The sequence below is a fragment of the Homo sapiens genome, chromosome 2 (assembly GCF_000001405.40).
Source record: "Homo sapiens chromosome 2, GRCh38.p14 Primary Assembly".
NCBI lineage: Eukaryota > Metazoa > Chordata > Mammalia > Primates > Hominidae > Homo > Homo sapiens.
The window spans coordinates 28,708,728-28,955,133 of record NC_000002.12 but is presented as its reverse complement, the minus strand read 5'-3'; the positions used below and the strand labels follow the sequence as shown (position 1 = coordinate 28,955,133).

The 246,406-nt window shown below is 40.8% G+C and overlaps 4 protein-coding genes, 2 long non-coding RNA genes and 3 other non-coding genes across 37 annotated transcripts, besides 24 other annotated features; 3 read left to right on the top strand and 6 right to left on the bottom strand.

The window, feature by feature from the left end:
• Positions 1 to 6,914: 6,914 nt before the first annotated feature.
• WDR43 (WD repeat domain 43) lies at positions 6,915 to 60,467 on the bottom strand. The gene is made up of 18 exons (NM_015131.3): positions 60,211 to 60,467; positions 53,010 to 53,147; positions 48,553 to 48,674; positions 42,424 to 42,544; positions 40,926 to 41,065; positions 37,139 to 37,241; positions 32,151 to 32,215; positions 29,981 to 30,152; positions 28,580 to 28,666; positions 27,434 to 27,565; positions 25,424 to 25,555; positions 19,527 to 19,613; positions 18,181 to 18,212; positions 17,140 to 17,203; positions 13,560 to 13,673; positions 12,753 to 12,822; positions 8,635 to 8,684; positions 6,915 to 8,534 (listed from the first exon to the last, which is right to left on the bottom strand). The coding sequence occupies exons 1-18, from the start codon at positions 60,433 to 60,435 to the stop codon at positions 8,355 to 8,357; spliced, it is 2,034 nt and encodes a 677-aa protein (NP_055946.1). The 5' UTR covers positions 60,436 to 60,467; the 3' UTR covers positions 6,915 to 8,354.
• On the bottom strand, positions 27,074 to 27,151 carry SNORD53B (small nucleolar RNA, C/D box 53B). The gene has a single exon (NR_145755.1). It is a non-coding gene; the product is annotated as a small nucleolar RNA, C/D box 53B (small nucleolar RNA).
• SNORD53 (small nucleolar RNA, C/D box 53) lies at positions 27,990 to 28,067 on the bottom strand. Its single transcript, NR_002741.3, has one exon. It is a non-coding gene; the product is annotated as a small nucleolar RNA, C/D box 53 (small nucleolar RNA).
• Positions 41,384 to 41,472, bottom strand: SNORD92 (small nucleolar RNA, C/D box 92). The gene has a single exon (NR_003074.1). It is a non-coding gene; the product is annotated as a small nucleolar RNA, C/D box 92 (small nucleolar RNA).
• Positions 59,078 to 59,699: an enhancer, noted in NCBI's record as "H3K27ac hESC enhancer chr2:29118301-29118922 (GRCh37/hg19 assembly coordinates)". NCBI's record gives its function as "activates a minimal SCP1, AML or CMV promoter by ChIP-STARR-seq in primed H9 embryonic stem cells {active_cell/tissue: H9 hESC(primed)}" and the evidence as "EXISTENCE:reporter gene assay evidence [ECO:0000049][PMID:30033119]".
• Positions 59,700 to 60,323: an enhancer, noted in NCBI's record as "H3K27ac hESC enhancer chr2:29117677-29118300 (GRCh37/hg19 assembly coordinates)". NCBI's record gives its function as "activates a minimal SCP1, AML or CMV promoter by ChIP-STARR-seq in primed H9 embryonic stem cells {active_cell/tissue: H9 hESC(primed)}" and the evidence as "EXISTENCE:reporter gene assay evidence [ECO:0000049][PMID:30033119]".
• Positions 59,774 to 59,873: an enhancer, noted in NCBI's record as "active region_15528". NCBI's record gives its function as "activates an Ori minimal core promoter by ATAC-STARR-seq in GM12878 lymphoblastoid cells {active_cell/tissue: GM12878}" and the evidence as "EXISTENCE:reporter gene assay evidence [ECO:0000049][PMID:35858748]".
• Positions 59,974 to 60,093: a silencer, noted in NCBI's record as "silent region_11318". NCBI's record gives its function as "represses an Ori minimal core promoter by ATAC-STARR-seq in GM12878 lymphoblastoid cells {active_cell/tissue: GM12878}" and the evidence as "EXISTENCE:reporter gene assay evidence [ECO:0000049][PMID:35858748]".
• Positions 60,114 to 60,163: a silencer, noted in NCBI's record as "silent region_11317". NCBI's record gives its function as "represses an Ori minimal core promoter by ATAC-STARR-seq in GM12878 lymphoblastoid cells {active_cell/tissue: GM12878}" and the evidence as "EXISTENCE:reporter gene assay evidence [ECO:0000049][PMID:35858748]".
• Positions 60,204 to 60,263: a silencer, noted in NCBI's record as "silent region_11316". NCBI's record gives its function as "represses an Ori minimal core promoter by ATAC-STARR-seq in GM12878 lymphoblastoid cells {active_cell/tissue: GM12878}" and the evidence as "EXISTENCE:reporter gene assay evidence [ECO:0000049][PMID:35858748]".
• Positions 60,404 to 60,483: a silencer, noted in NCBI's record as "silent region_11315". NCBI's record gives its function as "represses an Ori minimal core promoter by ATAC-STARR-seq in GM12878 lymphoblastoid cells {active_cell/tissue: GM12878}" and the evidence as "EXISTENCE:reporter gene assay evidence [ECO:0000049][PMID:35858748]".
• Positions 72,577 to 72,740: a silencer, noted in NCBI's record as "fragment chr2:29105260-29105423 (GRCh37/hg19 assembly coordinates)". NCBI's record gives its function as "represses an EF-1alpha promoter that drives an FKBP-Casp9 reporter gene in an ReSE screen in K562 erythroleukemia cells {active_cell/tissue: K562}" and the evidence as "EXISTENCE:reporter gene assay evidence [ECO:0000049][PMID:32094911]".
• Positions 84,483 to 84,632: an enhancer, noted in NCBI's record as "active region_15527". NCBI's record gives its function as "activates an Ori minimal core promoter by ATAC-STARR-seq in GM12878 lymphoblastoid cells {active_cell/tissue: GM12878}" and the evidence as "EXISTENCE:reporter gene assay evidence [ECO:0000049][PMID:35858748]".
• Positions 84,647 to 85,171: an enhancer, noted in NCBI's record as "H3K27ac hESC enhancer chr2:29092829-29093353 (GRCh37/hg19 assembly coordinates)". NCBI's record gives its function as "activates a minimal SCP1, AML or CMV promoter by ChIP-STARR-seq in primed H9 embryonic stem cells {active_cell/tissue: H9 hESC(primed)}" and the evidence as "EXISTENCE:reporter gene assay evidence [ECO:0000049][PMID:30033119]".
• Positions 84,825 to 105,313, top strand: TRMT61B (tRNA methyltransferase 61B). 11 transcript variants are annotated; one of them, XM_005264393.4, is made up of 7 exons: positions 84,825 to 85,555; positions 90,015 to 90,117; positions 93,826 to 94,016; positions 102,635 to 102,726; positions 103,836 to 104,035; positions 104,729 to 104,806; positions 104,892 to 105,313. In XM_005264393.4, the coding sequence occupies exons 1-7, from the start codon at positions 84,857 to 84,859 to the stop codon at positions 104,933 to 104,935; spliced, it is 1,407 nt and encodes a 468-aa protein (XP_005264450.1). In that variant the 5' UTR covers positions 84,825 to 84,856; the 3' UTR covers positions 104,936 to 105,313. The 11 variants fall into 11 exon arrangements, 10 of the variants coding, with proteins under 10 accessions (XP_005264450.1, NP_060380.3, XP_016859890.1 ...); NM_017910.4 differs by having other exon boundaries at positions 103,836 to 104,062; XM_017004403.2 differs by having other exon boundaries at positions 85,450 to 85,574; positions 103,836 to 104,062.
• Positions 84,863 to 85,032: an enhancer, noted in NCBI's record as "active region_15526". NCBI's record gives its function as "activates an Ori minimal core promoter by ATAC-STARR-seq in GM12878 lymphoblastoid cells {active_cell/tissue: GM12878}" and the evidence as "EXISTENCE:reporter gene assay evidence [ECO:0000049][PMID:35858748]".
• Positions 85,801 to 86,315: an enhancer, noted in NCBI's record as "H3K4me1 hESC enhancer chr2:29091685-29092199 (GRCh37/hg19 assembly coordinates)". NCBI's record gives its function as "activates a minimal SCP1, AML or CMV promoter by ChIP-STARR-seq in primed H9 embryonic stem cells {active_cell/tissue: H9 hESC(primed)}" and the evidence as "EXISTENCE:reporter gene assay evidence [ECO:0000049][PMID:30033119]".
• Positions 86,316 to 86,831: an enhancer, noted in NCBI's record as "H3K4me1 hESC enhancer chr2:29091169-29091684 (GRCh37/hg19 assembly coordinates)". NCBI's record gives its function as "activates a minimal SCP1, AML or CMV promoter by ChIP-STARR-seq in primed H9 embryonic stem cells {active_cell/tissue: H9 hESC(primed)}" and the evidence as "EXISTENCE:reporter gene assay evidence [ECO:0000049][PMID:30033119]".
• Positions 104,524 to 144,300, bottom strand: SPDYA (speedy/RINGO cell cycle regulator family member A). 3 transcript variants are annotated; one of them, NM_182756.4, is made up of 8 exons: positions 144,187 to 144,300; positions 140,448 to 140,521; positions 138,885 to 139,137; positions 136,028 to 136,086; positions 132,724 to 132,809; positions 125,815 to 125,986; positions 114,665 to 114,962; positions 104,524 to 105,284 (listed from the first exon to the last, which is right to left on the bottom strand). In NM_182756.4, exons 3-8 carry the CDS (start codon positions 139,117 to 139,119, stop codon positions 105,193 to 105,195), a joined length of 942 nt encoding a protein of 313 aa, NP_877433.2. In that variant the 5' UTR covers positions 139,120 to 139,137; positions 140,448 to 140,521; positions 144,187 to 144,300; the 3' UTR covers positions 104,524 to 105,192. The 3 variants fall into 3 exon arrangements, with proteins under 3 accessions (NP_877433.2, NP_001136106.1, NP_001008779.1); NM_001142634.2 differs by lacking the exon at positions 140,448 to 140,521; NM_001008779.1 differs by lacking the exons at positions 104,524 to 105,284; positions 140,448 to 140,521; positions 144,187 to 144,300 and having other exon boundaries at positions 114,325 to 114,962.
• Positions 144,270 to 144,519: a silencer, noted in NCBI's record as "silent region_11314". NCBI's record gives its function as "represses an Ori minimal core promoter by ATAC-STARR-seq in GM12878 lymphoblastoid cells {active_cell/tissue: GM12878}" and the evidence as "EXISTENCE:reporter gene assay evidence [ECO:0000049][PMID:35858748]".
• Positions 144,550 to 144,699: a silencer, noted in NCBI's record as "silent region_11313". NCBI's record gives its function as "represses an Ori minimal core promoter by ATAC-STARR-seq in GM12878 lymphoblastoid cells {active_cell/tissue: GM12878}" and the evidence as "EXISTENCE:reporter gene assay evidence [ECO:0000049][PMID:35858748]".
• Positions 152,194 to 203,530, bottom strand: PPP1CB (protein phosphatase 1 catalytic subunit beta). 2 transcript variants are annotated; one of them, NM_206876.2, is made up of 9 exons: positions 203,314 to 203,530; positions 202,958 to 203,096; positions 178,152 to 178,283; positions 176,095 to 176,325; positions 173,292 to 173,396; positions 171,156 to 171,227; positions 166,325 to 166,476; positions 161,137 to 161,271; positions 152,194 to 155,935 (listed from the first exon to the last, which is right to left on the bottom strand). In NM_206876.2, the coding sequence occupies exons 2-9, from the start codon at positions 203,007 to 203,009 to the stop codon at positions 155,831 to 155,833; spliced, it is 984 nt and encodes a 327-aa protein (NP_996759.1). In that variant the 5' UTR covers positions 203,010 to 203,096; positions 203,314 to 203,530; the 3' UTR covers positions 152,194 to 155,830. The 2 variants fall into 2 exon arrangements, with proteins under 2 accessions (NP_996759.1, NP_002700.1); NM_002709.3 differs by lacking the exon at positions 203,314 to 203,530 and having other exon boundaries at positions 202,958 to 203,304.
• Positions 199,747 to 199,960: a silencer, noted in NCBI's record as "fragment chr2:28978040-28978253 (GRCh37/hg19 assembly coordinates)". NCBI's record gives its function as "represses an EF-1alpha promoter that drives an FKBP-Casp9 reporter gene in an ReSE screen in K562 erythroleukemia cells {active_cell/tissue: K562}" and the evidence as "EXISTENCE:reporter gene assay evidence [ECO:0000049][PMID:32094911]".
• Positions 202,652 to 202,871: a silencer, noted in NCBI's record as "silent region_11312". NCBI's record gives its function as "represses an Ori minimal core promoter by ATAC-STARR-seq in GM12878 lymphoblastoid cells {active_cell/tissue: GM12878}" and the evidence as "EXISTENCE:reporter gene assay evidence [ECO:0000049][PMID:35858748]".
• Positions 202,652 to 203,378: a biological region, named in NCBI's record as "NANOG-H3K27ac-H3K4me1 hESC enhancer GRCh37_chr2:28974622-28975266".
• Positions 202,734 to 203,378: an enhancer, noted in NCBI's record as "NANOG-H3K27ac-H3K4me1 hESC enhancer chr2:28974622-28975266 (GRCh37/hg19 assembly coordinates)". NCBI's record gives its function as "activates a minimal SCP1, AML or CMV promoter by ChIP-STARR-seq in primed H9 embryonic stem cells {active_cell/tissue: H9 hESC(primed)}" and the evidence as "EXISTENCE:reporter gene assay evidence [ECO:0000049][PMID:30033119]".
• Positions 203,362 to 203,551: a silencer, noted in NCBI's record as "silent region_11311". NCBI's record gives its function as "represses an Ori minimal core promoter by ATAC-STARR-seq in GM12878 lymphoblastoid cells {active_cell/tissue: GM12878}" and the evidence as "EXISTENCE:reporter gene assay evidence [ECO:0000049][PMID:35858748]".
• Positions 203,378 to 232,866, top strand: PPP1CB-DT (PPP1CB divergent transcript). Of its 16 annotated transcripts, none has more exons than XR_002959377.1 (7): positions 203,405 to 203,491; positions 204,749 to 205,564; positions 206,171 to 206,314; positions 207,152 to 207,201; positions 223,151 to 223,223; positions 223,397 to 223,468; positions 224,380 to 226,460. It is a non-coding gene; the product is annotated as a PPP1CB divergent transcript (long non-coding RNA). The 16 variants fall into 16 exon arrangements; XR_007086262.1 differs by having other exon boundaries at positions 204,749 to 205,771; XR_007086261.1 differs by lacking the exons at positions 203,405 to 203,491; positions 224,380 to 226,460 and adding exons at positions 228,004 to 228,097; positions 232,128 to 232,866 and having other exon boundaries at positions 203,635 to 205,771; positions 206,191 to 206,314.
• Positions 203,682 to 203,891: an enhancer, noted in NCBI's record as "active region_15525". NCBI's record gives its function as "activates an Ori minimal core promoter by ATAC-STARR-seq in GM12878 lymphoblastoid cells {active_cell/tissue: GM12878}" and the evidence as "EXISTENCE:reporter gene assay evidence [ECO:0000049][PMID:35858748]".
• Positions 206,803 to 206,882: an enhancer, noted in NCBI's record as "active region_15524". NCBI's record gives its function as "activates an Ori minimal core promoter by ATAC-STARR-seq in GM12878 lymphoblastoid cells {active_cell/tissue: GM12878}" and the evidence as "EXISTENCE:reporter gene assay evidence [ECO:0000049][PMID:35858748]".
• On the top strand, positions 218,929 to 246,084 carry LOC100505774 (uncharacterized). Its single transcript, NR_145832.1, has 2 exons — positions 218,929 to 219,107; positions 245,635 to 246,084. It is a non-coding gene; the product is annotated as an uncharacterized LOC100505774 (long non-coding RNA).
• Positions 226,365 to 226,565: a silencer, noted in NCBI's record as "peak3641 fragment used in MPRA reporter construct". NCBI's record gives its function as "represses an SCP1 promoter by STARR-seq MPRAs in K562 erythroleukemia cells {active_cell/tissue: K562}" and the evidence as "EXISTENCE:reporter gene assay evidence [ECO:0000049][PMID:32103011]".
• Positions 231,652 to 232,152: an enhancer, noted in NCBI's record as "H3K4me1 hESC enhancer chr2:28945848-28946348 (GRCh37/hg19 assembly coordinates)". NCBI's record gives its function as "activates a minimal SCP1, AML or CMV promoter by ChIP-STARR-seq in primed H9 embryonic stem cells {active_cell/tissue: H9 hESC(primed)}" and the evidence as "EXISTENCE:reporter gene assay evidence [ECO:0000049][PMID:30033119]".
• Positions 246,085 to 246,406: the final 322 nt, after the last annotated feature.

Here is a 246,406-nt window from a genome sequence, read left to right as displayed (position 1 = left end):
GAGGCAGAGGCGGGTGGATCACAAGGTCAAGAGTTCGAGACCAGCCTAGCCAACATAGTGAAACCCCGTCTCTACTAAAAATACAAAAAATTAGCCCGGTGTGGTAGCGGGCGCCTGTAATCCCAGCTACTCGGGAGGCTGAGGCAGGAGAATCGCTTGAACCTGGGAGGTGGAGGTTGCAGTGAGCCGAGATCGTGCCATTGCACTCCAGCCTGGGCAACAGTGCAAGACTCAAAAAAAAAGGGACTACACAAAAGCCCTAATGATTCTGTCTCCTGTAATCCCTCCCTGCAGACAAGCTGTCTCTGTGTACCCTGACAATTCTTTGAAATTGTAATTACACTTGTTTTGCTTCAACTGCCCCAATTTTTGTTTCTTACAACCAAATAATCTTTACTTAGCAAAGTGGGAGAATGAAAAGGCAAAAGATATTTAGGAAAATATTTCAAAGAGGTATAAAGACAACAACAATAAAAATGAATTCTAAAAGCCCCCGAAGTTAAAAATAATGTACTGTCGAGAGACAGCAATGGCATAGAATGGATAGTGCTGAAAGACTAGGATCCTACCGTAATAAAGCAAGCACGAGTGTATAGGATGGAAAGAATAATCCACAGTGTGCAGAAAACGGGCTGTGTGTGTGGGAATCCCAAGTGAGAGCCTCATCTCACAAGACACACCACAAAGAACTCCGTATAGATCAGAGAGGCAGCCTTCAACTGCTTCAGCACAACAACACATTTTAGTTGCGTACCCCCTAAAACAAATTACTTTAAGTATGTGCAATGCACTGGTATGTTCTACTTTAATTACATTTTCTTCTTTAAAAAGTGGTGGCTGCAACCCACTTTAATTATTTCATAATGCACTGAAAAGTCACAATTTACTAAAGTGTAAAAAATATAAACACACACACACAGAGACAACGAGAGAGACGAGAACAAAATGCAAGAAATACCTGCCTAGTTTCAGAAAAGGAACTTTTTTTAAGCTTAAAAATACAGTTTAAAGAAAAATAGTATTGGCCAGTGCAGTGGCTCACACATGTAATCCCAGCACTTTGGGAGGCTGAGGCAGGCAGATCACTTGAGGTCAGGAGTTCGAGACCAGCCTGACCAATATGGTGAAAACCCATCTCTACTAAAAATACAAAAATTAGCCAGGCATGGTGGCACACAACTATAATCCCAGCTACTCGGGAAACTGAGGCAGGAGAATTGCTTGCAATTCGGGAGGCGGAGGCTGCAGTGAGCCGAGATCACGCCACTACACTCCAGCCTGGGTGACAGAGTGAGACTCTGTGTCAAAAAATGAAAAGGCAAACTGTGGAAAATATTTGCGGCACATGTTTGGAAAGGAATGATTCTCTTTTATAAAAAGACTTTTTTTAAGCATGGACAAGGATCTAAACCCACAATAAAGAAATACAAATGGCAATGAGCATTACAAAAGTAGTTAAACTGAGTCATGATGAAATGGAAATAAAAACACTGCTTATGGAGCATAAAATTGATGGAACCTTTCTGGAAATTTTGGTATATTTCTTAAGTCTTAAGGGAGTATGTATGTCATTTTTCTCAGTAAGTAGAAATATCTCATAAGGATACATTTTAAGAAAAATACAAAATGTGTCTGAGAATGTTCCCTCTAGCATTACCTACAACAAATTAAAACATGAGAACAGTGAAAGTACAACATGGGTGGAATAGTGAGAACCACAAACATGATTTCAAAGGATAATTGACAATGATATTGTGTGAAAGATGATAAAATGAATATGTAGATGCCAGTTTCCTAAGAAAAGCATGTGTATTCATGCAGAGAGAAAAATTAAAAGGAGACACACCAAAACACTATAGTTATCTCTGTTATATGATTTTATTTTCCTTCTTTGCCAAATTTCCTCAATGAACATGTCACTGGCTTTCAAAACAATAGATTGTTACAATCTTATTTTAAAAAAACATTGTATTAAGTTCCCTTTTTCACCTTTGGAAAGGGGAACTGTGTCCACCCATAAGGCTGTGTCTGGATTTCTTGATAACGCCAAAGACAAAAAAGAATTTCCGTTAGAACTTATTCCCCCATCATGTAACAATTAACTGTTCTGAAAATAATCCCTTAGCCAGACGCTGCACTCTGATGTTCAACGTGTACCCACAGATGCTGCTCCGTGAGGTTCTTACAGCATCCATGAGACAGGTGGCACTGCTGTTACTCTCCTGTCACACTCCAGAAAAAAGAAGTCGAGTTATAACTGCCACACTGTAGGGTGGACCCAGAACTAGCACTCAGCTTCTGGACCCCAATGCAGTCTCTTCTCACAACAGACTGACTTGCATTCCTGTCTGCCCTCCTTTTATTTCTTGTACCTCATCAAACCACAAAAGTCCCCAAATGAAAGACTGCCAGTTGCACAACAATGTGACTATACTTCATGACAGAACTGTATACTTAAAAATGATTAACATGGTAAATGTTATGTATATTTTGCCACAAAAAAAAAGGGAGAGGCCTTTGTCGAGGTTGAGTCATGAATTAACAAGGTCAAAGTCTGGCTGAATCTATCCAGTTTGTTTTTTAGGTATAACCGTATTCCTAGGGAACCCAGGCTCACCAGCAAGCTATCCCTAAACTATGAGAAAGCACCCTGACCAGCAACCCTAAGTGGGTGCCTGAGGAGACTCAAAACATCCAAATTCCAGCCAGTCAACTGTTTGTTTACAATTCCTGTTGACAAAAGGAGAGTGGTCAGCAGGCAGTAAGACGACCTAGCACAACACACAACAGAGTCAAGAACTCCAACCCCATCAGTACAGACAGGCCAGGCTTCGTCCACACCACCAGCTACGAAGGCCACCCAGTTCATTTCTCTTACCCCAGTTCCACACTCTGGTCCAAACGCAATCTTCCAGTTATGAAACTGGTTTATTATGCAACTCTCCTGAGTACAAAGAAGGGTCACCACCCAACGAGAACATCCTGCTCCACTGAGAGGAATGTTACTTGTCGCAAATAAATACAACATGCAAACACAATTTCTCTTGGAAGGCTGGTTAGCAATTCGACTCTGTGAAATTGCATCAAATCTAGAGACAAGAACAAAGCTTTGGCCCAGCTTTGGAACATCATGACCACACACGACCAACTAAGGGAGCTGCCGAGTCCTCGCTCGACTTCAGTGCTGCTTCTGGTCTCTCTGTTGAACTTTCTGGACAGCTCTAGGTCGGGCAGGAATCTCTAACAAATTAAACTACAACAGGGCCATGGGCAAGCCTGGGGGAAAATGTCTTCATTACCTCGTTTTTATTTCCCTTTAAAGGCCCTAATTTTAGCACCCGAAAGATGTATCTCCTCTCTCTCTGAGCCATTATTACCTAGGATATGCCAGGCCATTTTAAAGTGGTAATTTTCAACCTTTGGATTTTTCATATGACATCCAAGCAAACTTCATTTTGCACTGCTTTCTACACAATGACTTGTAATTGTTCTGGGACAACAGGCGTGTGCCACCATGCCCAGCTATTTATTTTTCTCAGAAATATTTTCATATTAAAAATTACCCACATATATATGAACACAAGTTATACTATGGATGGGTACAGACAACCCAGTGTCCTCACACAGAGTCAGCCAGCACCATGCGAAGACGAAGCACTACCCACCCCATGCTTTGTCCACACCGGGCGTCCTCAGTCTGAATGACGCCTGCTAATCCTGTTACACTGCTACGGCTTCTCATTCTGCCACTGCTTTGTGATCCACCGCACAATTCTGTCAGCATAAGGACAGTGCTGAGGTGCCACAAAAGTCAAAAGCTAACTACATTTGATTAAAAGAAAATCTAATTTTATGCCTGAGTTGTCTTCAAAGACATGATCACAAATGGTCACAGGAGGAGCACTGGAAAAGCCACTGCTGCCTGGATGGGTTCACCAGTTATCTTACCAATTACAACTGAAAGAAACTACAGCTAAAGAATGGCAAGAATTCAAATCTGGCCGGGCGTGGTGGCTTGCGCCTAAGCACCACGCCCAGCCAGCACTTTGGGAGGCCAAGGCAGGAGGATCACTTGAGCCTAGGAGTTTAGGACCAGCAACATGGCAAAACCCAATCTCTATAAAATAAATATCAAAATTATCCAGGCCTGCTGGTGTGCACCTCTAGTTCCAGCTACTCAAGAGGATGAGAGGCAGAAGGATCACTTGAGCCTAGGAAGCATGATCATGCCACTGCACTCCAGTCTGGGTGAGAACAAGACCCTGTCTCCACAAAAAAAAAAAAAAAAAAAGATAATTCAAATTTGAAGAGAATAGAACAAATATCAGTTCCTCCTACCTCATTGTCACTCTTTCTTGGGATCCCTGGGGTCCCCGCTCCTGCCCAGGACCAGGCCTGGGGGCTCTTTCTCTATTCAGACCATGCCCTTGGGAAGCTCACCCAGTCTTAGACAGCTTTAATGTCACAACCATGCCAACACCAAATTACCACCTCCATCCCAACCTCTCCCCAAGTTACGTGGGTATGTACCTGCATGCCTAATAGGTATCTATAACACACCATGTCCAGAACTCAGTTCCTGATCTCTCCTCACAAACCCACTCCACCCACAGCAGCATCCAGGTGCTAGCAAAAAGCACCTGTGAATCATATCTGCTTTCTGGCTTCCTTGCACATCTCATAAGAAATCCCATCAGCTCTATCCCAAATATCAGAAGCCAACCAATTCTTTCCAACTCCAATAATACCACCCTGACCCAAGTTACCATCACCTCTTCCCTAGATTGCTCTAAAAGCACCCTACTGGTTTCTGCCTTACAAGAAACTGTCCTTCAGTGCTTTCTCAACCCAACAGCCAAGGTGATACTGAATTCTTAACACAGAAGGCAGACCATGTCACTCTTCCGCTCAAACTCTCGTCAGTCAGCATGTCCTTACAATGGCCTCAAGGCCCTACGCAACCTGACTGCTCGCTACCTTCTGCTTTAATCTCCTTTTCTCACTATGCACCACATGGACCGCCTCTCAGTCTTTCATAAACCAGGCTCATGCGGACCTTAGACTCAAGCTCTTGTCTCTTCCCCAGATACCCACTTCGCTGACTCTCTCACCTCTTCCCAGTCTATATTCAAATCTCTCCCTCTCAATAAGCCCTATCCTGATCACATATTTAATTCTGCAACAGCACTCCCCCACCCTAACTCCCAGCCTCCTTAATCTGCTATTCCACCTGTAGGTTGCCATCTTCTAACATAGGTCCGTGGTCTGTTAGGAGCTGGGTTGCACAACAGGTGAGTGGAGCGTCAGCCAGCAAATCTTCATCTGTATTTACAGCCACTCCCCATTACTCACATCACTGCCAGAGCTCCACCTCCTGTCAGATCAGCGGCGGCATTTGATTCTCATAGGAGGGCCCTACTGTGAGGGATCTAGGTTGCATGCTCCTTTTGAAAATCTAATGCCTGATGATCTGTCACTGTCTCCTATCACCCCCAGATGGAAGTGCAGTTGCAGGAAAACAAGCTCAGGGCTCCCACTGATTCCACATTATGGTGAGTTGTATAATTACTTCATTATATATTATAATATAATAATAATAGAAATAAAGTACACAATACATGTAATGTGCTTGAATCATCCTGAAGCCATCCCCTCCCCTATCCAGTCCGTGGAAAAACTGTCTTCCACCAAACCAGTCCCTGATGCCAAAAAGGTTGGCATTTACTCACTCATACATTGTTTATGGCCATCATCTCCCTAGTAGAATGTCAGCTTCTCAAAGGCAGATATCCTCCATTGCTGCTGTTCAATGGTTATGTATCAAGCTACTAAATAATCCCTGACACAGAGTAGGCAATCAAGTAGCACTTGCTGAGTCAATGAATGTAGCATGTTGGGCATTAACCTCCAATGGAATTATAACAACCCCAGATATATCAATGCACCTGATGTGTCCATTATGAAGTTCCAATTTCTGAGCCTCACTTGAAGCATTAACCATTGCACTACAGCTTCAAAAGCCCCAAACCTGAGGCTCTGACATCTACTCACACTAAAACATACTCATATTCATTTATACCTAAGTAATTCACTTTTAAAAATTCATCTTAAATACCACCACCTTTTTAGGATTGCTGCCATAAAGTATTTAAACCAGAATCTAATCATAAGGAAACAACTGGACAAATCCACAATATAGGACATTCTACAACATGACTTAATTTATGTGAACTCATTTAAATATTAAAATCCACACACACACAGCATGAGGGTGACTATTCTGAATTATTAGAGCAATATGACAAGTAATTACAATATATGATTACTGACTTGACAGTGATTGGAGGGCTGAAATTTTTCAAAAAAAAGTTTGGGAGGAAAAATTAATCTCAAAAAAGAAAACACACACACAAACTTTGTTGCCTGGTTTAGGAGTGGAAAAAGACAATGAAATATTCTAAAAATAGAAGATTCTTTTTGTAACAACACTAATTTAACTCCAGATTTTTCTAAACCAAAAAAATAATTAGAAATTACCATATGGTTGTCATCATTTACTTCTTTAGGCAGAGTCAGGTATAAGGGAAACCGGACTCATAAGCCAAGTGTTGGTTACCAGTAAAGGACTGAAATTATCAGCACAGGCCTCTTTCTTTACTGTCACTACAGCCCTGGGTTGTGAAGTCACAACCCAGCCAAGTGGGAATGCATGAAGAATCAACTGGCTATAGCTGACACTAGACTAACACAAATGTCTTGGTTCTTTCACTTCGTTGCAAATTCTAGGTTATCCACAAGCTTTGAAAGCATTTACCTATTTAATGCCAGGGGAGCAAAACTGCTTTTTAAAAACCTTCACACCACAAGCCCAAACATGTGGCTGTATTCCTCTACATATACCACAAGACAAGCACTGGGTAAAGATGAATATTTATTCACTTTACAAAGAGAATGGTATTAAATTGCCATAAACAGCTCCATTTATAGACAAATATAACTGTACATTACACCAGCAGCTGGTTCAAACTTGCTTTCCCAAGATGCTTATATGGCTCTGGCTCTTAAGATGAGCACACAAATCTCTGTTCTGTCATTGGTATTAAAAACTCCCTCAAAGATAATGGTTTTGTTTTACATATTCACAGGTGGGAAAAAATAAATCCATCTGCCCAGCCCTTTCTTAGAGGTGAGCTTCCATGTGCATGTCCCCTAGTGAGCACTAAGCCAATATCGGCTCATTCTTTAAAAAAAAAAAAAAAAAAAAAAAAACTACTACTGATAATTTGCAAAGGCTTTTGTAGCACACCAAAATATTTATACATACATAAAAAATCTTGAGTGAGACTTATCATTTTAAAGGTAAACAGATACCCTAACACTGCCAAGAGTAGGTAATGAAAAGGAAGAAAAACATTAAATTATTTAATTATAAAAATATTTTCTTTGGAAAAAAAATTCCAACAAGGTTATCATTAATATCTAAAACCAAAGAGAAAAAATAAACAATTGTTCTTTGATCCATTAGTAATTTAAATAAAAATGGAAACCTCTTCAAAAGCAGCTATAACTGAATTTTTTTTAAAAGTTGCAGGTAATGAGCACTTCTAATCTATACACTGATGATTCTTTAGAAGTAATTTGCAGTCAAGAAAAATCCTTAATATGGCTAATTCTCTAGTTTTTTAATGACCATAATTTTTGTTTTGTTTTAAAAAAATACTTCACATGATAGCTTCAAAAATAAGTGGTTATTCTGGGGAAGCACTCCAAATATTCAATCTGACTCAAGTCAGATTATCACAGTTAATAGACAAGCTAGGGATACTGAGGATTTTTTTTAATTACCATCATTTTTACTCCAGTTTGTAGTTATCCCTTCATATTTTATGAAAATGTACCAAATTAAATGTACTAAATTAAAAAAATTTTCACTAGTGCTGCTTTGCATCTGGATTTGATGAAAGATACCAACCTGAGATAAGAGCTGACTTCTTCACAACAGTCCAGTTCTTGAACTCCTATGGGAAAGGTCTTTATCTGCACTTGTCAATTCTTGATATAACCAATCATACTAGGATATTATATTATAAAAATATACCATATATTGGACACTGATGTCAGTACATTGCAGAAAATGTGTCTATATACTGTGTAAAGTTTATTAACATTTGAATGAAACACTCTTATTTACACAGTCAAGTCTGGGGTGCTCAGGACAGCAAAGTGGCATGGGATCCACTGCTGTGAATTTGGAAATGTGCAGCGGTCCTTGGCATCCTGGCACAGAGGCAGCCCTCACCACTGGGCAAGGTGAGCCAGAGTTTATATAGTTTGACCGGCTTGCTTTGCTGTCTTCATTCTTCTTCACTTTCATTTTCAGGATCTAAATCAGAATCTCCATTTAATTCTTTTTCACTTGCTGTATCTCTGTCCTCGCCATTTTCTTCATCTTTTCCTTCGGCATCCTCATCTTCCTCTTCAACGTCCTCATCTTTTTCACTTTCACTCTCCTCCTCATCTTCATCCCAATTATCCTAGTCGAAATACCAACAAGGAAAGCATTCATGAAGGTCTCATTCTTACAGAGTATGAGGATATAAAGGCCGATGTATATACAGGGAACAAATCACTCACTTCAGAATCCTTATCTGCTATTTCATCATCAGACTCCTCTTCAGAAGACTCTGTAAGGGGAGAAAGAACCCAGCCTTAATTTTAGAACAAAACAGAGGGTACAGCCTGGAAATTAAGCAGAACCAGATTCCTGAATTTACTTTTAGAAATATTATTTATATTTAGCAATCATCCAACTAAGAAATAACATTATTTTATTATTTTTTTTTTTTGCAGGCTGGAGTGCAGTGGAGCAATCTTGGCTCACTGCAACCTCTGCCTCCCAGGTTCAAGCCTCAGGCTCCTGCCTCAGCCTCCTGAGTAGCCGCCACACCCAGCTAATTTTTGGTATAGACAGGGTTTCACCATGTTGCCCAGGCCGATCTCAAACTCCTGGACTCAAAGGATCCGCTCACGTCTGCCTCCCAAAGTGCTGGGATTATAGGCATGAGCCACCACACCTGGCTAATTTATTCTTACATGTATAAAAGTATATTCATTATATTATTCCTTCAAGATCTCACCGGTCCAAACCAACTAGCCAAACCCTTACAAAAATCTCATCTTTAAATACTAAGCCCTATCAGGGCCACCAAATAGCCCCAGTGGATGAGGAAAAATTCAACACAGAAAAGCTGGCTTATAAACGAAATGGAAGAATTAGCATTATTTAACCCATAAAGTACTAATAATGAAATATTAGCAACTGATATATTAGATGTATGATTGTTGGGGGAAAACATGCAAACGTTAAAACAAAAATTAACACAGCTAGATTATTTTCTAAGCACTAAGGAAGATATATCTCACAATGGAGAGGAAAAAACTGATAACAGGCACAATGTGGTTCTTAGTGTGCTGCAATATGAACGATCAGCATTGATGCAACCCTCCAAAAATAAAATCCAATCAAACCTTTAGGCCTCACATCCAGTTTAAAGGAACTGTAGCTTAGAGGAGCAAATTAAAAGAAACCAAAAGGAAGCAAATCCACAAACATAAGGTGGGGCATTCTGTGAAATACACTTCCCAGTCTCTTCACCAAGTCCATGTCATGAAAAAGGGAGTTCTTAAAGACTAAAAAGAGTCTTCAGAAACACAGTAGCCAGATTCAACCCCATGATGCAAAACTCGAGTCTAGTTTGGGAAAAACAGCTTTAAAGGATATTTTACGGATAACTGGAGAAAGATGAAGATAAACTGGGCATTGGATAAAACTAAGGAATTGATTTCATTAGGTGTGCTAATGTTATCCAATAATACAGAATGGGATTCCTATTTTTTTAAGATATTCTAACATTCTTCTTCTATCTACTTTTTCTTAAGAAAATAAATCATTATCTCCAGATGAAGTTCCCTTACATGCCCATCTCCCTAAGCCCATTCCCCAAAAGAAACCACTATTGTGAGCTTCTCATTCTCCAGTATGCTGTTATAACACATACATCATACTACCCATGAATTACACATGTACATATTCATGAAAGACATATGCAGCAGTTCCCCCAATATGTGTTCCTTTTCCCCAGTTTCAGTTTCCCCTGGCAACTGCAATCCAAAAATATTAAATGGAAAATGTACCAAATCCAGGATCCCTAAGTTTTAAATTGCGCCCTGTTATGTGCAGCGTGATGAAGTGCCGTGCTATCTGGCTCCGCCTGGCCGGAGAGGTAAATCATCCCTTTGTCCAGCTTCGCTGTCTACACTAGCCACCCGTTAGTCGTTTAGTAGCCACCTCAGTTATCAAATCGAATGTTGCAGTATCGCGGAGCTTATGTTCAAGCCACCCTTATTTTGCTTACTAATACAATTACACGATGCTACACAGAAGGTATCATTTTTTGACTTGGTTTTGTAATCAAACTTATGCGTGTTAACTCGATCTCAACTCCAGGCACTCTCACCAATGTAGTGTTATGCTAAAGGAATAAACCATTTTAAACATGCTCCCACTAATGAAGAATTATGTTGTTCACAAGTCTTTTTCTTAATTATAAAGGCTGCAATGAACATACTTATATAATCTCTACATATATGTTTTAAAGCTATGTTGTCAAGCCTTTTAGCCTTAAAATGCTTTCACATTCTTAAAAAACTGAGGTCTCCAAAAAGTTTTTGTTTATGTGGGAAAAGTCTATCTATATTTATCACATTCAAATTCAATTTTTAAATTTAAGAATATTTAATCTGTTTACAAATGCCCATCCATTACATGTTAACACAAATCAATTTAATGAAAAACAGTATTTCTGTGCTCTCTTCGGCAGCACATACACTAAAATTGAAAAATGGAATTTCCAAAACAACAACAAATTCTACTAAGTAGAATGGCACTATTAAAAACTTCTCATATCTGCTTCTCCACTCTATTTTTTGGATATGTTGTTTTATTTGAACTATATGAAGAAAATCTAGCCTCCCACAGATGACCGATTGAAAAGCGGAGGACATCATGAGCCGCTCAAAGAGTTCTGGGCATCCCCACAGGTCCTCTGTTCATACTTGGAGAAGTATTGGTCACTGGGATACACACAAGCACTTTGGGATCACTTTGGGACTGCACTTGATGAATGGAAGGATATGCAAATTGTCAACTTTGAGATTACAAAGTTGCTCTCTAAAAAGAATGCACATGTACTCCCACCACAGCATGAGCTCCCATTTCCCAAATCATGGCCAACACCTGACCATTTTCACTCTTTCAAATTTATCCATTTCTCACAATATGGAATGTGATGTGTGATGTGATAATGGTAAAATTTTTTGTTCCATATAAATTATCAGTGTTTCTAACAACTTACTGAGCAGGCTATCTTCTCCACAATGATACAATACACACCATCAATAAACACACCAAGAGTCCACAGAACTACGGGTTTTTCAGGGGTAGCTATTGCCAATCTATTGGTCTAGCTGTCTATTATTGCACATTAACTCTGTAACCCTACACTTCTATAATCAATTTGCTACTCAGGGTATTTGAGGATGATCTAAAATGTTCCCTTTTTGACATTTCCAGGTTTTGTTATCAAGATTATACTTGGCTCATAAAATGACTAAATTGCCAGTACATGACAAAAAGGACAGCCCAGTGTTGTGGGTCATGCTTCTATTCCCAGCACTTTGGGAAGCTGACGCGAGAAGACCGTTTTTGAGGCCACGGTGTACAAGATCAGCTTGGGCAACAAAGAGACCTCATCTCTACCTTTAAAAAAAGAAAATTGGCCAGGCATGGTGGCTCAACAGTCCCAGCTACTCTAGAGGCTGAAGCAGGATGATCGCTTGAGTGTAAGAGTTTGAGGCTGCAGTGAGCTATGATTGACCTCGAGCCACTGCACTCCAGCCTGAGCAACAGAGAGAGTCTGTGCAAAAAAGAAAAGAAAAGATTTGTTCTTTGAAGGCCTGATCAAATAACCTTCAAAATATCTGGGCATATCTTGTGAGAAGTTTTATAAAGTCAATTTTAGAGCTACTGGCTTTTTCAAACTTTTTATTTCTTTTAAAGTCAATTTTGGTCATTAATGTTTCCTTAAAAATTAACTATACCACCTAGACTTTTAAATGTATTTACACTAAGTTTGTTCATATAATGTTCTTCTATTTAAATATTTTCCATACCTGGCCAGGCATGGTGGCTCACACCTGTAATCCAAGCACATTGGGATCACTTGAGCCCAGGAGTTTGAGACCATCCTGGGCAACATAGTGAAACTCTGTCTTTACAAAAAAATACCAAAGTTGGCCGGGCATGGTGGTGCACGCCTGTAGTCCCAGCTACTCAGGAGGCTGAGACAGGAAGATTGCATTGAGCCCAGGAGGTTGAGGCTGCAGCAAGCTGTGATCACAGCACTGCACTACAACCTAGGCAACAGACTGAGACTGTCTTAAAAAAAAAAAAAAAGAAAAGAAAAAAAAAATCTTCCATAACTAATGCCCTTTTTTGTCACTGTATTATACTTGTGCCTTTTCTTTTCTTATCTGATGAATTACAGATTTTTGCCACGGACTTGCCTATTTTAATTAGAGAAGGCTTGCCAAAGGAAGATCTTATGTTGACGTTTTCAAAAAGATAACAGAACTCAGTCACTGAAAACTGAATGTTATAATTCTAGACTCCATCCCATTCCCCCAGTCTTTACCTTCTTCATACACCAACTTTGCCTTCTGTCCAGGGGAAGTTGCTCCCTTTGTCTTCTCTGATGCTGTTACCTGGAAGAAGATAAAGTACTGTTCTGAAGTAGAGTGTAAACATATCCCAAGTATCACGACCACCAGCATACCCAACCTTCCCCACTGCTTGCTGCTAACTCACCCTCCACCACCATAATGGAGGACCTTCATACAATACAGAGCAAAAAAGTCCTTCAAATACAAGAGGGAAAGAATTACTCTGTAAAGCTGAAAAACTCTGAGGTGATTAGAATATCTTTCTGTGCCAAAATTTTAACTGTATAAATATCCTATAACTTACTAACTGTATAACAACTGAAACACAATGGTGAGAAAAAGATTTGAGTAAAAGTTGAAACAGACACAACTAAACTTTCTTACTGTCAAACTGATAAGCTTTCCAAGTTAAAGACTAGATCCTGATTTACCAATTTCTTACTGAAACAGGGAGCTCTCAGCCAGGCGTGGTGGGTCACGCCTGTAATTCCAGCACTTTGGGAGGTCAAGGTGGTAGGATCCCTTGAGCCTAGGAGTTCAAAACCAGCCTAGGCAATGCCATCTCTACGAAAATTTAAAAATTAGCCAGGCATGGTGGTGCATCCGTGTAGTCCCAGCTACTTGGGAGGCACTTGAGCGAGGCTGCAGTGAGCTATGATCATGCTACCGCAGTGCAGCCTGAGCGACAGAGCAAGACCCTGTCTCAAAATGATCCTTATTCCTCTCTCCATTCCTACCATGTCCAAAAGTTTTAGCCCAGAACAATATGATTTACTCACTTGTGTAATTAGAAGAATAAGCTTTCCATGAAGGTGTGAAAGTTTCTGAAAAGTTTTGACTCTGCTTTCCATTAACTGGTAGAGTGTCCCCAGCTGGGGTACCAGGTCAGGCAACTAGAGAAAAAAATGATCATTTGGCACTATTAACGTATTAGAGATGACGAACACGCAAATCATGCTCAGCTATGCCTCAGTATTTAGCCACTGCACCACACACATCTGCTTACAAGTACTCCCAGTGGCAGTGGCTACCTGCAACATAGCCTAACAACATCACGAATTTTCACAGAAGACCCTCAATGTCCTAGGAGGAAAAAATAATAGGCTTATAAAAAAAATGATATAAGGGCAAGAGAGTGAAACTGCAAGGTGGCACTTTTCTGTATTGATCAAACTATTTCAGATAAGGCCAATATCCCATATAAAGTAGACAGGAAATTAAAAATGCCTCTACCACGTATCTCCAGGCTAAAGAGGCTTTCCTCTGAATCTTATCCTCTGATGCTAGCATATTATCTACCCTTACTGTAAGGCCCCAAAGAGGCAGAGAAGCCTTTTCCCAGCTCCCAGAGACCAGTAGAACAAAGTACAAAGTTGACCTTTTGCATTTTAAATATACTTCCTGTTAATGAGTCCTCTGAAACATATTTAAAAAATGAAAGTAGGACATTCTCTTTTTTGCTCCCATGTTGCTCTCATCAGAGTCTTTTGTATTGAGAATATAGCTGTTATATTTGGAACACAACACGACTGATAAAGGTCTGGCTCCTCCAGGTTCACTGAGGAATAAAACAATGGTAATTTGCCTTTCTCATAAAATCTTAAAGTCCCCTTGATCATTTTTAACAATATGAAAGGAAACCATGATGGCCATAATTTTTCTATCCTAGATCAACTATAAAAAGCAACTGGAAAAATTTAAATGCCTCTTTTTAAAGGAAGCCATTTGGAAGTCCAGAACAAGCCTCTTCCTGTCCCACTGCCTTCAAATACCTGCCTCTGGTTAATTTTCCTCCCATCTCTGGGCTCTAAGAACAACGCTGGCAGCTGGGCGCGGTGGCTCATGCCTGTAATCCCAGCACTTTGGGAGGCTGAGGCGGGCAGATCACCTGAGGTCAGGGGTTCAAGACCAGCCTGACCAACATGGAGAAACCCCATCTCTACTAAAAACACAAAAATTAGCCAGGCATGGTGGCATGTGCCTGTAATCCCAGCTACTCGGGAGGCTGAGGAAGGAGAATCATTTGAACTCATAAGGCGGAGGTTGCGGTGAGCCAAGATCGTGCCATTGCACTCCAGCCTAGGCAACAAGAGCAAAACTCCGTCTCAAGAAAAAAAAAAAGAAAAAGAACAACGCTGGCTTCCCCACCTCACCCCCTACCCCCGTGATATTCTGATATTCTTTTATCTGTCCCTGTAGCACTACAGAAAAACGGACTCCATTCTTTTTTTTTTTTTTTTTTGAGACGGAGTCTCGCTCTGTCGCCCAGGCTGGAGTGCAGTGCCATGAACTATGCTCACTGCAACCTCTGCCCCCCCGGGTTCACGCCATTCTCCTGCCTCCCTCAGCCTCCCGAGTAGCTGGGACTACAGGCACCTGCCATCACGCTCGGCTAATTTTTTGTATTTTTAGTAGAGACGGGGTTTCACCGTGTTAGAAAGGATGGTCTTGATCTCCTGAACTCATGATCCACCCGCCTCAGCCTCCCAAAGTGCAGGGATTACAGGTGTGAGCCACCGTGCCCAGACTCCACTCCTTACCTCTGATTAGCCTTTACCTGCACTCCTATTTCTAATACTTTAGTAAAAAAGTGTTTCATTCAAATGTTAACTTTAAACAGCAGACAGACACAAAAATTAGTAAAGCAAGGTTTAAGGTCATTGCATTCCAATTTATCACCTCCCTTTTGTGTCCCTGTTCAGACTATGAGCTCCAAGAAGATGGGGACCAGAGTGTTTGGTACATTGCTGAATCCCCATGCCTGGCATAGCCCTTGGCTTACAGAAGGCACTTAAAAATATCAGCAAAGGAAGGAAGAAATGAAGGAAAAGAGCGAGGAAAACCATGGTTTCCTTGATAACTGCTACGGGCTGAGGGGCCCTCCCTATACCATTCTTTCGTCTGTTCTGCCACGACCTTGAATGTTACACCACAACTACTCTGGTTATACCTCAGGAGTTGATTCCAGAAAAGATTTCACTACAAGATCTCCCGGGTCTCTCCTCACTTCTAAGCAAGTAACTGAGGCCACATTAGTGTTGCCCCATTTGCCATCCAGATTCCTAAGATCCGATGTCTGCTGGGATCGTTCATGCAATTGCAATGCCCCTCGGCCACCCTCTCACCAGTGCTCCCAAGTCACCTCCCAAAACCCCTCTCACCAGTGCTCCCAAGTCACCTCCCAAAACTCCTCTCACCAGTGCTCCCAAGTCACCTCCCAAAACCCCTCTCACCAGTGCTCCCAGGTCACCTCCCAAAAACCCCTCTCACCAGTGCTCCCAGGTCACCTCCCAAAAACCCCTCTCACCAGTGCTCCCAGGTCACCTCCCAAAACCCCCCTCACCAGTGTTCCCAGGCCACCTCCCAAAACCCCCCTCACCAGTGCTGCCAGGCCACCTCCCAAAACCCCTCTCACCAGTGCTCCCAGGCCACCTCCCAAAACGCCTCTCATCAGTGTTCCCAGGTCACCTCCCAAGCCTCCTACAGGCTGGGACACCCAAGATCTGTTGTTTCTCTCAACCCCATTCCAGCATCTTAGCGAGTTCTCCCCAAACACACAAAGAACAAACTGCTGACCTCAAAGCAGATTAACCAAGTTTTCCCTAATTCAAGCCACTGAAGGCAAAGGAGTCAGTGACAGAGAACAAGGGACTGTGACAAGGCAGGAGTTGGGTGAGACTGTGTTAAGAAGAGCTACATTTTAAAGAACAATTCAGGATTTTTTTCAACTGTCCACTAAAAACTTAAAGCTTAAAGTAAAGCACTAGATAAAGAAAAAAAATTGAATACTTTTATTTCCAGCTTAAAATATAATGGATGTAATGATGTGGCAAAGAACCCAACTCATATTATGAATACAATTTTTTTTTTCTGGTGTTGCTTTCCCTCTTCTATTTCCATAGGTAATCAAGAGCTGACAGCAGCACCAGCAAATTGTCAGGTAGCAAATATTTATGTTACTGTTACCATTAACTACATTTTATCCTCCTGGGACAAGGCAGGACAGACACATTAGCATGTATAAAAACATTTAAAACCTGCCGTGCCTGTGTGTGTGTCACATCTAAATCTTAGTATGTCATTATATAACTTTTCTCCTTTCTGTATTTGTAAAGATCTCTATATTTTTACATCCGGGGGGCAGAGGGGAAGACCAATTTATAAAAAGCCACAGCAGTGACATCATGAAAGGGCTCATGTCATTGCACCCGGGGTAAAACAAAATCTCTAAAGGAAGCATCTAACGGCTGAAGGATAGATGGGGAAAGGATGGTTTTGTTCAGCCATACTTGTCAAAGTTTACAATCCTTATCAAAGCCAAACTATTCATACTCGGCAACAGAAGCTGAAAAGACTCACCGTGGACAGGTATGATGCATGAACTGTTAACACACATTTTAGCCACTGAACCATTAGCACAGCACTGGAAAAAAAAATCCAAGTAAACTAATGTTCACAAATTCAAAAGTAAATTCAACTGAGCTGTTAGAAAACCCAGACAGACAAGTGAAGGTCTATAAATGTTGCTCTGTGAAAATGACTGTAATAAATATATCACTGTGTATATATCACTTTCCGTTTTTTCTTTCAGATTATCTGAGCTCTGTGTCATAGACCTTGGGCAGGGATTGGGGGCCACATCAGAAAACAGGACAAAACCCCTTCCTCTAAAACAGTTCAAGAGCAAAACCCGTGCTTTACTTCATAATTAACTGATATGAGGGCAGTAATCTTCGTCCAAATTGAGTTCGACTGGTTTTGCATTTTATGTTAACAATAAACATAAAAATCTGTCAAGAATAGCAAAGTCCTCCATTAACATTAAAAGGCAAATATAGACCAAAAATGTGCAAAAAAGTCATAATTAATGAATTATTTAGCTTTCCTCTTTTGTGAGCTCAGAAGGCTAATGCACCCCACGAGAAAAAAAATTTTTAAAGAAAAACTACATATTTTACTATCTAGATACTGATGATAATATACTATAAGCTTAGGATCTTTAAGATGTCATGTTATTTAAATGTTTGATCAGATTATCAAGAAAAAAGACACAAAATTTAGTCTTTTAGCTAAAACATATTTTTACAGAGTCTTAAGCAGCTATCAGAGGTTCGGCAGGTACTATAAGCAGCAGTTTTACGATATCAACACTAAGTTATTAAATAAGACTAATCATTTAAATGACCTGCTAATAAAGCTAAAGTATCAATTTAGGAGTTTTGCAAAAGAAAACTATAATAAAACGCTAAGAATAAGAATCATTCAACTTAAAATAAGGGAGGTGGCGAGGGGTTAATATTTGACACTGAAAGAGTTTTATTAGTTAGAAATCAGAACCACCTAATATTTAATTTCATGCTGTCAGACAACACTGTTTTTAAGTCACCTGTTTAATCTTACCTATTAGGATGTCCTTGTAACCTCTTTGTAAGCTAAGGGAGAGAAAAACACTATTAACAACAGCACTTCAGAGGCAACCAATGCTGTCAATTCCTATGATACAATGACAATATTGAGAAATTATTATTCTAATAAGTAGTCTATTTTAAACCGCATAATACAGTCTATGAATACATTCCCATAATCAGAGTAATTAGCTGATAAAAGTCTAGGATAGGACTTATATGAAGGAATGTCCAGAACCGGCAAAATCCACAGACAGAAAATAGCTTAGTGATTGCCAGCCAACTGGGGAGAAGGAAGAATGGAGAGTGACTGCTAATAGATAAAGGATTTCTTTTTGGGGTGACAACTGCACAACTTGCAAACATACTGAAAAACACTAAAATGTATACTTTAAAAGAGTTAAATTTTATGCTACGTGAATTGTATCTCGATTTTTAAAATACAAAGAAAAAAATCAAGGTTAGGCAAATTTTTATAGTAGGCAGTATTACAAAAACACATGACCACCCTTTTCTATACAAGACACTGCTTTTTTAAGTACAGAGTTTTCCCTTACCAATAATGGTACACCAGCCCACACTGTTAATACCGTAACTATACTTGCAAAATACTTCAGCAGCATGTTAGATAAATGGAATCCAGGTATAATTTCTAATTACAAAGAATACACTCTATTTTTAGGCCTAATTTTTAAAAATTTATACCCACTCTTGTAGGGCAAGTTTCAGTGAAATTATATATACTTTTTTTTTTTAAGATGGGGTCTTGCTATGTTGCCTAGGCTAGAGTATAGTGGCTATTTAAATGTGCAATCATAGCGCATTACAGTCTTAAACTCCTGGGCTCAAGCAGTCCTCCCACCTCCAATTCCATACTGCCAGTCACAGAGATTAACAACCAAACTGTGATTAAGAAAATCAATACATATAAAAATGGTTTCGGTGTTAGGTTAAGGTACCTCACAGGACATACTGGGAAAAACCAAAATGAGAATTTGGGAGCTTTATGTTTGGGGTGTTTACAACAATTATTCCCATGTAGATGATATCCTGTACATACAGCATTCTGTGCCACAAGTTCCAAGTGCCTCCAGGTAAACAGACACACAATAGCCATTAGCAGAATAAAGGTAAAACTGCCAATGACATTTCCTTTCATTGCCCCAGGAATTAATTTCACTTTTTTTTTTTTTTTTTTTTTGTCTAAAGTACTTTCCTCCATCCATTACTCACTCTAAATGCCATGTGTCCTTACGTATTACAAATCCATTTCTCTAACTACTGAATTTTCCATTTAACTCATGGCATTAGGATGCTGAAATGAAAAAAGCAGTCAGTTACCTCTTGTAACAACGGAATAATAGTATGCAGGGGCATCCTTAATACAGTCTTCTTTATAAGGTTTACATTCCTAGTTTGAAGTACTTTCTGTGAGAAAATAAAAGGATTATTAAGATGAGCATACTGACAAACCAAGGACATCACAGAAAAAAAAAAGTCTGTAAAAATGAATCCTTTAAATCATTTAAGACCAAGGCAATAAACTACAAACTGAATTTAGCAAAAATAAAGGTTGGAGGGACTGAATGGAGTATGTTATATTACGTCTTGTGCTTAACAGACAAGCACAGTCTTTGGGTATCAGTAAATTTACTTCATTACTGAAGTAATTTTACTTCTTTGTGTTTTATTAAAACATCTCTAGACGTTTGAATACAGACATATGCCACTTTAAAGATGTTCCCAAACCTCCATTTTATGAAATTTGGGCTGTATCCACCCTAGAGTGAGCAAAACAGTAAAATTACTTAGAAAGCAAGAAATCCTTTTAAAGTAGGTGTCAAAATTTTGGTAAAATTTTATGCCAATCAAAAGATGACATAATGAGAGCTTGAATCAAAACCCTTTAAGCGTACATCTATGGTGGAGACCCAGTCTCCACACTGGGTTACAGCAAAGGACACAGAGCAGATCAGTTCCGGTCCTGCCCCTTAGAAGCACACCTTCTGGCACAGGTTGTTCAACTTCTTCAAGCCCCACATGCTTTACAGAAGTAGAAGGTGAAAATTAGGGTCCTTTTGAAAGGGTTTAGTTCCAGAGAGTCTTTCTAATGGTGTATGTATTTGTTGGTGATGGTTGTTGCTATAAATATGCTCAGAATAGAAACAGCAGTGGCACCAAAAGGCAAAAATAGAGGAAGTTAGTTTCCAACCTATTAATGTATTTATTTGAAACAGGGGCCTCATTCTGCTGTCTGGGCTGGAGTGCACTGACATGATCACAGCTCACTGCAGCTTTGACCTCCTGGTCTCAGTAATTAGTAATGATTTTCTAATTTAAAATCAGCAAATAAAAATACGTTATCCCAAACTAAGTGAAATGATAATAAACAGAGGAGTCAGCCTCATTAATTTCCATCAAGGATGTATGTAAAGAAACAAACCTATAAGCCATAGTTATAACTACTAAGAAGGTGGTGTTGAAGACAAGATTTTTCTTTTACAACTTTACTGCAGTACAAATGAAGCGTAATAAACACCATATATTTAAAGTGTACTGCTTGATCAGTTTGACATACTCTTTACCCATGAAACAAATACTATGATATGATAAAAATAAACACTGTATCACCCTCGGGTCTCCTTGGGTCCCTTTAAATGTATCCCTCCTTCCACCCCGATTCCCAGGCAGCTACTGAACTATGTATTGGTCTGCTTTTCCAGAATTTTTATATAAATAGGAATTTATATTACTTTTTGCTTGGCTTCTTTCTCACAGCCTTAGTTTGAGATTCATGAATACTACTGGTCTATTAATAACACATTACTTATATTGCTAGATGAACAATTTGTTTCTCCATTCACCTGTTAAAGGACATATGTGTTCTTTCCAGTTTAGGGCCATTACAAAGAACATTCATGAGGAAGTCTTTGTATGAACGTATGTGTGTTATTCTCCTGGTAAATATCTAGCAGCAGAATGGCTCCATCATATGTGGATACATCCTCAATTTTTAATAAACTAATTGTTTTCCAAAGTAGTTATACCATTTACATTCCCACCAGTAACATACTTGAATTTCAGCTGCTCTACATCCTCACCAACAGATGGTATTATTGTCTGTCTTTCGCATTTTTATCAACCTATAAGGGGTGTGTGCAAGCTTTATTTCACTGTGGTTTTAATTTGCCTTTCTGTGATAATTAATAATGCATAATACCTTTACATGTGCTTACTGGCCATTTGAATTCTATTGTGAAGTGTCTATTCAAACCTTTACCAACTGCTTTAAAGTCCAGATACAAATCCTTTGTCTAACATGAGTTGCTAATATTTTGTTCCCAGCCCTCAGCTTGTTTTGTTATACTCCTAACACTGTTTTTCCAAGAACAGAAGTTTCTAATTTTGATAAGGTTCAAATGACCAATTTTTTCTTTAACATTTCATGCATTGTATGCTATATCTAAGAAATCTTTCCCCACTCTTGTTCACAAAGATGTTCTCCTGTTTTTTCCCAGAAGTTTTGTAGTTTTAGGTTTTACAGTCAAGTCTATGGTCTATTTTGCATTGATTTTTGTGTAAGGTGAGATAAAACTGAGATCCATTTTTTTCCAATTGCATGTGGTTTATTTCTGGACTCTGTTTTGGCCCCTTAATCTATATTTATTTTTTCACCAATATCAAACTATCTTGACTACTATAGCTTTATTTTGAAATCAACTGGGTGATTCCTCCAACTTGCTCTTTATTTTACCATTTCTTTGGTTATTCCATGTCCTTTGCATTTCCACATAAATTTTAGGATAGGTTTGTCAATTTCTACGAAGGTGGCTGACAAGGACTGCTGGAATTTTAATTGAGAATGGATTAAATATATAGATTATTTGGGGAGAATTCTTGACCCCAAAATACAGAATATTCTAACCCATGAACAGGGCTTAGATCTCTATTTACTTAGGTCTTCATTAACTTCTCTCAACTGTTATAATTTTCAGTGTAGAGACAGTTACCTGTTTTAGATATACCCTAGGTATTTTTTGGTACTACTATAAATGGAACTGTTAAAAAATATTTAACTTAAATGCTTTTTAAAATATTTAAAAATATCCCCTATGGATGCCATGAATTACATAAATACGCTTCTCTTTTTGCATAAGCTACACACTAATTCATTGAGTTACATTTCCACCTTCCAAATGCCATTAATGTTAATGTCAGGTTTTCTATGACAGACAGTATTAACCTCTTGGAAGGTGCCATGTTGTATCCCTGTCACTGCTCACATTCTTCTTTTGTTCCTATTTTTAATATCCTCATAACTATGTATCCTCATAAGGCAGCTTTTGGGAAGGGGGAAAACGTTTTTAGAAAGAAAAATGTTACTAACCTCTTTCTTTTTAGAGTACAGAATATATAAATGCATAATCTCCTAGGTAATACATTATAAGAACATCCATTCTTTTCTTTTTTAAAAAAGGGTTTACTTGGCTGGGAACGGTGGCTCACGCCTGTAATCCCAGCATTCTGGGAGGCCAAGAGGGGCAGGTGACCGGAGATCAGGAGTCTGAGACCATCCTGGCAAACGCAGTGAAGTCCTGTCTCTACTAAAAATACAAAATTAGCTGGGTGTGGTGGCACATAACCATAATCTCAGCTACTTAGGAGGCTGAGGCAGGAGAATCGCTTGAACCTGGGAGGCAGAGGTTGCAGTGAGCTGAGACCGCACCACTGCACACCAGCCTGGGCGACAATCGATCAATCAATCAATAGAATAAAAATTTTCTGAAAGGGCTATTCTATGCCAGCACTTTGTGAGGCTGAGGCAGGAGGATTACTTGAGAACAAGACTTTGAAACCAATGTGAGCAACACAGCAGACCCTGTCTCTACCAAAAAAATTTTAAAAATTAGCTGGCTATGGTGATGCGTGCCTGCAGTCCCAGATACTCAGGAGGCTGAGGTGGCAGGATCACTTGAGCCCAGGAGTTCATGCAGTGAGCTACAATTGCAACACTGCTCTTCCAGCCTGGGTGACAGAGTGAGACCCTGTCTCATTTAAAAAAAAAAAAAAAAAAGGGCGGGGGGAAGGGCATGTGTATTTTATGCTCTTTACTAACTTTTCAAGCACACAATTTTTCATCATTCAACCACTTCTCTATTATTTCTACCTAAGTAACCTATACAATTTAAGAAGTGTTTTCATAAACAGCATTTTATTTTCCCTTTCAACACCTATGACACTTAATGAAAGTTACATATTAACATCTTTGAAACGTTCTTGCAAAAAAAAAAAAGATTTTAAACCGAATCTCTTCTAGCTTATAGATCTAACCAGAACTAGATCTAGATCTTCAAGCTTCTAGATCTAACCTATATAAAGAACAAGATAAACAGAGCAATGTGTTAAATGATACCACAGTGATGCAGTATGCAAAATCTTGAACATGGAATGCTCTACTAGGCAAATAACCTAACTTTTCCAAAAAACTAAATTGCAAGAGACAGAAGGGGCATACCAACTAAATACAGTGTAGACTCTGTTGGAATCTTGTTTTAAAGAAAGCAAAAATAGGCCGGCACAGTGGCTCACGCCTGTAATCCCAGGACTTTGGGAGGCCAAGGCGGGTGGATCACGAGCTCAGGAGTTCAAGACCAGCCTGGCCAACATGGTGAAACCCCATCTCTACTAAAAATACAAAAATTAGCTGGGCATGGTGGCATGCGCCTGTAACCCCAGCAATTCGGGAGGCTGAGGCAGGAGAATTGCTTGAACCAGGACCTGGGAGGCAGAGATAGCAGTGAGCCGAGATTGCGCCACTGCACTCCAGCCTGGGCTACAAAGCAAGACTCTATCTCCAAAAAAAAAAAAAAAGCAGAAATAAAAAAAAAGTTTGAGACAATCAGGGAAATACAAACACTAATGATATTTGATAATTTTTAAAGAATTACTTTTTTGAGGTGCAACAATGGATTATGGTTATTTTTTTAAAGGATGTTTTAAGTTGAATGGGGCATATTTATGGATAAAATGATATGTGATCATCTGAGATTTGCTTCACCATAACTTGGGGAGACAAGTGAGACTATCAACAAATCAACAGTTGATTGGCTAGTACTGATAATTTTTGAAACTAGGTAATGAGTTCGTGATGGTCCACTGTACTATTCTAAATGTTTTGAACTGTTTCTTAATAAGAAAAAGAAAAAATTTGTACTTGATTCATTTGTACCTACTGAGGAAGGTTTCAAAGCATAATTAGAACGCAATGAGGGCAGTTAAGTTATATTCCATTTCAAAAACACTGTCAATTGTTTTCTACAGATTTTTCACCAAATCTTCACCCAGGTTTCTATGCCATGGTAAACTAAAATCTACCTCCACAATACACACATTCACAAACTATTTTAAAAGTAATTTTAGGATCAATGTACCCTAAAAAAATGGATCAAATAAAATGAGACACACTATTCATAGGTTATGGATTAAAGTCACATTGACACTCACTGAAATCACAACACTGCTATGAGTCATTAAGAATAAATGCATTAGCAAATGTAAACTGCTTTAATCTGATCAGGCAGTACTTGAATCGAACTGTTTTTCACTTAAATATTCTAGATAGAATGCTGTCAAACTGTAGAATTTAAGAGAATCAAACTGAGTAACTTCATACAAGCAGTCACCAACTTACACAGAAATCATAAATGCCTCCCTTTATACAAAGTTTCTAGTACTTTTACCTCTACATATTTTACAACATAACCCCCAACCCTCTTGAATTTTCCCCCAAACCTCCTACCCATTGCCAAGGTTCCACCTCACTGCCCCCTCTCACGGCCAGGGGGAAATAAGTTTCTGGAATCCAGAGTAAAAACTCAGGAACGCATTTTCCTACAGAAAAAAATATAAATTGTGATCTAGAATGCTGAGTATTATCATTCAGCTACACTATGTTTATAAAGGCTTTTATGAACTAAAGCCTAATAACCTAATAATTCAGAACAGTATTTCTATGAGAAAATGCATTCCAGGTTCAAAATAACTCAATGCAATCCCGTTGTAGGTTGGTGACTGTCTGTATAATGCCACCAAGTGATACATGTTTGACTAAACTCATAAAACATTACATTCCAAATGGCTCTGTAACATGATGGCTCACAGCTGTGAATGTGCTATGTCAATCATTTTCTAAGAAATATTAACCATGTTAATTTAGTTAAAAATTGCTATATACTTACATTTAGCATTTCAAAATCGTTACTTTCTAAGCCCTGGGTAAGAAGAACTGGAAAGCTATTCGTCTGGAGGTCTTCCTTTCCTTTTTTGTGTGTGTCTATATCCATTGCTCCCAGACGTTCTTCAATGCTAACCTACAGAACAGAAAGGATTGTTAATGTGTTACCAGACAAGACTTAAAGTAGTTTGGAGACAAAAAAAATAAAATAAAATAAAATAAAATAGATTTACACCTCAACCCTAGAAAACACTAATATGCTCATTCTTATTCCAAGAGAACCTCATTACCATAATGCCAATGTTGGAGACAAACATCTGCAATCCAAGCTTCCAGATTCTAGTGAAAAAAACAACGGCCCAAGAAGCACATAGTTTGAAAATGTTCATTCATAAAAATCCTTCTAAATGAAGATTCAGAAAAGGCAAGGACCTGGCATCTGATTCTAGAACACAAGACTTAAGACCTATTCTCACAGAAGCTTGCCCCACTATAACTATCCCTTGGTGTCACTCTCAGATCTGCAGGAGGAAACAAAATATTATTAAAAGGGCATAAAGAAATGTTATGTTCCCAAAACAATTTTTTAAAATGTCTTCCTATTTTTAACAGTGAGCTCCAAATGATGATTTATTAGCTAGAATATGCTATACTACAACTAAGTGTCCTTCCTTGATAAATACTTAACATTTATGTGTAAATAAACATGATGCAATTTGCTATACAAAAACTCAACTGTGGTCTGGGTGTGGTGGCTCTCACCTGTAATCCCAGCACTCTGGGAGGCTGAGGCAGGCGGATCACTTGAGCCCAGGTGTTCGAGACCAGCCTGGGCAACATGGCAAAACTCTGTCTCTATAAAAAAATTAGCCAGGCATAGTGGCATCCATCTATGGTCCCAGCTACTCAAGAGGCTGAGGTGGGAGGATCACTTGAGCCCAGGAGGTGGAGGTTGCAGTGAGCCAAGATCAAACCATTGCACCCCAGTCTGGGTGACAGAATGAGACCCTATCTCCAAAAAACAAACAAACAAACAAAAACAACAACAAACACCCTCAATTGTATAGAACTGATTCCTGATTAAATCAAGTCTAACATGTTCTGTCAGCCTCTTGGTTATCAAAAAGAAATTTGTTTTATGACTAACATAGCAAACAGATGTGCTTGGTTTATCCTAACACAAAAAAGATTAAAAAGGACATGGGGAAATTAAAAAGTTGAAACTAGGCCAAGCCAAAGAAAGTTGGCGCTTTATTTTTAAAGTCAGCTATCATGTAACTGAGGAATAACTTTTATGAACATGTTATGAACATGTTTTATGAAGCTATGTTATCCCCACCCCACCACCCAATAAACGCATTTAAAATCAGCTAAATTATCCTTCAAAAATTGGACAAAGAAAAAAAAAGAATACAAATTAAAGTAAAATCAGCTAAAGAAACCTAGTATTTCTGTAAGAATGAAACAGTTAAAATTCCAGATTCCTTATGTAAGAGGGAAGAATGTGAATGGAAGATAAAAAACAACTCTGCACAGACATGTACAGTAACCACAAAGGATTTTGGGAACTGAGGAAAAAATGAAGATCATAAACACTTAGGCAGTTATAATGACTATCACTTTTAGAGACCAACTGGCACTAGGTTAGCCAGGATTGCTCAGACAGCCAAGAGAAAAGAGGCATCACTGGAACTCAGCAACATGCGAAACCCAATGATAGTCATCACAGCAAGTCCTGGCTTGACTTATTCCATTTTATGTTACCCAGCTAACTACTAACTAATGGCCAAAACAGCACCCTCTTTAGTTACTGAAGGTTCCATCTTCTCTGTTAAACAAAGATGACAATCTAGAATTATGAAATCTATGATGGTGAAGATAAAAGAGAGCATAACAGGAGAAATCTCAGTAAATTTCTAAAGATTTAACTTTGGCTCTATCCAACACACTTGTTAGAATTTCCCAGTAATTTTAAATCACAAACTCAAATATATGGTCAAAGCAGTTGCATTACCTCATTTCCCCCTGACTTCCTCTTGCTCTCTACTTGCTCGGTTTGTGGAGGAGCGGGCTTGATAGCTGCATGATGACCAGGAATCCCAGGCACCAGAACTTTTGCTTCAGAATTCATCACTGGTGTCCTCACCTGTTCAACAGGAATAGCCAAAGTGTGAAAAAGGAAATCATACCTTAGTCCTTAAGTATCCTCAATGAGAAAACAGCTTTTAAAGGGCTCCTCTATTGGAAAAATGCAATATAATTAACTTGATATCAATTTAAGATATATTTTAAATTGAATGTTGACAAACTTTTTAAGTGACAATCTGAAAGACTGTGAATTTAAAGCTTACAATACCACATAAGAGTAAAATCCGACTGGCCTGACAGTAGTTGGTTATCAGAACTTATTAAATATTTAGTGTCACTAACGTTGGTATACAAGCCCCCACTACTAAATTCAACTGGCTTTAAAAAACTACAGATTACATAAAGACACAATGATTTTTAAAAATTTAAAAAGTGAAGTTACACATTTTACAACTACCTCCAGAATTCAATCTCTGCCAGAAATGCTCAGACAGCCAAGAGAAAGGTGTCATCTCTGAAACTCAGCCAGCAGCGAAACCATATGGATGTCATCATAGCATGTCTTGGCTTTCCCTTTCTCACTAAACCACGAAACACGTCCCCTACATGTAGACACCAAGTTATATGCAAAATGGAGCACCATGATGATGCTCCTATGCTTTTGTGGTATTATATTCTAGCCCCATGACGGTTTTATTACACCCTGAAATACAGCATTCCTCTCAGCAAAGTAATGCTCTTTTAAGTACTGAGATTGATAAAAACTATCTACTGATAAATCTGATATTGATATTTATCCCTACATTCTTCCTGGCCCAGATGATCATGCATGGTGGGCAGGGAAGAACCACATCCAAGGTCTTCAACTGCTAGTCTTCTATTCATTCATTCACTCAACAAATCAGGAGTACAATCTTGACATCTAAAACCATAATCCCACAAAATTTATAAGACAAGAGAATAAAGATATTAAAGAATAAAAAACTCAGTTTAATCATAATACTAAGTAACAGTTCCATTCACCCAAAGAAATATTCTTTTTCTTAAAACTTCAAATTTGTAATGTGCTCACCTTTGTTATAGCTGTTTCTACTTTGGGGGCCCAGCAGTTTGAAATATCTCTTACTAAACACATATGAGGTTCTCTGGAGTTTAAAGCCTGAAAATATATTTTTTTTAAAGGGGAAGATGAGAGGAAAGAAAAAAAAAAGAGTGTCAAACAAAGCAACTGGGAATAAGAACAAAATGAAAAATAAATGACTACTTGTGCATTTTTATAAAATATTAAAAAGTATGGAAGACTTCCACACTCAATTGTTAACCACGATCACCACTCAGACTGACGGCAGTTAAGAAAAATGGTAATTCTGAAGACATTGGGTACCAAGGTTTACTTTCCTCAGCTATGAACTGCTTGAATTTTTCACATTTATTTTTTAAAGTTCAACAGAATTTTTAAACGTAACAGGTTTTAAAGAAAACGTATCAGTTCATCATCCTTTTAAGAAACAGTCTGCTCAAAATAGTAAATGGTTCTACTCTTAACTCTCCTATTGTCCTTTCCATAAGCAAGTCAAAGGTAGCACTGTTGATTAACAAAATGCATCTGTATGTCCTGACACGATATTAAATAGGATCGGGGGAGTCAGATGCAGCAAACCAATAAAGATTTAAAGTGATACATAATTCTATATGCCCATGTAATTAATCAATATCGGGAAAGATGCAAAAAAATAGTCAACAATGGCTGCAAACAGAGAGGGATGGAATTCACATATGGCAAGGAGCCATGTTTACAGCTTAACACTTTTCTCCTTTTTTTATTTTTTTAATTAAACCATATGCACGTATGCTTGTGTGAGCATGTAATATTCCACTCATAGTCTTGCTGAGGATCATACGAAGTAAACGCATTTTAAATGCAAGCTTAAGAAATAACCTTTTGTACATGCTTACGATAACTCAGAAGTCTTCAAGAAACGTCTCTAGTAAACAATGTTAAATCATTGCACTGCCCATTACATTTCCACTTAGAAAATCCAATGAGTGCTAATACTAAGAGATCCTATTATTAAGATTCATATCTTCGTAACTAGGCAAAATTCAACATAAGTCATACCTGTACTGACCAACTAGTAAGACACTAGGAACATGTGGCACTGAGCACTTGAAATGTGGCTAGTCCAAACTGAGATGTGCTAGAAGTGCAAAATACACACCAGATTTTTAAAACATAGTACCAAGGGAGAGGGCTGATATAAATAACTCAAACAATGCTTTAAACTGACCAGGTGTTAAATTATGTTGGATATAGAGCTCTCAAAATTAAAATAAACCACTCCATGAAGAAATCCTTTAATTAAAAAAGAATATATTATTTATCTTAAAGACCAATGTTGTTATTTTTAAAATCACTCTCTTCCATGGACACAGGGATGCTATATTGCTTTACTCCAGAGTAGCAGCTACGTACCACTCGCTCAATAGTAGGCTGAAACCAACTGCCATATACAAGCAACAATGACATTTTGTCTGAGCAAAAACCAGCAGCTAGAATAGGGATGGGTTTTGGTGTTGACTTCTTGCCTTTCCCAGGTGTTGCTATCTGAATTGTGCAGTTTGAAGTCAAAGGCTTTTTGCAGTACCTGGAAATGGAGGGGGAAATGAGATTAAAGAATTTGAAAAAACGTCTCATACTAACTCTCTGGAACTGACATCAAGTCACGAAATGTGACCCCCCTCTAGCCTCTATACTGCCATCAGGAGTCACCTGGGTCTCCGGAGCATGAGTACTCCTTTCAAGACCTCACCTACCTCTACCTATACTCAAAACCTCACCACCAAAATCAGACTGGAGACCTACTTCCCCCTCTGTCCCATTTTTTCAGGCCCCGCCAAGAAGCCCCAAGCTGCCAAACGTTCTCTTGCCACCCTGTACTTCAGGTCCTGTATGGTTCTGTCCAAGCCCTGTTCCAGTCAGTCCCGTCTCCAGTTTCTCCCAACCCCCAAAAGCCTCAGCAAGCCTCTGGAGTGTAGTTCCAGCAGCAAAATTGTGTCCTCAATGGCTTCTCTAGGGGCTCTCTTCACATTCTTCCTCTACCCTGGCTTGTCCCTGCAGCACTCCCAACTTGTACCTGTTTTCTCTCCCATACCATTTGTGTCAGGGGCCTTGGACATGATATAAATAAGTTCCCTGCTCTTCACTGACACTTCAAGACAATAGTCTATCCCTTTTTCGTCCCTAAAATCTTTTCAATTGTTGTCACCAGATACCAGCTACCACTCCCTCCTGCCGTCATCCAATGATCTCTGCCACCATCCACATTTCGTAAAGATTTCAGTGGCTTGAGGTCATTACTTCTAACATTACTCTAAATGAATTCCTTTCTTAGTGGTTTCCACACCCAGTGTCCAGGTTGATGGACACTCCTGACACTCTGATCTGTCAACTCCTTTCTCAAATGAACATGCCCCTCACTGTATTTCAGCCACAAACTCCTCACACCCTACGCATCTTATTACCACTTATTCTCCACAAGTGTACATCCTGCATAATATCCCAGGTGTAAGCATCTCATGATCCCTATCTTTCCAACTTACTCCTCCTATCATCCTGACTCCACAACTATCTCTAAACCCAGGATTTGGGGTCTCTACTTTAGCCTTTCACCCTCTATAGTCTATTCTCAATGAACGACTGTCTTAAAACTCAGGCCAAAGCTCATCGAATCCTCTGCTTGAAATCCTTCAATGGTTTGCCACTGCCCAGGTAGTCCTCACTGTGGCCAGCTACCTTTGGGTCCCACTTCTTCTGAGTCTCAATTATACATTCCAGGTACACACATCCTTCTATAAATAAAAGCTTCAAGAGTTACACACTAAAATGTTAACAGTTACCTATAGGAGCAGAACTCAATGGAGGGAGACTCAGGTTTTAAAATCAAGTGTTTGGGCATCCTGGGTGTTTTGAAATGAGTATACACTTTTTTCATAATCTGTTTATATTTAAATAAATTCCTATACTGGTATCTTAAAAGAAGGGTGCCAACTGACAACAAGAGGTTAAAACCATTTTAAAGCTTAACAAAATTTGTGCGCAAAACTGAGTCTCAGACCATGTTTACAGTATAATGACAAGGTTTGGCAAGTTTTCTGAAAAGGGCAAAATAATAAAAATTTCAGGTTCTCCAGACCACAAATGGTCTCCACTGAATGTGGCCTGCAAGCCGGTTTGCTGACTCCTGGTCTATGACTGCTACACAACCTGACAACAATACTCCCCTGTCTATCAAAACAACAGCACTGGCAAGGGGAAGTAAAGCACGCTCAAAGATAAATAAAACATCATCAAGGTTCACAAGTGAATCTCTCCAGCTTAGCCACTTTCTTCTGAAATGTATCATTAGAATTATCCAACATGTACTAAGGATACATCATAAAAAGCCAATCTCCTAATCACAAATATATAAATTTGACACCCAGTTTTAACTGGCAATGTATATAGTCATGTGGATAAAGAAAAATGCTTTCAAAATAATCTGGCTGAATAGTAATATGATGCAAAGAATAACCAGGTGGGAGTATGACCAAGTAACAAGTCAGGGAAAGAAACAAATTTCTTACTTGGAAAATTTCTTACTTACCCATTTAATATGTGTTCAAAAAGATGGACTTGACCATCTCTGCAAACAACAGCCAACTTGACAGGCTAAAAGAAAAATGTAACCAACGTATTATAATGGATAACATACTCCAGTCCCCAATCTACCTTATGAAAACTCAGCTGTCCTTCCCACCCCATTACACAACCAGAAAAAAAAAAAAAAAAACACAGCAAGAATCCATTTAAAAATAATTACCTCTGTCAAAATAACCATTAGTGGTGGTGTTGTCAAGATTCTAGATAAATGTTTAAGCCAAGAAGAGAACAGTCAAGGAGAATGAGCCCTCCAAGTTAGATGAACAAAGTTACTACCAAGTGCAAAGGCTGGCAACATGGAGCTGACATGCCCCTCTTGCCGGGAATACAGAAAAAGCCATTTTGCCTGTATGGCTAGGAAGGGGTGTTGTAAGACCTCATCGCCTCTCTTCCTCCATCCCCGGTCAATGTAAGTGGCCTAAGCTGTCTGGAGATGCCCCTACCACCTAGAAAGGGTTGTTGTAAGCCCTCGCTGCCTCTCTCCCTCCATTCACTATCAATGTGAGTGGCCTAGGCTCTCTGCATGCTCCTACCTACCAGACTCTTGCTGTCAGCCTCTCTAAAGCTCATTTTTTAAAGTTCTGGAACTTTCTTAAGGAAAGCTTAAATGAAAGCACTTCCAAAACACTGCTATTCCTACTCTAATTATAAAGGTAATGAGAGAATTCAGGGAGGAGCCAATACATTGAGAGAAAATGAAATATATAAAGTGTTTTAAGACTAACTTTGCACAACTGTAATATATCAATTAAAAACTAGAAAAAAGAGACTAACTTTTGTTGTGAAAAACAACTTTGAAAATGTTTAAAATTCTTTACTGGTGTATTTAAAAATAAGAAATCTCAGAAAGGAGAGATTTTATTAAAGAAAATTTCATTCTTTCTGACGTTTAGTGCTACATGACAGTTGTCAGGGGAGGGCCAGACACAGTGGCTCAGGCCTGTAATCCCAGCACTTTGGCCGAGGCGGGAAGATAGCTAGAGCCTGGAAGTTCGAGACCAGACTAGGAAATATAGTGAAACTCTATTTGCACAAAAAATACAATAAAAATTAGCAGAGTATGGTGGGCACATGCCTGTAGTCCCAGCTACTCACAAGACTGGGGTGGGATCACTTGAGCCCAGGGAGGTCAAGGCAACAGTGAGCTTTGATGGCACCACTGCACTCCAGCCTGGACAACAGGGTGAAACCCCATCTCAAAAAAGAAAAAGAAAAAGTTTAGGGGAAGAGATCATTTCTCCGCCATCAAATTTTCTAGTTCCCCGTTCTGCAACTCCAACTGACAGGCATCCAAATCTAATCTCTAACTGTCTATAGAAAGGTTGGTAACTTTTGAGAATAAAATAAGCAGATTATTCTGCAATATCATAATCAAAGTTTTGTTTTGGAATTTTAATTCTAACTTACTGCTGTTAACTACAATCTTACATGAAGTGCCAGAATTAGAACTTGGCTTCCTGATCCATCATTCCTAGTTTAATATCTTAAAAAATCATTTAAAAGGCTGGGCACAGTGGCTCACACCTGTAAACCCAGCACTTTGGGAGGCCGAGGCAGGCCGATCACAAGGTCAAGAGATCAAGACCATCCTGGCCAACATGGTGAAACCCTGTCTCTACTAAAAATACAAAAATTAGCTGGGCATGGTGGCATGCACCTGTAGTCCCAGCTACTCAGGAGGCTGAGGCAGGAGAATCGCTTGAACCCGGGAGGCAGAGGTTGCAGTGAGCTGAGATTGTGCCACTGCACTCCAGCCTGGCGACAAAGCAAGACTCCGTCTCAAAAAAAAAAAAAAATTTTTTTTAAAAAGTTCTGCTCCCTTCTTTATTATCAATAATTTTAAATATAATGCCAATAGTATTCCAAGATAAACTCTGAATCAAACCTAAAGTTAAATCTAAAAGTAGCAACAGAATTCAGTCAGAAAAAGAGAAAGTAAAAATTCAGTCTTGCCCAGGCACAATGGCTCACACCTGTAATCCCAGCACTTTGTGAGGCCAAGGTGGGCAGAACACCTGAGGTCAGGAGTTCAAGACCAGCCTGGCCAACATGGTGAAACCCCATCTCTGCTAAAAATACAAAAATTAGCCGGGCGTGATGGTGCGTGCCTGTAGTACCAGCTACCCAGGAGGCTGAGACAGAAGAAATGCTCGAACCTGGGAGGCAGAGTTTGCAGTGAGCTGAGATCACACCACTGCACTCCAGCCTGGCTGACAGAGGGAGACTGTCTCAAAAACAAAAACAAACAAAAAAAATCCCTCAGTCTATTCTCTACATAGACTAGTGGCAAGTTTTGCTACTCCAAGGAAAGTGATTTTTCTTCCATAAATTACTTGTATTTAGACTTAAAGAACCTACCTCTAAAAATCGCACACACACAAATAAAGGTTTAAAACTTTTGGTTGAGTGGGGTGGCTTATGCCTGTAATCCTAGCACTTTGGGAGGCCAAGGTGGGCAGATCACTTGAGGTCAGGAGTTCAAGACCAGCCTTCCCAACATGGCAAAACCCCATCTCTACTAGAAAAACACAAAAATTAGCCAGGCGTGGTGATATGCACCTGTAATCCCAGCTACTTGGGATATTGAGGCAGAAGGATCATTTGAACCTGGGAAGCAGAGATTGCAGTGAGCTGAGATCGCACCACTACACTCCAGCCTGGGTGACAGAGCAAGACTCTGTCTCAAAAAAAAAAAAAAAAAAAGAAAGAAAAAAAATTTATTTTTATTTTTTCAGAAAGTCACTTCAAGTTAAATCAATCTCTTTATTTTACAGTCACAGGGGGCCAGGCACGGTGGCTCACACCTGTAATTACAGCACTTTGGGAGGCCGAGACAGGCGGATCACTCAAGACTCAAGGCCAGGAGTTTGAAACCAGGCTGGCCAACATGGCAAAACCCTGTCTCTACTAAAGTACAAAAATTCGCCAGGCATGGTAGCGCAGTCTATAATTCCAGCTACCAGGGAGGCTGAGGCAAGAGAACTGCTTGAACCCAGGGGACAGAAGTTGCAGTGAGCCAAGACTGCACCACTGCACTCCAGCCTGGGCGACAGAGACTCTGTCTCCAAAAAAAATAAAATAAAATAAAAATAAAGTTATAGGGGAAAATACCAAAATGTTTCTCATCAGTTCCCTACGATCAGAATATCCAATTATCAGAATAGTGAGGGCACTGATCACACTGAATGTACACAAGCATGTCCAACTTTATAATAACATTAAATCATTATTGTAATTAAGTGTAGGATTCCTACTAGTTTGTTTTTTTTTTTGAGACGGAGTCTCGCTCTGTCACCCAGGCTGGAGTGCAGTGGCACTATCTCGGCTCACTGCAAGCTCCACCTCCCAGGTTCACGGCATTCTCCTGCCTCAGCCTCCCGAGTAGCTGGGACTACAGGCGCCCGCCACCAGCCCCGGCTAATTTTTTGTATTTTTAGTAGAGACAGGGTTTCACCGTGGTCTCGATCTCCTGACCTCATGATCCACCTGCCTCGGCCTCCCAAAGTGCTGGGATTACAGGTGTGAGCCACAGCGCCCAGCCCCTACTACTTTTCTTAAAGACAAAAATCTTTATAGGGAATCACTGATCTGATCATCAATGGCCCCCATTTCATATTAGAAAGCCAAGTTTATTAGCAACAGAAGCTATATGTATTTATTTACTTATTTACTGAGACGGGGTCTCACTGTCACCCAGGCTGGAATGCAGTGGCAGGATCATAGCTCACTACAGCTTCGACCTCCCAGGCTCAGGCAATCTTCCCACCACAGCCTCCCAAGTATGTGGGACCACCAGTGCATGCCACCATGCACAGCTAACTTTTTTATTTTTTGTAGAGACAGGGTCTCACTATGTTGTCCAGGCAGGTCCTGAACTCCTGGGCTCAAGTTATCCACCACACCCAGCCAGAAACATTAAACCAAAATTTTTTTTGTTTTAAACCAATGCTTTTTCCCCTGAAACACTTTTTTAAAGTATTAAAACATGATGATCATCTCTAAATCCTAGAGGTTAATGCAAAATATGCATTTCAAAACTAAATTGAGTTAAAAGTGAATATCCTTAACTTGCATTAGAAACGTGGGATTCTGTGCAAATCAAAATCCTGCAAAGCTTCAGTTAAACAGAAACAGCAAGCACTTCAATGACAACAGGTTTAATCCTTTAATCATCGAATCCCTAATTTTTACATGAAAAATTCTTTTTTTATAGGCAGCAAACAAGAGGACATCACTCTTATAAAATACATACATATATAGGCTGGGCATGGTGGCTCACACCTGTAATCCCAGCACTTTGGGAGGCTGAGGTGGGCGGATCACCTGAGGTGGGGAGTTCGAGACCAGCCTGACCAAAATGGAGAAACCCCATCTCTACTAAAAAATACAAAATTAGCCAGGCATGGTGGCACATGCCTGTAATCCCAGCTACTCGGGAGGCTGAGGCAGGAGAGTTGCTTGAACCCGGGAGGCAGAGGTCGTGGTTAGTCGCGACCGTGCCATTGCACTCCAGCCTGGGCAACAAGAGCGAAACTCCGTCTCAAAAAAATGAAAAAAGAAAAAAAGAGATAAAAAAAGAAATACACACACACACACACACACACACCTTAGTTAGGAGCTATCACCAACAATTTCATCTGATTAAAGAATCATATATACATACTCCTAGTAACAAAATCCACCTGAACAACTTTTCTTAATTCACATAATGAATTCCTGAATTTACTACCGTCCTGTACAAACTTTTCCCTTCCCCCATAAGAGATTATTACAGTGATTTAAGTTCCTTTGAACAGTCTAAAATTTGTTACAGTTTGTTGTTACTCCCTCAGGTCCTCTCTATTTCTCAAGTCATTAAATCATCAAAACCTTGACTGTAAAAATAACATCTGTGAAACCCAAAAACAAATTCTCAAAAATCGAGCCATTTACCTCTTCTTTGTTTTCTGACAAAGTTAAGTCAATATAGACAGGTTCATCGGTAACTGTAAATGACATCACTGCACTCTTTTCTTTGTTTTCTGATCGGACCTGCCTAGATAACAAAACCAGCAAGTTAGATAGCAAGACAGATTTAATTTTCTTCCTAAAAAGGCAAACACCTAAGGAGGCATGGAGATCAGCACATGAGATTCCCAATAGCTTTGTCATCTTTTGAAAACTAGTAAAGTGACTAAAGATCAAAACAACGGAAGCATCCATGTCACTACCATATAACATGGTTGCTTGAGAAAAGAGAAAGCAATAATGCATTTGTGGCAGATTTAAACAATGAGTAACATTCTGTTTTTTTCTATTGATCTGTCTGTCTATCCTGACACTAATACCACACTGTCATGATTAGTGCCGCTTGATAATAGGTCTTGAAATCAATCTTAGTCTTCCAATGATTTTCTTCTTTTTCAAAATGATTTTGCCTATTGTCATTTGTTATTTCCATTTGAATTTTAGAATCAGTCTGTCAATTTCTCAAAAAAAGCCTAAGATTTTGAATGCGTCTGCGTTGAATCTGTAGGTCAATTTGGGGAGAATTAACATTATAACGGTATTGAGTAAAGAGCACAGAAACAGACCTATATATACACACATATGCAGTTGATTGTCATTATTCATGGATTCCTTATTTGCAAAGTCATCTTTTGCAAAATTTTATTTGTAACCTCAAAATCACTGTAACAATTTTATGCTCCTTCAGGGGTGTAGACTAGCGAAAAATCTGAGTTGCCTAACACATTCAATGTCTTCAGCTAAGGTAGCTACATTCTGCCTTCCCGTTGCCGTTCTCATACTATCAACAAGTAGTTCACCTAGCACCATGTTTTTTGCATTTTTGTGCTTTCTTGGAGATTTCACTAATTACAACGGCCCCCAAGCATAATTCTGAAGTGCTCTATGGTGTTCCTAAGCACAAGAAGACTGGGATGTGCCTTACAGTGAAAATATGTGTTAAATAAGCTTCACTCAGACATGAGTTGTAGTGCTCTGAATTCAAAGTTAATCAATCAAAAACATATGCATTAAATAAGATATCTTTAAATAGAAACAAACATAAAACAAGGTTTTATATATTAATGACAAAAATGTTACAAGCTGGCTACCTTTACAATATAAATAATATAAACAAAAAAATAAATAGATGAAAAAAATGTTACAACTGGAGGCTCATGGGAACCTAAGCTATTTCCCCAAGGAGTAATGTTATTGACTAAATCAGTGTTCATGGGGACTTTATAGGACTTAACAATTATAAATAACGAGAACCGATATAGGGATAAGCGTGTGGGTGCAGGGATGTGTGGGTGTGTGTAGGTGTTCGGGGTTATAGGGGGAGAGGTATATGCAAAACCAAGTCAGCAGAGATAATCTTTTCAACAAATGATACTGGGATCCCTGGATATCCATAATGCAAAAACATGAATCTTAACATCCCAGCCATTAGAGAAAGCCAATTTAACAACACAAAATACCACTACCCACCTATTAGAATGGCTAAAATTAAATGCTATACCAAGTGTTGATGAGGATGTGAAGGAATTTTCATTTTTATACACTGCTGGTAAAAATGCAAAATGCTACAACCATCTTGAAAAAAAAATCTGGCAATGTCTTGAAAAGCTAAACGTACACCTATCATGATCCAGCCATTACACTCCTAGGTATTTACCCAAAAGAAATGAAATCACATGTCCATATAAAGACTTGTACACAAAAAATGTCCATAGCAATTGTATTTGTAATGGCCCAAAACCTGTCAACAAGTCTCTGAGAGATTACAAGAAGACATGAGGAAACACATTCATTATCTTGTTTGTGGTGAGGGTTTCACAATGTATATGTATGTTACAACTCATCAGTTTGTACACTCTGGTATGTGCAGTTCATTACATGTCAACTATACTTCAATATAGCTGTTTTTAAAATTTAGGTACAAATTTTAAAAAATAATACTTAACAAACATGATTTACAAACATGATTCAAATCAGCTTCTTTGGAGTTCAGAAGAAAATTAAGAGTTGATCTGATAAATTATAAATGTTTTCATGCAAAAATTCTTAGTAACATTCATTCTAACATGAAGTCATTCATGTATGCTCAAAATCTCTGCCATCAGACCACTGCACAGTATCTTAACCAATCAATAGAAGATAGTACTGGGGTTTGATTTATCTTTTAATCTTCATTCAGCAAGAAGCCTTCGAATGTTATATCCACAGAAATGTGTCTTTCAAAGGAAATTATCAGGGAACTTTAGGCCCGCTCTACCTATCCCCATGCAAATTTACACAGCTCATTGGGCAGCTTTTCAATATGGGTTTTAACATTTTCCTTTTGTGTGTGTGGTTAATTTTAAGTTTACTTCCTTTATTCCAGGAAGCACCCACATATAATAGACACTATTCAGGTTCTTAAGATTAACATAAAGCAACTTTTATTTTATTTAATGAAATTTTGTAGCTGGAGACTCCTAGGTATGAGGAAGCCTAAGCGGTAAAACATTTGAGATTGAAGCAACTCAATAATGCCAGGGGACCCTGGTAGTAGATTTTAATTTTTTAGCACTACTGATTTCTTATGTAATTGTTAGACCCTCTAAAACTAAAAGAATTTATCTCCATTGGCTCTTCTCAAAAATCAAACACGAAACAAAACCAAATCCGTTTAATTACAAGAGACATAATTAGGAATTATGGTTTTGCTGGTGGTTTTGAAGGTAAACAGAGGCCCACATTTTGACTTCTGACCCCCACACAACTACCTTTTTAAGGAATACATATTGGATGAGTCCCACTTCTAAATGAGTATTATCTTGTATAAATTCATAGTAACTTTATATGGTGAAGAGCATGCTCAACTAATTATTACTAAGATGAGAACTGTCCATAAACAGCAAGGTGGTTTTTTTTTCAAGCCAACTTCACCATCAGATGCTGCAATAAAATCCAGGAAATTTCTTTAAAAACTTTTTGATGACTTTGTATCACCAAATTTTTTATTTTTTGAGATGGAGTTTCGCTCTGTCGCCAGGCTAGAGTGCAGTGGCGGGATCTCGGCTCACTGCAACCTCCGCCTCCTGAGTCCAAGCAATTCTCCTGCCTCAGCCTCCCGAGTAGCTGGGACTACAGGCGTGCGCCACCATGCCCGGCTAATTTTTGTATTTTTAGTAGAGACAGGGTTTCACCATGTTGGCCAGGATGATCTCGATCTCTTCACCTCGTGATCCGCCCGCCTCGGCCTCCCAAAGTGCTGGGATGACAGGCATGAGCCACGGCACCCGGCCTGATTTTTACTTTTAAAAGAGGTTTCAAAGGGAACTAGTTAATAGCAGCTACTGCAAAAAGGAGTTACTGGAAATTCTGAGACAGCCAAGCAATTTTATGCCCTCCATAAACAGACACTACTGCATTAACCCAGTGGTGCCATATATTTCAAAATCAAAGGTCTTTCTAAATTTTTTAAAAGATATTCTAAATTGCCCAACCACAGAAATGTTCAGTCCACTGTATCACTAAACAACCACAGGAGGCTTTAATACATAATGCACTTAATTTTTTCTCAGAAAGATCTGTTTTGTAGGCAGGCTCAATTTTTTATTATGACTCAATGTAAATCCAACATTAGATACAACAAATAAAGTCCCATATTCATAATTTACATTAACTACATAAGCTCTGACAGATTCTTTCAATGCTACCTCCCAAATCCAAAAGAACTACATACCAGACATTAAGTAACCGGTCATGTACTGCTCCAGATAAGAAATAAAGACCTGTAATTCCATCAAAGGGCTGGCTCTCATTAGGAGGTCTGATGGTAGTGAACATCAGTGACGAAACTGGCGTTGCATGTCCTGTGAAATGCTAGAGAAAGTTAAATCTCAGTTAGGAGAGCAGATTCAAAGCAGGGACAAAAATTAATAGTATATATTATCAAAACAAGCCATATGTGATACATATCGGAAAGGAGAGCTCCACGATGAAGTAACTGTTCAATTCAATTCTAAGCAAATAAGGTTATTTGTGCTATAATTCTCCCACTTTTTAAAAAAATCCATCTGAAAATACTGAAAATTTAGATGTTCCTTCTAACTCCCATGACCCTACCACTCCGCACCTTTGTTTCTTACATTCTTGAATTAAAGATTCACTTAATTCTATCCATTTTAAAAGGCATACTTTGGGTGCTCAGACACAGCCAAGGAATTGTAGGTCCTCATTTTACTCTCAGTGAGTCGAAACCACAATATTAAGGCATCATCACAGCACCAAATATTCCGTAAGCCCTGAGTGAAAGCTTTTTCCTCCTCCAAAAATATAATACTAAATCTCCACAGTCAAATACAGTAAGTGGACTAAATGCTGGATGTAGGCTAGAAATCAAAATTACCATAATCATCACATAGTAAAAACTTTTTTATTAAGAAAATCTTTTTTGAGCTAGGCCTGGTGGCAAGCGCCTATACTCCCAGCTACTCAGGAGGCTGAGGTGAGACATCGCTTGAGCCTGGGAGGTCAAGGCTGCAATGAGCTATGATGGCGTCACTGCAGTCCAGCCTGGGCGACAGAGAGAGACCCTGTGTCAAAATCTGTTTTGTTTTTTAAAAGGTAACTTTCTTTTTTGTGGATACATAGTTGGTGTATATAATAAAATTTAAATTTTAAAAAAACCTTGTTTCGGCTGGGCGCGGTGGCTCACGCCTGTAATCCCAACACTTTGGGAGGCCGAGGCAGGCAGATCACGAGGCCAGGAGATCGAGACCATCATAGCTAACACGGTGAAACCCTGTCTCTACTAAAAAATACAAAAAATTAGCCACGCGTGGTGGCGGGCGCCTGTAGTCCCAGCTACTCGGGAGGCTGAGGCAGGAGAATGGCGGTGAACCTGGGAGGCGGAGCTTGCAGTGAGCCGAGATCACGCCACTGCACTCCAGCCTGGGTGACAGAGTGAGACTCCATCTCAAAAAAAAAAAAAAAAAAAAAAATCTTGTTTCTTGAATATTGGTTCTGTTCATTTTTCCAATACGTTTGAAGTAGACATGTCTAGTCTCTTTAACATCAACAAATCAGATTAGGAGGCTAACTTTTATCCACTAAACTATTTGATGTACCTGACAATGAAGAATTTGTATTCTTAAAATAATATCTTATGGTTCAAACTTCTGCCTTTCTCTGTGTTTACTCTATAATTTTTATGCTTACAAATAATTTGATTCGCTCACCCTGTAGACTTCTTTGGTCTCCAAAACCCATAGTTTGATTGTTCGACCAGCTGAAAGCAACATCTTTCCATCTGGGCTGATACATAGGGAACTGACACTGCTATTGTCGCCTTTCCATTTGCTATATTGTGAAGAGAAAAAAAAGCATCTCAATACATGAGAGAAAACTTTACTCAGAGCAGAAAATAACAAAAAAACAAACTGAACAATCATTAAAAATATCGCCTCAGGTCCTGTGACAATTACATTCCCTAAAAGCTTGTGTCAGGTAACTAACCCTGGACATACTACTGTGATAAAAGCTTCATTGATTGCATTCCTTAACACAGCACAATCTCCCTTTGGCAGGCATGGGATAAAGATTCTCAACAAGTATCAGAAAATGAGTGAGTGAGAGTGATAAGAATGTAAAATGGGTAGTTGTACATCCTGTGACCCAGGAGATGAACTTTGCGAATGTCCAGGAAAGTTCCATACTGGCTAGACCTCCCCAAGCCCATCCTAACCCTACCTCAATTCTCGCTTTCTCTGGAAGGCTGGCCTTTAATTAATTCCCTTAATAACACAAACGATTTCTCTAAAGTTGCAACCCAAAAAGGTTATTTCTACCCTAAATCCACATGAATGTACCCCAATCTGACAGGTAAAAATTAATTAGGTACAAATGACTCCTTTTCACTACCTCAAATATGATTAGAAGCTGGAGTCTTTGCTGTTTGTTACTCATATTAATGCTGTCATAGGCAATAGGGAACTTGGCTATTCACTTATAAGAAGTAACAGCAGGGGCAGGGCATGGTGGCTCATGCCTCTAATCCCAGCACTTTGGGAGATTGAGGTGGGCAGATCGCCTGAGTCCAGGAGTTCGAGACCAGTCTGGGCAATACAGCGAGACCCTGACTCTACAAAAACTACAAAAATTAGCCAGGCATGGTGTAGTAGTCCCAGCTACTCTGGAGGCTGAGATGGTAGGATCGCTTGAGCCCAGGAGGCAGAGACTGCAATGAGCCAAGATCGCACCACTGCACTCCAGCCTGGGTGACAGAGCAAGACTCTGTCTCCAAAAAAAAAAGGCAAGTAACAGTAGGAACCTGAATAACAAAAGAGGTTATTAAGAGGCTGGGCGCGGTGGCTCATGCCTGTAATCCCAGCACTTTGGGAAGCCGAGGTGGGCGGATCACAAGGTCAGGAGATCGAGACCATCCTGGCTAACATGGTGAAACCCTGTCTCTACTAAAAATTCAAAAAAATTAGCCAGGCATGATGGAGGACGCCTATAGTCCCAGCTACTCAGGAGGCTGAGGCAGGAGAATGGCGTGAACCTGGGAGGCGGAGCTTGCAGTGAGCTGAGATTGCACCACTGTACTCCAGCCTGGGCAACAGAGCAAGACTCCGTCTCAAAAAAAAAAAAAGAGGTTATTAAGTGGAAGAAAACGTATGGTTCTGCCAGTCAACAATGGAGTAAGTCAAATCAGTCATTAGAAAAACAAAATTAGATTCCTACATTATGCCACACATGCAAAAAAATTAACTGATTAAATTTAAAAGTATTTAAACAGGGTATGAGAATGTTTTTATAATCCTGGGGTTAAGAAAGGTCTTCCACAGCAATTACAAACCAGAAATTATAAAGAAAAAAAAAAAGACCTGATTTAATTACATAAAACTTCTGCTCCACAAATAAGTCATAAAATTAAAATATAAGTAAAAAGTGGCCAGGCGCAGTGGCTCACATCTGTAATCCCAGCACTTTGGGAGGCCAAGGCAGGTGCATCACTTGAGGCCAGGAGTTCAAGACCAGCCTGAACAACATGGTGAAACCTTGTCTCTACTAAAAATACAAAAATTAGCCAGGGCTGGTGGCAAACACTTGCAATCCCAGGTACTCGGGAGGCTGAGACAGGAGGATTGCTTGAACCCCGGAGGCAGAGTTTACAGTGAGCTGAGACACCACTGCTGCACTCCACCTGGGTGACGGAGTGAGACCCTATCTCAAAAAAAATAAAAATAATAATTATATATATATATATATTTACACACACACACGCACGTTATCTGTATATATATGTAAAAAGCTAGAAAAAAGTATCAAAAATATATATTACAAAGGATTAATACTCACAATACACAAATAGCTCCTTCATATCAATAAGAAAAAGAGCTCAAAATAAAAACAGACAAAGGATATAAACAACTAAACAGGCAATTCATAGGAAAAATACAAATTGTTGATAAACACGAAATTCAACCTCACTGATAATCAAAGAAATGCAGCTATAATGTACGAGAGAACTTTTCCTTTACCCTTACCAGCTTCTGAAATTTTTGCCAATTTATCGATTCCCACAGCTTCAATTCTCATTTACATTCAATATTCAACATATACTTACTACGTTGATACATATATAAAAGACACAATCGCCATCCTGCCTAGACGAGGCTGATAAGCTTCCTTCATCTACTTCCCCACTCAGTATTGAAAATGCTAGTTAGGCTAATAATACCTTCTATCCTCCCCACACCCTAATCCCTCAGGAGCTTTGTAACTCAAAGCATAAATCAGCATGATCTGGGAACTTGTGAGAATTATGCACTCTCAAGCTCTAACCTAGTTACACCTACTAAATCAGATCTGTATGCACAAGTTAAGATGTATGTACATTTAAGCCTTAAGAAGCACTAGATGAAAAAATTCCTCTCTGGGAAATGTAACTGGTTCCAGTGGAATGATATACACATATTGGCATTTGACGGCTTCCCAATCACTCTATAAATGAAGCACAACAATTGAAAAGTCACACACTCACAACCAAGCCTTCCAATCAATACTTTTTCCCCCAAACAGGGTCTCACTGTGTTGCCCAGGCAGAGTGCAGTGGCAAGGTAACAGCTTGCTGCAGCCTCGATCTCCTGAGCTCAAGTGACCCTCCTGCCCCAGCCTCTCAGGTGGCTGGGACTACAGGTACACACCACCACATCTGGCTAATTTTTTTCATTTTTGTAGAGAGGGGGTTCTCACTATGTTTCCCAGGACAGTCTCGAACTCCTAAGCTCAAGCAATCCTTCCACCTCAGCCTTCCAAAGTGCTGAGATTTTAGGCATAAGCCACCACGCCCAGCCACCAATCAGCTTTTTAATGCTTTGTTTCCAAATAGCAACAGGCAGCTCAGGATCTCCAGTGATTTGAAGGATGCCTTAAACATAAAAGAGGCCAAATCAAACAAATCAAAACACACTCACAATAGACAGGATGTAAGGAACAAAAGAAGATAATTCATGGCTAGGCATGGTAGCTCACACCTGTAATCCCAGCACTTTGGGAGGCCGAGGCGGGTGGATCACCTGAGGTCAGGAGTTCGAGACCAGCCTGACCAACATGCTGAAACCTCTACTAAAAATAAAAAATTAGCCAGGCATGGTGGCAGGTGCCCATAATCCCAGCTACTCGGGAAGCTGAGGCAGAAGAATCGCTTGATTCCGGGAGGCAGAGGTTGCAGTGAGCTGAGATCGCGCCATTGCAATCCAGGCTGGGCAACAAGAGCGAAACTCCATCTCAAGAAAAAGAAAGAAAAGAAAAAAAATCTCGGGATAATCATCATTCAGCAGAACTTACAAGACAGAGAAGTTTTCCAAGAAATGAATAAAATTGACTGACTGATGTGTCCAGAAACAACTGAGAAGATTTATACCACTAATAGAGAATGACCTAGTAACTAATGAAATGAAAACCAAGCAATTATAAACCCCAAGAAAAGCAAAATTTTGTACAAAAAAAAATATTAAACATAGGAAAGTCTAAGGCTCAGCTGTAACAATAATTAACTAGTCATAATGTAAACAAATTCTGCTTATCAAACACTGTGATACAACAATATTGAGAGAACTGGAAGGGGGAAAAGAAGGTAAGAGCTAAATCCTCATCTTCCACAACAGAAAATCAATACATAGCGTCTGGAACAGAAAACAAAATCCAAGTAACGGCAGCGTAAGAATGCTAACGATGAAGCTGGAAACATAATGAAATTATGAGACAACACAGTTTAGTGTATGAGAGGTCAGGCTCTTGTTTAATCTACTTCAAAACAGCAAAGTGGGGCTAAAGTTCACCTCACAGGCTTATGATTACATACAATAAAACGCACACGTGTTGAATGGCTCTTTGAACATTACTAGTCCCTATGTGAAGGACCTATCTTTGTGACCTCTCATCCAGAATACAGTAACACAGGCCCTACCCCAGACCTACTGGATCAGAACCTCTGCAGGCATTTCTAACAGGTTACTAACATAGAAACTACTGTGTCTGCTACAAGTAAATGGAGCACAAATACTCACTGAGCCATCAGGGAGATGGTTTACTTACCTGCATCTCCAACCCCAAACCCCTACTTAAATCTAAGCCTCTAGCACCACCCTGTCTGCTGGGTCTTATCTTTCACATAATGTTATTTCAAAGCCAACTTGTCTAAAAACCCCAAAACCATGTATCTCTTCTGACCATAATTTCTATCCTCTACCATGCATTATCCCCCTAGTACCTCCTCCCTCTAAATTGGTTTACTTGCCTAGTTAGCAAAGCTGAAAACTAAACTCAATATCCCAACTCAATGATTGCGATCATTCCCATTTTAACTTCCCACACTTACCATCCTACAACCAGATTACAGTAACAATCTATCTGCCTTCTCTGCCTTTAACTAGCTCCTTCCCCTAAACTCTACACATTGCTGACAGATTACTTTTTCCTAAAGCATTACTCTGAATACTCTATCCCAGAGACACTGACCTGCAGTGGCTTTTTTTTTTTGAGACGGAGTCTCGCTCTGTCGCCCAGGCTGGAGTGCAGTGGCGTGATCTTGGCTCACTACAAGCTCCGCCTCCCGGGTTCACGCCATTCTCCTGCCTCAGCCTCCCGAGTAGCTGGGACTACAGAGGCCCGCCACCACGCCCAGCTAATTTTTTTTGTCTTTGTAGTAGAGATGGTACCCCATGTTAGCCAGGATGGTCTCAGTCTCCTGACCTCATGATCCTCCCGCCTTGGCCTCCCAAAGTGCTGGGATTACAGGCGTGAGCCACCAAGCCCAGCCTTTTTTTTTTTGAGACAGCGTCTTGCTCCATCACCCAGGCTGAAGTGCAGTGGCACAATCATGGCTCACTACAGCCTCAACCTCCCAGGCTCAAGCAATCCTCCCACTTCAGACTCGTATCTGGGGCCACAGGCCATGCATGCCACCACACCCAATTTTTTTTTTTTTTTTTTTTTTGTAAAGAGGTGGTTCTCACTATGTTGTTCAGTCTGGTCTCAAGCAATCCTCCCACCTTGGCCTCCCAAAGTGCTGGGATTACAGGCATGAGCCACTGCACTTGGCCAATGGCTCTCTCTTGCATACCAGACAGAATCTAAAATCCCAACTGTACCAGAACTAAAAAGAGCAGCATTAGAATCCCTTCTCTGGCAGCTGCAGGACCATGGGCATCATTTTCCTCATGAGGGTCCTCAACTACACAGTAGGTGGAACTATATTCAACAGCCCACATTTACTAAGCATCTCCTATACGGCCAACCTCAGGATCAGGTGGTTGAACTATAATCAATGGTCTATAATCTTTATCTATGACACAAGGCCAGGCTCTTAGGATCCTTTGACCCATATCATCTGCCATCCATTATCCCCTAGTATGTCCCTCCTCTGAATTAGTTTGCTCTGTGCCAAGTCAATCTTTTACATTCCTGTCTCCCTCCATTTGTTCTTGCCATCTCCCCAACTTCTTTTCTCCACCCTTGAAAGCATTCTCCCACCCTCCTCTATCCAAATCTTACCTGTCCTAGAAGGTCCAACTGAAATCCCTTCTCCTCCTCCAGGCCTTCCCAACACTACTGTACTCGGCTGACAAATAGTCACATGCTACCTTGTGACATCTCTCATACAGTTGCTTTATTTTTGTACCATTTTTAGCTTTTATGTATTTTATGTGTTTTAGTATTTTATGTATTAAAATCTTGCATGCTCGATTTGATTAAAAGTTCTTTGTAAATGGAACCTATAACCTTATTAATGTCTGCATTCCCCACAAGTCCAGCATTTATCCACGTCTATTGCATTTCCTGATACCATGAATGTTACTCACCACTTTACTTTGCATGTCTGTACGTTCCATTCCACAATATGTTTATCATCTGAACAACTATATAAACAGCCACTGTCTTGATGCCACTGTATGCAGTTGACTCTGTTGTCATGTCCACCACTCTGTAGATTAAAAAAAAAAAAAAAATTTAAGGCTGGTCTCAAACTCCTGGGCTCAAATGATCCTCCTTCCTCGCTCTCCCAAGATGCTGGGATTACAGGCATGAGCCAGTGCTCCTGGCCCACACGTGGATATTTCAGATCAGTAGAACTACATAGAGCCAATGGTGTATTTTTTGAAAAGGTTCCACTGGTGATCTGAGGCCAGTCATTGGCAGAGGATGTGAAAGGCAAATAGAGGCGACCATGTTAGAGATGTAGTTAATAATATGTAGAGGTAGGAGTCAACTCTTCTTTTTTTTAACTGACAAATGAAAATGAATATATTTATGGTGTATAAAAAAAAATTTAAGAAGAAAATAAAACTTGTCTTACATATTATGATAATATGAACCCTAGAGTCATTACCAAATAATTAACTAAAATGTTAGGCCTTAACCTAACTAAAAGCTTTAACCTTTATCTATCCATTTGAGTTTTCCAACATCATAAATGAGATAAACAGGGCAGGCGTGGTGGCTCACGCCTGTAATCCCAGCACTTTGGGAGGCTGAGGCAGGCGGATCACCTGAGGTCAGGACCAGCCTGACCAACATGGCAAAACTCCCATCTTTACTAAAAAAATACAAAATTAGCCGGGTGTGGTAGCACATGCCTGTAATCCCAGCTACCTGAGAGGCTGAGGCAGGAGAATCATGTGAACCTGAGAGGCAGAGGTTGCAGTGAGCCAAGATTGCGCCATTGCCTCCAGCCTGGGCAACAACAGTGAAACTCCATATCAAAAAAAAAAAAAAAAAGAGAAGAAGAGAGAGATAAACAGCTAGAATTTCAAAATGTTAACTTTCCTTCTCCTGTTTAAAAATAAATAAATAAACTACTTCCACACCCCAAGTCAGCATTTAAGGTAAAAATCAAGTATAGTCAAAAATATCCTCGAAAAATCTCTTGTAAAAAAATGTACCAAAGCTATGTCTCAAAACAAAAATCACTGTTACTTCAGGTAAACACTAAATGCTTCCTTGTACTATGGGGCCATAGCATATAAACAATACTTATACATTTACAGCATAGCAAGATGCCCACTCACTAAGAGGCACGTAGGAATAGAAACTGAGAAGAGCTCATTCATGTTTCCCATCTCACAAACATTCCAGGACTAACTCACTTAGCAGAATGAGGTGCTAAATCACCCACACTGCAAGCATTTCATTCTTTCTACCTGAAGTCACATTTATCCATTATCCATTATCCCCTAGTATGCCCCTCCTCTGAATTAGTTTGCTCAGTGCCAAGTCAATCTTTTACATTACTGTCTCCCATTCCTGTCTCCCCTCATTTGCTCTTGCCATCTCCCCAACTTCCTCTCCCCACCCTTGAAAGGATTCTCCACCCTCCTCTATCCAAATCTTACCTATCCCAGAAGGTCCAAATGAAATCACTTCTCCTCCAGGCCTTCCCAACACTGCTGGAACTCATCTGACAAATAGTCACATGCTATCTTGTGACATCTCTCCTACAGTTACTTTACTTTTGTACCATTTTTAGCTTTATGTATTAAAATCTTGCAGGAATAAAGTAAATACGTATACAATGAAACACCACTATGTACATATCTAAGCTAAGAATAAAAGTGATTACTCAAAATTACTAAAGCTACTTGGAAATAACATTGTTACCACTTCAAAAGAAAAATATTTTAAAATGTTACATTCAGTTACTTTCCTTCCTTCCTATCAGCTGTGTACTCCAAGAACTAAGTCTTATATACACGCAAGTAACTAAAGGATATGAACAGATACATTCCACAGAAAGAATTCAGTTAGAAAATATACCAAAATATTCAACCTTGTTAGTAATCAAAGAAATACAAACCAAAACAAAGTGGCATTTTTAGTCTGTTCCTGTAGCAATGTGTTTAGCCTTATGATGCCCATGCTGGTGAGGTTACATAATACTATTGCCAGCAGCAGTGTAAACTAGCATACCCTTTTGGAAAGCAATTTAGCGATGTGTTCACTCACTTGTTCACTTACTCATTCAACAAATATTTACTAAATACCACTTACAAGCCAGGCACTTTCAATACATTATTACATTTAAGTCTTAATAAAATCATGCAAGGTAGGCTGTTAATACCCATTTAAGGGATGAGAAGTTAAATTATTCACACATGATCATACAACTAGTAGGATTCAACCTCAGGACAGACTAGCTCCAAAGCCTGGTCCTTTTCCACCTTACCATACCATCCCAGTACCCCTCACCCTGACCCTCTTGACTCCTTTTTGATAAATTCATCCCTGTCGAAGATGTATTTACAATCTTGTAAGGTTGTGAAATGATATAAAAAGGAGTTCTAGGCTGGGTATGGTGGCTCATGCCTGTAACCCCAGCACTTTAGGAGGCCAAGCAGGCAGATCACACGAGGCCAGGAGTTCGACACCAGCATGGCCAACATGACAAAACCCCATCTCTACTAAAAATACAAAAATGAGCCAGCTATGGTGGTGCACGTCTGTAATCCCAGCTACTCAGGAGGCTGAGGCACGAAAATCACTTGAACCCAGGAGGCAGAGGTTGCAGTGAGCTGAGACCGCACTACTGCACTCTAGCCTGGGCGACAGAGTGAGACTCTGTCTTTAAAAAAAAATAAGTCTTCTAGGCTCCAGCAGCCACAGCAGCTGAGCAGCTATCACACTGCACAAGATGCTAGGTACCTGCTGAACACAAAAAACCTATCCAATTAAAGGATAGGCTCCTACCTATAGTAGGTGTAAGAGCTCACCTGAGGACCACACTCGACTTGGAGGAGGGGGGAAGAATATAGGGAAGAATGCTTTCTTGAGATGGATCTCTGAATGCTTTAAAATTCATTTATAGTTGAGTATTATTTTTGTAATCTTAATATAAAAACAAGTAATACATTCCTAAATGCAAACTTAAAATCAGATTAAAATATTCCTCTACCAAATTAGCTGTTTCTTTGTTGTCGTTGTTGCTGTTTTGTTGGGCTATTCAGTAGTGGTAATGATACTGCTGAGATAAAGTACTTATCTCCTATCACTGATATTAAGCATAAATTAGTAAAAATTATTCCAGAAAGTATTTTTATACTACATATATAGCAACCCTTTGGCTCACTAATTTTAGGTTAGTAATTCTGTGAATCCATGTAAGAAAAAGAAATTGTTTTACAACAATTTAAAAATCTGGAAACCCCTAAATGGTCAACAAGTTAAGTAACATAATGGACTATCCCACTTGTTGGGATTTTAAGCAGTCACTAAAAATCTCTATAACCAGTTATTGACAAATATAAGATAGTTATGTTGTAATCTAATGAAAAAAATCAGGATACAAACTAGATGAACAGAAAGCCAACTATATTTTTTTAATGTATGTATAAAGCAAAGAAATATACAAATTATTAAGAGGACCTCTCGGCGACAGACTTAGGTATAAATTTTTTTCCTTTTCAACTTTATGTAGTTACAAATTTCCTATAGACAAATGTTATTTAAAACAAAAAACTTAAAACACTCCTATATACAGAAGTCCAGCGAACAAAAACACACTGCAATAGATATTGTCTGAACCTACTAGACCAGTTCGGTTACTGTCTTCCAATGCCAAACCATCCTTTATATTCTGCTGTGATGCTGGGACTCAGCAACCTGATTTCTGATTTCCCAGCTCGATCCATAGGTTCTACCAATAGCAACTGCTAGAGGGAGACAAGGATGGAGAGAGAAGGGACTTGTTCCTTCCTGTCTCTTTATTTGCATCACCCCAACAGTGGTAATGCCCAACAGCAGCAGCTGAACCCAATATCCAATTTATCCAACCCTAGGAGAACCAATCTCATCATCTCCATCAGAGACACTAGCACCAGGCAGCTGGAGCCTCCTTCTCAGTTTGAAGTCTCGATCCCATGCCCATGGGGCCACTCTTCAAGAGACAGCAACAGCAGCACAACACTTGCCCCTAAAAGATCTCAGTGTTAGCAGTAATTTCAACTGCCTCCTTTATTCCCCTAGGTCAAGAGGTGGGGAGCTGCTTTCCACAGCTGCTATCTATGATTCCTTAGAGTTCCTGTAACCCTTCCTTATTTTAAACCTAGTCAATAAGTCTTCATACTCTGACCCATAATAAGGACTGCTGTTAACTATTATAGCTTTTATCAAATATTACTATTCAGTTATTTAAACGTAGATGAGACTGAAAACTGTCCCTACTGCACAGATCCCATCACATACCTTGAAGTGTTTTTTTTTTAATAATCTCTAATAATCAGCTTCCCTGTCACATCACTTTTAAATAAAATATACACACACTTACTATTAATTTACTGTGTAACTCTCCTTTTACTGTGCTGTATAATAAAATGCTACCAACTGCTGTGCCAAGAGCCAATAAGTCAGTCTGGTTACTCATTCCTACAGCTTCTGATTTCCTTTTTTTCCTCTGGGGACTTTCCTGGAAAAAAAGAAAAACAATGTTTTTATTTAGTATTGCAAATACTAAAACATCGTTAATGAACAAATACAAATGCCCACCAGCCCACAAAAGACATTTTAAAAGGGGGGAAGAGAGAAGCTATTGGGTGATTTACTTCTCACTACTTCAAAAAGAAATCCCTCCAATGGGAAGAGAAACTCGTAATTCTATGTCCCCCGTCTCCCACCCCTATGGAAAAAAGGCAGCAAATAGGAAAACCTAGTATGTTCTTGGTACTCTCCTAACAGGTCCAAGAAGCCTCAATGCTGTTTCCACTTCTCAGAAACAGGCCGCCCCTCCTGACAGGTCCAACCTAAGCGAAGCCTTCACTCCCCAACCAAAGAGATTCATACCCAAAAATCTATGAATCCGTAAGTCCATATCTAAGCAGCCAACTCTCCTTTATCTCTCCTAATTTTTCCACAAATTCTAGCTTAGTTGTCAAGAAAAGAGCCTCAAAAGTTTTTACCTTTATAAACGTGCATTAACTTCAATTTGAGTCAACAAATAGCTTTAACTAGTAGAGCAGCTCAGAGCACACAAGAGAGAAGTTGCCCCACTGACTGGTCAAGGGCTGGCTCAGTGATTCAGTGACTTCAGAGACAAAAGTCTCACTCAAGTGGCAAATGCCACAAGACTTCTTTCATTTCAAAAGTGATGTTAACAGCTCATGTCTTCCCAACAAAAAGACAATGACCCTAACTTAAAAGCACTACATCAGTTTATAATGCTGAGTATTTATTATGATTTCAGAACTTCTCTTCCGTGTTTTTTTAAATTACGGCTCACCAGCCTATATGTTTTTAGCATAAAGTTCTGAGAAATCCATTCTTTCACTGTAAAACAAGCCAATACCATAGAAAAGAGAATATCTTCTTAATAGTGCAGGATCTTAGCTCTACAGCACGCATGGGCATGCACACAGCCCAAGACACCTAAAAATCTGTCTTAATTCAAGAAAAACCAATGACAACCACAACGTTACCAGTGCATAAAGAGTGTCAGGGAGTAGACTTAAAAAGCACTTTCCATTTTTTTCTTTTAGTTATCCTAGGGGGATTTTACATTTAAAGAATTTGATTCATTGGACACAGATGAAATGCAGTCTAACAAAAAAAGGTAACCTACTTACAGAAAAAAATAATACACATCTTGCAAGTCCTTAGAAATATATCTTGCAAGTCCTTAGAAATGTACTAATAAACACAAAAGAGAAGTTACAATTAAAAGCCAAAGTACAAAGTCTGATGGTCTCATTTAACTTGTTGAAACATTGAAACCTCAATTTTAGGAGTGTTCTAGGTCCCCGTTTCAGTTACATGAATTTCTAAAGCTACCTTTGAATGATTCCAGGGGCAAAAATAATTTCTGTATAAGGTTATAAATACAAACACCTATTTCAGGCAAGGAGAGTTGGGGGAAGTACATTAACCTAGTACCATCTCAGCAGGAAAAGATTCATCTTTTTAAAAAGATTCCAAGAAGGCTGAGTGTGGTGGCTCACGCCTGTAATCCCAGCACTTTGGGAGGCTGAGGCAGGTGGATCACGAGGTCAGGAGTTCAAGACCAGCCTGGCCAACATGGTGAAACCCCGTCTCTACTAAAAATACAAAAAAAATTAGCCGGGCGTGGTGGTGGGCGCTAGTAATCCCAACTACTCAGGTGGCAGAGAATTGCTTGAACCCGGGAGGCAGAGGTTGCAGTGAGCCGAGATCCTGCCACTACACTCCAGCCTGGGCGACAGAGACTCATCTCAAACAAAACAAAACGAAAAAAAGATTCCATGAAATCTTTCTTCTACTCTTGGTTTTCCCAAATAAAAACTATCTAAATGGAAGTTTCTCGATGTGTGAAACAAAGACAGGTCCAAATATGCGTATGCTTTATTGCCAATTTGAATTTCCATTAAAAAGCACAAAGAAATTTTAGAAATTTACATAGCCTATGTCAAGCATAACATAGTCAAAGCCTTAATTTCTGCATCTGCAAATCTCTGTATTTTTTGGTAGAAGCAAGCAGGGGCAGGCGGAAGGAATATCTACAGCATTTATGACCAACTTTAAGGATAACTGGTCTAAACCTAAATATTACTCCAATTTATTGAACTTAAAGAACTCAGGACTCATTTATTTTTCAGGTTGGATGGTCTTTATTCAGCAGGATAAGCATATTTAAAAAGGTAACACATCAGACCAGAAGTGTATATAACCAATGTACATTTTAATGAAAACTGATACTCCAAGTATTACCCATACTAAATATTTTTCAAACCAAGAGTTTAGTGCTACTGATTATAGATGAGAAACTTCTGTTGGCATTTACTATCTAAACATGTTATTCCTGTGATCAAAAAAACTTCAATGACTCTCCAGAGAATAAATCAATATAAACAGTTCTATGGCATTTAAAAGCATCCACAATTTGCCTTCAACCCACCTTCTCTAGTCTTATCTCCAATTCCATCCTTAGGTTAACACTCCCTATACACCCATTTTCCTATTTTGCTTTTGCTTTTCCTTCACTTGGAAGGGGACCTTTCCTACTCACCTCAATTTTCATTGGTTAAAAATCCTATCCATGCTTTAAGGCCCACCTCAAATACCACCTCCTCCACGGAAACTTCTTTCCCTTAAGACACATGTCATACCCTGCATTAGACACGGCAAATATGAAATGTATTTCTTCTTTTACACTTTAGTCACAGTCAGTTGTGTTTCCTCTTAAGTGCCCAGCACAGATTATACAGATAAATATATTAAGTAATAAAAAGGTAGGCTAAAAAATTTAGTTTATATATTTGTAACTGGAAAATCTCAATTCCTGAAGGCATCAGAAGTGAATACCCCAAGGAGGTGATTTCTCGGACTAAGGAGTCTTTTCCACCATGAAGGGCAAACTGAGTTAAGCAACGAATACTGAAACCTGTCTTATGAGAAAAGCTTATCAGCATTTGATCCATCATCAGCATTTGATCCAGAAACAATCAGAAGGCTGAGGGAGAATCTGAATGGCACATGTGCATAATTTATAAAAGCAAGGAGTTGTACAGATGGGATGAAGACAGAAAAAAGCACATTCAGGTGATGAGAAGTCTGAATTTGTACAGCAATTAAAGTAATGACTTTTTAGACTAAAATCCCAGAAAAAGAGGAGTTTTACATGCAGTCACTACACTCTCATAAAAATACACATATAGAAACAAGCTTCACAGAGAAACTTCCCACGGCTAGTAGTACTCTGATACTTTCCATTCTATTTTGTTTTTTTTTTAATGTTACAATCCACTAAGTTTATTACATAATCCACTAATGGATCAAAATCTGCTCTGAGAAATACTGAACTCTAGACACCAAAAAGTATGCCAAGTTTCAAGTTTCATTCTGCAATTAGTCTCCTAATCCATTTCTTCATCTATCTCACTGCCACTGCATGTGTGTTTCACAGATAACAGTGAACAAAATGTATTCATTTTACAAAAAATCACATACAGTATTTATAACAAATCAATTAAGTCCTAATACACAGAAACTTCTATTTCTGCCAATCAGATCTATCTGCAACCTTTACTTCTTAGGAAGTTTAACTGTTAGCAAGACCTCAAGACAGACCACTGCACAGCACATGTGAACTGCCCTACATCTCTAAGGGATGGTAATGCAGATACCCAACTCAGACACCCTGTCCAATGTCTGAAATGCCATGTGCTTCATTCAACAAGTACTAAGCTGTATAGGGTCATCTTAATTGCAGTGACAGCAAAGCAGTATAAACACATTTACTGTGATAGCCAATAGCAGACAAGGTCTGTTAGAGAAGGAAAAGCAGAAAAGTCGGAAGACTTTCAAAAGTTTGAAGACAATCAAATAGCAGCATCAGTTCCTAGGTGGCTCAGTCACTTTACTATGTGGCTTTGGTAGAGAATATAATTAACATTTCTGCCTCAGTTTACACACATAAACTTGAGGAACTCTTAAAAACAGCATCCATCTAGATAGAGTCCCTCCATTTGTATTTTTGCACTTTCCTATCTTCTTGTCCTCATTAAAGGTCCTCTTCCCCCAGGCTCCAAAGACCAAATGGAATGCTCAGCTACATAACGTACAAAAACCCTCTAAAAACTATTGTGGCACGAATGCAAAGTATTGTAATCATTCTGTGACCAACAAGAGGTGACAATCTAATTTTTCTAAACACCTGTGAACCACAAACTTAACCCGTTACCCAAGAAACCCAGCACTAACTAATCTTTCTCCATTGATGAGTTATCATCACCACACTTTGTCCTTGCGTAGCAAACTGCCAATTACTAAACCAAACATAGAATACTTTTCTTACAAATTGATTTACCATATTAAATGCCAAATTAAATGGTAAAACGAGTCCAGATTCACTCAATAATAACATTTATTAAGCCACTTATTACATACTAGGCCATACTACACCAGTCACATACATTGCCTAATTTGATCCTGAGGATCCTAAAAGGTGGGTGATGATACCTCTATTTCAAATTTGAGAGTACTATATGTCATCATATAGCAGGACCTTAACAAAATGCTGGAAAGTGGGTTCAGAGCAACATCCTTTTCATGCCTCATACACTAAGCCTCAAAGATGTAAAATAAAAGGAAGGGTTTAATAAGATGAGAGCACCTTAACATGTGCCTTTTTTTTCTAAGATATCTTGTTACAGTACATATGACTTTTTAATTTTATACCATAATATATGTGCAAGTTTGTTTTAATACAAGAAAACTGTCTCTCCTTAGTTTATAAGTCAAACTGATGCTCCAAGAGGACACACCCTCAAAGTAGGGAATGTCTCTACATTCCTTCCAGCTCTCTCAGTTCTGTGACTCAAGATTGAGAGTAACAAAATCGGGGCACTTGACCAGGAGTTCGGGGCACCATGACTCTAGAGGCCACACTCCTTTATTGGTTATTAAGGCTTGAGTCAAGTCATTTACCTTTCTTAGCTCTGATTTTCAATCAGTTTTTTTAAAATGCAATTAATTTCAGGGGATTCCATAGTCATGTGGTTAAAAGGAGACAGTGCAGATAAAACGATGCTGAAACCTAGAAAAAAATTTTGTTTAATGTAGCTCAACTCTCGTTTGTCAATGAGGTCCTCAAAATTAAAACAACTTGCTCAATATGACAAAGTAAGTTTTGAGTCTGGGCTATGAAACCAAATCCAGTTATTTTTCTAGTTTACCATAGTGTTGCACATAATCCAAAACTATGACTTTTAATATGAGATTAGGAAATTTCTCTTGGGCATACAATGCAACTGAAACTCAACAGAAAAGCAAAGTGGGTGACATTTTTTCCAACCTAATATTAACTATCTGTTGCAGATAACCAAGAACCGAGCTCTTAAGGACCTGAGTTCTAATCCTGGTTCCATTTTTTACTTTATTCAAGTTGCTTAGTTTCCCAGAGTTTCTGTTTCTTTCCCCGAAACAAGGCAGAAAGTTCCTTATCAACACTTCAGGACTAACCACACAAATATCAGATATTAATAATACTTAACACTTAAAGCACTTACCTGTCAAGAACTATTCTAAGTGTTCTCTGCATTATTAAATATATTAACCTTCACAACCACTCTATGAAGAAGATATTATTATCCTCATTTCATAAATGAGGAACCAGAGGGGCAATTACCACTATGAAGCAGAGGCTAGAATCAAATATAGACAATATAGCCAGCTTGGGTCCACGCACCTACCTAACCACTGCTCCGTATTTCTCTCAGCATTAGTATTACTATCACTTTACAGGACTGTTAAAATACAACCACAGAAAACTTTGAAAATAAAAGATAAGCAGAGCGCTGTAATTTTAACAATAAAAACTGATTTTTTTTTTAGTTTTATGTTTGACTTATAAGCCCTGATAGGTTTATTTTATGAATCAACAGGATAAACTATGAAAATGTAGCTTAAAATTTGAAAAATATCTAAACATGCCCAAAGTATAGCAACTTATATGTATCCCTTTTCCCAACCCAAAAATTTAGCAGGCTTCCCAGGTCGTCAGAGAGAGTAAGATCCTAAATAGCTTTTACAGTTCTCCACATTGAAACAGCTCACATCACACACCTCAGGATACCTGATGTTTCCAAATCACTTTGCAGTGATTCGGTTTGGCTACTCTGTAAACGCAATAACCACGTGCATGCTGAGTTAGAGAGATGTAGCTGAGTGACTCAACAGTGAAAGGCATTTACCTGACACGGGTCCCTAACAATGAAAAGCTCTGCCTAACTCGGCAGTTTTCCATCTAAGGGTAATTTCATCTGCACTCATAAAACATTCACTAAATCAAGCTACTACTTCACTTAACCTCCACATCCTAATACAGACTTCAGATTGGGGTGGGTGGGGAGCAGTGTGATCGGCTTGAAAGCGGGGCGGGAGGGGCGAGCAGATGTTAAAATCAAAAAGCAGTGAGTTCAAAAAGCTGAGAATGTAGAGGTGCCTGGGAAAGGCAAAAGTTAAGAGTTGAGAGTCCCACAACCTGGACGGGGACGAGAACACGTGGTGAGCCGGCACCCAAAGGGGGGGCAGGAGGGGGAAGGTCCGGAAGCAAGTACAGACTAGTCCATACCAACTGCCCAGTGCAAAACTGATGAGCCGGATCACAGACAGAGGAAAGTTAGATAGTCCCAAGATGGGGCTCTGTCAAAAACCAGAACTCTGATGAGCCAAGGCCCGGCAGAAGGAAGCCGCCCCAGGGGGACCAGGGGACTTGGCGAACATGGCTGCCCGTCAACAGTGGGGCCCAGGCCTCATTGGGCCAGCCGGCAGGGCTCGGATACGAGGCCGGCCGGGTCGAGCTGCGCCCTCCCTCACTGCCCTCGCGGCAGGCCGCACGCGGGGCTGGCGGCTTGGGCCCTGAACGCGCCGACGCCGCCTCCAAGCCTTCTGGCCCGGGCCGCTGAGAGCCACGCGCGATGCCGGACCACGCGCCACCCGGCCCGGAGGCCCGAAGCCGAGCCCGGGAAGGCGCCCGCCCCGCGCAGTCCCGCTCGCTTTACCTTGGCCTGCAGCCGCGCTGGCGCCCAGGCCAGACAGGTGCAGGTACCACTGAGGTGCGCGGAAGGCACGTACTCCTGGTGCAGCCGGTTGTTGGCCGTCTCCCATACTCGTAAGTGACCGTCGGTAGAGGCCAAAGCGAAGTAGGCCTGGCTGTGCGGGGAGAAGGCGCAAGGGACCCCAGCAGGGGCCAGGGGGTCGCAGCTACCGCCGCCGCCCGCCGCCATTGCTGCTCTGGCCCCGCTGCAGCCACGTGTTCGTCCGTGCGCAGGCGCACCGGCGCGGGGCGGAGCCTGGAGGAGGAAGTGAGGCGGAGGGAGCGCCGGGGGCTCAGGGAGTGGATCTTCGCGTCGCAGGAGAGCTTCTGGCGGATCCGCCCTGTGGACGGTGGCCCGCTAGGGCCTGTCGCTATCTTGTTCTGGGCGGGAGTGGGAGTATGGGAGAAAGTAATTGTAGAATTAAGATCAAGTCCTGTTCCTTTAAAAAAAAAAAAAAAGGGGGGGGGCCGGGCGCGGTGGCTCACGCCTGTAATCACAGCACTTTGGGAGGCCGAAGTGGGCGGATCCCCTGAGGTCGGAGTTCGAGACCAGCCTGACCAACATGTAGAAACCCCCGTCTCTACTAAAAATAAAAAAATTAGCCGTGGGCTGGGCGCGGTGGCTCACGCCTGTAATCCTAGCACTTTGGGAGGCCGAGGCGGGTGGATCATAAGGTCAGGAGTTCAAGACCAGCCTGGCCAAGATGATGAAACCTCGTCTCTACTAAAAATACAAAAAAATTAGCCGGGCTTGGTGGTTGGCACCTGTATGTAATCCCAGCCACTCGGGAGGCTGAGGCAGAGAATTGGTTGAACCCGGGAGGCGGAGATTGCAGTGAGCCGAGATCGCGCCCCTGCACTCCAGCCTGGGCGACAGAGCGAGACTCGTCTCAAAAAAAAAAAAAAAAAAAAAAAAAAAAAAAAAATAGCCAGGCGTGTGGCGCACGCCTGTAATCCCAGCTACTCGAGAGGCTGAGGCAGGAGAATCGCTTGAACTCGGGAGATGGAGGTTGCTGTGAGCCGAGATCGCGCCATTATACTCCGGGCAACAAGAGTGAAACTCCGTCTTAAAAAAATAAATAATAAATAAATAACAATTTTTTAAAACTTTAAAGAAAATGATAAGGTAGAACGAAAGGTTTGAAGGAAATCTTCAGCCGAGCGCGGTGGCTTACACCTATAATCCCACTTTGGGAGGCCGAGGCGGGCAGATCGCCCGAGGTCAGAGTTCGAGACCAAGCTAGGCAAAATGGCGAAACCTTGTCTCTACTAAAAATACTAAAATTAGCCGGGTGTGGTGGTGTGTGCCTGTAGTCCCAGCTACTCGGGAGACTGAGGCAGGAGACTCCTTGAACCCGGGAGGTGGAGGTTGCAGTGAGCCGAAATCGCCACGCCACTGCACTCCAGTCTAGGTGACAGAGCGAGACTGTCTCAAAAAAAAAGAGAGAGAAAAGAAGTCTTCACTTTCAAATTGATAATGATTGTAACAACTGCTTCCGTTTCCCCCTATTCAATTCCAGGCTGTAATCATTTACAAAATAACAATGTATTCAGTTATAATAATGTAAAAGTAATGATCGGAACAACTATTCCCTCCTGTTTCTCCAGATTTATCTCATGTTGCTACATCAAATAGACATTTTTAGGCACACGCCCATAGTCTGGAGGCTGAGGGAGGAGGATGGCTTGAGCCCACGAGGTCGAGGCTACAGTGAGCTATGACTGCTCCACTGCACTCTACCCTGGGTGACATAGTGAGATCCTGTATCCAAAAAATAAAGGGTAGATTTTTATATTTCTCCTAAATATTCACCAAATCAATGCATTCTAATTCAAGGAATGCTAGGTACTGTTCAGCCCACACAGAGCCTATTGCCTGCCAGGAAAGATAAAAACCACTCTCATGGCCATGGGAAGGCTCAAGCTTTTACAGCTACGGAGCAGCATGGTAAGATTTGCATTTTATTGTTTTCTTGTTTGTTTTTGTGTTTTGAGACAGAGTCTCACTCTGCCCAGACTGGAGTGCAGTGGCACAATCTCAGCTCACTGCAACCTCCACCTTCCGGTTCAAGTGATTCTCCTGCCTCAGCCTCCCAAGTAGCTGGGATTACAGGCGTGTGCCACCACGCCTGGCTAGTTTTTGTATTTTTATTAGAGATGGGGTTTCACCATGTTGGCCAGGCTTGTCTGGAACTCCTGACCTTAAGTAATCTGCCCGCCTCAGCTTCCCAAAGTTCTGGGATTATAGGCGTGAACCACTGTGCCTGACCAATATTTGCATTTTAGAAAGATTACATGGAGACAGTGTAATGAATGTATTAGAAGGAAGCTAGGTTGGAGGCTCGAAACCCCAGGTGGAGATGATGGTGAGTGGCTTGGAGAAATAGCGATGCAAGGAAGTTTCAAGAGTGTTTATTATGTACAATGAGCCGGATTTCAAGTGGCCAAGGGAGAGATAGAGAAACGGCCAAGGATTACTCATTGAGCTTTTACAGGGAGAGACTGGTTGGTGACCCAATTCACTTAGGATAGTGAATCCTGGAAGATTTTTGTGCAAGAAGATGATAGTGTCTTTAGTCTGGGAATGCTAAATTTGAGACATCTAATTTGGCACTTGGATTCATTCAGTTACTCAAACAAACTGAATGCCTGCTATGTGCCAGGCACTGTTTTAGGGTACCAGGAATCTACCAGTGATCATGAGAGACAAGATTCCTGCTTTCATGAAGCTGACATTCTAATCAGGGAAGCACATAATAAACAAACAAAGAAAACTCTATTTCAGCTAGTGCAAGCTGCTATAAAGAGAAATAAAGCCGGAGGAGGGAAAAGAGTTTAAGTATTGAAAGGAATTAGGGACAGCCTCACTCAGACCATGCAATATCAGAAGGAAGAGCAGTCAACCTGGGGAGAATAGCAAGTGCAAAGACTGAGGCAACAAAGACCTTGACTAGTGGAAAGAAAAAGCTTTGGAGAAACTTAGGGTAGATAGTGACAACTAGAAAAATCAAAGGTAGCAGCTGAGTTCAGAGGGAGCCAGACTATTTAGTACCTTGTAAATCAGAGTGAAGTATTTGGATTTTATTATAAGTATGATAGAAATAAGCCACTGGAGAATTTTAATGTTTTTTTTTAAGAGGTGGGGTCTTTCTGTGTTGCCCAGGCTGATCTTGAACTCCTGCACTCAAGGAATCCTCCTGCCTTGGCCTCCCAAAGTGCTGGGATTACAGGTGTGAGCCACCACATCCGGCCCCCTGCAGTTTTGAGCAATGAAATAACATGATCTGATTTATATTATTGAAAGACATCCTGGCTGCTAGATGAAGTCTGTAGGCAAGAATAAAAGCAGAAAGACAAGGTAGAAGGCTGTGGAGTAGTAGTCGGGACAAGGACAATGATTGGTAGGACTCTGATGAAAGCAATGAAGGTAGCGAAAAATGATCAGATTCCAGATATAATCTGAAGTTAGAGCCAACAGGAATTGCTAAATGAATTGACTGTGAAGGGTGAGGAAAACAGATGAATGAAGAGTGACTCTGATGCCTGGGCAAATAAGTGAATAGTGATACCATTAGCTAAATTGGGGAAAGAGTTTTGGGTGGAATGGAGATCAATCTTTGCACTTGCTGTTCTCTGCACACTGACTGCCCTTCCTTCTGACCTTGCAGAGCCAGAGTGAGGCTTTGCCTAATTCCTTCGAATACTTAAGCTCTCATTTCCCTTCTCTGGCTTTGTTTCTCCTTGTAGCAGTTTGCACTAGCTGAAATAAAGATTTTTTTTTTTCTTTTTCTTAGATGGAGTCTCACTCAGCAACCCAGGCTGGAGTGCAGTGGCACGATCTCTGCTCACTGCAACCGCCGTCTCCTGGGTTCAAGTGATTCTACCGTCTCACTCTCCCGAGTAGCTGGGATTACAGGCACCCGCCATCATGCCCAGCTAATTTTTGCATTTTAGTAGAGACGGGGTTTCACCGTGTTGGCCAGGCTGGTCTTGAACTCCTGACCTCCGGTGATCCGCCTGCCTCAGCCTCCCAAAGTGCTAGGATTACAGGCGTGAGCCACTGCACCCAGCCTAGAGATTCATTTTTAAATGTGTTTATTATCTACTTCCCTGACTAGAATGTAATCAGTTTTGGACAGTTAAGTTTGAGATACCTACTATACATTCAAGTAGGGTTGTTCAATAAGCAGTTAGATATATGAGTTGGGATTTGGAGAAAACATCACAGTTAGAGATATGAATTTGGGATGCATTAGCATACAGCTGCTATATGAAACCACGGGACTGGAAAGATCATGTTGCGTGTTAGTATAGGTAGAAAAGAATTTAGTCCCAAGCTGTGCCAATCTTTAGAAGTCAGGGAGAGGAAGAGGATTTTGCAGAAGAGATTGAGAAGAGATAACAGCAAGGCACAATGAAAACCCAGGAGAAGGAGGTGACCCAGAAACCAAATTTTTATAATTTCAGAAGCAAGACATGATAAAGCCACGTCAAATGCAGCAAAGATGAAAACTAAGAATTAACTAGTAGACTGGGAAGATCAGGGTCATTGGTGCCTTCAAAAGCGTTTTTAGGCCAGGCACAGCAGCTCACTCCTGTAATCCTAGAACTCTGGGAGGCCAAGGCAAGAGGATCACTTAAGTCCAGGAGTTCGAGACCAGCCCAAGCAACATGGAGAAACCCCATCTCTACAGAAAAATTAAAAATTAGCCAGGTGTGATGGAGTGTGCCTGTGGTCCCAGCGACTTGGGAGGCTGAGGTGGGAGGATCGCCTGAGCCAGAGAGGTAACGGCTACAGTGAGCAGTGATCTTGCTACTCCACTCCAGCCTGAGCAACCAAGCAAGGTCTTGTCTCAAAACAACAACAGCAACAAAACATTCTTAGTAGAGATGTAGGGGGAAATTTTTATTGTGAAGGGTAGAGGAGAAAAAGGGAGGTGAAAAAGTGAAGACAAGTATAGACAACTATTTCAAGGATTTTTGTTATAAAAGAGCAGATATGAGTTTGCATGAAGAAAGTTCTGAGCTAAAATTATCAGATTTGTTAAGGCATAAATATGCAAATAAAAATAAAAGCTTATTGTGCACTTACTATATGTCACTCTCTATTCTAAGTGTTTTATGTGTATTAATTCATTTAGTCCTCACAATAGCCCTGCAATGTAGAAACTATTAATATCTTCATTTTTCACATAAGAAAACTAAGGTATAGAGCTAGGAAGTAGAAGAGGAGCTAGATTTCTAACCCAAATTATCTTTGGGTTCTGACAACCTTACCCAGTGAGTACATGTAGGGTTCACATATATGACCCTCCCATACCCAAGCATATAAATTCCTTGACTTTCTCCTCTTCAATAATCTTGGCCTCTATCCTACATCAGCCACTCCCTCCCACGGTCATGTCCTGTACCTTGTCATTATAATAATGGCACCAACTCCATAATCTCAATTTCCACACCCTCTCTCTTACCACCAACTCCTATCTTTCCAGCTTGCTCCCTCTAGTTCTCAGTCTCCAGCCCATCTTTCTACCATTGAGTCCACATTCTTTTCACCATCTTTCATTTCTTCTCTCTCATGGCTGCACTTCCCTCTCCATGTAACTTAAACTATATAATTATAACCCTCAATTCCCCTGCCTCTTTCTCATACCATGTTCCTGCCTTGGTAAAACCACAAGCCTGGGAAAGTCTAACTCTCCAACTGCAGACACCTGAAGGCCACTGAAGAGAAGCCATAGCCACTCTATAATGACTTGTTTTGTTTTATTTTGTTTCTTTCTTTTTTTTTTTTTTTTTTTTTTTTCTGAGACAGAGTCTCTCTCTGTCACCCAGGCTGGAGTTCAGTGGGGCACAATCTCGGCTCACTGGACCTCCGCCTCCCAGGTTCAAGCGATTCTGCCTCAGCCTCCTGAGTAGCTGGGACTACAGGCGCGTGCCACCACACCTGGCTAAGTTTTTTGTTGTTGTTGTTGTTGTTTTGTATTTTTAGTAGAGATGGGGTTTCACCGTGTTAGCCAGGGTGGTCTCGATCTCCTGACCTCAGATGATCCGCGCCCACCTTGGCCTCCCACAGTGCTGGGATTACAGGCGTGAGCCACCTCACCCGGCTTATTTCTGTTTTGATACAGGGTCTCGCTCTGTCACCCATGCTGGAGTGCAAATGGTGTGACCTTGGCTCACTGCAACCTCTGCCTCCCAGGCTCAAGCTATTCTTCTGCCTTGGCCTCCCAAGTAGCTGGGACTACAGGCACACACCACCACACCCGGCTACATTTTTTGTTTTTGTTTTTTTTTTAGAGACAGGGTTTTGCCATGTTGCCTGAGCTGGTTTCAAGCTCCTGAGCTCCCATCTCAGCCTCCCAAAGTGCTGGGATTCTGACTCTTATCCACTTGAAATTCACATGGGAAGTCAATGCTGCCAAGGTATCAAACAGCTGTTACTCTAGTCCATTCATTTCCACTAGTTCATATCATCTATCACTCAAACCTACTCCTCTATCCTCACTCCCAGCAAATGACTTTGCTTCTTATTTCCTGAGAAAATAGAGGCAATAACAAGAGAACTTCATAAGCTCCCAGTCCTTCAGACTCCACCCACCTGTGCCCCATCTCTCCTGCTACTCTGGGTGAACAGCCTATTCTCCTGGCAAAGACTGTCCCCCACTTCAGTTCTAGGTTCCATTCCCCTCTTGCCTAGTCAAGAATGTGACTCTAAAAAGCCTTCCCTCTCTGCCAGCATCCATTTTTACCTCTCAACTTCATCTTTCTCATCAAGATATCAACATGTTATTATTTATCCTTTCTAAAAAAAAAAAAAGCCTTTTGACTCCACTTCCCCCTCCAGTTACTGTCCCAATCTTTCCGTTAACATGAAACCCAGGCCAGGCATGGTGGCTTATGCCTGTAATCCCAGCACTTTGGGACGCCAAGGTGGGAATATCACCTGAGATCAAGAGTTCAAGACTAGCCTGACCAACATGGTGAAACCCCCATCTCTACTAAAAATACAAACATTAGCTGGGCGTGGTGGTAGGCATCTACAATCCCAGCTATTTGGGAGGCTGGGGCAGGAGAATTGCTTGAACCCAGGAGGCGGAGGTTGCGGTGAGCCAAGATGGTGCCACTGCACTCCAGCCTGGGCAACAGAGCGAGACTCCGTCTCAGAAAAAAGAGTAGTTGTGGTAAGTGCTAACAAAGGAAAGTACAGGGTATAAGAGAAAGTAGCCTGGCATGGAGGGACAGGGTCAGGGAGGAGCTCTTTAAGGAAACACATCGAAGACATTTAGAAAGGCGGTATTTCACCCTTGTCCAAAGCACATTGTTTCCTCACATAGAAAATCTCGTATAGATCTTTCATCTACTTTGAAAGACAAATAACAAAGCCAAAGGCAATGCAGTTCACCAATGTTTGTTGAGTGCTTTTTTTTTTTTTTTTTTTGAGACAGAGTCTCACTCTATCACCCAGACTGGGTATAGTGGTGCAATCTTGGCTCACTGCAACCTCTGCCTCCTGGGTTCAAGCAATTCTTCTGCCTCAGCCTCCTGAGTAACTAGGACTACAAGACATGCACCACCACTCCCGGTTAATTTTTGTATTTTTAGGATACACAGGGTTTTTCACCATGTTGGCCAGGCTGGTCTTGAATTCCTGACCTCAGGTGATCCACCTGCCTCAGCCTCCCAAAGCACTAGGATTACAGGTGTGAGCCACTGCACCAGGCCCTGTTGAGTGCTTTTTAGGTACAAAGCAGAAGATGATAAGCACAGAAGTGTATGCAAATTTTTAGAGGAATTTAGAAGATGGTAACAACTGATTCAGTTTTTGAGGATCCAGTGAGATAGACTTATAAGGTATGAACAAGAGTTCTCGAAAGGGCATTCCAGGCAGAAGGTACTAGAAGAGCAAAGGCACGCAAACAGAAAAGTATGGGGCACATTCAAAGAATAGGGGGTGATTTTGTCAGCTAGTACCTTGAAAGGAAGTGTAGCCTGGTGCTCAATGCCAGTGTAAGGAGTAAAAAGTCATTGAAAGTTTGGGGCAGACAAGTCAATTTATGAGAATTGCACTTTAGGAAAAGGAGTCACATATCCAACTACCTGCAAGGCATTTGCACATGGACAATTCACCATGAGCAGCTTAAGCACAAGTCCCAGTGGAAGTCCCCATAATTCCCTCTAAAATATCTTGTTGCAGAGGCTACTAATTGTACCCTAAATTCCATTTATCCCTAAATTTCTCTACTACATTAAGGAACCTTCCATTTTTACCTGGGCATAAACCTTTCCATAACAAAGACTACATTGTCCAGCATTCTTTTTTCTTTCTTTTTTTTGAGACAGAGTTTTGCTCTTGTCGCCCAGGCTGGAGTGCAAGGGTGCAATCTCGGCTCACTGCAACCTCCTCCTCCCAGGTTCAAGCAATTCTCCTGCCTCAGCCTCCTGAGTAGCTGGAATTACAGGTGCGTGCCACCATGCCCAGCTAATGTTTGTATTTTTTGTATAGATGGGGTTTCACCATGTTGGCCAGGCTGGTCTTGAACTCCTGACCTCAAGTCATCGACCCTCCTCAGCCTCCCAATGTGCTGGGATTGCAGGTGTGAGCTACCACACCCAGCCTGTCCAGCCTTCTTTGAAATAAGGTGAGCCCATGTGAGATGGGCCTGTAGAACAATATTCTTAAAATGAGACCATATGCTATTCTTCACTACTTTTTCATTATTAATCCCTGGAACTCAAATGTGATAGCCAGGACTGGAACATCCATATTGGGCTTTGAGGAGAAAATAACACGCTGAGAATGGCAGAGCCACAAGACTGAAGGACCTAGAAACCCAGAAGCATTACATGTGCCGTGGACCAAGTCCTTTGGACTTTTTTGTTTTTGTTTTTTGTTTTTTGAGATAGGGTCTCACTCTGTTGCCCAGGTTGTAGTGTACTGGCGTGATCATGGCTCACTGCAGTCTCAATCTCCTTGACTCAAGCAATCCACCCACCTCAACCTCCTGAGTAGCTGAAACTACAGATGTTACCACCACACCTGGCTAATTTTTTATTTTTTGTAGGGATATTGTGTGTGTGTGTGTGTTGGCGAGGGGTTCTCACTATTATGCCCAGGCTGGTCTGGAAATCCTGGGCTCAAGCAATCCTCTGCTTCGGCCTCCCAACATGCTGGAATTACAGGTGTGAGCCACCGTGCCTGCACTTCTTTTAGATGAGAGAAAATGGACTTTCTTCTCCAAGTACTATAGATTAGGTTGTACAGCTGAACTTAATTCTGCTCATTCTTTTGTATTCTTTGAGTCAGTTGATGCTACCACCATCTGTCCAGTTAGCACTGTAGAAAGCCAGGAGTCCGTCCTGTTTATTCCCCAGCCCCACATCTCACTTCTACCCAAACACATACACACATTGGATAAATCATCAGATTCTATTTTATCTTTTAAATAATTCCTCATTCAATCTCCTTACCTCCATCCAATTCTATCACCTCTGTTCTTATTTGAGCCTTTACATCTCAAACCTAAGCTGCCACTACTGCTTTTAATTGGACTCTCTTCCTCCAGGCTGGTACCTAGGTATGATCTTTGAAAACCATAAATGTAACCATGCCATCTCTCTCTACTTTAAGCCCTTTCTTCCCAACCTTGCTGGCATGTACAGGAAAAAATCTATACCGCTTAATACATACGGATTACAAAACTATCTATAATCTGGTCCCTGCCAACCTCCCCAGCATCGCTCACTATGGATTGCCTCAAACATCATATTCCAGATCCTGACCTGCTTTTTTTTTTTTTTTTTAACAGAGTCTTACTCTGTCACCCAGGCTGGGGTGCAATCTCAGCTCACTGCAACCTCTACCTCCTGGGTTCAAGCGATTCTCCTGCCTCAGCCTCCAGAGCAGCTGGGATTACAGGCATGCCCCACCACACCCAGCTAAATTTTTGTATTTTTAGTAGAGATGGGGTTTCACCATGTTGGCCAGGCTGATCTCGAACTCCTGACTTCAGGTGATTCACCCGCCTCGGCCTCCCAAAGTGCTGGGATTACAGGTGTGAGCCACCACGCCCAGCCAAGAATAGTCTTTTTAATAAATGGTAGTGGGCTAATTGATATCCACATGCAAAGAATATATAAACAAGAAAGTAAACAACCAGTTTAAAAATCAGCAAAAGACTCGAATAGACATATCACCAAAGATATATGAATAGTTAATAAGCACATGAAAACATGCTCAACATAATTAGCCATTGAGGAAATGCAAGTGAAAACATTAATGAGATACAATTTCATGCCCACTACTAATATGGCTATAATTAAAAAGACAGATGACAACAATAAGTGTTGGTGAGGATGTAAAGAAACTGGAACCATTGTCTATTGCTTGGGGAAATATGAAAAGGTACAGCCTCTTGGAGAATACTTTGGTAGTTTCTTTTTAAAAATGTAACATGAATTTCCCATACAACCCAGCAATTCTGCTTCTAAGTATCTACCCGAGAGAAATGAAAACATATGTCCATACAAAAACTTGTACATAAATGTTCACAGGAGGATTATTTGTGTAGTAAAAAACCATCAGCGGCCGGGCACGGTGGCTCATGCCTGTAATCCCAGCACTTTGGGAGGCCGAGGCGGGCGGATCACAAGGTCAGGAGATCAAGACCATCCTGGCTAACAAGGTGAAACCCCATCTCTACTAAAAATACAACAAATTAGCTGGGCGCGGTGGCAGGTGCCTGTAGTCCCAGCTACTCGGGAGGCTGAGGCAGGAGAATGGCATGAACCCAGGAGACAGAGCTTGCAGTGAGCCGAGATCGCACCACTGCACTCCAGCCTGGGCAACAGAGCAAGACTCCGTCTCAAAAAAAAAAAAAAAACCGTCAACAACCCAAATGTCTATCAACTAGTGAATGGATAAACAAAATATGATATATCCAAACAATAAAATATTATTCAGCAATAGGCTGGGCGCGGTGGCTCAAGCCTGTAATCCCAGCACTTTGGGAGGCCAAGGCGCACAGATCACCTGAGGTCAGGGGTTCGAGACCAGCCTGGCCAACATCGTGAAAACCCATTTCTACTAAAAATACAAAAATTAGCTGGGTGTGGTGGTGCACGCCTGTAATCCCAGCTGCTAGGGAGACTGAGGCATGAGAAAAGCTTGAACCCAAGAGGCGGAGGCTACACTGAGCCGAGATGGTGCCACTGCACTCCAGCCTAGGCAACACAGCAAGACTCTGTCTCAAAAAAAAAATTATTCAGCAATAAAAATGAAGTATTGATATATGCTACAACATGGATATAGCTCAAGAATCTTATGCTAAGTAAAAGAAGTTAGATACAAAACAACTACATATTGTACAATGCTATTTATATGAAATGTTCAGAAAAGGCATATTTCTAGAGGTAGAAAACAGGTGAGTAATTGCCTGGGGCTGGATGGGAATGGAGATGAAGTGTAAACAGGCATGAGGGCGCTTTTTAGGATGACAGAAATGTGTTTTGTTTTTTTTTGAGACGGACTCTTGCTCTGTTGCCCAGGCTGGAGTGCAATGCGGCAATCTTGGCTCACTGCAACCTCCGCCTCCCAGGTTCAAGCGATTCGCCTGCCTCAGCCTCCTGAGTAGCTGGGATTACAGGCGCCCACCACCACACCTGGCTAATTTTTGTGTTTTTAGTAGAGACAGGGTTTCACTGTGTTGGCCAAGCTGGTCTTGAACTCCTGACCTCAGGTGATCCACCTGCCTCGGCCTCCCAAAGTGCTGGGATTACACTTGTGAGCCACCGCACACAGCCGATAGAATGTTCTAAAGCTGGACTGTGGCCAGCTGGGGTGGCTCAAGCCTGTAAGCCCAATACTTTAAGAGGCCAAGGCAGGAGGATCACTTGAGGCCAGGAATTTGAGACCAGCCTGGGTAATGTAGTGAGACCCTATCTCTACAAAAAATAAAAAATTAGCCATGTGTGGTGGCACACTCCTGTAGTCCGAGCTGCTCAAGAGGCTGAGGCAGAAGGATCCCTTAAGCCCAGGGGCTCAAGGCTGCAGTGAGTTATGATCATGCCATGCCCTGCAGCCTGGAGGACAGAGGGAGACTCTGTCTCAAAAAAATTAAAAATAGGCCGGGTGCGGTGGCTCACGCCTGTAATCCCAGCACTTTGGGAGGCCGAGGCCAGTGGATCACGAGGTCAGGAGATCAAGGCCATCCTGGCTAACACAGTGAAACCCCGTCTCTACTAAAAATACAAAAAAATTAGCTGGGTGTGGTGGCGGGTGCCTGTAGTCCCAGCTACTCAGGAAGCTGAGGCAGGAGAATGGCGTGAACCCAGGAGGCGGAGCTTGCAGTGAGCCGAGATGGCGCCACTGCACTCCAGCCTGGGCGACAGAGCGAGACTCCGTCTCAAAAATAAAAATAAAAATAAAAATAATAACATAAAGTTGGTTTATGGTAATGATTGCACAATTTTATTAAATTACTAAAAATCACTGGATTGTTTGCTTACTAAATATTTCCAAATTTTATTAAAATTTAGCTTACAATTGTTAAATTTTATTGTATGTAAATTAACCTCAATGAAGTTTAACAAAAACAGGAAAACCTTTCCTAAGATAGTTTTTTTAATAGTAGAGTGCTAATAATAAATACAGAAAAAGTCATCAGTGACTGTAAAACTAGTCTCAATGTAGCTTCCCATAAATTATTTATTAATTTACAAAGTTAAAATAGTAACTTTACGGTGGCGATATTATAATTAATCTGACTTAACTAAGCAATCAAAGTTAACATCACCAATATAGGTACAAACCGGCAACATATGACTCCTGATACGATGTCTTATGAAGGAAAACTTCAATTCACTAGTAATTTTATGTTTGTTTGTTTGTTTATTTATTTACTTACTAAGACAGAGTCTCACTCTGTCACCCAGGCTGGAGCATAGCCTCAAACTCCCGGGCTCAATGGTCCTCCCACCTCAGCTCCCCAGGTAGCTGGAACTACAGGCACGCACCACTAAACCTGGCTAAGTTTTGTATTTCTAGTAGACACAGGGTTTCACCATGTTGCTCAGGCTGGTCTCAAACTCCTGAGCTCAAGTGATCCACCCACCTTAGCCTCCCGAAGTCCTGGGATTACAGGCGTGAGCCACCACACCGAGGCTTCAGTGATATTTCTACTAAAAATGTGTAATCCACATCTAATCAGGAAGAAACATCAGTCAACCCAAAGCAAGGAGAATTCTATGGAACAACTGACGTGTACTCTTCAAAACTATCAAAGTCAGAAAAATAAAGCAAGGCTGAGGAGCTGTTTTTTTCCAGATAAAAGAAGACTAAAGAGACATGACAACTAAATGAAATATGTGAATCTGGATTGGATTCTGGGCTGGAAAAAACTGTGGAAGATATTATTGGGCAAAATGACAAAATTTGAATGTGTTCTGTATTAGACAATAGTATGATAACAATGTTAAATGTCCTTAATGTGATAATCTGTACTGTGGTTAGGTGGGAACATGTTCTTGTTCTTTTTTTTTTTTTTTTTTTTGGGACAGTCTCACTGTCGCCCAGGCTGGAGTGCAGTGGCGCGATCTCGGCTCACTGCAGGCTCCGCCCCCCGGGGTTCACGCCATTTTCCTGTCTCAGCCTCCAGAGTAGCTGGGACTACAGGCGCCCGCCACCTCGCCTGGCTAATTTTTTGTATTTTTAGTAAAGACGGGGTTTCACTGTGTTAGCCAGGATGGTCTCGATCTCCTGACCTCGTGATCCGCCTGCCTCGGCCTCCCAAAGTGCTGGGATTACAGGCGTGAGCCACCGCGCCCGGCCCATGTTCTTGTTCTTCGGATATACCCACTGAAGTATTTAGGGATAAAGGGATGCCATATCTCTAATCTACTTTCAAATGGTTCAGGAAAAAAAAATGTTCATGTGTGTGTTATGTGCACAGAGAAAGATGGGGAGGAAAGGAAGACAGAGTGGGAGAGGGAGAGGGAGAAAGAAAGCGAGAGAGAAAGAATTAAAAAGCACACGGGGTCAGGCGCGGTGGCTCACGCCTGTAATCCCAGCACTTTGGGAGGCCGAGGCGGGTGGGTCACCTGAGGTTGAGAGTTCAAGATCAGCCTGATCAACATAGAGAAACCCCGTCTCTACTAAAAATACAAAAAATTAGCCGGGCGTGGTGCTGCATGCCTGTAATCCCAGCTACTCGGGAGGCTGAGGCAGGAGAATCTCTTGAACCCGGGAGACGGAGGTTGCGGTGAGCCGAGATTGCGCCATTGCACTCCAGTCTGGGCAACAAGAGCAAAACTCTGTCAAAAAAAAAAAAAGAAAAAGAAAGGAAGGAAGGAAGGAAGGAAGTGAGGGAGGGAGGGAGGGAGGGAGGGAGGGAGGAAGGAAGGAAGGAAGGGAGGGAGGAAGAAAGGGAAAGAAAGAAAGGAAGGAAGGAAAGAAAAGAAAAGGAAAGGAAAGAAAAAAGAAAAGAAAAAGGAAAAGGAAAGAAAGAGCAAAGGGATGAAAATGTAAAAAGTTGGTGAAGGTGGAAAACAGGTATGGGAGACCTTTGTGCACCTTTAGAAATTATATCAACATAAAAATTACAAGAAAGTCTTTCTTGATCCCCCACTCAAGCCCCACCTGCTTAGGGAATCCTTGTCTGAGTCCGCACTATGTAGACTGCTATCATTTCATTCCCCACACTGCATTAAAAGAGCCTGTTCCAGAGCCAATCATTCCAGTGGTAGCTAGCACACCCAACACCTGAGTGGGTCAGCTTTTTAAAATCATCCTCCTTCTCTATAAAATAAAAATATTTTTAGTAATAATCATAACATGAAACAAATAACAATAAACATCATGAAAAAAATACGCTGGTAATTCTCTGTTGTTGAATTTCACATATGAAGCCCTGCCAGTTAAAATAGATAAATTAATAATAGATACCATAGCGCAAAAAAAAGGAAAAAAAAAGTGGGTTAATATTGTTAATTACATTAAAACATTTTTACAACATAGTGAGACCTTGTCTCTACAAGAAAAATAAATAAAAGTTAGCCAGGGCTAGGTGTGGTGGCTTATGGAAGTAATCCCAGCACTTTGGGAGACTGAGGAAAGAGAATCACTTGATCCCAGGAGCTCAGGACCAGTCTGAGTGACATAGTGAGGCCCCATCTCTAAAAAAAAATTTTTTTTAGGCCAGGCTTGGTGGCTCACACCTGTAATCCCAGCACTTTGGGAGGCGGAGGCGGGTGGATCACTTGAGGTCAGGAGTTTGAGACTAGCCTGGCGAACATAGTGAAATCCCGTCTCCACTGAAAATACAAAAATTAACTGGGCGTGATGGTGGGTGCCTGTAATCCCAGCTACTCAGGTGGCCAAGGCTGGAGAATCACTTGAACCTGAGAGGCAGAGGTTGCAGTGAGCCGAGATCATGCCATTGCACTCCAGCCTGGGTGATGCAGTGAGACTGTCTCAGGAAAAATAAAAAATAATAATAATACTTTTTTTTTAATTTGCTGGGCATAGTGGTGTGTACCTGTAGTCCCAGCTACTGGTGAGGCTGAGGTGAGAGAATTTAGGCCAGGCTTGGTGGCTCACACCTGTAATCCCAGCACTTTGGGAGGCGGAGGCGGGTGGATCACTTGAGCTCAGGAGTTCGAGACTAGTCTGGCCAACATAGTGAAATCCTGTCTCCACTGAAAATACAAAAATTAACTGGGCGTGATGGTGCATGCCTGTAATCCCAGCTACTCGGGTGGCCAAGGCTGGAGAATCACTTGAACCTGATTCTCCCTGAACCCAGCCTCCCAAAGTGCTGGGATTACAGGCATGAGCTACTGTGCCCGGCCAACAATTTCTTTTACATTAAACAACATATATACAAATAGTTAAGAAAAGTTTTAAAGATAAATTTGTCAGATTCATACAAATCCCGTTTCTCAATAAATTTTAGTAATTGTAATACTGTCCATGCGTTTGTTTCTTTGAGTAACTTTCAGATGTCTAGGTAACTTTCAGATGTCTCTATGGTTAAAATATTTTAAACACAAATAAAAACATCAAACTGTCACAGTATGACAGGATGAAAGTACTTCAAATTCTGCTGCTGCTTCTTTATAATTGATGTGTTATTATTGCTTATTTGAAATCTCCTGTTGTAACACAGGCATATATAGTACCACGGGGGTACTATGAAGTGTGCCCATAGCAAGCTCAAATGATTCTGAAACTTTAAGAACTTAAAAAGAACTCTTGGAACTGCATCCACAGTGTCAGGGCCAGTTATATAATTAAAAATTCTTGGAATTAACTTTCTTATCTTTTCTTTTTCTTTTTTCTTTTTTCTTTTCTTTTCTTTTTTTTTTTTTACAGAGTCTTGCCCTGTCACCGGGCTGGAGTGCAGTGGTGCGATCTTGGCTCACTGCAACCTCCACCTCTTGTGTTCAAGTGATTCCTCCGCCTCAGCCTACTGAGTAGCTGGGACTACAGGTGCATGCCACCACGCCAGGCTAATTTTTTGTGTTTTAGTTTGACTCTATTGGCCTGGATGGTCTCAATCTCCTGACCTCGTGATCCACCTGCCTTGGCCTCCCAAAGTGCTGGGATTACAGGTGTGAGCCACCGCGTCCAGCCAGAATTAACTTTCATATAGAATACAAAATTTACCAAAGGATAAGTAATTAGGATGTGCTCATTTGAAGCATAGGTTACAAATGCACATACATACATACGTACTTCAAACTCTATAATATTAAGCAAAGTGCAGTGTTTAGAACTTAAGCCAATACTAAAAGTTTTAGAGGAGAGTATTTTATCACTGACATTGTTTACAATTGGTGGCACACAGTGATTGTAAGAAGCAGACTGACTTGTAGTTGGCTATATTGTTGTTTTTGAATTCTTCACAGACAGCGCACCTCTTTATGGCCTGAATGGTGGGCAGGCAGCTCCCACCACTCTGACCTTGGTATACCATTGTATCTTCCCTAACGGATTGTGAGTTCTTTGAGGGAAAGACCTAATCCCTGCCCCTCTCTCCAATCTCTGTATCCCCAGCCTAGCACAATGCATAGTACACAGGAGATTCTCAGCACATGTTCCAAGGTAGTCAGACTTTGTAGTCTATGAGGAAGATGATTGTGCCTACAGAGGACCTGAGAAGGAAATCCACAGGAGCTGGCCACTGATCAGAGGGTATGAGTATATGTCCATCTGTCTGGGTTGGAAGAGAGGTGGAAAGAAAAGAATCACAGGTGATTTGAAACTTTGTAGCCTGGAAATGATAGAAAATCATATGATTTTTACTGATATAGGGGCTATCCAGGGACAAGGGTTCCAGAGAACTGGAAGAAGGAAAAAACAAAGGAGAGGTAAAAATGATGAGTTAGTCCAGTCTGATCCATTCTGAATGATGGTGGTGGTGTCTAGCAGAGAGTCGAAAAAATGGAATTTTTGTATTTCTTATAGAGATGAAGTCTTGCTATGTTGCCTAGGCTGATCTTGGATTCTGGCCTCAAGTAATCCTCCCACCTCAGCCTCCCAAAGTGCTGGAATTATGGCTCAAAGTGCTGAGCCATTGTGCCCAGACTCGAAAATATGGATTTTATATTTTATTTTTGCTTAAAAGATTCAAGTGTCTTTTTAATAATTTTCTATTGGCTTTTTCAAAAATGAACACTGTTTCAGCTACTTTATCCCTAAATAGGTTTTTGAACAGACCTGGGAATGTAACCACTATTTACACCAGATTGCAAAGATCCTATTTATAACTAAGTTTTTGGAATACAACATATTTGTTCAATGGGGGATTACCTAAACTAGCTAGCATGCACCCATAAGATAAAATGCTAATTGCCCCAAATCCATTCCCCCCTTCTTCAATAATAATAGAATTTCAGTTTTGGCTGGCTTATGTCCAGCTGTAACAAAATTTCTCAGCTTCCCTTGCAGCTGGATGTGGCCATGTGATTAAGTTCTGGTCAGTGAAATGTAAGCAGAAGTAATACGAGCATTTTTAGAGACACTTTTAAAGGCGGTATGACTTTATTCTTTTTCCCCTTCTTACTGACTGGGATGTAGTATAGCATGAGTATAAGATCACTACAGAATGACCATAGCATAGGATGAAGTGTAGAATGATACTTCAGAGTGTCGCTTTAGCCCAGAATTTCCTACTTCACTTACAGCTAAACTGTATCTTAACTAATACACAATCTTACCAAACTGCTTGACTTTACAGAGCACAAACAAGAGCCACTTAATTAGGCAAGACTTCTTGTAGTAGGAGAGCTCACCATGGTGACACTTGTACATGGTCTTGCTAAGGTGTGAGCCAAAGCATTTACTGTTGTTTATGCTCATTCATAATCTATAATACAAAGAATGGGAACAAGAAAAGAGTAAAGAATGAGAAGAACAGAAAAAGGGCATGACTACAATTTTGCAAAACTAAACAAAACAAAAAACAGCAATACACAGAAGAAGGATTAGAACAGAATTTTCCTGGGTGTCCAGATAAGTCCTCTGGTTGTAAGATATGCATGATTAGGAGTCAATTATGCAAAGTGAGTGAATGAATGAAGAATGAATCTGCCAAGGTTTTAAGACTTAAAGTTTAGATGAGTTGATTTTTTTTTTTTTTTTTTTTTTTTTTGATGGAGTCTCGCTCTGTCACCAGGCTGGAGCGCAGTGGTGCAATCTCGGCTCACTGCAACCTGTGCCTCCCAGGTTCAAGCAATTCTCCTGCCTCAGCCTCCCGAGTAGCTGGGACTACAGGTGCACGCCACCACGCCCAGCTAATTTTTGTATTTTCAGTAGAGATAGGGTTTCATCATGTTGGCCAGGATGGTCTCGATCTCTTGACCTCGTGATTCGCCCACCTTGGCCTCCCAAAGTGCTGGGATTACAGGCGTGAGCCACCGTGACTGGCAGTGGAGTTGATTATTTTACGTGCATTCATTATAAGCTTGGTGAACAAAGACAGCGAACATAAACACAAAGCTTAAACGTCTCACAGCTAACTTTAAAATCCAGCGGACTTATTGAGGGTGAGTTGGTGCACCTGAGAAAGAGATGGAGGGTGGAAAGGAGAAACTCAGTGTGGAGGTTCTCTGAAGCCCAGACAGGAGCAGGACGCTGACTAGGTAGGGCTGGGGCCGATGGAGGTGAGGAGTCAGTCCATTCTCCAAAAGAAGGACCCTGATGAGAAGGAAAGAGGATCTAAGATCTTCTCCAGGAGGAGGAAGGACTGATCAATTCTTGAAACTCTAAAATGATGGCTTACAATGTGCTAACAAACTGGCTTGGGTTCATCCTGTATAATATCCTCTAATTTAGAAACAGAAAAGGGGTTTAGTGAGTGGTGGTGGTGGGTGGTGATAAGTGAGAAGACCCTCCAATTCTCAATATCATCAATTTTTCTTTGATGCCTGTACACATGTTTGAGAAGGTTTTAAACTTCTCTGAATTTGGATTTGCAGTTTCTAGTAACACAGCAGTAAATCCTAGAGGAGAAGTTCTACAGAATCCAGATTCAAGTTTAGCAGCAACTGGGGATAAAGTGAAAAAGCAGGAGAAAAGCAGGTATAGTCTTAGACATAGATATTTTCTATTTTGCTAAAATACAGTAAGAAAAAAATCTGTGAACTTCAACAGTTCTAATAAAAACTAAATGAATGTACAGACACAGAACAAAATACATGATAACTATTAAATATAATTGCACCATGTTTATACATTGAGTTATTTAGTATAGTAGTCTAGGTATCAGTGCTGTTAATTTTCTCATTTTCTACTTTCTTCATTCATTTATTCAACAAATGTTTATTGAGAGATGTTTTGTGCCAGGCACTGGAATTATAATGATGAACAAGACATAGTCTTCTCCCCAACAATTATATCCTCTATCCTGGGAAATGATAAATAGCAATTTCCATATAGTATGACATGTGCCATGATAGATCTAAAGACAGGACTCTGGCTGGATGTGGTGACTCTTGCCTATAATTCCAGCATTTTGGGAGGCTGAGGAGGGAGGATTGCTTGAGGCTAGGAATTGAGACTGCCCTGGTCAACATAGTAAGACCCTGCATCTACAAAAAATTTTTTTTAAATTATGGCCAACCGCGTGGCTCACACCTGTAATCCCAGCACTTTGGAAGGCCAAGGCAGGTGGATCACTTGAGGTCAGGAGTTTAAGACCAGCCTGCCAACATGGTGAAACCCCGTCTCTACTAAAAATAGAAAAATTAGCCAGGGGTGGTGGCATGAGCTTGTAATCCCAGTTACTCGGGAGGCTGAGGCAGGAGGATCACTTGAACCCGGGAGGCAGACCTTGTAGTGAGTCAAGAGAATGCTACTGCAGTCCAGCCTGGGTGATGGGAGTGAAACCCTGTAAAACAAAACAAAACAAAACAAAACAAAACAAAACAAACAAACAAACAAAACAAAAAAACAAAAAAAAACAAAAAACATTGGCTCACGCATGTATTCCTAGCACTTTGGGAGGCTGAGGCAGGTGGATCACCTGAAGTCAGGAGTTCGAGACCAGCCTGGCCAACATGGTAAAACCCCATCTCTACTAAAAATACAAAAATTTGCTGGGCATGGTGGTGGGTGCCTGTAATCCCAGCTACTTGGGAGGCTGAGGCAGGAGAATCGCTTGAACCCAGAATGGGGAGGTTGCAGTGAGCTGAGATTGCGCCATTGCACTCCAGCCTGGGCGACAAGAGCAAGACTCTGTCTTTAAAAAAAAAAAAAAAATTGCCATGCATTGGTGGCACATGCCTGTAGTCCCAGCTACGCTGGAAGCTGAATCAGGGCAATTGCTTGAGCCCAGGAGTTCGATGCTGCAGTAGGCTATGATGGCACCACTGCACTCCACCCTGGGTGACAGAGCAAGACCCTATTTCTAAAATAAAAACAAAAACAGGCAGGACCCACTGGGAGCAGAAGTGAAAGGCACTACTCTAGGTCTTTTGGGATTGGTACAAAGCCACCATTCCAGTGGTACTGTGAGGTTGATAGCTGGAGGACAAGGGAAAACTACACAAAATAGAGTGAAGAAGCATGTGCAAAGAGCTGGAGGAGATCACCTGTGGAACTAGAACTGGTTGCCTGTTTGGAGATTTTAAAATGCCAGCCATCAGCCATGGTATTTATTGAGAACTATTCAGATTTTAAAGTAAATGCTTAACTAAATGTCACTAGAAAACAGTATTTTTCTTAGCCTTATAATGTAAACATGGGCTGGGCGCGGTAGCTTACGCCTGTAATCCCAGCATTTTGGGAGGCCGAGGTGGGTGGATCACCTGAGGTCAAGAGTTCAAGACCAGCCTGGCCAACATGGTGAAACACAGTCTCTACTAAAAATACAAAAAATTAGCCAGGCGTGGTGGCACAGGCCTGTAATCCTAGCTACTCAGGAGGCTGAGGCAGGAGAATCACCTGAACCCAGGAGGCAGAGGTTGCAGTGAGCTGAGATCGTGCTATTGTACTCCAGACTGGGTGACAAGAGCAAAGTTCCGTCTCAGTAAATAAATTAAGTAAGTAAACATGATAAGTTGACGATGTATCACAAATTCATCATCAAGATAATAGTTTCAGAGTGCAGGCTGACAATTTCATAGGGAAAGCAGAAGTAAAGGATAGCCAGAAATAGAAAGGCCCACATAGTGACTTCTTTTTTAAGAATTTCAATGCTCTGAAAGATCATGAATAAATAATATTATTTTCCAAAATGTACTAATGTATTTCATTAGATGTGTATAAAACAAAATACGTATAACATTGTGGCTGTTATTTAAACAATGGAAAGAAAGTGATGCCATTTTCCATTTACAATTTGTTTTAAAAATCAAAGATATGTAAATTTACTTCCCATATTTTGTTAGTGTATTTTCTTTTTTTCCAATTCCTGCTTATTCTGAAATAACAGCCAAGTATCATTTGATAATACTCAAGAAATAATAAAGTAGGTATGATAACTTTTAAAACCACCATAGGGCTTAGAGTTCAGGAGGTTCCGGCTCAGACCCATGTTTGGCAATGATAATCTCCTTAATTTCAAGAATTTTATAACCAAAAATGAGTTTTTGTCTTAGAAAGCCTATCACAAGAAAAAGTAGTGAGAAAAGCCTACGACTCCAGAAACTATTGGTCATAACTTTTCCTAAAAAGCAAACTACACAAAGTGAGACACGCAGTTGGGGTGTGGAGAGAGCAGTTTCTTTATTCATTTTTAGAATTAGAAGGGAGAAATTTGGCTGGGTGCAGTGGCTCATGGCTGTAATTCCAGCTCTTTGGGAGACTGAGGTGGGTGGATCACCTGAGGTCAAGAGTTCAAACCAGCGTGGCCAACATGGCGAAACCCCGTCTCTACTAAAAATACAAAAATTAGCTGGGTATGGTGGTGCACACCTGTAATCCCAGCTATCTGGGAGGCTGAGGCAGGAGAATTGCTTGAACCTGGGAGGCAGACATTGCAGTGAGCCGAGATCATACAACTGCACTCCAGCCTGGGCGAGAGTGAGACTCTGTCTCACAAAGAAAAAAAAAGGAAAAAAAGAAGGGAGAAATCCTGTTGATGGAGTTTATGGTGGCTGATGTCCTAGAAAGTACTGATTAGAAAGTATTAATTTATGTCTTAGAAAGTAATAACGGCCAGGCGCGGTGGCTCATGCCTGTAATCCCAGCACTTTGGGAGGCCGAGGCGGGTGGATCATGAGGTCAGGAGTTCGAGACCAGCCTGGCCAACATGGTGAAACCGAGTCTCTACTAAAAATACAAAAATTAGCCTGGCATGGTGGCAGGTGCCTGTAACCCCAGCTACTCGGGAGGCTGAGGCAGGAGAATCGCTTGAACCCAGGAGGCAGAGGTTGCAGTGAGCCAAGATCGTGTCATTGCACTCCAGCCTGGGCAACAAGAGCAAGACTCTGTCTCAAATAAAAAAAAAAAAAAAGAATAACAAGATTTATTTCATCAAATTTAAACAGAATTCACATTGACTTCACAGCCCTTTGAATATACTTGGACTTTAAGTTCAACTGTGCTGTTGACCAGTCTTTCCAAACGGTGTTACAGTACAAAGAGCATGGGCTGCTGAACCAGACTGACTAAATAGGAAACTCTGCAATGCCACTTGTCAGCTATGCATCTTGACCAACTTATTATTATTATGTTGCACGTGGGTCTTGAAATCCTGGGCTCAAGCAATCCTCTGGCCTGGGTCTCCCAAAGTGTTGGGGTTACAGGTGTGAGCCACCACTCCTGGTTTCCCCAAATTATTTAATCTCCCTGGGCCAGTTCTTTTACTCATAAAATGGATTTGTTTCTAACACAGAATTGTTGGAAACTTAAATGAGTGTCTAACGTGCCTCGTATTGCCAGACTCTCAATAAACTTTTGCCCAGTCAACTAATATCCAGCAAAGAGGCTAGCGATTTTTCTTTTTTTTTTGAGACAGAGTTTTGCTGTGTCGCGCAGGCTGGAGTGCAGTGGTAGCTCGATCTTGGCCCGCTGCAACCTCCGCCTCCTGGGTTCAAGCTATTCTCATGCCTCAGCCTCCCTTGTAGCTGGTATTACAGGCGTGCACCATCGCGCCCGACTAATTTTTTTCCCCCGAGAGGAGTTTTGCTCAGTCGCCCAGGCTGGAGTGCAGTGCCGAGATCTCAGCTCACTGCAACGTCTGCCTCCCGGGTTCAAGCGCTTCTCCTGCCTCAGCCTCCCGAGTAGCTGGGATTACAGGTGCGTGCCTCCACGCCCAGCTAATTTTTGTATTTTTAGTAGAGACGGGGTTTCACCACATTTGCCAGGCTGGTCCCGAACTCCTGACCTCAAATGAGCCGCTTGCCTCGGTCGGCTTCCCAAAATGCTGGGAGGCTAGTGATATTTAACGCTAAATAACTCTGGCCTCCAAAGATACCTGTTTCCATTTTAAGACACTTCTATTTCGTTTTGGGAGGGTAAACTAGTTATATTTTAATAATGAAAACATGTGTTACATAAGCACATAGTGAGTACTCGAATCAACCTCGGACTCTCCGGGCGTGAGGGGTGGGTGAGGGGACCGGCAGGTGGTCACAGCCCCATCAAAAGGGAGTTGGGGCTGGGGGATGTCGCGGTCAACTGGGAAAGGAGAGCCAATCAGCAAGTGGCGCGTCCCACGCCGTCTGTCAAATGCATCTGGGGGTTAGCTGTACTCATACATCTTGTGGGTGACTAGGTGACTTCCGTGTTCAAGACACAAGCGAGCTAAGCCTGGGATTTCAGTTTGCACAGCGCTTTGTTAAGTTTTGTCTCTCAATCTTGCTGTCCAAGAGCGAACCTGGAGGTCGTCTGTTAGCGGTAAATTCTTTACCCACATTCCGAAAAGGAAAACGGCGGCCGCGCGCGAGGACATATTCCTTGGATGGTCACTCAACCAGGACTCCGCTGCTCCCGCGCCCTAGCTTGACCTAGCGCACCGCCCCCTCCCCGACGCAGGCGCAGTCGCGGAGCTGTAGAGCCCCACGCAGCTGCAGAGCCATCGGGCTGCTGCGCCATGCGCGCGACTGGGAAAGAAGGGGTCGCGCTAGGCTTGCGTCACTCGTCTGCGACGGCGCCTTCGCGAAACACTATGCTAATGGCATGGTGCCGCGGTCCTGTCTTGCTGTGCCTGCGGCAGGGGCTCGGAACCAATTCATTCCTGCACGGCCTGGGGCAGGAGCCCTTCGAGGGAGCTCGGTCACTGTGTTGCAGGTCCTCGCCTAGAGACCTGCGAGATGGAGAAAGAGAGCACGAGGCGGCACAAAGGAAAGCCCCAGGAGCAGAGTCTTGCCCATCTCTCCCTCTGAGCATCTCGGACATTGGGACTGGATGTCTTTCGTCACTGGAAAACCTCAGACTGCCGACGCTGCGGGAAGAGTCATCCCCTCGAGAGCTCGAGGACTCGAGCGGAGACCAGGGCCGGTGCGGTCCCACACACCAGGGATCCGAGGATCCTTCGATGCTCTCGCAGGCCCAGTCCGCTACCGAGGTCGAAGAGCGTCACGTCTCCCCTTCTTGTTCAACTTCCAGAGAGAGACCCTTTCAGGCTGGGGAACTGATTTTAGCTGAGACTGGGGAGGGAGAAACAAAATTTAAGAAATTATTTAGGTTGAACAACTTCGGACTCTTAAATAGTAACTGGGGGGCAGTCCCGTTCGGCAAGATCGTGGGGAAGTTCCCCGGCCAGATACTGAGGAGTTCCTTCGGTAAGCAGTACATGCTGAGGAGGCCAGCCTTGGAAGACTATGTAGTATTGATGAAAAGAGGGACTGCCATAACATTCCCAAAGGTAATGCGATGGAGATAAGGTGTGTATTGGTTTCAGGAGGGGCAAAGACAGATGCAGTACTCAGTCCTGATTAATGTATTCAAAGACATCTCAGAACGTTTGGATTTTTTATTGTACTCAGGCTTTTAAAATAAACCAATGGTTATAACTTTTACATATCATGATGAAAATTAGCATTAGGGAACGGCTAGATTTTAATTTTAACTTAGGAGTCTCGAGTCCCTTATTTGTAAAATGTGGATAATAGCTCAACTTTCTGTTAGGGTGATGTGAACTCACTACGTACATAATAAGTACTAATTTTGTTCCCCATTACTCTTAAGTTTATAACTTCAGGACTCAAGAGAATGTTGAACTCTTAGGGAACAATTTTTTAGTACTACTATGATGATATTTTAATATTCAATAATCATGTTACAAGAGTATATTAACAATAGGTACATTACGGTGCTTTTCCCCTTTTAGGGAAGAAATAGAGTTTTATATTACAATAGCTAACATTCAACACCAAACATAAAATGACTATTCTTTATTAAAAAGTTAACTGCCTAAAGCCTAGTTTCAGTCTTTTTTTTAAGACAAGTTCTCACTCTGTCATCCAGGCTGGAGTGCAGTGTTGCGATCTTGGCTCCCTGCAACCTCTGCCTCCCGGGTTCAAGCGATTCTCCCACCACAGCCTCCTGAGTACCTGGGACTACAGGCATGCACCACCACCCCGGGCTAATTTTTGTAGAGACGGGGTTTCGCCTTATTGCCCAGGCTGGTCTTCAACTCGTGGCCTCAAGTGATCCGCCCACCTCGGCCTCCCAGTGCTGGGATTACAGGCGGGAGCCACCGCGCCCAGCCCTAGTTTGAAGCTTATGCTAATCATCTATTGCTAGCAGATTATTTCAATCCTTAGTCACAGTCCTTGAGTAGAATGTTCCTGTGTAACACAACTCCTCCTCCTTTCTCCAGATCAGGATTCATTCGTTATTTATTCAGCAAATTGACTGCCTTCCATACTCAAGGCACTGTTTAGGGAAGTATAGTGTTGAACTGCAGTCCTCACCCTCAACATAGACCTTACATTCTAGAAGGGGTGACAAAGAACAAACAAGTAAATGAAAGAATAAGGTCATTTCCAGTAGTGTTAAGTGTCATGAAGACAAATATATTAACAATGACATTGTTTTGGGTGACCTGGGGTATGAGCATACTTTATGTCAGGTGAGGAGAGATGGTCTCCAAGGAGGTACACTTGATAGGAAACCTAAATAAGGAAGAGCTTGCCTTGTAAACAGATCTAGGAAGAGAATTGTTCTTGCAAAGGGAGGAATGCTGCAGAGTTTCTGTTGTGGCCTCAATGGGTCAGATGAGGGACCCCGTATGAGGTGTGGTTTGAGTATTTTATTCCATTTGTAGTGAAGGACCATTAGAAGGTTCTTAGTAGGAATCCAGTCTGTATTTTAAACGGTCTACCCAGGGACTAAAAAAACTTTCCTCAGAAACTTAGGCTACTGAGGTATAATAAGCTTTTTTTGTTTAAAGACAAGGTCTTGCTATGTCACCCAGGCTAGAGTGCAGTGGCTCAATCACCTCTTACTGTAGCCTGAACCTCCCAGGCTCCAACAATCCTCGCACCTCAACCTCCTGAGTAGCTGGGACCACAGGTGCATGCCACTATGCCTAGCTAATCAAAAATTTTTTTTGTAGAGTTGGGGTCGCCCTAACTTGCCCAGACTGGTCTCAAACTTCTCTAGGCTCAAGGGATCCTCCCTTGAGGGTGCTGGGATTACAGGTGAGAACGACCGCTCCTGGCCATGGTATCATAAGCTCTTGAAGAAAACTAAAAGACTTTCGTAATTTTATCTTGCTTCCCCGTGTCTCCTTTCTCCCCATTAGACAAAATCAGGAGAGATTAGTTACATTTCATGAAGTTATAAATATGCATATTTAGTATACTTTCTGCCTTTCCATTTGTTACAGATAAAAGTCACATTGTTCCACTCTAAGGAGGAATTTAAGTACTAAATTTGTTAGGTGTTGACTTCTCTTTATAGCTTCCAAGTAATGGCTGGAGATAGTTTTACTTCAACTTCTACAACTTTGAAATGCTTGAGGGAATACCTTCACTGATGTTTAAAAACTGATCTCCCTGTTAGAATTACATAATTCCATCTTAGTATTAAAAATATGACCAGAGGCAGAGTGCAGTGGCTCACACTTGTAATCTCAATATTTTGGGAGGCTGAGGCAGGAGGATCATTTGAGCCCAGAAGTTTGAGACCAGCCGGGGCAACATAGGGAGACCTTGTCTCTACAAAAAATAAAAAATTAGCCAGGTATGCTGGCACACACTTGTGGTCCCAGCTACGCAGGAGGCTGAGATGGGAGGATTGTTTGAGCCCAGGAGTTTGAGGCTGCAGCGAGCCATGATCTTGCCACTGCACTCCAGCCTGGGCAACAGTGTAAGATCCTATCTCAAAAAAAAAGTGAGGGGGCAGGTGCCGTCACTCACACCTGTAATCTCAGTGCTTTGTGAGGCCAAGGCAGGAGGATTGCTGGAGGCTAGGAGTTCAAGACTAACCTGGCCAACATAGCAGGACCCCATCTTTATAAAAAATAAAAAAAAAATTAGTTGGGCATGGTGGTACATGCCTGTGGTCCCAGCTACTTTGGAGGCTGAGGTAGGAGGATTGCTTGAGCCCAGAAGTTCGAGGCTGCCGTGAGCTACTATTGCACTACTACACTCCAGTCTGAGTGACAGAGACCCTGTCACCAAGAAAATTTGTTTACTAAATTTAAAAAAACAGTTTTTATTAATATCATCCGTAATATTTGTGTTAACAAAAACAATTCCAATTATATGTTTGGCAAGTGGGTCCTCCAATCTAGTAATAGCATAGTCTCTTTTTTTTCTTATATAGCAGGGCTCCCCTACCCCCAGGCTGAGGACTGGTACCAGTGTGTGGCCTGTAACAGGGAACCGGGCCACACAGCAGGTTAGCGGTGGGTAGTGAGCATTACTGCCTGAGCTCCATCTCTTGTCAGATCAGCCATGGCATTAGATTCTCATAGGAGTGCAAACTCTTGTGAACTGTGCATGCACCAGATCTAGGTTGCATGCTCCTTATAAGAAACTAACTAATGCCTGATGATCTGAGGTGGAACAATTTCATCCCAAAACCATCCCCCTCTCCCCAGTCTGTGGAAAAACTGTCTTCCACGAAACGGGTCCCTAGTGCCCAAAAGGTTGGGGACCGCTGTTATATAGTATCTTAATTCTAAATTAGAAGTTCATCATTTGGCCAGGCACGTTGGCTCACACCTGTAATCCCAGCACTTTAGGAGGCCGAGGCGGGCAGATCACCTGAAATCAGGAGTTTGAGACCAGCCTGGCCAACATGGTGAAACCCCATCTCTACTAAAAATACAAAAAATTAGCTGGGTGTGGTGGTGGGTGCCTGTAATCCCAGCTACTTGGGAGGCTGAAGCAGGAGAATCGCTTGAACCCAGGAGGCGGAGCTTGCAGTGAGCCAAGATTGTACCACTGCACTCCAGCCTGGGTGACAGAGCGAGACTCTGTCCCCCCAAAAATAAGAAGTTCATCATTTTGAGCTGGGCACACTGGCTCACACCTGTAATCCCAGCACTGTGGGAGGCTGAGGCGAGCGGATCACCTGAGGTCAGGAGTTCAAGACCAGCCTGGCCAACGTGGTGAAACCCCATCTCCACTAAAAATACAAAAATTAGCCGGGCATGGTGGCAGGCACCTGTAATCCCAGCTATTCGGGAGGCTGAGGCAGGAGAATCGCTTGAACCCGGGAGGCGGAGGTTGCAGTGAGCCAAGATCGTGCCATCACACTCCAGCCTGGGGGACAAGAGTGAGACTTCGTCTCCCAAAAAAAAAAAAAAAAAAAAAAAGGAAATTCATCATTTTATGCAGAGATTATATAGTAAATTCCTAACTGGTCTTCCTGCCTCTTGATTTTTCTCCAGTAGATCCTGTATTCTTCTGCCAGATTAATCCTCATAAAATGCCATTTATATCACCTCAGTGACACACCCTAGTTGCTTATCAGGCTGAGTTCTAATGCCTCATACTGGCATTTAATTCTCTGCCTATCTCTCCTGAGATAACAAACTGGATTTATTCTACCTCTGCTTTGTTTAAAGCTGTTTTTACCTTGTGATTGTTCCCATAAATTGTCTACTCTTTGTCTTTAAACTAGGCCATCCTGCTACTCTATGAACTTATTGTCTGTAATTTTGGTATTATTCTGAAGTGTTGCCTTATTTGTTAATTGATTCTTGGATCTCTTTTATTTCATCAAGTGAAATATAAACTGAAGGCAGGTCCAGAGTCTGATTCGTTTTTTCACTCCCTTCTTCTGCACACCCAACAATGTAAGATAAGACTAGGTGCTTAGTACATATTTATTGGTCGCTGAGTCACCCATACTGTTTTCAATCATAGGATATTAATATGATTCTCTCAATGATGGATATCAACCCAGGTGATACTGTTTTGGAAGCTGGCTCAGGCTCTGGTGGAATGAGCTTATTTTTATCCAAAGCAGGTAAGAGATTGGACTGAGCTGGATCTCAGTAACAAAGAAAACATTCAATTTGTTCATAATAACAGAAAGGTATAAAGATATTTGGGAAAATACCTAACATTGAGGTAGCATTCTCCTAGAATCTGAAAGTAAGCAACTATTTTTCTTTCCATTCTGTACATTTATTCCAGTCAGTCTCTTTCTAATCCTCCCTCAATTTTCTTTGCTTTGTTTTACTTTCTCCATGCTCTCTAATGCTGCTTCTTTTTTCTTAAGTATACTTTTTATTGGAATATAATATGGCTACAGAAAAGTGTGCAGATCATAAGTGTATATCTCAATGAATCTTTGTATAGTGACCACTCATGTACTTATTACCGAGATCAAGGTAGGGAGTGTCCCTGCCCCACAGATGCCTCCTCATGTCCCCTCCCAGTCCTTATCATCACCAAAGGAAACCACTATTGTGACTTTTATCATCACTGATTAGTTTTGCCTCCTTCGAACTTATATAAAATGGAATCATACAGTATGTGCTCCTTTGTATCTGGCTACTCTCATTCATTATTATGTTTGTGAGATTCACTCATTGCATGCAGCAGTAGTTCTTTCATTTTAGTTGCTGTATAATACTCTCTATTTAAATCACAATTTACCTATTTTACTGTTGATAGACATTTGAGTTGGATATTACAAATAGTGCTGCTTGGAACCTCCTTGTGTACTTGTCATGTTATTGTTGAATACTAGTGCCAGGTGAATACTTAGCCTGAGGGAATATGGAAGGACGTTGTCAGCTGTTGGGGGGAGAGTTATATATCGTTAGGGCCAAAGAATTATAGTAGGTGTTCATAAAGAAATTAATCATAGTACAGAGCTATTAAGTAAAAAGCTAGATCATGAAGAATTATCTTTTTTTTTTCCAGAAAGTCTCTAAAAATTGTCAGTTGGTAAAAGTACTGCTTGAAGGTGGGTGTCTGATCAAAAATCAAGAGGTGTATATTAAACATATATATTTTTTCATGTTCCTACCACTTAATTTCTAGTTACTTTTATGCTAGTTGATTAGTACCTCTTTGCCTACCTAATTTCTCTGAGTGTCAGGGTTGCTTTGGGTGGTCTGTCTGTGCAGTGTTCTCTTCCCTACATAATACTAGACTGCTGAATAGTCACAGTACTTTCTTTGAGTAGATTTTATAAAGATTACAGATAGAAATATGCTGAAATTAAACTCACACCTTTTGTTCTTTGACCTAATGTCTTCACATATGAATATTATCTAGATTATACTAAGCCGGTAAATTCATTCTGGGCTCCTCAATCAATCTTTTGTTTGACTTTTCTGTACATAGTTAAAGGCAGTCATTTTCTCATCATCTATGACAAATTCCTAACTGCACGGTTTCATTTGACAAAGTGGATTTATAAAAATTGGTGAGAACAGATAAGTGCCTATATTTCTAAAATATATAGTATCAGAAGAGTGTCATGGCTTGAATAATCCTAAACTATAAATGTGCAAGAACTTATTGCTATTTACCTATGTGATGGATATTTTTCTCCATATTTTCTTTTCCAGTTGTTTATGTTACTTTTTTTTTTTTTTTGAGGCGGGTTCTCACTCTGTTCCCCAGTTTGGAATGCAGTGGTATGATCGTGGCTCACTACAGCCTTGACCCTCGGAACTCAAGTGATCCTGTCGTCCCAGCCTCCCAAGTAGGTGGGACAATAGGCACATACCACCAAAGCTGGCTAATTTTTAAAGTTTTTGTAGAGACTGGGTCTCACTGTTGCCCAGGCTGGTCTTGAACTCCTGGCCTCAAGCAATCTTGCCTAAGCCTCCCAAAGTGCTGGGATTACAGGCATGGGGCACCACGCCCAGCTTATGTTACTATTAAAATTAATTTTTATCTCCTGAGAACCTGATAACTTGCAGTTGGAGTTACATTTCAAAAGATACCTTGGAATTTAAACTTCATTAGTAAACTGTAAACTGATTGATCTGGGATAATCTCCAAATGGTATCAAATCACTTCAGATAGAGGTGGGTGGAAAGTTAATTGCCTTAAGTTAAAATGTAGTACTCCTCTCTGGAATTGCAGTATTACTGTGCTAATTAGTTTAAAAGTTCTTCACATACACACACACACACACACACACACACACACACACAAATACAAATACCTTTAATTTTTTTTTTTTATTTTTTGGTAGAGACAGGGTTTCACCATGTTGGCCAGGCTGGTCTCGAACTCCTGACCTCAAGTGATCTGCCTGCCTTGCCCTCCCAAAGTGCTGGGATTACTGTGGCGAGCCACTGTATCCGGCCACAAATACCTTTTAAATATATGAAAGACTCAACCTCATCCATAATAAAAGAAATGCAAGTTAAAATTACATTAAAAGGCTGAGCATGGTGGCTCACGTCTGTAATCCCAGCACTTTGGGAGGCCGAGGCAGGCAGATTGCTTGAGCTCACGAGTTTGAGACCAGTCTGGCAACATGGCGAAACCCTGTCTCTACCAAAAATACAAAAAGTTAGCTGGGTGTGGTGGCACACACCTGTCGTCCCAGCTGTTCAGGAGGCTGAGGTGGGAAGATCGCTTGAGCCTGGGAGGTGGGGGTTGCCGTGAGCTGTGATTGCACCACCGCACTCCAACCTGCGTGACAGAGTGAGATCTTGTCTCAAAAAAAAAAAAAAAAACCAAACTCAAAAATCTACATTAAAAATGATAAACTTTATTCACTTTTTAGATTGATACAGATAAAAAGTTCAATAACTTAGGGAGAGTATGGAGATACAGGTATTCTTTTTTTTTTTTTTTTTTTTTTTGAGACGGAGTCTTGCACTGTCACCCAGGCTGGAGTGCAGTGGCGCATCTTGGCTCACTGCAATCTCTGCCTCCCAGGTTCACGCCTTTCTCCTGCCTCAGTCTCCCGAGTAGCTGGGACTACAGGCATGTGCCACAACACCTGGCTAATTTTTTGTATTTTTTTTAGTAGAGACAGGGTTTCACCGTGTTAGCCAGGATGGTCTCAATCACCTGACCTCATGATCTGCCCGCCTCGGCCTCCCAAAGTGCTGGGATTACAGGCGGGAGCCACTGCGACCGGCCTGAGATACAGGTATTCTAATACATTGCTGGTTGGCATATAAGTTGACACCACTTACGTGGAGGACAATGTAATATTATGTGAATAAATTCACATACCCCTTGAGCCAGCAATTCCATTTTTAGGACTTTATCCTGTAGAGATATACTGGCTTGATACAAAGACTTAGGTATAAGAATTTTCATTGCAGTATTGTTTATATTAGCATATGACTAGAAACAAGCTAAATGTTCATCGTAGCCATACAGTGAATATAATGCCTGTTAAAAAAGAATGCAGTACATCTAGAAGCACTGAAATGACATTGGTAAGTAAGAAGGAAGGTACAGGACAGTGTGTATAATACACCACAGTGTGTATTAAAAACACAGAGAGATACTTGGCATGCTTGTATAGGCAGTGACTATCATGGGAAAGGTAAATAGCTGGTAATGTGGTTGCCTCTGAAGAGGGAGGGAGATTAATTGGAGATCAGGGATAGGAGATCAGACTTGTAACATTGAACTATTTGAATTATTTTTTTCACATACATGTAGTACCTTTGCAAAATACATTTTTGACACTTTTTAATAAACTGATTAATATTATGAAATATCAAATTATTTTTTACTTAAGTTGGATCACAAGGACGAGTCATAAGTTTTGAGGTACGAAAAGACCACCATGATCTGGCTAAGAAGAATTACAAACACTGGCGTGATTCATGGAAATTAAGTCATGTAGAAGAGTGGCCAGACAATGTGGATTTTATTCATAAGGACATTTCAGGAGCAACCGAAGACATAAAATCTTTAACATTTGACGCAGTAAGTTTTCTAACGTGGGTCCTGTGTTATTACTTTGACTATAAAGAAGATAGGGGTCAGGCTTCTTTTGTATGGGCAAAGGTCTTCCTTCGTTTGCTTCATGTCTATCTCTAGGGATTGAAAGAATATTTTCGTTTCATGCCTTTTAATCTCATGGTGGGATTTGGGACAGAGAGACATACTGAGTTACCGAGTTGGGTGCTGAAGTTGTCATTGAATGTGGGGTAATGACTGAAAGCTAGGACCAAAGACTAGTTGAGCATCATGAACCTCAGCATTTCTAGGATGAATCATACTTTGGAAGCAGCATTGGAAGCATATTGAACCCGGCACCTAACCTGAACTGTGAGATTTGGGGGAATAAGTAGCTTCCATTTGACAGGGAATAGGCAGAAGGCATCTTTAGTTAGTTGAAGTCAGGATATCAAGGGGAGTGTGTTCATTGAAGATGTCGAGGACAGAGGTGTTTATCATGAACAAAGCTCCAGAAAGTGGAGCAGAGACATTGTGAGGAAGAGAAACACTGGGAAGTTGACTTAGGGAAAAGAAGCAGAGAAGATGAAAGTAAAAAGATAGATGACAAGAGAGGATACATTAAGCTGCGATCAAACATGGTGGAGATCTGGGACATGGAAGTATTTGCTGGCTGAAGAGTTTCAGAATTCCTTGGTGATGCCACTTCACAGTTCATAGCTTCACACTATGGACTGAGGCCTTGGTTAGGAGTCTTTCTTCCTTTCCTTAATTGGCTGCTGGAAGGATGGACTGTTTTGGTGAGAAATGAAGCAAAGTTCAAAGAGGAGAGAAAATCTTTTTTTTTTTTTTTTTTTTTTTTTTTTTTTTTTGGCAACAGAGTCTCATTCTGTTGCTTAGGGTGGAGTGCAGTGGTACAGTCTCAGCTCACTGCAACCTCCGCCTGCCGGGTTCAAGCGATTCTCCTGCCTCAGCCTCCCAAGTACCTGGGATTACAGGTGCACGCCACCATGGCCAGCTAATTTTTGTATTTTTAGTAGAGATGGGGTTTCACCATGTTGGCCAGGCTGGTCTCGAACTCCTAACCTTAGGTGATCTGCCCATCTCAGTCTCCCAAAGTGCTGGGATTACAGGCATGAGCCACTGTGCCTGGCCATGAAAATGATTTTTATCAGCACTGGCTTCCAGCTCTGATATAACTAAAACCTATAGTTTTAGTGGCACAGCTTCCTGTACAGAAAGACCTCAGTTCTTTTTTCTCATTTATGGCTTGCATGTTACAGCTCAATAAGGGGGAAAGAGCTCTGTTTAGGTCATCCATAGGAATGTCAAAAATACCTGCGAGATTAAATTGGTCATCAGAATTTTGCTTGATGAGCATGAAACACAACAAAGGATTTTAATGATATCATTGAAGCTTTGTAGAAACCTGCTGAACCATTCCTGATCTAAAAAGAACACTCTTTTTTAGATTTATTCAGCTGAATCTCTCTTGAATAATAGTGCCAGATGATTACTCAATATGAGGGAATAGAGAAGGAGAGGGGGTGTCAGCTGCTGGGGGAGAGTTATATACCGTTAGGACCAAAGAATTATAGTTGGTGTTCATAAATAATTATAATACAGAACTGTTAAGTAGAAGCTAGATCATGAATAATTTCCTTTTCTTAAGAACGTTTCTAAAAATTGTACATTGGTAAGAGTACTGCTTGAGGGTTGGTGTTTGATCAAAGATCAAAAGGCATATGTTAAACATAAATCTCTGGCAGGGCACAGTGGCTCACGCCTGTAATCCCAGCACTTTGGGAGGCCGAGGCAGGCGGATCTCCTGAGGTCAGGAGATGGAGACCATCCTGGCTAACACGGTGAAACCCCGTCTCTACTAAAAATATAAAAAATTAGCCGGGCGTGGTGGCGGGTGCCTGTGGTCCCACCTACTCGGGAGGCTGAGGCAGGAGAATGGCGTGAACCCGGGAGGCGGAGCTTGCAGTGAGCCGAGATCGCGCCACTGCACTCCAGCCTGGGTGACAGAGCGAGACTGCATCTCAAAAAAGAAAGAAAGAAAGAAAGAAAAATACAAGAATTAGCCAGGCATGGCGGTGGGCGCCTACAATCCCAGCTACTTGGGAGGCCGAGTCAGGAGAATCGCTTGAACCTGGGAGGCGGAGGTTCCAGTGAGCCAAGATTTGCGCCACTGCACTCCAGCCTGGGAGACAGAGCAAGACTCTATCTCAAAAAAAACAGAAAAGAAATAAACAAATATGTATGTATAGATGTGTATTTCTGATACTGTCATTCTCCTGCTGAAAAAATCCGGAGCTTTTCTTTTTTTTTTTTTTTTTTTTTTTTTGAGACGGAGTCCTGCTCTTTCGCCCAGGCTGGAGTACAGTGGTATGATCTTGGCTCACTGCAACCTCCGCCTCCCGGGTTCAAGCGATTCTCGTGCCTCAGCCTCCTGAGTAGCTGGGATTACGGGCGCCCGCCACCATGGCTGGCTAGTTTTTGTGTTTTTAGTAGAGATGGGGTTTCACCATGTTGCCTAGGCTGGTCTCGAACTCCAGGGCTCAAGCGATCCACCCGCTTCAGCTTCCCAAAGTGCTGGGATTACAGGCGTGAGCCACGGCACCTGACCCGGAGCTTTTCATTCAAAGACTTCTGGTGGCCAGATCTGATCTGAACCTTCCTTTCTCTAGTCCTTTATGTAACCTGACTCCATACATGCCAACCAAAATGATGCTAAATGAATAAAAAAGGTGTTAAACCATTAAAAAAAATAGAAAAAAGAGCATGACTAATAAAAGAATTAGCCGGGCGCAATGGCTCACACCTGTAATCCCAGCACTTTGGGAGGCCGAGGCGGGCAGATCACAAGGCCAGGAGATCAAGACCATCCTGGCTAACATGGTGAAACCCCATCTCTACTAAAAATACAAAAAATTAGCCGGGCCTGGTGGCGGGTGCCTGTAGTCCCAGCTACTGGGGAGGCTGAGGCAGGAGAATGGCCTGAACCCGGGAGGCGGAGCTTGCAGTGAGCCGAGATGGCGCCACTGCACTCCAGCCTGGGCGAGAGTGCGAGACTCCGTCTCAAAAAAAAAAAAAAAAAGAATTAAACAAATTTTGGAAACAGCTTAACCATCAAAAGAGAATAGACACAATGGAATACTAACAATAAATGTACTCTAGCTACATCAATAAATCTGAAAGACTTGGTGTTTGGTGGAAAAAGCATTATAAGAGAATATGTGAAATGACCGCCTACATGTAAAATTTAAAACTACACAACATGTATTGTTTGTAGCTATATACATATGTTGTAGAAGTATAAAATTTGGGAATGTTACCAACTTCAGGACAATGACTCTTTCTGAGGAGAGAAAAGGAAGGGAAAGGAATAGAGGGAAATAAGTTTGGGGTCCATTCAGATTGGTCCACTGCCGGGCTCCATAATCGCCAGTGTAACCTTGGGTAAGTCACTTAATCTTTCCATGCCTCGGTTACCTCATGTATTAAACAGGAATGATAATAGTACCTATTTCATAGAGTTGTTGAGGATTAAATAAGAGAATTCATGTAAAGTACCTGGTACATAGTAAGCACTGAATAAATGTTAGTTATGTTTTTCATCATTTTGATTTTCTTCCTTTCCTCTTTTCTCTGCCTGTTTAAACTCTATTCTCCCTTTAAAGCTTAAAGGTCATCTCCTGTGTGAAATATCCTTTCATCATCTAGCCAGAGGATTATTACCTTCCTCTGAATTTCTGAACCACTTTGTTTCTGGAGTCAACAGGCATTTATTAAGAACCTGCCATGTGTCGTGTGCTGTGCTAAGACAAAAATTATACATTCAAAAGAGCTTTTGAAAACAAAAAATGAATAAGAAATATTAAAAAATTAAAAAAAAAATAGCTGTGGGCCAGGCATGATGGTTCATGGCCGTAATCCCAGCACTTTGGGAGGCTGAGATGGGTGGATCACTTGAGGTCAGGAGTTTGAGACCAACCTGGCTAACATGGTGAAACTCTGTCTCTACTAAAGGTATAAAAATTAGCTGGGTGTGATGGTGCAAGCCAGTAATCCCAGCTACTTGGGAGGCTGAGGTAGGAGGATCGCTGGAACCCAGGAGGCAGAGGGTGCAGTGAGCTGAGATTGTGCCACTGCACTTTAGCCTAGGTGACAGAGCAAGACTCTGTCTCAAAAATTAAATTAAATTGGCCAGGCGCAGTGGTTCATGCCTGTAATCCCAGTACTTTGGGAGGCCAAGGCGGGCGGATCATGAGGTCAGGAGTTCGAGACCAGCCTGGCCAACATGGTGAAACCCTGTCTCTGCTAAAGATAAAAAAAAATTAGTTGGGTGTGGTGGCGCATGCCTGTAATCCCAGCTACTCGGGAGGCTGAGGCAAGAGAATCTCTGGAAACCGGGAGGCGGAGGTTGCAGTGAGCTACGATCGCACCATTGTACTCCAACCTGGGCGACAGGATGAGACTCCATCTCAAAAAAAAAAAATTTAATTAAATAAGATAAAATGAAATAGACATATGAGCAATTACTAAAAAGACTCAGAAGTATAAAACACCATGGCTGTAGAACTTGGTATGAGGAGATGAGTCTGTAAATGCAGTCATGAGGGGCTAGATAATAAAGAAAGTTGTGTATATATCAAGCTGGATAGTATGGACATTATCTTGTAAGTAGGAGAGTAGACTGTCTAGATTTCTGTTTTAGAATAGTTCTGGAGAAAGAATGGAGGCTGGGAGTCTATGCAGAAAGGTATTATAATATTTCAACAAGATATGGTGAGGTGTTGACCTAAGTCAATGTCTGTGGGATTAATTTCAGAAACACTGGAGGTAGATTTGTGAGACTTTAATTCAAACAGAAGCACCAAAACCCCAGAGTCTCAAAAGAGAATTCAAGGTAAAGAAAATGATGGCTTCTTGATTAGGCTTTGAAAAAAGAAAATGATGACTCTTAAGTTTCTGGTTTGAGTAACTGGATAAATGCTGTTAACTGAGAATTGAGCATTCAAGATTTGCAGTTTTCTGGGTTATCTGACTTTGGTCCTTGTCAATAATATAGTAAAACTACAGTCTGAGAACCCATTTATGTCATCATGTTGACCCTTGATTGTCATTGAAATCTTGACTTGGATATTTATTTATTTATTTATTTATTTGAGATGGAGTCTCACTCTGTTGCCCAGGCTGGAGTGCAATGGCGTGATCTCGGCTCACTGCAATCTCTGCGTCCCTGGTTCAAGCATTTCTCCTGTCTCAGCCTCCTTTGTAGCTGGGACTACAGGCACCCGCCACCATGCCCAGCTAATTTTTTTGTATCTTTAGTAGAGACAGGGTTTCACCATGTTGGCCAGGTTGGCCTCGAACTCCTCACCTAAGGTGATCCACCCGCCTCGGCCTCCCAAACTGCTTGGATTACAGGTGTGAGCCACCATGCCTGGCCTTGACTTGGATGTTTAATAGGCATCTTAAATACATGTCCAAACCTGAATTCTTATTTCCCCCAAGCTTGCTCCTCCCATAATCTTCATCATTTTCCTCATTAGTAAATGACACCTCCATTCTTTCGGTGGCTTAGGCTAAAAACTTTGGATTCAGTTTTCTTTTTCTCACATCCTACAGCCAATTCTAATTCTAATTGGCTCTGTCTTCAAAATATATACCACTTCTTACCACACCCACTGCTCTTTGCTATTACAAGCCACTGTCATCCTTCCTTGCATTCTCAGTGTTTTCTGCATGTAGATTTTAAAGTGAGTCAGAGTATACTTAATGACAGTGAATTGTATACTTAAAATGGCAATGTTTATTTTACCACACACAAAAATAGTTTTTTAAAAAAGTTCAAATCATGTCAATCTTTAAAATTCTTCAGTGGCTTCTCAATTGAGTAAAGCTAAAGCCTGCATGATTCTATGTAATCTGTGTCCACCACCTTCGATGTCATCTCTTACCACTTGCCCCCTTTTATCTCCACTGCAGTGACAGTGGCCTCAACAGACTCCCCAAGTAGCCTACTACCTGAGTGTTTGTATTAAATATTTGCTGTTCCCTCCACCAGGAGCTCACTTCTCCCCTACATTTTCATGGGTTAAACTTAATTTTATTTTCTTCAGGTCTCTTCACTGACCAGTCTATGTATAAAATGACACCTCCTTTCCCTGACCTGTCCCTTTCTTTCCCTCTTTCTCTGCTTATTTTGTTTGTTTTGAGATAGGGTCTTATCCTGTCACCCAGGCTGGAGTGCAGTGACACAATCACAGCTCACTGCAGCCTTGATTTCTCAAGCCCAGGTGATCCTCCCTCCTCAGCCTCCCAAGTGGCTGGAACCACAGGAGCATGCCACCACGCCTGGCAGTTTTTTTTTTTTTTTTTTTTTTTTTTTTTTTTTGAGACGGAGTCTCGCTCTGTCGCCCAGGCTGGAATGCAGTGGCCTGATCTCTGCTCACTGCAACTCCGCCTCCTGGGTTCAAGCTATTCTCCTGCCTCAGCCTCCTAAGTAGCTGGGATTACAGGTGTGCACCACTGTACCTGGCTAATTTTTGTATTTTTAGTAGAAACGGGGTTTCGCCGTGTTGGCCAGGCTGGTCTTGAACTCGTGACCTCAGGTGATCCGCTCACCTCGGCCTCGCAAAGTGCTGGGATTACAGGCATGAGCCACTGCACCCTGCCATTTTTTTTATTTTTATAAATGCGGGGTCTCACTGTGTTGCCCATGCTGGTCTGGAACTCCTGGCTCAAGCAATCCTCCTCCCTTGGCTTCCCAAAGTGCTGGCATTACAGGCATGAGTTACCACGCCTATTCTGCTTTATAACTGTTTTTCTTCATGTCACTCACCACCCTCTGTCCTATTTATTTATATGTTTTCTTATTTTTGTTTAATGTCTACCCCTTCATTAGATCCCGTGAAACAGACTATAAGCTCCAACTATATCCTTACCACTTAGAAAAATGTTTGCCATGTAGACAGTGCTTAATAAATATTTGGTGAATAAATTAATAAGATGTCCCTTGACTGATTAGTACTGTTTTTAAAAGACACAAACAATCTAATATTTTATCATTTAGTAAATAGATATGCCAGCATATCTCTAAGCTTTCTGGAGTTAATACAACAGTAAATGTTACTTTATTTTCTATTTTGACCAGATTTATTTTTTGTTTTTAATTAATTTTTTATTTGAAAAATTTTCACTTATCTTTGTACTTACTGGCATCTTCTGTGACTATAGCCATGTATACTGCAATTGAAACAAGAATAAAGAGGAAATAAGGGATATGATTTTTTTTTTTGAGACAGAATCTCACTCTGTCACCCAGGCTTGAGTGCAGTGGTTTAATCTTGGCTTACTGCAACCTCTGCCTCCCGGGTTCAAGTAATTGTCCTGCCTCAGCCTTCCCAGTAGCTGGGACTATAGGTGTGCACCACCACACCTGGCTAATTTTTGTATTTTCAGTAGAGACAGGGTTTTGCCATGTTGGCCAGGCTACTCTCAAACTCCTGACCTCAGGTGATCCACCCGCCTGGGCTCCCAAAGTGCTGGGATTATAGGCGTGAGCCACTGCCTCTGGCCAACAATGTGAATTTCTGTTGCCAAAGCTGAAATAAAGCATTTAAATTTATAAGTTTTGGCAATAGAAATTCACATTGTCAGCCAGGTGCAGCGGTTCACATCTGTAATCCCAGCATTTTGGGAGGCCGAGGCGGGCAGATCGCTTGAATCCAGGAGTTCAAGACCAGCCTGGGCAACATGGCAAAACCTGTATCTACATAATATACAAAAAGTTAGCTGAGAATGGTGGCGCCTGCCTGTAGTCTCAGCTACTCGAGAGGCTGAGGTGGGAGGGTTGCTTGAGTTCAGGAGGTGGAAGTTGCAGCGAGGTGACATTGTGCCACTGTACTCCAGCCTGGTCAACAGAGCGAGACCCTGTCTCAAAAAAAAAAAAAGGAAATTCACATTGTCTCAAATGTTTAAATTTTTCATGTTGTAATGGCGTGTTTTACACTTGGCAATATTGATAATACAGGCATACAGGAATCTTTCTTTGGTTATATTCATATATACATACATAGCCAAATCAATATTTCCATATTAATATGCAAAGTACAAGACATATCATTATGATTTTTCAGTATCATCAAGTACTATGACAAATTGTTTTTTCTTCCCTGAGACAGGATCTCACTCTTGCCCAGGGTGGAGTATGATGGCACAGTCATAGGTCACTACAGCCTCGAACTCCTAGGCTCCAGTGACCCTCCCACCTCAGCTTCCTGAATAGCTGGTACTACGGGCTTGTGCCACTGCATCCAGCTACTTTTTTTTTTTTTCAATAGAGTCAGAGTCTCGCTATGTTGCCTGGGCTGTTCTCAAACTCGGCCTCAAATGGATCCTCTTGCCTCAGCCTCCCAAAGTGTTGGGATTACAGGCAGAAGCCACATTGCCCAACTGTATAATAATTAACATACCCTTTTGGGAGTGGTAAAATGATAGTTAATAATACTACCTTCTAAAAAATGAAATACTTTGATTGCTGTCCAAAAGTGTGTCATTTCACCACAATAAGAAAACTTATGCTTTATTTAAACGGAATCAGACTGATCCAGTTCTCTTTTTCCCCCACACAGGTAGCTTTGGATATGTTAAATCCTCATGTTACTTTGCCTGTTTTTTACCCACATCTTAAGCATGGTGGTGTATGTGCTGTATATGTAGTAAAGTGAGTAATATAACTGTTTTTCTTTGTAATGTAACTTTTAAGTGCACTTTTGCTTAAGTATCAAACTAAATTTTTTTTTTTTTTTTTTTTTTTTTGAGACAGAAAAAAACTCTGTCACCCAGGTTGGAGTGTAGTGGTATGATCTCAGCTCACTGCAACCTCCACCTCCCCTGTTCAAGCAATTATCCTGCCTCAGCCTCCCAAGTAGCTGGGGTTACAGGCGCCCGCCACCACGCCCGGCTGATTTTTTCTATTTTTGGTAGAGAAGGGGTTTCACCATGTTGGCCAGGCTGGTCTTGAACTCCTGACTTCAGGTGATCTGCTCACCTGGTCTCCCAAGGTGCTGGGCTTACAGGCTTGAGCCACCACGCCCAGCCAAAATATTCATTTTGTAACTGAATAAAGTGTATATGGCATCTTATACAACTGTTTTAAAATGACAAGTCCCAAGTTCATTTATATTACTGTATATTTATTTAGTGTTTTTTTTTTTTAAACTTTTTTCGTTTTTTTTTTTTTTTTTTTTTTTGAGACAGAGTCTCGCTTTGTCACCCAGGCTGGGGTGCAGTGTCATGATCTCAGCTCGCTGCAACCTCCGCCTCCTGGGTTCAAGTGATTCTCCTGCCTCAGCCTCCTGAGTAGCTGGGATTACAGGTATGCGCCACCACACCCGGCTAATTTTTGTATTTTAGTGGAGACAGGGTTTCACCATGTTGGCCAGGCTGGTCTGGAACTCCTGACCTCAAGTGATCTGCCCCCCTCAGCCTCCCAAAGTGCTGGGATTACAGGCGTGACCCACGCCCAACCCTATATTACTGTTTAAATCATTTTTTACATAAATAGTAATATAAGATGCATATTTTCTTCTGACAATCTGGAAGAAATGTTTTAAAAGTATAATGTGAACAGTAATGTTAAATTATGGTCTCTGTGTTTGTTTACTTAGAATTTTGTGAAGGTACTTTTTATGCCTCCTAACTTGCATATTTAAACCCTCTCCTGCCTTAATTTAACTATGGTATTTAAATGTGGGCAAGAGGTATAGGGAACTTAAATAAATATAATGTTATTATTTTAGTAGAAATGTAAATTTTTCACTTTTCTGAAAGCATCACACAGGTTATTGAACTTTTAGATGGAATTCGCACCTGTGAACTTGCTCTTTCATGTGAAAAGATAAGCGAGGTCATTGTCAGAGATTGGTTGGTTTGCCTTGCAAAACAGAAAAATGGAATTTTAGCTCAAAAAGTAGAATCTAAAATCAACACAGATGTACAACTAGATTCTCAAGAGAAAATTGGAGTTAAAGGTGAGCTGTTTCAAGAGGATGACCATGGTGAGCTTCAGTTTTACTTTATGCATGCAGTAATGAATGGAGAATGAGTTCCTGAGTATACTGACCAATAGATTATAAAAATATTCCTCAGCAATTTTCTATAGAAAAGTGTGATATTTATTCTGTTAAGATGTATAAGGCACAGAATAATGACTTTTCCTGCCTTTTACTTAAAACTCTGATACCTTTGAAGAATTGAGCTTTTTATAATATTCATATTTTACTTGTCACAAGGAGCTTGGTTTGTGAAATAATTTAAATGTATTAAGGATGTTTTATATTTAGATCACTGATTATTAATGGGACCTGATAGGCAAATAGCTAATATTCCAAAAAGCAACTTCTAAGATGCTGCTGGAATTCTTGAAAGAACTGAGTTTAGGTCTTTGTCATATATACACATTATTTAGGCCATGAACAAGTTTTCAAGTATCAGTTGATTTATGATATAGGCTTATCCATTTGGTTATAAAATCATATGTTTATTACATAATCATTGACAAATAGTTTCTGTATAATAACTGGCAGAGTAGCTCTAAAACATATGCAAGGAAATAAATAAAGAAAAAACTTACAATAAAGAGAGTAACTCATATTTTAACAGTTTTGTGAAAAAAATAGAAAATATTTTATGTAGCTTATAGTACATATATTTTTTTACAACAGAAGAATCGCATTCTGATTTTCCATATGGATCATTTCCCTATGTTGCTAGACCAGTACACTGGCAACCTGGTCATACAGGTGAGTAATGTTTTCAGAACATATTAAATGGTGTTTTTTCTTTTAATTAATATAATGACTTTATGTTTTTCTTCTCTTAAATTAGCTTTTCTTGTCAAGTTGAGGAAGGTCAAACCACAACTTAACTGAGTACTCCAGATGACAGTAACTGACTTGAAGATGGAAAAATATCAAAATAGAACTTTATATTGAAAATCACTGCTTCCATAGATTGGCATTTTTAGCTATTACTATGACTTATATAACTTATACATATAATTTTGAAAATAACAACTAAAAGATGTATAACATAGCAAAACTGCTTAAACATCCCATTTTGACACTTGTCTTGCAGTTAGTTTGACATTTTGTAGTTAATGATTCCAAATTGGTTTAGTTGGGCCATCTCATTCTTCACTTCCTGTAAACCACTCCATAGATTTGTCTTTCTTCAAGAAATTAGTTTTCTTTCCTTTATTTGATTGATGGTCATTGACTACTGAAATAAAATATGCATTTTAAGATAAATTTTATGTATCTGTCCATTTTAAATACATCTTATAATGGCTTGTATATGTCTTAAAAAATAATAAGGAAATCTGGGCTACAGTAAATAATGGGGGGAAACTTAAGAATGATATAATCACCTTAAAAATTGTAACAAAAGATGTAACAGGCTCTTGAATCTCTTTTATCCCCTCAGAATCTTTTTAACCAGCTTGAAAGAACATTAGAATTATTCAGTGTTACTACACAAATTAAATGTTTGGGGGCTGGGCACAGTGGCTCACGCCTTTGGGAGGCCAAGGCAGGCAGATCACCTGAGGTCAGGAGTTCGAGACTAGTCTGGCCAACATGGCAAAACCTTGTCTCTACTAAAAATACAAAAATTAGCTGGTTGTGGTGGCGGGCACCTGTAATCCCAGCTACTTGGGAAGCTGAGGCAGGAGAATCGCTTAAACCTGGAAGGCGAAGGTTGCAGTGAGCTGCGACTGTGCCACTGCACTCCAGCCTGGGTGACAGGGCGAGACTCCATCTTAAAAAAAAAATGTTTGGGGAATACATTTTGGAAACATGAATTAATTACAAATGGGACTTATTATTCATAGGCACCAGTTATTTAGCACTTACCACATACCATACATTGTTTTGAAAACTTTATATATGTTTTTCACTTACTATGGACAACTTATCTTTCAGGTTATCCATATTTTACAGATAAACAGTGACTTAGAATGATTAGGTCTCTGTTTAAATATAGATGTTTTATAGGTTTTTAGTTGTGTGTGTGTGTTTTTTTTTTTGAGACAGATTCTCATTCTGTCACATAGGCTGGAGTGCAGTGGCGTGATCATGGCTCATTGCAGCCTCAATCTCCCAGGATCAAGCAAGCCTCCCACCTCAGCTTCCCATGTAGTTGGACTACAGGCACATGCCACCACGCCCAGCCAATTTTTGTGGATTTTTTGGTAGAGACGGGGTTTGTCATGTTGCCCAGGCTGGTCTCAAACTCCGAAGCTCAAGCAGTCCTTCTGCCTTGACCTCCCAAAGTGCTGGGATTATAGGTGTGGAGCCACCATGCCCGGCCTGTTTTATGGGCTGTAAAATAGTAATGCCTTGGAGGGTAAATGCTACCATTCCTAGATTTATCTCTTAGGCTAGAAGTATTTAAAATTATACATGTGTGTAAATTTTTTATTAAATAACATATTATAGAACGTAGGACATTTTAAAGTAAAATCTCTGCCTTTTTAGAGTTTATAGTCTATGATAGAGCTTGACATTAATCACACAGATGTAAAACTAAAACTGTTATAAATTCCCCCCAAAGAAGTACAAGGTACTATGAGTAACCATAATGGGGGACTTTGCCCTAGCAAGTGACAATTGAGCTGAGAACTGAATGCTAAGTAGGAATTAACTACAGCAGGGAAAATGGGAATAAAAAGTGATGCTGGGGTAGAGTGGAAAAGACTGGATAGATAGATGGGGATGAGGCCATGCAAGTTCTCATATGCCCGTGAAGGAATTGGTGTATCCTAAGAAAAATGGGATTCCATTGAAGAATTTAAGTAAGGGGTGACATGTTTAGATCTGTGTTTTGAAAATCACTCTGGCTGCATTTAGACAAGTGATTGAATCAGGAGCAGAGTATTCTGGTGGTATATTTCTGTATGTAACTAGCTGAACATTTATATAATAATGATGCCTTTATAGCTTTTATAACATTTCCAGATACAGTTATACATTGCTTAACAGTGGCAGTACATTCTGTTAAATGCATAGTTGGGCAGTTTCATCATTGTGTGAACATTACATAGTGTACTTACACAAACCTAGGTGGTATAGCCTACTACACACCTAGGTTATATGGTATAGCCTACTACTTCTAGACTGCAAACCTGGATAGCATGTTACTGTACTAACTACCATTCGCATTTATAAGACAATGGTAAGTATGTGTGTATCTAAACATAGAAAAGGTACTGTGTTGCAGTACAGGTCTATGATGTCAGTAGGTGATAGGAATTTTTCAGCTCCATTATAATCTTTCCTTCCATCCTTCTTCTTTTCTTTTCTTTTTCTTTTTCTTTTTTTTTTTTGAGACAGAGTCTTGCTCTGTTGCCCAGGCTGGAGTGCAGTGACACGATCTTGGCTCACTGCAACCTCCAACTCCCAGGTTCAAGCAATTCCCCGGTCTCAGCCTCCCGAGTACCTGTGATTACAGGTATGTGCCATCACGCCCGGCTAATTTTTGTATTTTTTTAAGAGACAGGGTTTCACCATGTTAGCCAGGCTGGTCACAAACTCCTGACCTTAAGTGATCCATCCACCTGCCTCGGCCTCCCACAGTTCTAGGATTACAGGTGTGAGCCACCATGCCCAGCCATTATAATCTTAGGGGAACACCATCCTGTATGCAGTCCCACCTTGAGTGAAATGTCATTATGTGGCGCATGACTATATAGAAGCTCTGAAGTGTTTGTTTGTTTGTTTGTTTGTTTTGAGACAGAGTCTCGCTCTGTTGCCCAGACTGGAGTGCAATGGCATGGTCTTGGCTCACTGCAACCTCCACCTCCTAGGTTCAAGCAATTCTCCTGTCTTAGCCTCCCAAGTAGCTGGGATTACAGACACACGCTCCCACGCCTGGCTAATTTTTGTATTTTTAGTAGAGATAGGGTTTCACCATGTTGGCCAGGCTGATCTCAAACTCCTGACCTCAGGTGATCCACCCGACTCAGCCACCCAAACTGCTGGGATTACAGGAATGAGCCACTGCACGTGGCCTGAAGTCCATTTTTTAATTCCATCATGGAATACTCCCTTTTCTTCTACCCTTCTATTTAGCTAGTAATGAAATTATGTTATTCATTTAATGCTTTGAATGCCTATTTTGTGTCAATCCCCAATTGTCTACTTTGAGAAGGGGCTGGCTTAAGAGCCAAGAAAAGTTCTGCCCTTGGCTCCTGTTTCATGGAGAATACATTGTTTCTGTTTGGCACATGGTGCTCAGTAGATGTTGAATTGAACAAGACCTTTTTAACAGTATCCATTCATTTCCCCTCACTTCCCTTTGTGTGTGTGTGTGTGTGTGTGTGTGTGTGTGTGTGTGTGTGTGTGTGTGTAGTTTTCTTCTATTTCTCTTCTTTTTCTTTGGTAGTTGTCCATTCTAGTCAATCAAGGCCCAGCTTAAGCTCTTTCTTCAGCCTTCCTCCAAACAATAAGTATGTTTACAGTCTGGTTTATGGGACAGATACCTTCTAATGTTAGCCTTCTATGTCTATGTCTGGCTGTCCTGTAAACTAAAGATTTGAGACTGACCGAAAACTGTCATCCCAATGCCTTCCAGAGGCCCTACCTTTTATACCCAGTAAATAGTCACTAAAACTTTCCTGATGTCTTTAAACCTACACTGGATCATGTTTTTGTTTTTGTTTTTTGAGATGGCATCTAGCTCTGTCACCCAGGCTGGAGTGCAGTGGTGCAGTCTCAGCTCACTGCAACCTCCACCTCCCAGGTTCAAGCAATTCTCCTGCCTCAGTCTCTGGAGTAGCTGGAATTACAGGCATGCACCACCACCACGCCTGGCTAATTTTTCTATTTTTAGTAGAGATGGGGTTTCACCATGTTGGCCAGGCTGGTCTCGAGCTCCTGACCTCAAGTGATCTGCCCGCTTCAGCCTCCCAAAGTGCTGGGATTACAGGCGTGAGCCACCATGCCCAGCCAAGGGTCATGTATTGTTTTATCTGTTGACTTGGTTGTTCTAGAGGGAAATTTAGGTATACATAGTATATAGTTCTGCGATTGTGGGAGGCTTTCATTTTGAACTTCATATTTTCAGAGGCAGTGGGAACTTCTGAAGTTTCTATGGTCATGTAAAAGGTATTTTAAGTTAATCTGTTAGTGGTGTCTATGAGAATTTAACTGGAGGAAAAAACTGTTAAATCAGAGCTTTCATAGTAATACATATATAAGGTGATTAATCGTAGAAAATGAGCAGACAGGTCGGGCGCGGTGGCTCACGCCTGTAATCCCAGCACTTTGGGAGGCTGAGACAGGTGGATCACCTGAGGTCAGGAGTTCGAGACCAGCCTGACCAACATGGTGAAACCCTGTCTCTACTAAAAATACAAAAACTAGCTGGGCATGGTGGAGCATGCCTGTAATCCCAGCTACTGGGAAGGCTGAGGCACAAGAATTGCCTGAACCCAGGAGATGGAGGTTGCAGTGAGCTGAGATCGCACCATTGCACTCCAGCCTGGGCAACAAGCAAAACTCCATCTCAAACAAACAAAGAAAGAAACAAAATATTATGAAAGAACAACCAGATAAGCTGGTAATTCATTGGATGCAGAGAGAAAATTTATATATCGAGACTTTTTGACTTACAATGGAGTTATGTCCCAATAAACTCTTGTAACTTGAAGATATCATTAAGTCAAAATGCATTTGGGCCAGGTGCAGTGATTTACATCTGTAACCCCACCACTTTGGGAGGCCAAGGTGGGAGGATTGCTTGAGGTCAGGAGTCCGAGACCAGCACCAGTCTGGGCAACATAGGAAGTCTCTACAAAAAAAAAAAGAAAAAAAAAAAAAAAGCTGGGCATGGTGGCACGTGCCTGTAGTGCCAGCTACTCAGGAGGCTGAGGTGGGAGGATCACTTGAACAGAGGAGGTTGAGGCTACAGTGAGCTGTGATCACATCACTACACTCCAGCCCAGGTGACAGAGCAAGATCCTGGCTGGTGGGGGAAAAAAGCATTTGGCTGGGCACAGTAGCTCACTCTTGTAATCCCAGCACTTTGGCAGACAGAGGTGGAGGATTGCTTAAGGCCAGGAGTTCATGACCAGCCTGGGCAATGTGAGACCCCATCTCTATTTTTAAAAAATGTTTTTATTTTATTTTTTTCTTTTTTGAGATGGAGTCTCACTCTGTTGCCCAGGCTGGAGTACAGGGGCATGATTTTGGCTCACTGCAACCTCCGCCTCCCGGGTTCAAGCAATTCTCCTGTCTCAGCCTCCCGAGTAGCTGGGACTACAGGCACCCGCACCATGCCCAGCTAAATTTTGTATTTTCAGTAGAGATGGGGTTTCACCATATTGGTCAGGCTGATCTCGAACTCCTGACCTCAGGTGATCCACCCGCCTCGGCCTCCCAAAGTGTTGGGATTACAGATGTGAGCCACCGCGCCCAGCAAAAAATATTTTTAAAAAGATGCGTTTAATACAGCTAACCACCGAACATCACAGCTTAGCCTAGCCTACCTTAGTGTGCTCAGAACGCTTACATTAGGCTACAGGTGGGCAACATCATCTGGCAATGCGGTACACTGTCGAAAATCAGTTGTTTACTCTCATGATTTCATGGCTGCCTGGAAGCTGCAGCTCACTGCCTCTGCCCAGCATCAAGAGAGACCATGATACAGCTTTCCACTGAATGTGTATAGCAACCATAGGTAAGTCAAGGACCAGCTGTATTTTCAAACTTCTGTCTGCTATTCAGAAGGCCCTTCCCTTAATTCTCTGGGCAAAACAGGACTCAGTCAATGCCCAGCTAATATCTTACTTTGAAAAACCTTCACCAAACCTCTCACCCCACAGAATTAATTCTGAAATCTTTTGTGCTCCTCAATGTTGATCATATACTTAGCACAGCCCTTATCACATTATTAACTTATATGCCCTAATTATACCTTCATTAAGTGTAAGAATTTTAAACCTGGGTGACTAGAACAGTGGTAATGACAAAAATAAGTAAGAAAATTCAAAGAAGGATTTATTTCTGAGGAAAAATTACTTGGTTTTAGATTATTTAACAGTTGTAATGTTACATGCCTCCCTATATGATCCAGGGCTAAAGCTTGGCATATTTTTTTTTCCCTTGGCTTCACTCTAAAATCTCATGGGTCCTCAGATAATACATAATATATATCTATGTTTCACATGGACCAGCCCAGGCGTCATAAAGCTTACAACAGCATACAGTAAGGAGAAACAATAGTAGTTTAGTTATTATAAAAATATGTTATATATTCAGATAGAACTGGGTTCCCATCTTGTTTCTGTTATTGTTTTACCTGGTAATGGTGTGACTTTTCTGAGTTTGTTTTTTCATCAGTAAAATGAATATAATAATGCCACTTCAAGATTTCTTAGGGGGTTGGATGTTAAATGAGATTAAGTATCTAGCGTGTGATTGGTGATTGTGATGTATATAAATATGTAAAGAATGCTTCATCTAAAAAAAAAAGAATGCTTCATCTATCTTTCCCAAAAGTCAATTTTTTTTTTTTTTTTTGAGACGAAGTTTTGCTCTTTTTGCACAGGCTGGAGTGCAGTGGCACCATCTCAGCTCACTGCAACCTCCACCTCCCAGGTTCAAGCGATTCTCCTGCCTCAGCCTCCTGAGTAGCTGGGATTACAGGCATGTACCACCACACCCAGCTAATTTTTGTATTTTTAATAGAGACAGGGTTTTACCATGTTGGCCAGGCTGGTCTGGAACTCCTGACCTCAGGTGATCCGCCCCCTCTTGGCCTCCCAAAGTGCTGGGATTACAGGCACAAGCCACCGTGCCCGGCCCCAAAAGTCAAATTTTTGACAGTATTTTTACCCCACCTTGTCAAATTGAAAAATATTTTGTTCTTAATAAATGTCATAAACATGTTTATCTAAAACTTTTATTTGAATGTGTTGTTTTTAACAAAAAAAATTTTAAGGTAGGAAAACATGTCTTTACCTGCAAATTGAGGAGTTGTTTGCTTGTGTTTGAAAGAAAGGTGGAAGCACTGATCACCATCTATGCTAAGTTTCGCATAGAAGTCTAAAGCAGAGCATAAACTTTTGTGTCTTTCTTGGAGAATGCTGAATTCAGTTTTTGCAACCACATACTATCAGATGATTCCAATCTTAGGTGGAATGGAGGAAGAAAATTTTGCTAGTAGAGGTCACTAAATCAGCAGCTGTTTAGGCAGTGAGAGACTTATCCCACTCCTGTAGCATCATGTGTTCCTATTATCCTGCACTCTCCCCTCTACTCCCAGTGAGCTCACTCTCCATTAAAACTATTGGAGGAAAATGAATGTATATTTTTACTGGTAAAATATGTGTACAATCAATACTTTTCCTTTATATTGCTTACACTCTGACATCCTGAAACAAAGAGTTTTACAGTTAACCATGGGTTAATACTCAGAATAAAATGGCTATGGGTAAATACTTGTTCCTTCCTGTATAGGACCTATAAATCCTAAATCATGGCTTTCACCCAGTGAAAGGATGAAAGCACACAGTTCCTTCTACAACTCCCCTAAGTTAATACCCCACTTTTCATCCACAATCCCTCAAAGACCTTTATTTTTTCTCCAAAGTATACTGACTGGCACAGCCCCTTCTTCCCCAGGTGCACTCAAATTTCCTGTTGAGATGTCAAGGCCTATACTGTGGAGTGTTATTACTGTTGATACCTACAGTGGTTGGTCTGAATAAAATATGTATAACTGCTTCTGTTTTGCTTTCTGTAAATATCTGTTCAAATTCTTGGAATTCTCTCCCAGCTCACTTCATGTAGCCTTTCATCAGGGACTTAGATCTTAATGCTTTCGCCACCTCCTTAGTAGTCTGCTAGAAGGCTTCCGTGGCAGCTTATTTTCACTGCCAACAGCAGGATTGCATCAAAAGGGCAGTAGACCATAATATTTAGGAATTCAGGCTCTAGTTTGGAGTCAGAGACCGGGGTTCACATGTCACTCCAGCTCCTTGGGCAAATTATTTAACTTCTCTAAGCTTCAGTTTCCTTATCTGCTGAGTGGAGGTATAGTATTCACCCTAAAGTTGGCTGTGAATATTAAATGATATTATGAATATAAAATGCATTATATATTGCCTTGGACATTGTAAACATTCAGTAAAGCTTACCTATTATAAGGATCAAAGAGTAAAGGAAGCTGGGAAAGGAGGGATGCTAAAAGACAATTTTTTAAATAGATGGGGTCTTGCTATGTTGCCCAGGATGGTCTCAAACTCCTGGCCTCAAGTGATCCTCTTGCCTCAGCATAATAAAAAATATGCCTGAAGGTGTTGAAAAGGAAGAGACTATACTGTCGTGCAAATTTGTTGAGTGATTACTATGGCCAAGAAATGGAACAATGACTGAGGCATAACCCCTACCTTCAAGAATCTTAGAGTCTAGTTTCTCCTTTAGTAAAGCTTCAGTAGCCACTATTAATATCTTTGTGGTAAAAACAAATAGGTAAAATTTTGAAATAATGCAGGTGTGTTAATTTCTCATGATAGAATTAGAAAGGACCATGAAAAATCTGTCCACCCTGTCTTGAGATGGGTGAAAATCTGGAAGGCTTTGTAAGTAAAAAGGATCACTGATAGTAGAATATTATTCTAGTACTATTTCTAGACATTTCTAGAAAAGAAATGTCAGATAATACTATATATAAAAATAATTTGAGTGAAATTATGGTGCAGTTGTATTTTTTCAGCTAATAAGGTTCTTTTCTAATTAATACTCTATTGCTGAAAGCCACTTAAATCCCAACAAAATGAAATATATAAAGAAATTATGGTACTTATACCATGTCAGAATTAAAAATCAGGTTTTGGCCTGGGTGCGGTAGCTCGTGTCCGTAATCCCAGCATTTTAGGAGGCCGAGGAAGGCAGATCACTTGAGGCCAGGAGTTCGAGACCGGCCTGGCCAACATGGTGAAATCCCTCACTACTAAAAACACAAAAACTATCTGGGCATGGTGGCACATGTCTGTAATCCCAGATACTTAGGAGGCTGAGGCATGAGAATCACCCGAACCTGGGAGGCGGAGGCTGCAGTAAGCCAAGATTGTCCCACTGCACTCCAGCCTGGGCGACAAAGTGAGACTCTGTTTCAAAAAAAAAAAAAAAAAAAAAACTGGTTTTGGAGGACTCAATAATGACATGGGAAAATACTTCGTGATAAATGAAAAAAGCAGGCCTAGATATATAGTATGGTTCTAATTTTGTTAGAAAAGTATACAGAAGGAAACCAATAGTTGGAAGGTGAGATTACAAGTAAATTTATTTTCTTCTTGAAACCCTTTTGAATAAAATAAACATTTCAAAAAAATGATTCAGGCTCTTAAAATACTGAGGCTTATGGTGCATTAGTTTTCAACTTAACATAGGTCACATTAAAAATCTGTTTAGGTGGGTCACCACAAAACAAATATGGACACAAGACAAAAAGTAACTGAAAGGGGAGAAAGTTTCAAGATTAATTTAACTCATATTGTTGGAGTATATAAATTATTATGTATCCCCGCCAGAAAGGACTGACTAGAGCTCAGTAAACAACATGCATAAATCTAATTCTGGCATATTACTAAATCATACCTTCAGAACCAGTATAAGCTTGAGAAGGATCACCTATTATGTCCATTGACAGTGAGTTGTATGAGTCCTGAGAATGTTTTTCTGTCACCCCTGCTGTATGACTGGATAAAGATGATGATGAAGACAATCCCAGTCTAACATATCTTCTTTTTTTACCACAGAGTGAACAATCTACTGGTGTGGCACTAGGTCCCCGGGGCAGCTGAACTTCATCTCTGTTGTAGTTTCTGACAGCTCCACTGTGATGAACAGAACGTTCTCTTTGCCAGATATAATGGGTTGGTGCAATGGCCATAACCTATAATAGAAAGCTAACTTTTAGAATTTTAGTAATATTTCAAAATTTACTAAAATTGAGTTCAAAACTTATAACTCAAGAACAACTGTCTCTAAAGTGAAGATAAAAATCCAAATTGCTGATTTAAAAAACAAAGCACTTCCAGATAAGGCAATATTACTAAAAAGTGACTCATTGCTTGGATCTTTAAGACAATAATTGACAAAGTAAATTATTTTAAACAGGAAATAGGACTGAAGCAATCTTCCAGGTTGTCAGGGTATTTATTTTTTAATTCTGAATATTCTAAGTTTGGGAAAGATAATACAGTTACTCCAAAACAATATGTGATTCTTAACTTTGGAATGTATTGGGTTAAAAAAAGTTAATTGGCCGGGCGCGGTGGCTCACGCCTGTAATCCCAGCATTTTGGGAGGCCGATGCGGGTGGATCACAAAGTCAGGAGATCAAGACCATCCTGTCTAACACGGTGAAACTCCGTCTCTACTAAAAATACAAAAAAATTAGCCGGGCGTGGTTGTGGGCGCCTGTAGTCCCAGCTACTCAGGAGGCTGAGGCAGGAGAATGGCGTGAACCCGGGAGGCGGAGCTTGCAGTGAGCCGAGATCGCGTCACTGCACTCCAGCCTGGGCCACAGAGAGAGACTCCGTCTCAAAAAATAAAAGTAAAAATAAAAATAATTAAGGTTCCCAGCTATGTGTGTTATGGTAATCTTAAAATGTCTGCAATTATGACAAGAGATATGGTGAATAAGAACATAGGTAAGTTATTTAACCTCGCTGTTCCTCAGTTTTGTCAGCATGGAGATAATAAATGTCTATTTTAGAGGGTTGCTGCGAGGATCAGATGAGGCATTATTTATAAAGCCTCACTATCTTCCAGGCATTGTTCTATAAGGTTTGTTAAATAAAACATGGGCTTTAGAGTCCGGGTACACTTGGTTTCTTACCCTGGCACTGCCACTTGCTAGCTGTATAATACTGGGCAAGTTATTTAACTTTTCTGGGACTCAATTTCTTCATCTCTAAAATGGGCATATCATCTACTTCACAGGATTATTCTGAGGACTAGATGAGTAAAATCATCACATAGTGAGGATCTGGCAAATGACAATTATTTAAGTCAAGCTGGGGAACTGTACATATGTGCTAACCTCATGAAATCTAAAACTTCTAAGCATTCTAAGCAAAAGTCTTTAGTTACAGTCATCAATGACCCAAAGTAAATGAGAACTGTAACATTCGAGAGCTGGACAGAGCCTTATTAATTGCCTAGAGCAGTGATTTTCAAAACATTTAGAAAGTCCAGGTGCAATGGCCCACTCCTGTAATTGCCACCATGCCCAGCTAATTTTTGTATTTTTAGTAGAGACAGGGTTTCACCATGTTGGCCGGGCTGGTCTTGAATGCCTGACCTCAAGTGATCCACCCTCCTCGCCCTCCCAAAGTTCTGGGATTACAGGCGTGAGCCACCTCGCTCAGCCAAAAACTGTTATTTTTGCAATAAGTTCATCATAGTCTCTCCACATACTAACCCACCTAGGAAAATACACAATCATGGTTATTTTTAAATATGTCTACATATATTTTATACACATATAATCATATAATTAGAATTTTACTGTGATAAGTGAATTAAAAATAAAACTACCAGGGTCAAGAGAGCTAGATTTTCATCTTAATTCTGTTACTCTGGCAGGTGCAGTGGCTCACACTTGTAATCCCAGCACTTTGGGAGGCTGAGGTGTGCGGATCACTTGAGGCCAGGAGCTCGAGACCAGCCTGGCCAACATGGTGAAACCCCATCTCTACTAAAAATACAAAATTAGTTGGGCATGGTGGCGCATGTCTATAATCCCAGCTACTTGGGAGGCTAAGGCAGGAGAATCGTTTGAACCTGGGAGGTGGAGGTTGCAGTGAGCTTACACCTTGCCATTACACTCCAGCCTGGGTGACAACAGTGAAACTATCTCAAAAAAAAAAAAAAAAAAAAAATCCGTTACTTCTATGACCTTGGGCAAATTACACAACTTTCTGGGCCATAGGGTGTCTTTTATATGAGAAAATAGGTCACTTTCAGTCCCCCAATGCTGTGATTCTATGAAACGGACTTCTCTGAAACACTAGTAGCAGTTGATGTACTAGAAACATCCCCCTTTTTTACTTTATCTTATTCTTTTGTCATTTTTAGTGATTGGGGGGTGCCTTGGGTCAGTGTTCCTAAAATTTGATACTTGGCCCTCTGTTTTTCTGTGTATATACTCTACCTGTCTGTGATCTCAAGAGGTAGTATAATATAGGTGTTAAAAGCACTGACTGTCAAAACCAACCCAGTCAGCTTCTCCTCTCCCTGGCAGGGAGGAGAATGGGGAGGAATGGGGAGCAGACAGGGATAGGCATGAAAAAATTAAAAAAAAAAAAAAAAAAAAAAGCACTGACTCTGGAGTCAGACTGCCTAGGCCTGAATACTGGAGTGCTGCTTTACTTATTGTGTGTCTTTGAAGAAGTCACTTAACCTCTCTGTTCCTTAGTTTCTTATCTGGGATTACCTAGCTAGATCTAAGAATTGTGAGAGTTAATAATACATGGGCAATACTTAGAACAGTGCCTGGAAAGTTCTTAAAAAGTATTAATATTACTTTGACCTTGAATCTCTTAAATACTCGAAGCATCATTTATACGTAATGACTTTTACCATACCTGTTGACCATTCATTTAATTATATCCAGTTACTGCCTTACATTCATGTCTATATACCAAATTCCTTATCTTCCCAAAGAATCCAGTTTGCTTCTGTAGGCTTCCCTATTTCCATTATGGAACCCATTACTCTTCCTGTTATATATATTTGAAACTTACAGTTCCCTCTCCCATGTACCCTATATCCAACTGGTTACCAGGTAATGATAATTATAATTTTTTAACATTTCTAACATCTGTTTCATTTTCTTCAGCACTGCTATCAATTTTCTTCACAACCTTGTTTCCAGCTATAGCAAGTTTAGCAGTTTCCAATACATTCCCTATATTGGATCTCTTTTGCATACTGTCATTGGATTATTCTGTCAAAACACACTACTTATCTCATTGCTTTCTAAATTCCTAATCTGGAATCAAGTAATAGATAGTGAAGAACTCAGCTATGATGATATTGTGGCATCTTGGCCAGAGTATTAACGGGAATAGAGAAAAACTTCTTGATTAAATTGCTACCCTCCATGATGCATGAAAGGGGCTGGAAGTGTAGTCTAACTCTCTCATTAGATAGGCATCCTCCCTAATGTGTGAACCAGTTTAGAAATTAAGCCATCACCAATGTAAATAAATCCCACCTTAAAGGAGTTGTTGATAAGATCATCAGGTAAGAAGATAAAATCAGAATAAACAAAGAAATAGTCCACTCTTTTCTGGAGAAGCCCTATATATATTTTCCAATTTAATCACAACCCATCTCTTTCCAAAAAGGAATGAGGCAGCTGAGAAAAAAGGGGAAAAAATTTCATTGAGCTTAGACCCAAAAGGGAAATTTCGACTAAAAGGGGAAAGCAGACATGCCAGTAATAAAATGTAATAGAGTTGATGTGGTCAAGGATAATACCTGGCTTTTAGCTTCTTTGCAGCCAAGATTAAAAAAAGAAAAGAGACAATTACAAAACTCACTATTTGAAAAGACAGCACATGTTCTTTCTTATGTCAGTGGTGTATAATTCAAAGAGCACTAAGTTATTAGTATCTGCTACTTATTAACTTCATGGCCATGGACAAATCACAATCTTACTAAGCCACAGTTTTTGCATCTGTGAAATGGAGGGAATACTGCGGCTATTTAATTCCCAAGACAAGAAATAAATGCATTTTCTAAACTAACCAATATGAGAGGTTTATATGGAGGCTAGATGTCACAGAAAAAAGAGAACACTAGGAAGTCATTAGATGTTCTGGCTCTGCAACTTCTATGATTTTGAGTAAATCCCAGCCTCCTCGGTCCTCAGTTTCATTAGCTGTGAAATGAGGATGCCACCACCCCCACAGCTATTTGTGTGATAATTTCTGTAAAAGTCATAATTTGTAAAGCACTGTGCAAATGTAAAGTATTATTATTATAAGCTAGTTTGTAGCTACTATCTTAACTTGAGGTTATTTTAGGATATGGGACTAAAGAAATGTTTCGTTTGGCAGTATGCCAGGCTTTCAGTAACAAATGTATAGAACAGTTACATTTTCAACAGTATGTCTTGCTATTTCAGGAATGGGAATGGGGTGATATAATACTTCTTTACAATAAACTCCCAGGGCACTGAACTTGGTGTGTTATTCATAAAGTAGTTGTCCAGTGAACACTTAACAGAACAGGATAAAATCTACTAGGCAGTTACCTTTTCTATACGCCTACAGGATTCAAATGTACCTTGTTGGAACAGCCAAAAAACAGCTTCTCTATCTGCCACTGGAGTAAGCGGCAGTGCAAAGTGAGCTCAGTGAATAATTATTTTATAGTTTATTGTTTCCCTATTTAATGGATAAGAAGGTATGAAAAAGAATTGGAAGTTCCATTCATTTGATCAGTCAACAAATATTTATTGACTACCCACTATGTGCCAGGCACTGTTCTAGGCTCTGGAGATAGAATAAGAACAAAATAAGGCTGGGCGCTCATGCCTGTAATCCCAGCACTCTGGGAGGCTGAGGCAGGTGGATCACTTGAGATCAGGAGTTTGAGACCAGCCTGGCCACCATGGTGAAAACCCTGTCTCTACTAAAAATACAAAATAGCCGGGCGTGGTGGCGCATGCCTGTAATCCCAGCTGTAATCCTAGCTACTTGGGAAGCCGAGGCAGGAGAATCGCTTGAACCCAGGAGGTGGAGGTTGCAGTGAGCCAAGATCACGCCATTGCACTCCAGCCTGGGTGACAGAATGAAACTCTGTCTTAAAAAAAAAAAAAAAAAGGTCAGGCACTATGGCTCACATCTGTAATCCCAGAACTTTGGGAGGCCAAGGTGGGAGGATTGCTTGAGCCCAGGAGTTCAAGGTTGCAGTGAGCTACGATTGCACACTGCAGCTGGCAGCCTGGGTAACAGAATGAGACCCTGTCTCAAAAACAAAAACAAAACAAAACAAACAAATGCAAAATAAAGACCCTGCTCTCTTGGAATCTGTATTTTAGTGGGAGGAAATTTATTAACAAGATAAATAAGTAAAAAGCAGTCTGTTACATGATGGTTGAGTGCTATGAGGAAAATTGGAACTGAGAAAGGGAATACAGAGTAATAGTGGGAGGAACTACTTTTAATTTTAACAGCTTTGAAATGTAATTAAAATACCTTAGAATCACCCAATTGAAATGTACAATTCAATGATATTCAATATATTCAGAGTTAAGCAACCATAACCACGGTCAATTTTGAAGCATTTTCATCACTCTATATATAAAGCAATCACACTCCATTTTCTCCCTTCTCTCAGCCCATAACAACTACTAATCTACTTTCTGTCTTTGAATTTGTCCATTCTGGACCTTTCATATAAATGGAATCATACAATATGTCGTCCTTTGTGACAGGCTTCTTTTATGTAGCATAATCTTTTCAAGGTTATCTGCGTTGTAGCTTGAACCAGGTACTTCATTCCTTTTAATTGCCAAGTAATATTTTATTGTAGGGATATACCTTATTTTGTTTATCCATTCTATCAGCTGATGGACATTCAGGTTGTTTGTACTTTGGCTATTATGAATACTGCTATGAACATTCATGTTAAAGTTTTTTGTGTGGACATAGTTTTGTTTTTACCCTTTGGCATATATAGCCAGGACTAGACTTGCTGGATCATATGGTAACTCTATGTTAACCTTGTGAGGAATTGCCAGACTGTTATGCAAAGCAACTTCCCCATTTTACATTTCCATAAGAAGTGTATGAGGGTTCCAGTATCTCCACATCCTCTTCAATACTTTTATTTTTGTTTTGTTTATAGCCATCATAGTGGGTGTGAAGTAATATCTCATCGTGCTTTTGATTTGCAATCCCTGACAGCTAATGATGTTGAACATCTTTTCAAGTGTGTGTGTGTGTGTGTGTGTGTGTGTGTGTGTTTTAGCAATTTGCATACCTTCTTTGGAGAAATGTCTATTTGGATTATTTGCCCATTTTTTAAATTGATTGTCTTTTTATTATTAAGTTGTAAAGCTCTTTATATTTCTAGATACAAGACCCTTATCAAATAGATGACTTGCAAAAAATTTTTTTCATTTTATAGGTCATCTCTTCACTTGGTATCCTTTGAAGGACAAAAGGTTTTAATTTTGATGATGTCTATTTTATATTTTCTTTTGTTACATGTTACTTTTGGTATCATGTCTAAGAAACCTAATTCAAGGTCACGAAGACTTACCCCTATGTTTTCTTCTAAGAGTTTTATGGTTTTAGGTTTTACATTTAGGTCTTTGATCCATTTTGAGTTAATTTTTATATATGGTATAAACCAGAGGTTCGGCTTCATTCTTTTGCTTGTAGATATCCAGTTGTCATAGCACCATTTGTTGAAAAGACTACATTTTCCCCATTGAATTTTCTTGGCACCCTTGTCAAAATTCAATTGAACATAATTGTGACGGTATATTTCTGGACACTTCTATTCCATGGAGGGAGATACTACTCTATATAAGGTGATAAGGAAAGGTCTCTCTGAGGTGACATTTAAGCAGAATCCTGAACGTAGTTAGGAAGTGAAGCATACTGATATTTGGGGAACAACATTCCAGGTTATGGGAATAGTAAGTGCAAAGACCATGAGATGGGAGTGTAACTGGTATCTTTGAGGTAAGGAGGCCGGTGTAGCTTGAGTGGAAGAGCAAAGATATGAGATGAAATCAAAGAGATAAGGGAGGAGGGCTGATAGACCATGTAGGACCATGACAGGGACTTTCTCTTTTACCCTATGTAAGGCTGGAAGACACTGGAGGCTTTTGAGTAGAGAAGTCATGATTTGACTTACCTAAAAAAAAAATTACTCTGGCAGCTGTATGAAGAATAGATTATAGCTGCATATGGTGGCTCACACCTGCAATCCCAGCACTTTGGGAGGCCAAGGTGGGAGGATTGCTTAGGCACAGGATTTTGAGACCGGCCTGGGCAACATAGCGAGACCCCATCTCTACAAAAAATAAATTAGCTGGGCATGGTGGCACATGCCTGTAGTCCCAGCTACTTGGGAGGCTAAGGCAGGAGATCGCTTGAGTCTAGGAGGTTAAGGCTGCAATGAGCCATGATCTCACCACTGCACTACTGCCTGGGTAACAGAGTAAGACCCTGTCTTTAAAAAAAAAAAAAAGGTGGGGGTGGGAGAGACTATTTGGAAACTTATGCCAGTAATCAAGGCAAGAGGTGACAATAAAAGTATAGTATTAGTGGTGGAGGTGGTGAGAAATGGTAGGATGCTGGATATTTTTTCAAGGTACAAATATAAGAAAAAGAAGGGTAAATGGAAATAATTTTTTGGCCTGAGCAACTAAAACAATAGAGTTGCTACTTATGAATATGTGGAAGACTGCAGGAGGAGCAAATCTGGAGGTCTGTGTCAAGGAGTCAGGAGTTCAATTTTAGGCACGTTAAGTTTGAGGTATCAATTAGACAAAAAATACCAACAGGCGATTTCGTATGCAGATCTGGAATTGGAAGAAATTATTAGTTGTTAGTGTTAAAGCCTTGAGAGTGAATGGGGTCACCTAATAAGTTAATACCAATAGAAAGGAGAAGAGATCCTAAGTCTGAGCCCTGGGGCACTCTAATGAAGTTGGTGAGGTGAAAAGGAACTGGCAAAAATGACTGAAAAAAACCTGGTATCCTCAAAACCAAGTGAAGACAGTGTTTCAGGAAGAAATGAGGGATAGTGTCAAATGCTGCTAAATTGAGTAGATTGAGGAATACAAATTAACCTTGGGATTTGGCCATATAGAGATATTTGGTGGCCTGACAAGTTTCTACAGAATGATAGGAAAAATACTTTATATAACAGGTTCAAACAGAATGGAAAGAACAGAAGTAGAGATAGAATACAAGCAATTCTTCAAGGAGTTTGGTTATAAGGGAGGCAAAGCAGAGAAATGTAGTGGTAGCTGGGGGATAAAGTTTTTGTTTTTGTTTTTATTGATGGATATCTTAGAGCAATTCTACATTCTGATGGCAGTGATCCAATAAAATAAAAAATGTGAAATGCTGGAAAGGGGACAATTACTGGAATGTGATGTCCTTGAGAAAGCAAGAAAAGATGAGATCTAGTGCACAAGTAGAGGGAATGGATTTGGATAGGAGCAAAGATCGTTCTTTCACAGTAACAAAGGGAAGGCAGAATATAGGGGTACGCATGTAGGTAGGATAGACGATAAGATGTGAGCACGTGGACAGTCTGTTCTACTGCTTCTCTTTTCTCAGTAAAAGAGAGTAATGCATGATTGTTGTAATTGAAGTGTGAGGACAGAGATGGGAGATATTAGAAGTGTACTAGATTTTTTACTTCATTACATTTACAGTTTATTGTTTAGACAATAGATAAGCAAATAAATAATTACAAATTTTATTCAGTGCTACAGAAGGAAACAAAGTATTGTGATAAGGATAATGGAATTAAATTCATTTAAATAAGGTGACCTTTTTGAAGAGGAAAAACAAGTTCCATTAATTTTTTTAAATGTTGCTAAATTTTAAAATTATGAAAAAGCATTAGGAATAATATAACAAACATCCATATCCCTACTGCCTAGAATTAATAGATGTAATACTGCTATTTTTGCTTCAAGCCTTTTTTATTTTTATTTTTTGGGACAGGGTCTTGCTCTGTTGCTGAGGCTGGAGGGCAGTGGCATAATCATGGCTCACTGCAGCCTGAATCTTCTGGGCTCAGGTGATTCTCACACCACAGCCTCTCAAGTAGCTGGGACTACAGGTGTGCACCACCACGCCTACCTAATTTTTTGTATTTTTTGTGGAGACAGTGTTTTGCCATGTTACCCAGGATGGTCTTGAACTCTTGGACTCAAGTGATCCAGGCCACCTTAGCCTCCAAAAGTGCTGGGATTACAGGTGTGAGCTACCATGCCTGCCTGCCCTTTTTAAATTAAAAGAAATAATATAGTTTCTGGTATGTATTTACTAAGTGCTCACTAAATCAATGTATATTAATGAATAAGTTAATTCTATCAAATCTTAAGATTTGCAAGTATATCAACATTTATCAAATTTTTCTTAACTAATACTAGAGCTTACAGTGACCACTGCTTTCCATTTAATTTTCTACTCTAGAATTTTTCTGTGGTTTGAAATAGTGACTTTATTAAAAACCAGAACATTTGGTAAAATAACTGATTATTAAATTTTTAGTGTCTTGCTGATTTATCCTAAAAGATTTGGCATTAAGGAAACAATATATTCTTTGTGAAAAGAGTTATGATTTTAAAGAATATTTAAATTGTATACCATTTAATATATGTGTTAAATAGTGTTTCAATTTTGGGAACCTGAAATTTCACATACTTTATTGAGCAGAAATTATTATTCAACTCCAGTGTTATTGTAATCCTAAATAAGATATTTTGGTTTGTTCATATCACCCTTTTTCAATATATTGATGATCCTTTAGACAGAAGAAATACACTAAAATAAAAGTACTTACTATAAGCCGGGCACGGTGGCTCACGCCTGTACTCCCAGCACTTTGGGAGGCCGAGGCGGGCGGATCACAAGGTCAGGAGATTGACACTATCCTGGCTAACACGGCGAAACCCCGTCTCTACTAAAAATACAAAACATTAGCCAGGCATGGTGGCGGGCGCCTGTAGTCCCAGCTAATTGGGAGGCTGAGGCAAGAGAATGGCGTGGACCCGGGAGGCGGAGCTTGTAGTGAGCAGAGATCGCACCACTGCACTCCAGCCTGGGTGACAGAGCAAGACTCTGTCTCAAAAAAAAAAAAAAAAAAAAAGTACTTACTATAGAAGTAGGCTGCTCTGAAAAATAGAAATGACAATTTGTTTGTTTGTTTTTGAGATGGAGTTTCGCTCTGTTGCCCAGGCTGGAGTACAGTGGCACCATCTCAGCTCACCGCAACCTCTGCCTCCTGGGTTTAAGTGATTCTCCTGCCTCAGCCTCCCAAGTAGCTGGGATTACAGGCACCAGCCACCACATTTGGTTAATTTTTGTATTTTTCTTTTTCTTTTCTTTTCTTTTTTTTTTTTTTTTGAGATGGAGTCTCGCTCTGTCGCCCAGGCTGGAGTGCAGTGGCGCGATCTCTGCTCACTGCAAGCTCCGCCTCCTGGGTTCACACCATTCTCCTGCCTCAGCCTCCCAAGTAGCTGGGACTACAGGCGCCTGCCACCACGCCCGGCTAATTTTTTTTGTATTTTTAGTAGAGACGGGTTTCACCATGTTGGCCAGGATGGTCTTGATCTCCTGACCTCGTGATCTGCCCGCCTCGGCCTCCCAAAGTGCTGGCATTACAGGCGTGAGCCACCGCACCCAGCCTAATTTTTGTATTTTCAGTAGAAATGGGGTTTCACCATGTTGGCCAGGCTGGTCTCAAACTCCTGACCTCAGGAGATCCACCCGCCTCAGCCTCTCAAAGTGCTGGGATTACAGGCGTGAGCAGGGCTTGCCCGGTTGACAGTTTTTAGTTATGGTGATAATAAGACAGCAACATTGTAATACACAAGTTGTATTCATGGTAATGATCAATGGTCTACTCCACATATTAGAAAAAAAAAAAAAACCCAGAATACCAAAACATTAGAAGCACATTAAAAAACAAGGATAATAAGATAAACAGAAAACAAAGATTACATATATAAAGCATTTTAAAATTCTTACCTCCTCACAACATCGCCTGCTTACAATAGCCCTATAGTCAATTCTATCCCAGAGCTGGTCCCTTAACTTTAAGAAATTAGGGAACAATTTTCTCCAGTTTTTCCCTAAAGCCCATGGAAAAATTTCGTACTTGGTTTCTTCTTCATCTTCTTCAACTGTATTAGCCAGATACCTAACAAAGAAGATCACAACCCAAAAAAGAAATGGGTAAAGGACAGAAACAGGTAGTTCACATACACCAAGACATAAAAGTGGTTTATAAACACATGAAAGGTGTTCAACGTTAATTAAAGAAATGCAGTTCAAAAATAGAGATACATGTAGTTAATTTTACCTTGTTGGGTTCTAGGTATTTCTTATTCCTACAAATCTTGAGCTTTGTTCTGGGATGCAGTTAGTTACTTTGAAATAGTCTGATTCTTTCAGATGTTGCTTTTATGATTTTTTTAGGTGGATCTGGAACAATGTTCAGTCTGGGGCTAGTTATTCCTCACTACTGAGGCAAGACCTTCCTGAGTACTCTTCTCAATGCTCCATGAATTATGAATCTTTTCAGCCTGGCTGGTGGGAACAGCCACTATTTGCAGCCGTATGTGAATGTTAGGCAGTATTCCTCCTAATCTTTTCTTAACATCTTTCCTCAGATTCAGGTAATTTTCTTATACACATATGAAACTCAGCATTCTGCTGAATGCTTGATGGGGACCAGGCATGCACAGAAGCAGGAAAACATGACTCATCATAAGGCGACTAATCAAAATCAACCCCAAACTGATACCCATGGTTGACATAAAAGATAAGGACACTGGAACAGTTATAACTATTCTGTATGTTCAAAAAGTTAAGTAGACATATTGAAAATGTACTTTTAGAGATGAAAACTACAATGTGTACAATGAAAAATACACTGATTGGGATTAATGGCAGATTAAATATTACAGAGAAAACATCTGTGAATTGAAGACACAATAGAAAGTATTCAAGATGAAATACACAGAGAAAAAAGAAACAAAAATCATAAACACAAGATGAGGGCCGGGCGTGGTGGCTCACTCCTGTAATCTCAGAACTTTGGGAGGCCAAGGTGGGCGGATTGCTTGAGGCCAGGAGTTCAAGATCTGCCTGGCCAACACAGTGAAACCCCATCTCTCCTAAAAATACAAACATTAGCTGGGCGTGGTGGCCTGCGCCTGTAATCCCAGCTACTTGGGAGGCTGAGGCAGGAGAATCGCTTGAACCCGGAAGGCAGAGGTTACAGTGAGCCACCGAGATTGCAACACTGCACTCCAGCCTGGGTGACGGGGAGACTCTGTCTCAAAAAGAAAAAAGAAAAAAGAAAAAAATAAGAAAAAATAAACACAGCATCAGTTTGATGTGGGACTTCAAGAAACAGGCGGAATTGGAGACTCTGAAGGCCAGTATCAATAACAATGAAGGATTCTTTCAATGCACTGTAATCTGAATAGGGCAGACAGAAAATGAGGTGGACAGAAGACATTTGAAGGAGTAACAGCTGAAAGTTTTTGAAATTTAATAAAAACTATAAACCTACAAAGAAGTTCAATGAACCTCAAAGCACATGAAACATGAAGAAAATTAAACCAGTGAACACCACAATCAAATTGCTCAAAACCAGTGATAAAGAGTAAATCTTAAAAGTACTCAGAGAAAAAAAAACCATTAGATAACACAGGCACCATGATTAGGATGGGGTAGATTTCTCATTGGAAATAGTACAAGTCTCACAGATGACTTTCCAAGAAAAACAGGCAACTTACAATAAAAATATTACAAAACACATAAGGGAACAAGGTACCAAGAACAGTAACAGACCCTGAAATCTGAAAGTAATGGAACAGACACAGAAAGTAAGAATAACTATTTCCAGTAAAGATAATACGATACATGGAAAAGTATATTTGAAAAAGAAGAAAATAGAACTTTTATAAATGGAAAATTTTATAATGAAATTAGCATATTAGACATAAGCTGAAGATAAAATTAGTGAACTGAGAGATAAGTCTAAATAAATGATCTAAAATGCAGCCCAAAGAAACACAGATAGAAAATAGCAAAGATTGGCCCGGCTCGGTGGCTCACGCCTGTAATCCCAGCACTTTGGGAGGCTGAGGCGGGTGGATCACGAAGTCAGGAGATTGAGACCATCCTGGCTAACACGGTGAAACCCCGTCTCTACTAAAAAATACAAACAAATTAGCCAGGCGTGGTGGCGGGCGCCAGTAGTCCCAGCTACTCGGGAGGCTGAGGCAGGAGAATGGCGTGAACCCGGAGGCGGAGCTTGCAGTGAGCCGAGCACTCCAGCTTGGGCGACAGAGCGAGACTCCTTCTTAAAAAAAAAAAAAAAAAAAAGAAAGAAAAGAAAAAAGAAAATAGCAAAGATGGGGATGGGTCCAGTGGCTCACACCTGTAATCCCAACACTTTAGAAGGCTGAGGCAGGTGGAGTGCTTGAGCTGAGGAGTTCGAAACCCAGCCTGGGCAACATGGAGAAACCCCATCTCTACAAAAAAATACAAAAATTAGCTGGGTGTTGTGGTGAATGCCTGTGGTCCCAGCTATTCGGGAGATTGAGGTGGGAGGATCCCTTGATCCAGGGAGGTGGAGATCGCAGTGAGCTGAGATCACACCACTGCACTCCAGCCTGGGCAACAGTTAGACTGTCTCAAAAAAAAAAAAAAAAAAAAAAAAAGAGAGAAAGAAAGAAAAAGAAAATTTCAAAGATAAGTGATGGGGAAGACCGAGCGAGGCATAACAAGTTTAATTGGTTTCAAAAGGAGAAAAAGGAGATAGCAGAGGAAGAGAAATATTTGAAGAGACAGTGGATAGAATTTTCTGAGTTGTCTGTTGAAAGGCATCAATCTTCAGGCCAGGCTCAGTGGCTCACGTCTGTAATCCCAGTACTTTGGGAGGCTTAGGCGGGTGGATTACCTGAGGTCAGGAGTTTGAGGCCAGCTTGGCCAATATGGTGAAACCCTGTCTCTACTAAAAATACAAAAGTTAACCAGGCATGGTGGTCTGTGCCTGTAGTCCCAGCTACTTGGGAGATTGAGGTGGAAGGATTGCTTAAACCTGGGTGGCAGAGGTTGCAGTGAGCCAAGATGGTGCCAATGCACTCCAGCCTGGGTGACAGAGCAAGACTCCATCTCAAAAAACAAAAACGAAAAACATCAATCCTTAATCTTCAGAAAGGTTACCAAATCCCAAGTAAGTTATTAAAAAGAAACCAGTGCCAAACACCAAAGAAAAAGAGGTCTTAAAAGCAGCCAGAAGGCCAGGTGTGCAGCTCATGCCTGTAATTCCAGCACTTTGGGAAGGATGGCTTGAAGTCAGGAGTTTGAGACCAGTCTGGGCAACATGGCAAAACTCCATCTTTAAAAAAAAATAAAAAATAAAAAATTAGCCGGGTGTCGTGCTATGTGCCTGTGGTCCCAGCTACTCAGGAGGCTGAGGCAAGAAGATCACTTTAACCCTAGAGGTAGAGGTTGCAGTGAGCCAAGATCATGCTGCTGCACTCCAGCCTGGGTGACAGAGTGAGACCCTGTCTCAAAAAAAAAATTAAGAACCTCCTATATGTTAGTAATTGAAAGATGAAATAAAATGTTATATGTTCCTTGCCCATAAGGAGCCTACAATTAAGTAAAGAAGGCAAGTAAGCATGAAACAAATAATTGTGAAAGGTAATGTGGAAGAATGATAATAGAAGTTCAGAGTCTTATAAGAATACATAGAAAGGAAACATTATAAGACTGTATAGAAAGGAAAAGAACTTGAGCTTTAGAACTATGGCTGAGAAAATATTTAACGAGGAGAACTATTGAGGCCATACAAAAAGTATGATTAGTCTTAAAATGGAAATTATAATTCATGTTATTTTTAATATGGAGCTTACATAATACAACATGCAGTACAACCTTACAGATAATTGTATTGCATAAACTCAATAGTGCTCTACTGGTAATAACTTTATAAAACAAGTTAAACGAATTCAATTTCAGGCATCTAGTAAGATTTAAACTAAAGCTTCTTTTGGTTTGTTTTTAATTCTCAGGTAAAAAAAAAACACAAAATAAATATTGCATCAACATAGATACAATACAATACTGAGATATATAAACAGCAATTTAACTTAGTGGTTGATGGCTGAATTTGGTCATTGATAACCACTCCTGAGTTTGTGCCCCTGCTTTGCTGCTTACTAACTTGTTTGTTCTTAGAAAGTACTTAATCTTCCTCTCAGTTTCCTCATCTGTAAAATGGGGATAATAAAAAATTTATTTCATAGGGAAAATTAAATGAGTTAATACTACATTAAAATTTTTTGTGGTGCCTTGCACATAGTACTCAGTATTACCTAATACTATTATATTTAGCAATCATCCTAAATTTTGAGTTCATTTTTCCCTGTGCACTGGAAAATATATCTCCTGAATACAAGTAGAAATCAGTTTCTTTGGCTGGGCGCGGTGGCTCACGCCTGTAATCCTAGCACTTTGGGAGGCCGAAGCAGGTGTATCATGAGGTCAGGAGATCAAGACCATCCTGGCTAACACAGTGAAACCCCATCTCTACTAAAAATACAAAAAAAAATTAGCCGGGCGTGGTGGCATGCGCCTGTAGTTCCAGCTATTCAGGAGGCTGAGGCAGGAGAATTGCTTGAACCTGGGAGGTGGAGGTTGCAGCAAGCTGAGATAATGCCACTGCACTCCAGCCTGGGCAACAGAGAGAGACTCTGTCACAAAAAAAAAAAGAAAGAAAGAAAAGAAAAAGAAAAAAGAAATCAGTTTCTTCTAGTCCTGTTTTTTTTTTTTGTTTTTTTTTTTTTCTCCTGACAGCATCTTGCTCTGTTGCCCAGGCTGGAGTATAGTGGTGATCATAGCTCACTGCAGCCTTGAACTCCTGGGCTCAAGTGATCCTCTTCATCTCAGCCTCCCAAGTAGCTGGCACTACAGGCACATGCCACCATGCCTGGCTAATTTTTTTATTTTTATTTGTGTAGAGACTTACTATGTTGTCCAGGCTGGTCTTGGACTTCCAGCCTGAAGCAATCCTTCCGCCCCAGCCTCCCAAAGTGCTGGGATTACAGGCGTAAGCCACTGTACCCAGCCTAGTCCTATTTCTTTAATAACTCTTTGATTCTGAATTAAATACACTTTGAGTAAAAACTTTACCTTCAGTGCTGACAGCTATTGTGGTATTCAACTTAAATATTTTTTATATGTGTTCTCTAGGTAAACACTTAAAATTATATTCATATGGCTGGGCGCGGTGGCTCACGCCTGTAATCCTAGCACTTTGGGAGGCTGAGGCAGGCGGATCACTTGAGGTCAGGAGTTCGAGACCAGCCTGGCCAACGTGGTAAAACCTCATCTCTACTAAAAACACAAAAAATTAGTTGGGCGTGGTGGTGGGAGCCTGTAATCCCAGCTACTTGGGAAGCTGAGGCAGGAGAATTGCTTGAACCCGGGAGGCAGAGGTTGCAGTGAGCCAAGATCACGCCACTGCACTCCAGCCTGGGTGACAGAGTGAGACTCCATCTCAAAAAAAAAAAAAAATTTTATATATATATATATATATATATATATATATATATATATATATTCATGCATTCCCAACTACAGCATTATATCCAGCTATAGGGTAGAAAAGGAAATATACTCTTTTTTTTTTTTTCTTTCCTGAGACGGAGTCTTGCTCTGTCTCCCAGGCTGGAGTGCAGTGGTGTGATTTCGGCTCACTGCAACCTCCACCTCCCGGGTTCAAGCGATTCTCCTGCCTCAGCCTACCGAGTAGCTGGGATTATAGGTGCCCACCACCACGCCCAGCTAACTTGTGTATTTTTAGTAGAGACAGGCTTTCAACCATGTTGGCCAGGCTGGTATCGAACTCCTGACCTCAGATGATCCACCCGCCTCGGCCTCCCAAAGTGTTGGGATTACAGGCGTGAGCCACCGTGCCTGGCCAGAAACATATTCTTAAATAATGCAAATTCCAAATGTATTCTGACCTATAGATTGGAAAACCATTTCACAGATCACAATGAATATAAACTAAAGTCAGTGGAAGAACTGGAAAACAACTGTATTCCTTTGTCACAGCTCAGTGTGTTTAGTAAAAGAGCCAGTGAATACCAATGGTATCAAATACGAATAATGACTATGTTATAGATATAGGTCCACAAAGACTATGTTTAGAGCATTTTCCACAAGTTGTTCAATGTAAAAGGGCAATGATGATGGTGATTTTTACTATATATTAATTGAAAATTTCAGAGAATATTCTGGTTTTAAAAAATATCTAAGTCACAAAGAGGAGAATTTGGGATAATTTATATGGAAGCATTCTGAAAAATGTAAAACATGCAATACAAATTGAAGAGGAATACTCCAAGAAATCTTGGCCAGGCGCAGTGGCTCACACCTGTAATCCCAGCACCTTGGAAGGCCGAGGCGGGCAGATCACGAGGTCAGGAGATCAAGACCATCCTGGCCAACATGGTGAAACCCCGTCTCTACTAAAAATACAAAAATTAGCTGAGCGTGGTGGCACGTGGCTGTAATCTCAGCTACTTGGGAGGCTGAGGCAGGATAATCACTTGAACCAGGGAGTCAGAGGTTGCAGTGAGTCAGGATTGTGCCACTGCACTCCAGCCTGGCAACACAGCGAGATTCCTTCTCAAAAATAAATAAATAAATAAAAAAGGAAATCTTAGGCATATAGCATGATAAGTGAAAAAAACATAAAAATATCCTATTAAAGTAAAAAACATACAGCATTTATACAGGAAGGCCTATTCAAAGATATACATAAGGTTTTAAATAGCCTCTGTTTTAAATAAGGTGTAATGTATATAATAGATAACACAACAATCACTTAGTAGAAAGTATACTTACAGAGCAATAAAGAAATTTATCCTGGTATGCTCACTTATAGTAAATTTAGCCCTCTTGAAATAAACAAAGGTCATAGCCAAAAGATACTATAAGGAAAAAAGTTAAAAATTAATATTAATGTTTTGCTTTCATAAATAAAACTGCTTTAAAATAGTTAACTTTAAAATTTTCTGATGAATAAGCTAAAACAATAAAGTGTTACTTATTATAGAATTGTGTACTTAATTTTTGGATTCCTGTAATCCACCATGTGAACAGTGAAAAGTAATTCTTGACTATTTATTATATCATTATAAACTAGAATGGACTCCTAAATTTTATTATTGCCAATAGTTTGAGCTAAAATCCCACTTTTATCTAATTTAAATTTCAAACCTATACAGAAACTGAAATAACAGCAAAATGAACAGCCATGCATCCTCACTTAGATGCACCAAATTTGCCATGTTTGCTATCTCTATTTGTGTGTATGTATGTGTATATATAATTTTTCTAAACCCTTTTAGTTACAGACATCCATACTCACTTTTTAAAATAACTTTTTAAAATGATTTCCAAATGACTTCAGAAATTAGAATAACATGGCTGTATTTTCATGGGGAGAATGTGTTTTAAATGTATTATTAGAAAGATACATCTCTAGCCTGATTATTAGCACATATGCCAGGTTCTGTCTGTTCAAATTAAAAACAAGTTATAATAATGTATCAGATTATCTCTCGTAAGACATTTATTCATCCTATTGTAACAGGATTTGCCACAAAGGTGATACCAAGTTTTCACAGTAACTTCCAGTAAAGTACTCTTGAGATCGTGTTAAGACAGTACTCCAGGTAGTTACTTTTCCAACACTGCCCCCTTCTGCACAACAACTTTACTGCACCTTAAAACCATAAAGTTTAAAACTTCCTGACGGGCGCAGTGGCTCACACCTGTAATCCCAGCACTTTGGGAGGTCGAGGCGGGTGGATCACAAGGTCAGGAGTTCAAGACCAGGCTGGCCAATATGGTAAAACCCCCATCTCTACTAAAAATACAGAAAAATTAGCCGGGCGTGGTGGCACATGCCTGTAATCCCAGACATTTGGGAGGCTGAGGCAGGAGAATTGCTTGAACCCGGGAGGCGGAGGTTGCAGTGAGCTGAGATCACGCCACTGCACTCCAGCCTGGATGACAGAGTGAGACTCCATCTCAAAAAAAAAAAAAAAAAAAAGAAAAAGAAAAAAAAAAAATCACATCATAACTCCACATGAATTGTATATTTGATATTACAGCATTACTGTTAATTTTAAAAGTTCTATGACATTGTAATTGTTTTAAAACAGCTCTTAACTTTTAGTGATATATTGTGAAATATTTATGGATAAAATGTTAGGATGTCTGGGATCAGCTTCAAAATAATCGTTTTTGGTGAGAGGCATTAGAAGAAACAAGAACAGCCACAGTTGATCTATTGTAGCTAGATGAGATGCATATGGAGGCTCTTTGTTCTATTCTATTTACTTCAAATTGTGTATGTTTTAAATTTTCCAAAATGAAATTTAAAAAATTTTATAAACCTTCTTCTAGTGTATCCCTGTCATCTTAAGCTTAAATAAAAATCTTCACCCCAGTACTTTGTATTTAATCACAAGCTAACCTTCCACTCATTCCCTTTACTGTTGGCTAGTAGTGATGTAAAGTCACGCTTAATTTTCAAATATGACTGCTTGGTACAAAATGGCATTTACAAAGCTGAAAATTCTTAGCACGAGAAATATTTTTCTAAAAGAAAAAAATTGAAAAATACAAAGCTGAAATTTTATTTTATTATTATTATTTTTTTGAGACAGAGTCTCGATCTGTCGCCCAGGCTGGAGTGCAGTGGCTCGGTCTCGGCTCACTGCAACCTCTGCCTTCTGGGATCAAGCAATTCTCCTGTCTCAGCCTCCCGAGTAGCTGGGACTATGGGTGCGCACCACCACACCTGGCTAATTTTTGTATTTTTAGTAGAGACAGGGTTTCTCCATGTTGGCCAGGCTGGTCTTGAACTCCTGACTTCAGGTGATCTGCCCGCCTCAGCATCCCAAGCGCTAGGATCACAGGTATGAGCGACAAAGCTGAAATTTTAACCATTCAACAAAATCTAAAGAATATAGAAACATCGCTGCTCCCAGTGTGTAAGTCAGACATTCTTTTATGAAACACTGATTCCTAAACAACATGTTAAACTAATTTTACCCTACAAATTACTGAGATTTGTTTTCTCTGACTTACAAAATACTAAAATGCAGACTACCTTAGTAAAGTAAATCTCAGAATATTTTTTCTCCACAGCCTGATAAAAGGTAATAACTGATCAAAATGTATTAAGTCTATACTGATTTTCTGTTTGTGGTTCTTTGGTTTTTGTTCGTTTTTGAGACAGGGTCTGGCTCTGTCACCCAGGCTGGAGTGCAGTGGTGGTACCACAGCTCACTGCAGCCTTGATCTCCCTGGCTCAAGCAATCCTCCTGCCTCAGGATAAAATATATATATATATATATATATATATATATATATATATATATATATATATATATTTTTTTTTTTTTTTTTTTTTTTTTTTTTTAAGAGACCAGGTCTCCCTATGTTGCCAAGGCTGGTCTTGGAACTCCTGGGCTTAAGTGATCCTCTCGCCTTGGCCTTCCACAGTGTTGGGATTACAGGCATGAGCTGCCACACCTGTTTTGATTTCTGTTTTCAATCAAATACAAATTTAAGGTCATTTAAATGTAATCAATAATATTCTACAATTCCTTAAGTATAGACTGAATCTATGCTATATGCTAATTCCAGAAATTCATGTGTAAAGCTTCTGCTTTGAAGGAGCAGTGCAGGCTAGCTCTTATTTTTTTAATTTTTAAATTTAATTAATTTGTTTAGAGACAGAGTCTTGCTCTATTGTCCAAGCTGGAATGCAGTGGCACAATTGATCAAAGCTCACTGTATCCTCCAACTTCTGGGTTCAAGTGATCCTCCCACCTCAGCTGGGTGGCTGGAACTACAGGTGCATGCCACCACACTTGGCTAATTTTTAAATTTTTTAGAGATGGGGGTCTCACTATGTTGCCCAGGCTGGTCTCCAACTCCTGGCTTCAAGTGATCCACCCACCTCAGCCTCCCAAAGTTTTGGGATTACAGGTGTGAGCCACTGCACCTGGCCACTAGCTCTTTTCTTAATCATAACTAATAAGATAGAAAATTCTTATAAGGTCTCATTAAAGCTCTAATGGTTCAGTTACATTATAATGCTGGTTAATTGTTATACTGTTACCAAATTTACCTTGTCTGCAATTTTACAGCAGCAGTCCATCCACAAGAAATCTTGAATTAAATCGTCATCTACAACAAAAGATAGCTATAACTTGTCTTTTAAAAACAGAATGTTTCCTTTTGAAGAATTAATTTCTATGTCAAGAGATTATACATGGTGCTTAGAAATAAAACAAAAATGAATGAACCAGTGTTGCCTAAGGTGGAGTTTTCAGTTCTTTGGTGTATTTACCATTGCAAAGACTGTACGAAAAACTACTGCTTTATCCTTCATCAAGCCATCTGATTTGCCTTAACATATGGCTCAGATTGGAGAATGGTAGAAGTGTTTGGTTTACTGAATATCCAACAGTATTTTTAGTTTTGCATTCTTCTCTCCTATTTATCTCTATTCCACTTTCTATTACTCAAATACATATGAAAATGTCTATATAAAAAGGATTCATAATTCATTATTTATAATTAACATTTTGAAAAAACTATTAGGATAAAAAGATCAACAAACAAACACATTGTTAAAAATAATAACATCTAGAAAGTAGGTAAAATATTTCAATTCTAAAGGGCTAAAATATATAATCTCAAAATACATTAATAGTTGTCAGAATGTAATCTAGAAAAATCTGTTTTTCCATTCCCCCTTTCTCTCTTTCTCTTTTTTTTTTTTTTTTTTTTTAAAGAGACAGGGCCTCACTATGTTGCCCAGGTGGGCCTTGAACTTCTGGGCTCAAGTGATCCTCTGGCTTCAGACTCCTGAGTACCTGGAACTACAGGTGCATATGCCACCACGCCAGGCTCCTCTTCTTCATTTTAAGTAAAAAGGCATAACTTCTTTATATTCATTTGTGTACACTAAAATATCATCAATGTAGTCATACGGAAAGTTCCAAGAATAACTACTGATTTCCTGAGAATAAGAATTTCTGCCTTGCTAACTTTTTTTCCTTTTTTTAAACAGGGTCTCACTTTGTCACCCAGGCTGGAGTGCAGTGGCGTGATCTTGGCTCAACTGTAGCCTCAACCTCCTGGGTTTGAGATCCTCCCACCTCAGCCCCCCAGATAGCTGGGACTACAGGTATGCACCACCATGCCCAGATAAATTTTTTTTTTTTTGTATTGTAGAGAGGGGGTTTCACCACGTTGCCCCAGGCTGGTCTTGAACTCTTGAGCTCAAGCGATCCACTTGCCTTGGCCTCCCAAAGTGCTAGGATTACAGGCATGAGCCACCATATCCAGCCTTTTTTTTTTTTTTTTTTTTTTTTTTTGAGACAGAGTCTTGCTCTGTCACCCAGGCTGGAGTGCAGTGGCATGATCTCGGCTCAACTGTAGCCTCCACCTCCCAGGTTCAAGCGATTCTCCTGCCTCCGCCTCCCAAGTAGCTGGGATTACAGGCATGCACCACCACGCCTGATGGGGTTTCACCATGTTGGCCAGGCTGGTCTCGAACTCCTGGCCTCAAGTGGTCCGCCCCCTTCAGCCTCCTAAAGTGCTGGGATTACAGGAATGAGCCACTGCGCCTGGCCCATTAATTCTATTTATAGTTCTTTCTTTTTTTTTGAGACAGTTTCACTCTTGTTGCCCAGGCTGGAGTGCAATGGTGCGATCTCGGCTCACCGCAACCTCCACCTCCCGGGTTGAAGCGATTCTCCTGCCTCAGCCTCCCAAGTAGCTGGGATTACAGGCATGTGCCACCACACCCGGCTAATTTTATATTTTTAGTAGAGACAGGGTTTCTCCATGTTGGTCAGGCTGGTCTTGAACTCCTGACCTCAGCTGATCTGCCTGCCTTGGCCTCTCAAAGTGCTGGGATTACAGGCGTGAGCCACCGCGCCCAGGCTCTATTTATAATTTCTTAAGTTACCTAAAATGGTACAGCCAGGTATTTTCCCGTGTTTCTGATGATGAGTTTTGGGTACTAAAAAAGTTTGCAGGTAATAATTTTGTTCTGCTCTTAATGAAAAGAAGGGGAACTTTTATTAACATTCTAAATCTGATGGGGAAGCATCTTTATATCTTTTTCTACTTATATTCCTTACATTTTTTCCTGTTTCATCTTTTCATTTTGCTTTTCTTTAAATCGTAACTAGCTTGCTTTAATGCGCCTGACCTTCCTCTAGAAACAAGCAAGCTACAATCTACCAGACTGTAGCATCTACTTGACTTGATTCATTACTCCAAATATTTTTCAGAACTCATCTATCCTACCCCTTTTTCTAATCTGTTTACCTTATTACCCTACCTCAAAAAAAAAAAATTCCCTCTCTTTCCTAGTTAGGAGTACAGTACTATAAAGAAGTTTCTTTTTGCCAATGTTAAGAAATTATCAGCAAAGTAGCACTGTCTCATAACCTAAACAAATTCAAACTCAGTTTCATTATATGGACATGATAAAGCATAGTTAATTTTTAACAATGTTCCCAAACTGTTATCCTGAAACTTCTCTAGTGTGACCAAGCTTCCTAGTTTTCTTGGGTTTAGCAGAGAAAGTCCTGGGAAACCCCTTAGGCCCAGTCAAACTGGGTCAGTTAGCTCACCTGAGTCTTTATGTAGTATTTTATTTTAGGTCAAATAAAACTCATGCCATGGGCTATGAAGTTGAATTGCCCAGAATTTACATTTGACATCTGGATTTAAGTAGTCTAGAAGCTAGATGAGTATGAATTTTTAATCCATAAGGAAACAAAACAAACAAAAACCCAACATTGAAAAAAAAAGACTAAGTAAAACAAAAACAAATTTGGTTGGAGATGGGAAATTTAATACAAAAATAATGATATCCTCTTTGATCAGAATAAAAACATTTAGATGTTTACATTCTAGGTTTTTAGTACTTTATAATTACCACTATTACAATATTTTAAACCTACCAAATAATTTAAAGAAAGCAGTCATATCCTGACGCTGTATAACCAGACAAGGTCCTTTGGGGCGTTTAGATTTGTTGTTATTATGTGTATTTTTTTCAAATGCTTGCCAATTATCTTTACAAATAGGACGCTTCAGAGTAATGGGCTTTTTAGGCTGATGTGATCTATTTGACCCTGATTTTACATAAACAGTGACAGTAGGTGGTGTCTCACAACACATCTGATTGTGCCTCATTTTGGTTTCCCAATATTCCTGTAAAAATAAAACATACAATTATTCATCACACACATTCATTTCATATATAAACAACTAACTGGATGATACTACCATATGCAGTCATATAAAATGTTACTAAACTTGCCATTAAAATGTTATTTGTGACAGTGACTCCCATTAAAAATTGCTTTTGAAATTCAGCGCTAGGAAAAGCTATGCTTCTTTTGGGTAACAAACGGACATCCTCTTCCCAAATAAGAAGATACTGTATGCCATTTTGCTTTGGCTGCAGAACTCGACCAAATTTGAAAGTTAATTATAGAAATGATGCTGACTTCATAATTTATTTGTAGTCTTCTTTTTTCCGGCTAATTTTCTAATTTTTTCTATTCTGCTTGAATTGACATAATTTTATTATATTGTTGTTATATGCCACCTCAAATTTTTTATAAACAAGGACAACTATTTCCAGAATGTATTATCAAGTATTAAATTACAAAGCACCCCCCCTCCCACAAAACCCCATATCTCTTTATTGGTAAATTCCTTGATATATTATAAAATTCACTTATTCAATAAGCATTTATTGGTATTTATTGAAAAGTTGAAAGCAATTCTAGCAAAAAATGTAGATGTGCTTTGAAGGCTTTTCATAAATTGGTCTAATTTTTATTTTACTTACTTTTCTGTTTTCCTTTTTTTCTCGTGTGTGTGTGTGTGTGTGTGTGTGTGTGTGTGTGTGTGTGTGTTTCAGACAGGGTCTTGCTCTGTCACCCAGACTGGAGTACGTTGGCATGATTACGGCTCACTGCAGCCTCGACCTCCTGGACTCAAGTGATCCTCCTTCCTTAGCTTCCCTTGTAGTTGGGACCACAGGTGTATGCCACCACATCTGGCTTATTTTTTAAATTTTTGTAGAGATGAGGTCTCACTATGTTGCCCAGGCTGCTCTCAAACTGCTGAGCTTAAGCCATCCTCTCGCCTCAGCTTCCCAAAGTGTGGGAATTATGGGCTTGAGCCATCATGCCTGGCCTGTTCTAATTTTTAAAGTTGTAAGTGTATGACAAAGCTATTTGAGTGACTGATTATAAGTGTATATGAATGTATGTTGTCATAATCTAATAAAATCTGAGACAGTTAATCTATCAATATTTAACAATATACATAATCATCACCTTCTTTGGTGGTGATTAGTTCACATAATTACTACACTTAGTATTATTTTTGTGGTCAAATATTTCTAGGATAATGGGAAATTGAGGTATGAATAGGCAACACAGGAAACTACTCTAGGACCCTACTGAGAACCTCTGAATGCAACCTCACAGTGACTCAGGCAGCCATACCTTCCTTGGTGTTCAAGGAGTGAGGTACAGATTCCCCTTCCTGACCCTCAGAAATTTCCCTTCTGAAGGAAGGACTGGAAAATAAGATTGGATTTAGCGAGGTTAGAACAGCACTGTCCAATATAATGTAAGCCACATATGTAATTTTGTATTTTTAGAGCCACCTTACAAAACAAAACAGATAAAATTACTTTTAATAATAAAGTTTATGTAACCCAATATGTCCAAAAGGCCATTTTAACATGTAATCAATATAAAAATCAGTGAGATAGTTCACATTCTAAGTCTTTGAAATCTGCTGCGTATTTTCCTCTTACAGCATATCTCAATCTTTTTTTCTTTTTTTTGTTACTTTAGATGAATATGCTTATATACAAATCTGTTCTGATACTAATTTTTCAACAGTAAAAGTGAAATGCAGTCCTATTTTTAAAAATGAAGTAATTTGTAGGAGAAAAATATGCTCCTTCAGTTTTTAAAGTAAAAATTAAATTATTCAGTTTCAAGTGTTTAATAGACACAAGTGGCCAGTGGCTACCATATTAGATAGCACAGGGCTACATTTTGAAGAACTAGGCAGAGGAATATACTTATCTAATTGCTCCTCTCATCCCATCTTTCTTCCTAGATCCTAAAGTCCTGCCAAATTGAAGGCAATTATGTACTTGGGGTGCGGGTTATAAACTCCATAGAAAGAGGAGTAGGTGATAAATTGAGCCTTGAGACTTGAGTAAGAACGTTCTGCTCTTTCCTGCCCACCTCATCTGGGAGACAGCTGGAGGCCTCATCTGCATATTTTTTTCAAAGTAAGAGCAGCCTTAAATCTAGATAGAAGAGCCGGGCGCAGTGGCTCATGCCTGTAATCCCAGCACTTTGGGAGGCTGAGGTGGGCGGATCACCTGAGGTCAGGAGTTTGAGACCAGCCTGACCGACATGGTGAAACCCCGTCTCTACTAAAAATACAAAAATTAGCTGGGCATGGTGGCAGGCGCCTGTAGTCCCAGCTACTGGGGAGGCTGAGACAGGAGAATTGCTTGAACCCGGGAGGCGGAGGTTGCAGTGAGCCGAGATCATGCCACTGCACTCCAGCCTGGGCAACAGAGCAAGACTCCGTCTCAAAAAAAAAAAAAAAATCTAGATAGAAGAAACTAAAGAGTACTCAGGATTCTCAAATTCTAGTATGGAGTTATCAGTGGTATAGTACCGTGGCTAAGAATTCTGCTTCAAATTTGAGTGTTGGGGCTAGACTTGGGTGGAATGTACCAGAACACAAAATAACTGTGGCACATATTCCAGAAGATAAGTTTTACTCAATGCTAAGTAACCTAAAATAGTGCTTTTATATTAAAACAACCATGGATATATCATAAAATATAATGCAAATTTTCTATCAATCAAAAAGGTAAAATATATCCACAGTAGGCGTCTTTACACTATTCCTCTAAACCCTTATGTATGTGTTGGGATATTTCCCATACAATTTCAGAAAACTGAATGAGAAGAAAATGTCTGAAATTCCCCAAGTGGAGCTTCATTGTCTTTAATAAGCAAACACTGGCAGAAAAGGTACATACAACAAGCTGAAGGAGAGAAGCTATCAATGCTAGTCTTGGTCAATTTCTACCTAAGGGTATCTTTTAATTTTGCTCTTCACTTAGATATACTAAGAGAATGAGAGTTCTTATAGAGCAAGCAAGAGGAAAGGAACGAAAACCAAATTAAAAATATGAGCCATTTTAGGAACTGCAAGAGATAGGGAAAGAAGGAGAAGTAGGAGAAACTGTGCTCATCAGGTAAAATCCTTTAATTTTTTTTTTTTTTTTTTTTTTGAGACGGAGTTTCGCTCTTGTCGCCCAGGCTGGAGTGCAATGGCTCGATCTCGGCTCACTGCAACCTCCGCCTCCTGGGTTCAAGCGATTCTCCAGCCTCAGCCTCCTGAGTAGTTGGGATTACAGGAGCCTGCCACCACGCCCCGCTAATTTTCGTATTTTCAGTAGAGATGGGGTTTCGCCATGTTGGCCAGGCTGGTCTCCAACTCCTGACCTGAGGTGATCGGCCCGCCTCGGCCTCCCAAAGCGCTGGGATTACAGGCGTGAGACACCATGCTCGGCCTCCTTCAGTGAATTTTTATATGGACTCCATGAACATTAAAAAAATCATACCAGGATTCATACTTGAATAGGATGTTTGGGATTTTCTTTCTTTCTTTCTTTCTTTTTTTTTTGGTAAGTAAATCACAAAAATTCTAGAGGCATCTGAAATAACCTCTTCTCTGGGGGGTGATATAAAGGGTGGTGGTTCCCAGCCATAATATGAAACAAGCAGAAGTTGTCTGGGGATTCATTTGCCTATATGAAAAACCTAATAGCAATATCCATTGGCAACTCAGTCAGGACAGGCAAGTAAGCCTTAACTTCCTTATGAATGCAGTCACACACAGAGAATATGTGCCAGACACTGATGAATGTGTTACATGCATTATCTCATTTAATTCTCAAAACATCTCTGTGTGGTAGGTATTATTTTATCCTTATTTTCTAGATAAGAAATTTGAGGCTTAAAGAAGTTAAGAAATTTCCCAAAGGCTCATAGTAAGTGATAAAGCTAGAATTTGAATGCAGAACTGACATCAAAGTCCCATATTCTTTAACCAGTAAATCAGTTTTAAATATTAAATAAAATCATGTGTAAAACACTTGACACATAGTAAGCACTCCAGTATTACTTATCGTCACCTTGCCAAGAAAACAAAACCAGCTAACCCCAGCTATAAGGCGATCTCGGATCACTGCCACCTCTGCCTCCCGGGTTCAAGCGATTCTCCCGCCTCAGCCTCCCGAGGAGCTGGGATTACAGGCGCCCGCCACCATGCCAGGATACTTTTTTTTTAAGTTATTTTTTGTAGAGACGGGTTTTAGCTCACTGCAACCTCCGCTTCCAGGGTTCAAGCGATTCTCCCGCCTCAGCCTCCCAAGTAGCTGGGATTACAAGTGCGCACCACCATGCCCGGTTAATTTTTTTTTTCATTATTTTTTTGTAGAGACGGGGTTTTCGCTGTGGGCTGCTCTCGAATCCTGGCCTCAAGGATTCGCCCAACTCGGCATAAGGCTTTTTAAAAGATTGAGGCTAGGGGCCCTCCAGTCCTACTGGATGTCATGTAAGAGAATCTTCGTGAATTCTGAGAAATGAGCTACGGGCCTGGTACTGAGACACAGCAGCTCAGATCTCAAAATTCTGGGGCAGACGATCTTGGGGACAAAAAGAGGTGTTTAATGGGACATAAGGAGGTAGGATTTATCAAAAAGACCCCCCAAATCTCCATTCCTCCCACAATAAAGGCGGCAGGCACACGTGGAGACGGGAGCGCCTGCCCAGGGCCCTCCCTCCGAGCAGACGGCCGAGCTTCGGGAGCAGCCTCCGGTATCGGCCCTGCCCGTCCTTCCCCTGGAACCTTCACCCGCTACGCCGCCGGGCGGAGGGCGGCCAAAGCCCCAACCTGCGCGGCCACTGCCTCCCTCGCCAGGTCCCTCAGCCCAGAGCCCGCTGCGGGGAGCGCGTGTGTCGTCGCCGCGAAGGCAGCTGAGGGCGCCCACGGGAGGCGGCGTGAGGACGAGGCTGGAGCGCTGCCTTCTCATCTAAGGCGGGCGGTGGGGTCGCCGGCGAGCGAACCCAGGGACCGGGCACACTCGAAACTGGAGATTCGCCTGCGAGGCCCCTTCCCGGGGGCGAGCACAGGTACCTGCGGAAGCCCGGGGCTGCGCGGGAGAGGGCCGGGCAACGGCGGTCAAGGCTCCGTCGCAGCGCTCCTGGCCTCAGACGGTTGCTCGTCGGTCGCTAGCCAGCAGCGGTACCCGCTCTAAGGTCTCCCGCCAACCCGGAGCGAGGGAGCGCGAGGCCGGCAGGGGCCAATCAGCGCGCACAGCCGGCCGAGGGGGCGGGGCCTGCCTGGGAGTGCGCGCCGGCGAACCCCGCCCCTCCCTGCCCCCCGCCCGCCCGAGCCTCGGCCGCGGGCCTCCCTCCTCCGTTATCCCGCCTGCCCGCGCAAAACTCACACAACCCTCTTCATTCGACCTACCTCCCTTGGGCACGTCTCGCAGTCAGGCTTGCGTTGGGGCCGTTTACTTCCCTTCGATTAGACAACCAGGCCCCCGGGGCTGGGGCTGCGGCCTCCCCTCCCCGCCCGGCACACGCGGGCACAGCGTGGTTACCCTGGTTACTCAAAAGGAAGAGGCCGCTTGAACTGAGAAAAGCACAACGTGTGAATACGGTGGCTTCTTGTGAGAAGGGGCCATTCTATTGTAACTGTGAATCTGCAGCAGTAATCTTTTTGGCTTTGTCCTAGCCTTTGACTACGTGGGTGCTTAATACATGCATGTTGAATGAACAAATAAAAAGAATTCTAAACAGCTTTTTGATCCCATCCTTTCCTTATGTCCCTCCTAAGGTATAACCGGCTTTTTCTTTCTTTTTGAGACTGAGTCCCGCTCTGTCGCCCAGGCTGGAGCAGTGGCACGATCTCGGCTCACTGCATACCTCTGCCTCCCGGGTTCAAGCAGTTCTCCCGCCTCAGCCTCCTAAGTAGCTGGGACCACAGGTGCCGCCACGCCCGCCTAATTTTTAAACATGCCTTGTAGAGCAGAGTCCTATGTGGCCCAGGCTGGCCTTGAACTGAACTCAGGCAATCCTCCCACTGGGATTACAATCCTAAGCCACCACACCCAGTGTAAATCTTTTTTTTTTTTTTTTGGTCTCCATATCACGGCTTTTTTCATGTTGCTAGTCTTTCGAAACGTTTTCAATGACTGCATAATATTCCAGAGTGGATGGACCATTTAAGTCATTTCAATATTTGGATTGCTTCCAGATTTTTTGGCTAATACAATGATTACTCTTAAAAGGCAACCTGGCTCTGCCTACTTGTGGTACTTCCAGCAAATAGCTCCTCAATCAGCAGTTCTGAAGAACGAGTTAATTCCTTCCTTCTTGTGCTTCCACACACAGCACAATAATGACAAATTCACCTACAAGTACGAGGAGGGGGCCAACTGGGAACTTATTTTTCCTTACACATGCCCTTGACTCTTTCTCCCTGGCCTATAAATGGGAGAATGGGCCAAGAAGCATCAACTGGTTGTGAAAATCTTGAGGAAAATGGCTGCTTCAAGCTTCATTCCTCTAGCTTTTCCCTAAGGATCCTTCCTGACTTCTCTCTGCTCTTCCCCTTGTTTTTGCAAGGTACCGGTGTTGTGATGATTAATTTCCAGCCTCGAGTATAAAATATTTACTGAACAATTAATGTCCGCTACATGAAAAACACAGAGGCATGGCAAGTACCACAATGATGAAGACAACATGGCCTTACCTTTCTAGAGCTTCCAAGCTAGACAGATATGGACACAACTAAAATACAAGGCACAGTGAGTTGTGCCATGAAGGAAATGCAAGTGGCTGTATAACGCACAAAGTACAGTTATGAGAAGGTTCTTTAGGATCCCAAAATCTTTACAAAGGAAACATGTAAAATTTGCATATAAAAGCCAGCAAATACACATAAATATTCATTAAGCTATCAGGGAAGCAGCTTATTGCTTAAGTTTTGACTTCAAGTAAAGGGTTACTACCAACTAAGCCTTCTTGAGTGTTCTCATTCCTGAGTTTGTTTTGTTTTTTAAACTATGTTGGTGTGTGGAGAAAAGTGAATATACTTTAGAATCATATACACTTGGTTTGAATTCAGGTACTACCATTTTACTAGCTGTATGAACGTGGTCAAATCATTTAACCCTGGCACCTCTCATTAAATGTAAAAGTAGGGTGATACCACCTACTCTGTAAAAGCGTCTGGGGCGAATTTGATAGCGAGCAAACTAGCAGTGCACTGGTCCACAGTAGGTGTTGTTAGCTTCCTTCTTGCCTCTTTTCATTTGACCTGGGATTGGATGAGAACTCAAAACACTTAACTGAACAATTTATTCCTTTGTCTCTAGGCATGGCTTTTCCCCACTAAAAAAGCATTGATTGTCCATAACTTGATCATCTCCTGCACTGTGTCCTGCAGTGCCTCCAGGTTGTCCCCATTCTAATTTCCTAACTCTCCTTTCCTAAATGTATCTCCTATTATCCAGTAAGAATGAGAGAAACACTCATACTTGTTTTGAACTTTCCCACTTCTTTGACCTTGCATATTACTGTAGTGTGCTCTCTTCATCACTCTCATTTAAAATTTCTGTCTGGTATCCAGCCTTTGAGACCCAGCTTAAATTAATCAGCTCATCATCATTTGAGTGCTTAGTAAGTGCAGGCTGTGTGCCATGCTTGAATTCCTGTAGCATTTTCTGAAATTATCATTTATGTAATCTTATTAACCAGCTTTTTAAAATAAAAATGTTTGTGTATACAGATACAATTATATATGAATCGGATCATATACATACTTTAAAAATGTACAAAACAATACATGTAGCATATATGGAGGCTGAGACATAATAAAAACTTGTGAAGCCACCGCCTACCAAAACACATGAACCTAACATCCAAGAGACAGGACATCAACAATACTGTTGAGATTCTGTATGCTCCTCCTTCTCCCATTATGATCCCCAGGAGGCGACTGTTTCCCATTCTCTTTTCTTTGCGTATCCTAAAACACAAGTTTTATTTGTGAACTATTCAACCTCAGTATTCCTCATAGATTTAGCCATGCTAATGCATAACACTGTGAATCATTTTCATTGTTGCTTTCTGTTCTAGAAATATACCATAATATACCAATGCTCCTGTCAATGGGCATTTGGGTCATTTTTTTGGGCATTTGGATCCTTTTGCTACTGTGAATGCCATGGGGAACGCCTCTGCAAGGCCATATTGTTTACAGCTGGTTCAAGTTCCGATTAACTGGTGGTCTGATTGGTGAATGTCTACGACTTAAAATCAAGTATTTTGACTACTTTGCTTGTTAATGCACCATGGTGCACTTTTTCCATAAATGCTTTAAAGTGAAATTGATGGGTTGTAGGGCATGCACATGTTCAGTTTTAAAAGGTTATAAATGCTAAATTCATTTTCCAAGCAGTGTTACCAATTTTAAGAGTTCCCATTAGTTTACATCTTGTCAACTTATTTTCAGGTTTTCTGTGACTAGATGATTTTTTTTTTTTTTTTTTTTTGAGACGGAGTCTCGTTCTGTCACCCAGGCAGGAGTGCAGTGGCGCGATATCGGCTCACTGCAAGCCCCGCCTCCCGGGTTCACGCCATTCTACCTCAGCCTCCCGAGTAGCTGGGACTACAGGTGCCCGCCACCACACCCGGCTAATTTTTTGTATTTTTAGTAGAAACGAGGTTTCACCGTGTTAGTCAGGATGGTCTCCATCTCCTGACCTTGTGATCCGCCCGCCTCGGCCTCCCTAAGTGCTGGTATTACAGGCATGAGCCACCGTGCCCAGCCGACTTAACACAGAAGACAGCTCTGGATTTTCTTTTCAGCACCCTTTTCTAGTAAATGGTTCTACCTAACCTGCTAAACCACTTGAAAGCAGGGATAGTTGCTATGTTCATGCAATATCCCTTCCCTCTCTTACTTGATGGAGTTGTAAGGGTCTTTGAGACAAATTGGGCCAAATTTCTTTCGTGTAATTCTGCACTGAGACCACGTATTCAGCCTGGGTGACTGTTCTTTTAAGTTAAAGAGATTAAAAGCTCTGAGAAGTATCAAAAATAGAACAATTGGCCGGGCACGGTGGCTCATGCCTGTAATCTCAGCACACTTTGGGAGGCCGAAGTGGGTGGATCACCTGAGATCAGGTGAAACCCCGTCTCTACTAAAAATGCAAAAATTAGCCGGGCGCAGTGGCACGCTCCTGTTATCCCAGCTACTCGAGAGGCTGAGGTGGGAGACCTGCTTGGACCCAGGAGGTGGAGGCTGCAGTGAGCCAAGATGGCGCCACTGCACTCCAGCCTGGATGACAGAGCAAGACCCCGTCTCAGAAAACAAAACAAAAGCAACAACAAAAGAAATAGAACAATCATTCTAACAACATAACTGTATTAAATTTCTGTCTAGAATAGTTTTCTCCACTGTATCAGACTTTTTTGTTCCTTACTGAAAAGATAGTTGATCTTTCTCCATACTGCCTATGACATACTTGTGCTAGATGAGGCAACAGCCTCTCCAAGTTCGATTCCTAGTTTTAAGTGCTCATACTTACTGGATGAATTCTGAAAGACAAAATATTACACAAATTATACAACTTTCCTAAAATATGTGAGGTGGCTCACTACAAAGGTGACATTAAGATCAAGAAAACAGAATAGAGACTATAGAAAGGGGAGGAAAGAAAGTAATCCTGAGGATCTTGCGATGTTTGTTCTCAGTAACAGGCAACTTCTCCACTATGCCTGTCAGGTGCTAGCTGCAAAATGCTCCTTCAAGAAACTCAGCCTCCCGAGTAGCTGGGATTACAGGTGTGTGCCACCAGGCCTGGCTAATTTTTGTACTTTTAGTAGAGACAGGGTTTTCCCATGTTGGCCAGGCTGGTCTCGAACTCCTGATCTCAAGTGACCTGCCAGCCTTGGCCTCCCAAACTGCTGGGATTACAGGCGTGAGCCACCGTGCCTGGCTGACTTCTTAAACTTACCAATAGTTTACAAAGTAGGGGCCAGAGTTTTGACAAACCATTTATTTTGGCAGTACAGACTCAAATCAATTTTCTCCTTGAAACTTCAGCATTCTTGTCATAAGAGACAAAAGCAGTTACATGAGGATAAAGAAAAACTGGAATTTTATTATTTGTGGTTAACTTCTTCAGGTCAAGGTGTCAAAACAGTAATACAAGTAGAGATTTTTGACACCCACTTGCCATTCATTAAGCAAGTATCTGCAGGCCTCCTATGTGGCAGGCGCCACTCTACGATAAGGAGATACGAATCAGTGAACAAAAGAGAAAAAAAATACCTGCATGGGCGCAATGGCTCATGCCTGTAATCCCAACACTTTGCGAGGCTGAGGTGGGCGGATCACTTGAGCTCAGGAGTTGGAGACCATCCTAGGGAACATGGTAAAACCCCCCACTCTACAAAAATTAGCAGGTATGGTGGCACATGCCTGTAGTCCCACCTACTACGCAGGCTAAGGTGGAAGGATGGCTTGAGCCCAGGAGGTTGCAGTGAGCTGAGATTGTGCCACTGTGCTCCAGCCTGGGCACCATAGCAAGACCCTGTCTCAAAAAAAAAAAAACAAAAAACCCTGCCCATAGAGCTACATTCTAGTCACATACAAGACTGATCTAGGCCTTATGACTTTTAAAGACAAATGTAACAAAGTTTTTTTTTTTTTTTTGAGACGGAGTTTCCCTTGTTGCCCAGGCTGGAGTGCAATGGTGCCATCTTGGATCACTGCAATCTCCACCTCCCAGGTTCAAGTGATTCTCCTGCCCCAGCCTCCCGAGGAGCTGGGACTACAGGTGCGCACCACATCTAGCTAATTTTTGTATTTTTTTTTTAGTAGAGACGGGGTTTCACCATGTTGGCCAGGATGGTTTCGATCTCTTAACCTCGTGATCGGCCCGCCTCGGCCTCCCAAAGTGCTGGGATTACAGGCATGAGCCACCGCGCCTGGCCGACAAATACAACAAAGTTTTAAAGGAGCATTCAACATCCTAATGGATCTGTATAAGAAATAATTGATGATATATTAAAAATAAAATGGGCTGGGCATGATGGCTCATGCCTATAATTCTCCCAGCACTTTGGGAGGCCAAGGCGGCAGGATCACTTGAGCCTGGGAGGCTGAGGCTTCAGTGAGCTGTGATCAGGCTACTGCACTCCAGCCTGGGCGAGAGAGTGAGACCCTGTCTCAAAAAAAAAAAAAAAAAAGGGATTACAACTTGTGTTGTCAGTGAGCATACCCAGAGTTTGGGGAATTCACTAAAAGAAGATTAGGGTCTTCCACTCAAAACAGGCTTTACAGTACAGCAATAAAGACTTTTTAACCTGTTCTTTAATATGACCAATAGAATTAATTTCAGTGGAATTATCAAGCTGCAGTTAAGAGATGTGCTACAAAATCTGAGGCAATTACACTGGGAGGCAGAGATCTGTGTTTCTAAAATTTTTTTTTTTTTTTTTTTGAGATGGAGTCTCGCTCTGTCGCCCAGGCTGGAGTGCAGTGGCGTGATCTCAGCTCACTGCAAGCTCCACCTCCCGGATTCACGCCATTCTCCTGCCTCAGCCTCCCAAGTAGCTGGGACTACAGGCGCCCGCCACCACGCCCAGCTAATTTTTTATGTTTTTAGTAGAGACAGGGTTTCACCATGTTCGCCAGGATGGTCTCGATCTCCTGACATCATGATCTGCCTGCCTCAGCCTCCCAAAGTGCTGGGATTACAGGCATGAGCCGCTGCGCCCGGCTAAAATTTCTTATTGAAGTCAGGTAACAGTTTTATGTGCTGGGCCCAGTTATATGTTGGATCCTGAGCCTCACCCAAGATTTCCTGATAATCTCAATTCCTTATTACATGTGATAAACTACATTTCCTAATATGTAGCTTAATTTTTAAGTTGGTAAATTGAGTAGTTATGAGTTCTACAAGACATTAAGTTTTCTCCAGCAACTCCACCCTGCACATCCTCCTTCTCAGGGATTTTTATTAAACTAAGAGCTAGAGAGACAAAGTTTATATTTATTCAAGAATGGAACAGGTGTCAGTCTGTCAATAACCTGCTGGTAAACAGCAGCACTGTCAGAAACCATGCCAATTATCAGTTTGAGTTATACATATATTGGAGGTAGCATTTCAACACTCTGGTTTTGTTTCTTTGGCTTTTTTTTTTTCCAAAAAATATACTAGGAGATTTAAGACTTACTTCAGATTAAACTTGTTACATTAAGAAAACACTCTTGGCCGGGAGAGGTGGCTCACGCCTGTAATCCCAGCACTTTGGGAGGCCGAGGCAGGCAGATCATGAGGTCAGGAATTAGAGACCAGCCTGGCCAACATGGTGAAACCCCGTCTCTACTAAAAATACAAAAATTAGCTGGGTGTGGTGGCAGGCTCCTGTAATCCCAACTACTCAGGAGGCTGAGGCTGGAGAATCGCTTGAACCTGGGAGGTGGAGGTTGCAGTGAGCCAAGATCATGCCATTGCACTCCAGCCTGGGAGACAAGAGCAAGACTCTCTCTCAAAAAAAAAAAAAAGAAAAAAAGAAAAAAAGAAACTCCTCTGGACTACTTTTTTCTGTTGCACTGTATTACTTGCCTTTGTGGTTTTGTCGAGAATCAGTGTTTACATGATAGACCATAAATTACTGTGCCTTTTAATAAATTTGTACAATAATCTATGAAAGTTCTAGATGTTTAGCTGTGATGTCACTGGTTTTGTAGGAAAAATTTGGCCTGTAAATCTGCTGAATCATTCTGATTAGGCAGCTGTAAAAATTAATACATATTTTAACTTGCCGATCCTATGCCAGGCTTCACTGAAAAGCCTCCAGGAACAGACCTTAGGTTCCCACCTTTTTGCATATAGTATCTGAAAGGAATGCTGAACCTATTAGCCTCAGGCCGTTAGTTTGTTCTCTCTTACACACACACACACACACACACACACACACAAACCCTCCCCACCCGCACCCCCTGTTCACTTGCTATCTTCCACCCTGTATACCCCAAACAATGTGGTGTTGTAAGTAAGATTTCATAATCACATAAACTAGCAAAGATCCCTAAGAGGAAAGAAGCAAAGATTTATGGTCATTTTTGTAAAAATAAGGTTTAATAAAACATCAGCAATCTGCATGAGAAGGTAAATTACAATGAGAAACTTAAAAAGCTTACGGTCTAAGTCAACCAATGTAGAAGGTAGTGGTTGAAGAAAACAAGCTTTGACTTTTAAAATTTCCTAACCAGGGGATTTATTTAGAAATTCTGGCATTCAAATGTACATGTAAAATCCAATTTAACAGATCAAAATTGTTACACTAAGTTTCACTTAGTATCTAAGTATCCAATCACAATTGTATCTAAGTTTCACTTTTAAGAAACATTATAAAGGTAATTAAAACTCTAGGTGTATACTTATATGGAACTAGTTTATTTCCTATTTAACTACTGTTCATTGCGTAAAGTATGTTGTCCCAATTTTCAGCTGTTTTAAGGAATTATAAAACATTGAGATCTACTAGGAAGAGGGAAAGCCTACTTCTAAGTGATGCCACTAGTACAATCAGGCTTGGATTAAGTCTCTTCTCAGGGGCAGCTTTGATTTAGCCATGGACTCACAAGGAAAACAAGAGGTGGATTTGGTTAGGGAGCAACAGCAAATTCAGCCCGACCATATTCCTAATCTAAACACATTTTCAGCATAAAGATGTAAAAACAATTTTTTTTGGTTCAAAAGTTATGGTTGCCATGGAGACAAAAAGAATATACCTGAATTTATAAACTGAGATATATTTCAGCTCCTTGGCTTAAAATAATACATCTTTATATTCTTGAGACATATCTCAAGATGTTCCTTGCTTTGCCTTGAATAAAAATTTTTTTGAAAAGCCTATGTTTCTCGTGAACACACTCATACTTCAAATTTACCACCTATTTTAAGCTTTAAAATTCTTCTTGCCAGCATTTTTCAGCTAAAAAAAATCATTTCACGAATGTTTAGGTACTTTTTACAATGAAGGGATATGGCAGCATGGATACTGGGTAGCTGGCTAGGCTCTAAATACCTGATGACTCAACGCTTTGCACAAACCAGTCTTGCTGATTATTAAAATTTGTCCCTGGGCAAAATTAAAGCAATGCATGTTAAGGCTTCAAATGCAAAGGATTCACTGTAGTTGATTCTTTCAAGAATAGAAATCGACCATAACTTTGCTTTATAATCCATGTGATACACCACATTATAACAGATATCTACTGTGTTTCATGATTTCTGAATGTCATAACATTTGGATTAAATTGTATACAAAAAAATCACTAACCTGAAAAAAATCAGAGGAAAGAACAATATAAATTAGTGACACTGGAATTACAGAATCATTTTCTCCTAAGAAACAAAGTTTTATTTATTTCAAGTCGTGTTGCCAAGCAAATATTTGTAAAGAACACATTTTTATGACTGGAGGCTGTTTAAGTGGTTTTAAGAGTGCTTGAATAATTTTTAAACATGATAAATTTCCATCCTTTAAATTTAATGACCAATATTAATTAGCTTAAGTAGTGATTATTTTTTCACATTTAGTCTTTAAAAAAAAAAAAAAGGATTCCTATTAACCAACATACTTAGTCTTGACCTGGATGAATTTACAAAAGCCAGACAATGGGATACAGATTAATGTGGTTTAATACTGAGATTAATCAACATTGCCCTTTTTCCCTGCCAAAGGCTTATTTTCTAGACCTGCTTCACTATGACTACTAAAAGTGTACAACTAAAATTTTATTAGAAATCGCTCAGCTTACACACTCCAATCAGGAAGTTATTTAAATCACCTCAGATAAAACCTTTGTGACCTAACCTAATACATCATATGCAGATCATGAATACTTTCAGAAAAGAATCATTTCAATATGTCAAGGACATAGTATCTATGTGAATAAAATGTGTGCTTAAATGTCTCACTGTAAGGAAAAAAAAAATCAGTCAGGCTTCATATCAATTAGACAACTTTTACTAAATGAGAAAACTACATTTAAAATGTGCTTTAAAACAAAACGGAATTAGAAAAAAAGACATATGCATTTTAAAGAACTTTTGCACTGTGCTGAAAATGAAATATCTCTTGCAGTAAGTAATACAATGTGCCAATTCATAAAATGTAAGTTAACAGGTTTCTCAATTTAACATTTTCAAAGACGATATTAAGGTCAAAAATGTCACATCTATGGTAGCACATATAGAAGGGCATTATAGATATGATGTCCATCCCTATGAAGCTTACAAATTTGACAATGCTCAATAAAAGCTTTTAGAATCACATCCAATAGTGTCACAGTCAAAGAATCACAAATCTGTGTCCTGTAAGTTCTCTCCTTCTAAAATCTTCATGTTAACTTTTCTACTCATTGCCATTTGTTAATACTAACCCTTAAAAAAAAGAAATAGGAAAAGAAAGGCTGCAATAAACTTGATCAGGTACAGAAATTATTGCTACTATACTTCACTACAAAGCTTGTCTATACAGTATCATATGACCTTTGATTATGAAAAAATCAGAATAAAAATCTTTAGTGACATAAGCCTTACAATCGTATACAACATTCACATGGCAATATTAGACAGTTAAGCACCCAATACCCATAGTTGACAAAATGTCCCACTGACCAGCATTCATTTAAATACATCCTTCGTATAGAGGGAGGAAAAAGAGACAGTGTCAGCTTTCCAAGGCTTGTCAAAAAAGGATTCTCATGTACTGTGGATCTAAAAACAAACAACAACTCAAAAAAAAAAAAAAAAAAAAAAAGAAAGAAAAAAGAAAAAGAAAACCAATGCAGGTGAAGGTGTTACCAGGAAGTTAAGCATGCCAAAAGGTGTTCCGTGCGAATGAAAACCTAAAGCCAAGGTACCACATAATCACATTACCAACTAGTTGGGTAATACTATATGAGCCTTATCTTAAATGAAATGCTACTGCACAATAGAGCATCAATAAGTTAAAAATTAGAGTGCACAAATCCAAATCAGTGTCAATTCCTGTATAAAGCAAAATATTCACTATCAGCTGTAAAGTTTGCCCAGTCAAACTGTATGATTAAAATCACTGGATTGGACAATGTGCGTATTTTTTTTTAAAACAATCAATCTCTAAAATTCCTTTTTAATGTAATGAGGCGAAAGTTTTCTTAGTAAGATTAAACAGATATCTAAGTAGATAAACAAGGGAAAATAATAGTTGGTGAATGTCTGTAAAGCTCTTCCCATATTTCACTTTTAAAAATGTTTAGGGAAAAAAATTAGAAGTATTTGCCATTATTCTAGTGAAAACAAACAAAAACAAAACAAGCTCAAAATAATTAAACAACCAAGCAACACTAAAACCACATTACACAGATGGATCATCATGCTTTCATCTGGTTTAACTATCACATCTAGTTTAACTGGGATGCTTTTCAACTTTAAAAATTGTGATACATGAAGATGTAACTTTAATGGATAATTTTGAATTTGGATTTAACTTTGTTGACTATAACAGAGTATACTTATTACAATACAGTGTAGCACATCTTTCTATTAGAAAAAAATTTAAGATCCTTTACCCGTCTCCTTAAGTTAAAGGTGTGACATCATAAAGGGTGTCAAATGGCTGGATGGTTTTACAGTGCACACTTATATATTATGAAGTATGTCCTTAACAAATCTGATGGTTTCTTTACAGAATTCCTTTCTTCACCTTTTCTTCGGCGGATTAGCTGTTCGAGGTGGAGTGACAGGACGTCCAGAATTCAGTCCACCATACTGGTATTTAGCTTTCTTTTCAGATGGTTTCAATATCTTAAAGTAAATTATTAACAAATAATGTTATTTTTTCATGTACAGAAGTTAAGAAAATTGTTACAATTGTGATTTTCAATAAATGGCATAAACTGCAAAAATGCAATAAAAATGTAGAATAGCAAAGTTCCATAAACATTTCTTAAAGTGTGCAAATGTCTGAACTTTGTCATTCCACTCATATTTTAATAACAAAAGTACACTAACTCTATCAACTATCCAATCCTTAGATTTAAGTAAAAAACTTTTTGAACTTAGTGTATCTCTGTTGTGAGGAAAAGAACACTGGTTTAAGAGTCAGAAGATCTATGTTGTCATCATAATTCTGATACAGTAACTTAGGAGGGTAACTAACCTACAAGTCACAAACCCTTCAGACCTTATTTATTTATGTATAAATAGATCTTTTTACTTAAAAAACAGCTTTATTGATATAAATCTAATTTTAGAACATTTGTCACCCCAAAAAGAAAGCTTGTTCCCATCAGCAGTCACTCCCCATTCCTGCTCTCCACATCCTCTAACTCTAACCAACTACTAATCTACTATGTGTCTCTATAGAATTGCCTATTCTGAACATTTCATATAACTGGCATCATATAATATGTGGTCTTTTGTGACTGGCTTCTTTCACTCAGGTTTTCAAAACCAGTTTTGAAGTATCAGTCCTTCATTCCTTTTTATTGCTGAGTTGTACATTGTACAGTCCATTGTATGGATGTACCACAGTTTATCTATTCAGTAGCTGATGGACATCTGAATTGTGTGACTTTTTCGGCTATAAGGAATAATGCACATTTATGTAACAGTTTTTGTGTGAACATGTTTTCATATATCTTGGGTATATACCTAGAGGTAAAACTGCTGCATCATATGAGAACTCTATTCCCACCATTAATGTATGAAGATTCTAATGCCTCCAAATCCTTGCCAAAACTTGATACAGTCTGGCTTTTTTACTACACTCATTCTGGTGGATGTAAATAGAGCTTTAACCTACATTATACATAAAAAAGTCATGATTTTCCAAAACTAAAACAGTATAGAAATATGTACAAAGTATTTTTTAAAAACTATTTAGAACATAATAGTGCCTTAGTGAAGAGAATATATTAATCCAACACCACTATGACAACTGCTGGAAGGATAAGGTATGGTTACTATATTTAATTTGTAAATGAGCAATCAACCATTTACCATTCAATTGTACTAATTGATGGAAACAGTATATTATGATAAAGAGAAAGAGGAATGGGAAAGCCCCAATGCATTTTAAGAGAAATACAGTGTGTGTACATCAAAGACATAGAATAGCCTTTGCAAAAGCAAAGTACTGAAGCTGTTTTACTCAGTGAACAAGAATGATTTGTAGGAGCACACTAAAGCTAAAACTGGCCTCTTTTAAAAATGTAAATGTTGAAACCAAAAGTTGGTTCTTCAAAAGAATAAACAAGATAGACTGCTAGCTAGATTAAGAAAAGATCCAAATAAGCACAATCTGAAATGAGAAAGGTGACATTACAACCAACCCCACAGACATACAAAATACCTAGAGATTATAAACACCTGTGCACACAAACTAGGAAACCTAGAATAAATGAATACATTCACAAAAACACACATGCGCTCCCAAGAAATGAATTCATAGAAACACACATGACCTCCTAAGAAATGAATAAATTCATAGAAACACACACAAACTCCGAAGACTGAACCAGGAGGAAATTAAAATCCTGAACAGAACAATAACAAGTTCCAAAACTGAATCAGTAATAAAAAAACCTATAAACCAAAAAAAGCCCTGGCCCAGAAAGATTCACAGCTGAATTATATCAGATGTACAAAGAGCTAGTACCAATCCTACTGAAACTATTCCAAACAATCCAGGAAGAGGACCTCCCCCCTAACTCAGTCTACGAAGTGAGCATCATTGTAATACCAAAACCTAGCAGAGGCACAAGGAAAAAAGAAAACCTCAGGCCAATATCCCTGATGAACACAGATGCAAAATCGTCAACAAAATACTAAAACCGAATCCAGCAACACATCAAAAAGTTAACTCACCACAATCAAGAAGGGTTTATTCCTGGGGTGCAAGGTTTCAACATATGCAAATCAATAAATGTGATTCACCTCATAAAATTAAAAACAAACACCATATGATCATCTCAATAGATGCAGAAAGGCTTTCAATACAATTCAACACCCTTTCATGTTAAAAACCCTCAACAAATTAGGCACTGAAAAATTAGGAACATACCTCAAAATAGTAAGAGCCATCTGACAAACCCACAGCCAACATCGTACTGAAAAGGGAAATGCTGGAAGCATTCCCCTTGAGAACTGGAACAAGAGACTAGGATGACCATTCTCACCACCCCTATTCAACAGAGTACTGAAAGTCCCTGCCAGAGTAATCAGGCAAGATAAAGAAATAAAAGGCATCCAAATAAGAAGAGAGGAAGATAAACAATCTTTACTGACGATAATGATTCTATACACAGAAAACCCCATAGACTCCGCCAAAACGTGCCTGGAACTGATGAACAACTTTGTTAATCAGTTTCAGGATACAAAATCAATGTATAAAAACCAGTAGCATTTCTATACATCAAAAACATCCAAGCTGAGAGCCAAATCAAGAACTGCATTTACAATAGCCACAAAAAGAATATCAAGGAATACAGCTAACCAGGGAGGTGAAAGATCTCTACAACTACAAAGCACTGCTGAAAGAAATCAGAGGTGATGCAAACAAATGGAAAAACATTCCATGCTCATGGATAGAAGAATCAATATTGTTAAAATCTCCATACTGCCCAAAGTAGTTTACAGATTCAATGCTCTTCTTATCAAACTACCAATGTCATTTTTCACAGCATTAGAAAAGAACTTTTCTAAAATTCATATGAAATTGAAAAAGAGCCCGAATAGCCAAAGCATCCTAAGCAAAAAGAACAAAGCCAGAAGCGTCACACTACCAAACTTCAAGGTACATTATAAGGCTTACAGTAACCAAAACAGCATGGTACTGGTACCAAAACAGACATATAAACCAATGGAACAGGATGGAGGAGCCAGAAATAAAGCTGTACTCCTGCAACCATCTGATCTTGAACAAAGTCAACAATAACAAGCAATGGAGAAGAGACTGCCTATTTGATAAATGGTGCTAAGATAACTGGCTAGCCATATGCAGAAGACTGAAACTGGACCCCTTTCACCATACACAAAAATTAACTCAAGATGGATTAAAGATTTAAATATAAGACCTCACACTATAAAAACCCTAGAAGAAAACCTAGGAAATACCATTCTGGACACTGTCCTTGGGAAATAATTTATGACCAAGTCCCCAAAAGCAACTGCAACCAAAACAATGATTGACAAGTGGGACCAAAATAAACTAAAGAGCTTCTGCACAGCAAAATAAACTATCAACAGAATAAACAGACAACCTATAGAATGAGAGAAAATACAAACTATGCATCCAACAAAGGTCTAATATCCAGACTCTATAAGGCATTTAATTCAACAATCAAAAAACAACCCCATTAAAAATGGGCAAAGGACATGAACAGACACTTCTCAAAAAACAAACGTGCAGCCAACAAATATATGAAAAAATGCTCATCATCACTATTAATGTAAATCAAACCACAAGATACTGTCTCACACCAGTCAGAATGGCCATTAATAAAAAGTTAAAAGATAATAGATGTCAGCAAGGTTGTGGAGAAAAAGGAATGTTCAAACATTGCTGGTGGGAGTGTAAATTAGTTCAGCCACCGTGGAAAGCAGTGTGTAGATTTCTCAAAGAACTTAAAACAACCACCATTCGACCCAGCAATCCCACTACTTTGGGTATGTACAAAAAAAGACAAGCACTTGTATGTTAATCACAGCACTATTCACAATAGCAAAGACATGTAATCAACCTAGATGTCCATCAACAGTGAACTGGATAAAGAAAATGTGGTACATATACACCATGGAATACTATGCGACCATAAAATTAAGGAAGGAAATCAGGTCCTTTGCAGCAACATGGATGCAGCTGGAGGCCTTTATCCTAAGCCAATTAATGCAGGAAGAGAAAATCAAATACCACATATTCTCACTCATAAGCAGGAGCTAAACACTGGGTAAACATGGACATAAAGATGGCAACAATAGACACTGGGGACTACTAGAGTGGAAAGGGTGAGGGGGAATGTGAAATGAAAAACTCTATGCTCACTACCTGGGAGATAAGATCATTCATACACCAAACCTCAGCAATATGTAATTTACACATGGAACAAACCTGCACATGTAACCCCTGAACCTAGTACGTACATAAATTAATAAAAATATTATAATAAAAGTGAGCAAACAACCCCCCGTACATGGTATACAATGTGCTTCCTCAAAAGAAAAAAATAAATAAATAAATGTTCCTGTGACATAAACGGGTAGTTTAGTATTATTTTGAAAGTTTTTTTTCCTCAGGAAACTATTTTTTTTTGGGGGCCAAGTCTCGCTCTGTCGCCCAGGCTAGCGTGCAGTGGTGCAATCTCGGCTCACTGCAACCTCTGCCTCCCGGGTTCACGACATTCTCCTGCCTCAGCCTCCCAAGTAGCTGGGACTATAGGTGCATGCTACCACGCCCGGCTAATTTTTTTGTATTTTTAGTAGAGATGGGGTTTCACAGTGTTAGCCAGGACGGTCTTGATCACCTGACCTCATGATCCGCCCACCTCAGCCTCCCGAAGTGCTGGGATTACAGGAGTGAGCCACCGTGCCCAGCCAGGGAACTATTTTACTTTATTTTCATCTGAGTTTGTAATTCTTTTCCCAGTGTCTGTTCCACCCATTTACTTTGCAAAAGAAAACAAAAGCCTAAACTATTCATTACATTCACATTCTTTTAGTAAGCCACTATTCAAAAGGTCATAGAGGAATTTTAACAATTAAAACATCTGAATCAAGAATGACTGACGTAACTTAGGTTCCCTAAAACGGTCATATTTGATATATACCACAAATGCTGGAAACTTTGTGACTGAAAATAGAAATATCTAATGAGTTTGAGTGGTAATCACTTCTGAATTAAACAGACTTTCAACACTTGCTCAAGGAAACTTCACAAATCTAAAACGAATTCTGATAATAGTTTTTATTAGATTTCTAGTTCTTATATATTTATGTTTACATCATACCTGAAATGAACACATCAAAGTTTCATCCACACTCATCATTCCACCAGCATTATCAAACTCGCCACAGTAATTTGGGGCTGAAAATAAGGTTACCAACTGTCGTTTAGCAAAAAATTCATATCCATCTTCCACCACCTGTCAAAGGAAATGTCAGAAGAAAAAACATTTATTGGTGGGTAATTCTGAACCATCTATACTAATTAAGGTTAAGGTGGCAAAGACTGTGCCCCACCTCACCCCCAAACCACCCTGTTTTGTTTTGGAAGTTGTGATTTTTATTCTTAAACTTTGCTTAGAACATTAAAACTGGTGTGCCTTTTCTATAATGGAAACAATTTAGCTTAATTGGAATAATAAATTCACCACTCCTGAAAGCTTAAAAATCATGCCATTTGCAAGGCTCCCCATGAAACAAAACATACTAATAGGCATCATGACTACAGGGAGCTGGGACACTAAGTACTTTTTTTGTTTTTAAGTTTTAAATTTAATTTTATTTTAATTAATCTACGTGTTTTTCAGAGGGACATCAATTATTACTTTGATGAGGGCATTATAATCCAACTACAGAATCCTTAATTAAATGAGCAACAACCAGACAATGAACGACTTTGCGAAGAGCTTACTTCTTGCTTTGATTTTAAAATATGTATTATTATTACATGGCTACACACTGAAAACACTACTGGCTACACACTGAAAACATTACTAAGTTGAGTTTAATTTACATGGATCATGCTCCTTAAATTAACTGCCAACAGACTGTATTTTTATTTTTATTTTTTATTTTTTGAGATGGAATATTGCTCTGTCAACCCAGGCTGGAGTGCAGTGGCATGATCTCGGCTCACTACAACCTCTGCCTCCCAGATCAAGCCATTCTCCTGCCTCAGCCTCCCAAATAGCTGGGACTACACGCACCCACCAGCAAGCCCGATGAATTTTTGTATTTTTAGTAGAGATGAGGTTTTGTCATGTTGGCCAGGCTGATCTCAAACTCCTGACCTCAGGTCATCTGCCCGCCTCGGCCTCCCAAAGTGCTGGGATTACAGGCGTGAGCCACCGTGCCTGGCCTTGATGAGTTAACATTTCTAGAACCAGTTGTCAATTTCTGAGTAATTTAAACAATTTTTCTCTCAGTCTACAAATTTGAGGAACACAATAATATGTAAATATTTTATATTTATTTACGGTGGGCAAGATTACTTTTAAATTTATTTTAGGTATCTTTTAATTAGCAAAATTATCCGACACCACTTGCTAATATAAAAAAGCAATTACGAAGGCATTTACTTATTAAAATAACTCCTACCTCAGTACTAGGAACATGCTTCTGCTGAAATTACCTTATGGTACAATTTAGATGAACCTTTTCTCCTAAGACCATAGCCACCTTATCTAATCCCTGTGACCCCTGCTCCACATAGCAAATGGCACTCATGTTTTTAGTTGTTTCTCTGTGTATGTGCTTGTGTGGAGACAGGGTCTCGCTCTGCTGCCTAGGCTGGAGTGTAGTGGTGCAATCTTGGCTTACTGCAGTCACAACTTCCTGGGGCTCAAGAGATCTTCCCACCTCAGCCTCCTGAGTAGCTGAGACCACAGGTGTGTGCCACCATGCCTGGCTAATTTTTTTGTATTTCTTTTCTTTTTTTTTTTCGAGATGGAGTTTTGCTCTTGTTGCCCAGGCTGGAGTGCAACGGCGCGATCTCGGCTCACGGCAACCTCTGCCTCCCAGGTTCAAGCGATTCTCCTGCCTCAGCCTCCCATGTAGCTGGGATTACAGGCATGTGCCACCGTGCCCAGCTAATTTTATATTTTTAGTAGAGATGGGGTTTCTCCATGTTTTTCAGGCTGGCCTCGAACTCCTGACCTCAGGTGATCCACTCGCCTCAGCCTCCCAAAATGCTGGGACTTCAGGCGTGAGCCACGGTGCCCAGCCAGTTTTTTGTATTTTTTTGTAGAGACAGGGTTTCGTGTTTCACTGTGTTGCCCAGGCTGGTCATGGACTCCATGTTTTTAGTTCTTGGTTTTTTAGTTTGCTTACTTGTTCATTCTTTCAAATTTTCTTTTTTAAAGGGAATATTTCTAGAATTTTAGAGACAATTATTTGAAAATAAGCACAATAGAAGGATTTTGGCAGTTTCTGGAAAACAAAAGACCATGCAAACTAGCGTAGTTCAGAAACCTGATTTTTAAAAATCATCATTTATTTTTGAAAAGACCAGTGAATGAAGATCTATGGCTGAAAAAAACTGATTATCAGGGGTCATTTTAGTTAGGAAACTTAGCAATTCTGCCTTGTTATTTAATAGAAGGCATATTTATCAAAATCATAAACACAGTTTTACTGATTTAAAAAACTATTTGTCAGGCCGGGCGAGGTGGCTCGTGCCTATAATCCCAGCACTTTGGGAGGCCGAGGCGGGCAGATCACGAGGTCAGGAGTTCGAGACCAGCCAGGCCAACATAGTGAAACCCCGTCTCTACTAAAAATACAAAAACTAGCCAGGCTAGTGGCATACACCTGTAGTCCCAGCTACTCGGGAGGCTAAGGCAGGAGAATCACTTGAACCCGGGAGGTGGAGGTTGCAGCGAGCCGAGATGGTGCCACTGCACACCAGCCCGGGAAACAGTGTGAGACTCTGTCTCACAAAAAAAACAAACAACAACAACAAAAAACTACTTTGCCAAAATCAAAGGATGTGGGAACATGACCTCATTTCAATGGAACCACCAAGAAATCCTGCTAAATAAAAGTGGCATGTAATATACAATAAGCAAAGAATAAAAAGCCAGTCATTTTTATCACTTAGGATCAAAGAAAGAGGCAGCAGTAGTAAGTGTCATGGGGAGTAAAGCTCCAGAAAGAAAGGGAAGTACTGTGGGACAGCATATACTTAATTAAATACGCTTTTATTAATTTATTCAACACTGTATGTGCATGATACACTATGCTACAATGTCAGCAACTATATAAAGCAACAGAGATTCAAAAACAAGTTGTAATCCCTTCCTTAGAGTACACAATCTAGTTAGTGGTGGCGGACATAAAAGACAACCAAAAACCCTGAACTGTATAAATGTTTTTATAATGAAAAATTTCAAATATACACAAAAGTAGATAAAGACGACTTGAATTAACTCCCATTAACTCATCAGCCTAATTCAATACTTTTCATGATTTTGCTACATTTGTTTATCTTCTCCCTCTCCTTTTCTCTTTGCTGATATTATTTTAAAGCAAATCCCAGGCATGTCATTTTACCTCTACACACTCAAGTATGCATTCCTGGAAAAACACAGACATTCTTCTTACATAACAATTAATGATTATGAAACAGCTAAAATAATTGATACCGGCCAGGAGCAGTGGCTCACACCTGTAATCCCAGCACTTTGGGAGGCTGAGGTGGGCAGATCACCTGGGGTCAGGAGTTTGAGATCAGCCTGGCCAGTATAGTGAAACCCCGTCTCTACTAAAAATACAAAAATTAGCCAGGCGTGGTGGCAGGCGCCTGTAGTCCCAGCTACTCGGGAGGCTGAGGCAGGAGAATCACTTGAACCTGGGAGGCGGAAGTTGCAGTGAGCCGAGATCATGCCACTGCACTCCAGCCTAGGTGACAGAGTGAGACTCGGCCTCAAACAAAAACAAAAAATTAAAAGATTAAATAATTCATACCTATTACCAAGTCTACAATCAAATGTTCTCTTTTTTTGAGACTGAGTTTCACACCCATTGCACAGGCAGGAGTGAAATGGTACGATCTACACTCACTGCAACCTCTGCCTCCTGAGCTCAAGCGACTTTCCTGCCACAGCCTCCCAAGCAAGCTGGGACTACAGGTGCACACCACCACATCTGGCTGTTTTGTATCTTCTGTGGAGACAGAGTTTTGTCATGTTGCCCAGCCTGGTCTCCAGCTCCTGGGGCTCAAAGGATCTGCCTGCCTCAGCCTCCCAAAGTGCTGGAATTACAGACATGAGCCACTGCACTGAGCCACAATCAAATTCTTCAATGGTCTCAAAAATACTTTTTTAAAGTGTGGTTTGCTCTTATCAAAATCGCCATTATGCACAAAGATTATATAAAAATGAGGCTGGGCACAGTGGTTCACGCTCACGCCTGTCATCTCAGCACTTTGGGAGGCTGAGGCGCAGATCACTTGAGCTCAGGAGTTCAAGGGCAGCCTGGCCAACATGGTGAAACCCTGTCTCTACTAAAAATACAAAAATGAGCCAGGCGTGGTGGTGCGTGCCTGTAATCCCAGCTGCTCCGGAGGCTGAGGCAGAAGAATCGCTTGAGCCTGGGAGGCGGAGGTTACAGTGAGCAGAGATTGTGCCACTGCACTCCAGCCTGGGTGACAGAGTGAGACTCCATCTCAAAAAAAAAAAAAAAAAAAAAAATCTAAATCATATCTACAAAGCTTCAAAGAAGCACTGAAAATTTTGTTAGGTTTGCTGTATACTACAAAAATACATTCTTTTTTTTGAGACTGGGTCTAGCTCTTTCACAAGGGCTGGAGAGCAGTGACATAAACATGGCTCACTGCAGCCTTGATCTCCTAGGCTCAAGCGATCCTCCCACCTCAGCCTCCCACGTAGCTGGGACCACAGGCACGCACCACCACACCCAGCTAAATTTTTGATTTTTTTTGTAGAGATGGAATCTCATTTTGTTGCCCAGGCTGGTCTCAAACTCCTGTACTTAAGCAATCCACCCATCTCAGCTTGCCAAAGTGCTGGGATTATAGATGTGAGCCACCATGCCCAGCCCCAAAATATTTCTAAACATTTCCTCTTTTAGGGTGATAAAAGGTTAACAAATCACTAGATTGTTAAGTGTGAGATCCAGGAACTGGCTCTGCCACCTCTCCTACTGCTTTCCTTGTACAACTCATTTAGCTTTCTTGGATATGTTTCCTCAAAACAAAATGAGAGGGCTTATGTGAAGTTAACAAATAATAAATGTTTAAGAGTCCAGGTGTGGTGGCACACGGCTATCGTCCCAGCTACTTGGGAGGCTGAGGCACAAGAACTGCCTGAACCCGGGAGGCACAGGTTGCAGTGAGCAGAGATTGCGCCATTGCACTCCAGCCTGGGTGACAGAACAAGAATCTGTCTGCCCCTCCGTCTGCCCCCAAAAAAAAGAAAGAAAAAAGAAAAAGCTTAAGAGTTTTATATTTCATACCTGATGAGCTCGACAAATCAAATCTAAATCATGACGATTCAGAAATTTACTGACTACATCAGCTCCAAAAGTAAAGGAAACACCACGATCATTTTCTCCCCAGCCTTGCACATCCTTATCTGGATCAGACCATAGCAAATCACAGAGCAAACCTTTAAAGGACAGAAATACAGCAATTAAGAACAAAATTTACAGATTTATAGAATATAGCACATCTACATCAAATTTCAGTTCCTTTCTTGCCCTCTTACCTTTTACTAAACAATGACCATCACTTGCCTAAGTATTCCAGCCTATGTAACTTATACTTTTGTTAAAGCAACCATACAAACCATACAAATATAATCTTCCATGGCCTCTTAAGGTAGTACTTTCCAACCCTTTCCACATATAGGAAATATGTGCATGGCACTTACAGCACAACAATACATGGAAAAGGCTGTTCATCTTTTGGGTAGTTTCTCCATATGAATAACCAAACAACCCAGTGGTATTTCCTCAACAGTTCATCCTTTCCTTACGGTTCCACTGTTTCTGAGCACCACAGTCTATTCTGTTAGTCTATTTTACTTATCCCTGAGCCAATAACAGACTAGAGCTTTTTAATAAGTCTTTATATTTGGTAGGGCTAGTATCCTCCATTTTTTTTTCAGGATTGTCTTGGTTACTTTTTGATCTTTTGTTCTTCCACATAAACATTAAAAACAATTGCCTAATTCCATAAAAAACTCAATTGTGATTTCACTGGAATTGTATTTGATCTACAGATCACTTGAGCGAAAAAAAAACATTTTCTACTGAGACCCTGAGGATTTTTTTTTAAATGTGGAAGAACAAAATCAGATCAGATCCTTGACTTTGGTAATGTTTGGAGCCCTGGAAAAGAGGTCAGGGTTAAAAATATTTACTTGAGTATTGTCATCATATTAATGGTAGTGGAAATCTTAAGAGGGACTCAGACCACCTTAGGAATACAAAGTGAGAAGACCAGCAAATGAATTCTGAGGAATTCAAACATTTAATAGGCAGGTAGATGAGGGAGAATGAACATTAGGTATTGAGAAGGAATGATCAAGACAAAGGGCTTAGTATAGTAAACGTATCCCGAAAGGGGAAACAATCGTCCTAAAGTAGGAAATGTGCCATGAACAAGGGCAGTAGGACGAAGACCAAAAATGTGCCACTTACAATTAAATCATCAGACCTCAATGCAAGTTTCTTGGTGATTGAGGGTAACGGAGTGGGTAAAAGTCCAACTGTAGTGATATTAAAAGAAGGGTGGATGTTGAGATGGTGATGGTGATTTTCTAAGAATTGCAGTGGCTAAGAGAAGATACATATATATTTTTTTGAGACGGAGTCTCGCTCTGTTGCCCAGGCTGGGATGCAGTGGTGCAATCTCTGCTCACTGCAAACTCTGCCTCCCGGGTTCACGCCATTCTCCTGCCTCAGCCTCCCGAGTAGCTGGGACTACAGGTGCCCGCTACCACGCCCGGCTAATTTTTTGTATTTTTAGTAGAGATGGGGTTTCACTGTGTTAGCCAGGATGGTCTCGATCTCCTAACCTCGTGATCCGCCCGCTTCGGCCTCCCAGAGTGCTGGGATTACAAGTGTGAGCCACCGCGCCCAGCCAAGAAGATAATTTTTAAAGAGTTAAGTCAGTTTTAAGAATTTTAAATAATCCATAAACATCATAGTATGGTTTAGGAGGAAAGGGCATCTTCATTTTCAGTTACAGTACATCATATCTTGATAGAGGCATTATAAAACCATTTGTAGAATTAGTGGCAATGTATTCAATCTCTATCATTGATATATCCCAAGCTCCCTGTATGTTGTTTTAAGAAATTCACTAGCACACAAAATCCACTGGAATAGTCAGTCTCAATTCTTAAGCCCTTTCTGGTTGAAGCTGACTCTTCGAAAATATACACCCACCCAGTGCTTAATAATGCTTTCATACTTTCCAGCCTCTTTCCAGTAGAAAGCTAAGGTATTAAGAATCTATAATTTCTTTTTTTTTTTTTTTTTTTTTGAGACGGAGTCTCGCTCTGTTACCCAGGCTGGAGTGCAGTGGCACGATCTCGGCTCACTGCAAGCTCCACCTCCCGGGTTCATGCCATTCTCCTGCCTCAGCCTCCCGAGTAGCTGGGACTACAGGCGCCCACTGCCACACCCAGCGAATTTTTAGTAGAGATGGGGTTTCACCGTGTTAGCCAGGATGGTCTCGATCTCAAGAATCTATAATTTCAGTGAGACAATAAAACTGTATAAAATTAGAATAGAGTTTGAGGTTTAGGAAACATGACACTCTGGATGCATTAAAAAAATCAAATAATGGTAGCAACAACAATCTGGAATTCTTTAACCTTAACAGGGTCTAGATAAGAATTTCAGGCCAGGTATGGTGGCTCACGCCTGTAATCCCAGCACTTTGGGAGGCCGAGGTGGGCGGATCACCAGAGGTCAGGAGTTCAAGACCAGCCTGGCCAACATGGTGAAACCCTGTCTCTATTAAACATACAAAAATTAGCTGGGCACAGTGGCAGGAACCTGTTATTCTAGCTACTTGGGAGGCTGAAGCAAGAGAACTGCTTGAACCTGGGAGGTGGAGGTTGCAGTGAGCCGAGATCAGGCCATTGCACTCCAGCCTGGGCGACAAGAGTGAAATTCTGTCTCAAAAAGAATTTCAGAGTCAAGATTTATTGTTTAATGAGCTAGCATCACAATCAACTAGGCTGCTTCAAATAATGTATTAACTTATAAATTAAATTTCTGAATGTTGCAGACACTATCAAAGATCAAAATAACTGTTTTCAGCATCTTGAAAACTTCTCATTAAAATACGCTAAAATAAATAAAACATGCTAAAAACAGAAGCCTAGCATATCACACTAGATCAGTTTACATCTGAACTATAAACAGATATTCTGAAGAATGACCAGTAATACATATTTATATTATACCTTATTTTAAAAATAGCACTTTGGGTGTTTTTTGAAAGAGAGGGTCTCACTGTGTCACCCAGGCTAGAATGCAGGAGCACAATCACAGGTCACCGCAGCCTCAACTTCCCAGGCTGAAGTGATCCTCCTGCCTCAGCCTCCTGAGTAGCCGCGGTGCTGCGACATGTGGCTAATTAAAAAAAAAAATTTTTTTTTTCTCTGTAGAGATGGGTGTTATGTTGCCCAGGCTGGTCTCGACTCCTCACCTCAAGTGATCTTCCTGCCTTGGCCTCCCAAACTGTTGGAATTACAAGCATGAACTAGTGCACCAGGCCTAAAAACAGCATTTTAAATAAAATACTATTTAAATACCAGTTTGTTAGGTTTAGTCAAATGTATTCTATAATTACAATCAAAAACTGTGATAAAATGCATACTTTAAAAAATAATCAACACAACAAGTCGTGTTATGTAAAAAAGCTCATAACACAGGCCAGGTGTGGTGGCTCACGCCTGTAATCCCAGCACTTTGGGAGGCCAAGGTGGGTGGATCACAAGATCAAGAGATCGAGACCATCCTGGCCAACATGGTGAAACCCCATCTCTACTAAAAATACAAAAAATTGGCCGGGTGTGGTGGCGGGCGCCTGTAGTCCCAGCTACTCGGGAGGCTGAGGCAGAAGAATCACTTGAACCCGGGATGCAGAGCTTGCAGTGAGCCGAGGTTGCACCACTGCCCCCCAGCCTGGTGACAGGGCAAGACTCTGTCTCAAAAAAAAAAAAAAAAAAAAAAAAAAAAGCTCCTAACACAATTTATTACAACATACAGTGTATTACATGGCTACTGACATCAGAGGATCTATACCATTTATAATGGTTGATGTGTAGTTCTGAGCAGCATTTTTTGTGGTGATTGTTGTTTCTTTTTTCTTTTTTTTTTTTTTTTTGAGACAGTTTCACTCTGTCACCCAGGCTGGAGTGCAGTGGTGTGATCTCGGCTCACTGCAACCTCTGTCTCCCAGGTTCAAGCAATTCTCGTGCCTCAGCCTCTTGAGTAGCTAGGATTACAGGAACGCACCACCATGCCCAGCTAATTTTTGTTATTTTTAGTAGAGATGGGGTTTCATCACGTTGGCCAGGCTGGTCTGGAACTCCCGACCTCAAGTGATCCTGCCCACCTCAGCCTCCCAAAGCGCTGGGACTACAGGCGTGAGTGCCACTGCTCCCAGCCTTCCCAGAGATTTCCAATGTAATTTTCACAAAACTGACCACAGGTCTCTAGAGCCTTAAGAGCTCTAAAAATTTAAGCCAGGTATGGCACATGCCTGGAGTCCCCTAGCTACTCAGAAGAGGCAGGAGGATTGCTTGAGCCTAGGAATTCAAGGCCAGCCTGGGCAACAGATTGAAATCCCTCCCACACCCCCTTGAAAAAAAGCTCTAAAAATTTCAAATAGAGGACATAGAAAATAACAAAAAACTACTAGACATTTGAAAAGAAGGTAGTTGTATCCTTGCCTAAGAAGCAAAGAATAGATTATTTTAATTAAAAAACTTTTGTCTAATTTAACAAATTTTTGAAGAACATAACCAATGCTAGTATGAATGAGGGAATTTAGAAAAATAGGTATAAGGACTCAACAGCAAAATCTTTTTTGTGATCAAATAACTACATTATGACTATAAATAAAAAGGTTCCGCATTTTGAGGATCAGTGCAAAGTGAAAAATTGTGTATTACTGCAAATAAAGTAATCTGTAGCTGGCTTATTGACTATGAAAAAAGCTCTTTTATTTATTACATAAGCCAATCCTACTTCCACTAAATGTAATCAAGTTCAAATATGAAAACACTTTACACAAAACAATTAAACTTCTCTCTACACTTACCTGTATCAGGGACATCAGTAGGTCTCATAATTCTCCGAATCTGCTCCATAGATTGCAGGTCTGGTGACAATCCTATAAATAAAAAGATGAGACATAGTACTAACAGCTAAAAATTTTAATATTTTAACAGTCACCGAATAAAAAGCATTTAATCAAAATAGATTCACTATGTGAAATTAAAGATACTGAAAAGTGTTCCTTTTAACGTCTTTTTTTTTTTTCGAGACAGAATCTTACTCTGTCACCCAGGCTGCAGTGCAGTAGCGTGATCTCAGCTCACTGCAACCTCCACCTCCCGGGTTCGAGCGATTCTCCTGCCTCAGTCTCCCGAGTAGCTGGGACTACAGACGCGCGCCACCACATCCAGCTAATTTTTTGTATTTTTAGTAGAGACGGGGTTTCACCATGTTGGCCAGGCTGGTCTCGATCTCTTGACCTCATGATCCAACCACCTTGGCCTCCCAAAGTGCTGAGATTACAGGCGTGGGCCACCGCGCCCTGCCCCTTTTAATGTCTTAAAGGGCAACACAGAGTTATTAGGAATTCCACTTTGATATAATACAGCATTATAATTGTTTTTTTCCATTTTTCCCTACCAGGGAAATGAAATTCCTTTATATTTCAAAAGACTTCCCAAGGAAAAAAAAAACTACCATTCTTTTTTCCAATCATTCCCTGGCCTTCATAGAAACATAATCAACTGCAACCCTTCCTACCACTTTTGCCAGTTCTTACCACTAATCTTAAACATTTTAACTTCTAAGTGAAAGTGCCTCACTTGGTTCCCTAAGACCTTCTTTTCACATCCCACTCCAACATGTTCATTATCTTCATGAAGTCATAAACTATTGATCAGAAGGATTAACAGGAAAAGCTCATAAAAATACTCTGCAATCTTTGAAGTGGTATATAAGCTATTATTTCTCTCTGATAGGCAATCCAAGTATCATCACAAGGAATGAAGCTAAACATTCGTATCCATACTGCTACACTTCTATCCTTAGCTACACTAATGTACAAGAACTACAATTCATTACGTGTTTAATGTCTACTGGAAAACATATTTCAATTAATATAGTGAATTATGTTCTGCCAGAGAATAAACCATTTATTACCTCGGGCCTAGGCAAGTGCATCTATCTTTTCAGCGTTTTTCCACTTTAATTCTTCCCGTATATTGATGAAAAACTAATTTTCTTACACTATTTCCATTAAATTACTTCCCTGTACAAAAACCCAATACGGTTATTAAATCACTCAACAAACTCCGTTGCTCAATAGTCAAATCTCCATAATCTGATTCCATCATTTCCCAGCATGTACTTGACCTTCTAGTCAGGCCAGTTCTTACACATTCCCTAAACTAGACAACAAAGAGTGTCTCAAGTCCTTTTAACTTCTCCAAAGCCTATTTATCCTCTAAAACCCATGCCTCCATACACACATGTACCCAGTCTTTCCTCCTCCTGACTTCTCATAGTGTCTTAATAAGTTCTGACATATTAAATACCTTTTATTACTCAATTATCTGTTTCATAAATGTATCTTAGCAACAGGTTTTTAACTCTTCAAGATGGTCAGATCATACACTATCTACTAGCTAGGTGTTAGACATATACATTAATTTTTCAAATAAACTTTCAAAAAACTTCAAGCTTATTTCATAAGCCATACAGAGTAACCTACCAATCTGCCAAAGATTATTTTATTATTTTATTGTTAATACTAAAGCAAATATATTATATGAAGCCTAGAATTCTTGATATATGTGAATATGAAACTCAATTTTATTTGGATTCTGATGAAAGATTTCAATATAGGCAGGAAGATATCCTCTCATTTTTACTAATAAATAGCAGGGGTGTCTTTCTGTTAAAACTTGAGGCAAAGGAGACTTTCTCAAACAACTCTAGTTACACTCCTTATATGTGAAACTGTATTTAAAGAAGCATTACGTTTTCATTTATAAATAAATTTCTAATTTTTAAAAGAGGTTTAGCCATGTTTAAAACAGTTTTAATCACTTGAGTTTTCATACAAGCACTGCTTTGTTTTCCCACAGCCTCTTGATTATTATAGGTATTTTCCGAATAATAGAAGAAAAAAAAAATCTGTAAGGCAAATTTACTAGTCTACCTCCATGACAACAGAAGATCTTCTCATCCACAATGGCTGCTATAGGCAGACAGTTAAAACAATCAGTGAAGGTCTTCCACAATTTAATATTAAATCTTCGTTTGCCTGTAAAAAGAACAGATAGAATAAATTAAAAAATCTAAAACTGTTCTCATCAGTTATCTCAAAGCCGCAGGATTATGAATGATTTCAATTTTCTTCATTTCTTCATGTTTATCTATAAAGAAGAACTTTTTCTACAATGCAAAGATGTTATTTACGTACTTTCAAAAAGGCAACAACTACAATAAACATTCAATACCTTCAGTAAAGTTACCAAGACTTCAAAGATTGTGCTGGGGGTAGGGGTGGGATGGGAAGATGTTGGTCAAAGAATACAAAGTATCAGTTGGGTAGTAGGAATAAATACAGAAGATCGATTGTATAACAGTGACTACAGTTAACACTATATTGTATCTTTGTAAAATGCTAAGAGTAAATTTTAAGTGTTGTTTTCTCCCAAAATGCTAACTTTTTGAGGTAATGCATATGTTAAATCAGCGGGATTTAACCATTCTGCAATGTATATATACTTCAAAACATCATGTTGTACATCATAAATACATAGAATTTCTGACAAATAAAATAAACCTAATCAAATTTAACACTTAAAAAATCCCAAAGATTGTGCTAGGTGTTTTATGAAATACATCAAACAATTTTTGTCTTTTAAGATCAGTATAATATAGCAATTTTTAAACAGTCTAATAGGCTCTTAGTTCATTTTTTTCCGTTCAGTGTGTGGACTAGTTAAATACCTAGCCAAATAAGCAAGCAGAAGTGAAAAGGTGCCTCTGGAAACTGTCCATTTTAACACTAATGCATTGATTAACACAGTATAAACTTATTGCCAAGGAAGGAAAATTTCCAAGTGTTTAACTAGTATTCTTTTGTGTGAATTACAACTTGGCACTATAGCAAGTATAAATAGAGGCACAAAGGCTATAATTTTCCTGTAGCCTAGCATAAAAAGCTACGACAAAGACAACCTCAAGTGTATGTTCACCTTTTTAGAGTTACTCGATTTTCCTGAATTTGGTAATAAGGTACAACTACTAAGCTAGGGAAGGGATGAAAGACACAAGTACTAACTTCCTGTGCTTTTATGCCACAACCTGCCCCTTAATGAGTAAGTACATAACTCAAAGCACTGTTTACAAGTTGCTCTCCCATACATTATTTCATTTGATGTCATTTCTATCCCCAAAGACATTCTTGCCTATCTTTTATCCTTTAAAAATATACCTCCATTTCTGATGTAGCTTTAGGAAGAATGTTGTAGTTTGATGTACTCCAACCCACTTTCTCTCTGCTAGTCTGATTTAAATAATTCAAACCACACACTACATCTCAGAAATAAAAATACAATACAAAATCAAATACAGAATCATTTCTATTAGAATGTAAGCTCATGGCTGGGCGCCGTGGCTCACACCTGTAATCCCAGCACTCTGGGAGGCCGAGGCGGGTGGATCACCTGAGGTTGGGAGTTCAAGACCAGCCTGATCAACACAGAGAAACCCCATCTCTACTACTAAATATACAAAATTAGCCAGGGAACGTGGTACATGCCTGTAATCCCAGCTAATCGGGAGGCTGAGGCAGGAGAATCGCTTGAACCCGGGAGGCGGAGGTTGCAGTGAGCTGAGATCGTGCCATTGCACTCCAGCCTGGGCAAGAAGAGCGAGACTCCGTCTCAAAAAAAAAAAAAAAAAAAAAGAAAGAAAAGAAAAGAAAAAAGAAAAAAGAAAGGCTATTTTCATTAAGCATTGGAAGCCTGATACAGCCTTTTTTCACTACAAGGACATACAGTCCCAGCTAGGCTGATGACCTGCTATTTGGCTGGACAGGGAAGGCCAATCAATGCTGGAGAAACACTTGGGAAAAAAAATGTAAGCTCCATGAGAACAGAGATCATCTGTATTGTGTATTGCTTCACGCACTGTGTTCACAATAGTGCCTGCACATATAACATACCCTCAAACTTTGTCAAATCATTATATAAATCAAGGAGATATGAGTTTGAATAGGTCTCTAACATAATTAAGGATTGAAAAAAAGCAAAAGTAGATTCTAATAGGGAAGACAGCAATAAAAAATTCAATTTGAAGATTATAATTGATTCTAAGTAGTAATTAACCAAATAAATACTTACTCCCGTATTCTAATAAAACCAAAAGACCATATTTGAACCTAGTAGGGTATTTTAATAATAACACTTGGAAACATACAATACCAAATCGTTGATTTCCTACTAATGAAAAAGAGAGTAAAATAAGGATACCCCAGAGTATTCAGTATCTTTATCTTTCAAGGTTTACAGACATAGATTTAAATTCTAATAATATTAAACTTTGACTTTTAAATAGTTTCACAGAACTTCTCAATAATTCTTGTGACACAGGACTAATAAAAGCTGTCATACCACAAGAATGCCGAGAGTTAAAACCTTAATGGACACTAGAAAACCAAGGGCCACTGCCTACAGTGACTTCTGTTTCACCTGGATAGTTTACTAGATAAACTAATTTTAAAAGAGCCTCTTCAGCCAAGTAAGCTGCAGTCAATCTGAAATATGACCAAGGAGATCTCAAGGAACCAATTTAATTAGTAACATGTTTCCCAGTTTCAGGTTCCTCTTCCTGGCCTATGCCTGACAGATCTTATTTTGAAAAAACTCTGAATCAAAGCAACTCTTCTGAACCAGAAAATTATTAGGCAATGTTTCCATGAATTACTTTTCTAAGTCTTTATTTTCACTTACATTCATCATAGAATCCATAAATGCGATTGATGCTAGCACACTCATGGTTTCCTCTTAAGAGAAAGAAGTTCTCTGGATATTTGATTTTATAAGCCAATAGCAAACAAATGGTTTCCAAAGACTGCTTTCCTCTGTCCACATAATCTCCTAAGAAAAGATAGTTGGCTTCTGGTGGGAAACCTCCATATTCAAATAATCTCAGTAAATCTGTATATTGTCCATGAATATCTCCTAAAAAGAGAAAGAGTCAGTTTTAGAAAAATTGGTTACTGTTATAAGCAGCTTCTATGAAATGATTCCCAATGTTCACATCCTGTGTAATCCTCCCCTACCCTTGAGTATGGGCTATATTTGGTGACTTACTTCTAATAAGCGAAAGTGAGATGGGCTGTCACTTCCAAGATTAAGTTACAAAAGACTGTGACTTTCATCTTGCTTGCACTCTCTCACCTTCTTCCATGCTCGCTGATGAAACCAGCTGTCTAATGAAGCATCCCACGTAGCAAAGAACTGAGGGAGGCCTCTGACCAACAGCTCATTTGGAACTGAGGCTCTTAGTCCATCAGTCTATAAGGAACTGAATCCTTTCACAGTTCAACCTTCAGATGACTGCAGCCCGAGATCACGCCTTAATTGGAGCCTTGTGAGAGACCCAGAGCCAGAGGACCCACTAAGCTGTTCCTGAATTCCTGACCCACAGAAATTGTGAGATGGTAAATTAATGTTGCTGTAAGCCACAAAGTTTTGGAATGATTTATTATACAACAATAGGTAACTAAAACAATTTTATTATCTGGTAGTTTAACTTACGTCACTTTTTAACACCAAATATGGAGACAAATAGTAAACCTTTAGAAATATGTAGTACAAATAACTTCCATTACCTTCAAGTTATTTCTATATTACATTTTAAAGAACACCTTCAAAGAATACTTTAATTCTAATAATTTTAAGATCACCTCTAAGTAACTACATTTGCTTAAGTTTATACAGGGGATTGATTAGTTCCCCCAAATTCTGAACTACTACCTCTTACTTGAAGGTGTGATATTCTAAGTTAACTGATCCATTCAACAAACATTTATTGGCCAGCTGCGGTGGCTCATGCCTATAATCCCAGCATTTTGGGAGGCCAAGACAGGTGGATCACCTGAGGTCAGGAATTCAGAACCAGCCTGGCCAACATGGAGAAACCCTGTCTCTACTAAAAATACAAAAAGTCAGCTAGACGTGGTGGCTCACACCTGTAATCCCAGCTACTCAGGAGTCTGAGGCAGGAGAACCACTTGAGCCCGGGAGGTGGAGGTTGCAGTGAGCCAAGATTGTGCCATTGTACTCCAGCCTGGGCAACAAGAGTGAAACTCTGTCTCAAAGAAAAACCAACCAAACAAACAAAAAACAAACATTTACTTAGCGAGTATCTCTTATTTGCTGGGCACTGTACAAAGGACTGTAAAAAAGTCACTGTAAAACTTAAAAGAATACAAGGTATAAAGTAGTATAATCTTCAAAACAAATTTAAATAACATCAAAGTTAGAAGACCACAGATATCGCCATATTGACCCTCTAAATTATACACCTATTTTTTTCTAACCAGTGTACTATGATGCCCTTTTCGTGACATCCTTGACAACACTAAACATCAATCTTTGGTATTTTTTTATAATCTGACTAGAGTTGGAGACTTGCTTTAAATTGCACATCACTGATTACTAAAAAAAGAAGCTGACGTCCTTATGTTTACTGGCCATTTGAATTTCTTCTAAGACCTTCCTCTTCCTATGTTATTTTTATACTGTATCGCCTTTCTCTTATTTATAAGAACTCTTTATATATTATAAATAGAACTCCTTTTATCTGTTGATATATAGCAAGTATTTTCATCTTGTCTGTAACTTGTCATTTTTATAAGTTTCAATTTTTATACACTTTTATTTAGTAAAGCCTACTGATCTGTTTTATACAAAAATTTCAAAAAATGTTTTCTCTAGATCTTAAACATGGGAGGAAAAACATGATTCAAAAGAGTTGTTTCCAACTTTACCCATTTACATACCACAAATTTTCAGCGGTGCTTCCAATTCCAAAAGAATAGGCTGGCTGAGAAAGATCTCCCGAGACTTGATACATAAGCCTCGAACTTCTGCTTCAGTCATCTGCACAATCTTTCCTGGACGACATCCTCGTACTGACAAACGATAAATAAAACAGTCAGTTTTCTAAAATTTACTCATAATAATCTTTCAAAAAGAGTCATGCCCATACTTTAAAAATCAGAAAAGTCACACAGGCAGCAAATTACCCTATTTGGTCCCATGGTTTAAAATAATGTTATTCTATGATCTCTGACTTCTATTTTCATTGTTACTGGTTCCTGATGATGCTCCTCAAGTCTGCTGTTGATGAAATGCAGTCCTGTTTTTTGCTGTCCTGTGACCAACCTGGGGCCTAGTAGCCAAAGAGACTTAAAAGATTTCAGGGCCGGGCACGGTGGCTCATGCCTGTAATCCCAGCACCTTGGGAGGTTGAGGTGGGTGGATCACCTGAGGTCGGGAGTTCAAAACCAGCTTGATCAACATGGAGAAACCCCATCTCTCCAAAAATACAAAATTAGCCAGGTGTGGTGGCGCATGCCTGTAATCCCAGCTAATTGGGAGGCTGAGTTAGGAGAATCGCTTGAACCCGGGGGCAGAGGTTGCAGTGAGCTGAGATCGCCCCATTGCACTCCAGCCTGGGCAACAAGAGCGAGACTCCGTCTCAAATAAAAAAAAAACAAACAAACAGAAAAAAAACAACAACAAAAAAAACACACACAAAAAAACATTTCAGAGCCCGCACCCTTTAAGGTCTGGCCTGCTTATCTCGCATCTAGTAGGATGTCAAAACAGCCTCATTAAGAACAATGTGCTATGAAGAAAGGGAGATTAAATAGTAATTGTCAGTAGGTGATTTAGCTTCACACACTTTCTTGGAATGTTACCAGCAGTCCCCAAAATTTTAGCAACTCCTATCTCTACTTTCTGATCAAAAGAAATACAAAAAAGATATCAGCTATGTATTAAAAATTAACTTATCGTTACATTCCCAATAGATCATTATATTAAAACCTCTAAAGGCTATTTAGATGGAGTGAGGCATCTTTGCATTACTGAGCCATAAGATAATATGGTTTCCAGTAACTTGTGGGATGAAGGGGAACAGAATGTTGCATGGAGAGACAGAAGAGTTCCTTATTTGCCCCACTGAACTCAACTTGTAATCATTTCCTCTCATCACCATCTCCCCTGACTCCCTTTAACCTTAAATTTACAGCTGAGCTCTCATTTAATCTTAAGTGAAAGAGCATTTAAGAAAAGAAAATAGGCTGGGAGCAGTAGCTTGCCCCTGTAATCCCAGCACTTTAGGGGGTCAAAGCGGGAGGACTGCTTGAAGCCAGGAGTTCGAGACCAGCCTGGGCAGCAAAGCAAGGCCCTGTGTCAACAAAAGATGTTTTTAAAAAACAGAATTAGCCTAGCATAGTAGAGAATTGCTTGAGGCCAAGAGGTTGAGGCTGCAGTGAGCTATGATGGCACTAGGGCATTTCAGTCTTGGTGACAGAGCAAGACCCTGTCTCTGCAAAATAAAAATAAAGGCCGGGCACGGTGGCTCACACCTGTAATCCCAGCACATTGGGAGGCCAAGGTGGGTGGATCACTTGAGCTCAGGAGCGCAAGATCGCCCTGGGCAACACGATGAAACCCCATCTCTACCCAAAATACAAAAAATTAGCTGGGCATGATGGTGCATGCTTGTGGTCCCAGCTACTCAAGGCAGAGGTTGAGGTGGAACGTTCACTTGACCCCAGAAGGCAGAGGCTACAGTGAGCTGAGATCGTGCCACTGCACTCCAGCCTGGGTGAGAGTGAGACCCCATCTCCAAAGTAAAATAAAATTCCACATATTTCTTGCTAAAAATTGCTGATTCCTTTGTCAGGTCAATAAGAGGCTTTAAAAAAAAAAAGGCCTCCACATGCAAAAGCTATATATTCCATTAATATATTAATATAAAAGTAAAAAGGAGGCAATAAACAGGAGACACAGACAACATTCAAATGTGCTTTAGCAAATATGCTAGTTTATAAGACTATCCCTGAAATTCAAAACAATGATCAGCAGAACTGCTTTTATTATGGGAACTGATATAGCTTCATTAGTGCTTGTTCTCAAACATCAATTACCTACTTCTGATGCATATTTGGGTTTTTCTAACACCAAAAAGACATCTCAGCTTTAGTTTTAAATGTGGAAGATTTTAGTTTAAGAAAAAAAAAATGTGACCAGGTGCGGTGGCTCATGCCTGTAATCCCAGCACTTTGGGAGGCCGAGGTGGGTGGATCACCTGAGGTCAGGAGTTTGAGACCAGCCTAGCCAACGTGGTGAAACCCTGTCTTTACTAAAAATACAAGAATTAGCCGGGAGTGGTGGCGGGTGCCTGTAATCTCAGCTACTTGGGAGGCTGAGGCAGGAGAACTCCTTGAACCCAGGAGGTGGAGGTTGCAGTGAGCCGAGATCGCACCACAGCACTCCAGCCTGGGAGACAAGAGCGAAATTCTGTCTCAAAAAAAAAGTATTCGCCTTGGAAGAATTAAGGGTCTCAAACTGCTTTCAGATAACAAACACACAGCTAAAAGTACTTACAAACTGTATTAACTCATTCAACAAATGTTTGAGAGTCTACTGTGTATTAGTTGTTTATAGAGAACAGCAATGAACAAGAAGAACAGTACATTATCAAAACTTAGTTGTAACTTGACTACTAAGTCAAAAGACTAATGTGGGTCACTTCAATATGTCAATTTAAAATATTCAAATGACAGTGGTGAATATTTTACCTAGTATTTATTTTATTCCCTCTGTATAATTTTCACTTCTCAAGTAATTGTGTAACATTTTTACAGAACTATAAAGTGCTTCAACTTGTAAGTCAAGCAAATCCACAGAAACTAAAAATTTACCAAAAACACACTGCACAGAAACTTTTTATATTTTCACTAACTGTAGGATGCACATTTCTCCCTTAACTAATATCTCTGAAGTTGTGAGACTCTTGCAATTAAAAGCTTCTTACAATTATAATTGGCAGCCCCCCCCACCAACTTAGTGGCACATAAAAGTGCATTTAATAATCAGTCACATCTTAAGAGTTGATGAATGCAGTTAGAGAAGCTAAAGGTTTTCCCAATGTTTAAAACTCTGACAAGAGTTTTAGAAATTAGAAATAAATTAGCCAAAGGTTGGACAGAATAAGGCAGATGTCCCAGGGCAATCCCAGCTGTCTTCCAATTCAAAAGTCCTGCTCCTTTATGTACTCTCAAGACTTCTGAAAAAAAGGAAGAAATCATCCGGGCAACCTGTTACACAGGGCAACTAGACTGCTATCACAGCATCCATGAGGGATTCCAGTGTTTGGATATCTGAACGCTGCTGGATTATAAAAATATTATAAATCAGCATACTTCATTAGGTGCAAAGCACCTTCACATCAATCATTTCATTTAATCCTTTTCACACCCCAGGAACTGAAAAGAGAAGCTATTCTTTCCACTGTACAATGACAGAGATTCAATAACTCGCATAAGATCACAGTGCCCAGGTTTTATAAGACTGATAGGAGTGAGAAGCAGCAGAGAGGGATTCAGACTTAGTCTTCTAACTTAAAGGCCAGTACTTTTTCCACTTCACCACATAAAATTTTTGGATCAAAAATTTCCTAGAAATTTTCAGCATGTAGTAATTTCAGACCAGATAAAATCCCATGATAGCAAATATCTACCATACTTACTACTGTTTAGAAAATATTTTAACATATTACATACATATAGTATACTAACTTTATGGGTGTAACTCAACGAATTTTAAACTATCTATATACCTGAGTAACCATCATCCAGATCAAGGTACAGAATGCTTCCTGCAACCCTGAAGATTCCCTTGTACCCTAACTAATGACAGTAATGCCTGAGGTTACTATCCTTATTGCTATCAGTATATATTGATTTGATGTATTTGTGAATTAGACTTTTAGATAAAAAGAAACATAAGAATGCTCTTTTGCTCATTATTGCATCTGTGAGATACATCCATATAATTGTGTTTAACAGTCATTTGAAATACAGGCTGAGTATCCCTAATCTGAAATCCAAAATGCTCCAAAACCGAAACCTTTTTTAGTGCTAATATGATGCTCAAAGAAAATGCTCATTGGAGCATTTCAGATTTCAGATTATCAGATTACGGATGCTTAACTGGTAAGTATAATACAAATACTCAAAAATCTGAAAAAAATCCAAATTCCAAACACTTGGGGTCCCAAGCATTTTGGATAAAAAATATTCAACCTGTATTCCATTCTATGAACATATGACAATATCTTTACTACTCTATTTGGATTATTTCCAGTTTGGGGCTATTACAAATGCTATGAATATCCATGGGCATATTTATCTTAGGTATGTATAGAACAAAGCAGTAGAACTGCTCGGGTCAGTTTATTTCATTAAGTAGTAGATACCATCAGTTTCCCAAAGTGGCTATACCAATTCATAATCCTCCTAACACTGTTGGTCCATATCTTTACTGATACTGCAAATTATCAGTATTTTTAATTTTAGTCATTTTGTTGGGTATATGGTGGTATTCGTTGGATTTAATTTGATTTCCCCGAGGACCAAGGTTGTCAAGTACCCTTTTTTTTCTTTTTGAGATGGAGTCTCGCTCCGTCACCCAGGCTGGAGTGTAGTGGCAAGATCATGGCTCACTGCAACCTCCACCTCCCGGGTTCAAGGATTCTCCTGCCTCCTGAGCAGCTGGGATTACAGGTGCACACCACCATGCCCAGCTAATTTTTGTAGAGACAGGGTTTCACCATGTTGCTCAGGCTCATCTCGAACTCCTAACCTCAAATAATCTCCCCGCCTTGGCCTCCCAAAGTGCTGGGATTACAGGCGTGAGCCACTGCACCTGGCCATTGAGTATCTTTTTCATGTGCCTAATAGACCCTTTAGGTTATCTTTTTTTTTTTTTTTGGACAAGTTCGTTTTAAGTCTTTTGTTCATTCTTTAAAACTGGACTTTTTCCATCTCTTCATGCTATCTTTTGATGAACAGAAGTTCTTTAATGAATTTAAATCTTAAAAAATCTTAGTCAATCTTTTTTTGGTTAAGGCCTTTTGCATCTTATTCAAGAAATTCTTGCCTTCTCTAAACATATTTCCTTATGTTTCCTTCCAGATATTTTATTGTTTTAGCCCACTTCATTCTATAACCCATCTCAAATTAATTTTGTGTATGGTTTGATGTAAAGGTCAAGGTTTTTATCTAAGCAGATACCCAGTTGATTCAGCACCATTTATCATAAAGATCATCCTTTTCCCCACTGAACCGCAATGGCAGCTTTGTAGAAAAATCAGGTGACCATACAGGAACAGGTCTGTTTTTAGCCACTATATAGCTCATTACCCCATTTGTCTATTTTTGCATCAATACCACAATGTCTTAATTACTATGGCTTTTTATAAAGTCTCGGTATCTAGTAATATAAACATCCCAATTTTGTTCTTTAGATTTTCCTTTTGAACTTTCAAATGTTTTAAAATTGGCTTGTGTCTAGCCCCTCCACCCCCAAACTTGTGAGGTGTTAAATTGGGAATAAGGCCGAGTACAGTGGCTCATGCCTGTAATCCCAGCACTTTGGGAGGCCGAGGTGGGTGGATCACCTGAGGTCAGGAAGAGACCAGCCTGGCCAACATGGTGAAACTCCGCCTCTACTAAAAATACAAAAATTAGCCAGGCGTGATGGCAGGTGCCTGTAATCCCAGCTACCCAGGAGGCTGAGGCAGGAGAATCGCTTGAACCCAAGAGACAGAGGTGGCAGTGAGCCACGATCGTGCCACTGCACTGCAGCCTGGGCAACAAGAGTGAAACTCTGCCTCAAAAAAAAAAAAAAAGGGTGGGGGGGGGGGAGCAGGGAATAAGTAGGTAAGTCTAGACAGAATTGGTATCTTCACAATTTCAAGTCTTCCAATCCACAAATATGGTATCTCTCCTTTTATTTATTTCTCTCAGCAATGTTATATACTCTAGTATGGCAGTCTTTCACGTTTTTCATTAAATGGATTTTGGCTGACATCTGTGATGTCATTTCTTTCAAATGTACTGAGGGGTGCTTTATGGTATAGCATATGGTATATTTTAGTAAATGTTTCATACATATTTTGAAAAGCATATATATCCTGAAATTATTGAGTGAAGTGTTCTATGTCCGCCAAGTAGGTCAGGGTGGCTGTGTTGTTCAAATCTTTATCCTCGCTGATTTTTTCCTGTTTGTTCTACTAGTTACTGAAAGAGGGGCACTGATCTATGGTTGTGGTTTTGTCTATTTTAACTTTTTATAATAGTTGTCAACCTTTCCTTTTAGTTTTAGACCTATACTATTACATATATAAAAATTTTAGATATTTTTCCATTAAATTTATCCTTTTAGCATTATATAATGCCCTTCTTTACCTCTAGTGTTATTTCTGGTTTTAGAGCTTTTTCCAACATAAATATAGCCAAGTCAGCTTTCATTTGATTAATGTGTGCATGATATCGTCTCCCCCACACCCCCCTCCCCCCCCCCTTTTTTTTACTTCCTCATTTGTGTCCTTAGATTTAAAATACATCCCTTGTAAACAGTATCTATAATAGTTAGGTCTTCTGAGCTTTGCATTAATTTCAATGTTTGCTCCTTTTCTTTTTGAGATGGAGTCTCACTCTGTCACCCAGGCTGGAGTGCAGCGGCATGATCTCAGCTCACTGAAACCTTTGCCTCCCAGATTCAAGCGATTCTCCTGCCTCAGCCTCCTGAGTAGCTGGGATTACAGGCACCCACGCCCAGCCAATTTTTGTATTTTTAGTAGAGATAGGGTTTCACCATGTTGGCCAGGCTGGTCTTGAACTCCTGACCTCAAGTGACCTGTCCGCCTTGGCCTCCCAAAGTGCTGGGATTACAGGTGTGAGCCACGGTGCCCAGCCAATATTTGCTCCTTTTACATTTAATATAATCATCGACGAAGTTGAGTTTAAGTCTACCATTCTGTCATCTGTTCTGTTTGTCCCATCTGTTCTTCATTCCTCTCTCTTTCCCTGCATTTCTTTGGAGTAATCAGTTATTTTTTTACTATTCCATTTTCTCCTCTATTAGCTTTTCGTTATATATTCTTTTTTCATTTAGAGGTTGCTCTAGAGATTACAAATACACTTTTGACTGATTACCACCCGCCTCCAGCCTTTTGTTCTACAGTTGTCGTATTTTTGTTTCCACATATTTTAAATCCCACAAGCCACAACTATTATTTTAAACAGTCAGAATTTGTATTTACTCACATTTATCCTTACCATTGTTCATTTCTTTCTGCAGTTCTTTGCTTTTATCTGTTATTTTCTTGCAACACAAAGAACTTGCTTTAATATTCTCTAGTGTCAGCATATCAGCAATATATTTTCTGAGCTTTAGTTTGTCTTCATTTTACTTTACTATTGAAGGATATTCTAGATTTAGAATTCTAGACCAGCCTGACCAAGATGGAGAAACCCTGCCTCTACTAAAAATACAAAATTAGCCAGGCGTGGTGGCACATGCCTGTAATCCCAGCTACTCGGGAGGCTGAAGCAGGAGAATCGCTTGAACCCGGGAGGCAGAGGTTGCAGTTAGCCAAGATCACGCCATTGCACTCCAAGCCTCGGCCACACGAGCAAAACTCCATCTCAAAATAAATAAAGAATTCTAGGTTGTCATTTTTTTTCTTTCAGTGCTTTAAAGAGAACACCATTCTATTGTCTTCTGTCTTCCACAGTTTCAGGTGATAGATCAGCCATCATTCATATTATTGTTCCCTGAAGATAATGAATTTTTTCTTCTGACAGCATTTAACATTTTCTCTTTCTCTTGGATTTCTAGCAGCTATGTTCAATATGGTTTTCTCTCTATTTACCCTGCTTGGAATCACACAGCTTCTTTAATATGTGCTTGGATATCTCTGTTTTGGAAAATTATTAGTCAATATTTCCATCCCATTGTATGTCTATCTCCTCTCTTTCTGGGATTCCTATTATACATGATAGACCTTTCCACTGTCTATCAGCAATACATAAGTCTCTCATGCTTTCTTCTGTACACTTTTTTTTTTCTGTCAGCACTAGATAATTTCTATTGGTTTTTGGTCAATTCAGTTTCATTAGCTTGTCCAAAACAGCATATCCTATTTTGGTGAATGAAATACTGAATTATGGATACAAAATTGTAGAAGTTTTAGATAATACCTTTCTCCAAAGAAGGCTGTTTCCTTTTAGCAGCAGCACAGCAGTAACTCATTTTCCTGAGGGCTGGTCTGTTTTAGTTTTGCCTTCAATCTTAGGCAGTGGTCATGATGGGGCCACAGTGGAAAACTCAGGGTGTAATAAGGCCCCTCTAACTTGGCAGGATTTGAACTTCCATTTTTGCCTCTCTGGCATTAGATACTGAAATGTCTGCTCAGATCTTTAGCTTTTCAGCTACTGTTTTCTGCTGGGTTTCTTCTCTTGCTTATGTGTACCTCTGAAGTCAGTCAATGACTTTAGAGGGACCTGACTGCAGATTTTGAGGTTAGATTTTATGTGGTTCTCTCCTCTCCTGGACTTAAGCTTCAATTGCTTTAGTGGCCCCAAACTTCCACCTTTCTTCCTTAGCCCAGTGAGACCGTCACTTTTTATTTGGGATCTATTTCCCCTATGCCACAAACTAGGAAATGTCTCCAGGGAAAAAAGCCAGGGTGACTGGTGAGCTCACACTATACGCTTCCCTTGTCAAAGATCAAAACCCCTCAACAATTTTCTGTGTTGGCTGCCTCTTCAACAATGGAATGGCTGCCGAGAGGCACACAAAATGTGATTATGCATACACTAGAAATTCAGGTGATTACATTAAAAAAATTGAGGAATGACTTGTCAAGGACTAGACACCATGGCTCCTAATCCCAATTTATTTCACCTGACTTAATCAGTCACACAACTTTGGTGGGAGCACCAAGGTTTCCTGACTTCCAGTAAGGTTATCTTTCTACAATCATGTTTACATTAGGAAAGGCAGAAAAACTACACCAGTATTCAGCAAACTAAGGCCAAGGGGTCAAATCTAGCCCAATGCCAGTGTTTGCATGGCTAGGGGCCTAAGAATAATTTTTTACATTTTTTAAATGATTGCAAAAAAGCAAAACAAAAGAATCCTCTGTGACATATAAAAATTATATGAAACTCAAATTTTGGTGGCCATAAAGTTTAATGAAGCATAGCCACTTATTTATCACTGGACACATTCATGCTACAATGGCAGAGCTGAGCAGTTGTGATGGACTACATATGGTACTCTCATCACTTCACACTGCTTTTCGGTGCATCACAAATTATACAGATGCAGTTACAACCTGGCAGCGTCATGGGTGTCACGATTATTGCTGTACTGCAACATTTTATTTACTTTTACTACCAGTGCATACTCATCATGTCAAAGCAAAAAAAGTGAACTTTGAATGTTGTGTTTTTAAGACACAATAAAGTGTGGATTATGTTATTTAATTGGGTGCTAAGGCATTGTAGTCATTATGTAGCTGTGCTAAAAAAAAAACCACAACATATACTGATGTTACCAGATGGAGCACTCACCACAGCATTCCCAATTCATAGTAAAGCAATGGTAAGGGAACTTTTTAAAAAATTAAAATGAAATCTCATCACAGCAGAATTTCTTCACAAAAATAAAAATGAGTCTGCAACTCAAGTTTCCAAGTGGCCCATTTGTTAGCCAAGTTAAGTCATTTATCAATGGTGGGTTAATTAAATTGTATCTGATTGGAAAAGCTGAAGAACTATGTATTTTTTGAGACAATAAACTTTTTTTTTTTTTTGAGATGGAGTCTTGCTCTGTTGCCCAGGCTGGACTGCAGTGGTGTGATCTCGGCTCACTGCAAGCTCTGCCTCCCTGGTTCACGCGATTCTCCTGCCTCAGCCTCCCAAGTAGCTGGGACCACAGGTGCCCGCCACCACGCCCGGCTAATTTTTTGTATTTTTAGTAGAGACGGGGTTTCACCATGTTAGCCAGGATGATCTCAATCTCCTGACCTCGTGATCTGCCTGCCTTGGCCTCCCAAAGTGCTGGGATTACAGGCGTGAGCCACCACCCCAGCTGAGACAATAAACTTTTAAACGCCATTAGCCTTTCTGTAAAAACGGTGCTTGAAGAGTTGAGAACACTGGGAGCAAAATTAGTAAACAATTAAAAAACAAGCCAAATGGTTCTGAGTGGTGTTCCTTGGCTCTCGATGACAGGTATTACCAATACTTGTTATTTGGGGAGCCAATCCTCATTCGAAGTGACTGAAAAGTTACCCTCTATAAATAATCTATGTGGAACAACTAGAGGCAAGAATATTCTCAAAGCAGCTGAGAAAAACTATTTTAGTACAACCTGAAGTGTAATCTGCTAAGATATGTCACAACTGATGATGGTAAAGTAGAAAAATACTTAGTTGGACTATTTTACAAAGTCTGAGAAAATGTAGGATGTTTGAAGTCTGGTGCAGTTTTTTTGTGGAAAAATATCTTAATCAGGTATTACTGAACCACAGGCATCAATGGTCAACTTCATTTGCTCTAATGAACTTAACCACTGTCAGTTACATGACTATTTGTTAGTAATAAAAGCTGAATATCCTCATTTGGCCAACCACACAGGATTTTGATGGCTTAGCAGTGACAGCTTTATTGTAATTTATTTGCATTCAGGGCTGATACTGAATTTTTTCTAAACAAGAACCACCACCCTCAATCACTATTACCAAACACAGAAGAGTTTTAGAAATTAAATTTTGCGGCAGATCTAGTAATTTTTCCCCTTTTAATTCGAGGTAGCCTCTATTCTACAAAATAGAATGAAAGCTCCCCTAAATGTTTTCTAATAAATTCAGCCTAAAATTATAAGGCAAAAAAATATATGAGAAACTTCCATTGTGGTAAGTCATTCTGACAACTAATACTGTCTGAATTAAAGCAAGTTGCTTTATTTTTTAATTTTTTACTTTTTGAGATGTGGTCTTGCTTTATTGCCCAGGCCAGAGTGCAGTGGTGTAATGAGGCTCACTACAGCCTACTGGCTCAAGACATTCTCCTGCCTCAGCCTCCCAAGTAGCTGGGACTATAGGCACATGCCACCACACCTGGCTAATTTAATTTTCTATAAAGACAAGGTCTCACTATGTTGCCCAGGCAGGTCTCAAACTGCTGAACTCAAGTGATCCTCCTGCCTCCGCCTCCCAAAGTGCTGGGATTAAAGGCGCGAGCCACCATACCCAGTCAGCAAACTGCTTTATACATAACCCGTGCTGCCAAGTTAAGACAAGTGAGATCTTCATTCCCACACAATTTTGCAGCAGATACATTTTTTCAAACTCAAACTAGCATTCTTCAAACCTTGACTCAAGCGCAAAAAAAATTTCCATATATCAAAATCCATTTAACTGTGCAGCCGAGGAGCTTCCACCTAACCCTCTACTGGAAGTGATTAATCTGCAATGTAATGACATGCTGAAAGGCAAGTATCAGGAGAATTCTATAAATGCTTTCCAAGTGATGAATATGCAGTATGTCCCTGTGTAAAAAGACATCTTCTAAGATGAAATACATAGAATCTCACTACAGATCAGCATCAAGAGATGACCACTTGCAATCAGTTTTGATGACAGAGAACATTAACTTTGAATCTCAATTAAGCAAAATGTGTATCCTCTCCCAAAAGAATTCTGTCCTTTACTCAACCATTATATTTCACATTTTATATCAGTGTAAAAACTTTTCCATTGCAGGTTTGTCTTTCCAACGCACATATCCAAGGGTATGTGATATATATGTGTCTGTGTGTTGTGTGTATACTAAATTTTACTTTTCACTAACCTTATGCTACTTTCCCCAGCAAGTTCTTACTTATCATTACCTCTCTAAAACAGAAAAGATGGCAAGAAAAAAGCACTAATTCCAACACCTATGCACGGTGTCTCATAAATTTTTTTTTTTTGAGACAGGGTCTCTCTGTCACCCAGGCTGGAGTATAATGGCATGATCTTGGCTCACTGAAACCTCCACCTCCTGGCTTCAGGTGAATCTCCTACCTCAATCTACTGGGTAGGTGGGATTACAGGTGTGTGCCACCATGCCCAGCTAATTTTTTGTATTTTTAGTAGAGACGGGGTTTCGCCATGTGCCCAGGCTCGAACTCCTGACCTCAAGTGATCCACTCGCCTTGGCCTCATAAAATCTTAGTAATCTTCACTGACCACTGGTATTCTAACTCTTACTCAACCCCCACCCCCAAGATTACATACTAATTAATGGCAGTTAAATCTAGACATCCTAATTTTTTCCTAGCATTTTCTCCATATTTAGCACAAAAGCCTGCTTTTAAGCAACAAAAAGGCAGAAAAATAAAAATTCTACAATTGGCTAAAATGTGGAGTCTCTCTTTTTTTTTTTTTTTGAGATGGAGTCTCGCCCTGTTGCCTAGGCTCGAGTGCAGTGGCACAATCTCAGCTCACTGCAAGCTCTGCCTCCCGGGTTCACGCCATTCTCCTGCCTCAGCCTCCCGAGTAGCTGGGATTATAGGTGGGTGCTACTATGCCCAGCTAATTTTTTGTATTTTAAGTAGAGACGGGATTTCAGCATGTTAGCTAGGATGGTCTCGATCTCCTGACCTCGTGATCCGCCTGCCTCGGCCTCCCAAAGTGCTGGGATTACAGGCGTGAGCCACCACGTCCAGCCCCCTTTGCTTTTTCATTCTTTCTCTCTTGCTTTTCTTCTCCCTCTCCCACTCTGTCTTCCTTTCCTCCCCATCTTTCTCTATGCACACAACACACACACGGTTTTAAGTGAAAAAAAATTAGGCAGCTGCTGTACTTCCCTCTCATCTTAGGACTGCCTGTTAACAATAATTAATGTGGGCCGGGCATGGTGGCTCATGCCTGTAATCCCAGCATTCTGGGAGGCTAAGGTGGGCGGATCAGGAGGTCAGTTCAAGACCAGCCTGACCAACATGCTGAAACCCCGTCTCTACTAAAAATACGAAAATAAGCCAGGTGTGGTGGCGCGCACCTGTAATCCCAGATTACTCGGGAGGCTGAGGCAGGAGAATCGCTTCAACCCGGGAGGCAGAGGTTGCAGTGAGCTGAGATGGTGCCACTGCACTCCAGCCTGGGTGACAAAGTGAGACTCCGTCTCAAAACAAAAGAATAACTAACGTGGATTCAGAGACCAAAATGGCCTTTAGTGGCTCTGTATAGTACCACAAATTGTCTGTAATATTGTGTATATGTAAAAATATTTTTCTGAGAAGGCCCATGGCTTTCATGAATTCACAAAGCATAAGTAAAAAGTCATTTCAGGTACATTGGTAAACAAATAGCAAGTATAATGAGAAAAGAGTGAAGAAGAAAAGTGACAGATATAGGTGAGGGCTAGACATTTCAGGAATAAAGGACTTTTTTTTTTTCCACTGCACTGACATCTGCTTTGATAATACAAAAGCAAGGATGGGTAAAACTGTTAAGTGTCTCAGTACACACCAAGTCAGTGGCACCAAACCCCACTGGTAGTCAGTCACTGTGTTGTTCATTGCAACACACATGCAGTGAAACACAAAAAAGGCAGCTTCATGTATGCCCTTTGGTAAAGCAGTACAAATGATCAATTTTATTAAACTTCAATCTTTGAATACATCTCTTTAATAATCTACATGATAAAATGGAAATGCCCACAAAGCACTCCTGCTCCATCCCAAAGTACAATGGTTGTCGCAAAGGAAAGCACTCCTGTGACTGTTTTAGTTCCAAGCAGACCTAGACACTTTTTTTCACTAAACACTTTTACTGGAAAGTATTAACTGACAAACTATGGTTATTCAGACTTAGATATTCAACAGATACACGTGAACATGAACAAAGTGACCCTGTCATTTCAAGGAAAACAACTGACAGTACTTGTTGCCAATGATAAAATTCAAGCTTTCAAGTTACAAACTAAAATTCTAGAAACCTTGTAATCAGCACCATGAATCTGACAGCTTCTCCATAATTAAGGACTCTTCTGATGAGATCTTGTAACATTAACAAATGTCATTTCTGGATACTGTATTAGATAATAAGCTGTTTCAACATCTGGACATCTGCATAACTCAGCTGAATCAATATTATCCAAATGAACAACGCGTATTATAAAGTCATGTGTAAGATCCATTTAAAGTACAAGAAAGATCAATGGATTTTAATGTAAGAGAACATAAAAATTCATGGATATAATTTCAGATTCCACATCTCTTTTAAAATTCACCTTTAAAAAACCACCACTTGCTGATTTTTGGTATAAACATCAGAGAATACCCACAATTATCTAGAACAGCTATTAAACTACTCCTCCTTTTTCTAACTACGTATCTGTAGGACTACAGACTTTCTTCATATTCAACTAAAACAAGGTATCAAAAGACTGAAACAAAACAGAGATGTGAATTCAGCTGTCTTCTGTTAAAAAGACATTAGATTTGCATAAAATGATGGCACTTCTCACATTTTTGCTTTAGAAAAGTTATCTTCATAAAAAACATTTATGCTAAAATGTAATATGTTGCTACTTAAAGAACAGATATTTATTTATTTATTTAGAGACACAGTCTCACTCTGTCGCCCAGGCTGGAGTGCAGTGGCGCAATCTCAGCTCACTGCAACCTCTGCCTCCCAGATTCAAGCAATTCTTGTGCCTCAGCCTCCCAAGTAGCTGGGAATACAGGCATGTGACATCACGCCCAGCTAACTTTTTTATATTTTTAGGAGATGGGGTTTCACCATGTTGCCCAGGCTGGTCTTGAACTCCTGGCCTCAAGCAATTCCACCCGCCTCGGCCTCCCAAAGTGCTGAGATTACACGTGTGAGCTACCATGCCCGGCCGAGAACAGAAATTTTTAAATTCTCAGTTTTAACTTCTAATGCAATATTGTTAAATACCTCACATAAATAAAAGCTCGTTTTCAATTCTTTACATATATGGAGAATTTGAGTGTAAGAGGGTCTCAAGACTCAAAGTTTAAGATACACTGCCCTATAGTTCCTGGCCAAAAGCAAGCATACAACAGTGTTAAATCACTTTTCACCATTTTATCCTACCTAGAAATACCTTTCCCTCTCAGCACCAACACTGATATGTCAAACCAGATTATAAACGCTGAATAATGGGAATAGTAAAGAAACTGTTATACGTACTTACATACAAGAATAGTGGTTATATGCAATAAACAGAAAGTGGAGGAAACAGTATCTGTCACATACTTACAAGAAAGCCTTCTCAAAATTAGTATGGGGAAGTTCCAGGACTCAGTGGCACAAAGAGCTCTCTGTTAGTATTTCCTAGCTCAGGTTTGTACTAAGCAATAATGACGGCTAACATTTTCTGACCTTTAATGTGTCAAGAATTGTTTGAAGGCACTTACTATCATATATGCAGAAGAAACTGGGGCTGAAATACACCCAGAATCTGTGTCGTTAATCATTATATAAGATGGCATCCCAATGTATCAATACTTATTAATATTTGAGTAAACACTTAACTGAGTAAACATCTGATTATCATTCAGGATTCACATAATTCTAGTAGTTGGGAGTCCGAAATTCACAAAAGCTATTCCTTTCTGTCATCTAAAATCAGACCTCACTCTTTCTCACTGACAGGTTTGCAAGTTTCTCCCCCTCAGAAGTCTGGTCTCGGCCGGGCGCGGTGGCTCACCCCAGTAATCCCAGCAATTTGGGAGGCCAAGGTGGGCAAATCACAAGGTCAGGTGTTCGAGATTTAGTGAAATCCCATCTCTACTACTAAAAATACAGAAAATTAGCTGGGCATGGTGGCAGGCGCCTGTAATCCCAGCTACTCAGGAGGCTGAGGCAGGAGAATCGCTAGAACCCAGGAGGCGGAGGCTGCAGTGAGCCGAGACTGCACCACTGCACTCCAGCCTGGACAACAGTGTGAGACTCCATCTCGGAAAAAAGAAAAGGTCTGGTCTTTTTGTCTCGCTAGTTTGGCTCAAGTATTTGATAGTAATTTAAATAAAACGCTCAATTCAAACCACATTGAGGAAACATACAAGTACCTATAAAGATTCCTTCTTAATTTACTATTTAAAGTTTTAAAATACGTGATTACAACTGCTAGATATGACATTAGTGAAAGCTATGTAACACCCAATATACCTAACCTTTTATTATGAAAACTTAGATTTTGATTTCTCCAAATCTTGAGAATGAGAGGTAGGACTAGGGGGAAGGTTAAAATGGTGTCAGACAAGTCCAGTTATGCATCATTTACCAAAGGGAAACTTCCTGAGAGATGCACAGTGAGGTGATTTTGTTGTTGTGCAAACATCACAGAGTGGACTTACACAAACCTAGATGGTATAGTCTATTGCTCTTAGGCTACAAAGCATGATGCACAGTATGTTACTGTACTGAATACTGCAGGCTACTGTAACACAATGTGCTTGTATATCTAAACATATCTAAACACAGAAAAGGCACAATGTATATACAGTAATAAAGATAAAAATATTTTTCTTTCTTCAAGAATAAATTAACCTTTGCTTACTTAACATTTTTTACTTTAGAAACTTAAAAAAATTTTTAAACATTTTGAATTTTCTAGTAACGATTAGCTTAAAACAAAAGCATATCATACAGCTGTACAATATTTTCTTTATATCCTTATCCTATTAAGCCTTTTCCTATTTTTAAAAATATTTTTCACTTTTTAAACTTTTGTTAAAAACTAAGCCATATACACACACATTAGCCTAGGCCTACAGAGTCAGGATCATCAGTAACACTATATTCCGCCTCCACATCTTCACTGGAAGGTCTTCAGGGGCAGTAACATGCATGGAGCCATCACCTCCCAGGATAACGAAGCTTTTTTTCCTGGAATGCCACCTGAAGGACATGCCTGAGTCGGTTTTAACTAGTTTTTTAAAATAAGAATATATTCCAGGGCCCTGCGTAGTGACTCAAGCCTGTAATCCCAACACTTTGGGAGGCCGAGGCAGGCGGATCACCTGAGGTCGGGAGATCAATACCATCCTGGCTAACACGGTGAAACCCCGTCTCTACTAAAAATACAAAAAATTAGCCAGGTGTGGTGGTGCACGCCTATAATCCCAGCTACTCAGGAGGCTGAGGCAGGAGAATCACTTGAACCTGAGAGGCAGAGGTTGTGGTGAACTGAGATCGCGTCACTGCACTCCAGCCTGGGCAACAAGAGCGAAACTCTGTCTCAAAAAAAAGAAAAAAAAAAGGTAAATATATAACATAGCTGTTTATTACCATTATCAAGTATTATGTACTCTATATAATTGTGTTATACTTTTTTTTTTTTTTTTTTTTTTTTTTGGAGATGCAGTCTCACTCTTTCGCCCAGGCTGGAGAGCAGTGGTGCAATCTTTGCTCACTGCAACCTCCACCTCCCAGGTTCAAGTGATTCTCCTGCCTCAGCCTCCTGAGTAACTGGGATTACAGGCATATGCATGCCACCAAGCCCAGCTAATTTTTGTATTTTTAGTAGAGATGGGGTTTCACCATGTTGGCCAGGCTGGTCTCGAACTCCTGACCTCAAGTGGTCCACCTGCCTTGGCCTCCCAAAGTGCTGGGACTACAGGCATGAGCCACCACGCGTGGCCTGTTGTACTTTTACACAACTGGCAGTGCAATAGGTTTACACCAGCACTACCACAAACAAGAGTAATGCATTGCACTATGACATTATGCCTATGATGTCACTAAGTGACAGGAATTTCTCAGTTCCATTCTAATCTTACAGGACCACTAACTACCTTACATGAAGTCCACTGTTGACCAAAACATCATTTGACAGAACATATGACTATACTCAAACCAAGAAAGTGTTTTGGTCACCTTGCAACTGACCAGATGGGAACTTCTGTTACTTAGGGATATTCTGATTAACATTCTTAGAATAAAATTCCTTTATGGTGAAATATGCTATGTTAAAACCTCCCAATTATGCAAGGGTGGGCATGCATCAAAAAGCAAACGCTATTCCCTCTGGGATATGCACATATCATCAATATCTCCACTTGTCTTTGCACAGATGCAGGTAAATTTGGCAAGGGAGGGTTCTGAGGCCAGTGATGTTCACGAAGGTTATACATACTCTCACAAATCACTGTGCTCCACATGTGAATAGTGCAGAGGCAGAATAAAGGACAACTGCCCCCGCCCTTTTTCCTACTGTATGACAAGTACCCATCTAGACCAAGGACTGACTTCCTCTATCAAATCAGGAAAAAACTGGCTACTGGTTATTTATACTTGAATAAGCCTTGAAATGGCTATTTAAAGCTGCTAGAAGCAGTGGCTGCTGCCTAAGGGTATCAATCTGTATCCAATCACAAATCCTAGAAGACTCCACTGGGAATCCCCATCTACCACACCACTGCTAAACCTACTGACATTTACAAACTATTTCTTCCCCTTGCCTCCCTATATGCCACCAACATTCGAGAATAACCTTTCAGAAATACATAACAGAATTTAAGTCAGTATTTCTAAGAATCTTAACATTCCTTCATACCTGTATTACTTTACCTGTTAGAAATGTTTGAAAATGGGGCTGGGTGCCTGTAATCCCAGAACTCTGAGACTGGCCTGGGCAACAAAGTAAGATTCTGTGTCTACCAATTTTTTTTAATTAGTGGTGCATGCCTGTGGTCCCAGCTACTTGTGAGGCTGAGGTAGAAGGATCACTTGAGCCCAGAAGGTTGAGGCTGCAGGTGAGCCATGTTCATGCCACTGCACTCCAACCGGGTGACAGAGCCAGACCCTGCCTCCAAAAAAAAAAAAAATTAATTAAAAAAAATTAAAAATGCATGGCATTGGAATGTATACTCTTTTAAAAGTAATAAACGTGGAGAATAAGGAAGAAAAAGACCTACTAGATGCAACTATCTTCCCCACTAATCCTGACTCTTAATGTGGCTTTGTCTCTAGACTCAATTTAAATAATGTATTAAATCCCAACGAATCTTCATCTTGGATTTAGATATTTACCAGAAAAGCTCCAGGTCTGCATTCAGATAGCAAAATAAAAACACCTCTGGGCTACTTCTTCAAACTGTCAGTTTCCCTTACTTGCTGAACTTAATTCAGAGAAAACAAACACCTAATCTCTGAATCAGTTAAAAAATATGCCACGACCTTATGTCTCCTCTAGTATCTCATCCAGAAGAATCAAGGAGATAAAATATTCCTCGGGTGATCTCCCCCACTCCCCAACATGCTCTTTTTTCTAACAAGTCTAGCTGCACATCCACACAAAACACCTTCCCTACAGAAGTGGAGGTTGTCGGCAACAACTGACACTTCTTTCCAACCACCTAACCTTTAGGTTGCTGGGTCAGAATTAAACAATTTAATCAGTAAAGAGGCCTTAAACAACCTGGCAGCTCATCAAAAAGTTAAACATAGGGCTACCATATGACCTAGAAATCTCACTCCCAGCTATATACCCAACGGAATTGAAAGTATATGCCCACAAAAAAAAACTTCTACACAAATGTTGATAGCAGCACTACAAGTATTCACAATAGCCGAAAGAAAACAAAATGTCCATCAACTGATGAATGAATTAAAAATGTGGTGTATACATACAATGGAATATTATTCAGCCATAAAAGGAATAAAGTACTGATACATACTACAACAAAGATGAATGTTAAAAACATTAAAAGAAACCAGTCACAAAAGACAACATATTGTATGATTTCACTTGCATGAAACGTCCAGAATAGGCAAATCTAAGAGACAAAAAAAAGTAGATTAGTGGGGGCCGGGAGGGAATGGAGAGAAATGGGGTGTCTGCTACCGGGAACAGGGTTTTTTGGGGGGTATATGTGTTTGAAAATATTATACAGTTCACTGTGGTGATGGCTGCACAACTCTATAGTATACTAAAAATCATATCCTCTAAATAGGCAAACTGTATGGTATGTGAATTATATCTGGATAAAGCTGTCATTTTAAAATGGAGGGCTTTAATATGCTTTCATTAATCGATTTCATTTTTCAAATCCATTCATTTTTTTTAACCTTCAAAAGGACACTACAGGCTGGGCGCAGCACCTCGCACCTGTAATCCCAACACTTTGGGAAGCCAAGGCTGGAGGATTGCTTGAGCACAAGGGTTCAAGACCAGACTGGGCAACCAACATAGGGAGACCCCGTCTCTACCAAAATAAAAAAAATTAGCCAGCCAAGGTGTCATGTGCCTGTGGTCCCATCCACTAGGGAGGTTGAGGCAGAAGGATCGATTGAGACCAGGAAGTCGAGGCTGCAGTGAGCCATGATCAAGCCACTGCATTCCAGCCTGTCTTGAATAGGAAAAGTTAAAAGTGTAGTCTGTCAGCCTAACTAAATCTTAAGAGTACTATACCTGTTTCACAAGAAAGAAAAGGGAGATACGCACTAAGAGATCACAAGCAGTGTCACAAATTCAGACATCTGACAGGTCAAAGTTAAATGAAAAATGAATTTAAAAAACAAAACAGGTACAAACACATCCCACGATTTTCATAAAACTGTAAGTGGGCCAAAAATGTAACACAATCACATTTTGCTATGGAACTTTACACAGTGCTAATATTCTACAACTCATATTGTAATAGTCAAGTTCAGCTTCGTGGTAATATGTTAAAAAATACTTTAAGAAAAACTTTTCTATCACACAGCAAATCGCTTTTCGGTATTTTTGAAGACATTTCAATGACAAGGGAAAATGTTCATGATGTAATACTACATGAAAAATTAACTCATAAAGCTATGTAAAGAATATTCTAATGATGTAAAGCATGTGAATTTTACAAAGTATGTTAAGTATCTTTAAACAAAAATATATCAAAATTTCAACAACGGTTATCTCTGGATTGTGGAATTACAGGGGACTTCTTGAAAGAATGCTGCCCTTTCATAATCAGGAAAAAGCAAATTCTAAACAGTTTCATATTATCACATATATGACACATAATAGACATACTATATCAACTGGCACATCCCAGTTTTTAAATACCTGGATCAAGACTGTGGTTGGGAACAGAGCTGGCACTCTTATTCACCCAGCAGCAGTTTTCCATACTAACCTCCTCCCAAATGCATTAGATTCTACTCATTCCACTTCACTTCCTCCAAAATAAACTTAGCACTTATAGTTTGAATGAAGTTCCCCAGATGATTCTGCTATACTCCCATTTCCCACCCCTCTTTGAGAACCACTCATCTAAGTAAGAAGCTTTTACCGGATTTTCCAGAATACTCATACAAACTAGCTTCAATTTAAATGATCAAAACACTATGGTAAGCCACAAGAATGTGGCCAACAGGGTCACTACAGGGGATAAAGTAGAAGTCTTTGGTTTTTAGTTCTAAGCAAAAGTTAATCCAAGAAAACATACCGAAAGAATATGCACCGTCCAAATAATAAAATCAATATTTCTGTTTTACATTAAATGGCATGTTTGTATTAAAATGACCTAAAGGACTCTTTGAAAATATCATATCAAGGTCAGGCGCGGTGGCACATGCCTGTAATCCCAGCACTTTGGGAGGCCGAGGCGGGTGGATCACTTGAGGATGGAAAGTTCGAGACCAGCCAGGCCAACATGGTGAAACTACTAAAAATACAAAATTAGCCGGGGCGTGGTGGCATGCTGTAGTCCCAGCTACTTGGGAAGCTGAGGCAGAATAATCGCTTGGACCTGCAGGGGCAGAGGTTGCAGTGAGCCAACATCACCCCACCGCACTCCAGCCTGGGTGACAAGCGCAAAACTCCGTCTCAAAAAAACAAAAAACAAAAAAAACTTATCAATAATACGCCCACCTAAAAAAGAAAAACAAAAAGCAACTCATAAAATGTAGTCACCAGAAGTGTGTATAGCTGATCTGCGATTTAATACAGTAAAAAAGAAAAAACAATCAGGAATATGTTGTGGGGCTACAATCAGCATTTTAAAATGAGATCAGGTCCTGCTGAATGTTTTCCCCTAATGCAGAGAAATTCTTGCCAAATTTTTACTTACACGTTCATTTGACACTAAAAACACTAACCATAGTTATTCTTGCTAGGCAGCTTTACAAAATATCACTAACTAGCATCTAATATCACTGAAAATCCAGGTGGACAAAATTTTCTTTGAAGATTAAAAATAATTATTTACTAGAAAATTCAAGTCTGCTCTGGACAAGTCTTTCAACAGGTCTGGATCTGGGAAGGAGCTGAAAAACCTAGAATATTTAAGAATCCCTTGGGGGCACTGTCAAACTAAATATGCTTCTGTAGGATGAAGAAGTACTGATAGAATGTGTGCTGAACATAGGACAGAGAGGAGGCTGAAAAAGCCTGAAAGACACTTGTTTAGACTGGGAGCTCCTTGAGTGAAGAGACTGTGTCTTATCTTAGGATTGCTGGTGCCTGGCAAGGAGGAGGTCAACTTGTTAACGCTTGCTAAATTAAGAGAGAAACGTATCTGGACTACAATTCTTACCCGCCCCCCCCCCGCCCCCCCAAAAAAGGAAAACAGATTGTACAAACCAAATATTTAATTTGAATTCACAAAAACAAATGGAATCACTTATTTTTCCCCCAGTGTCTTTTCTAGTAACCTTGCACAACCCACTCGTGAAGTTTAAGTACCTGTAATCATATAAAGGTGCGTCTAATTTAAAAGGATACAAACATTTTAAAACATAAATCTGTTTTATGCCTACAAAATATATGGAAAATGAAATAAAATATAAATAAATTGAGATACAAACATATTTTTAAAATATTTAAATTTACAAGCAAAGTTTAAAATATATAAAAATATGCCGGGCGCGATGGCTCACGCCTGTAATCCCAGCCCTTTGGGAGGCTGAAGCGGGTGGATCACGAGGTCAGGAGTTCAAGACCAGCCAGGCCAAGATGGTGAAACCTCCGTCTCTACAAAAATACAAAAAAAATTAGCCGGGCATGATGGCGGGGTGCCTGTAATCCCAGCTACTCAGGAGGCTGAGGCGGAAGAATCGCTCGAACCCGGGAGGCGGAGGTTGCAGTGAGCTGAGACCGTGCCATTGCACTCCAGCCTGGGCGACAGAGTGAGACTCCGTCTCAAAAAATAAAAATAAAAAAAAAATAAAAAGGAGTAGGCCTCTACTTCCCAAATGTAAACAAGACATACACATTTTTAAATTAACTGTATTTCCCTCATAAAACAGTTACAAAATACAATTATTTTCAAAGCAAATTTCTCAAAGACCCAGCAAGATGTTCACATCTGAAACAAAGTCTTAGGTAGTGAACACTGACTGCAGGCACCAGGGGGCCTCCCAGGAATAACTTGATAGTAAAGGAAAAGGTAAATAAGAGTTCCTGGTAAAACTTTTGCTTCCTATTCAGTCTTAAGACTGCTGGATGGCTTTCACATCTGGAGCAAATACACAGTATTTAGTTACAGAACAGGTACTCACAGAACTTGGGTTTGAGATACCGACACATACTTTGAGAAAAAGGAATTACCCCTCCCCCATTACAATATTCTTTGATGATTTTCCAAATATAAGTACATACTGCTTCACTCTAGCAATTATCTTAAGGTAATTTGAAAGCAAACAGTACATATGCAATCGCTGGACGGCGGCTAACAAAGAGGCCTCTAAATTGTTTAAAAAGGATTAAAGGCTTTTCTACACACTCACAAAACAATTATTGATGACGAAAACTTTAGGGTAGAGGGACTGTTTGGCAGAAGACTGCATTTAACTTTGAATAATATCCTGCAATGAATCAATACATTTAACTCCCGGCTAGTCCACCTCTTCGTTTTCCCCCCTTGCCTTCCCACCAACATAAAACTATTCAATAAGAACACTTGAGCCCGGAAAGTTCAAATGCTGCGTAGACCTACAAATACCTTTCGAATACAAGACAGGCTTTAAAAATAGATTTTCACTAAGTTTGTGCAGAAATTAAGCTCTGCTCAAATCAAATGCAAAAGCCAATCCCTTCAGCAAACCCATCTACATACATCACATTTCTTAGGTGCATCTTCAACCTGATCAAATATCTTGTCTTACAATTTTTTTAGGCCAAGTAACAAACGGTAGATTAATTCCCGCTAATTTTATCCTCTCTTTAAGAAGAATCCATTCTATATAGCATTGTGTAAAAATGCAGAGCAGACGAAGCAGTCCTGTTAAGGACAGGTTTATATATATATACGTAAAATTCACTCCCGGAACGACAATCGGAGGCAGCCAAGGGCAATGCACAAAGAGAACAGAGAAGAACAGTGATTCCACGGACGCACAAAGCCCAGTGGCAGGCATCCTCTCCCCATCCTCGGGTCACCGGAGGCGAGCACCACGGCGCGCGGAGCCCGGCGGCCTTTCCGAAAGGCTGTCTCCCGCAGACCCGCTCCGCACAGCCTTCGGCCGGCGGGCCTGGCCCCCGAGGGTCCGCGGGAACGGCCCCCTCTCCCCCGATCTCCCCTGACCGCGCTCCCAGAGGCCGCTCCCCCGCGCCCAGAGCCTCCTCGCCCCCTCCTCGGTTCGTCCGCCGCGCCGCGCTCCCAGAGACTCGTCTCGGGGCGGGAAAGGGGTCCCCTCGCGTTCCGGCGGCAGACGGGGACGCAGGGGTCGGCGGCGGTGCCCGACCTCCCTCTGTCCCGCGGCCAGGCGCGCACTCACCCTCCAGCAGCCGGGTGATGAGGCTGTCCACGTTCAGCTCCCCGTCCGCCATCTTGTCGGCACAGACTCTCCTTCCCAGCAGCGGGAACAAGGGCTTCTCGGCGGCGGAGGCTGCGGCGACGGCTCGGCGTTCTCTCACCTACAAGTCACGCGGCGTTTCGACCCCGGCTCCAACTCCCCCTTTTCCCGGGCCCTCCCCCCACCCCCTCCCCGCCGGGTAGCGAGAGCGCGCGCACACTCGGAGGCACCCACGGAAAATAAATAAATAAACAAGAGAGGCCCCCTCGAACAGGGCCGCGTCAGACCCAGGCCGCCACCTCCTCCTCCTCGGCACCGCCCAGCTCCGCAAAGCTCACCAGCGCCGCCGACGGCCCCACCCGCAGCGCCACTCACTCCGCACGTCCCTTGCGCGCCGCCGCGTCACGCAGCTCTCCGCGCAGGCGCGCGGTGCGCTCCCCGCCGAGGCTCCCCTCGACGCCTGGGCCGCCGCGCAACCGCACTGGAGCGGCTTCTCCCGCTGCCGTCTTCGCGCAGGTGCGTCGCCCTCTCTCCACGTCCACGGCGCCGAGTCTCGCCACGGTGGCGCAGGCGCCAGGGAGGTTCCCCGGCTTTGCCGCGCGGAGGAAGTCCCGGTTACGCAGAGCGCGCTGGGGCAGGGCTGACCTTCCCCTTTCTCTACTTCACTGGCCTCCTCCAGACGTGGTGGTTGCGCCCTTTCGGCCTCGCTTTCCGTTTTTTGGCTTCATCCCCTAGATCTGCAAACAGTTCCTCGTGTTTCTTCCGTTAGCCGGGAAACGCGAACTGCAGCGTTTGGGACCCGGGTTTGCGCGTGTGGAAAGCAAAAGGGGTTACTCTGCTGGAGTTCGACATTGCAAATAAAGGTCTTTATCCCCGGCGGTTCTACAAAATTAGTTCTGCAGGGATTCTGGTTGAAAGAAGCGTTAAAGTGGGCCTTGTAGGAGTCAGCAATAATCCAATTTTACATGGGTGCAGGTGGCTGCCTGTGTCTAGCGCTTTCACACATCTCATATCTTCATCCACGCCGTGGGTATTTTTTTTCCACGGTGTGTTTCTGTTGCTGCCTCCAGTATATTGCTTAATCATCCTACCTGGTAATTATTTATGCATTTTTCTCCTACTCTCGACTCAGCTCCTAGGGAATAAAAACACATTAACTTATCTTTGTGCCCACAGCACCCACCAAGTATTTCCATCACGTAATACTGCCTCTAGAAAGGCAGGAGGAGAAGCAGTCACGCTAAGGATCTAGGCAAGCCAGATCTTTTGTCCGGTTTTAGGAGGTGGCCAGCCCTTACTTATTCCACAAGTGTTTTTCCAGAAACTCAGACTTGATATTGCCTCAAGTCCAAGGCAGTGTGCTTCCCCCACTCACATATCACTAATAGTAGCTAACATTTGTTCAGATCCCTGTATGTACTCTGCCACTGTTTTAAATGTTACACCCGGGTTACCTCATTTAATCCTTACAACTGCCCTGTGAGGTAGGTACTATTATTATCTCTACTTTGTAGATGGGATTCACCGAGGCACAGACGGTTAAAAAACCTAGCCCAAATAACACAAATAAACAGCAGAGCATGCAGTGCTAGAGTCTGCATTCTTAACAATTGCTATATTCTCCCTCTCCGTGAATGTGGGCTGAGATGCTGAAACAGGCATGTGCTGTGGGGGAGAAAAAGCTTTGTCCAACCAAGTGCTTTCTAATGTCCAGATGACATAGAGCTAGGATTTCCTAATGTCTTTTTTCCCCTATTTTTCTCTCCATTTCAGGGTTGAGTTTGTGCATCGATTGTGAACACAACAGGCAGCAGGCTATAATGGTGGTCCTGGCTGGAGTAGTTTTCACAGACTTCAGTAATCTGTGGAGATGAACGGGCAGTTCTCTGTAGTTTTCACAGATCACTGCCAGTTCGTTTTGAGGCCTTCAGGAGTGAAGACCTGGCTCATCATCACTCTTTGTTGTTTTGTTAAATTTATTTACACCCTACTTTATTCCAGAGGAAAGGATTTAACGTAGTTTACATAAATGTGTACATCAGGGTAAATTAAAAATAAGTACAGAGAAAAATAGGACAAAAGAAAACCGTGAGTGTGAAAGATAAGATTAAGCCAGCAGTTTTGTATGCAAAATGCATGGTGTAAGGTCCTATTGGTTTGCTGGAGGTAGGCCACACATATGACTCTCAGTTTTCTAGCAACCAAGAAAAAGATCAGTTGCAATCGGAGTAGGTGTTTTGGCTAAGCTGGAACTAGGACTTGAATATAGCAGCTTGTAGAGTTATACCACTTGCCCAAATCTCTTCCATGAGCCTCTTTAAGTGTAACAGAATGCCTGGGAGCACGTAAATGCTCCTACTTAGATGCCTACTTAGCCTCTAATTTTCATGGGGCCCATGAATCCCATGAAAAAGAACTTTGAACCCTGTCCACAATTAGAGTTCAGGTATACGCAGACATGTTTAAAGACAAGGGACACCCAAAGGAAAGATTGCACAGAGAGAAAGTGAGCATCCGAGAGAAAATCACCACAAGTGAGGCAGAGGGAGGCCGGTCTCAGCAGAGTTTTGGAGGTCGTGAGAAGAAGAGGTAGGAGATAGGAGAGTGGTTCCGAGTACTTGCCTGCTGATGTTACCTTCTCCACCCCCACCAGGTTTTCCAGTGCCTGGAGTCTTGGGCAGGAATGGGCCACTGTAAGAAAGAGCTTTATCACTAGGGCCTCAGCCAACTTTTCTGTGGGATATCCCTCCAAAATAATTAAGAGTTCAGAATGCTTCAGATTTTGAAGTGAAACTGGTACATATATTAAGTGTTACTTAATAACCCGATAGTTTCTAGGGCAGCTCACCATAATCCCAAGTATTAGCCACCACCCTCACCCCCTTCAGAGTAAAATGTGTTTCCTGAAGGAAGTTGGGAAAATGAAGAAAAAAAATACAAAAATCACCTATAATCTTACCAGTCATAGATGGCAGTTTTCCTGTCTTATTTCTGAATAATGGTTGTTAAACATTTGCCAGCACACCATAAGGCTTAGGGAGGCATCTGGGTCATGCATGTTAATATCCTTGGGTAATTCCAGAAATCTCTATGAAGGGAAACTCCTGTTATTTATCTAGACTTCCTGATTGCAAGGGGTTTGGGCATCATGATTTAGGGGTCTTAATAAAATTATTATTTTATTTTTACTAATAGATAATGTCTGTGCCTATCAGATAAAGGCAAACCAGTGCTCAGAGGAACCCAACCATCTCTGAATTGAGACCAGAGAGCTGTCTCTATGGATAGTCCTTAGAGAAGGCATTTCGGAACACAGTAAACAGCAGCCTGGTGACTCCGGTTAGTAAACGCAGCAAAGACTTTCATAGGGATGTTTTTCTTATATGCCTGTCAGTATTAGCCAGTAGCCAATCTGGTGTGAAAGTGAGTAAGTTTAGGTAGCAAAATGTGGAGGGGGTGATATATAGTTTTTTGCTGCTCTGGCTTAATCCAAGATGACTTTTAAATGAATGAATCAACATTCATTGGGCTGTCCTTCCATAAATATGATTCTTCTCAATCAAGTGTTTAATAAGTCTTAAGTAGTGGTAAGTTGAAATTTTACTAGTTGTATCTGGAGGTCAGCCATTCTTTATATCGCATGCATTAAGCTTTTATAGTCAGCTCAATTCAAGAAAATTGGAAAACCAGACAAGGACATATATGCATCATTAGGAGGCCACCTCTCTCAATACAGAGCCAGGCCTAGGTGGTACAGCCAGGCAGGGCCAAGATTTGTTCTTAAGATTTAGTTTTGGTTTCATTTCATTATACATATGAGAATAGCCAAAATTATAGCTAAGCCATAAGGCATGTCCTCAGCCAGTTTAGTCCCCCAGAATTATAAGGCAAATATAAATAAATGCCTCCTTCCCTGCCCTTGGTCAGTAACCTCCCCGGTGGCCCCAACCAACTCTCTCTTCTCTCTCTCTCAGTTTGTCTTAAGCTAACTCCATAGTACATCCGTATCTTTCAAGATAAAGTGATTGAAAAATAAATGTCTAGTAATTGAAGGAGTTAACTGGCTATTTAGAACTGTTAACTATAAGGCAATTAAAGCTAGGTGAACAGCTACCACAAGTAATGACTATTTAATTGTTGAAGAGTTTATCTGTGGCCTTTTTTTCTTGTAATTAGATTACAGGGCCAGTTGCCTTTGTTACAATAAAAGCAAGTCATCTACACAGGTAAGAATGTTTCTCTTTTATTGCTCCCCCCTCCCCCCATCCTGCTCACTGAAATGGATACCAGGAAATAACTGTTTGATGAGGGAAAGTATACAATATGTGAATATTTGTTTCAAATGAAACAGTGTACTGTAAATGTTTTGTTTCTTGTTGCTCTGTTTCTCCTGTAGTATATCCAAATCACATATAATTCACCTTTTCAGTTGGAGGTTTACCGCTAAATGGCTTAATTTTTTTTCTTTTTTTGAGACAGAGCCTCACTCAGGCTGGAATACAGTGGCTCATTCACAGCTAACTGCAGCTTTGACATCTCAGGCTCAAGCAATCCTTCTGCCTCAGCCTCCGTAGTAGCTGAGACCATAGGCATGTGCCACCATGCCCGGCTATTTTTTTTTATTTTTAGTAGAGACAGGGTCTCGCTGTGTCAGGCTGGTCTCGAACTCCTGGGCTCAAGCAATCCTCCCACCTCGGCCTCCCAAAGTGCTGGGATTACAGGCATGAGCCACCGCACCTGGCCCTAACTGGTTTTTATGTCTCTGTTTCAATTGGGTTTTGGTAGATAAGACAAGGAAAGCATTACTTTTTTTATGTAGTTATAAAATGAGTAGCTTCTCATAATATATAAGACCACATTAAAATTAATAGCATATGTCTGTTAAAACTAAAGCCAAACTATTTGTGAGCTGTGAAATATATTCATCAGAGTTACATCCAACACCAATAGGTCTTTTATATAGGAAACACTGGTTAAATAGAATATTTATTAATTATTATTTAAATCTTGATTTAAACCAAATCCAGTCTATCATAATAAGTTCTTAATTGAAATGCTCTATGGTACTTGTTATTTAAGAAAACCTTACAGTGAATAGACCTCTGAAGCAAAAAGAATAATGAACCAATTAAGTATTTATGAAACACTTAGTGAGTTTGAGTCTGTGTTGAAGAAGGCATGACTTCCCAACTTTCAAGTTGTTTAATGACTATGTGGGAAAATGACCACAAAATGACTTGGATAGTGGGAAAAGCATTGGCTTGGAGGTGGGAGAACAAAGCAGCTGAATAACCTTAGACAATTCAATCTTTCTGAACCTTGGATTCATTACCTACAAAATGTGCCCATTAATAAATGATTTCCAAAGCTTCTTCTAGCTCAAACAAGTCTCTGATTCTAAGACATACAAATAAAACCCAAAATGTAACATAATATTGTACATGCCGTCCCCAGCTCAGGAACTGGACCAACTCCAAAGGGTCAATTGTTCGGAACATGGAATATATTTTCCCACAGAGACTGTGGTACAAATGGTGGTTAAACTCTCAGATCAGTCTGCAAAATCAATTTAGTCCTTAATGTAACTATAGAAGAGTGTCCATGGCAATATAGACTCTAGCCACCAATTATAACAGAGTTTATGGGGAATATTTATTGAGGATTCCTATTTGGCATGGCAGAAAACATCTCTCAGTGTTTTCTACTACCCTGAGCAATAGACGTGAAGACAAGTCTAGTTCCAATTTACAGACAGACCTGGACCCTATATGGGAGACAAAGGCTGGGCTGGCAGCATAGAGGGCAAGGGATGCTCTGATACCTTTGAATCCTTGGGGGGCGGGGGGGAGTGGGGGCAGGGCATGGTGGGCTGAGCACAGTTCATGACATCTTGGGGTTTGGTTGCCAGGAAGGAGCTGGCTCCCAAACCAAAGGATAGGGAATGTGAAGGCAGAAGGAAGAAAGGGAGTAAATATATTGTGCTGGGAACTTTTTTTAAAAAAGATACAATTACTTTTAATCTCACTTTGCGATTGAGGAAGTTGTGATCTAGAAAGGTTAAATTATGGCTGGGCTTGGTGACTCATGCGTGTAATCCCAGCACTTTGGGAAGCCGAGGCAGAAGGCTTGCGTGATCCCAGGAGTTCAAGACCAGTCTGGGCAACATAGCAAGGCTTCATCTCTACTAAAAAAATTCAAACTTGGCCAGTCCCTGTGGTATGCACCTGTAGTCCTAGCTACTCTGGAGACTGAGGCAGGAGGATCCCTTGAGCATAGGAGGTTGAGGATGTGTTGAGCTATGATCATGCCACTGTACTCCAGCCTGGGTGACAGAGCAATACCTGTCTCTAGAAAACAAAAACAAAGTTAAATTGCATTGATTTACTAGCAAAACGAGGACTTGAATCTCAATCTCTCCATCTCCTTCAGATTTTTACTCGAAAGCCTTCATACTGTGCAAGAGCCTACTCTTTTTGTCCCCTCTCCTTCCTGCACAAGAGCACCCTAGAACCCAGGGTCCCCATGCCCACCGTTATTCCTATTTTTCATTCTCTACTTTTCAGGGCAACCTGCTCAGCAATGAGCACAGCATTTTTCTGTTTTGCCCCTGTGTGTTTTAACGGTGCAGTCACCTCAAAGAATGACTTTATTGTTGCTAAAAAAAGGTTGCTCTCGCTCCTCATAGTCCAGTCCAGGTTTTAACAAACCACCCAGAGAATGTGATTGAGTGATCCCAAGCTCTAAGAACATTTAGGTACTTCTAGTAGTGACATTCCTATTAAGACAGAGCCCAGCTTGGCTGGGAGATCCAATGTCCCCATGCCCAGGTGACAGGCATTGCTCCTTTGTCAGAAAGGTTCCTGGCTGGAGGTTCATAAGTGTACCATGTGCTGGGAATTTTTACTGACATGATCACAATTAATCCCTCAGAAAATCCTGTGAAGTAAGTAGTTTCCCTTTTATAGATGTGGGAATGAATCAAGACTCAGAGGCTTTGACTTGTCTTTAGGCACCAGGTCAGTCCAATTCTAAAGCCCTGGCTGGAATACCCAGGCAGTGTGATTTAGAGATGCTGGGCTAGTTAGGTGGACTAGCTCTGGGACTCTGTTGTGAGAAAAAGTGAGTGGCGATGGGGTGGGGCAGCGGATGTAACTTGATGGCAAGGATTGTCAACTTACAGCAGGAAAATTTTGGGTGAGGAGGAGCAGAATATGGGTGGTTCTGGCAGCGAGACAGTCTTCAGGAATGAGAAGGAGAGGTCATCCCCAGCTACCTCCAGGAGAAAGGTAGGGAATGCCTTCCCTGCACATCTGAGGGGCTTCTTGGCCAGACAGACATTCACAATAAGCAACTCTCTTTTGTCCACATTCCTTTTTTAAAAATTTTTATTTTCGGTTTGGTGGTACATGTGAGGGTTTGTTACATAGATAAACACATGTCATCAGGGTTTGTTGTACATATATTACATCACCCAGGTATTAAGTTCAGTACCCACTAATTCTCTTTTCTGCTTCTCTCCCTCCTCCCACCCTCCCGCCTCAAGTAGACCTTAGTGCTTGTTTTCTTTTTTGTATTCGTAAGTTCTTATCATTTAGCTCCCACTTATAAGTAAGAACATGTGATATTTGGTTTTCTGTTTCTGAATTAGTTTGCTAAGGATGGTAGCCTCCAGCTCCATCCATGCATCCATGTTCCCTCAAAAGACATGATCTTGTTTTTTTTGTTGTAGTTGTTAGTTTGTTTTTGAGACAGAGTCTCCTTCTGTTGCTTAGGCTGGAGTGTAGTGCCATGATCTCGGCCCGCTGCGATCCCCACCTCCTGGGTTCAAGTGATTCTCCTGCCTCAGCCTCCTGAGTAGCTGGGATTACAGGCATCCGCCACCACGCCCGGCTAATTTTTGTGTTTTTAGTAGAGACAAGGTTTTGCCATGTTGGCCAGGCTGGTCTCGAACTCCTGATTTAAGATGATCCACTTGCCTTGGCCTCCCAAAGTGTTGGGATTACAGGCGTGAACCACCACACCTGGCTTGATCTTCTTCTTTTATGGCTGCATAATATTCCATGGGGTATATGTACCACATTTTCTTTATCCAGTCTGTCATTGATGGGCATTTAGGTTGATTCCATGTCTTTGCTATTGTGAACAGTGCTGCAATAAACATTCACATGCAAGTGTCTTTATGGTAGAATGCTTTATATTCCTCTGGGTATACACTCAGTAATGGGATTGCTGGAGTCTGCTTTTAACTCTTTGAGGAATCACCATACTGCTTTCCACAATGGTTGAATAAATTTACACTCCCACCAACAGTGTGTAAGGGTTCCCTTTTCTGCGCAACCGTACCAGCATCTGTTATTTTTTGACTTTTTGGTAATAGCCGTTCTGACGGGTATGAGGTGGTATCTCATTGTGGTTTTGATTTGCATTTCCCCAATGATCAGTGATATTGAGCTTTTTCTCTTATGCTTCTTGGCCACATGTATGTCTTCTTTTGAGAAGTGTCTAGATGTTCATGTCCTTTGCACACTTTTTAATGGGGTTGTTTTTCTCTTATAAATTTAAGATCCTTATAGATGCTGGATATTAGACCTTTATCAGATGCATAGTTTGCAAATATTTTCTCCCATTCTGCAGGTTGTCTGTTTACTCTGTTGATAGTTTCTTTTGCTGTGCAGAAGCTCTTAAGTTTAATTAGCTCTCATTTGTCGACTTTTGCTTTTGTCGCGATTGCTTTTGGTGTCTTTGTCATGAAATATTCGCCCATTCCTATGTCCAGGATAATATTGCCTAGATTCTCTTCCAGGGTTTTTATAGTTTGGGGTTTTGCATATAAGTCTTGAATCTATCTTGAGTTGATTTTTGCATATGATGTAAGGAAGAGGTCCAGCTTCAGTCTTCTGCATATGGCTAGCCAGTTATCCCAGCACCATTTATTGAGTAGGAGGTCTTTTCCCCATTGCTTGTTTTTTTGTCAGCTTTGTCAAAGATCAGATGGTTGTAGATGCGTGGCCTTATTTCTGGGCTCTCTATTATTTTATTTATTTATTTATTTATTTTTATTTATTTTTATTTTTTTGAGACAGAGTCTCCCTCTGTCACCCAGGCCGGAGTGCAGTGGTGCGATCTCTGCTCACTGCAACCTCCGCCTCCTGGGTTCAAGCGATTCTCCTGCCTCAGCCTCCTGAGTAGCTGAGATTACAGGCACGTGCCACCACGCCAGGCTAATGTTTCTTTGTATTTTTAGTAGAGATGGGGTTTCACCATGTTGGTCAGGCTGAAACTCGAAACTCAGTCTCAAACTCCTGACCTCATGATCCATCCGCCTTGGCCTCCCAAAGCACTGGATTACAGGCATGAGCCACTGCACCTGGCCTCTATTCTGTTCCATTGGTCTATGTGCCTGTTTTTGTACCAGTACCATGCTCTTTTGGTCACTGTAGCCTTGTAGTATAGTTTGAAACCAAATCCAGCAGCACATCAAAAAGCTAATCCACCATGATCAAGTAGGCTTCATCTCCAGGAAACAAGTTTGGTTCAACATATAAAAATCAATAAATGTGATTCATCACATAAACAAAACTAAAGACAAAACCACATGATTCTTTCAATAGATGTAGAAAAGGCTTTTGATAAAATTTAACCTCAGTTCATGTTAAAAACTCTTGATAAACTAGGTATTGAAGGAACATCATACCTCAAAATAATAAGAGCCATCTATGACAAACCCACAGCCAACATTATACTGAATAGACAAAAGCTGGAAGCATTCCCCCTGAAAGCCGGCACAAGACAAAGATGGCCTCTCTCACCACTTCTATTCAACATAGTATTGGAAGTCCTAGCCAGAGCAATCAGGCGAGAGAAAGAAATAAAGGGTATCCAAATAGGAAGAGAGGAAGTCAAACTATCTCTGAACACAACATGATTCTATATCTACAAAGCCCCATAGTCTCAGCCCAAAAGCTCCTTCAGCTGATAAACAACTTCAGCAAAGTTGCAGGATACAAAATCAACGTACAAAAATTACTAGCATTCCTATACACCAACGGCAATCAAACTGAAAGCCAAATCAGAAAGGTAATCCCGTTCACAATTGCCACACAAAAAATAAAATACCTAAGAATGCAGCTAACCAGGGAGGTGAAAGATCTCTACAATGAGAATTACAAAACACTGCTCAAAGAAATCAGAGAAGACACAAACAAGTGGAAAAACATCCCATGCTCATGGATAGGAAGAACCAATATCATTGAAATGGCTATACTGCCCAAAGCAATGTACAGATTCAATGCTATTTCTATCAAACTACCAACAATATTCTTCACAGGACTAGAAAAAATTATTTTAAAATTTATATGGAACCTATAAAGAATAGCTAAAGCAATCCTAAGCAAAAAACAAAGCTGGAGAAATTTTGTCCACATTTCTATGCCAGACCTGTATGACCAGTGCTAAGAGGTGTGGTTCAGATCCTAAGCTTTTTAGAATCCCAAAGAGGGGGAGGCAATGAGGTCAGGCAAAGTCTTAATAGCAGTGATGCCACTAAAGGATTTGAACTGGGTTGTGAAATATTATGGGATTTGGATTGGTGGCTTTCTTGATACATAACACTTGTATATTTATGGGGTATGTGTGATATTTTGATGCGTGAATACAATGTGTGATGATCGAGCCAGGGTGTTTAGAATATATATCACCTGAAACCTTTCATTTCTTTGTGTTGGGAACATTTCAAATCTTCTCCTCTAGCTATTTTGAAGTGTATAGTATATTGTTGTTAACTATAGTCATTTACTATGCTATTGAACACTACAATTTATTCCTTCTAACTGTGCATTTGTACCCATTAACCAACTTCTCTTCAACACCATCCCCCCAACCCTTTCTAGCCTCTAGCTACCATAATTCTACTCTCTGCCTCCCTGAGATCAACTTTTTTAGCTCCCACGTATGAGTGAGAACATTCAATATTTGTCTTTTCTGTCTTCTGACTTAGTTCACTTAACATAATGACCTATAGTTTCATCCATGTTTCTGCAAATGACCATATTTCATTCTTTTTTATGGCTGAATAGTATTCCTTTGCAGAATATATACCACATTTTCTTTTTCCATTCATCCATTGATGGACTAGATAAGTGATTTTTGATTGAAGTAGCTGCATGTTTGTTGTCAGAATCACCTAGGGAACTTTTTCAAAATATCAGTGTTTAATTTCTCCTCCTTCCCCAAGAACATCATAACTATTTCTCAGCATTGGGAGTGGAGGAGGATATATTTTGTAACAATATTCAAGGGAATTCTGATAGGGACCCATTCATCCCTTAGGCCTTTTCACTGATAAAGATTTCAAAAAATAAAAGATGTGAAAGAGACTGATTCAGCTAGAAGAGATAGGGGAGGGCTCTTCATGTGAAGGGATTGTGAAAGAGAGGAGACTGGGGTCCCTGGAGCAGAGGGTGCATCAGAGGAAGTGGTAGGAAATAGGGTGGGGTATTAAGATGGGGAAGTCAAGAAGAAATTGGAATGCTAGGTCAGAGAGTTTAATCCAGATGTTGTTTGAAATAAGAAATTATTCATGCATTCATTTGTTCAATAAATATTTATGAGCACCTACTCTGTGCCAGGCACTGTGTCATGTGCTGGGGAGAAAGTGGAGAATGAAATAAAGCTCTTTCCCTCATAAAACTTATATTCTGATAGGAGGGGAGAAGTGACCAATCCATTCCAGTTTGCCTGGGACATTCCTGCTTTTAGCACTCAAATTCTGCCCAGGAACCCCCTGGGTAAACCAGAATCATTGGTTCTCTAGGAGAGTCTCTAGGAGAGAGTGTGTGTGTGTGTGTGTGTGTGTGTGTGTGTGTGTGTGTGTGTGTAGTGCTGAAGGCTAGGAAGAAAAATGAAGCAGGGTAAGAGGTTGGGATGGAGAAGAATGCTGCTTTAAACAGGGTTGTCATGGAAGATCTCTCTGAGGAAGTGACACATGAGCAGCAATCTGGCTGGGCACAGTGGCTCACACCTGTAATCCCAGCACTTTGGGAGGCAAGGCAGGTGGATCACTTGAGGTCAGGAGTTCAAGACCAGCCTGGCCAACATGGTGAAACCCTGTCTCTACTAAAAATACAAAAATTGGTGGGGTAAGGTGGTGGGCACCTTTAGTCCCAGCTACTCGGTAGGCGGAGGCAGGAGAATCGCTGGAACCTGGGAAGTGGAGGTTGCAGTGAGCCAGATCAAGCCATGGCACTCCAGCCTGGGCAACAGAGCAAGACTCCATCTGAAAATAAATAAATAAGTAAATAAATAAGCAGCAATCTGCAAAAAAATGAGAATGTGGGCCATGTAAATATCCGAGAGTGGGTTCAGGAAGGGGTGATTATTTCCAGGAAAAATAACCACCTTGTAAAGGTCCCCAGCTGGAAACATGCTTGGCATAGATGAAGAACAGCAATTAGGTAGAAAGGTTGGAGGAATAGAAGAAGAGGTCAGAAGTAGAGAAGGGCCAGATGGAGCGAGCTGTGTCAAGGACACTGGATTACATTTGGAGTGTGTTGGGAGCCACAAGAAGGTTGACAGCAGAAGGTGATGGAAATGAGTGGAAGCAGCACGACTGCTTAGGAAGCCATTGCCTTAGAAAATCCTAAAGAATCCCTTCTCAAAATGTTTCATCAGAGAAACAGCAGAATGAGCGAAGAACAGTATATTCTTCGCCTGGTATCAGACCAGGTTTGGCAGGAATGGGCTGACCCAGGCTACTCCACAGTGATGGGAATGAAGAAGAGGAAGCATCTAGAGTTGCCTTTGAGCTGGGATTGCCAGAAGTTGGTGGCCCAGGATTCACAGGGGGACAAAGGAGAATGATGAGTCCAAGATGATTCCAAGATATCTTTCCTTGTTAGTTTTTCAAGTTTGAGATTCTCCTTCAATTTTCACAATCCAAACTTCATGGAATAAATGAATATGGTCTATTCTTTCCCGCTAAAATGGAGAAGGCTCCAGACCAGGCGTGGCGGCTCATGCCTGTAATCCCAGCACTTCGGGAGGCTGAGGTGGGTAGATCACCTGAGGTCAGGAGTTCGAGACCAGCTGGGCCAACATGGTGAAACCTCATCTCTACTAAAAATACAAAAATTAGCTGGGCATGGTGGCAGGCACCTATAATCCCAGCTACTGGGGAGGCTGAGGCAGGAGAATCGTTTGAATCTAGAAGGTGGAGGTTACAGTGAGCCAAAGTCACGCCACTGCACTCCAGCCTGGGCAGCAGAGTGAGACTCCATCTCAAAAAAAAAAAAAAACAACAAAGAACAAAAACAAAACAACCCCCCCAAAACCCCCAAATTGACAAGTTGACTCTTAAATGTATATAGAACCGCAAAAGATCTAAAATAGACAAGACCATCTTGAAGAGAAAGAACAAAGTTGGTGGATTATACTATCAGATTTTAAAATTTAATATGAAATTACAGTAATTAAGACAGTGTGATATTAGTACGAGAACAGACAAATCAATAGAAGAGAGTATAGAGTTCAGAAATAGACTCACATATATATAGTGGGGAAAAGATGGTCTTTTCAATAAATGATTCTGGAGTAATTGGATAGTCTTATAAAAAAATAATGAGCTTTGGCCTTTTTTCATACCATATGTGAAAAATTAACTTGAGATGGATCATAGACCTAAATGGCAAAACAATAAAGCTTCTGAAGAATACATGGAAGAATATCTTCATGACTTTATGGCAGTCAAAGATTTCTTTTTTCTTTTTTTTTTTTGAGATGGAGTCTCTATTGCCCAGGATGGAGTGCAGTAGTGTGATCTCGGCTCACTGCAACCTCCGCCTCCCAGGTTCAAGCGATTCTCCTGCCTCAGCCTCCTGGGCAGTTGGGATTACAGGTGCCTGCCACCACACCCAGCTAATTTTTGTATTTTTAGTAGAGACGGGGTTTCACCATGTTGGCCAGGCTGGTTTTGAACTCCTGACCTCAAATGATCTGCCTGCCTCGGCCTCCCAAAGTGCTAGGATTACAGGCGTGAGCCATGACACCCAGCCAGATTTCTTAAACAAGGTACAAAAACCAAAAACAAACAAACAAAAAAACTAACCATAAAAGGAAAGATTGATAATTGGATTCATTAAAAATAAGAACTTTTTCGAAAGGGCAAGTCACAGACTGAGAGAAAGTATTTGCAATCCACCTCTCTCTTTCTCTCTCCAATGAAGAATTTAAATTCTATAAACCAATAAGGAAAAGACAGACAACCCAATTATAAAATGGGCAAAACACTTGAACAAGCATTTCACAGAAGAGGATGTCCAAATATCTAGTAAGTATGTGAAAAAGGTACTTAAGACATCATTAGTCACCAGGCAAATGCAAATGCAAATCACAATGAGATACCAACCCACACTCTCCACAATGGCTAAAATTAAAAAGACTGATGATATCAAGTGTTGATGAGGATATAGAGCAATTAGAACTTCTACACATTGCTGGTGGGACTGTAAAATGGTGCAACCACTTTGGAAAACTGGCACATCTATGAAAGCTAGATCGAAGCTTTCTCTGTGGTTTAGCACTTCCACTCCTAGGTATATACCCCCAAAAATGAATGCATATGACCATTAAAATATGTGGACAAAATGTTCATGACAGTTTTATTTTTAATAACCAAACTTTGGAAATAAGCCAAATAAGTCTCAGTGGGGAACTAATAAATTATAGTGTATTCATGTGGTAGAATTTTACACAGTAAAAACAGACAAAAAAACCATCTACTACTACATGTAACAACATGGATAAACCCCACAGACATTATGAGTGAACAAAGACAGACTTAAAAAGTATATATGGGCTGGGAACGGTGGCTTGCATCTGTAATCCTGTACTTTGGGAGGCCAAGGTGGGAGGTTTGCTTAAGCCCAGGAGTTCAAGACCAGCCTGGACAACATTGTGAGACCCCATCTATACCAAAAGTAAAATAAAAAAATTTAGCCAGGCATGTTGGCATGTACCTATGGTCTCAGCTACCCAAACCAGGGAGGTTGAAGCTGCAGTGAGCTGTGATCATGCCACTGCATTCCAGCCTGGACAATAGAGTGAGACCCTTTTTCAAAAAAAAGTACATATGATTTCATTTTTATGAAATTCAAAATAGGTAAAACTAATCAAAAGTGATATAAGTCAGAATAGGGTTTATCTCTGGGTCATAGGGATATTGGCTGGGAAGGGACGAATGAGAACTTTTTGGAGTGCTGGAATGTCCTGTTTTTCTTTTTGTCTTTTTGTTTGTTTGTTTTGTTTTAAGATATGATCTTGCTCTGTCACCCAGGCTGAAGGGAAGTGGCGTGAACATGGCTCAGTGCAACCTCCACCTCCCGGACTCAAGTGATCTTCCCATCTCAGCCTCCTAAGTAGCTGGGACCATAGGTGTGTGCCACCATGCCCGGCTAATTTTTAAATTTTTTGTAGAGATGGTGTCCCACTATGTGGAGTCTTCTTCATATTGATCAAAGTGGCAGTTAAACAAGAATATAATTACATAAAAGTGTACCAAAATGTATATTTAAGATTGGTGCACATTGCTGTATATATTATACTTTGATAAAGAGTATTACAGAAAATTTTAATTTTCTTCTTTTTGCTGTTTTCTAAATGGTCACACCTTTTTCTCGGCTATATTTCCAAAAGTCTAAACTGAAACATAAATTATAATGAGAAGAAAAACAATAAAGGTTATTATTTTTAAAACACTAGAGCTGAATCTCAGCTACCTATCTAGATCTCTTGGCCTGAGCCCTGGACCCAGCTAAAAATAGTTCAGAGCCTTGCCAGCTGGGAGCTGGGCTATGTTTAGCAGAAACTGGCACACGAGTGAAATGGGGTGGAGCCAAGTAGACACTTTGGATCCGGTAGGCATAGCTCTCCCACAGGAGACTGTTTAGGCCATGCCTGGCATCAGTAACTCAGGCTGTTTCCCACACTACAGGCCAGCACTGTGGGCTCTCAGTTTATTGGGAAATGGAAATAAGAGGGAAGGACAAAAGTCCACTGGGAAGCAGACTGGACAGAAAGGAACTCTGAGCAGCTAAACTCTGACTAATCCCAGGGTATACCTGCGTTTTCTCTTCACCAGGTTAGACTTTTAATTACTGATTTGGTAAATTTGGATTCCTTTTTCAACAACTCATGTAAAAATGTTATGTTTATGTTTGGGGAGGCTGGGTGCGGTGGTTCATGCCTGTAATCTCAGCACTTTGGGAGGCCGAGACGGGTGGATTGTTTGAGGTCAGGAGTTCAAGACCACCCTGGCCAACATGGCGAAACACTGTCTCTACTAAAAATACAAAAATTAGCCAGCTGTGGTGGCACACGCTTGTAATTCCAGCTACTCAGGAGGCTGAGGCAGGAGAATCTGTTGGACCGGGGAGGCGTAGGTTGCAGTGAGCATAGATCCTGCCACTGTACTCCAGCCTGGGCAACAGAGCAAGACTGTAAAAAAAAAAAAAAAAAAAAAAGTTATATTTATGTTTGGGGAAAGCAGGTGCAGAATTATTTAGATTGCAACCATAAAAAGTTCCCTGGGTGGTTTTGCTGCCAAATCAGCTTAACCTGGGGAATTCACTTCAGGTAACCTCCTCCTCCTTTCCTGTGGTCATCCAAAAGGCAGGGATGGCTAGTATAATTATCCACATCACAGGGATGCTTAGAGGCTTAATTAATGTTCATAACCCACTTTGAAGTATTCAGATGAAGAGACAGTTGACAGAAATGGTGGTGTTCTAAGTTCTACTTACAAACTCTGGCAAGTTACAAAGCAAATTTTGAAGTTGTTTTTTGGTACTCTACTTCCAAATATACTGGCATGGCAACTCCAAGATCCTCCCTCATTTAGTTAGAATCACTGCCACCCAGACAATTTAGAGGACTCTATTTCTACATTTTATTCACTTTAATTTTTTAAAATTTTAAAATTTTTTATTTTTTATTTTTTTTGAGATGGAGTCTTGCTCTGTGGCCCACGCTGGAGTGCAGTAGTGCAATCTCGGCTTACTACAACCTCTGCCTCCCAGGTTCAAGTGATTCTCCCACCTCAGCTTCCCGAGTAGCCAAGATTACAGGCATGCGCCACCATGCCTGGCTAATTTTTTTGTATTTTTAGTAGAGATGGGGTTTCGCCATGTTGCCCAGGCTAGTCTCGAACTCCTGACCTCAGGAGATTCGCCCACCTTGGCCTCCCAAAGTACTGGGATTATAGGCGTAAACCACTGTGCCCAGCCATTTTGTTCATTTTTAAAAGGAAAGTATAAATATGAGGTGATTTATAACAAGTGGCATTTGGAGGAATGACACTAAACAAGTTGGTATGTTGCTATTGTCAGCAAATAGAGAACTTTTAGCCCACAACTAAGATGCAAAACAACTTTCAAGATAGGGAAAAAATGTGCCAAACTCTGATCAAATGTAAGCCTTAAGCCAAACACTATGAATACCATTAGAAACTTTTTTTTTTCTTTAGAGACAGGGTCTCGCTTTGTTGCCCAGGCTGGAGTACAGTGGTGTGATCATAGCTCACTCCAGGCTTGAATTCCTGGGCTCAGGCGATCCTCTCACCTCAGCCTCCCAAGTAGTTAGGACTATAGGCACATGACTTTTAAAAATATTTTGGACAGATGAGGTCTTGCTGTGTTGCCCAGGCTGGTCTCAAACCCCTGGCCTTAAGTGGTCCTCCTGCCTCAGCCTTCCAAAGCACTGGGATTACAAGTATGAATCACAATGTCTGTACTGGAAACCTTTCTAAAATAAATCCATCCTGCTTCATAATGTGGAGATGGCTTAGGATACTATCTTTTCCATTCTTGAGAGGGAGAAACCCTGAAATATTGTCAATAAAAACCGATCTGGGAGATGGCACTAAGACTCTGTCAAGGGTGTAGTCTCCCTTTATGTAGTAATCAATGCATTAGGTTTTGCTTGATTAAAAAAAAATCAAGTCTGTGAGCAAACAAAAATGTGGTGGGCTGAATAATGAAAATGAAAATGATGGGCCGGGCATGGTGGCTCACGCCCGTAATCCCAGCACTTTGGGAAGCCAAGGCAGGGGAATCACCTGAGGCCAGGAGTTCGAGACCAGCCTGGCCAACATGATGAATCCCCGTCTCTACTAAAAATACAAAAATTAGCCAGGCATGGTGGCATGCGCCTCTAGTTCCAGCTACTTAGGAGGCTGAGGCAGGAGAATCGCTGAACCGGGAAGGCAGAGATTGCAGTGAGCTGAGATGGCGCCACTGCACTCCAGCTTGGGCAACAGAACGAGACTTCATAAAAAAAAAAAAAAAAAGATGATGCTAATGGTGAAAATACTAATAGCCATCATTGAGGGCTTACTAGGTGCTAGACACTGTTCTAAGAGCTTTATATGTCTTGACTCATCTGATCCCACCAATAACCCTGGAAGATAGAACCTACTATTATCCTTATTTTGTGGACAAAGAAACTGAGACGTAGAGAAGTTCAGTAACGCTAACTTGCTTATGGTTATACAGCTTACCAGCTAGCAGTGGTTTTCAAAACACTATTGTGCATTACACTTCTCCAGAAAGCTAGTTAAAATTCATATCTTAGCTCAAGACCAGACCTTCTGATTAGAAGTGTGAGATGGGGTCTAGAAAAGTGCATTTTGGCTGGGCACGGTGGCTTACGCCTGTAATCCCAGCACTTTGGGAGGCCAAAGCAGGCAGATCACGAGGTCAGGAGATTGAGACCATCCTGACCAACACGGTGAAACCCCATCTCTACAAAAATACAAAAATTAGCTGGGTGTGGTGGCACATGCCTGTAGTCCCAGCTACTCAGGAGGCTGAGGCAGGAGAATCCCTTGAACCAGGGAGTTGGAGGTTGCAGTGACCCAAGATCGTGCCACTGCACTCCAGCCTGGTGACACAGCGAGACTCTGTCTCAAAAAAAAAAAAAAAGAAAAAGAAAAATGCATGCATTTTTAATAAATCCCTGGCAGCCTGGTCAACATAGGGAAACTCTGTCTCTACAAAAAGTTAAAAAATTAGCTGAGCATGGTGGCACATGCCTGTAGTCTCAGCTACTCAGGAGGCTGAGGCAGGAGGGTCACTTGAGCCTGGGAGACTGAGGCTGCAGTGAGCTGTGATCATGCTATTGCACTCCAGCCTGGGAGACAGAGTGAGATCCTGTCTCCAAAAATAAAAAATAAAAATAAATCCCTGGGATCAGGTGTGGTGGCTCACACCTATAATCCCAGAACTTTGGGAGGCTCAGGTAGGAGGATCACTTGAGGCCAGGAATTTGAGACCAGCCTGGGCAAAATGGTGAGACCTTGTGTCTACAAAAAGTTTAAAAATTAGCCGGATGCAGTGGCACGTACCTGTAGTCCCAGTTCCTTGGGAGGCTGAAGTGGGAGGATTGCTTGAGCCCACGAGTTTGAGGTGGCAGTGAGCTATGATTGTACCACTGCACTCCAGTCTGGGTGATAAGACCCATTCTTTAAGAAAAAACAATAAACAAAAATTAAAATAAATCCCCAAGGCAAATCAACTGTAGGAGGCCATTAGACCACTCTTTGGGAAATAGTGGCCTAGACCTAGGAAAAGGAGAGGCTGGGAGTTGAAATTTTCCAGTGTTTCTCCAGCATTGATTGGCCTTCCCTGTCCAGCCACATAGCAGGTCATCGGCCTAGCTGGTACTGTATGTCCTTGTAGTGAAAAAAGGCTGTATCAGGCTTCCAATGCTTAATGAAAATAGCCTTTCTTTTTTTTTTCTTTTTCTTTTTTTTGAGACAGAGTTTCACTCTTGTTGCCCACGCTGGAGTACAATGGTGTGATCTCGGCTCACTGCAACCTCTGCCTCCCAAGTTCAAATGATTCTCCTGCCTCAGCCTCCCTAGTAGCTGGGATTACAGGCACCCGCCACCATGCCCAGCTAATTTTTTGTATTTTTAGTAGAGACGGGGTTTCACTATGTTGACCAGGCTGGTCTCGAACTCCTGACCTCAGATGATCCACCCACCTCAGCCTCCCAAAGTGCTGGGATTACAGGCATGAGCCACTGCGCCCGGCTGAAAATAGCCTTTCGAAACGTCCAACTTGATTTGTTCAGCTTCCATATATAACATTTAACCTTCTGATTTTAATATGGTTTCTTAAATAGATTTTTCCTACCAGGAAGAGCATGTGCTGACCAACAGACATGAATTTCAGCCTGGTAGTTACAACATTCACAGGTAATGAATAAATGGCATTGTATTTTATTAATCAGTCTATTATAACTCTGATTAATATAAATCAATTCCTCAGAGCCAGCTCTCTTTTAAATAAATGGAGAACAATGAGTTTTATGAATTTGCAATCTTTGGGCCCAGCACACATTTTGAGGCCTCATTTATGCTTTCCTTAGTATACCCACATCACTAAGCTGGGAGGCACATTTTGAGACCCAGAATCCTGACACCTCCATGCCTTCAAAAGGGTAAGTTTATCAAGTTTAATAACAATTCATAAAACATCACTCACCTGGGTCCTCCTCCTCTACCTGTGACTTTCAAACACCTGTGACCTCTGAGATATTGAGGGGCATGGTGATTCGTTTTTAATATCTTTGCCCTTTTGCTCTTTTCAAATGACACTTGTGGCTGAGCGTAGTGGCTCACACCTGTAATCCCAGCACTTTGGGAGGCCGAGGCAGGGAGGTAACATGAGGCCAGGAGTTCAAAACTAGCCTGGCCAACATGGCGAAACCCCATCTCTACTAAAAATACAAAAGTTAGCTGGGTGTGGTGGCACATGCCTGCAATCCATGCTACTTGGGTGGCTAAGGCAGGAGAATCACTTGAACCCAGAAGGCAGAGTTTGCAGTGAGCTGAGATCACACCATTACACTCCATCCTGGGCGACAGAGTAAGACCCTGCCAGGAAAAAAAAAAAAAAAAAAAAAAAAAAAAAAAAAAAGCTACTAATCTGATTTGGTTTGAGGTATAACCTAGAAAATCTGGAAAAGACACACAAATGAACTTTGCCAGAAACAAAGCTGTGGAGACTAAACCAATCCATATTACACACCTAACTTTCCTCATTATATATTTTTTTGCAAGGGCAAAAAAAAAAAAAAATGAGGCAGGGTAAAGCAATGACAATTTCCACGGTCTCTGTAAATGAGGAAATTGTCAAAGGTATTTGCCACTGATACACTCCACATCCTGTGCTTTTTTTTTTTTTTTTTTTTTTTGAGATAGGAGTCTTGCTCCATTGCCCAGATTAGAGTGCAGTGGCATGATCACAGTTCACTGCAGCCTCGACTGCCTGGGCTCTAGTGATCCTCTTGTCTCCTAAGTAGCTGGGACCACAGGTGCGTGCCAGCTAATTTTTAAATTTTTTTTGTAGATACCGAGGTCTCCCTGTATTGCCCAGGCTGGTCTCAAACCCCTGGCCTCCAGCGATCCTTCCACCTCAGCCTCCCAAAGTGCTGGAATTACAGGTTTGAGCCACTGTGCCCAGTTTCTTCTGTGCTCTTGATGGAAAACTTATTATTACTGCTACTCTCCTCCTTGCCCATCAGCCATACTCTGGCTGCATTAGCTTTCTTTGTATTCCCAGCACTCCCCAGGCCTGTTGTTCCTTTTGGGTCTTTGTCTGGGGTCTTGCTCTAGCTGTAATGTTCTTTACCCTTAGATTCCCATGATTGGCTCCTTCTTGTCCCTAAGTCTCAGCTAAAGTGTTATCCTGAAGAAAGGCCTTCACTGATGATCCCATCCAAAGTAATCACTGTATTACACCATTCAATTTTATTCTTTGCATAGCATTTACCCATTGCTAATATTTTTCTTATTTATTTATTTTTTTTAAATAATCTATCTCCTGTCAACTAGAATGTAAGCCCTGATAGGGCAGGACTCTTTTATTACACTGTATTTTCATTATTATATCTACAGTGCCAAAAACTATCCCTAACACAGGGGAGATGCTCTATACATGTTTGGGGAGGAGGGAGGAAGGAAGGGAGGGAGGGAGAGAGGAAAGAAGGAAGGAAGGTGGGAAGAAAGGAAAGAAAGGAAGACAATTGGGAAGGATTTTTCTGATCTGAGGCTGATTGTTGGAGGCATCCAACTGGTTATTATTTTGCTTAACAGCAAAATATTTTTATCCACCTCCTTTGGAAACAAGAGATCTTAAAGATGTTTTGAGTTGATTACATAAGACTATTTAACAGTGGTTATGAAAACAGATGAGTTATCCTGAGAGGCTTTACTAGATATTTGTCATCATGAGCTCAGTCTCATAAGTTATTATAATAGAAAATCAGGAAAAACTGCTTATGTGTTTGAATTCAAGTAGCTAAGTCTCAAAATATAATAAAAAACAGTTGCACTACAGATTTTCTTTCAAAATAGCTCAAAAATACCTTGTTGGCAGCAAAGGGAGTAATAATAAAATATCTTCCAAAAAACCTGAAAATAGGAAATAAATTTGCCTTCTGAGAGTTAAACCAGTCATACACACACACACACACACACACACACACACGTGCACACATGCACACATGTGCACGCATGTGAACATGCATAGAATCACACAGAGATTAGGCTAAACCCAATGAGGGAGTAAACTGAGAGATAACCAGTGTGTACCTGAAGACTTTGGGAATACCCCTAACTTCAGTGACCTGGGGGTAATCCAGGAAGGCAATCACCAGAATGTGTTTGTTAATTTAATCCGTTGTATGGAGAAAGTCTGGATGAACAGAGGATGTAGGCAGAGAGCTGTCAGCCTGTAGCCTGGAAAACCTCAACCTAAGAAGCAAGGAGTGGGTAGCACACTCCCAACTACTGTTCAAGAGAGAAGGGGCCTTGGCCTAAGGATTTGAGCTCTCAGGTCTCTGTGGCAAATGTATCTTTGGATAAGTCATCTACCCACCTCTCCTTACTCAGATTTCATGCTCCACATGGCTCCCTGTGTGCTGAAGCCTGATTATAGGAAGCAAAGACTCTGGTCTGCTGATGTGAAGGCTCACCTGTTAGCTGGTTGCATTTATGGTTAAAATGGAATGAATTTGAATTCTGGCTATACAGCAGTCTCTGTGAGCTTGGGTTAGTATGAGTTTACCTGTGAGATAAAGTTCCAGAGCAGAGTGACTTGTGACTTGTGTTGGGTCCATACTAAGTGGCAGACAGTGGACCAGAATTTATACCACAAATCCAGGTTGGCTCTGAGAAGACACTGCCACTAAGGACTGATCTAAACTCAGTTCCCTTTCAAGTTCACCAATTGTATGACTCACATGACATTGAATGAGGCCGGGAGTGTGATACTAGCTGGACTCACCTTCAAGAACCCAAAAGACCCCAGTGGATAAGATGTGGATACTCTAGTCCATGGGTCAGCAAACTTTTTCTGTGAAGGGCCAGAAAACAAATCTATTAGGCTTGTGGACCACATACAGCCTCTATTACATATTTGTTATCTTCTTCTTGTTGTTGTTCTTGTTGTTCTTCTTGTTGTTGTTGTTTTTCGAGACAGAATCTCACTCTGTCACCCAGGCTGGAGTGCAGTGGTGCGATCTCTGCTCACTGCAACTTCCATCTCCCAGGTTCAAGGGATCCTCCTGCCTCGGCCTCTGAGTAGCTGGGATTACAGACATGCGCCACCACGCCCAGCTAATTTTTTGTGTTTGTAGTAGAGATGGGGCTTCACCATGTTGGCCAGGCTCATCTGTAACTCTTGACCTCAAGTTATCCACCCACCTCTGCCTCCAAAAGTGTTGGGATTACAGGCGTGAGCCACTGCGCCCAGCCTTTTTATTATTATTATTATTATTATTATTATTATTATTATTATTATTTTGAGACAAATTCTTGCTCTGTCACCCAGACTGGAGTGCAATGGCATGATCTCATCTCACTGCAACCTCTGCCTCCCAGGTTTAAGCGATTCTCCTGCCTCAGCCTCCATAGAAGCTGGGACTACAGGCATGCACCACCACGCCTGGCTAATTTTTGTATTTTTAGTAGAGACGGGTTTTTGCCATCTTAGTCACTGGTCTGGAAGTCCTGGCCTCAAGTAATCTGTCCACCTTGGCCTCCCAAAGTGCTGGGATTATAGGCATAAGCCACTGCGCCCAGTCTATTATTTATTTTTTATACAACCCTTTGAAAATATGAAAACCATTTTTTGCTCCTGGTACAAAAACAGGCTCCTGGCCACATTTGGCCCAAGGGGATGCAATTCACTGACCCCTGCTCTAGTCCTGAGCTGGCGACTCATTTATGGGGAGACCACAGACAAGCTACTTTAATTAGTTTATTCATAAACAGTACCTTCATAATTTGCCTTATTCCACTCCAGGTGTGTGACCACTAACTTTGCCAGTCTGTGAGGCCAGATAATCAAATATGAAAACTGGGTGGGTCACAGGAGAGTGTTTTGTACTGGCATGGTGCGGGGTGGCTAGCCAAGGAGACATGTGACCCCAAGAGGGGCCGGACAAGAGCTGCTGTCTTTGAGAACACTTTGGAGAACAAGCATTGTCTGAATAAAGTCTCAACTAAAGATAAGACTTCCTAGATAAAGCTAAGGAGAAAATGCTTTTGGTCAGGAATCCCAAAGATCTTTGAGATATTTCCTAAGGGACTCTCAGCTACACACCTACCCTTCTGTGGACTTGTAAACGCCTGGCTCTGTGGGGCCCTATCAGCTCTCTACCATGCATCCAGGTAAAGGGAGCTGCCCTAGGAGTTTGGAGAACATATCCAAATTGCACCTCAATGAATGGGGATCGCTGGAAACTGGATCTTCTGGAACCCAGCTATAGTTAAATAAATTATTTCCTTGAGCGGGGAACAAGACTTAGTGAAAGAAAGGAATTAAACCAACTTTGCTGTTTGTTTTTTTGGGTAAGTTTAGTAGGCAGTCTAAATATATCATTCCTATTACAGCTTTTTCATTACATATTTTATTCTTTGGAATTTAAATCACTTAAAATTTTTATTTACTTTAACTCAAAATATGCAGATGAGCAGATTCATGTATGACCAGAATGTAAACCAGGATCACAGAGCAGCCGGAGAGGTGGTGACAGAACCATCGATGGAACCCTGGGCTCCAGGTTCTGACTCCTATTTTCACTCACTAATTTTTTTTTTTTGAGATGGAGTCTTGCTCTGTCGCCAGGCTGGAGTAGAGTGGCACAATCTCTGCTCACTGCAAGCTCCGCCTCCCGGGTTCACGCCATTCTTCTGTCTCAGCCTCCCAAGTAGCTGGGAGTACAGGCGCACGCTGCCATGCCTGGCTAATTTTTTTTTTTTTTAATGGTATTTTAGTAGAGACAGGGTTTCACCATGTTGCCCTAGCTGGTCTCGAACACCCGAGCTCAGGCAATCCGCCCACCTCGGCCTCCCAAAGTGCTAGGATTACAGACGTAAGCCATCGCGCCCGGCCTATTTTCACTCTTTATTGCAGTGATTCTTGAATGCTGCTATGGATAGGGATGGGGACAGGGGTGGGGTGGGGAGCTCTGTGTAGTTTGAAAAAGATTTTATCCCTGTTAATTCCCAGTGGAAATTCACTGATCTACAATTCATCTGATTTTGCCTTGGTCTTCTTGAAACCTCTTCAAACAAAACAAAACAAAAAAATAACACTCAAGCTGGAGAATGGTTCTACTTATTCAGAAGTGGCCAGCAGAAGAGCTATAGAGAACAGAGTGATTCCCAAATCAGCAAACCCCATGAGCTTGGATGATTCAAACCAAGCTGTCGCCGGGATCAGCTTCATTCACTGGCAAGAACCCGCCCAATAAATCGCAAGATAGAACCACTTTAAGTCCTCTCTTTTCTAAAATAGGAGTGTGTCTCCTACTCATTTTGTTCATTTCAAAAGGATCAAAGACAAGTAAATTTTTTTAGACTATGAATCTGTGGCAAATGGGTAACTTGAATAAGATAAAATCATTCTCCATCAAAGGAAGGTGGATTGAAGGGGTAACACACTCTCAAACTACCCGCAACAACACCTCCCCCCAACAAATAAAATGTAAATGTGAGATTTTAAGTAGGTTAATAACATAAAACACTCAGAGGAGCCAAGAAGAGACTCTGGCATCAACATTATAGAAGTACTATGGCTGGCCAGGTGCGGTGGCTCACACCTGTAATCCTGCACTTTGGGAGGCAGAGGCAGGCAGTTCGTTTGGGCTCAGGAGTTTGAGACCAGCCTGGGCAACATGGTGAAAACCCATCTCTACTAAAAATACAAAAATTAGCTGGGGGTGGTTGTGCGTGCCTGAGGCTGAGGTATGAGAATCTCTTGAACCCGGGAGGTGGAGGCTGCAGTGAGATGAGATCATGCCCCTGCACTCCAGCCTGGGCAACAGGGTGAGAGCCTGTCCCAAAAAACAAACAAACAAAAAACAAAACAAAAAAAGTAACTATAGCTGCATACAGTTTAGCTATTAAACACCTTATTTGAAATAATGTGAGCCGCTAACTAGAATCATATACATTTTAGAATTTAGGTCGACCCTAGAGAAATTTTCCAGGTGAAGAAACTGAATATCTGCTCTGGACGCAGAATCTGAGGGCTGGGCTGGACCAGGAGCCTTGTGCGTGCCTCTAGCATAGCACATAGCATAGAATGCTCTAGCCTGAGCTCCTGGACTGCAGACCATATTCTTTCTCTTTCTATTCCTAACAGCTAGGAAAGTGTCTGGCGCTTAGTAGGTGTCTAGTAATTTTTAATACACCAGTTGGAAGAAGCAAGAGTGTAAATCCTAGGACAATAAGAGAAAAAGTTTAGAGGAAAAATCCTTCTCTGATCTCTCAGAGCATGGTAGGGCGAAATTACCCCAAAAAGCAAAAGTGACCTCAGTGTGGCTTTTTTTAGGTGAACCTCCCAGTCACAGGTAAGTATTTGCCAGACTGCCCAGAGCGATCACTTCTGTCATCGCTATTAATAACATGGCTTGCTTATTTTGTCTTATTGGAGTATTAGAATGAGTTCACTTGCAATTAAGTTCCCTGCTTTAATTACAGCAGAAATAAAAAATAGGTAGACAAGTGACTTTCATTCAAGTATTTCAGACATGTTTCACTTTTGAAATCTGAAGTATTAAATATTAAGCATCTTGTTTGAAGTTAAAAGTACAGATTATCTCATCACGGAAAAGATTAAATTATAATGCTATCTACCTTATGATTAAAATGGCTTGTCAGATTTTAGTAGCTGTTGAAAGAATCATATCTTTTCTGTATCTAAATTGTTTGATTCTTTTCCCTGAAAAGACAAAAAATACCGTGAACCCTTAATTTCAATAGCACAAAGAATTGTGCCTTCCATATTTATAAACCAGCCACAGGACAAAGGGAAACAATATGGAATTAAACATTACATTCTCTTAAGAAATATTTTCTTTCAGGGTTAAATAAATATCTTTATGCTTTTCCATTTTCTTTTTGAAACAGAGTAACCCTATGACATTTCAAAGTGAAATAGCTACACACACAATTTTTATAGAGAGGCTAGGATGACTTTTTTTTAGAACAAGTATAATTAACCACACACACAGCATATTATTCATTGTCCTATGACCTTTTATTTAATTTCATATTCTGAAAATGTTTGCTTCTAAATTTACTCAGGAAAATGAGGAAATGTTATGGTTGCTTTGCTGGCTGTATATTACAGTGAAGTATACCCAGAATGGTTTTCAAATGTAGATGTTAAAAAATATCTGTTGTTTGCCTGCTTTGGCATGTAAAAGTTTTAACAAAAGCATAGTAATTTGGATTTATCAGAGAGACCCCCCAGCCAAGGTCTTCAAAAATTCTAAGTAACTATAAAGTATGGTGCCCGGTGGGGTCAAGGAGAGGAGCACACCCACTGGAGTACGGGACAAAAGTCAGTGGCTTTGGATGTCCCTGAAAAGTCTCCTTCCCCCTGCCCTCCCAGCCCCCACTGCTGTCCTTCCTATTCCATTGCCTCCAGGGTCCATGATGTGGCTGTGTGGCGGGAGTAGATCAGGGGTTAAACATATATACATATATTTTAAAAGTTGTAAAATCCCTTCCACTAAAACAAAAACATAAACAAAAACCCTCTATTACACAGCAGGTGAAAAGGACCTCCTGTGGTTGATCTGTGGTTTGGGGGTGGGGGTCAGAGGCACCTAGGAATATATGAAATGAAATTTTGGAATCTCTGCTCTAATATGCCTGCCATTACAAGTTGGGTCACTTTCCTTACTCTAGTGTGATGCCATTGCCTAGGCCAGAGCCACTTATATGGGAGTGCAGCTTGTGCCCTGTGCCAGGTGCCCAACCAAGAGGGACATTAGGGATAAAAATCCAGCCCTGGCTTCTCTTGCTGCGTCTGGCTCCCTGGTGCAGGGCTGATTCTGCAGGGAAGAAAGGGCCTCCTTTGTATTATGTCTGCCTGAGGGGGATGTAGTTTTCTTTTTCTTTTTCTTTTTTTTTTTTTTCCGAGACAGAGTCTCTCGCCCAGGCCGCAGTGCAGTGGCACGATCTCGGCTCACTGCAAGCTCCGCCTCCTGGGTTCACGCCCTTCTCCTGCCTCAGCCTCCCGAGTAGCTGGGACTACAGGCGCCTGCCACCATGCCTGGCTAGTTTTTTGTATTTTTAGTAGAGATGGGGTTTCGCTGTGTTAGCGAGCATGGTCTCAATCTCCTGACCTTGTGATCCGCCTGCCTTGGCCTCCCAAAGTGCTGGATTTACAGGCGTGAGCCACTGCACCTGGCCTTTCTTTTTTTGGGGGGAGGGGGACAGAGTCTTGCTCTGTCACCTATGCTGGAGTGCAGTGGCACGATCTCAGCTCACTGCAACCTCCGCCTCCCAGGTTCAAGCGATTCTCTTGCCTCAGCCTCCTGAGTAGCTGGGATTACAGGCACCCGCCACCTCACCCAGCCAACAGGGTTTCACCATGTTGGCCAGGCTGGTCTGGAACTCCTGACCTCAAGTGATCTGGCTGCCTCAGCCTCCCAAAGTGCTGGATTTACAGGCGTGAGCCACTGCACCTGGCCGAAAGCCAAAACATTTTAAACAAAATGTGCTCTATACTTCAATCTTGACAAATCCATAACATCATTAAAAACATTTGTTTTGTTTTGTTTTGTTTTGAGACAGGAGTTTCACTCGTTGCCCAGGCTGGAGTGCAACGGCGCGATCTCAGCTCACTGCAACCTCCGCCTCCCCAGTTCAAGCGATTCTCCTGCCTCAGCCTCCTGAGTCACTGGAATTACGGGCGCCTGACACCACGCCCAGCTAATTTTTTGTATTTTTAGTAGACATGGGGTTTCACTATGTTGGCCAGGCTGGTCTCGAACTCCTGACCTCATGATCCTCCTGCCTCAGCCTCCCAAAGCACTGGGATTACAGGTGTGAGCCACTGTGCCTGGTCCATTAAAAACATTTGTAAAGCTATGGTGTTGATAAAGTATTATGAAAGACTGCAAAAAAAGATGGCTAATTTTTAGTTATTATTGCACATGTTTAGAGGAGCTAATGACATTTTCTATGATTAATAAAAGACATTATTTATGTTTTTATTTATGTATTCCACAACATTTATTTTATTTTCTCCATTTCAGGAAAACCACTATGTTGTTACAATAAAGATTTTCATGTAATTTGTGTTCAATTGATAGTAATAATGTAACAAGTTAAAAATGAAGGTAATTGTGTTTAAAATTTGAGCATATTTTCATCAAAATGTAAGTTAAAGTGATTGTAAATTTTAAGATCATAATTACTTTGTATATCTTCAAGAAAATTATTGTTTTAAAATATTTATGCCTATTAAAATTAGAAGGCAAAATAAAAATATATGAATACCAACATTTTAAATAAAAATCATTTAAATAAAGCTGAACTTTTTTTTTTTTTTAAGAGGTCTCACTGTATTGCCCAGGCTGATCTTGAAGTCCTTGGCTCAAGCTATCCTCTCACCTAGGCCTCCCAAGTGCTGGATTACAGGCATGAGCCACCATCCTGGACAATATGGTGAAACCCCATCTCTACAAAAAATACAAAAAATAGCCGGACGTGGTGGTGCACGCCTGTAATCCCAGCAATTTGGGAGGCTGAGGTGCGAGGATGGTTGAGACTAGGAGGTGGAGGTTGCAGTGAGCTGAGATTGTGCCACTGCACTCTAGCCTGGACAACAGAGCCAGACCTTGTCTTGGGGGAAAAAACGTAATAAGAATTGTTTGCTATTGCAAAATGTCCATGGTCACAATGCACAATGTGCAACTGTTGCAAATGCCACTTAATTCCCAAGTACCTCCAGAACTCGGAGTTGGAAAACAGAGAAGCTGGAAAAGGGATCCTCAGCATTCCTAGCCAATGATACTTGGTAATGCAAGAATCTATTGCATTCATATTCTCTGAAAGGAGGAATTTGACAACTTAATTAATTTGTCCTTTTTTACGTAAGAGTTTCTGCCACTCAAATCTTTGCAAAGCCATTTTTTTCCCCTAATGTCAGCAGCAACACAACCCACAAAGCTTTTTGTTTTGAAGACATAGGGCAAGAGAGATACAGAAGTGTTTCTGTGAATCCTGAATGGTGTTATCTCAAGAAGAAATGTTTAGGGTCATGAGTTGCACTGGACCAGCATGGAGGGGCTGGATCCCAGGGCCAGAGGCACCCCTATGTCTTTTTTTTTTTTTTTTTTTTTTTTTTTTCTCCTGAGAAAGAGCCTTGCTTTGTTACCCAGGCTGAAGTGCAATGGTGCAATTTCAGCTCACTGCAACCTCCACCTCCCGGGCTCAGGTGATTCTCTTGGCTCAGCCTCCTGAGTAGCTGGGATTACAGGCACACGCCACCACGCCCAGCTAGTTTGTATTTTTAGTAGAGACGGGGTTTCACCATGTTGCCCAGGCTGGTCATGAACTCCTGACCCCAGGTGATCCACATGCCTCGGCCTCCCAAAGTGTTGGGATTACAAGCGTGAGCCACTGTGCCCGGCCACCTCCATGTCTTTTAATCAGCTTTGTGTGTGTTTGTTAAACGTGGAATACAGGTCAGAGGTCTCTGCTGTTTGCATTTCACAGTGCTACTATCTGGAAGTTTAGGATAAATCATTCTTTTAAAAAAAGGCTGTGTCAGAATTCAGGCACAGATATTTACATGGTAGAATGCCCACTTTAATTAGCAAATTACAAATAGAAGTCGTGCTGAAATTTTGCCTCTCATTTTTCTGTGAGAGTAGTTTTCTTTTTTTTCTTTTTTTTAGACGTAGTCTGTCTCTGTCATGCAGGCTGGAGTGCGATGGTGCGATCTCAGCTCACTGCAACCTCCACCTCCCGTGTTCAAGCGATTCTCCTGCCTCAGCCTCCTGAGTAGCTGGGATTACAGGCGTGTACCACCACGCCCAGCTAATTTTTATGCTTTTAGTACAGACGGGGTTTCATCATGTTGGTCAGGCTGGTTTTGAACTCCTGATCTTGTGATCTGCTCGCCTCAGCCTCCCAAAGTGCTAGGAGACATTTAACGTTTTGAGGAATTGCTAGATTATTTTTCAAACTGGCTATACCATTTTGCATTCCTGCCAGCCATGTGTGAGGGTTCTGGTTTCTCCATATCCTCACCAACACTTGTTATTATCTGTCTTTTTTATTATAGCCATCCTGGTGAGTGGGAAGTGGTAATCTCATCATGGTTTTGATTTGCATTACTCTGATGGCTAGTGATGTTGATAGTTCTTTTTATCTAGCTATTTCTGAAGAGAGAGAAAGAATGACTATGTTTGTGAACATCTTCATTCAATACTGTGCTCATGGTCTTTAGATATAGATTAATTCATAGAATGTAAAATTAGAAGGGACCTTAGACCCAGGTCAGGTACCTGCTTTATACCATAGCTCACCTGCAGTGCTGGGTGTCAACTACTTCCACTAGTCAGAAAGTTCTCATCTTTGGTGGGTTTTATTTTTATTTTTTGATGGAGTCTTGTTCTTATTGTCCAGGCTGGAGTGGAGTGGCATGATCTCAGTTCATTGCAACCTCTGCCTCCTGGGTTCTAGATATTCTCCTGCCTCAGCCTCCCGAGTAGCTGGGATGACAGGTGCCTTCACGCCTGGCTAATTTTTGTATTTTTAGTAGAGACAGGGTTTCACCACGTTGGCCAGGCTGGTCTCAAACTCCTGACCTCAGGCAATCTGCCCCCTTTGGCCTCCCAAAATGCTGGGATTATAGGCATGAGCCACTGTGCCCGGCTGACTTTTTTTTTTTTTTAATGAAATCTTTTTCTGAAACTTTTTTCCAGAAACTTTTAGTCACTAAGCCAAGCTTTGCTCTCTGAAGCAAGGCAAAGCTCTCTCTTCATAACTCAGCATTCATCTCCTTCATTCGGCTAAATCCACAGATATATTTTTAAAGACAGCTTTGGGCTGGGTGCGGTAGCTCACCCCTATAATCCCAATACTTTGGAAGGCCAAGGTGGGTGGATCACTTGAGGTCAGGAGTTCGAGACCAGCATGACCAACATGGCGAGACTCTGTCTCTACTAAAAAATACAAAAATTAGCCAGGTGTGGTGGTGGGCGCCTGTAATCCCAGCTTCTCAGGAGGCTGAGGCAGGAGAATGGCTTAAACCTGGGAGGTGGAGGTTGCAGTGAGTGACATCTTGCCATTGCGCTCCAGCCTGGACGATATGGTGAGATCCTGCCTAAAAACAAAAACAAACAAACGAAAAAACCAGTTTTGGCAGCCCACTAAGTTGTTGCCTTTTTCTTTTTCCTTTAGAGTTAATGAGCCCAGCCTGAGGCTGCTATGCAGATCTGGCAACACTTACCAGGCTGTAGCAGCTCAGCTGGGATTCACCTGGAAAGTGGGTAGATCAGAAGGTTCCAGACCAAAGTCTGGGTGGAGGAGGCTTAAGTAACTTGAAGAAACATACTCTGAAATTGCCCGCATGTTTTTTCCAGTCACTCTATTTAGTTTGAAATTTCAAACCATTTTAAACAAGGGTATGTGGTTTTTATGTTTACTGAAAAGGAACAATTTTTTCTTTTTTCTCTTTGAGACAGAGTCTTACTCTGTCCCCCAGGCTGGAGTGCAGTGGTGCGATCTCAGCTCACTGCAGCTTCCCTCTGCCAGGTTCAAGCAATTCTCCTGCCTTAGCCTCTCGAGTAGCTGGGGCTACAGGCCTGTGCCACCATGCCCAGATGATTTTTGTATTTTATTTTTCAAGTAGAGATGGGGTTTCGCTATTTTGGCCAGGCTGGTTTTGAACTCCTGACCTCAAGTGATTCTCCCGCCTCAGCATGCCAAAGTGCTGGGATTACAGACGTGAGCTACCGCGCCCTGCCAGGAGCAAATGTTTTTAAAAATGTTGAGAATGTAGTCTATAAAAAGAGGGTCTCTGCCCTCCTGCTTACTGTATAAAAAGATACGTTTAGGTCATTTCACTCAACCCGGCATACTTTGAAAAGGCGCCTGCTGTCGCTTTGTGCACATGTGACTGCATAAGTGTGCGTCTTTGTGTGTTGCCATCAGTCCATTTGTCCCCCCAGTCTTCCATGAACCTGGCCTTGCCTCTCCGAGTTACTGGTCCCCAGTTCCCACTCTTCACACCTCTAAAGAAAGAGGATTCCAGCTGAGCGCGGTGGCTCACGCCTGTAATCCTAGCACTTTGGGAGGCCAAGGAGGGCAGATCATGAGGTCAGGAGATCGAGACCGTCCTGGCTAACACGGTGAAACCCCGTCTCTACTAAAAATACAAAAAATTAGCCGGGCGTGGTGGCGGGTGCCTGTAGTCCCAGCTACTAGGGAGGCTGGGGCAGGAGAATGGCGTGAACCCGGGAGGCGGAGCTTGCAGTGAGCCGAGATCACGTCACTGCACTCCAGCCTGGGCAACAGAGCGAGACTCCGTCTCAAAAAAAAAAAAAAAGAGGATTCCTTCTCCTGCTTCTACTCAGACCCTGGAACCCAACCATCATCTTTGTTCTCTCAAACCTTCCTCCATCTGGTGGATCTAGAGGAATCCCTCCTTTGTTGTGGGCAAAATGCCTTTCACCCTAAGTTAATTTCTCTCTCTCTCTCTCTCTCTCTTTTTTTTGAGACACACTTTCACTCTTTTGCCCAGGCTGGAGTGCAGTGGCGCGATCTTGGTTTACTGCAACCTCTGCCTCCTGCCTCAGTCTCCCGAGTAGCTGGGATTACAGGCACGTACCACCAGGCCTAGCTAATTTTTGTATTTTTGGTAGAGACAGGGTTTCGCCATGTTGGCCAGGCTGGTCTCTAACTCCCGACCTCAAGTGATCCGCCCACCTTGGCCTCCCAAAGTCCTGGGATTACAGGTGTGAGCTATTGTGCCCAGCCATAATTACTCTTATTTTGTATTCCCGACCCTACATCCCTCCTCATCCAAACTGATGCTTTTCTCTTAAAGGCACCCTGCCCCATTCCTTCCTGTCCCTGGAATGCACCAGACTTATGCTTCTCCTTTTTGCTGGGCTGGTCTCTCCCATTGGCACACTCTTGCAGCTGTTGTCCCCTGGGCTCACTCCTCTTCATGACTCAGATCCCAGCTCAGCTATCACTTCCTTTGAGAGGCCTTCCCCAATGGCCCTCAGACAAAGCCCAATGACAGCCGGGATTTCTGTCTATTTCATTCATGGTAGTATTCTCGGCATCTAGAACAGTTCCGGCACATGGCAGGCACTTGATGAATCCTTGACACTAAAGGAGCTTGTGTAAAAAAGTACTAGGTTGCGTAATTTCTGCCATTTTGAGTGAGGCCAGAAAAGAACTGAGAAATCAACAAAGAAAGGAGAAGCAAACGAGGGGGAAAAGACATGGCAGGGCAAAGGACAAAAATGGGTAGTTGGAGAACAAACAGGGGACAGGGTTTATGGCCTGTTCTCTCCTTTCCCTGAAATGGAAAATGCTTTCTGCTGTGATTAAAGCAAACACCAGGCTTAACTTGAAGTAAAGGACATCAAAAAGAAAAAAATATATAGAAAAGAGGACAATCCCCCCATTCTTCTAGCTTCCGCTTTCAGTTTTCATCAACAAAATAAAAATTGGTTAGATAGGTGTCAATTCCCACTGCACATGAGAAAATTGCTTATTTAAAAGTATCAGCATAAATGGGATCCAAAATCAAGGGGCACAGTTTTGTCTAAAAGAAAGAAAGAAAAGCCGTCCCTTCTAAAGTGCAGATTATTCTACCAGACTAGGTATGAAAGGGGAAAAAAATAAAAAAAAAAGTGCACATTATTTTCTAAAACTTTTTGGCTACTCTGTAAGATATTTTGTTCACAATTGAGTGAATTACCGGCCATGGCAGAGACTGACAATATATAAAGGATGTTCCCAACTCAGCCTGTTGTGCAACCATTCTTGATTTCTTGTGTCAAACTGGATCTTCTGCTTCCCTTGCCAACTGAAATCAAATGGATGTGTTAGGTCATAGCACTACTATGGAATAGTTTCCACACTTGTTTTTCTTTCTCCTTTCTCACCTCCTGTTTATTACATGTAACAAGTCAGATTGTAATTTGAAAGTGAGGAACTAAGGCAGCTTGCTAGCACGCTGAGGCTGAGCACTGCTGCTCATATTGTTTAGACTTTTGGTGACAGCCAGAGGGTATTAGTCACATGGTTGTTTGGGATGTGCAATCATCCGAGGCTAAAATGACATCACCAGAGTGCATTACACTGGAACTTAGCAAATCTGCACTGCAGGATTTGCCAAGGGAAATTAAACTGGTAGCTTTCTAAACTCCTCCCATCCCTCATGTGATTAGTTATATTTTTCTAGTGACTTCTGTGCTGAAGAGGAACCTTGTCCAGTTCTTCTTTCTGGTGTGTGTAAATGTCACTGAAACTAAGGCTTCATGCATGTGAAATCGTTACCAGTAAAAATGTTTTTTCTTCCTCAATTTACTTATCCAATGCTTTAGACCTCTGTACATGCTATGCTTTCTTACCTCTCTGGCTGGTGGTGTGTATTGTTTCCTCTGTTTGACATGCTCTTCTCCCTAGTCCTCGCCCCTCTGCCCCTTGTCTATCTGGTGAACTCTTACTCATCCTTTAAGACCATTTCAAAATATTTCTATATGAGTTTTCCTTTACCCCCTCCTCTTCTGATTCAGATAGTAACTTCATCCTGTCTTCCATCATTCATTTTAAGAGTGTATATCCCTTGGGCCGGGTGTGGTGGCTCACACCTGTAATCCCAGCACTTTGGGAGGCCGAGGCAGGCAGATCACAAGGTCAGGAGATCAAGACCACCCTGGCCAACATGGTGAAACCCCGTCTCTACTAAAAAACACAAAAAATTAGCCGGGTGTGGGGGTGCGTGCCTGTAATCCCAGCTACTTGGGAGGCTGAAGCAGGGGGATCCTTGAACCTGGGAGGCAGAGGTTACAGTGAGCCGAGATTGTGCCACTGCACTCCAGCCTGATGACAGAGCAAGATGCCGTCTCAAGAGAAAAAAAAAAAAAGAGTGTATATCCCACTGTTATAACCTTTATCACATTATACATTATTTCCATATGGAAGTTTTATGGGGGGAGAAACTATGTCTCCACATCCTTGTTTCCCTAGCATTTGGCACAGTCTTGGCAAATAGTAAGCCCTCAACATATGTTTATTCTCTCCTTCCTTCCTCAGTTTTTTTATCCTCATCACCATGTATGTTTTCAATTTGAAACAAAGTTTTATCAATTTTTAGATTACATACTTTGAAGATATGTTATTAAGGACATATAAGTTTAGAGTTGTTATAGCTCTCCAGTGAAAAAAAAATTTTTTTTTTTGAGACAGAGTCTCGATCTTTTGCCCAGGCCAGACTACAGTGGCGCTATCTCAGCTCACTGCAAGCTCCGGCTCCCGGGTTCATGCCAATCTCCTGCCTCAGCCTCCCGAGTAGCTGGGACTACAGGCGCCCGCCACCACGCGGGCTAATGTTTTGTATTTTTAGTAGGGACGGGGTTTCACCGTGTTAGCCAGGATGGTCTCGATCTCCTGACCTTGTGATCTGCCCTCCTCGGCCTTCCAAAGTGCTGGGATTACAGGCGTGAGACACTGCACCCGGCCTCCAGTGAAATTTTTATCAAATATAGTGACTCATTTCATCCCTAAAAATGCTTTTTGTCTTAAACTCATTTGTCTCATATTAATAACAACAACATTAGCTTTTTTGAAGGGGTGGCTATTTGCCAGATATATTTTATTTTCACTTTTATTTTTAATTTCTATTAGAGACAGAGTCTTGCTCTGTTACCCAGGCTGGAGTGCGGTGGCATTTGGCTCACTGCAGCCTTGAACCCCTTGGGCTCAGGCACTCCTTTTGCCTCAGGCTCCCGAGTAGCTGGGACTACAGGTACATGCTGCTGTGACCAGCTAATTTAAAAAATATATATTATTATTATTACTTTTTTGAGACAGGGTCTTGCTCTGTCACCCAGGCTGGAGTGCAGTGGTGCAATCACAGTTCATTGAAGCCTCAAACTCCTGGGCTCAAGCAAGTCTCCCATCTCAGCCTCCCCAGTAGCTGGGAGCATAGGCACATACCACGACGCCTGGCTAATTTTTGTATTTTTTGTAGAGATGGGATCTTACTATGTAGCCAGGTCTAGTCTTCAACTCCCAGTACTACAAAGCACTGGGATTACAGATGTGAGCCACTGTGCTCAGCCTCTATTTTTTACATACTTATACTTTCTGTCATTCTTGATCCTTACAGTTTAGCAAGCCTCTTATAAAAAGTATATATCTGGATTTCTAATATTTAAAACTCTAACTTTTTTTGTACTTTTAAAGGCCAATTTGATCCATTTACATTTACTATGATTACTGAAATTTGGATTCATTTCTATAACCTTATTTTGTGCTTCCTATTTGTACTGCTTTTTCTATGCTTCTTTCTCTCTTACTCTAATGTTGTAACAAACTGAAACTTTGTGATTCTTCCTTTTTCATAAACGACTTTGATGTTCGACTCATATGGGAGGACTGGTCTAGCAGGCTTCTATCTTCTGGTTTCTTAAAAGTTTCTTCTTTTAATTAGGACAATGAGAAGATTTCAGAGGATATTTATGACTAAATATTGCATCATCAAGAAAGAAAAACACTGTAGTCCCAGCACTTTGGGAGGCCAAGGCGGGCGCATTGCTTGAGGCCAGGAGTTCGAGACCAGTGTGGCCAACATGGCAAAACCCTGTCCCTACTAACAAAAAAAAAAAAGAAAGAAAGAAAGAAAGAAAGAAAAATAGCTAAGGGGAGACTTGGGAAAAAATTTTACTTTTCAACAATTCTCACTAGAGACTGAGGCAGTTTAACAGCCAAGTAGCTCATTCTCAAAATGATGAGTCAACATGGTGTGCAATGCTGGTTACAGTATAATGAGATCTGTGTAATATGTCTGCTCCCAGTGTGAGGATGACACCTAAGGGAAGGTCCTTCTGTGCTCAGCATGCCTGTACTGCTGTGTGCTACGTGACTTCATGGAGAAGCTCCCATGACTTGCTTCTGTTCAACTTACTGTAAAACCCTCATTCTTTTTTTTTTTTTTGAGACGGAGTTTCGCTCTTGTCACCCAGGCTGGAGTGCAATGGCGTGATCTCGGCTTACTGCAACCTCCGCCTCCCAGTTGTTTCAAGCAATTCTTCTGCCTCACCCTCCTGAGTAGCTGGGATTACAGGTACTTGCCAACACGCCCAGCTAATTTTTGTATTTTTAGTAAAGATGGAGTTTCACCATGTTGGCCAGGCTGGTCTTGAACTCCTGACCTCAGGTAATCCTCCTGCCTTGGCCTCCCAAAGTGCTGAGATTACAGGCATCAGCCACTGTGCCCAGCCTAAAACCCTCATTCTTTCAGTGAGCCATCATGGTATTTGTTTGGCCTCCTCTTGGCTAGAAATCAACAGAAAAGGGAGCCTTTATATTGTGTGACAGGACTTAGTTATAGTTGCACTGCCTGATGATCCAGCATATACTGTATCAATTTCAAGATTATTATTTAAATAAAAATACATAAGTTTGACATACTTAACAGTGACTATGTTTTATAATCTTTTGATGTTTCCTCCATACCTCTGGAAAAACAATTATACCATAGCAGTTAATAGCCTGGACTCTGGAGTTGCAAACAGACTGGGTTTTTTAAAATGTTACTTATTTTTATTTTTTATTTTTAAAATTTTGTTTTTAATTGACACAATAATTGTACATATTTATGGAGTATAGTGTGACGTCACAGACTGGGTTTTTGTTTGTTTGTTTGTTTTTTGTTTTTTGTTTTTGAGATGGAGTTTTGCTCTGTTGCCCAGGCTGGAGTGCAGTGGCGCCATCTCGGCTCACAGCAACCTCTGCCTCCCAGGTTCAAGCAATTCTCCCATCTCAGCCTCCCGAGTAGCTGGGACTAGAGTCACGCACCACCACACCTGCCTAATTTTTGTATATTTTAGTGGAGACGGGGTTTCACCATGTTGGCCAGGCTGGTCTTGAACTCCTGATCTCAAGTGATCTGCCTGCCTTGGCCCCCGCAAAGTGCTGGGATTACAGGCATGAGCCACTGTGCCCACCCAACAGACTGGGTTTTGAATCCTGATTTTTCCGTGTATTAGCTGTGTGAGGTAAGGCAAGTTACTTAATCATGATAAACCTCAGTTTCCTTATATTCTAAGTGAAGCTAAATCTAAACATAGGGTTTTTATGAGAATTTAACAAATTGAAACATATAAAGCCTTTGGCCTCAAGTTAGTACTAAAAAAAAAAGAAGTAGCTATTATAATGATTTTTTTAAAAAAATGAATAAGAAGCTTCTTGAAGGAGTTCCTTCTGCGACTCCCTGTTTCTCAGCACAGAGTACTAGGCATAGGAAGGAGTCTTGGGCTGGAGTTGGGCTAGAGGAGTATTGATCTTTCCACTTCAGAGATTTAACAAGCTGAGTATGGTGGAAATCCCTTTGACCTTTATTTATTTTTTATTTTTTTGTGAGACAGAGTCTCGCTCTGTCACCCACACTGGAGTGTAGTGGCGTGATCTCGGCTCACTGCAAGCTCCGCCTCCCGGGTTCACGCCATTCTCCTGCCTCAGCCTCCTGAGTAGCTGGGATTACAGGCGCCCGCCACCACGCCCTGCTAATTTTTTGTATTTTTAGTAGAGACAGGGTTTTGCCATGTTAGCGAGCATGGTCTCAATCTCCTGACCTCGTGATCTGCCCGCCTCGGCCTCCCTTTGAACTTTTAAGATGTCTTGAGGAGGTCAGGTGTGTGACTCATACCCTCATGTGTGTCATCCTGAATCAACAGATATCAGTGTGTATCTGGATCGTTGCTGCAATGATTGTGTTGCAAACCTGTTGCTTCTGCAGACATGACTTCTTTGATAAGGCTGGCATGATCTTATATCCTCAAGTTCTGATCTCTTCTGCAAACCCAGTTAGAAAGTTATGAGGTAGCAGAGTGCTGCTAACCTCATCTCCAGAAATCTCTACTTCCCCAGGTAGGGGAAACCCTGTCCTGGGGTGCTGAGTTAGAATTAGGAATATATTAGATTGGTGCAAAAGTAATTGCGGTTTCATAATGGCAAAAACCACAATTACCTTTGCACCAACCTAATACATTTTTTCCTATTATGAACATGATTATTTGTAGGTGATATGTACATCAGGCTCACTGCTATTAATAATGGGTAAAGGCTGGGCACAGTGGCTCACATCTGTAATCCCAGCACTTTGGGAGACTGAGGTGGGAGGCAACATAGGGAGACTCTGTCTCTTAAAATAAGAAAATTAAAAAAAAAGGAATAAACAATGGGTAAAATAAGACTATTAGGACATAGCCTGAGATCCTAACCTCTTTAAGCAACATGATTTCCTATGGGAAATGTGTTATCAGTTCCAAATAATTGATTTACAGGTAAAACATCAAAACATAAGCCATTAGAAAAAAAAAGGGCTGCAATCCTTCACATGTTCAATATAGGAAGAGGGAAAAAATCCTGCAGAGCAGTCAAAGTGTAGGAACAGTTGGATACTGTGCATTTTTCTAAACTGGAGGTCAATCAGGACAACAGATGAGCAGCTTGCTGCAGAGAGCAACACTGGCTTCTTAGTGATCACCAAGACAGAGACATTGAATGAGATTTGGCTCCATAGCCACTCCTCTGCCCTTGCTATGTTCGGATGCCTCCTTATTCCTTAGAGAGTCCTCCTTGAGAAGGGAAGGCCACCTTCCTGCTCAGGATGCTCTGGAAGCTTCTGAGTACTGCTGAGAGGGGCCTCTGTGCCTACACTCCCTCACCCTAAATTGACCTGGCTATAAGCAGCTCTCCAAACTTTCTTTGCCAGATCCCTCTCTAACCTCTTGTCACTCTTATCTCTGACTGCCATGGGCATGGATCGCTCATGAGTCAGTCAAGAAACAGGTAGATGCTAAGAGTCCACTGTTGCTCAGGATTCTTCTAGGCTCTGTGAGTACAGAAAAGAAAAAGATAGAATCTCTGCTCTCAAAAGAATTTACAAACTAGTTTGGGAAGCAGCGTATGCTAGGAGTTCAAACACAGGATCCACGTCAGTCAGCCCTGACCAGAATCTCAGGTCTACCGTCTCCTAGCTGTGTATTTTGAGTCTCAGTTTTTACATTTGTAAAGTGGGGATGATAAAAGTGCTATCTCAGAGGGCTGGCATGAGGATTGTGTTGCAAGATAAAGTATTTAGCAGAGGCTGCACATAGTAAGTGCTCGATAAATGTTAGCTATTATTATCATCATTATTCAGCAAGTCCCAGATGGGATATCAACTAGTCTGGGCCATGTAGGAACCTAATAACACCCTCCTCAGTCTTCTCAGACCTGGGGGAGGAGGTACTGCCTTGTGGGCCACAAAAATAATGGGGATGGACTGGATACCCCCGGAGAAGGGCATTGGGGATACACCAAGGTGCTGCTCTTGACTCCCTGGTGAAGGCAGTCTGCCTGTCTTGGCTCAGTTCAGCACCAATCACCTTGTTGGGCTTGGAAACTAAACAATGGGAACTTCTCCTGCCTTTGAAGAATTTGCCAGCTAGGTGGGGGTTCAGTACACGCACACAAGATGCAGCTTTAACATAATGAGGAAGAAGCATATTAATTAACAAGAACAGGCTGGGCGCAGTGGCTCATGCCTGCAATCCCAGCACTTTGGGAGGCTGAGGAGGGCGGATCATCTGAGATCAGGAGTTTGAGACCAGACTGGCCAACATGGTGAAACCCCTGTCTCTACTAAAACAAAAAAAACAAAAAACAACAACAAAAAAACAAAAATTAGCCAGGTGTGGTGGTGGGTGCCTGTAATCTCAGCTACTCAGGAGGCTGAGGCAGAAGAATCTCTTGAACCTGGGAGGTGAAGGTTGCAGTGAGCTGGGATTGTGCCATTGCACTCCAGCCTGGGTGACAGAGCAAGACTCTGTCTCAAAAAAAAAAGACCAAAATGACATGGTAAAAACTTGATATGCCTACAATAAATGTTTGGGGCAAGAAATGCTTATTGATACTTCTACGTTCTGGACTTCTGGGTAAAATATTCTGATTACGTTAATACCACCCATAGCTCTGTGGCAATAACAGCAGAAAGGCCCTTTTCTTACCACCTTCCCACCTCCATCTCTTTGTTCCCTGTGTCTGTTTCTCTCCCCAGACAAACTGCGGCCTGGACCAGCTGGTGAAACATAATTCTGAATCCTGCCCACAGCCTTCGGTGGTTTTGGATGAAAGGCCAGCGCCTTGGGAGCCCTGCGTTTGATTTCAAGTTTTAAGGCCGGCACTGGTGGAGCAATGAATGGTGAAAGCTCTCCCCTTAAAGGAGCACAGTTGCCTTTAGGTGACTGCTAACTCAGGCTTTTGCTGAGGACAGTGTTTACTTTGTGAGCTTAATGACAGGGCTGGCTTTCTGGGAGTGTTGCAATGAAACAGACTCAGACACAGGCCATCATGGGCCTCCTCCCTAGCAAGGCCGCCACGGCTGGCATCTCAAGAGCAGTCCGTTGAACTTGGGATTTGGGTGTGAGACACAGTTTCATCAGAAGAATTTAAACCAAAGTCTACATTTGCCCTCTAGATAAATGTGTGTGTTCAGCAGCAACCACAACTCCTTGCCTCATTCTCTTGGTTGATTATGTGACTGTGAGAAGAAAAGCAAAAGCAAAAATGCGAAGCGTAGCTATGATGCTATTTTAGTTAAAAATATTCTGGTAGAATTTGAAGGTACCATAGAGATTACCTACAGATGGAAAAAACTGAAGGTCAGAGATGGGAAGTGCCTTGTCCAAGATCACACAGCATATAAGGGAAGAAGTAGGACTGAAATCCAGATTTCTCTGTTCCTGTTCCTGTTTTCTCTTTTCTTTTTTTGAGACAAGGTCTCACTCTGTCGCCCAGGTTGGAGTGCAATGGTGCAATCTCGGCTCACT

Bases quoted from the DNA above. Each gene is read 5' to 3' on its own strand.
- WDR43 (NM_015131.3), bottom strand. From the start codon at position 60,435: ATGGCGGCGGGCGGCGGCGGTAGCTGCGACCCCCTGGCCCCTGCTGGG. The intron at 53,148-60,210 runs GTAAAGCGAGCG...CTTTTTTTCCAG, and splicing joins CAGCGCGGCTGCAGGCCAAG to GAAAGTCCCCAGAGGAAAAA. The intron at 25,556-27,433 runs GTAATGCAACTG...TCTGTTCTGTAG, and splicing joins GGAAGTCAGGGGGAAATGAG to GTTAGCATTGAAGAACGTCT.
- TRMT61B (NM_017910.4), top strand. From the start codon at position 84,857: ATGCTAATGGCATGGTGCCGCGGTCCTGTCTTGCTGTGCCTGCGGCAG. The intron at 90,118-93,825 runs GTAAGAGATTGG...TTTTTACTTAAG, and splicing joins CTTATTTTTATCCAAAGCAG to TTGGATCACAAGGACGAGTC. The intron at 94,017-102,634 runs GTAAGTTTTCTA...TCCCCCACACAG, and splicing joins AATCTTTAACATTTGACGCA to GTAGCTTTGGATATGTTAAA.
- SPDYA (NM_182756.4), bottom strand. From the start codon at position 139,119: ATGAGGCACAATCAGATGTGTTGTGAGACACCACCTACTGTCACTGTT. The intron at 136,087-138,884 runs GTAGGTTTAAAA...CTTTTGTTGTAG, and splicing joins TGCTTTCTTTAAATTATTTG to ATGACGATTTAATTCAAGAT. The intron at 125,987-132,723 runs GTAAGTATACTT...CTTCTTTGTTAG, and splicing joins ATAAATTTCTTTATTGCTCT to GTATCTGGCTAATACAGTTG.
- PPP1CB (NM_206876.2), bottom strand. From the start codon at position 203,009: ATGGCGGACGGGGAGCTGAACGTGGACAGCCTCATCACCCGGCTGCTG. The intron at 171,228-173,291 runs GTAGACTAGTAA...TTTTATTTATAG, and splicing joins GATCTTCTGTTGTCATGGAG to GATTGTCACCAGACCTGCAA. The intron at 166,477-171,155 runs GTAAGTGTAGAG...TGTCCTTTAAAG, and splicing joins TACTGATGTCCCTGATACAG to GTTTGCTCTGTGATTTGCTA.